The sequence below is a fragment of the Centropristis striata genome, chromosome 7 (assembly GCF_030273125.1).
Source record: "Centropristis striata isolate RG_2023a ecotype Rhode Island chromosome 7, C.striata_1.0, whole genome shotgun sequence".
Classification (NCBI taxonomy): domain Eukaryota; kingdom Metazoa; phylum Chordata; class Actinopteri; order Perciformes; family Serranidae; genus Centropristis; species Centropristis striata.
This window is the reverse complement of record NC_081523.1, coordinates 5687636-5975993: the sequence shown is the minus strand read 5'-3', so window position 1 is coordinate 5975993 and position 288358 is coordinate 5687636. Positions and strand designations below refer to the sequence as shown.

At 38.2% G+C, this 288358-nt stretch overlaps 13 protein-coding genes and 1 long non-coding RNA gene across 26 annotated transcripts in view; 11 read left to right on the top strand and 3 right to left on the bottom strand.

Moving 5' to 3' along the window:
- Nucleotides 1–6562: 6562 nt before the first annotated feature.
- Nucleotides 6563–100043, bottom strand: kremen1 (kringle containing transmembrane protein 1). The gene is made up of 9 exons (XM_059336615.1): nucleotides 99682–100043; nucleotides 67610–67772; nucleotides 54844–54935; nucleotides 25742–25866; nucleotides 22748–22901; nucleotides 20111–20443; nucleotides 13590–13826; nucleotides 12011–12095; nucleotides 6563–8237 (listed from the first exon to the last, which is right to left on the bottom strand). The coding sequence occupies exons 1-9, from the start codon at nucleotides 99758–99760 to the stop codon at nucleotides 8078–8080; spliced, it is 1428 nt and encodes a 475-aa protein (XP_059192598.1). The 5' UTR covers nucleotides 99761–100043; the 3' UTR covers nucleotides 6563–8077.
- Nucleotides 100044–130487: 30444 nt separating this feature from the next.
- Nucleotides 130488–239580, bottom strand: susd2 (sushi domain containing 2). Of its 5 annotated transcripts, XM_059336600.1 has the most exons (18): nucleotides 239456–239580; nucleotides 234200–234440; nucleotides 226472–226679; nucleotides 220294–220399; nucleotides 196467–196674; nucleotides 172863–173061; nucleotides 171392–171540; nucleotides 169423–169780; nucleotides 168034–168235; nucleotides 165827–165912; nucleotides 165465–165733; nucleotides 163465–163608; nucleotides 160108–160260; nucleotides 158849–159100; nucleotides 155956–156234; nucleotides 155126–155302; nucleotides 139434–139530; nucleotides 130488–132029 (listed from the first exon to the last, which is right to left on the bottom strand). In XM_059336600.1, the coding sequence occupies exons 6-18, from the start codon at nucleotides 172928–172930 to the stop codon at nucleotides 131993–131995; spliced, it is 2271 nt and encodes a 756-aa protein (XP_059192583.1). In that variant the 5' UTR covers nucleotides 172931–173061; nucleotides 196467–196674; nucleotides 220294–220399; nucleotides 226472–226679; nucleotides 234200–234440; nucleotides 239456–239580; the 3' UTR covers nucleotides 130488–131992. The 5 variants fall into 5 exon arrangements, with proteins under 5 accessions (XP_059192583.1, XP_059192582.1, XP_059192585.1 ...); XM_059336599.1 differs by lacking the exon at nucleotides 220294–220399; XM_059336602.1 differs by lacking the exons at nucleotides 220294–220399; nucleotides 226472–226679; nucleotides 234200–234440; nucleotides 239456–239580 and adding an exon at nucleotides 203903–204027.
- LOC131974351 (uncharacterized) lies at nucleotides 153022–158901 on the top strand. Of its 2 annotated transcripts, none has more exons than XR_009394660.1 (3): nucleotides 153022–153160; nucleotides 155118–155243; nucleotides 158830–158901. It is a non-coding gene; the product is annotated as an uncharacterized LOC131974351 (long non-coding RNA). The 2 variants fall into 2 exon arrangements; XR_009394659.1 differs by having other exon boundaries at nucleotides 153022–153164.
- si:dkey-174n20.1 (uncharacterized protein LOC796174 homolog) lies at nucleotides 174815–178391 on the top strand. The gene is made up of 4 exons (XM_059336622.1): nucleotides 174815–175152; nucleotides 175830–176072; nucleotides 176982–177284; nucleotides 177957–178391. Exons 1-4 carry the CDS (start codon nucleotides 175032–175034, stop codon nucleotides 178214–178216), a joined length of 927 nt encoding a protein of 308 aa, XP_059192605.1. The 5' UTR covers nucleotides 174815–175031; the 3' UTR covers nucleotides 178217–178391.
- LOC131974341 (nuclear factor 7, brain-like) lies at nucleotides 181698–183197 on the top strand. Its single transcript, XM_059336614.1, has one exon. The coding sequence runs from the start codon at nucleotides 181767–181769 to the stop codon at nucleotides 183195–183197; it is 1431 nt and encodes a 476-aa protein (XP_059192597.1). The 5' UTR covers nucleotides 181698–181766.
- On the top strand, nucleotides 187081–188753 carry LOC131974346 (nuclear factor 7, brain-like). The gene has a single exon (XM_059336617.1). The coding sequence runs from the start codon at nucleotides 187329–187331 to the stop codon at nucleotides 188751–188753; it is 1425 nt and encodes a 474-aa protein (XP_059192600.1). The 5' UTR covers nucleotides 187081–187328.
- LOC131974347 (nuclear factor 7, brain-like) lies at nucleotides 193245–194779 on the top strand. The gene has a single exon (XM_059336618.1). It carries the CDS (start codon nucleotides 193355–193357, stop codon nucleotides 194777–194779), a length of 1425 nt encoding a protein of 474 aa, XP_059192601.1. The 5' UTR covers nucleotides 193245–193354.
- On the top strand, nucleotides 200568–202552 carry LOC131974349 (zinc-binding protein A33-like). Its single transcript, XM_059336621.1, has one exon. It carries the CDS (start codon nucleotides 200639–200641, stop codon nucleotides 202040–202042), a length of 1404 nt encoding a protein of 467 aa, XP_059192604.1. The 5' UTR covers nucleotides 200568–200638; the 3' UTR covers nucleotides 202043–202552.
- On the top strand, nucleotides 205653–207167 carry LOC131974340 (nuclear factor 7, brain-like). The gene has a single exon (XM_059336613.1). It carries the CDS (start codon nucleotides 205653–205655, stop codon nucleotides 207096–207098), a length of 1446 nt encoding a protein of 481 aa, XP_059192596.1. The 3' UTR covers nucleotides 207099–207167.
- LOC131974345 (nuclear factor 7, brain-like) lies at nucleotides 220749–222888 on the top strand. Its single transcript, XM_059336616.1, has one exon. It carries the CDS (start codon nucleotides 220967–220969, stop codon nucleotides 222392–222394), a length of 1428 nt encoding a protein of 475 aa, XP_059192599.1. The 5' UTR covers nucleotides 220749–220966; the 3' UTR covers nucleotides 222395–222888.
- On the top strand, nucleotides 223206–230791 carry LOC131974363 (nuclear factor 7, brain-like). Its single transcript, XM_059336643.1, has 2 exons — nucleotides 223206–223211; nucleotides 229718–230791. Exons 1-2 carry the CDS (start codon nucleotides 223206–223208, stop codon nucleotides 230789–230791), a joined length of 1080 nt encoding a protein of 359 aa, XP_059192626.1.
- LOC131974339 (nuclear factor 7, brain-like) lies at nucleotides 235945–237673 on the top strand. The gene has a single exon (XM_059336612.1). The coding sequence runs from the start codon at nucleotides 235945–235947 to the stop codon at nucleotides 237391–237393; it is 1449 nt and encodes a 482-aa protein (XP_059192595.1). The 3' UTR covers nucleotides 237394–237673.
- A 5750-nt stretch (nucleotides 239581–245330) lies between the features above and the next one.
- LOC131974348 (nuclear factor 7, brain-like) lies at nucleotides 245331–246877 on the top strand. The gene has a single exon (XM_059336620.1). It carries the CDS (start codon nucleotides 245453–245455, stop codon nucleotides 246875–246877), a length of 1425 nt encoding a protein of 474 aa, XP_059192603.1. The 5' UTR covers nucleotides 245331–245452.
- A 21205-nt stretch (nucleotides 246878–268082) lies between these two features.
- camk2b1 (calcium/calmodulin-dependent protein kinase (CaM kinase) II beta 1) overlaps nucleotides 268083–288358 on the bottom strand; it is a 115032-nt gene continuing 94756 nt past the window's right edge. For 7 of the 8 annotated variants that reach the window (XM_059336604.1, XM_059336611.1, XM_059336608.1 and 4 more), the window contains 5 exons: nucleotides 285065–285113; nucleotides 271050–271125; nucleotides 270872–270966; nucleotides 269772–270005; nucleotides 268083–268282 (listed from right to left, as the gene is read on the bottom strand). In XM_059336604.1, coding sequence (XP_059192587.1) covers nucleotides 269773–270005; nucleotides 270872–270966; nucleotides 271050–271125; nucleotides 285065–285113 — 453 coding nt within the window. In that variant the 3' untranslated portion in view covers nucleotides 268083–268282; nucleotide 269772. Of the gene's footprint in view, nucleotides 268283–269771; nucleotides 270006–270871; nucleotides 270967–271049; nucleotides 271126–273085; nucleotides 273263–276749; nucleotides 276894–279196; nucleotides 279278–285064; nucleotides 285114–288358 lie in introns of all 8 variants that reach the window. The other variant, XM_059336610.1, reaches the window with a different exon arrangement.

Here is a 288358-nt window from a genome sequence, read left to right as displayed (position 1 = left end):
TTTATTTAAAGAATATACAGATTTGTGGTGCAATTTGTATTCTATACAATAAATAGCCAATTTGAGCTCTATCCAATGCAATTAAAGGTGACATAAAAGCTATAAATTATTCATTTTTACACAGTAGATTGTCAGCATCAAATTGACGACTTGTTTTTATAACGTTACAGAAGCATTTTGATATTTGTGTTCTGTTTTTTGTGTTTTTTTTCTTTGTGTGTTATTGTGTGTTTAAAGGTGTGTGCAAGGTCCCTAAAATGAATCAAACTAAAATAAAACGAAATGACTTCTGACTTTAGAGCTGCAACTATGATTATCTTCATTATCAGTTAATCTTTTTCCTTTTTTTATTAAATTATTTGATACATTTTGTGAATAAAAATCCACATAATGGTAATAGACACCTTCCGTTTTTATCAGAACACAAAGATATCATTACATTCCATTCATTTTTTGTCGTTTTTATTTAAAAATACACACATTTGGGGAACAATTTGGGGTTGAGTGAGTAGAAGAGGGTCAAATCTGCATCTGTATACAATTAATGGCCAATTTAATCTCCATCCAATATTTTTGCACAGTAGATTGTTAGCATTCATTTTGAACAACTTGTTTTTATAACTTCACCTAAGCATTTTGATATTTGTGCTCTGTTTTTTGTGCTGTTTATTAAAAAAATATACACATTTGTGATGCAATTGGGGGTTGAGTTAGAAGAAGAGGGTCATATCCCTATATGTATACAATTAATGGCAAATTTGAGCTCTATCCAATGCAATTTAAGGTGACATAAAAGCTACAAATTCCTCATTTTTGCACAGTAGATTGTCAGCATTAAAATGACGACTTCACAGAAGCATTTTGATATTTGTGTTCTGTTTTTTGTGTTTTTTCCCCACTATGAAGTGTGTTATTTTGTGTCTAAATGTGTGTGCACGGTCCCTAAAACTAAAATAAAACGAAACGATTATAGAACATCTTAATGGCTCTTGATTATTTTCCCAGCAGCAAGCGACTGTCCTGAAGGCAGAGGTGAAAAAAAGGTAGCGTACATAAACAGCTTTCAGCAGCATGAAGCTACAATAATAGAGGAGAAATGTGGAGCATTAAACAGGCCGATGCATGTACCGTAAACCACTGAAGGGCATGCAGAGTGCCTTAATTGCAGCAGGTCACAGACGAATCAGAGCAGACAAGTCCCTGCACAGCCACTAAACCCTCGTTCACACAGTTCAAATCCACCAGGAAGACCTGCTCCTTTTTTTTTCTCCTAACAGTCTCTCTCTCCCTAATCTACCTGACTTCAGTAGCCTGAGTGCAGAAAGTGGCAGGTATTGTCTTCCATTCTTCTCACTTTCTGGTCCTGACAGTAACCAGACACGGCCTCGTATTGTCCCTTTGTTGCCTTAATTACTGGTCGACTCGGGTTCAGAGTTGTCAGCTTACAGCGTCTCTGCTGCTCGGCGGTGGGAAGGTCTGACCGGAGGGACAGGAAGGGGGGTCAGCAGGGACCCGGGGGACTTATAAGAGTCCAGCTAAGGATTAATGTTACAGCTGCACAATTACTATTGAATTAATAATAAAAAAAACATTTTAACTCTATGGAGTCTTGGACTGTTTTGTCCATTTTTTAATCCTTTTCATGTCTTTTTGTGACTTTTTTGTGTCTTTTTTTAAAGTTATTTTATGTCTTTTTTGGTCATTTTGTGTCTTTTTTGTGCCTTTTTTGGTCATTTTGTGTCTTTTTTTGTCATTTTGTGTCTTCTGTTACTTTTTCGGTAATTTCGTCTTTTTTTCTAGTCATTTTGTGCCTTTTTTGGTCATTTTGTGTCTTTTTTGGTCATTTTGTGTCTGTTGTGTCTTTTTTTTAAGTTATTTTGTGTCTTTTTTTGTCATTTTGTCTCTCTTTTTTTGTCATTTTGTGTCTTCTGTGTCTTTTTTTGGTCATTTTGTGTCTTTTTGTCACTTTGTCTCTTCTGTGTCTTTTTTGGTCATTTTGTAGTCATTTTGTGTCTTTTTTGTGTCTCTTTTTTAGTTATTTTATGTCTTTTTTTGTCATTTTGTGTCTGTTGTTGTGTCTTTTTTTGTCATTTTGTGTATTTTTGTAGTAATTTTGTGTCTTTTTGTGTCTTCTGTGTCTTTTCCGATCATTTTGTGTCTTTTTGTGTCTTTTTTGTCTCTTTTGGTCATTTTGTGTCTGATGTGTCTTTTTTTTTAGTTATTTTGTGTCTTTTTTGTCATTTTGTAATCATTTTGTGTCTTTTTATGTCTTTTTTGGTCATTGTTGTGTCTTTTTTTTGACGTCATGAAGAAGTTTCGTGGACTCCAGAGGGTTAAGGTCAAAGGGCGAGCCTCAAAGATTCAATATCTTACTGTTGTTGTTTGAACTTTTGTAGAAGGCAAAACTGCAAAACCTCAGCCAAGAATAATGTAATCAACATGATTTTGAATTTAAAAAAAGCATGCATTCAATGCTTTTTTAATTAATTAATTAAACTCGCAAGCAAAAAAATGAACACCACAGGGGTCAAGCACTATTATTATTATTGGGGTCCACATAAACATGACAACCAGTAGAGGGAGTAAGAGGACCGTTCACAGAGTCTGTTTTTTAGTTCCCAGCACTGGAATGTGTGTGTTTCTGCTAAAAGATGAAACAACCTTGAAATTACATGAAACCTATAACAGGTTTTTAGTTGTGGCTCTCTCACACACACACACACACACACACAGTAAAGGTGGCGTCCTGGGAGGAGAAAACACGCTGCAGTGCCAACACGCCCGACATGCTAGAAAAGGGTTTGGAGCTGTTTAACCATAAATGTGGTATAATTTCTACACAGGAGCTGCCAGCAGTTTACCTTCCTGCAACACCACAGATAGGGTGAAGTCGGGTAATCTGGGACTTCAGGTAAAATGGGACAAATGAGCTTCTACATTAAGGGCCTTACAGTATTAGCAGTTGATGCATTTTTCCTAAAAAAACTGTACTTTACATGAAACAATTGGTGCAGAGATTAAAAAAATAAATCACTGGTCCCAGAAGTTGCACAGGAAGCCAAGTGGCATGTTCATTTTTTATGTTTTTTGGTAATAAATAAGATAAAACAATAATGGTTTAACACCAACATGGCTATAGTATGCTGCATTTCATTAACATCAAAAGACTCTTTACTTTTTTAAAGGAAAGGGGTTTGATTGACTACTTAAACCTCTAAAGTCCAGGAGATTTTGATTCAAATTTGTCAACTTCCTCTGCATTAATTTCTGTCTGTGTTTAGCATCTTTCAGTCTGTCCTTACATCACATGCATGGCTCCTTTTTCTCCACACAAACTTAACTATCAGTCTGATTTTACATTTTATTTTAAGCTTCCGAAAATACAAACAAAAGGCACAGGTGTCTATGGAAATTTATCATTTTTTTTAACCATTTATACACACAAAAACAGCAGAAAAAATAATAAATAATAAAACTACAAAACAGTCTATTTGCATGTAAAATAAAAATAGTAATAGTTTTCATTGTAGAAAGAAAATTCCCATTTTAAAAATGGTCTAGAAACATAAATGTCACACTGTGAAAGCTCCTATGATTGAACTTTAACTGGCTTTCTCAGCTTTTCTACATATCATATATAAATAAAGTTATTACTGTAAATAAAACATGTGTATTTTCAATAAATAGATGGACTCCAGAGGGTTAAAGTTGCAGCACGACAAATTCCAGCGATTTGGGTTGGTGGACGCAATAAGAACGAGTTGTATTGGTACAGATTCGTTCATATTCAACATATTCAGTGACTTAGAAATGGTGAAATTTAATATTCAGTATGTGCACTTTGCAGAAATTCCAAATATCTAGATAGATAGATAGATAGATAGATAGATAGATAGATAGATAGATAGATAGATAGATAGATAGATAGATAGATAGATAGATAGATAGATAGATAGATAGATAGATAGATAGATACCACCGTGGTGGAAATTTGTCTTTGGTTTCCCCAATATATAAAATACAAACATGACACACATAAAAACATACAATCACACACAAAAAAACATACAATTTCTGAATATTTTGTCAACCGGGTGGTCATATTTTTGATTTTTGTCTTTCCAAATAAGTGAGTCTGCCCCTGTTCTGGTTTAACCTTGTTACATAAAAAAGGTTTGCTGTATGTCTGCGTTTGTAAGCGTGACAGTGGGAAACTTTAGCGGGCTCGTTGATGCAAAACTTGCTGCAAAATCTGGTTTATTGATGAATTCCGAGCCGTGGTGGATTAGAGCCTCGCAGGGCCTCTGCTCTCTCTAAACTCATAGTAAAGGCCAGTAACTGTGGGCTGGGTGTGGTGATCCTGATCCTGATGTGGGTGTTTTATGAATATTCTGCACATGTGCACTAGTGTTTCATATTACATTAGTGATTCTGGAGGCATGGTTTTGCAGTTTCTATGATGTTTTTATGACCAATATTACTGATTTTTTAAATCCAGTGGGCCTAACTCGCCCCCGCCTCAAGCTCTTTTCTGTTTTTCCACTGATTTCTGAATGACTGTTCGATGTCTGATAGGATTATCATATTTTTGAAGAAGTTCTGCACAAAGTTTTTGCTGTAAAACGTGTCTCAGTCAGCAGCATCAGAGGTCTGTGGGCAGCAGCTTGATTTGGGATTTTCAGATGCCTCACAGCCAAGATGTTTTTCTAGAGACCTAAACAGTTTCACCTTAGTGTTTCTGCAAAATTATGAGCCCTCGTTATTGCACATGTACTGCCATACACAAACATTTTAAAGTGTTTTTGCTTCTCTGTGGAGTTGCACTTGTCTTGCCAACAAACAGAGCAGTTACTCAGAAAGTTTAAAGCCTTTAAACAGTTTCAGAGCACTTGAAAGAAACAGAAACACCTTTCATGAATTAAGAAGTCATCACTGCAAAAAAACATCCCAAGTGTTCCAGCTTATTACACGTCCTCCCATGTTTGTTTTTTTCATGGTGTTCCAGTTGTAAAGCTGAACTCCTGCTGTTACTCTCTAAAATGTGCAGGTTGCATGCTTGACCTCATCCCGGAGGGGAACCAATGGGTTACACATGGCACTCCAAATCTTCCCTCCGTGTGTGTGCATCCCAAAACAGTCTGGGAGTCATTTTGCATATCTGATAAGTATTTAGCTCTGCAGAAAAAAAAAGGAGAAAGGGATGCCCAGATGTCCCACCATGCAAACACTACAGCAAGTCTTTTTTTTTAAATGGAATGGTTTCAAATGGAGAAGTGAATGGGATTAGCTTGATCCGGTTGTTGTGGCCCATATGCTTCTCCGCCACATGGGTTTATTATGTGCTGTTTTAATAAGAGGACGGAACAAACACAAGCTTAAGAAACATGCATACAGTGTTTATTTTGCAACCAGGACACATTAAATAAAACTACAAAGATACTTCACTTATACAAAAGATAGATTATATCCCATTCACATACAAAATAACAATAATTTACTGTATAAATTAAACATTTCACTATTTTTTGCTATTTACAATTTCATGAAAACAATGTTTTGGCCGCTCCAGATCATTTCCCACAGGGTTTCTGGTGTTGTTTTACAGGACATTCACATCGACGACAGTTTGGGGAGAAAAAAAAAAAGACGCTTTCCTCCGCTCAGAAGATAGCGTGGAATTTTTTCCGATTGACTGGAGGACGGGACAGAAAATGGGAGTTTGCATAATTCACCAGGCTATCCAAACAAATATGCCCTTGTTAGATTTTAACTGTCAGATTTGGTTAGCTTGTGTTTGATTTGAACGCACATTAATTTCCCATCGCTCTCACATCTTTGCTCTTTCTTTCCTCCATCTCTCTCCGCTTGGTCTGCTCTGAACATCACAGACCCAGGGGCATGTGCTCTTGTCTTGCAATAATTAGCATGAGTTACAGTTGAGCAGACAGGCAGAGTAAAGTCACATTTTTACAAACTCCTGATTGAGAAAGAAAGATTCTCCATCTCTTTCCTGTCCCACTCTTGGAAAACTTGAATGTCACTGCGATGCTGCGTCATGTGTAAAATATAACCTTTTGTTTCAAGTGCTCACGTTGCTGCACAAGGAACATTTTCATATTTTTCCTGAAACTGCAAATGTGACTAAGTACTATTTCGTCTTGTAAGTAGAAGCAAATGTAAGTGCATTGACGTTTCAAACCGCCTCCTTTATTTATCCTGTCGGGGATTAAGAGGCTTTCTGCAGAAACATCCAATCCCAACACAAGAAAAAAGCCAATTACTATGCCAATGGTGAACTAGTAGATTTTGACCTTTCACAAGTAGTTTAAATGTCACAGGAAACTGTCACAGCTGCAAACCTGCTGTCAGCCTGTGTCTAGTGCCTTTTGAGTGCTTTTGGTTATTTTTCTGTCTGGCTATATTGTTTGCACTCAACCTTTTTTGGCCCTGAAATCAAGACGACAAGTAAAAAAAGAGTCAAGGTCTGCAGCGGGAGAGCAGAAAGAAAGCTAAGTTGAAGTACTTTTTTGGGTCTTAAATGCTTTTGCTGTGAGCGGACATAAATATCATCATTCCCACACTGAATTACATAATATACAACAATATTCACCCCCCCTCAGTAATCAAAAGACAACTTAATGTGAACAATATGTTCAGTAAATGTCCAAGACTACACATAAGAGCACAGACAGAAAATTAGAAACAAAGATTTCTTTTTAAAGCTACATGAAGAGTTCTATCCCAAACAGCTATGTGTTCATTTTTGGAAGAAAAAAAAACAACAAAAAAACAAAGAAAATAATCTAATGTCCATCATGTAATAAAAATGTAAAAGATCCAGTCTGGAGAGGTGTTCAGTTGAGTGTGTTTATAAAAGAATCGCTGTACAAGATCTGTTTTTTTCTACTTTACATTTGGTGGAAATCCTGTTTTTGGAATGAAACTCTTCACATCCACGCTGATTTTTAAAAGAAGTGCAGAACTGTTGCGAGGGACCCCATGAAAGAAACAGATGTGATGCATCTGAGACAAGGGAAGAGGAGATCCTTAAGGCACTTGAACACCATCAAACCGGAAAGACTCCCACCCACAACCCAGCAGAAAAAGCCCTCAGATCTTCCCAAGCCTCCCTAAATGGCAGTTTGTCTGCAAAACTGCACCACCCAACCCCCCCAACCCCCCCCTCAGTGAACGACGCTACTTATCTCTCCACCCAAATCCACATGAGCTGAGTGGGCGAGCTCTCTCTCTCTCTCTCTCTCTCTCGTTCTCGTTCTCTCTGATCTTTCCATTTTACGGCGAGTGATTCATCCCCAGAGTGCTGTGATATCTACCTTCCCCGTGACGTCTCCGCGTCCTGTTTCCCTCTCCTCATGAAGCTAGTTGTCACGAAAAACGCATCAAAAAGAAACATTTAGCACTTTGCATATGGAATCAAACAGACAAATAAATCTTTGGATGGGAGGATTCTGGGTTGTTTTTTTTTTTTGGCTGCACGTGTTTTTTGTCGTCCTTACGAGGCAGTAAGAAGAGTCGTAGAAAACTGTTAAGAGTGTGTGAGTGTGTGTGTGTATCAAAGACTTCTTCATCCTCTCCTTGATGCTGATGAAGATTCGGTTCCCACTGTGACTCTGAAAGCACCAAGAAGAGGCAAACCTCCCTCCCTGCTTCCTGAACTGAACGCTGCAGTGTTTTTTGCTGCAGTCTGGAAGCTTTCTGGAGGTTTGCTGATTGTTAGGGACGTCTGTTGGAGATAGAAACGGAGCCTCGCTGAGCCAGAGAAGCTCCCCGCATGTTAAAAGCGTCCTCGTATCGTCCTTTGAGCTGCAGATCGTCCTCATCTACTCCTACGCACTGAGGTGGCTGACAGCCCGTCCTGTCCCCGTCCTCTTTGATGCTGAGGGCCCGGCCCCTTGGGCCCCTACGAGCCGTTTAGTAGCAGTCAGTTGTCGTTAGCTGCTCAGTTACTTATTATTGGCTTGTAGCGGCATCTGTCGGCCCTCGTACAGAGTCGTTGTGGGTGGCGGTAGGTAGGTAAGCGTTTGGTTTTTTTTTTTGGTGGAGAGCAGCGGCGGCGCTAGTTGCCCACCAGCGGGCTGAGGTCGCCGTGGTGATTCTTTAGCTTCTTCTTGAAGAGGGAGATGGTGGAGGGCCGGTACAGGATGATCCAGGGCTCGGAGGACGCCGTGCCCTGGCTGCAGCTGTCCGAACCGCTCACTGTCGGGATGTTTGGAGACCTGAGAGGAGAAATAAAGAGGAGAGGAGAAGAGGAGGAGAAAGAGAGGAATTAGAAAGGAGAATAATGGAAAACAGGGATTTAAAAGGGTGTCCTACTGCCTTCTACTGCCTGGTTTATTATGATTATTATGTTTATGATGGCAGCTGCAGTGGTGGATGCTTTTATAGGCTTCATTATCTTCTACCTGATACCATGTTTATCACACTGAATTTACCACTATTGATAGTAAATATCTAATTTATTCACCTAAAATCAGAAACTTTACCTGAGCTGGTAGAAAAGATTGTGCTTATGGTGATTAATTTTTTTTCTTTAATCATAACATAAAATAATAAAAAAATATATTTATTCTATTTAAAAAAAAATCTATGAATAAATAGGTATAGATTATTATGAATTATGAAACAATCTAAAACATTATTTATAATAATATTAATAAAAAATAATAAGGATGACAATCTATACTGATTTATTTATATATTTTATAATTGTTATTCTAAACAAAAAATATATATAATTTATTAAAATAATAATAAATATAATAATAATAATAATGATAATATATACCTATTTATTTATATATTTTATTATTATTATTATTATTATCATAAACAATATATATGTATATATAATATGATTTATAATATGATATATAATATATGTATATATATAATATTATTTATAATAATTATAATAATAATAATAATAATAATAATGTTTGTCTTTGGACCAACTTAACACTTTGGTGCTATTTAAATTAAAAAAAGAGGATTTATAATTTTCCTTAATTTCCAAAGAGAAATAAAGAAATGTTTTACTTGTTCAATCATTGAAAATGATTGAACAAATACCAATCATTTTAAACTAGTAAATAAATATGTTTATGTTGTCAGATTTCTTTTTTTTGTATTTCCTGTGCTGCTATAACGAGGGGGATCTCTGTATTTCCCCTGTGTGGCTGTAACTTAATTTATGAATCTCTGGCAGGAAACAACACGCGTCATGAAGCATTTCTTCTGTGTGTGATCATAAGAAGTCTCTACACAAGAAGCTTGGCTCAACGCAACTTCTACATCTCATTTTGGAAACTTATAAGGTGCTATAATAAAACTGAACACACTGGGACTTTAAAGGCGGAGTCAGCAATTCTGGAGAGAGATTGTTGATATTTGAACTCAACATCCAAACAAAAACACCCCCACCCATCAGTGCTTCTTTTTTACTGCTCCCAACGCCTTTCTCTAACATCCAGGGCTTCTCCTCAGTCCTGTTTGCTTCCCATTGACAGAGCCAGGGCTGCGTGTGAACACCAGACACACACAGAAAGCCCCCGGGCAGAGCACCAGCCATTGATGCACATTTTACATAGTGGTGAAACGGTTGAATGACAATTTCTGGGTCCGTCATGTGACACCACGGGGCAGAGGAAGACTTTTCCCATATTGTCACACTGTAAAAATAATCGCCTAAGTCACTTATTTTTGTCAAAATGTTTTTTTTTTGCCTAAATCATCTCCTCATTGCCACCTATGGTAAAATCGCCTACATCATCAGTTGATCAGATCATGTGATTTTACCCCCTTTAAGATCATCACTTCTTTGACAATTTGCCACATTCATAGGCATCAGAAAAGAACCCAGCAAAGAAGAGCTAGAGGGAGATTGTTTAGTTATCAGTTTAGTTTATCAGTGTTTTATTGTTGACACTAATATTGGTAACACTTTATTTTGAAGGTGTCTACATAAGGGTGACATGAGCGTGTCATAAACATGACATGCGATGTGTCATGAACATTAATGACACTTTGAAGTAACATTAATGCTCATGATACTTGTCATGTCATGTTTCTGACAGGCTTGTGTGACTCTTATGTAGACACCTTCAAAATAAAGTGTTACCATATCTTGTTTAAGTCACAAAGGCATGTTCAAAAAATTGCCTAAGTCATTTATTTCTCTTAAGTTACATAATTTACACACAGTGTTATTACTATGCCAATAGCCATCCTTTGTTCCATCCTTTTTGAGTGAAATGGTCAATAAATGTCATATGTTACACTTTTGGTGAAGTTTTTTGTGTTTCCTGCAAATCTTTTATTTTTTAATTTTTTAATTTAATTTTAACAGGGTGACAAAATACTTAAATGGTTTACCCATCTGCAAATTAGCAGATCTTTTTTGAAAATGACTTGTTTCATTCGCATTCAATCCGATAACATTTGAAAAGTCTAGAAGACCCGTAAGATTAAATAGTTTTATTCACATTCAAGGTAGATATATTCAAGGAGAGCTAAACTGGAGGAAGCAGGCTCGGCTGGCGGAGGTCTTTAGTGCACGTTTCATGTACCGAGTAGATCAAGGAGTGTAGAAGGAGGAGGTCATATGCTCGGGGTACAACACATGCACAGTAAAATATGGGCTGCACCTGCTGAAAGGCTCAACAGGTGGTGCACAATCAAAGAACACCTTGGTTTTGTGAGGCCGAGCACACGGCACGAACACCTGGGCAGAAACCATCCTTTTATTTCTGGCACCGTCTGTTGTAACTCTCCAACACCGCAGCTCCAATTAAACTGTGCATGTGTTGTATTTAGGGTTGCAAAAGAAAGTTGTAAACGTTCCATGGGAATTAATGGGAATTAACGGGTATAAACTGTACGTGTTGGATGTGACTTTTTGCAGGGAGATCGGCTGTTTTGAATGGGATTTTTTGCAGATTTTTGGAGGGGCGTCAATTTCCTTTTTTGAAGTGGTGGAGTTGAAGATTTTTAACTCAGTAATATTTACCTCAACATTCATGTTTTTGTTGTTCAATAATTAATTAAAAATGGAGAAAGTTCTACTTACAAATAAATCTGTTGAAATGTTTTTTAATTGTATTATTGTGCATGGATGTCTGCTTATGACAAAACAAAATGTTTATATTTATGTTTGGATATGATACAATTCGTTTAAATTGCCCCCAATTTAAAGTTAATTACCATAAATTCCCATAAATTTCCATCATTCCAATGGAAAGTTTCAGATTTGGAATATCCCCAAAATTTCCATCTTAAATTCCTATGGAAAGATTCGGGAAATTTTCATATGATTTTCTTTTTATCCTGGAATCTGTGTATATTATATCTCTCTATATTTCTAACTAAATTCATGTTTCCTTTTTTTTGTTGTTGTTTGTTTGTTTGTCTGTTTTCACCATGTGGTTTTGTACTGGTGTATCGTCGTTTTCATTGTTGTTGTTGTAGCTGTCCTTTATATTATCCTATGTATGTTATTTGTGTTTACATTACGTCTAATTTGTAAATATGTTTTAAATATATGTCTTTGTTGTCTAGAATTGTGTTTTAGTGTCTTGTTTTCATATTGTGGCTCCTAATAAGTAATCCACTGTTCTTTTTTGTTTATTTGTAATAAAAAAAACAAAAGAGAGATTCGGGACCTCTTTGCAAACCTAGTTGTACCCCAAGAATCTGACCTCTTCTCCTCCTTCTACACTCCTTGCAAAAGATGTGAAATATCTGAGTATTTCTTATGCACGGAAGTCACACCTCTTTGTCTCTCTCTCCATACATAGAAAGCAGAGAGTGAGAATATAGATGCTGAATTTGACCAAAATTGCATCGGGTTATAATCAGAAACTCCAACTTTAAAACATCTCCCTGTTTTTCATCTTTCTCCAGTATAACATGATTGAAGCATATTACAAGAGACCAATAAATGGACATTTGTCCCTCATTTGATCATGCACAGCTCCAACATCCTGGTACTTACTTGACCGTCATGTGCAGCAGCAGCTTGGCCACCATGGCTATGACCGTCAGGATGAGGAGAGCCGCCAGAGCGTAAATGGTCCACACTACAGAGGAGGAACAACACAGTAACAAGACATCACATATCGAATCGAGCTAATGAAAACAAACTGAAGCAGACTGAGAGGATTAGCAGGGGAGGGATTATTCAAGCACTGCTGGCACACCTGCTAGCTGTGTTCAGCCAGCAAATTGTCAAGAAACGGTGATGCATTCTCAACGCACATCTGTTCTCCTCCGGTTGAGAAATACATCGGAGAGCCCTTTGAGACGGAGCGCTCAGAGTTTGGGAAGAGTAATATTTGAAGGAAGTAAAAAAAAGCACGCCCGTCCACCCTGCGCAGCTTTGACAAGAGGCCTGATTGTGATCAGCAGGGAGACCTAAAGTAACTTCAGCTATGAGTCACTGACAGGAAAAAACAAGCGTCAAGTAGCATTACTTAACGTGTGATCACAGGAAGTCACTCTGGGCCCAAGCTTCCAGAGGACTCTCATCAAACTATGATGATTTTAATATTTTCAGAGAAACCAGGTCATGCAAAACGGGAGCTCAAGGAAGTGTCCCTGCAGAGGTAGAGAGAGGTGCAGTGTATCAGGGGTGTTGACATACTAGCGCTGTGGCCGGTGGTCTCGCCGCGTCCAGCCCACTGACCTGGCATGTTGTGTCCCTATTTTAGTTGGCATTGTTTTTAGTTGTGTGTTTATCCAATATTTTAGCCATTTAAACTGTTTAACCATTAGGGTACTTTTAGCTATGTAATCTTTTACTTATGGATAAACGGTTGAAATAGTTAGGTAAGACCTTTAGCTAACTATTTCAACTGTTTATCCCTTTCTTTTAGCTATTTCAACTGTTTATTTGTAACTTTTAGCCAACTGTTTTTTAGCTGTTTATCCATTAGCTACTTTTAGCTAACTATTACCAAATATCACATAACATACAACATATCCGTTACTCATGGATAAACAGTTAAAATAGTTAGCTAAAACCTTTGGCCAACTGTCATTTTTAGCTAACTATTTCAACTGTTTATCCATTTGGCTACTTAAGATACCAATTTCATATTTATCTCTTACTTTTAGAGTGCCATTTCAACAGTGTATCCCTTCCCATTTTAGCTATTCCTACTGTCTTACTTTGGATATACGGTTAGGTGAAAATAATGGATAAACAGTTGAAATGTTTATCTAAATCCTTAAGCTAACTAGGCTACAATTCTACAATTCTATAATGTCATTTAGCAGACGCTTTTATCCAAAGCGATGTACAAATGAGAGTAATACAACACAAGCAAGGATGAAGTTAAGAAACACAACAAGAGTAAGAGCCGTGGGTTAAGTTCGAGTCCATTAGGACACAAGTGCTTTATAGGTCGCAAGAGCGGTCAGTGCGATACTTGTCATAGTTATCAGTGTAGATCAAGAGTGAAGGTGTTCTTCCAGAGGACTCTCATCAAACTATGATGTTTTTAATGTTTTCAGAGAAACCAGGTCATGCAAAACGGGAGCTCAAGGTAGAGTGTATCGGGGTGTTGACATACTAGCGCTGTGGCCGGTGGTCTCGCCGCGTCCAGCCCACTGACCTGGCATGTTGTGCTCCGATTTACTGGGGCTGGACGTGATCACGTAGAGGATCTGGGAGGATCGTCCGTTAGAGGTGCTGTTGGATCTCTCGGTGACGCCGGGAGCCAGCTGGGGCCCCGCCGTGCTGGACACGTCCTCGCTGTCCTCCTCATCTCCTTCAGCCTCCATCGTTCTGGTGTCCTGGCTTCTCAGTGCTGCGGGAACAAGGAGAACAGCTGATTTTGACGGGTTCATAAACACAAAAGGTTTCTTATTGACACATCAAGCACATAATGGAGCAACAGAATAGTTTATTGGGTGTTCAGTTTCTGAACAAATGTACAACCCCGAATTCATAAACTGTTAAAACGACTCAAACATAAATAAAACAGAATGTGATCATTTATTAATCCTTTTTAAAAAATGTATATACATTTATATGTTTTTTTATTTTTATTTTATACATTAATTATCATATATTTAAATAGTTCATATTTTTATTTATATATTTATTATATTATATTTATAAATTGCTATTTTTTATATTTATTATATGTATACATGTTTATTTCTTTTTAATTACTCTTTTAATTTATATATTCAATTGAAAATTACATATACAACATATTTAATGTCAATTTTGTTTCTTTAAATATACATTGAATAATGAATTTGACGCATTCTATTCAATCTTTGTACACTGTTTTCCCCCCAAAGCAATTTGTAATAATGGAAATATACAAATCTGCCTCTAATAGGTGGTATATATACTGTATAATTGCTATTTATTTAGTCTAAATCCATGATGGAATATATCAGATTCATATTTCTTGGCACACGATTCCTACATAAACACAGTTTACTTTCTTTGCATACTGTGATTTTCTGGATGCATCTTTTGCAAGACAAAAGTTTATGCAATTACTGATAATAAATAGCTGTGTATTTAAAAAAAAAGTATACATTTTATCCATTGATAGCTACATACATTTCTGTTCTATTTATCTTAGTTTTATTTGATTGAATTACATAAATTATACTCTTTTCGGTCCAATTTCAACTCAATTGGACAGAAATGTTTTATGTAATTGAAATTAGTAAACCACACACAAATTTATTTGACTGTATATGTAATGTATATGTTGCTATATATAACTTTTCTATTTGTCAGTTTGTCAATAACAAAACTTTTTGCATCACATTTACTTACATTAAAATCACTCAGTTGTGAACTTTATACAGTGAATCTTTATTTAGCTCTATGTAATTTGCATATAATTAAATAAAATGACTAATAATAAGCATACGACAAAAGGAAAAGGGTGAAAATAAGTTCAACTGCAAACTTCATTATTTAGGCAAATGCATTATTCATTTTGTGCATCTTGCAGTGCATGAATCTTTCCTCCGTCTTAGTCGTAGAGTAAGTCTCTCCACCTTCTTATTAATCTCCTTAATATACTTGATTTCATTCGTTACAGTTCTCTGCAATGTGACGGATCGCCTCTTAAAAATGTGACTATTTCTGTGAATTATAGGCTTCCACATCTCCAAAGGGAGAACAGCGGTGACGAGTGCGTGCTGCGCCAGAGACACAGAAGAGAAAAAAACCTTGCCCTGATGTTGTAATTTCTACAAGTTTAGGAACACATATCACTTAACGCCCCCTTTAATTATTCCCGTGGGTAAACTGGGCTGGGCACGCGGTAATAGGATACATCATGTCGATCGTGTTGTTTGAACGTATATACAGCAGAGTCACGATTGAATATTTAATACTCTGGAGATTGACTCTGCAGAAACACTCATGCGTGCTGTAAACATGTGGTGTTGAGAGCTTTGCTGTCCGCCTCAGACATGATTCAAAAAGTGTTTGCAATAAATTCTGTTTGTTTTAACCTGCTTACAGCACCAGATGTAGCAGGGTTTGCTTCATAAAACAACAGAGCCAGAGAACGTGGACTATTTAAACTCATTTATGTGTTCCCAGAGGAAAGCAATATCCTAAATAAGATCTCCTCTGCCTTTCATTTACTTCTCCTAAACATAGATGTGATTTATTTAAAAATCACTGTGTGATTTGGAGAATTTTCTCCTTGCTTCTAGGAAACACACCCTGACAGGTCACATGCTGATATTTATGTGCCTCACTTGACTCTCATTAGATTATATTTCCAACACGTTCATTTGCAGCGAGGTTTGGTGAAGAGAAGCGTCTCGGAAATCTATATCAGCAATAAAATAAGATTTTCTTATTTGTGTCAAACACATCTGGCAAAGAACACAGATGTTCATGTCTCTATCTATTGCTCATAAGAGGGAAGGAATCAGAAATAATTAAAAATATTGGTGATTTAAAGTGAATTTAATTATAACTCTCAGCTTGGGGATATATCACAAAACATCCCAAGACTAAAAGTTGCTTCTAATTAGCCGAGAAAAGACGTCATTCCTAACTTTGAGACGCCTATATTATTATTTTTGCTAAGCACTAAACTTGAGAGGTAAGAGGTCCTCCAGAGGATTTGGGGAAATAAGGGGATAACAAACTTCTTACAAAAATATATTTTAATGGTTGGCGAGTTAGTTTTTTGACAGTTCATTAACTCTACATTAAATCAGTGGTTTCCAGTCTCTTTGGTCTGATCTGTCCCCACAGCCAAGTCCTCAAACAGCCTAAAACACTATTCATTAAATAAATGTAGATATTGTCAGTATTTTTCATACATTTAAACTGTCCCTATTTTGGTTGGAATTGTATTTAGTGGTGTGTTTATCCAATATTTTAACCATTTAAACTGTTTAACCATGACTTTAACATAACCTTTTCAACTGTGTATCCATTAGGGTACTTTTGAGCCATTAATCTATTACTTATGGATAAACGGTTGAAATAGTTAGGTAAGACCTTTAGCTAACTATTTTAGCTATTTCAACTGTTTATTTGTAACTTTTAGCTGTTTATCCATTAGCTACTAACTATTACCATATATCATATAACATACAACATATCCATTACTCATGGATAAACAGTTCGAATGGCTTAAAGTAGTAGGTAAATGGCTGAAATTGGTAGCTTAAATAGCCAAATGGATAAACAGTTGAAATAGTTAGCTAAAAATGATAGTTGGCTAAAGGTTTTAGCTAACTATTTCAACTGTTTATCCATTTGGCTACTTAAGCTACCAATTTCAACCATTTACCCACTACTTTAAGCTATTTTAACTATTTATCTCTTACTTTTAGAGTGCAATTTCAAGAGTTTATCTCTTACTTTAAGCTATTTCAACTATCTATTACTTTGGATATACGGTTAGGTGAAAATAATGGATGAACAGTTGAAATAGTTATCTAAATCCTTAGGCTAACTAGGCTACTTTTACAGATTACTTTTAGTAACAGTTTATCCCTTACTTTTAACTATTCCAACTGTCTATTACAGCTGGCTAAATAGTTATGTTAAAATGTTAAAATGATGGATAAACAGTTGTAAAAGTTAGCTAAAACCTGCAGCCAACTGTTTAGCTAACTATTTCAACAGTTCATCTATTATCTTTTTGTTTAGCCCTTACTTTAGCTATTCCAGTAGTGGAACTATTTCTTGTAGCTAACTAATGCTAATTCAACCATGCATTTATCCATTATTTTATAATGGATTCAAACAATTAGCCAAGACAACTATTTAAACCGTTTACCCATTACTTTTAGCTATTCCAATTGTCTGTTACTTTTGGCTTACTGTTTATCCATTACTTTAGCCAATCATTTTAACCATTTCACCATAACTTTGAGGTGTTGATTTGTTTACTACTTTGTTTTAGTACTTTAAGCTAACAATTTAAACCATTTATCCATTACTTTTAACTATTTCCAGTACTTTTATCTTATCACTTTAGTCATATCTTTAGTCATTACTTTTTAGCTATTCATCTCTATCACTTATTAATTACTTTAACCTGCTTGTTAACTACTTTTCATGCACTCTTATATCACTGCAACATAGTGTTCAGGGATTACAGCTAACTTAATATGTGGATATAATCTTAAATTAATCTGATCTAATTCTAAAATATATACGTCTGTCTGTCTGCCTGTCTGTCTATCTACCAACTTATTTAACTTGGTTCTTCTTATTTAACTTGGTTCTCAAGCTGCAGTGCATTGATAAATATTTTATTTCACAATTTCACATTCACTGAAAACTCAGTGAGTAAGTTCATTCATGAAACATGATATCACCCATAACGGGGTCAACCTCGCCTCGCCTCTAGTCTTACGAGGTCTGAAAAGTTCTTGAGAGGAAACTCATAGTGACAAACTTTAGTGCCATTTAAGGGGACTCCTAGCGGTAAGAAGAGAGAAACTCCAAACTTATTCCCATCTTCTGTCTTGTTTAGGATAAATCAAATGCCCAGAACAAATTCTGAATACTATTTGATCCGGGGCCAGTTCCACTCTTCCATGAATGGTGGTTGGATGTTAAAGCAGCGTGGGATTTTTTTTTTTCTTTTCACATAATTGTGATGTTCCCAGAACTTCCCACATGTTCCCCATTTACTAACAAAATACCACTCTTCAAACCCAGGCTCAGCTGAAACGCTCTGCCATCGTCATCTGAGAGCGTTTATTCTGAAATTACAGCTTTGACCGCTCAGCGTGCCACAGATGAGATATTAGATGTATTTAGCGCTGGTGCTGTTTAACTGTTGTCCTCCTGTTTCTCTTCTTATTTGTCTCTGTGTCTCAGTTTGTATTTTTCTCTATATCTTTCTGTGAAAAAAAATAAAATAATAAAGCAAACCCTATTACTTCAGGAGGTGACCTTTTCTCATATCACGTCTCAGATTGCATTTCTTGGCTACACGACGGCTCACGCAAAACAAGAACCAAGACGCGAGGAGAGAGGATCGTGCAAGTCGAGAGGTCGGGATGATTTTGACCTTCTGATATTGTTTTTACTGTAACGCCACCGGCAAGAAAAATGACAGAGGATTACAAATGGAGGCAGAGGGAGAGGGAGGAGCGGGGACAGATTGCCTCCCAGTGTAGCGAGCTGTGAGCTTGAATGTCACCTACACTGAATTATACCAGGGTGTGCTTCTCTCACGCCGCCAGAAATTAATCTATTAAATCATTTTTGGTGCATTCAGAGTATTCAGGCAGAGACTCATTCTGAGAGACGGTACTATATTATGAAAACAACAGAGGACAGCTTTTCTTTTCCGCTATTAGTCTGTCTACAGTTTCCACATTAGTGTATAGAGATTAAAATAAATATTTGCTGTGAGGTCTTCAACTTTCTGTGAGCTATAGTTCCCCCGCTGCTCTCCAGTGAAATCATGCTATCAGGAGGCACGATGCATCACAGTATTTTGTATGTAGGTGGCATAAAAACTCGCTGTGCAATTCACCAAGGAACACTCTGGAAAAAGCAAAGCCGCCTGCTGCAGCTTGATAAGAGGGTGAGTTCCTGGAAAAACAAAACATGATTTAAATATGCAGCATCACCCCGGGCTGTGAGACATTGACTAGCAAATGAAAAGAGAAAAGGGCCAGCCAGTGGTGTGACAACTGCCTCACTCCAGCTAAGAGGAGTTAGTCGTTAAAAAAACCATGCAAAACTTCATCGTGTGGCCAGCAAGTCGGCACTTCATCATGCAAATGGGGCTCTCGGTGGGTTTGAAGGCGGGTAATATAGTTCAGGATGTTTGCTCCAACCTTCAGAGTTAGCCTCTTCAGGCGAGTGAAATCCTACCTAGGTAGAGCAGAGCGAATCCGTGGGCCTCTATTACAGTTGGCTAAATAGTGATGTTAAAATGATGGATAAACAGTTGTAAAAGTTAGCTAAAACCTGCAGGAACTAATGGTTTATCTATTATCTTTTTGTTTAGCCCTAACTTTTAGCTATTCCAGTAGTTTAACTATTACTTGTAGCTAACTAATGCTAATTCAACCAAGCATTTATCCATTATTTTATAATGGATTCCAACAATTAGCCAAGACAACTATTAAACAGTTTACCCATTACTTTTAGCTTTTCAAACTGTCTGTTACTTTTGGCTTACTGTTTATCCATTACTTTTAGCCAATCATTACTTTGAGGTGTTGATTTGTTTAGTACTTTGTTTTAGTACTTTCAGCTAACCATTTAAACCATTTATCCATTACTTTTAACTATTTCCATTACTTTTATCTTATCACTTGAACTCTTTTTCATTACTTTTTAGCTATTCATCTCTATCACTTAGTAATTACTTTAACCTGCTTGTTAACTAGTTTTCATGCACTCTTATATAACTGCAACATAGTGTTCAGGGATTACAGCTAACTAAATATGTGGATATATTCTTAAATTAATCTAATCTAATTCTAAAATATATCCATCTGTCTGCACTTCATCATGCAAATGTGGCTCTCGTGGGTTTGACGGCGGCTAATATAGTTCAGGATGTTTGCTCCAACCTTCAGAGTTTTCCTCTTCAGGCGAGTGAAATCCTACCTTGGTAGAGCAGAGCGAATCCGTGGGCCTGGTTGGTGCGGTCTGAATAGAAGTAGAGTATGACGAAGTCCAGTGTGACGTTCACCAGCTCCCTGGGCGGGCTGCGCCAGTCGAAGCGCGCCACCACCTGGTTGGTGTAGCCGTCCAGGAGCTCCACCATGTCCGTCTGGTCGGAGATCTCGAAGAAGGTGAAGTTGAAGAGGATGGCGTAGGCTCCGGGGACCTGGACGGTCCAGTAGCACACACGGCCAGGGTTGTACTTGTCGGGGAAGTCGGGGGAGTAAATCACTCCTGATGGAGCCGAGTAGTTCCCGCCACAGGCCCCGACTCGGGCTGCAAGAAAAAGCACAAAAAGAAATGACATTTGCTATCAAAGCTTGCTAAATTTGTTCTGCTTGGGTTATCGTTGATGTCGGGGCCGGATCTAGCCCATTTGGTGCCCATTCGTGTTCGAACTCCCGTTTTTGTTTGCCCATGGTGCCAACCAGGCCATATAATACAACTGTCTGTCTATATGATTATTAACTTACAAGTAAATTCGCAGAGAAGCACAGCTGGAGACCGCTAACAAAGTTAGAGACAAGAGAGACGATGAAAGTGCAAACCATGCAAAAAATGTGCTTAACTGTGTTAAGCTAGCGTTGCTTTATTTCAACCTAGCTAGCAAGCAAAACTTCTTCTCCTCCTCCTCTTTTCTTCTCTTTCGATACTGCGCACCGGAGAGCTTTGACGGCTGTTTCATCTTGCAAGATTTGTCAAAACATAACGTGTCTGTCAGTTGACGTGACCTGACCTCTGTGACAGCAATCCGACCGTCCAAAGGGGGGCAAGGCAATGACCACACGTCACATGACTCAGCACCACAAGTGACAAAATGTCATTGTTTATCTGTTTCTTTATTTTGTTAATATCTATTATTTTCAAGACAGAACACGAATCAAGGGTGACAATGGGCATCGAAAATTATTGTTGTTTGGTTTTTTTTCTCTCTTGAGGGTGACTGGCGGCGCCCCTCCAGCAGATGGCGCTCTAGGCGACCGCCTATGTCGCCTATGCCTAGAGCCGGCCCTGGTTGGTGTCATGAGTACTTCAGTAACAGGCACCATGTCCCAGGATTTCAAGACACTGATACACCAGATTGGTAAAGGCCCCATTCCTGACCAGTTATGGTATGATCCACACTAAATACACTTGTCAATGTTGTCATTAAGTGTTTCAGTGTTATCAGTTGCATTCCTTCAGGTCAAATCAAATCAAATCAAATCAACTTCATTTATAGAGCCCTTTAAAACAGCCACAGCTGTTACAAAGTGCTGCACATGGCAGGACAGACCAACAATAAAAACAGAGAACAAGTCAAAACAACTAAAACAGAGCGAGTCCCATGCTGGGTAGAAAACAGTAAATAAAAGTGGGTTTTAAAATTAATATTAAAAACCACAAAGAACAGATAAAAACAACTAAAACAGAGCAAAGGCTCATGTTGAGTTAAAAGCCAGTGAATAAAAACAGCTGGCCGCTAATTTTGGTTCTTACACTGCAAAAAACATGAAGCTTACCAAGTATTTTCTTCTTAAATCTAGCAATAGTATCTTAATGATATTGTTTTGAGTATAATCTACCTACTAACCATAGCTTTATGTGCTTATTATAATTAGTATTATTATGTGCTTATATAATTATATTATTGTTTAAAGACTTAGAGAAGAAGAATTAGTGTTGTGCGCAGGGTTGAAACAGGTGAAGATTTTCATGGTACAATAACTGTCTCAGGAGATATCACAGTTTCACATTATATGCCATTGCACAATTATTACTATCAGTTACAATGAGCCTCAAAGGAATGAAACAGAAGGTTGTTTTTATTTGGTTGAAGAAAAGATTTCATTATATGTTTCATTATAATTGAAACTTAAACCTTACATTTCAAACCATAGATGATAATATGATGGATCGCTGCAACCATAATTCGGAGCCAAAAAGTTGGTTAATTCGTAATAAAGGCTTTTAAAATTTTAAACCTAAGTTGGACAATCTTAAAATTAAAGGATCTGAGACCAACAGGTATTAATTAGTCAATTGCTTCACAGTAAATAAGGGTAACGCTTTATATAAAGGTCCTTGTAATAACCATTAATTAACAAGTAATAAGGCCCTTGTAAGTCCTTACAAGATGCTTATTAATATTATTGTGTGTTTATAAACTTATACAAGTGTTAATAATGGCATTACAAACACCCATGACCCACCCATTATGTCTTTGCCATGCCTTTATTAATCTTATTTTGTTTGCCTATTGATATTAAAATATACTTTATTGCTCATCTATTATTAGTTAACTATAAGTTAACTATGCTTTTTGCAACTACCGGATCTAAAGCGAGAACAATGCCTTATTACTTGTTAATTAATGGTTATTAAGGACCTTATTATAAAGCGTTACCTAAATAAGTGTAAATGTGCAGTTAAATGTTGTTGATCACATGGAAATTTACTTCTGGGCCTTCTGGAGTTAAGTTCAACAAAACATCTTGAAGGAAGGTGTTAAGGTTTATAAAAACTGCAGGTGTTATAACACTAAGAGCCATATTTGAAAAGATCAGAGTCACAGCAAGAGAGACACAAGTCAACACTCACTGTCGAAGATGATGACCCAGCCGTCTCCGCCGCAGGGCTGGGTGTGGTCTCCGAAGCAAACGTGGTTACACTCCATGCTGGGGGACTCGCCGTGGTCACGCTGGTCCACCTCGTTGCCACAAAAACATGCATATCCTGACTCCATGCCGGCAAGCTGCAAAACACAAAAGAAGTTATGCAAAACATTGCATCAGCAATTCAAAGCAAACTTTGGGCAACACTTCCCATAATGCTATTCATTATAAATCCATTTGGCGAGGGGAACACTGTGGGAGTCAGACCGGCTGAGAGGAGAAAATCTGTGGCAGAATTTGGATATTAAAATATTCAAAATATCATTGTATCACAACTTTGCATAAAAATAAAATAAATCTGCAAGTATTCAAAGGCCTTTAATAGGTTTTGTTCCCCACATGTGACACTGTGTTAACAGTCACTGCATGGAGCTCCTTCTCTCTTTGAAACCTAAGTGACTTTAGTCTGAAGCGCCCTAATTGCTCTTTCTCTCATGATTACAAGATGCTGTAATCTGAGTCTGGAGAACCACAACCTCTCAGCTGATTAGAAGCCTCCTTTCAACCAACACAGCTGCACACATGGGTGCAGAGAATAAACCATACAGAAATAGCACCTATCTATCTTTCAAATCGGAAAAAAACTGTTAGTAAACGGCTCCTGAAGGCGTCAGAGCATGAATGCAAAACGTCAAAAAACCTTCACACATCTTGACCTCGCCACCACTGGCTGCTTGTTCTCAAAAGGGCTATTGTCCTTCATTTAAAAGGACACCATTGTCCAATTGTTCGGGCCCTAAATGAATTCACACAACTAGAAGGTACTGCATCATTTCCCACTCTGCGTCTTTTCTCATGGAAGAGGAATTTGTGGAGCTCGTGCTCTCGCCAAGCGACGTCCTTGTTGCATTATTCTATCTGATGAAGTGACACCAACGTGAATACTTTCTGGCTGAAGCAAACAAGCCATGGACTGCTGTCTCACTCATCAGGCATGCTGTTTGTCAAAAAGTCACACGGGAGGAGACGTACTTCCTGGCACCAATGTTTCACGTGTGCATAAAGGACAGTGACAGTCCAAGGGTAGATTGGCGAACGATGCCAATCTGCCGCCACATCCTGTAACATCTGCTGAATTGAAAGAGGAGGGGGGGGGGGGCTGTCAGTATCTGTCAATGCAGACAGAGCTGAACCGGATCTGCTGAGACAGAAAATGAACACCTGGCACTGTTTATAGCTGGGACAATGGCATGCCAGAGACAGAGATGAGAAAAATGCATTGAAGAGGAGGTGCCCACTGGGCTAATAACCGTTCATTTCCAGCTGTCAGCCTTGATTGCTGTGATGATTTGTCATCCGCTGGTTGGTTTGAAACAGGACGTTTGATGGCTGAATAAAGAGGGTATAGACTGCACTGGGCACTGGGCGATAACTGTCAGGAAATTGCCCGTAAATGCAGATGATTTACATAAAAGCTTGACTATTGCAAGAGCAGGCTCACGTCCATTTTAGACATGACACGGGCTATTGAGTGGACACTTTTACACCGAATGAGGGGACACATTTACATTTTCCGCCACAATTGTCTGGATAAAAGAGTCTGTATTTGAGTCTTTTTTTTCTCTTTTAGAGAAAGTTCTGGAAACTGCTGAGAAAACCCCCTTATTGTCAATACAGTTAGGAGAGCCATCCATCCTCTGAATGCTCTACGTCTCTAGTTTGTGGTTGTGAAGTGTCATGAGGCTGTGATTATCCAAGAGGTCAGCAGCTCATTTTATACACTGAGGTCACGTCACAAGAAATGCTCTCATTGCAAAGAAATGGCCACTATGGGGACTAACATGAATAGAATTTGGCTCATTGAATCCACAAAAGTCTCAGCTTTATGCAATCCCACCATTGTTTAAGGAGCCCAGTATGCACATTTTAATGCATGAGAAAAACTATATGTTTGCTTTAAACTGCATGTTTTCAGCATAAAGGATGCATGAATATAAAGAGACTTGTGGGCACCAATAGAGCCGATTTTTATTCAAATACAGCTGCATCTCAATACATTAGAATATGATGGAAAAGTACATTTCCAGTAGTTCAAGTCAAACAGCCCCAACCAAGTATTGAGTCATATAGACATACTTTTCAGAGGCCAAAATTTCCATATTAAACATACTTTTTAAAATTGGTCTTTTGTAATATTAAAGTTTTTTTTGAGACACTGAATTTTAGATCTTCATTAAATGTAAGCCATAATCATTATAATTAGATGAAATTAAATAAATGAAGACATGAAATGTTTCATTCTGTGTGTAATGGATCTATATAATGTGTTATTTCCACTTTTTGAATTGAATTACTGACATAAATAAACTTTTCTATGATATTCTAATTTATTGAGATGAGTCTTTGGAGCGTTTCGTGTATATTGTGATTTGCTTTCCAAGATATTGTGACGTGGTTGGTACCTACGGATTCCTTAGATCTTCTAGTTTCATATAATATCAATATCTTCTGCCACTCAGAACGCCAAAGGGTTCACATACAGTCATGGTCCATGGTTTTCTTAATAATGATTTTGGTTATTATCAAGAAAACCATGTAAAATGTCTAGATATCAGCTCTTAAATTAAACTCTTATGAGCTATTTTTGTTGTTATCATTATATTTGTCCAAACAAATGTACCTTTAGTTGTACCAGGCATTAGAATGAACAACAATCTGAAGAAAATGGATGGTCTAATTCAAGGGTGTCAAATTACCTGGGGGCTGCTGGAGGCAGCATCAAAATGACCAAAAAAAAGACACAAAATGACCAATTAAACTTTCATATCACGGTGGGGGCCACAAAATATCATCACGAAGGCCACAACTGGCCTGCGGGCTGCGAGTTTGAGACCCCTGGTCTAATCATTTTTTCCATGACTGTATAATATTGAACATTTCTTCTTATTTCCCACATTTCTACTTCAGGTTCACCTCTCACCTTGTATCTCTGCTTCCTACAGAAGCTTATACAGTTCTGGATGGTGAGCTTGTTGGAGGTTTCGCTGCTGCCGGACAGAGTGGGCGGGTCGCCGCTGTCTTTGAAGCAGCCCAGGTTTCCAGGCACTGTAGGGAGACAAGAGCAGAGGGGAAAAAACCATCAGTTACACTCAACAGCTTGGATCCAATCTATAAGAAATGCTGATTTGGTGCATTTCCTGGGCAAACATAAGGGTGCTTTGTGTCATTAAGTTTCCTATATCCAGACTTCCCTCTTAGTTCCTTGGCCAGGATCAGTCCCTGGTTTGTATTTTATGAAACACATCATATGCTGCAGGCCTTGAACCCTCGTGTGCCCTGTTGATTCCACTTAGCATGGGATGGGCAACTTAAAAGCTGGAGGGGGCCACACTACCACAGGGCCACATATAGGGTGCATATAGGCTATTTTAAATATGTTTACAGTGCAGTAACTTAACTTATTTCATGCTCAAATGCATGTTTAACAGTATAAATAGGAATACAAAAGGTTTGAAGCAAATAAAAAATAACCACTTACTGTGATTTCTTTTATTTCAGTGCAAGAACAGCAGACCAACATTAATTGCAAGAAGTAATTTTGTGCATTTTTACACTGCACTTTTGAGATTTCATGCTCGAATGCATGTAGTTGTACTGAGGGCCACTTCAAGTGAGGGTGCGGGCCGTGTGCGGCCCCCGGGCCTCCAGTTGCCCATCCCTGCACTAAGCTGTTTGAGTTTAATCATCATGTTTGTGATTAACACTTTGCCTCAGAGACACGCCCCCCAACCCCTGAAGAACAAACTATGGTGACACACTCAAGAAGTATTCAGGCCTCTGTTTGCATGTTTTGTTGTGAATTGCCAACAGGCATGCCAACAATTTGGCCTCTGAAGAAAAGAGAGGAGGAGGAGGAGGAGGAGGAGGAGGTGAGAGGTAATGGAGGACGAGGAGGAGCAGGAGAGAGGGAGGGATGAAGAAGACAGAGATGTTTGAGTCATAGCGAGAGAGCTGGAATCTAGAAAATGTACCCTCAGAACGATGTGAGAGCAAGTTGCATCATATTAACGAAAGAACATTTTCTACACGTCGACTTTTATAAGTTTAACGTGCCAAGAAATAAAGAACAAGAAAGGTTGCGTAGCGTCTTTCCAGGTGGTGTTTAACTAATGTCAGAGCTTGGAAGGAGGCCAAGTCAAACACCTTCAATTTACATTAAACGCAGGTTCAATTTCAACCCGTCAAGAGCACAAAGGAGAAATTAGAGCAAAAATTCATGCTCCGAAGTTTTCGCTTCCAGACTCCTACCTGAGATAAACTTTGCTTAAATGAGCAACTTCATACAACTTCTACATCTTACTTTTACTTTTTTATACCCTCGTGGCATTGACCGTTGCTGCAACCCGTCACATCAAACATTAAAACCTGGGGATGCATGACACAAATAGGCCAACAATCACAGACGTATCAGACCATTCACATGGAGTTTGGATGTTGACACCTTTTACAAGTCAGACAGAAAAGCCCACATCCCTAAATCCGCTGTGTATTCATCAAATACTATGCAATCTCTCAAAATCCAGCGCAGTGATTAAACACCACAGCCTTTTAAATTCAACGTAATAGCTCAGGAAGTGCCAACAAAAGCCTCCAGCGGTCTATATCCCACTTGTGATTTGTTTTTCAGTGCAATTCAAACAGGCTTACTCTTGTTTCATTTCCACGTTCTGACAGTAAAATGAATTTGACAAACAGAAGTAAATGCACAATCCGAAAGTAATTTCCACTGCAAGTACGAAAAATTCTGCGCCCCAAAGCTCTTCAGTCTAATTGGAATTGGTGTCACCCGACCGTAGGGGACAAACAGGCTCATTAGGAGAAGACGAGAGAAAAGACTGCATGTCAATGCTTCTCTGAGACACTAAATCGAAAGCATGTGACATTATAAAATGCCCTTGTTCTTTATCAAGACTTCTTCCAAATTCATTTTTGATTCCCAAGTTGCACGAACCAGCTTTAATACAGAGCTCATTGATGCTCCCTCGTTTTTTGCATTCTTATGAACTTAAAATGATTGAAATTTTGGGAAACGGAAATCAAATCATGACTGATCATCCTGATTCTACAATAATCCAAAATAACAGTGTCACATCTTTTTTTTATTTGCACAGTTAGAATTACATAAAAATGACAAAGATAACAAAAAGTGTGCAGGGAGAGGCAGAAAACCCAGATGGGCTTATTTAAAGCCTCCACCTAAAATGTCATAGTTATAAGAAAGTAATACACTGATAATAGAAAAAAACTATAAAATCAAAAATGAACATGATATAAAAGGGTATTTGTGTGTGAAAAAGAATTTTAAAGCAGCAGTTAAATGGGGTTTTAGACATCTTTTGAAACATTTTATAGGAGATGGCGTTCTTTGCCAGATGGGAAAAGAACATAATTTAGTCCTGAAATTGAACAATAAATTGATCTCTGCATGTAAGAAATCTTGGAGGATGAAGATCTAAAGACTGACGAGTTGGATAAGAGTGAACTTGAGAATTAAATTTAAAGTTCAAGTGCTTTGGAAAGTTTTCATGATCTGAATATACCTTAAAAATAAAAACACATATTTTAGAGACATTGATGTCCAAAATGTAATCATGACATTTTAGAAAATGCATCAACGAAAGATGGATTTCTTTGTCTTTCGCTGGTCAGGAGAGCTAATATGTTGAGTTATTTTGCATGAAATATAAATGCAATTCAGCCGAGAAGCCACATATTGGTAAAAGAAATCATTTGATCACAAGTCAGATATGAGACAGGAGCAACGTCCTGTATGTGTGTGCAACAACAGAGTCTTTGTGGATGCTGCAAAGCCTGACAATAAGCAGAGAGAATCTGATTCTCCCCTGATTCTGAACACCAACACTGTCCTAGAACTGAACATCTCTGGAGCTTTTCCCTTGCTGTGTGGCTTCTCCTCTCAAACATTTGCATGTTGAAAGCTGCTCGTCTGATGACAGCAAGTTCCACCAAGTGAACAACTGGCACCCAGTTCTTTTGGCAGTGAGAAATAGAACGACACTCTATCCATCTTTACAAGCTTGTCGTGATTACATTTTGGAATATATTCCTGCAAAAGGAAGGGGGAAAAAAAAAGATTTGCATGTAGTTTGAATTGTCACTGTAGAGGGGCATCACTTCAACACATAAGAACCCAGAGCCAGTAATCCTTAAAGGAACATTATGGGGGATATAGCACAGACCAAGTGGACCACATAGAACACATTTATGATGTTTTATGAATATGAAGATAGTCAAAGATCTGTGATGTGACATAAACTTTACATTGGGTGTTTATGGTATTTAGGTTTATGATATTTCTTATTTTAAAATGAAAAAAACAAAGTAAAACAAAGACACATTTTCTGCTTACAGAATTATTTGCATCTCCACAACATTTATCAAAATTATGACATTAATAGTGCTGCTTAACAACAAATCATTTTTTCAGATTTTTTTTTAAGTAACAAAATAATAATACATCAATAATAAATAAAAACAAATAACCATTTGCCTTTTTGTTTGCATCTCCATAACATATATCAAAATTGTGACATTAATTTGTTCTGGAACAAGTTAAATGTAATACAGGATTCGAATTGTTAAATGGGTTTAAACTTGGCCTCGTAACAAAAAATACGCTTTTTTAAATTAGATACTTTTTCACATTTCTGTTTCCAGTCACAGCCACATTTTGGAGAAGTCACTTCTTGTCACAGTCACATGACCACCACACCAGGGTGTTGAGTATCTGTCACTTTTAATTTGTTGGATTTAATGAGTTAAAGTGAAGCATAAAGCTGAATATGGGAGATTCTAGAAGATTTCAAGTGTTTGTTACACGTGTGTCACCATTGGTTCTTATGGGTTAAGCTGCCTCTGTGAACTGGAGTAACCTGGATAAAGACCACACACGTGCATTGTTTTTTGGGGTGCCAGTTGTTAATGTTAACTTTTTGGCTGGCACGAAGCTCCTCTACATGCACAACAGATGCTGCAGATTCTTTCTGTTTATGCAAGGATGAGGCACAAAGGCTTTTGGGGGGAAAGTGTGACATGTTTCAGATTCCATGCAAATTGTTGTCCGCAAGAATGTCCTGCCACAGACTGGAAAAGTGAAGGAGGCGAAGGAGGGGAGGGGAGGGGGTGAAGTGAAAGAGACTGGCAGAGGGAGGGCCGCTGCTCGCCTTTCACCCACGTTTGCTGACCGGAAAGTGACCGGCCAGATCTTGGCTGCAGTCGTGATTCGCTGCTGCGCGGAACTGTGTTTGACAAATGACTCAACACTTGAAAACAAAGTCCTCAGATTCCCTCACACCAGCAATAAATCATGAGCAATATTCCTCTTTCGCCCTCAGCCACGCCAGAGCTTCATAAATGGATTAATATGGCTGTTTGAATCATTTAGCGAGACTCTGTGGTGCACACTGGCAGAATTAAGGGGCTGGATTATATGACAAGTTCACGGCAAACATGACAGTAATAAGAATCTCCGAGGTGAGACGGGACATCGCTGCTACAGCAGTTTTCTTTTTTTATCCGTGACTTAAGTATACAGTGGATTAACCCGAGTGAAGTGTGCAGGAGGGGAGATGAGAGGAGAGGAGAGATAAACACCTGGTTGGGAACCGACAACCTCCCTCCGAGCAAGGCAGCCAGGTACCACTTCAATGGAGCGTTTGAAAAGCGGAGGACAGAATGCCACTGCAGGGCTCAACAAGCAGATTAAAGGCAGCAGTGCTCCTTTTTCATTTTGCTTTGACAAGAAGATTGCAGGCTACAGTCAATTTATCAGTCTTTGTCCTCTCCTGGTCCCAGGGGCTGCGGAGCGCTGGCTGGAGAGCAGCAGGTGGTGGGATCGTATCTCCCCCAGAGCACTGTGGAGGTTTGTGAGGAACTGGAGACGAAGGAGGCATCAGCAGCTCGTCTGCATGCCGTGTTTATCCAGTGTGTAAAATCGTACGAGAACTCCTGAGCGAAGCATTGTTCTTTAAAAAACATCTGCTATGCAGGCGCAACAAGTGCAAATATCCCCGCGTTCAATAAAAGAAAGAAAAAAACAAACACATTGAACACACTTCAAAGCCGTGGGTGGAATTTCGGCTTTAACGAGCCAGAGGGGAGAAATGGAGGAAACACAAGGTGCATAAATGCTCCAGTCAGCCCAGACCAGACCTCTGAAAACCTCAGGAGATCACAGCGGGAGGGGAGACTCCCACAAAGTTAAAAAAACAGACACAGAGAGCTAAACAAGGCTTGACTGCAGCCATCACAAACCTGGCGGCCTGCTGCCGTGGCTCAGAGAAGAGCAGTTAGTTAGTTAGCTTTCCCACAATGCAATGCAGCGCAGGAGGCAGCGGGCAAAACAACAAAGTTGACGGGTGTGTGTCTAGAAGGCAGGAGGAGACACCTCCGTCGACGCAGCAGACACAACAACAACAGCACCGACCCAAAACACATCAGAGAGAAAGAGAAAAGAACAACAGAGGGATATAACAAACAGCATCAAACATGTGCAGCAGGCTTTGGCGAGGGCACTCGGCTGGGAGCGCCGAGCCAAACATGCTATTAAGGAAACATAATTACAGTTATAAATTTCTGTGACATCTGAAAGGTAAAAGAGCAAAAAGTAATCCAAGGAAAATAAATTAGGAAGATATGGAGAGTGAGTCTAAAGAAGTACGGGACTTTTAATGAGTGCCACTTCTTACAAAATTGATTTTTTTATTATGAATAGACATTCTTTCAGCACAGCGTGATGCATATTTTCACCTAAACAGGAGGTGAGACACACAGAGAGAATATTAAGTCTCTGCTTTATACAGTTATGAGGTTTTCAGTAGAAAAGCTCGTCTCATCTCTTCATCCTTAAATATAGATACAAGAGCCTGAAATAAACTGATGAATTTACATTTTCTGTCCCAATATTGATACCGACACCTGAACTTTGTTCTGATCAGATAGAGAATGCTTATTGATACTATTTCTTTACTGCTATTACTACTATTTTTTGCCTTTAATTTATATATTTTTATTCTTTGTATATTTCAATGCTTTTTTTATATTTTATTTTATTTGTTTCATTTTTTTGGTTTTAATGCTGTACTGTGAAGCACTTCGAGCTGCAATTTATGTATGATTTTATACATTATTATTATTATTATCATATCTGTATGCCTCACTCTGTTGAAGTGACTGGGATCAATTTTTAATGTGTAAGGCAATTTTATAATTTTTTAATTAATTTTTCCAAATTTTGTTAAACAAAATGAAACAAATAATTACAACATAAAGTAACTGAATCATTATTTCTTATTAAAATAAATAAATAAATAAATAATAATAATAATAACTGATTTGAATATATTTGCCCCATTATCACCTGAGTCAGCATTACCTTTATTTTTATTTTATTTTTTTATTATTAAAATAAATTAATTAATAAAGCACTAAAATTACAGCTGCTCTTCATACTTTCCCCGTACCAACTGAAACATTTCTGTAGCAATAAATATTGAAAGAAGTGCCTGAGGTATTATAACAACAACAGTATCAAATAACTTACCAAAATAAAAGCTTAATTAACTTATAGAATCATTATTAGCTTCTGCTTTCATTGTTTTGTATATTTCTGATTTATAGCTGCTGTTCCTGGAGACTACAGACGGGCTGCCTCAGGCTCCAGACTTGAGACTTGATTAAACTTTTCTTCCTTCACCTCAATACATCTAAATTAGGTTACATTAATCATTTAGGCTGGTAAATATAATTAATGTCATGACTTTGCTTAATTTAGAGCAGCCTGCATTTGTAGTGATGTTTAAAATATTTAAAATTTTGGCAATATTTTCACATCTGTTTATGTGTTGATCCATTTCATATAGCACAGCAATGATCAATGAAACAGCTGGTTGACAGAAAAAATTAATATTAATTTTCTAGTTGGTAGATTAGGCTTTTGCCACATCCTGTTGGAAGCAAGGCTAAAACATCCTTTTTGGTGGTGATAAAGGAGTGTAAAGCCAAACGTTGTTCCTCTTTTTAAATAAACTTTCGCTCTAAACCAGGGGTCTCAAACTCAAATTACTTGGGGCCGCTGGAGGCAGTACCAAAATGACCAAAAAAAGACACAAAATAACTTAAAAAAGACACAAAATGACAAAAAAAAGACACAAAATTACAAAAAAAAGACACAAAATGACAGAAAAAACACAAAATTACAAAAGACAAAAATTACTGAAAAAACACTAAATTACTTTAAAAAGACACAAAATGACAAAAAAGTCACAAAATGACAAAAAAGTCACAAAATGACCAAAAAATACATAAAATTACCAAAAAAGTCACAAAATGACCAAAAAATACATAAAATTACCAAAAAAGACACAAAATGACCCAAAAAAACTAAATGACTTAAAAAAGAAACAAAATGACCAAAAAAAGACACAGAATTACCAAAAAAAAGACACAAAATTACCAAAAAAAAAAGTAAATAAAGGGACCTTCCACACACAACACGGTAAAGTGCCATTCATATAAAACTCACATTAAACTTTCATATCAAGGTGAGGGCCACAAAATATCCGCACGAGGGCCGCAATTGACCCGCGGGCCGCGAGTTTGAGACCCCTGATTTAGACTATCTAGAACACTGTCTACAGCTAGATCCATAGAGAGCTTTGCGTCTGCTGCAGCCATGTTGGATCCGTAAGAAAACTACAAAACTACAAGCTTCCGTCTGTCCAGTAGTACGCATCATCGTCTTGCCGTTCTGTGATTGGATACCAAAAGCAGGGCTAAGAAACGGCCATGGACACCATGCCGCATGGTAGTTCGAAACGAAATCGAGCGCTAGTAAATCACTGGATTGTGGGACATTTAAAAGGCTTTTTCCATTTTTTTTCTCTTTAAACAAATTTCCTACACAATTTAATCAGCTGAGAGTCTCAGTAGGAGACAGACTGTAACACCTGAAGAAGTTTGCGTTGACTAGTTGAGACGTTGTGTCAAAATTCAAATAATAAAAAACGAGAAAACAAGTTGAGCTCCATCAAACCGATGAGGCGAAGCAGCGACACGTTCTCGTTTCTCAGCCTCATGCAGAGAATCACACATTTATCACATTCAGCTGCACGTCTTCAATATTTCACCCTTTTTCTTCTTTCGCTGTATATCACATCACATGCTTTGTCTTCTGGCAATGTTACGAATGCGTAAACATTGAAATGTTTTTCTTTTTATGTCGCATTAGCCCTGCAGCCTTTATGTAGACAGAGATTAAGCAGAGTTTAACATCTTAGCGATTCATTTTTGAGAGTAAATTACTAAAAAAAAAAAAACTACTTCTGGCGGAGAAAACGAACCAGAAGCTTTTGAGGAAAAAAAAAAAAAAAACCTGAACATTGACTGTGGCCAAAATCATCTGTTAAGCAGCACCACTGCTTCATTAACGTCCAATTACACTGTAACCAGAGACACAGACAAAAAAAAAAGTCATTAGTGCTTTCACATTAGAGAAGCAATGTTAAAGCCGTGAGGTCAAAAGAGGAGAAGCGAGGTTTTATAAGCACATTCCTCAAGTGCTAAAAGGCTTGATGCGAGTAATTTAAAACACAGGTATGTTGGAAACACTCCCACCAAGCCATTAATGCACCGCCAGCAGGTTAACAATTCAAATCCACACACACACACACACACACACACACACACACACACACACACACACACACACACACACACACACACACACACACACACACATGCACTGCCTTCCCAGGAATGCTAAGTGCAACAAAGCAAGGAAATAACACTTATCACAGTCGCTGTTTATGTGATTTCTTCTCTTTTTTTCTCCCCCTTCCATCACATCTGTCTCTCTGCATCTACTCGTTGTTCTAGGTCCCTTTCATTGTGTCTCGGCTCCATTTATTACCCCCTTTTGTAGTACAGTATATTCAATACATAAACAAATACAGCTGCTGCGTTTCATCTAGCCTGTGATTAGTCTTGTTGACTACACCACAGCCAGCGAGGAACACAAGGAAGAAAAAAAACAAAAAAAAAACAAAACAGGAGAAATATGCCACTAACTCCCCCAGGACGAGCCTTTCTGGAAACTCGGTATTGTTTGCGAAGGAGGTGGGAGTTGCTATTATGCGTTTCGGTTGGGGTTCATGCACTGCTTTGCTATGGAGATCATAAATTATCCAGCCTGTAAACAGTTTACAGTTAGACAATAAGGGACTTATTATTGGCCAGAATGAGAGAACTATTTGTATCTGGCTCTGAGAGTGGGATGTTGAAAACACGCTGGTGGAGTGTGAGTGTGTGTGACAGAGACAGCCTCCACTCTGTGTCGCATATCACGTGCATGTTTACTGTATCTCCATTTGTGTGTGTGTGTGTGTGTGTGTGTGTGGAGGCTGTGTTACAACAGGACTGAGTTGGAAGAGATCAATGCCCCGGCCCCGGGCCCTGGGAGAGTGACTAACCATCTAATTAGAGGGAAGAGGGAAGAGCCGGAGCTTTAAATGAATAATTAGTGTCTCCTCAGAGACCGGGCCGAACAATGCAGAGAAGAGATGAAAAATGGCCGCCACACTGCATCACAGACAAACCAAATAGTCTCTGTCCCGAGGGGACTTGATACAGGGGGGACGACCGGGAGATGGAAAGACGAGCAAAGTTACTGTTTTCAAACAGTAATTTTGTGTCTTTTTTTGGTAACTTGGTGTCTTTTCTTGGTAATTTAGTGTCTTTTTTTGGTAATTTTGTGTCTTTTTAAAATAATTTTGTGTCTTTTTTTAGTAATTTTGTGTCTTTTTTTGGTCATTTTGTTTCTTCTTTAAGAAATTTTTTTCTGTCATTTTGTGTCTTTTTTTGTCATTTTGTGTCTTTTTTAAAGTAATTTAGTCTTTTTTCAGTCATTTTGTGTCTTTTTTTGTAATTTTGTGTCTTTTTGGTCATTTTGTGTCTTTTTAGTAATTTTGTGTATTTTTTTGGTCATTTTGATACTGCCTCCAGCGGCCCCCAGGTAATTTGAGTTTGAGACCCCTGGTGTAGGGCAAAAAACTTCTGGTCAGGCGTTATAAAAGACAGTTTAAACAGTAAATAAATGTGCGTAAATGCCGTAAATGAAGTAGTTACAAGGGTCACGAGACTTTTGCAAAGACGAGCAAACACTTCGCCTCGAGCGTTAGATACACGCAGCGACGCTCTTCTATTCAGCACCACTCACTTTCAAAGACATCCACTTGTTGTTTGTCGACTGCAGCAGGTTATCGGGATGTTACTGAAGGTGGACGAGTGTCCAGGAATGTGTAGAGACTGTTAAATGCCAGGTGTTGTGATTTAACAACACAGCTTGGAAAAGCATGAGAAGATGTTTTCTCAGCAGTAGGAACAGAAAAAACTGTGTAAGAATTAGTTGTTATGTTGTAACACGATTCTAAAAAAGTTAGGAGGTTGTCAAAAACCGGATACGATAGTCTGAGGTCAAAGTTCAACATCGTGCGCTAGACAAACCTCCATCTTACTCGCAGCTACAATGGGAGCTAGAAAAGTTGTATTATTTCAACTTTATGGCTGAGATATGTTTGGAAGTCGGCCTCTGTACACAAAAAGTAATTATTTTCATGATTCATGATGTATTCAATTAAAACAGTAGAAACTGACAGTATATTTTATGTTCAAACTGATATTTTTGATCTTCAGGAAAAACAGTTAAATGCCCTGGTGTTTTGATTTAACAAAGCAGATTGAAAAGTCTCTAACAACTCCATTACAGGTGACAAGATGTTGTCTTACATGTAAATAAAACAGAATTTTTTGACATATTCAATTAAAGATGAGACAGAAACAGTATATTCTATGTTCAGACTAATAAACTTTTTGTGTAAAAAAGTCTGAAGTTGATGCATTCTGTTTTTTAAAAGCGTCCCAACTTTTGTGGAATCATGGCTTGTATATAATTAACTCCAAGGCATGCAACAAACACAAAACCTGCACTTAATCATGAAATATGCAAGTTGCATTAATATGAATTGCAAAGTAAAAGTGCATCCTTGTTAAATCATTCGACTGGGACAAACGGCATAAAACTTCTACTGCTGACGTTACCACAAATGACACTGAGACACGACAATGGAAAACAAAGAATAAATACCAAAGCATTGTTCCAGACCTTGTTTGTGTAGGTAACACATGAATAACTTCTAAAAACACCAGTAATTGCAAATAGCATGCTGATTGTTTTCTCAGCCCCCAAAACTAAACTAAACTAAACATGAAACTTTTTCTCTGAGGATGGAGCAAGAAAAAAAAAAAGAAAAAAAAAAAAAAGGGGCATGCAGTCATTAATCAAAGGAGCTTATAAAAGAGGCAGCATTAATGTGCTCTGTAAATTTCATTTACAGCTCTGACCATTAGATTATTACATACTGCATCTTGTGTCCACAGTTGACATTTTGGTTTGAGGTTAGCACGAGACAATAATTAATGGAGTGATCAAATCAGGAGTCGTAAAGATTTATCCTCTGGGAAGCATGAATGTGGTCAGCAGATTTCACGGCGGTCGACCCGACTGACATTAATGCTGAGATCAAGATGTCTCGGGACTTTTATTTGTGGAAACTTTGGCCTCTTCAAGTAGTTTTAGTTTATTAAAAGTAATATTCTGTTAACACACATTAACCCTCCTATTGTGTTGTGGTCACATTTGATCAGTTTCAAGTTAAAATATTTCAGAAATACCATCTTTCACTTTAATTCGGCCCTTTTTTCTAATATTAACATGTTTGGAAATGGCAACTACTACTAGTTTCCTAACCCTAAAATGACTGAGAATGATTTTTCTCTCTTCCATCTCTTGTTTTCGTATTTTCTAATCGGTTGACAAAGTCGTATTATTTCAAATTTATGTCTGAAATATGTTTGGGAGTTGGCCTCTGTACACAAAAAGTTATTATTTTCATGATTAAGACTTGTGCCAGTGCAATTTTGTGACTTTCAGAGTCAAGATAATAGTCCCCAAAACTTAACTCTGGATCTGGAGTCGGCAGCCTTTATTAACAAAAGAGCCATTGTTGGACAAAAAAAGAGAGAAAAAATGTCCAAATTGAGCCGCAAACCTTATTTTGAGCCTTATAATGAAAATGAAACAGCTTAATATGTCAAAATTAGCCTACAAACATTACTAATAGACAGTGGTGGAATGTAACTAAGTACATTTACTCAAGTAGAATTTGAGATACTTGTACTTTACTTAAGTATTTCTATCTTATGTAACGTTATACTTCTACTCCACTACAAATATTGTACTTTTTACTCCACTACATTTAGCCGGCAGTTTTAGTTACTTATTTAACATAAAAAACATGATAAATTTAAAGTGATGAGACTTTAAAAAAAAAAAAATCAAACCTCATTACAGTATATTAAGTAAGCTTACATAAATGCATAAACAATAATAATAACAGAATAATACATTTTGGATATATAAAACAATCTGAGTGGGTCCATTCTGCATAACGAGTACTATTACTTTTGATACTTTAAGTACATTTTGATGCTGATACTTTTGTACTTTTACTTCAGTAAGTTTTGAATGCAGGACTTTTACTTGTAGTGGAGTAATTTCAAAGTACTTTTACTTAAGTAAGGGATCTGAATACTTTGTCCACCGCTGCTAACAGGTGATAATGGACATTTATTAATAGGATTTTGTCTCCTGAAATATCTCAGGAGATTTGGAATCATGAGCTAGCCTCGCTAGAAAATCTCAAAACCAGACTTGAGGTTGGCAAAATGTAGAGGTTAAGGGGTCAGACTGGAGATTTTCTTTTGCTATGATGCAAATTTTAGTTGTTAAAAATAGTTTTAATACTGTATATAAGCTACATATTTTTACAATTGAAGAATACTTATTGCTTTGGGCGTATACAACAATGATAAATAAAACTTAAAATGTAAAGAAATAACCATACACTGTAAAAAATAATCTGTTTAATTAACGGTAAAATACCAACTGCTTTGGTGGCCAGAACTTCACCTTAAAAATTACAGTGAGTGGGTTTTCTACTGTAAATATTATCAAAAACGGTAATTTAGACTGAATATTCCCGTAAATTTTAGGGTGATTGTGTGATTGTGACATCATAGTTTTTCTCCATTAACTTTACATGAATATGTTGTATTTTTACAGCAGAACTGTGTGTTTCCTACAGTTTATGACAGTAAAAGTGAAAGTTTTGTGCTATTCTTTGATTTACGGTAATTAAAAATGTCTACTACAGTGATATACCATTTTTAAATTTATGCCATATTTCTGATGTAATTTGACAGTGTTTTACTGTCATTTCTACAAACATTTTCTACAGTGTATACGTTTCTTGTCACAGCCACATGGAGCCACTGCAGATGACCTGAAGGGACACATGTGGCTCCAGAGCTGCAGGTTTCCTATAGCATATACATTCTCCAATTGCAAAAATATGTACCCTATAGACAGGAAAATATATATATTTTAGTCGACTTAAATGTGCATCATAGCCTATGACCATCTGGCCCTTTGCCCTATCATCTAAATTTTTGCCCAAAAACGCTACAACAGAAAAGACAACAGAAGATTAGTTTAGATGAACTGCCAGTGCTTCACCATGAGTGATTTGCTTGATTTGCAGTGAGAAATTAGCAAATTACTTTCATTATAAGGCTCAAAGATGCGGCTCCAGAGGGATTTTTCTTTCTGATTTTTGGCCGAAAAAGTCTCTTTTCATGGAAAAGTTTGCTGACCCCTGCTATAGCCCACGCCATACAAAGTGAATATAGAGCTGGCAATACCACAGACATTCATGCCCCCCCCTCAAAACCTGCAAAACCCTTCCAGCTCAGCTGTACTTTGTGTTTCGTCCTAATAAGCAAATATTATGTTTGCAATTCTCACACAAAGCAAGTTGCAGCCTCACGGAGCTGCTATAAAGTTGTTTTATCGCTGCCTTACCTTTCACAATAAAATAAAAATCCTATTTACTACAGTAAATACACTTTAACATGCACTGTGAGCTGGAATCCGAACAATATCCGATAATAAAATGTTATTTATTGCGTCTGGTCGGCTGGCTGGGAGCCCTCGTTCCTCAGAGATAAATTGGTTGACCTGCTATTCATCTCCTCCTCTTTCCCCAAGACAAGCACTAAACAATGGCCATCTACTTGTTCTCATTAGCAAACATTCTACACAACCGGCTCGCCTCGTAATCAATACCTTTAATTCCCTAATGGCCCCGGCTGATTTAACCCCAGCCATGTGGAGAGAGAGAGAGATTAAATCTACCTGATGTCCTGTGGCTCCTTTCTGTGAGTCTCTGCTCTAGTTTCTGTCTGGGAGTTAACTCACATCACTGCAGCCAGGTATTTCCCCTGAGGGGCAGGTGTGGGCGGAGCCAAGAGGAGGTCAGAGGTCAGGGTAAGATAACAATGAGCGTGTTCAAAGCTCCAGGTAAGGACCTAAGGCCCTGATGCAGGTGAAAGGGGACAAATCAAACTGACAGAGCGAGATTAGCACCTGTCAAGGAACAAATTACAGCAAAAATGTGCATTATCTGGACACAAAAAGTCATTTTTTTCACGACTAAGGTCTCTTTAAGTAGTTTTAGTTTATTAAAAGTAATATTCTGTTAACACACGTTAACCCTCCTATTGTGTTCTGGTCACATATGATCAGTTTCAAGTTAAAATATTTCAGAAATACTATCTCTCACTTTAATTCGGCCCTTTTTCCTAATATTAACATGTTTGGAAATGGCAACTACTGTTAGTTTCCTAACCCTCAAATGACTGAGAATGATTTTTCTCTCTTCCATCTCTTGTTTTTCGTATTTTCTAATTGGTTGACAAAGTCGTATTATTTCACCGTTATGGCTGAAATATGTTTGGAAGTTCGCCTCTGTACACAAAAAGTATTTGATTTCATGACTAACCCTCGTGACAGTGCAATTTTGTGACTTTCAGAGTCAAGATTATAGTCCCCAAAACTTAACTCTAGATCTGGGGTCGGCAACCTTTATTAACAAAAGAGCCATTGTTGGACAAAAAAAGAGAAAAAATGTCCAAACTGAGCCACAAACCTTATTTTGAGCCTTATAATGAAGATAAAAGGTGTGTCTAAAAACAAGATAAAAACACTAAATCTGAGGGAAATGATCTTGCTGCATGGACAGATAATTTCCCTTGACAAAATTTCTTAAATTAAGATTATTAAATCTAGAAATAAGCATGTTGAACGTTTAAGAACCAAATAATTTGCAGTTATAGGAATGCAAAAGGTTTGAAGCAAATAAAAAAAAGCCATTGTTGGACAAAAAAGAGAAAAAATGTCCGAACTAAGCCTAAAACCTTATTTTGAGCCTTATAATGAAGATAAAACAGCCTACTGTGTCTAAATTAGCCTACAAACATACTAATAGGCAGTGGTGGAATGTAACAGAGTACATATACTCAAGTAGAATTAGAGGTACTTGTACTTTACTTGAGTATTTCTATTTTTGTAACTTTAAACTTCTACTCCACTACATTTCAGAGGCACATATTGTACTTTTTACTCCACTACATTTAGCCGACAGCTTTAGTTACTTATTTAACATAAAAAACATGATACATTTAAATTGATGAGACCTTTTTTTCATTTTATTACTTATTAAAAGTAATATTCTGTTTACACACATTAACCCTCCTGTTGTGTTCTGGTCACATTTGACCAGTTTCAAGTTACAATATTTCAGAAATACTATCCGATATCCTCAATAGTCTCACTTTAATCTGGCCCCTTTTTCCTATATTAACATGTTTGGTATATTTCATTTCCCAACCCAATCAAATGACTAGTAGAATTTGAAGTACTTGTACTTTACTTATTTCTATTTTATGTAACTTTATACTTCTACTCCACTACATTTAGCCGACAGCTTTAGTTACTTATCTAACATAAAAAAACATGATAAATTTAAAGTGATGAGACTTTTTTAAATTTTTTTTATCAAACCTCATTACAGTATATTAAGTAGCTAAAGTGAGCCCTACCTTTACAAAATTAAAACGCTGCTTACATAAATGCTGCAATAATAATAATCTAATAATATATTTGGAATATATAAAATAATCTGAGTGGTGGCATTTTTGAGTACTTTTACTTTTGATACTTTAAGTACATTTTGATGCTGATATTTTTGTACTTTTACTGAAAGAAGGGATCTGAATACTTCTTCCACTGCTGCTAATAGTCATAATGGACATTTAATGATAGGATTTCATTAGAATGAGAGGCTGGAGGCCAGAGAAATATCTCAGGAGATTTGGACAAATCAAACTGACAGAGCAAGATTCGCACCTGTCAAGAAACAAATAACAGCAAAAATGTGGATTATCTGGATTTCTGAGCAAACAAATCACTCCAGTAGCTAAACATCTCCCGTGTTTCTGCAGCGTGTGCATGATTAGCAAGTCTATTATGAGCAGAAAGTTAACTTCAGCCCCATGTGGAAGCCATTGGCAGGAAAAAAAATGAGGACAGAAACTTCCATTGTGTGAATGTGCAGGTTTTAAATTAAACCTCTCAATCTACTCACACAGCACCTGTGGTAATAGTGTACATAAAATAGAAAAGGAGGTTGGCATATTTCTATGAACAATGTATAATAATTAATTTGGGGTCTGTAGGAAATAATCTTGCCTGGTAATTTTTTAATTTGCAAGCCTGGAGCGGTGAGGCCAAAAAGGTCATTTTGGACACACATATTTCTCATTAACTAAATTAATTAGCTTTTTATGAATGAAGTTCTTTCATGGGGAGCCACATGATTAGGTTTTTGGGGTTTTTGTTGCATCATATGGTAGAAATCTTTGTTTGAGTCTGAATTTTGCTTCCACAAACCTCAATTTGAACCTTAAAAAAAGCTTCTTAACCCTCTGAGGAGTCCACGAAAGCACCGGAGCAAGACTTCTTCATGACGTTGCAACGTAAAAAGGAAGAAAGTTGAATATAATGCATCAACCCTTTTTCAGCAAAGGTAAAAAAACGCCTCCATCAAGTTTTTGCAGAGGTTTTTCAAATTTTGCAGTTTGCATTCAGCATTTTTAATGCAATATTTTGTCTTTCATGTTTTTTTTGTGTGATTTTTGTCAATATTTGTGTTTTTCCGTGTTTTTTTTTTGTGTTGAAAATGTTGATCCAGTAAGTCAAAATGAAAAAAATAATAATCAGGTCTTATAGGTGACGTTGTGCTGAAAACAGTACCAAAATGGCATGGTGGACACTTTTTTAGTCGTTTTTTACAGGCAGAATGAAAAGGAGTCAAAACCGACAAAATGTTTTTTTTAATCCTTATCATGTCTTTTCGTGTCTTTTTTGGCCATTTTGTGTCTTTTTTTTTTTTAGTTATTTTGGGTCTTTTTTTGTCATTTTGAGTCTTCTGTGTCATTTTTGGTCATTTTGTGTCTTTTTTCTAGTCATTTTGTGTCTGTTGTGTCTTTTTTTTGGTCATTTTGTCTTTTTTTGTCATTTTGTGTCTGTTGTTGTGTCTTTTTTCTAGTCATTTCGTGTCTTTTTGTGTCTTTTTTGTGTCTTTTTTTTGACGTCATGAAGAAGTCGTGCTCCGGTGCTTTCGTGGACTCCAGAGGGTTAAACTACAGAACCGCAAACAGGAAACACAGTGTTTCTGTGTCACATATTCAAACTATCACCCAGAAGGAATATCCACACTGCAAAGAAGTGGTGTGATTTCTTCAGATTTTACACAACATTTAATTTAACAGCTTGCTAAATTTAATCCCAAAAGGTTGAACCAGAGCAACTGACAAATAGCCCCAAACTCCAAAAGATTAAAGAGGTGAAGAATGGCCGAAATGAGCTCACCTCACAAAAATGTCCTCACTTTGAAGGTCTAAATCTCTGACCGGTTTCTACCCTGTCAAGACTAAAAGGAACACACACACTGACACACACACACACACACACACACACACACACACACACACACACACACACACAGTAACACACACCCGTCTCCACTCCGTGGTGCCTGAACCTGCCTCAGTATGCTGGTTGGGAGGGTTGGTTGTGGTGAAAGCTGGTACAAGACCACCTAGGGGAAATATTCTGCCTCTGAAAACAATGACAGAGAGTGAGATAAATACTGCAATAACACAACCTGAAAGCATCTCTGGTTCAGGCAACCACAACAGCCACGAGGCAGGGCTGTGGTGCTCCAGTCTGGGCCCAGTTTCCAGACCACATGTCCGACATGTTCGGCTTGTCTCGGCCTTGTGCTTATTTTGACTCAGGCACTCATTTACCCATTTGACTTTTCCTTCCTTAAAATTAAAGCTTTAAAAGATGCACTTTCTCTCAACCTGATCTACATTATCTTATTTTCTTTCTTGGCAATGTGATTAAAGGAACAACACCTGTGTGTATTCTACAATTATTCAGTGTGTTCATTGGTTAAATGAACCCAGCTGCTCAATTTGTACAGGCAATGGTGTGTTTATGCCAATTTTGGTGATTTTGATCTGGTTCTGTCTGGTCTTGTCACCTTTCAGACCCATTTTTGTCTCCAGTTTCTTTTTATCTGGTCCTGGAAGGAACTAAAATCCTTCTAGGATGAAAAAAGTCAACTTGGAGGTGCCACAAACTGCAGTTCCTCAACTGGCCACTTGAGGCTGCTCCAAAAGCAAGTCAATCCCCATAGACCACAATGATAAAAAAGCCAACTTTAAATAAAAAATAAACATGTTTACAGCCTGGTACAAAAACCAGTTTGATTTCTAAAGCTCAATTACATTATGTTAGGCTCAAAATAATGAATAACTAAGGTGTGGCCTTAAACATGAGTGAAATAAGGAGATACAGCAGCACACTTTTAATAGAAAATTAAGAAACTTGAGCGTAACTTTTTTTTTTTTGTTCATATGTTTACAGGTAAAAAAGTACTCACATCTTTCACTGATCACAAAAGGTCCTGCACTCAAAATCTTACTAAAGTGAAAGAAAATATACAAAATAAACAAAAAATATACTTAAAGTGCCAAAAGTTGTGCATTGATGCATTGATGTGTTCACCAATGTTGCAGCTGGTAAATGTGGGACAGAAAGCTTGTTGGTTGATTTATATTTGTATGAGGCTTAAAGTTATGAATAACTAAGGCATGGCAGCTTAGAGTGACAGATCGGTGTCACATTGGGCCTCAGCTCCACCCACGCTACATCAGCTGGTAGAACCACCACACCAGGCTTTATTACACTGTAATACATTATTCTGTAGTCATTTCATTTTACTTAATATATTTGATGAAATGTATTAAATATAAATACATCCTTGATTTTGAGGCAGTTGTTTAAGTAACTTTAATATAAAAATGTTTGAGATAGAATCTACTTATTTTGACCACATTAAATATAATCTTTATGTGTATGTAATTCTAAATCAAGAGAATTTTGAATGAATCCAACACAATAGAATTAGTCCGTTTTTAACGGCACTTCCTGTTAAGTTGTTATTAACTCAACTTGTAATGTAGTTAGATTTAATTAATAATATTGTGTGCAATCTGTTGCCTCAATTTTATTGAGTAGCTATTGTTAATCTTTTTTTTACAGTGTATGGCTGCTCACAAACCTGCATCCATACCTAGAAAGCTACGTCCAAGTTTTATACAGTCTATATGTGGAACTCTTCTAGACTCGGCTGATGGTGAACGAGGCTGTGGCTCTAAGGTGACAGAAGTGAGCTTGTGCACTGGTTCAATCCCCCAGACTGGATACATCTGGGTGGGGAAAGTGAAAGCTTTAAGTCCTTAATCTCTAACTCCAGTGGAGCTGCTCAGTGGCCAGCAGATAAGACTGTAGTAGCAGTGAGCAGTGATCAGGGTGTTCCTGAACAAGAGAGCATCATTAGCCCTGTTTCCATTAAAGTCAAAGCGAATTCTGAAGCGAAATTTTTAAATGTTGCCATGAAAGAAAATGTGAATTAGGGACGAAATCTGTGATATCCACATGTCGACTGTAAGGATCTGGGGAGTTGACCACTGCAGCAAGATACATTTTTTAGCCAAAAACAAAAGATTTATCAACAGAGATTTGGTGTCCGTGCCTGAGAAATTTTCCGAAGCATGATTAAATAGATAGAAAGAAGGAGTCAACAAAAACAGTTTTACCAGTGACCTCCTGTGTTACAGAGTGAACCCCCTTCCAGAAAGTCTGGATGCAGTCACATGACCAAAACAAGTGGATAAATGTACCTTTGTGTATATTACATTTATGTTTGAGTCATATTTTAACTCTATGGAGTCTTGGACTATTTTGTCCATTTTTTAATCCTTTTCATGTCTTTTTGTGTCTTTTTTGGTCATTTTGTGTCTATTGTTGTGTCTTTTTTTGATCATTTTGTGTCTGTTGTGGTTTTTTTGGTCATTTTGTGGGTTTTTTTGGTCATTTTGTGTCTTTTTTGGTCATTTTGTGTCTTTTTCTAGTCATTTTGTGTCTTTTTTTCTAGTCATTTTGTGTCTTCTTTTGGTCTTTTTTGGGTCTTTTTTTGACGTCATGAAGAAGTCGTGCTCCGGTGCTTTCGTGGACTCCAGACGGTTAAACTACAGAACTGCAAACAGGAAACACAGTGTTTCTGTGTCACATATTCAAACCATCACCCAGAAGGAATATCCACACTGCAAAGAAGTGGTGTGGATTTCTTCATATTTTCCACAACATTTAATTTAACAGCTTGCTCAATTTAATCCCAAAAGGTTGAAAGAGACCAACTGGAACACAGATATCTAGTCAGATTCGTTCAACACAAGCTGGCGGTCGACTGAGGTGTCCCACAACTTCAAAGTACCATTTAGCGGCTTCATAAATCACCCTTAATGAAGGCAATATCTCATCACTGCATATTTACCTCAACGTTCAGTAATAAAACCTTGGGCCAAACACATAACTACTTTGTCTTAATGTCTTCAAGGTGTGGCCGGTTAGCTTGCCAGATGGATGTGGTGCCTCTGGTATTAAGACTATTCTTCCACGGTGACAGACATGTTTAATTAGACGTTCCCTCAACTGTTCAAATAGATGGAAGCATTCATGTACTGTAAGTCGTACATCAAGTGTCTTTAAAGTTTAGATGTACACTGACAGCCGTGTAACAAAGGGACGGCTTAAAATAGCTTCAGGGAATTCTGGTGAACAGATAATGAGTCTCATTACCTCACACAGCAGCCATTGTTAGCCACAATAATCACGTTTGAAATAAGGAGGTACTGTAAACATACAGCACCACACTCCTTTAATAAAAATTATATACTGGATGGGTGATTATTATGTTGTTTTTTTTATCCTGTTTACAGATCATATCTTCTTTATGTCTAAATAAGTGGTGGAAAAGGGTATTTTACTTAACTAAAAGTTGCAATAATACAGTGTAAAAATTCAGTTTCCATAAAAAGTCCTGCATTTAAAATGTTATTTAAGTGTAAAAAAAAATATATATATACTTTAAGTGCCAAAAGTAAAAGAAATGGCCCATTTCAGACTTACATATATCACATTGCTGGATGAAAATTATTGATGCATTAATGTGTTAATCACTTTAATGTTGCAGCTTTAAAGGTGGAATGATAGCTAAACCTACAAAAACATAACTAGATTTTGAATTTATGATCTAAATCTGCAAAATAACTAATAATAAAAGCTTTGAAAATAAATGTAGTGTAGTAAAAAACACAATATTTGCCTCCAAAATGTATTGAAGTATAATGATAGGGTAGCATAAAACAGAAAATACTATAGTAAACTACAGGTACATAACAACTGTACAGTACTTGAGTACTTGATGAGTTTGTTATTGATTGATATGAGCGTTAATTAAATCTCAATAGCGCAAATATTATAGGAATCTTTAGGAAAAGTTTAAAAAAATAGTTTTAGAAAACCATGAAATGTTGACAAGTTGGATAAACTTTATTCCTGCCTGGTAAAATGTAGAATATATACATGGATTTATCATCCACTATCATTCTTTGGTTAGAATTAAAGGGAAATTTCACCCCAAAATAATGAAAAACTACATATTTTTCCTCTTACCTGAAGTGTTATTTATCTAGATTGTTTCAGAATGTGTGATATTAACTGTAGAGATGTCTGCTTATGTCTTTTCTTGAAAAAAATCCCCACTACTAGTTGTCCTCTTATAATGGTTGTTTATGTTTATCTTGATCTCTGACAGGACACATGCATGGTTTCTGTTGTCTGATCTGCTAAAGTTTCATTCTGCCTGTGTTTGTAAAAGAACCTTGTCAGCTCTTTTCAATGTGCTGCAGAAATAAATTTGAATATAATGTTACCAGATGCCCTCTTGGCTTGTGGTGCTCAAATGCCAAAAAAATACAATTTAAAACCTCCAGAAACCAAGACTATTTTGTTTCTACAGTTGCCAACAGTATCACTGTGCAGAAGAAAGCATGCATCTACTGAGCTAATACTGTTAATGTTTACATCTTGCACCATCACAAGCATGAGCCTCTGGTCCATGAGTAGATGCATGCTTCTTTCTGCACAGTAAAAAACTTCCTGCATGACAATACTCACAACAAGGGCTGTGGATTATGATGAGTAACCGGGTCATGATTTCTGGAAAGAGACATTGTTGTTGGCATTCGAGCACCTCAAGCAGAGCACCATGTTGTTGCAGAACATTTGAGAGAAAGCAGATATCTCTGTGGCAAATATTTCCAACACTCTGCAGCTCACATCAAAACAAAACAAATGGCACTGCAGATAGGAGGAAAAAAGAAACTTTGGATCTAAGGGTGAGCTTCTCTTTTAATAACTCCTAGCATTATCCTCTACATCAGGGATGGGCAACTGGAGGCCCGGGGGCCGCATACGGCCCGCACCCTCACTTGAAGTGGCCCTCAGTACAACTACATGCATTTGAGCATTAAATCTTAAAAGTGCTGTGTTAAAATGCACAAAATGACTTCTTGCAATTAATGTTGGTCTGCTGTTCTTGCACTGAAAAAAAGAAGAAATCACAGTAAGTGGTTATTTTTTATTTGCTTCAAACCTTTTCTATTCCTATTTATACTGTTATACATGCATTTGAGCATGAAATATGTTAAGTTACTGCACTGTAAACATATTTAAAATTGCAGTTTCATCATATCTGATTAAGTGCACGCTCCTATATGTGGCCCTGTGGTAGTGAACATGAAAAATTGTGGCCCCCTCCAGCATTTAGGTTGCCCATCCCTGCTCTACATTAAAAATATTCAAATGTAGCATTTTCCTACAAGGCATTAGGCCTCACAGCTGCTGCAAGTGTCTCTTCTGTAGGAAAACACAGTGGAACAACAAGTTTTTCTTGGTTATACAGTATGCTGTTGAGAGCTGAGCTCCCGCCGCGCAGATCAAAGCGTCTTTGTCTTGGCAAGCGCTCGAGGACTTCACCCTGACAGTTTCACTCTGTGTCAATCAGATTCAGCCGCGGCATATTATGAAGTAAACTCATGTCAGCTTTAAGGAGCCACACCAGAACAAAATGTCCTTCAGTGTGGAGAGAAGAAACGGAAAAACAGGAACTCTCACATCGCCCGTGGTCAAGAAGACAGTTGCTTTGAAATCTGTGCAGCTGTGCTTAATATTTGTAACAAAAAATGACACAAATAATATGCATTATTGTTAGATGGTTATGTGAAAAGATGTTTAAGCACAAGTTGGTGAAATGTACTTTCAAACTGAGCTCATTTTTAAAAGAAACTGGCTCAACACAAGTAACCAGAAAACTGATTTTCAAGACCTTCTGCAACTGTTTGACATCTAATCTGAGAATGTAAAAAAGTCCCTTATTAATTGATTAAGCTGCAGTATTAGCTGTTGAACCTGGTGTTGCTGGAGTTTGACTTCTTCGATCCTACTGGTTTGACTGGAGGCTCCACTCATAAATTCCTCACACCTCATTAGAATCGGCATTGCTCTGTCAGAAAAGATTAAGTCTTGTTTGCACTGCACGCTGAGCCTTGATGAAAATAAATCAGCACTCAAATGACCTCAAGTGCAGAGAAAACAGGATGTCACAATGAACGAAAGCGTGGAAAACTTCGAAATTGATTCATTCATGGTATAATATGCAGGATTTTTCAAAAACAACAACAACATAGACAAAAATAATCCCATTCAATCTTGAGACCTTGCTCCCGCTTGTATTTTCTCTTTCTTCTTTTTCATTTTGCTGTGTTCAGGATGTTTCTTGGCATCACCATTTGGGCACAAAGCTATGAAAATAACCAAGAGCGCCAAAAAAAACCCGTTAAATACAGCGAGACGAAACCAAAGCGGACAAAGATCTTTCCAAAACAAGAATAAATCTTGCTTTCATTTTTGTTGCACCGATGGAGGAGGAGGAGGAGGAGGAGGAGGGGGAGGAGGGCAAGTTTACATGTTGTGTTTACAAACAATAAGCCACAAATCCTGCATAGTGTGCCTTTAAATTTAGTAAATTAGTTTTGAGAAATCAGCAGAGCAAGGCTGCACTGCAAAAAAGCGGTGTCTAAAAACAAGATAAAAACACAAAATCTGAGGGAAATGATCTTGCTGCATGGACAGATAATTTCACTTGGCAAGATTTCTTGAATTGAACTGACCACCTACACACATAATCAACACACAGCACACACAAAAACAAACAAACCCGCATTTGCGTCCCAAAATCACTGCACTCAACATAATATATGCCACTTATTCTTGCTTATTCTTGTGTTGTTTCTTGACTTCATCCTTGCTTGTGTTGTATGATCCCTTAAATGTACGTCGCTTTGGATAAAAGCGTCTGCTAAATGACATTGTAGATTGTAGATTGAATTAAGATTGTTAAATCTAGAAATAATTAAAATAAATTGTATTTAATTGTTTATGTTAACTGTGTTTAAATGTTGTAACTTGTCACTTTTTATGCTGCTTTCTTGGCCAGGTCTCTCTTGGAAAAGAGATTTTTTTTTTAAAATCTCAACTAGACTATTTATCTGGTTAAATAAAGGATATACAAAAGCATGTTGAACACTTAAAATAAGAAATTAACTCTTAAAACAAGATACATTTTCTAACTCTTCTAACGTTTTAAAAAAAAATCTTGGTCAGAAACAAACAATGTGCAGTGTGGTTTGCAGCACAGGAACTGGACTTCAATAAACAACAACACTTGCGACGAGGTTTTGCCTCAGCGAGCGTTTAGTGGCGCGGTAATGAGAAGGGTTATAAAACCAGCGTCCACCGTGACACACCGTGGAAATGTCAATCTGTACAGTAGTCCATGTGCCTCGACAGCGTGCCTTTTTGAAATGTTTAGAGAATTCCACCACATGATAACTGCTGCCACAAGGGATTACTAGGATCAACAAATGTCGTGACCCACACTGTAATCCACCCTGTCCGACTATGTGTTTCTGGTCTCGTGTGACCTGCCTGGCTGCGTGCACTCTAGCAGGGTGTGTCGCCCTCACCCGGGTGGCATGACCCTAGATGACAGGGAACCCAGCTGGATAACAGGCCGACGGCTGGCAGGCTCCAGGTGCCTCAGCGAGCGGCCACCAACTACCAACCACGCGACATCAAACGTAAGCAAAAAAGTAGACACAAGGCAGGCACAGACAAAACAAAAGCCAGACGAAAGGAAAACAAAGACCACTGTTGCCCTTTCCCTGGCGCTCCGCTGTGTTTTTCAGCCTTTTGTTGCCAGCCGCAAGACCGACAACACTGACACTGAGAGAGCATCGGCATTCTCTCACTTGGCAGCCGGAGCTTTTCGAACGCGGCAGATTGAGAACAGGCACCGCCAGAAGGTGAGGCACCACGTGGCGATTGTGGTTTCACAATAGATGAGACGGAGCATTTCGTGTCTGAAAGCTCGCTGTCAACCCTGCGGGGAGAAACCGTCTCCTCTGAGCAGGCATGTTTTCATGACACTGGATGCCTGCTCACAGCAAACCTCCTCTCCTTTTCTTACAGTACAGCAGGGATGGGCAACTTAAATGCTGCAGGGGGCCACAGTTTTTCATGGACACTACCACAGGGCCACATATAGGACTGTGCACTTCACCAGATATGATGAAACTGCAATTTTAAATATGTTTACAGTGCAGTAACTTAAGATATTTCCTGCTCAAATGCATGTATAACAGTATAAATAGGAATACAAAAGGTTTAAAGCAAATAAAAAATAACCACTTACTGTGATTTTTTTTTCAGTGCAAGAACAGCAGACCAACATTAATTGCAAGAAGTAATTTTGTGCATTTTTACACTGCACTTTTAAGATTTCATGCTCAAATGCATGTAATTGTATTGAGGGCCACTTCAAGTGAGGGTGTGGGCCGTATGCGGCCCCCGGGCCTCCAGTTGCCCATCCCTGATGTATTCAAGAATCTTCAAAATCGAGGATGCACCCCTTCGTGCCAAGCGCAAGCCACATACGAAATCTACGGTCAGTGTGTCACACACACACACACACACACACACACACACACACACACACACACACACACACACACACACACACACACACACACACACACACACACTCACAGATAGATGTGACGTTAAACGCCCTGGCAGAGAGAGGAACGTTCCTGTATGGGAGAAGCTCTCTGCTGTTAGAAATGGGCCACATGTCGCTAGAATGGGTTACTCGCTGCACAGTACTGGAGCCGAGACAAAAACAAGGCTGAACCAGCACATGGCAAACCCATCTGGAACAAAAGCTGGCCTAATTTCACCAAAGATAAGGGCCAGACCCGGCTCGGCGCAGAGAGACAGCGTGGGCTGCTCTCCGCTTCCCTCTCAAATCACAAAGGTTCGGGGCATAGAAAAACCGAGCTAAATGGACAGTTGTTTGAAATAGGTCAGTCAAAAGTCTAATGGGACACACACAAGCTCCTATACACATAAACACGCAAGCCATTCAAACAGCAGGCTTTAGTAAAGCAGGCTACTCAGACAGGATAATGGTGGGATAGCTGGAGGGGTTGGGAGGTTCTTGAGGTCTGGTGGTACCTACTGCAGCGAAAACTCACAACATCTCACAGTCCCAGCTTTTATTAGGCTTCTATCTGCTGTGGCGAGGATTCCCCACATAAAATATGATAGAGTTACTTAGTTAAAAGGGTTAAAGTAACTGAACGAGGTGGCAGTAACGTGAGATCAGCCACTCCTGTGTTCTGGGAGGTAAAATTGCTGTTTTGTCAATAGAGTCTGGTGGCTTTGAAGAAAACATAGATAACGGCTTTGGTTTCCATCATAAAAGGTGGTCTGTCTACAAGGTTACGGCCTGAAAATGTCCATAGTATGGCAAACACTTAAACTGATAGATTTTTTTATTAGGTTTTCCTCTTTTAGGTGGCTAAAATAGGTTCTGCTAAGCCCCCGTTCATAGCCACCAGACTCCTTTAACAAATACAGTAATTTTACCTTGCAGAACAGACAGCTGAGTTGGTCTTATGTTGTCCTGTTCTGTTTGTTTGTTTGGGTAATTTGTGTCTTTTCGTCTCTAGATTCGAACTAAACAGGCGTCCGCGGCAGCATGTTGCTTTTCCATGTCATGGAAAAAATTATTAGACCATTTAACATGGTTTAGCATGGTTTTCTTGATAAAGATTTTGGTTATTATCAAGAAAACGATGGAAAATGTCTCGATATCAGCTCTTAAATTAAACTCTTATCAGCTATTTTTGTTGTTATCTTTATATTTGTCTAAACAAAGGTACCTTTAGTTGTACCAGGCATTAAAATGAACAAGAAGTTGAAGAAAAAGGGTGCTCTAATCATTTTTTCCATGACTGTACGTCAAGTCACGTGGGAAAAAGTGTCCAGAAGGGCTTGGGAATGGGATCATTTTGAGGCTAAAGTATGCGTTCTTCAACCAAAATTTGACTGTTTGGATTAGAATACATAATGACTACTGGGAAGCTACAGATTGATACAAAAACCTCATAAAAGCAACAAGGAATTCAGAGATATAACAAGAAAGACCAGTGTTTGGAAAAGAAATAGAACTGTAGATATTTAAAGAAGGAGATGAATGTTTAACCTCAGACTAGAGGGTGATTACATAAGAAAGGAGGAATGTAATTCATGATTGAAGAGGTAAATTAAATATTTGTTTTAGTTAAAGAGAATATTTGAGTTTTATTTCCGCATTGTGTTTAGTCACCAGTGCTTAAAAGTATGCAAGACCTCCTCGGGAAAAACACCCAGAAATGTTAAAATAACAATAAGTTGCCTTGGAAATATGAGCGTTTGTGACAGTTTCTTAAAAAAACAAAACCATGCAAGTCACGTTATATATCTGAAGCTCCTCTGCAGGAATTCTAATCTTTGGCATCGAAATCAGTGGAGGTTGATCCACCTGAGTCACTTTTCAACAGCGGTGATTAAAAAGGTGGAGGGAATGAAAGTAATGGGATTAAAGACAGGCAGCTCTTTGTAAATGTGTGCCAAACCGGTAGAGAAGACAGACAGAAGCATCAAATCTCCCAAACTTAAAAACAGTCAAAGTGCTGGACGGGGGACATTCTGTGCACAAAACATATAAATATATCCACAAACGGGTGGATGCACATTATCACTCACATCAAAAAAAAAAAAAAAGCATGTCAAAACAAGCTACAAAGCCAAAGGGGAAACTTATGAACACACATACAAAAAACGCACACACACATATGAAGTAGAGGCAGTGATTGACAGCTCGCATTAAAGTAAAGGCAGGCCCGGGCATGGCAGGAGGAGGGGTGACGGGAGGCAATTAGAGGCATTTTTTAGATGATAATAGCTGTGTACAAGCCATGCAGCCTGTAAAAGCTATTCATAGCAGGCGAGCAGATGAGCATAGCAATGAAATGGCTGGTCCGTGTGCCCGTGATACGGCCCTGAGGGCACCGCAGGGAGAACGAGAGAGTAGAGAGAGAGATAAAGGAGTGGCAAATATGTCTTACTCTGGCACGTAGGGATGTCGCAGTATCTCCAGTAGATCCCGTCTTCATGATCTGCAATGTAGCACCACGGCTGAACGTCCCCATCCGGATTCCTGCAGACACAGAGAAGGGAAAAGTTAGACCGTGTCCCAGAGACAGAGAATAATCACCAACTATTTTGAGTTGTTAATGTAATTTTTCATGCAAAAATGGCCAGAAAATACTGTTTTCAGCCTCTCAAATATGCCGTTTTCTCACTTTTTTCTTTTTTTTTTTTATAGTAAACTGATTAATTTGGGTTTTACTGATAAGACGAGACACTTAAAGACATCAAGCACTAAGAAACTGTGATGGACAGGTTTGGTTTTTTTAACCTTTACCTACCTTTTTTTACTTTTTACCTAACAAATAATCAAAAAAATAATTAATGAATCTATCTATAAAAGCAAGAAGCGTCTGTGTGTGTGTGTGTGTGTGTGTGTGTGTCTAGTTCATATCTCTCTGACCGTTAGTCAGACTGACCTCAGATTTTGTATGTGTCTTGCTCATGGCACGAAGGTGTGCATCCTCGATTTTGAAGATTTTTGAATTAATTTTTCAAAATATCAATATTTACATAGGACGTGTTGCAGCATTGCACTGTTTCCGATCGGACGCCTTTTAAGGGAGCTCCGCCCCCTTTTAGTGGAGCTCCGCCCCATAGTGTGATAGGCCTACACCTGGTCAGTAACACAATTCACTCTGGATTTCCACCCTGACTCATCTCATCTGTAAGTCTATTTAGCCTACCTATCTTTAGGAGTTTTAAAGTGGCTACAAGGTTCGATTTTCCAATAATATTCAAATAGTTTCCAGCGAATATCAATGTTCAATGTGTATGTGCTGGATGGTGTGGTACCTTATGAAAAGTAAGTGTTTTATGGAGTTGCAGACGTTGTAGTGGTCTGCATGTAATGTACAAATACATACTTCCTACGGGAAATACACTAGTCATAATAAACTGAATAATTTGGGTTTTAATGGTAAGACAAGACACTTAAAGACATCAAGCACTGAGAAAGTGGGATGGACAGTTTTTTTTTTTTTTTTAACTTTCTGACAATTTATAGATCAAACAAATAATCAAGAAAATAATTACTTAATAATGAAAATAAGCATTGGTTTCAGCCCTATACTGTCCACACTAAGATGGTTATTCTGATAATGTGTCTTTCTATCTCCATTTTGGCTTACGGTTAAGAGTGAGCCCAATTTGTTTCAGGATTCATAGATTTTGGTGCAAGATTAATATGAATTTATGTTGATTTTTCCCACTTTGTGATGAGAGCTGCAACAATTAGTTTATTATATGATTTGCTGACTGACAGAACATTAATCAGATGATAAAATAATTCAGCTTTTCAAATATGAGGAGCTGATGCTGTTCTTTGTCATGTATGATGGTTAACTGAATCTTTTTGGTGTGTTGGTGTTGGACAAAAAATATAAAAAGCGTATTTTCAAAAATGGTTTGACTGTCTGGAGTCTGAAAATGGGTAATGGAAATAATCATAATTGGACATTTCAGTGTGGCGGTGCAGGAACAGCTGTTCAGCTGGTTAACAGCTGCAGTCAAACCCTATTTTTAGTATTTTTATATATTTTTTGCCATTATGCTTCTTGAAGTTATGGAAACTACAGTTTTAGGATATGGAAATATATTTCATTATTAATAACATCCCAGTGTTAAATCAATTTGATGCTTGAATGCATGAAAAAAAAATGCATTACCAATGTATATTAGGTTAGAAAATTAAAACATTTAATCAAGCTATTTTGGTCTTCTATCTGAATACAGAGACAGATCTTCTTTTTTGGGGGGTTAAACTAATACAAACAAAGAAACAGATAATGTACACTAATTTAAACTTTTTCCACGACAGAACTGATGTTTATTATTCTTTATTATTATTAATTGGGTAGGAAGGCAAGTAGTTAGACAAGATTTCGCTTTTTTTTTTAGCTGTTTTGGGGTTTAGAGTGGATAGACGTCTTCACAAAAGCCATGTGGGAAAAACAACATCATTTTTCAACTGCGATATCAGATTTATCCGTCTCAGTGTGGAAACGGAGGTGGTTTGAAAAGAAAAGGAAGAAGAAGATAATGGGGAAGAAGAAGAAAGGAAGCGCAAAACAACAAGACAAAGCCCAGCTGAGAGCCCCACTGCAGAGAGCTGAATACTTAATAACGTTTCAGAGGGAGATTATCTTTGTCTGTGTCAATCATCCCCAGCAGCACCCCTCGGCGCTTGTTGGTTTAGCCTCTTCCTCTGCGCTCTGGAGGCTTGACCATGCATGTCAGTCAAGAGCCAGACCAATGGCTCTTTGATGGGTGGAGATGGTTAAAGGTCGGGGGTAAGGCCCTTTGTTCCCGGGGCCAGACACAGACCTGGAAAAAAAAAGGGACGGGCGATGGGGCAGCGCTTTTGTCTGAGGCTGCGGCCTCTTTTGAACCTTCATCAAGGCTCTTCTAACCCATCATAATAAGGCTGACAGGCCTCGGAGCTTCTGCTTTTCAGTTTCACTTACAAACGCAATGAGAGGTGGGATTGAAGATGGAAATGTCTAAAAAGCTTTGAGCAGGCTGCATATCTCCTGGGTGATTATACGACTTTGTACATCATGATCCTCATGGCAACTTCTAAATTGCTGATAAATGATATCAAAACAGCTGGAAGGCAGAGGGAGCTCATCCTGCTGCTGTTTCAGCTCTTTAAGCTCTATTTCAGGATTAGTGTGAACTGTAAAAATGCACTCCCTGTCGACTAAAAAAAGCCCTATAAGATGACATTGCTATTTTTTCAGCCCTGACAATAATTGCCAGAGACCTTTTCTCTTCTCTTTTGACACACCTCATTGTAGCATCTTGAAAAAAGCCCTCGGGCGCTGCACTATCCTGTTTCGCCTTTTGTGAGCAAAGTTGTGAAGGGCGTTTCCATTTCTTTTCTTCTCCTATCAAAAACACTATCCTGAGTTTCCTCCTCTCTTTTCACACTCAGAATGAGGTATTGACAAAAATGTCGTTGTAAAGACTTTTCTGGGTTGAACTCAAGTTCAAGAGCCTTAACGCTTTTCACTCTCCGTATGTGGCTCACCTCCCTTTCCTGCAACCTGACGTCAATGCCACTGTGTGAAGAAAGGGCTTATCTAGTCACTTTTTTTTTCAAGTGGCGAGGAACTTCTCTCAAGCTGAAGTTTTCCCATGTTCAACAGGAGCCAGCCTCCTCTTCTAGTGAATTTCGACACTTTATCGTGGGCCCAGATCTGTTTGTTGCCAGACCCAGTTTGGAGGCAGACACCTGTTTGTTTAGCCCGCGGCTACCGCTGGAATGAAAAGAGCAAAAACTGGGTCCGACCATCAAAACACTGGATTATATACCCCGTCTCCATTTCTCCTTCCTCTTCTCTTTTTCATGCCTGTCAACGTGTAATGGCTCTATTTGAAATAAGACTCCCAAGAGCTCATCTATAGCCACTTATGTAATTTACTGCACTCTCTTAATCACCCCCTAAGGAGACAGACGTGAATTACAACCATCAGCATAAAAAAAGAAAAAAAACCTCGGTAGACCACCCATCCCATGTCCTGACCCACCGGCATCTTTTGATCATAAATGACGCGGTGTGCCCCTTTAGGATCTCTCTCCCAAATTGTGGCCACTAAATAGCGTTTCATTAGTTTTCTTTCACACACACACCTTCACACACCCTTTTAGCAGAAGAATGGGAACATCATCCACAGGGCTAAGGTGAACAGGCCAGCCCACATGACAGAGAAACATAATCAATCCTGCCCCGAGGTGTGTGTGTCTATGTGTGTGTGTGTGTGTGTGTGTGAAAGGCGAGGGAGGGTAAAAAGCAGACAGTGTCAGATTAGCCGAGGTGCCACATTGCAGATAAGAGCGACCTCGATGGACGGAAATCCTTTCGTTTAACCCGGCAGCACAGAGAAAGACTTTGGTCCTTTTGGTGACACTCTGATAAAAGTTGCTGCCAGTATATCTGTGTGTGTATGTGTGTGTACGTGTGTGTGTGTACGTTTCAGGGGGAGTTGCATTCACATCCATGTGCGTCAGAGATGGCCCGCTTGGCCCGGAGTGTACGAGCTTGTTGAAACACTCCCATACCCAGAGGTAGATCACAGAAGATGTTTGGACACTTAATTGGCACAATTATGCTGATTGACTCATTTTGCTCGGAGTGAGCCACACACTTCGGTACAGAGCCAATTATAGCCACATTGCATTTCTGCCTCAGAGGCTCTACCGTCCTGTACTTGAAGGCGAGAGTGGCTTACATCTGAACACAGAGAAAAAACAGCTGTTTCTGGCTGGCTGCTGTTCAAAAGGCTTCGCTTTAATAACTATTTTCCACATACCTTAAATCAGGAATTTTATGATCACCTTTTAAAAAAAGAAAACCTGGCACTGTGAAACTACATATAAAAATCTCAAAATCATTTACATCAAACTATGTGTGCGGATGCTGTAAATAACACGCTGCTAGCTGTTTTTCACCAGTTATGTTATATTCTAGTGGGGACTTTTGTTTAACTGGTAGACGCGTAAATAAAAAGATGAAAGCCAATCTTGCAGAATTGGAGAGAGGAGAGATGTTGATTGGAAAGTTGTGGTGAAAGGCTTGTCTGGGTTGAGGATTTGAGGTCAACAGCATATCAGAGTCTGGCAATTTACTGCCTGAGAGAAGACTCTTTAATTGACTTGGATGATTTAGCATGCAAACTGCTGCCTGCTGCTGTGCTGCATGAATGCACGTATTGAAGAAGAGGGCTTGTTGGTTGTGCGGCGATATGTATAGTCTACTGTCTGTTGTTGCTCTCTCACGGTCCTCTTGTGCTAAATACGAGGTTGTGATGTTACGGTGTCATGTGTGGCTGGGAAACACACCGCTTTGTTTCTGGATTAATGTCTTGAAAGGTCCAATACACCTAAACTACAAAATGAACTTTTCTTACCTACCTCTTTTGCAACTCAGCCGCCAGAATAAATATTGGCTTTGTACGTTTCTGTAAACCACAGATAGCATTAAATCTACATTTTTGAGCCACAAATATGCTGACTATGAATGTTTCTGAACTGCTGCAACACGTTCACATTGTCAGTCACAACACCTGCTTTAATCACATTGCAAACATGATGGCTGCAATGCATTGGAAAAATGTGACGTTTGCTTGTATTCAAACAATTTTAAACAATTTGAGAATTCTTTGGTTAACATTAGGGACCAAAACAACTCAGGGTTAGGCTTAAAAACCACTAATTCCAGAAATAACGTCCAACAAAGGGACAAAAAAACACTAATTTTGGACAAAATTTCCAACAACAGGACGCAAAAACAGCAGTTTCCCAGTTGAAAGGCCTGGATTATTTGGTCCCAGCCACCTGATGCAGCTGTTAACATCATATTGCACATTAACATAGCTGATTTGCAGAAAAATACAATATAAAAATACAATTTTGCTGGTGACTGGGCTGTCTATTGGAAGCCAAGCAGATTATATTCCTTTTATTTGCCCATGATTTAAGATATCTATTTCTGAGATTATTGCTTCCACCACAATACAATGGAGACAAATGGAATTTTATTCAAAGTGCTGCAGCGTTGACAAACGATCCCACTTTAGATAATCTACAGACGTCACTGCCAACAGTCCTTTTTGAAACTATTTCTTAAGCAGAAAGTAGGTCCAATGAAAACAGTGAAAACATGAAACTGAAGCCAGAGGATTATCCACAGTTACATTAAGGACAGTGTTTATGGGAAGAGAAGACGATAGTGGCTTTTTTTTTTTTTTTTTAAAAACACCACAAATGAAATGGGAGTAGCCGCTTTGGGCACACCTGAGTCCGGCTAATTTTTTCCATAGACAGAGTTATGAGACTCACAGTTGGAGCACTGCTACTGTTTGGACCGGCATTAAACTCTCTTGGCTCAAATCATCAGTGCAAAAGATTAACAACTGTGTTAAAAAATATCAATTTATTTGAGAGAGAGAGAGCCGAAGGTCCTGCACGTCTAAACAGTTAGAAGTAGACGCTAATGTAGACTCCCAAGGTGCGTATCGGAGAAAAAAACCCAATCACAAAGCTTAAAATTTGATGAAGTGTGCTACTAACAGTGCTGATTTTCAAATCTCCAACTTAAATAAGTTGGCTTTTTAGGTTGTTGTTTAATTCAGTAGCTATGTGCCTTGTTTTGTTCATACATTCAACAACTTTGTGTTTTAAATGTGCCTCTGATTGGCTTCTTTTTCATTGCCACAGGTGCTAAAATTCATGGTGTTATAGTACAAAAAATGTTATAACAGGAACAAAGTTAAAATAATAAAACAGTTGGCGTAGCATACCTATATCTATATCAGACCTGGGCATTAGGCGGCTCGAGATGAGGTTACCCAGAAATTAGAAATCAATACAACCGCAGTGCTTTCATTTTGAAGGTGGTTTACGTATATCTGCCTGCATGCATACCAAAGAAACGGGTTCCACAAAATACACTGAGTTACCTAGGTAACCTTGTTAAAAACACGTATGCTTTTTGCATAAAGTTAATAAACTACTGGTTTACTGCACAACATACATGCTCTATATTGTTTTTGTGGTTTGAATGTATGTTTAGTAGCATTCCTGGCTGAATGACGGTCGACTCTTTAATTGATAGTTCACAAGATTTAGTTAAAATCGTAGCTCCATTAAAATAAAATATAAGACATTCCTTGGTCACCTTGTGAATCCACCGTAAGAGCTACGAGGTGGAAAACAATAGCAAACATTAGCATTAGCACTTGAGCTAACAAGCACTTTTACTACAGTTAAGACAACAAATATAGCCACTAATATATGACAGAAGAAAATAAACTTAAAAAAAAATTCCTGTCACTACCTTTCAAAATTAAAGCACCCGTTTCACACTGGATGGCACCTTTTCAAAATAAAAGCATCACAACATTGTAAAACACCTAGAAAAGTTACAAACATGAAAAACAAGCTATATAATACAAAAACACCAATAGGAACCTTGCTAAAGGTTATTTACAGTTGTGTTTAAAATAAGTGGAAAAGTGATATAGTGATTGGAGTATTTACTACTTTTTTACTGCTATATTTGATTTACTCCACATTAACAGTCTTATCATAACATGTATTCTTATTCGTAGCAGCTCAGAACCAGATAATTTACTGTATTTTATGAAGCTATTAAATTAATATTGAGCAGAATTTAGTTCCGAGTTTTGGTCCGGCCCCTGCAACCTTCGTGGTATTGCTCATGTGGCCCCTTGGGAAAATTAACTGCCCACCCCTGATCTCTATGATTGTTACATTATTTGCACTTAACTCTATTAGCTGGAGGCAGAAATCTCATAAACTGACGTCTTAAAACCTGCACAAATAAAACCAAATCTATCTGCATGATTAAAAATCCAAGTTCGAAAACACGTTTGTTTGTAATTTGGGTGAAGCGACCCATGAAAGATGAAAGACATGAGGATGCATTTCATAGTTTGGAATTGGTTCCTACTCCAGTTCTGAGATTACCATAATGTTGATTGCTGATGCTTTAGTGCCACACAGTACATCTTCTGGCTGGACACTTCTATTAACTTCCTCAATTTAACAAAGCGGTGCACTGGGATCGTAATGTAGTCATACAAACGGTGGACAACTTGGCTGCAGTTCGCCTGACCTCGGATTTGCACCTGACATCATGGAGATTCAATTACAATCAACTAGGGGAACACTATTCACTCTGGCATTTCCATTATCTCATCTATGTAAGGGAAAAGCATTAGAAGCCATAGTGGACACTCATAAATTGTACAGTACACACACACATACACACACACCTGCATATAAATAGCCAGGAAATGGCTGGCAAAGCTATTCAACCACCCACTGAACCATCATGGACTTCACACTCTTATACTAATGCACTGGGGTGAGAAGGGGGGTGGGTCCAATATCAGCCTGTAGGAAGAGTAGATTGGAAGGCACAATAAACGAAATATCAATCACAAGTTCGATTTGTGTGACGTTCTTCTCCTTATGAAAGCCCTGAAGTTTTCAAAAAAGGTCAAAGAAGTACTCAAGACGTGAAAAAAGCATCTTGTTTAAGTGTTAAATAGCAAAATGTCTGCAAAGAAATGTTCGAGACTTAAGAATGGATCATGTACTTCCACTCGAATCGAACCCCGCTGATGATAAGTAGTGCGATACTCGCTGTTGAAATGAGTCTCTCTAAGTCGCAGCTTAGACACGAGAGCTGTTGTCCTTTTCCTGAGGCTTTGTGCGACTTTCCTTTTTTGCAGGGGAACAGTGTGACATTTCCCCTCTGCCCAGTTTCTCCCCGTTTTCACTGAGGTTTTTTTTATATTTTTTTTTATAGCAGGCTATAAAGATGAAATGTGGGGGCTGTTAGGGCTCTTTCTCCAGCACCACTGTGGTGCCCTGTCGACTAAATCACCACCGGGGAAAAACGCCAGTGATGGGACAAGAAGTGAGTTTGTAATCCTCCACTTCTCAACATCCGATACGTGCTGAGAGCCGTGTGTTACGGCTGAGACGTGCAGCCATTCCTGGCTTCACATTGTCCACCTGTGCCTCGGCCTCGGCTCTCATCTCGTAAAACCCCAATTGGCCTCAGGGTCAGACATACCCTGGCTCTCCCTCCTTCTCGCTTTCATCCTGCTATCTTCCCCTTTTTGTCTAAGAATTACCACCTATTGTGTTTTCGCCATAAACCCTCCACGAAAATGTAAGCCTCACTTGAAAGACGGACAGAGCGAGGCTGATGAAAAAGAGGCTGAAGCTCAAAGAAATATGAGAAACAGGATTTGAATTGCAAGGTGCACTTCATGTAAATTTGGATATTTGCAATCCAAATTGAGCAGCAATGTCCAAGACATCTCACTTTCTGTGATAGGATTTGGCTGGTCTAAAAAACAGAATGATTTTAGTTTTCATATTGACAAAGTAGGAGACAGTCACATGTACAGAATTCTACAGAGACAGCTCTAGTTTACTGTTTTCTATTGTCTTGACTCTCTGTAAATTATGGCTTATTAACTGCTACTCGGCTGTGCTGCCAGGACTGCAGAGAGAACCGGAAAGTGTTGGTGTTTACACCACTAGTACAGGAGCTTTGGACCGTTGTGGAAGAGGAGAGAATGCTGCCAGTGTCGTGTCTGACCATGCAACAAAACTGTGTGCAGAAGCCTCTACAGACATTATGGACATATTAGAGGACGTTGATGGATGAATATGAGAAAAGCTAAAGGAAGGAGTGACCGAGTAAGAGGCCACCAGATGAGTGTAAACAGGCTTTAAGAGAGCTTCCCGAAACAAAAGGCTGCAGACAGACACCAAGCTGGACTTGTGGATGTTGGACTAGTAAGTAATATTAGCTGTTTTGCTATGTGTTGTGTTGCACTTGTTTGATGTTTGACACTTTCCGCAAAGTTGTCAACTCAGTAGTTGTTGATCATAACTGATGTTATCATAACAAATGCAACTGTTGAAATTGCACTGTAGGTGCGCTAAATCATTTTCCACTGTTTGACCATCACTGCAGCAGAACCTCACCTCAGTGTGTTCACAACATGCAAAAATTGCCGCAGGTCAGTTTATACAGAAGTTTATATAAGTTAGTTAGGTAATACAGCAGCCACTGTTGTGTTCAATGTCATCAGTGCAGATAAAAAAAAATTGCTGCTCTGGACAATCTGCAATGTTAATTACAATAAAAATGTCCCTTCTGTCTACAATTATGAACATGATGAACATGATGTATCCTCCATTTGCACTACTATGTATTTTATTATTATTTATATATATATATATATATATATATATGTGTGTGTGTGTGTGTATATATGTGTATATATGTGTGTATGTATGTTTATATGTGTGTATATGTATATGTATATACATATATATATATATATATATATATATACAGTATATATATATCTACTTGCACTAATGTACAGTTAGATCTGCATTTATTATTTATTTTATTTATTATAAAATCTATACCTAGATATACTGCATTTTTATACAATTCATTCCTGTATATATTGCAATATGATTCACAATTACTGCTTAATGCACTTCTGGTTAGATGCTATCTGCATTTCGTTGCTTTGTACTTGTGACATGTGCAATGACAATAAAGTTGAACCTAATCTAATCTAATCTAAATCAATTCTAATTCTATGAATAAAGCAAACATCACACATCCTGTTTTGCAGCAGGATTACCTTCTCCTCTGCAGGGACATGCACAACGTGTGCACACACCAACACACACATGATGGGACACGTGCACAAATACTTGACCCTGTGCAGACATGCCATAAATGCCATGCCTCAGCTTTTCACAATGAAGTGGCCACTTTGGTCCTCACAGCCCCGCTGATGGGCGACCCTCTACAAGCAGGATGTCTGAGGGGGACTGAGAGTAGTTGCAGCTACAGCCCTAAGTGACAGAAATCCCTCTGTCAAGAAGAAACAAAGCTACGAGCTGTCAGTGAGTTGGAAAAGCTGCTAACTGCATCAGTGGCCAAAAAAACAGCCAAATCCAAACAATGAAGATGTCCATTTTGGATCGCTCGTTGGACATAATACGCTCCTAATGTGCAGGGAAAGCCTTTCACGATCCTCTGCATGTATCCTACTCGTAAATCTTCCAAATTCCCATCCAGTTCAAGTCAAAAACAAATCTGTCCAGTGCCACTTCAAAGCATTGCTGCGTTATGAGTTTACAACCATGACTTAGAGAAATGTTTCAGAGGCTTTGGGCCGAGGAGGAAGGGGTTTCTGTTTCTTATGGCTTGGTGATCTGGGCCAAGCCACTGTTCTGGACGTCTCGCTGAATTTGTACTGACTCACGAAAGAGTGCGGCTCCCTGCAGATACACAAGTTTGACAGTCGTTTCTGGGAGTGTGACTGACGGATGTAGAAAGGGTTTTCTAGACACCCAAAGCCACCGTGTCCCTTCACATTCCTGGGATGAGGGATGTAGGGATGGAGATTTGCTTACACAAACTCTTCAAGCATGTTTGCGTCCTTGTGATGACAGGGCTAAACGTTCTGTTCGGGTACCACCAATAAAATATTCAGTGGAGAATGTCTGAGCAGGTCCCCTGTGTTCAAACTCTTTGCAAAAACGAACTGGTCATAAATTATTCAGAGAGTCAAATGCTTTGTCTAGGAAGTTCAAAGCTCTGTCAAACATCAGTGTTCGTCTGAGTTTTAAAGGTGCCGCACAAAGCATTTTCACATCAATAACATCAATCATAATTGTCGTAAACAAGACACAAGAACAAGCTGCTGAAGACTGCAAAAAAAAAAAAGACTGTACATGGTGAGACACTGCTTGGGATTTTGTGGTAACTCTGATGGATTTCCAGAAGAAAAAAAGAGAGAAAACCTCACAATAAAAATTGTGAGGGAACAGTTGTTATTGTTCCATTGCAAAGAAAGCTTAAGCTTTCTTGAAATGCTGGCTGGTGAAATGAGTGAAAGGCTAACAGAATAATATATATATAATATAATATATAATTTACTCAAGTACTGTTCAATAAAAAAATTGGGGTAAGTTTACTTTTTGGGGGTATTTTCTTCCCCTGCCACGGGAAATATTTTATGTTCTTTGCATACAAAACATAGTAAAAAGAAGTTTTGATGTAGATTATATTACCAAACAGTTTATTTAAGAACTATTAGTTGATTGACAGATAATTCATCGGCAACTATTTTGATTGTTCAAGGGATTTTTTTGTATGAAAACATTCCACTGTCTCAATTTCCCAAAGTTTGAAGATTTGCTTTCCTTTTAATCATCATTTTATTTTTTCAATAACTTTAGAGTTTTTTTCTGAATTGAGTACTTTTGCTTTTGATATTTAAAATTACATATTGGAGCTTTATGGGGTCACAAGCCAAAAAAGATTGAGAACTTTAGCTTTAGAGGCCATTGATTTTACTTTACTCTCGAAGCAAATTTTGAAGTGAAATTTTGAAATGTTGCATTAAAGAAAATGCAAATTAGGGACATTTTCATCAGCTGGTTTAGATTGAATAAACAAAGCTGCATAAACACACTTTGGTCAGAAGATGGCAGTGTGATGTGTTGCTGTAGGCTAATCTGTGAGTAAACAGTAGAAGAAGAAGAAGAAGAAGAAGAGAGAAAATGACAACAAAAAATAGGTTGCTAATAGGACAATTCTAGCTACCCATGAGGAAAAAAAACGGAGAGAAGTCTTCAGGAATTGGATTCAATTAGGCAACTTATATTTGTTCTTTCATGTCAGAGTGGAAACAGCTGATCAGTCATATTAGTTAAATGGTCGCTACGTCAGAACTTATTCGGAGCGTTTCCATCTCTGTCCCTATTTAGTGCATTAACTATTTTCTCGAAAAAGACAAAAAACAACTCAAGCAAGCGTAAAAACTATTATGCACATTTTTCGAAAGTTTTATCAAATATTGGTGTTTCCATCAAGCTTTTCTCATGCAAATCTTCAAAATGTGCAGAGAAATTTGTTGACAAACACGATTAGAGACATCTCATCCCCCAACCCTTCGTTACAATATTCAATCCCATGAACGGCTATAAAAACCCTCAGATTGCAACCATAATATCACATATAAAACGTGAATAAAAGTTGGTTTGTTAACTTCTTGTTTAATTAGTAAAACCTTGCAGTAAACCTCCAGATGAAGACTGACCTGCAGTAGTTGTGGCTGCCCAGCCCTCCCTCTCCGTTGGGGTATTTGAGGGTGTTGTACGGGTGCTGGAAGGTCTCATTCCAGAAGAGGCAGGGTTTACCACCATGCAGGCTGGTCTGGTTCTGGAAGCCCCTGTAGTCCTCTCCGTTGGCAGTGTAACACTCTGAAAAGAGAGAAATGAAATGGAGAAAGTGAGAGAAATCTCTGGTGTCTGCAATAAGGGATCAGACATCTATTAAGATGGGAATCAAAAGCTTGGCGAGAGCTTTTAAACATGAAAGTCAGCCACATATGTGACCTGCTCTACTGAGAATCTGGATTCTGTGAAATGCTCCGCTGCTATTAAAATGTTTTTAATGTGTTTGGAATGACCATAGACGATCAGTTTGGAATAATTTTATTCTTTGCCCGGGCTCAATTCATTTCAGCTCCGGCCAAACATGGTAAAGCTCAAGATCAATCACAGTATTGTTTCAATTAATGTCAACAGGGAGAGAGAGGGAGAGAGAGGGAGAGAGAGAGAGAGAGAGAGGGAAAGAGAGAGAGAGAGGGAGAGAGAGAGAGAGAGAGGGAGAGAGGGAGAGAGGAGAGGGAGAGAGAGAAATGGACAGAGAGAGAGAGAGAGGGAGGGAGGGAGGGAGGGAGAGAGAGAGAGAGAGAGAGAGAGAGAGGGAGGGAGAAATGGACAGAGAGAGAGAGAGAGAGAGAGAGACAGAGAGAGAGAGAGAGAAAGGGAGAGCGAGAGAGAGAAAAAGGGAGAGACAGAGAGAGAGATGGGGGAGAGGGAGATAGAAAGGGAGAGAGGGAGGGAGAAATGATAGAGAGAGAGGGAGAGAAAAATGGAGAGCGAGGGAGAGAGATAGAGAAAGGGAGAGAGGGAGAGAGAGGGGGGAGAGAGAGAGAGAGAGGGAGAGAGAAATGATAGAGAGAGAGAGAGACAGAGAGAGAGAGAGAGAAAGGGAGAGCGAGAGAGAGAAAAAGGGAGAGACAGAGAGAGAGATGGGGGAGAGGGAGATAGAAAGGGAGAGAGGGAGGGAGAAATGATAGAGAGAGAGGGAGAGAAAAATGGAGAGCGAGGGAGAGAGATAGAGAAAGGGAGAGAGGGAGAGAGAGGGGGGAGAGAGAGAGAGAGAGGGAGAGAGAAATGATAGAGAGAGAGGGAGACAGAGAGGGAGAGAAAAATGGAGAGCGAGGGAGAGAGATAGAGAAAGGGAGAGAGGGAGAGAGAGGGGGGAGAGAGAGAGAGAGAGGGAGAGAGAAAAAGGGAGAGCGAGAGAGAAAAAGGGAGAGCGAGAGAGAGAAAAAGGGGGAGAGACAGAGAGAAAAGGGGAGAGCGAAAAAGGGAGCGCGAGAGAGAGAAAAAGGGAGAGCGAGAGAGAAAAGGGGAGAGCAAGAGAGAGAAAAAGGGAGAGCGAGAGAGAGAAAAAGGGAGAGCGAGAGAGAGAGGGGGGGGGGGGCAAAGACAAAAAAATGTCCCTCAGATATACAACAAAAGCAAACATGGCTTGAATTTCCAGGAAGTGTATGACAACCATATGTCCAAGTCAGAGAGAGAGAGAGAGAGAGAGAGAGAGAGAGAGAGAGAGAGAGAGAGAGAGAGAGAGCTGGTTTCCCAAGGCACAACAATAGCTGGTGGAGGGCTTTTCTTCCCTGAAAGAGGGAATTCAAATAAACAAGGGCTGATGGGAGCGTGATGAGCCATCACTACTCATCGCTCTCAGCCTCGGGGGGCTCTTGTCAAGAGAGTTTTAACAGCTACAACTAAATTCCTCTTTTGATTGCATTACTATGGAAAATATTAATTTATTTCGCGACTGTTATGATTACTCATGCAGGCAGGTGCTCATAATTGCGACGGCTGTTGACAGAGCAGGATACCCCTTCAGTGTAAACGGCGGGGATAAAAACAGTGTTTTTACTGTCTACGTATGTCATTAAGTTGCAAAGAGGAGATGGAAGCGAAACGCCACGAGGGCAAACAGTTTGATATACGCATTAACGCCTTCTGGTGATGACTGATCTGCTTTTTGAAAATGTCAAGCAAGAGCACATGGAAGTGCAACAACTTTTTCACTCCATGGCTGTCAATCAAAGATTAATAAGAGAGAATAAGAACAATACTCTCTTGTTTGGCTCGTCTCCATAGGGTCTTGTTGCTATGTACGCGGTTAGCCAATGACCGGCCCCTTTCATCAAGTCAAGCTGTCTGAGCTAAGTATGAGCTAATGCATTGCAATATGACAGTCATTACACCCCTTGGTGAGCCAGCTGTGCTCCAAGACTCTCTCTCTTTCTCTTTTCCTCTGTTCTACTCTCTCACCATCCTCTTTTCTTTTACTGCTTTTGCTTTTTTCTGTCATCCTCTTTCAACTCATACACAGACAAACTTTTCTGTGGGGAGATTAGCTTAGCCTCATGGGCTTCTCATGCAACTTCTGTGCACTCTTGCCAGCTCCGTCATTGGCCCAGAGGCACCAGGTAGCATCAATAATGACCTAAAAAGGTTTACTTTTATTTGTGGGAGATCAATAAACTCCCAGAGTTAACATCTGTGTGTGGATTATGTTTGAACAGAGGTTCTCTATTGTTTTTTTTTTTAGCCAAGGACCCCCTAGTAATGTTTAACAAATGTACTGAAGGCCCCCTCATGGTAATAGTTTAAATAGTAAAAGAAAAAGAAAAAAGAACAATCATAGACATATCTTGAAACTTTAATATTAAATAAATGTGTCAGTTTTGGGTGTAAAATGATGGAATGGACTAAATGATGAAATAAAGATGTGTAATTCTATGTTAGTTTTCAAGAAGACTTTAAAGTCTAAAATTATCAAGGGTTACAATGAAATTTGATTGAATTAGATTTTTCAGTTTAAGCTATCATGTGTTTTGTAACAATGTGAATTATTCAGTTAATGTATATATATATATATATATATATATATATAGATGGTACAGGATAGGCAAAAATAAGCCTTGTGGCTTCAGCCTATTCCTTTTTCGGTTGCTGTCTGATAGATTCTTTTGTAAAAGCATGATTTTATTTTATTTTATTTTAACTGAAATAAATAAATCATTCATTCATTCATTCATAAATAATATATAATAAAGTATAAAAAATTCTAAATCATTTTTTTTAATATAAGAAAAAAACTGAAAAAAGAGCAATAATAAGTCTATTCTGAGACTGGAATATGGTGATTAGTTGAAATAATATACAACAAAAAATATAACAATAGTACAGTAATAGTGACAATAATACGCCTACCATGGGACCGGAATATTATGATTATTTTATATAATATACAATAATACATATAACATTTAGATAATATGAAATAATTTCAAAAATGACACTAATAGGCCTACCATGGGATGGATTATTATGATTATTTTAAATAACATATATTAAAATGTTTAAAATGCAAACCATCACTGTAATATTTGCATTTATTTTTTGTAAAAATACTTTTTCTCACTGTTAAATGTACCAAACACCATATCTCTAACAAAAATATACTGTAATATTTAATTTATGCAGCATTTATAAAGTATTTTCTTGTCAATCATAAAGCAGAACAGCATTTCTTTTGATAGAAAAACTCTTTAATTTTTTACGGTAAAATCTTAAAAAAAAATCAATTTTCTCTCTCGTTCTCCCTTTTTCAAATCAAAAGTGCTTATATCATTTTACCGTAATATTAGAAAAAGTTGCACAAAAAATTCTGCCGACCACAGCTGTCGTTTTTTTTTACCGTAAAAACAACAACGTTTTTTTTACAGTGTAGGGCGAGTGCTATGGACCACTGGAACAGAAGATGCTGAGAGTTTGTAATGTAGAATGGTGAGGCCTAAACAAAACAAAATAAATGTTGGGAAAGTTTCATGTGTTTAGTAATTAGCTCCCCATACTTTCTACCATGCTTTGCCATATTTACAGCAGTTAGCTTGCACGCAAACACGCATTCCAGTCTCTTGCATCCACCACAAAAGTACTGCAAACACTTAATTTAAGAGTAAATCAAAGGCCCCGACTGTTCTCAGTGTGTCAGCCAAAGTTGCTTTTAATTAAAGTTGTTTCGGCTGTGTTGCTCAGTCAAGCTTATCAGCTATCCATCGTCTGGCTGACAGCAGCTCAACAGCAGCGCGGAGCTGCAGGGTGTCAGGTTCCTGCAATTATGACGCCACTCGATTGTCTGTAAATCGCTCCCCTTTCTCTTAGCAAATTAATACCACCTCGGCATGCAAGGATATCAACCACGGGGTCGTAAATCCACTTGGGAGTGTCTGAGGCAGAACACAAGTCCATAAAATTAGAACAACAGCTTAATGGTGTTACAGCAGGGGTCATGCTAACGCTAACCTTACACCAGGGAGCCATGAGGGGCTGGAGGACACAAGTTATAAACCAGAAGGACAGACAAGGCGTGTTCAATAATACTATTTACTACTATCATAATATATTACTCTTAAATTAAGTGTTGCAGTACTTTTGTGGTGGATGCAAGAGACTGGAATGCGTGCTTGCGTGCAAGCTAACTGCTGTACCTCGGTCACCTAACATATAAAAATGTTTTTTTTTTTAAATACTCTTCTTCTTTTCTGTTCTTCTGTTCTTTAACATATAGCACTCCTGTAGTGATGACAGTAGGCTCTTAAAGTTATGTACTTACTTGATTCCTGTGGTCTAAGGCTAATACCATCAGGTTGAATGCACTTATTGTAAGTCGCTTTGGACAAAAGCGTCAGCCAAATGACATGTAATGTAATGTAAATATGGCAAAGCATGGTAGAAAGTATGGGGAGCTAATGACTAAACACATGAAACTTTCCCAACATTTATTTTGTTTTGTTTAGGCCTCACCATTCTACATCACACACTCTTAGCATCTTCTGTTCGAGTGGTTGTCAAAGTGGGGTCCATGCAGTGGTCAATAGCACTCGCCCTAGGGGCCCCTGAAAACTTTTCAGATTAAATATTAAGAATAATGTTACATGAATGAGTGTCTGAGGCAGAACACAAGTCCATAAAATTAGAAAAACAGCTTAACTCTCTGGAGCCCATCTATTTATTGAAAATACACAAGTTTTATTTACAGTAATAACTTTATTTATATATGATATGTAGACAAGCTCAGAAAGCCAATTAAAAGTTCAATCATAGGAGTTTTCACAATGTACCATTTATGTTTCTAGACCATTTTAAAATGTGAATTTTCTTTCTATAATGAAAACTATTACTATTTTTTATTTATATGCAAATAGACTGTTTTGTAGTTTTATTATGTATTATTATTTCTGCTGTTTTTGTGTGTATAAATGGTTAAAAAAAAAAGGTACATTTCCATAGACACCTGTGTCTTTTGTTTGTATTTTGGGTTCCTGGTAGCTTTATACTTTGTTAATTAAAATAAAATGAAAAATCTGACTGATAGCCAAGTTTGTGTGGAGAAAAAGGAGCCATGCATGTGATGTAAGGACAGACTGAAAGATGCTGAACAGAGACAGAAATTAATGCAGAGGAAGTTGACAAATTTGAACCAAAATCTCCTGGACTCCAGAGGTTTATTGGTGTTACAGCAGGGGTCATGCTCTTGCTAACCTTACACGAGGGAGTGATGAGGGTGGTGGAGGACACAAGTTATCGCCGGGCTCACCCCCATAGGACAGACGAGGCGTTTTCAATAATGCACATCTGGAAGGTGTCATTTGTTGCATGTGCAACACAAAGCAGCAATTAACCCGAATGACCGTGAGTCCAAAAAAAGTTGCAATTGTCTAAACTTGACACACGGTGCATTGAAAACGGTACAAAGACAGTGAACTCTGTGTTCTAACTATTAAACTGTTTTTAGATATGTTTTACACAACATCCAGACTTTTTGGAATCAGGGTTGAAGAAGATTTGGAGATAAGAGGATGTTTTGATAACAACATTAACCTGACGCTGCCAGACAGTTTATTACATGTTGGAGAAGCCAAAACTGCTTGGGACAGAGCAGGGATTAAAAAAAAAAAAAATTACTTGGCAGGTGATGGGATGCACCAACTGTCTATCAAGGTCTATGTCAAGGTGGCTGTTATGAACATTGCCTCGTGTCGTTAACAGTCACAGATGAAAACTGATAAAATGGATTTGCAGCTTTGTAATCCTGCAATTCATGCATGATCTTGTGCAGTGGTGGACAAAGTATTCAGATCCCTTACTTAGTAAAAGTACTAATACCACACTGTGAAATGACTCCACTACAAGTAAAAGTCCTGCATTCAAACCTTACTGAAGTAAAAGTACACAAGTATCAGCATCAGAATGTACTTAAAGTATCAAAAAACTCAGATTGTTTTATATATTCTAAATATAATTATATTTTTTGTATTGATGCATTTATGTAAGCAGCATTAAATTCTGTAAACATAGGGCACATTTAACTACCTAATATGCTGTTATGAGGTTTAATAAATAAAAAAAAATCATGTTTTTCATGTTAAATCTTGACCTGAAAAGTAACTAAAGCTGTCAGCTAAATGCAGTGGAGTAAAAAGTACAATATATGCATTAAAATGTACATTTAACTACTTAAAATGCTGTTATGAGGTTTAATTTATTTTTTTTAAATCATGTTTTTCATGTTAAATCTTGACCTGAAAAGTAACTAAAGCCGTCAGCTAAATGCAGTGGAGTAAAAAGTACAATATATGTATTAAAATGCACATTTAACTACTTAAAATGCTGTTATGAGGCTTAATTTTTTTTTTAAATCATGTTTTTCATGTTAAATCTTGACCTGAAAAGTAACTAAAGCTGTCAGCTAAATGCAGTAGAGTAAAAAGTACAATATATGCATTAAAATGTACATTTACTTAAAATGCTGTTATGAGGTTTAATAAATTTTAAAAAATCATGTTTTTCATGTTAAATCTTGACCTGAAAAGTAACTAAAGCTGTCAGCTAAATGCAGTGGAGTAAAAAGTGCAATATTTGCATTAAAGTAGTGGAGTAGAAGTATAAAGTTTCATATAATGGAGATACTCAAATGTCCTTAAGTACAGTACTTGAATAAATGTACTTCCCCACTGATCCTGTGATATTGTGCGAGCCCAGCTGCCCCTACAGTTGAAGAATGATGCCATTATAATTTGCATTGTATGATATGATTTATACTGTACTAATCTGGGCAGACAGGAATCAGATAATAGATTTCATTGCATTTACATTTTTCTCTGAATGCCAGCTGCCCGGGCAACAGAGAGAAAGAGAAGGAAACACTGCTATTGAGAGTTTGGCAGCGGCACAAGCACAATCATGAGTCACTGCTCCCCAAAAGCAATCACGACTGTTACTGCCCCAGTCACAGAGGATAACATCAGGCAGGGACAGGGCAGCCGGCTGCATCCCAAATGAGCTCACGTCCTTCAAATATCTTCTCCGCTGAAAAAAAGAGAGCGGGTATTAAAATGAGTGAACTTGGCTGCATGCAGCGCTGCTCAACACTCTGTATCAAAAGGAAAAGAGCCCGATGACTTTGTGAACGTCTCCTCTCCTCCTTCAGGAAACTTTACTCTGGAGTTTCGGGATGAAGCAGTCTGCACATGGTCGGCTTGGAAGGAGCCTCTGCTGGCAGCCGTCCCGCCCTGCTGCGGCCAAGTTAGCTTTCCAGGACGAGATGGTAAATATGGCGGCTTTCTGCCACCGAGAGGGAGACGGGGGGAGGGGGGTAGGGGGGTGTTCCAGGTGGTTTCAAGGCACCATTTGCTTGTGGTGGGAATGGGAAGTAGCGGATCTGCAAGGACTCAAAGATAAGTGAGGCCATCGTTAAAAGATGAATGGTCCATTTAAGAGCCCTGCGGACCGCCACACATCTGTCAAGCTAAAGAGAAAAGGACAATTTTACTTTGCAGCGGTGTGGATATGAGCGTTTTATCCTTGTCCTGGAGGAAATGAAGAGCTCATCTGCTGATTGGAGCGTCACCACTCGAGGCCCACTCCCCTCCGAACAAGGCCAGCCCCCAATCTCACACCCCCTTTTTTTTTTCTTGTCACCAAGCAACTGTTGCGCTCTCGTCACATGGGCCTGGGCTTTCTTGTGGTTTCATCATGGGCCGTGATGGGAAACAGAACCACCACCGCATGAAAGACGGAGAGAAGGGGGTGTGTGGGGAGGGGAGGGGAGCCTCCTATAAAATACATGCAGATCTACAAATAGAAAAAGTCCGGGAAAGGGAAGAGGAGGACTCGCCCTTGACCAAGCCCTGCGCTCACAAAATACTGCACCACCCCGGCGACAAGGGAAAAAAAGAGACAGCAGAGGATCACTGGGAGAGAGCTAATCGCCCTGTTATTATATTGGTCGGGATTTGCGGCTAATGACTTCCACATTGCAACTTCAAATGCACTTGATGCTCCGAGAAAAAAAAAAGAGAGAGAAAGAGAGAGACAGAGAGAGAAAAGAGTATGGGGCTTTGGTCATGTGATCTCACAACACAAACAAACAAGCTAACAAACAAATGGTTTCTCTGAGACGCGTTGCCAGGTCACACAAGAGCACTTATTTGTTGTGTTTGCTACGAGGGATGAAAAGCAGCGATAATTACAGACGACTGCTTCCTCACAGAGGGCTGACATAAAGAGCTTCCTTCCATCTTTATTATATGCTTCGAGGTCTGGGGACAGCAAAACAGGCTTAGTGCATGAGCAATATTTCCACTATGATAAAATTACACAGACTGGGTCTATGAGAGAAACATGCATGTACAGTATTAGGCGCTAACACCAGCAGAAACTGGAGTCTGCACACTGAGAGCTTCCAAAGTCCACAAGCAAAGATGACAGAAACTGTGGATTATTAATGCACAACCTGCCACAATATGTTTCCTCTCCACTGTGTCCTGGTAGCCATTACTGTTGTGGGGCTCATTAATGTCAGCGTAGTAAGAACACAGGCCAGGGCCGGGCCAAACCAGGCCAGATGTAGCGGGTTACAGATTTCTTTTCTGGGGAGAGGGGGGCACAGCTGGCTGCAACACAAGTCTGGTTCCCCTTTTCCCCGGCAGCATCCATTTCCACATCAAAACCACATCAGACTTCAGAGGACTGCAGGAGGACTGCTCCACATTTATTATCCAGGTTTCACAGATAGTCACAGATTCACTGAGGCTGTCTTAATGAAGTCGGACGGAGCTGAGGAGAAGTCGGTGTGGTGTTGGTGTTGGTGGGGGGCTCGGCAGTTAATGGACCACACCTCGCCTCCCTCTCCTCTCCTCTAAGAGGTTTTGCCTTCATGCAAGAGGGTCAAAAGTGCAAAAAAAAGACTCCCAAGTGATGAGAACAGAAGGCTCTAAATCTGCAGACAATGACCTCTCAATGGGATTTTTACAGTCCCTCTTTTCATTTCATGCTTTTGTCGTAGGTTGTAGCCCCAGATAACCAGGCCATAAAACCAAGACCTCATTCAGTCCCAAAATAGCCTCCATCACCACCATTCTTCCTCCGCTGCTGCTGCACCACCTCCTGACTTCACCACCACAGTAGCCACAGGCCCACAGGACTCCCTGCCAGAGTTGCTGGGTAGCACCTATAAAACATGGCCCCATCTCGTTCAAGCGCGGCCCCTATTATTTAGCTCCGTAATGGAAAGAGTCTAATCTGCTGGAGCCAGTGGTGGGCTAAACGTGCTGCCAAAAAAAAAAAAAAAAAAAAGCCCTCTGTTTGAAGTTGCTTGTCACAAAAATGGAAAGCATAAAAGGCTTTTTGCCACAAGCTGCTCTCTGGCTTTAACATTTAAGTGTTATGTCTCGAGGGATTTTTAAAAAATCCATCAGCAAACAAACCGAAGCAGATACGACATCCACCTTTGTTGGATTTCCTGTATATAGTGGACGGGATGATCTTTGACAGGAAGATGAACCAAGGGTAGATCAGGCTCCTTGAGCGCTCCAGGATGGAATAAAGAGGGACGATTTTGAGTTTTACTTGGCAGCCGTTCAGCGAGTGACTGATGGGCTGCAGACTCTGACAATGACGTAAAGGACGTTCAGGGACTCGATGAAGCCCCGGGGAAAAAAGCCGCTGGCAGGAAGGCGACATCAGAGACCGGCCAGCCAACCTGACATGAGGGCGGACGAGGTGTCGCGTTCAATTACCTCCCTCTGGCACCTCCTTACCGTTTCCTCAAGCCATAATACACATCTGCCAAAAAAGAGGCCATATTTCCGAACATGATTAAAAAGCGTCTTCACCTCTAACGCTGTCCTTGTTTTTCTTGTAGTTTCTGGCACACCGATCACACAAGAAGAAGAAAGAGGTTGCAGGGTTAAACAAATACAAGGCCAAATCTCCTGCATACTCAACACATGCCACTGAACCTCCTCTAAACCAACTCTGACACCAGGGTAAACAAGACATGTGCAGCCAGGAGAAAGGAAGGAAGGAGGGAGGGGGGCAGAGATAGAGAAGCCAAGACGGGCTGAAAAGTGTTCGCTTCAGAGCCTCCAAAGGTGCACAATTAGTGTGTCTGGGATCGATCCATCCCAAATGAAACCAAACTGCAAATTAGAGCGTTGAGACTGAAGGAAGGATAGTGAATGACACATGAGTGATGGTAGGGGGAAGCAAAATTAAGCAGCAAAGAAGAGAAGAGAGGAAAACAGAGAGGCAAAAACAGAGTGAGTCAGGGTGGGACAAAGAGCGTTTTTATGATGCCGCAGATTGTTAAACCCAGGCTCTAATTTTCTTCTTCTTGTGCATAACACCAATGAAGCGAACACTCGCTTTGCTTCACATTTCCCCCTCTTAGGCCGACAAAGACTAGGCTTGTAAAATTAACAGCAAACACAGAGTTAGCGTCGACAACGGCAGAGTTTCAAGGTACAGATCTCATTCCAGAGGAGCTCTGTGGCGCAGCTGCGCTCTGGGGCCCTTCACCAGCAAACAAACAACCGATGCTGGGCTCCAGGGAGAAAAAATCGGTCTTGCTAATGCATGTCTTGTGTGAAGAAAATAACCCATATGGGCTCGTCATCGCATGCAGCCTTTGATAACCGGAGGATCTACGGCTTGTGATACAAGTCATGATGGCTCAATGTTGCTAATGGATGTGTGCACCATGCATGGGGGTGTTTTAAGCTTGTTTTCTTTCTCCTTTTTTTTTTTTTTTGTTTTGCCTGCAAATGGATGGTAAAATGATCTCTCAGTCAACTTGCTCAGTCAGATGCCCCGATAACATATGCAGTGACAAAACAGGCATTAATCTGCACTCCTACCCACATCATTCCTGCTCTTTTTTTCTCTCTTTCTCTCCCCCCTCATACCCATTCTCCCCCCTCAGATGCACTTACAGTAAGAATGAAAGGGAGCAATTTTCATCAGTGGAGCAGCCGCAGTATTTTAACATGGATCCAGTGTGGAGGGAAAGGAGGACACACACACATAAACATGCACACAGGCTCCTTTGTTCCCGCGGTGCTGGGGCCAGTGTCATTGTGGTGATGCCATTCTCACCCCCTCATCGCTGCACTCTAGATATCGCCCACTGAGAGCGCACGTGTGTGTGTGTGTGTGTGTGTGTGTGTGTGTGATCTTATACGTCTGTCAATTCCTTAACTCTCCTCACAACGGGCCGGCCTCTCAAAGGCAGTAATCAATTTGCGGTAACATTATGTAAGCTGAGCAACCAGCATGGCCTCTCTCTCTCTCTCTCTCTCTCTCTCTCTCTCTCTCTCTCTCTCTCTCTCTCTCTCGCACAACGATTTCACATCACTCCCTCCGGTGATAACGTTTTGATTCATAGTACACATTGGTGGATCCATACACTACAGGCCAAAAGTTTGGAAGCAAGATCAAATTTGTACAAAAGAGATCATAGTTTCATTGCTATACTTTGCAACAAAATAAACGTGATCTATCTATGAAAGCAAGAAGCGTGTGTGTGTATGTGTGTGTGTGTGTGTGTGTGTTTGTGTGTGTGTGTGTGTGTGTGTGTGTGTGTGTGTGCGTGTGTGTGTGTGTCTCATGAGTGCAAGAAGTGGGGTCACATCAATTGTTGCTGACATTTCTGACTTGTGAACCTCTAAACCAATGCCCACCAATATTCAAGTATGCTTAAAATGACCCAATATCTATCTAAAAGCAAGAAGCGTGTGTGTGTGTGTGTGTGTGTGTGTGTGTGTGTGTGTGTGTGTGTGTGTGTGGGTGGGTGTGTGTGTGTGTGTGTGTGTGTGTGTATGTCTAGTTCATATCTCTCTGACCGTTAGTCAGACTGACCTCAGATTTCGTATGTGGCTTGCACATGGCACGAAGGTGTGCATCCTCGATTTTGAAGATTTTTAAATTAATTTTTCAAAATATCATTATGTTCGTAGGACGTGTTGCAGCATTGCTTAGACTTTGTGTTTCCTTCTTTCCTTAATGTATAAATCTGAACTCTTGTTTCTTTACTCGGCTGCTTCAATTTGATCCATTTCTGTGGTTGTCAGAGATATGAACACAGTTGAGATTTAATGGGATTTTTGTATCCAAACTCTCAAAAGCCAAAGAGCTAAAGTGAATAATTTATCTGTGATTTGTTTTGTTTTAACTTTTGCACTGAAGTTGTGACTCTTCCAAATCTTCTCAACACTAAAACTAAGCCCTTCTTTTCTTTTGTTAACATTTATTCAGCAATGGTCTGGTAACATCAATGTTTACCTAAAGGTCAATGGAGGAAAATGGTTCAATTCAATAAAGATAAAGTCTGATCATGCAGTAAACATCCAAAAATCCAAAGAATCCATACTGGTTTTTAAGAAAGCCATTGGGAACAGAAAATTTAAGTTGCTTCCAAACTTTTGTCCCGTAGTGTACATACGTTTAAGCCCTTTTGCCCTGCATGCTAAGCCACTTTAAGCTAGAACAGAAGAAGCCAGATAGCACCTCAAAGAAAGGTGAAGCATGCAGGAAAAAAGGGGATTGTCCCTGAAAACACACCTGTTTTCGATCGTCCTGTTTGTGCTCAGGTTAGCTGCTATCTGAGGAATGTAAATTATATGTGGTTTGGGCTGAAGCTCTGTCAGAGCTGCAGCAGGGGAGTGAGTGCAACCATTACACCCCCACCCCCAGCACACACACAACACACACACACACACACACACACACGACCGCCTCCTCTGTCTCTTCTGTCCTGAGGTCCTGAGTGAATACAGGGTGCGTAGAAGATGAGGTCTGACTTGGATAAATAAAGGGCTCGGGTCGAGAGGGAGGGAGCTGTGAGATGTGACCTGCCCTGCTAATGCAAGCAACAACAAAACACACACACACACACACACACACACACACTGCTGCTGCAGCGGATCAAAAGCTATAAGGCTCCTTTTTCCTGTTTATTCTTACAAGACATCGTTATTAAAACAGGAAGATGCCGGAGTGAATCATATAACAAGACTCGAGGTGAGAGAGGCAGCAGAAGAGAATCAAACGATGTGATAATCAAAGAACTTGTGCAGATGACAGTTTTTTTTTTAGTTCCCATGTTCGTGTCCATGGTGGTGCAGGTGTTCCCTTTAAACACTGTCCGACTTCCTCATTCTCCCTTAGCTGCTGTTCAGAAGAGGGTTTTAGCTTTTGCTCCAGAGTTCTGATTAGTTATTTCCCTGATGTGGAAATTCCCTGTAAGTATTACATAACTTGATATTACATATATTTGATATCATCTTTGGATATTGAATTATCACAAGTGTTGATTTTCCTGTTTTAAAGCAGGGGTCTCAAACTCAAATTACCTGGAGGGTGCTGGAGGCAGTATCAAAATGACCAAAAAAGACACAGAATTACCAAAACAGACACAAAATTATTTAAAAAGACACAAAATTATTTAAAAAGACACAAAATTACCAAAAAAATGTATTTTAAAATTATTTAAAAAAGACAAACAATTACTAAAAAGACACAAAATTACAAAAAAAAGACACAAAATTATAAAAAAAGGCACAAAATTATATAAAAAAAGACACAAAATTACCCAAAAAATTTGGAATTTGCAAGTATTTCAATGAGTGCCCTATTAAGAGTTAAAATTGATAATTAAACCGAACTGTGACCATATAATTGTACGTGAATAGTCTACGTCAAGAAGTCGTAGATTTGGAGAGATGTGACATCCCTATTGTCAAACACTGTATCATAACAGTCATCATAATTGCTGATAGGTTTTCTGTTTCCTGTCGTTTTTACCCCTTAACGTCTTTAATTTCATTCAGCGCAGCGCTGAGAATTAGATGGACGAACGGTAATAGATGCATATTGAATGCTGCGGTTTAATCAACTCTTACTTGTTGCTCACAGTGGTGGAGCGAACAAACACACTGGCATCTGCATCTAATGAATCTGCAACTTGCTCGTTTGGGAGAGAAGAGAGAGTGGCAAAAACATCAGAAAAAAAAGGCACCATGCTGTTTGTTTTGTCTGACTTTGTAAACTGAATCTGGAGGCATTGGTCTGTTCCCTCAGCATTCCTCCGCTTGTTTTTTCTAAAAACTTTAAATCATGTACGTTGTGGAGAAAACCTCATTGATCTCTCGCTGCACTGGATCTGCTTGTTGTTGTATTTAGAACATCCGAGATTGTTATCACTAAAGTGCAAATCTCAATTTGTGGCTTGTATTGTTTCCTAACATGCTTAAATCTTTCTGTCTTAATTATGGTGTGGGGCCGAGCTGGTCGGAGCATTAGCGGAGCACACATTTCCACTGTATCGAATCACAAAAGGTTGTCAGATAAACCACAACGGAGTGCACTTCTGAGGACACAATAACAACAGTACAATAGGCTGCTGCTGAGGGGACCACAGCTCCACATTCAGACCCCTTTTAACCAGCCACGTCTCCAGTTCCTCATCTTGATTGTGAAAGCGATCCTTTTTCACTGTGGTTTGTGCTGCTGTGGGAAGAGCAGGAGGACTGGGAACCAGATGGCTCTGGTAAAAGACAGGGGGCATCCCACCGGCCTCCCTGAGAAGGGGATCCATTACGGAGGATCTATTGAGGGCCAGCAGATTCTGTTTCATGGCATCGGCCGAGTGTGACCACCCCCTCTGTTGGTGGTGGGCCGGTGCCGCGCAGACTGCTGCGGACCCGGCCCTTTCTCTGTTCACCTTGGGGAGCTGTATTCACCTTCGATGCAGGACAGACAACTAAATCAGGGCCTCACGGCGACTTGGGTTTCAGCCCTTTTCAGTTCTTTCAAAGGGCCTCGTATTGCAGGAGGATATCAGTGGCTCCGCAGCTCCAGGGACAATGGTTGTTTGTGCCTGAGATGTCCCTGTAAGGTAGAGTCCATGAGCTGTTTAAGCTCATCGCCAGGCTCTCCAGTTAATGGCCGTTTATTTCCATATTGTTTCAAAAAACGACCACACTGAAACAAGCCGTCCGGCCACTTTCCTGCTCTCTGATCCACAGCACATTTCCCTGTCACGGCTTCTTAGCTCTGCCCGCTACTGGCTTTCTTCCTTTGTTTGCTGTCCACTTAGCTGCGTCTGCTCCCTTCACTTGTCCAAATGTTTGCTCTGTCCACTTAGCCATGTCCACTTGCTCGGCCTTGTCAAATCAGTGCCGTATGTGGGCGTTTCCTGCATGGAGGAAAGGCGACAATTTGCCTCTTCGGCCACAAACTGCTGCAGCTGGACACAAACCAGACCCCGGGGCTCAGCAGCGAAATTACTCTCCATTTATTTAAAGTGGTTGCCATTACTCTACCGCAGTGGAGCACAGACCTCAGTGGCCCCGGCCCAACCATAACTGCAGTATAAAAAGAACTAGGTTCGCCGGACAGGTCATGTCTCACACAGTAGCAATTCAATATCCTCCCGTTATGTTCTTGGTTACGCTTCTCAAAACTCAGAATTGCATGTGACACCACAAAAATACATGGTTGCTTTGAAACTCAGCCTGCGGAGATTCTTGCAGAAACATCCGACCAATCACTGACGAGATGTTTGGAACATGTTACATGTTCGAATCAAAGAAAGAATAACAGCTAATTTACCTTAATCATACTATGTCAAAGGCTTTATTAATAGTATGTTCAAAAAGAGACGTACAGGAAGAGGAAGCCATCGTGGGTTTGAGCTCGCACCAAAACAAATCAGACCAAAGTCTAATCGTTTTTTCCTGTTCTCCTTGAAATGCAGAAACAATACAGCAGCCAGTGAGGGCTGTTAGAGAAAAGCAAAGCTGCACTTCCTTTCATCAACACACCCCGAGCTGATAACGCTCTATTTAGATTCCATGTCAGCATATAAATCCAGCACTGGGGAAGAAAGTTACATTTTGTGTAATGTTTTCATGCATCAGCCACTTCCTGCCCGGGGGCCTTAAAACTTCCTTTAAAATTCCATTCTCCGTGAATTAAATTGAGTTTTGATAATGACAACGATTGTTTGTTTGAGAGTTAATAGAATTCATAGAGGGAACATAAGGCTCTACGGTATTTCATTACTGTTCTCTCGCTATTTGATTTAGCCCTTCGCCCCGGAGTGTGTTCCAGCTGATGGGCTCCGACTGCCGCAGAGAACTCCAGCAAAGCTGAGAGAGAATGTCATTTGGCATTGAGTGGAGTGGGTCTCCTCATGCATACGCAAATGTCAAGGTACACGCAGAGGCCAGGGAACACAGCTCATGCATAATGGTATTAAAATGTGCCAACGAGAGGTGAATCAGTTGCAGGAGAGTGAAGAAGAAGTGTAGATAGTTTGAGATGGAGAGTTGTGAATGTAATTAGGGTTGTCAAATGTATCGATACTCAAAAAAGTATCGATACTAAAACGTTGTATCCGGATACGATACTCATTTTCAAAAGTATCGATAGTTTATTGTTATGTGTGTAAAGCATAGCAAAGGAAGGAACACTTAAGTTATTTTACCTAATATTGTGCACAGCATACAACCTCAAAATATTGTTCTAATTGCTATTGTTTATTGTATTTTTTTTTTTTTTGCACCACCTCAGACCTGAAGCTTGTTATCATAGTTCCAGTTTCTTTTTGCACAACTGTTTTTTATTTTTTGTTTTTTTATTTTTCTTCTCTTTCTTTTCCTTAATGAAAGAATTCATTGAATAAGCAAACAATTAAAAATTAATATCTTATTTACTTATTTATTTATTCTTTTGGCATTGCCTCTTGTAAAAAATGCATAAATGTGGCAGGATGAATTGAATATGTGATGAAGCTGTTATATTTGTAACTTCATAACCTGCAATAAAGTAATAAAAAAAATTATTATTATTATAAATATTTAACCTGTGGTTCTGTTCATTTTTACATGTTGCATTTTTCTTGTTAATAAAAATATTTCTGTTAAATTTTGGGGTCTTTGTTTTTATCCTTGTGGTATCCAAAAATGGTATCGAGTATCGAATATTTTCCTGAGTATCGGTATCGAGTTGAAAATTTCAGCAACACTAGAATGTAAAGAGGTTAGATAGTTTGAGATGGAGAGAGTTGTGAATATAAAGAGGTTAGATAGTTAAAGATGGAGAGAGTTGTGAATATAAAGAGGTTAGATAGTTAAAGATGGAGAGAGTTGTGAATATAAAGAGGTTAGATAGTTTAAGATGGAGAGAGTTGTGAATATAAAGAGGTTAGATAGTTAAAGATGGAGAGAGTTGTGAATATAAAGAGGTTAGATAGTTAAAGATGGAGAGAGTTGTGAATATAAAGAGGTTAGATAGTTTAAGATGGAGAGAGTTGTGAATATAAAGAGGTTAGATAGTTAAAGATGGAGAGAGTTGTGAATATAAAGAGGTTAGATAGTTTAAGATGGAGAGAGTTGTGAATATAAAGAGGTTACTTTCTTTAAAGTGCTCCATCCAAAACATGTCACAGTTCATTCAGAAAAATACTCTGACTGCTCTTGACTGACCTTTGAGCAACAAAACCGCACAAACCACTATTCTGGCCACACGAGTTCACTCTCCCACCTAAACATTGTTTATCTCTTTCAAGCCTGACAGTTGTGTACAGCCAGCAGCGTCTTGACAGCTTAATTCCATGTTGTCTCACGGGACCGCCCCCGTGGATCAGGGACCAGAGTGACACGCTCAACCTTGCACAACTTTGCTTGGGGACGCCTGTTTTCTCTCGCCAATCTGTCCTCCGTTTTTACATAACTATCTCATCCGTCACGCCTCGTCACCTCTGAGGGCGACATGCTACTCCTGCACCATCACAGACCCCGGAGCTGGCACCGGCAGCGCTGCTTTGCATGCTGGGTTGCCCAACCAACCGCCCGAGCAGGTGGTGATTTGCACAAGGTGAGAGGGGGGGGGGATGAAAGAGTTGCACTGAGCGGAAGTTGAAAAGGAGTAATGTAGAGAGCCGGGAACAAGACGGAGAGAAGCACTTTGATAAAACAAATGTAAGCCTTTGAACACGACAGGACGCGAATCACAGTGGCACGATAATAAGCATGATTGTGTTTATAATAACTGGGTCTGTTTCTGCGTCTTAGTGGTTGGTGGTTTTGTGGGCGGTCCGGTCCCTCGGCATGGAGGAACCAGGGCGTTGCCCGCAGCTTGACCTCCGCAGGCCGCCACCCAGAGGTCAACAGGAAGTAAATGGGCAACAGCTTGACACAGAAGCACACATGTCTGACCTAGAGCTTTTTTTTCCCATATTCCTTTTCTTCTGCTGCCAACTGTGAGACGGATTCAACTCACTTTCGGCCAAGTAAATGAGGGAATTCTTCAAAACTTTGGCCTGCCTTCACAAGTCAAGACATGCTGAGTTTCATGAGTGTTGGGATATGCAAAAAGGAAAATGCTCTGGTCTGTTTTCTTCCATTTCAGACCTTCTACTCCCTATGTCTGGTTTCTCAATGAGTCTCCTCATCTATCACTACTGGGTAGTTACTGTGAACTGGCACAGCACTCAATGTGGAGGGTTAGAGCAGTGGTTCCCAACCTTTTTCTTGAGGGACCGACATTTTTACCATTGTAAACTTTGGCGACCCCCCCATTGTCCATTGCTTCTATGAAGCTGAACTCAATGTGACTTTCATGGTACCCTCTCTTTTTCTTTTTCAGATATTCAGCATTTTTGTCTCCCTGACGCTTCCCCATTTTTCCATTAGCTCTGTGTTTCTGTTAGGTAAGGTTACCGCTAGGTGAGGTTACCGCTAAGTGAGGTTACCGCTAGGTGAGGTTACCGCTAGGCGAGGTTACCGCTAGGTGAGGTTACCGCTAAGTGAGGTTACCGCTAGGTGAGGTTACCGCTAAGTGAGGTTACTGCTAGGTGAGGTTACCGCTAGGCGAGGTTACCTTTAAGTGAGGTTACCACTAGGTGAGGTTACCGCTAGGCGAGGTTACCACTAGGCGAGGTTACCGATAGGCGAGGTTACCGCTAGGTGAGGCTACCGCTAGGTGAGGTTACTGCTAGGCGAGGTTACCGCTAGGCGAGGTTACCTGTGTATACCACAGGTAACCTTGATAATAACCAAACTCATTATCAAGAAAATCATGGAAAATGTCTAGATATCAGCTCTTAAATTTAACTCTTATGAGCTATTTTTGTTATCATTATATTTGTCCAAACAAATGTACCTTTAGTTGTACCAGGCATTAAAATGAACAAGAAAGCAAGGAGAAAACAATGGTGGTGTAATATTTTTTTCCATGACTGTATAATAATAATAATATCAGTAAATAACTTTGACGTTGTTCAAAAAATCGATATACTATTGTATCGAAACTTTTGATTTTAACCCCTTAACGCATAAACAATTAGTGACTTACCTCCCTAACAGCTTTATTTTTTAATTGTTCAGTCTTTCAAATGTCAGAAAATAAGTTAAGAATGACTATAATCATCTGCTTCCAACTGACAGTCCTGTATGCAAACATTTAAAATGATGTAAAACAGGCAAAAGAAGCAAATGTTTAGCATTTTTGCTTGATAAAAAAAGACTAAATTATCCGAATTATAACTCCAAATCCTTTCCTGTCGATCATCTACCTCAGCACCAATGTTTGGAGTACACTTTAACACTTGAACACTGTTAACAAGGTGCCCTGGCTGCCTGCTTTAGCACACATGTGTTCCCCCTTTAGCTAAGAGAGCTAAAAGCAAAGCAGCGATCCAGCATCTCTCCAGTAGAATAGCCGGGTCTGTTGTGGGTCACCTTGCAGTGTTGAAGTTGATATGCGCAGTTGGTTTTTGTTGGTGTGTTTTGTTGCCTGGCTAAACTTAACCTCTTGGGGCATTCCATTGAAGATTCATGAGGGCTCCATATGGGCTGGTGTGCAGCTGATTATGCATGGACACAACACAAAGAGGAGACAGAGACTGGCTCGGTTTGCTGTGAAAACAACCAGAACACGCTGACTGATCCTGCGTGCAACCAACAGGACATTAAGCAGGAGTGTGAAGTTTTAACAGAGTGTACAAAAGTTTTAGGGAGATTAGCCCATTTGTCACCTTTCTCATGATTCCAGTGAGTGATGAGAAAATAGGCCGTAAAAGCAACCATGTGTCCCGGGTAGATTGTTCTGTCCTGTGATTGATGCAGACACTTTTGCATGCCCTTGAGTGTAAGTCAGGGGACTCACACTATCTAAAAAGTCTGGAAAAAAGATCACAGAGATCAGTGTTTCAGCTAAAAAAAAAGAGAGACTATCTACTGCAAGCAAATGAATGTTTTTAAAGTACAAGCAACACGAATAAATAAATGACAAAACAATTTTATATCAGTATTATTTGATGAATTTGTGGCCCTGAGGCAGTGGAATAATCTCTAAACTAAACATACAGATATGGCAGAAACAGAGTAATATTAGCATTTATTTGGAGTTGAGTTTATCTATAAAGGAGCAGACTCCAGGCTTGAATAGTGAAGCCAATGTGGAAACGCTTTAAATGTGCAGTGTTTCTAATGGCCAGCAGGGGGCGACTCCACTGGTTGCAAAAATAAGTAGTTTTGTATTAAAGCCAATAGGAAAATAAAAACCTGTAGAAGGAGTTCGTTAAAGTATGCGGCGTGGAAATGGCAAACATTCCATATTCAATCCAAGATGGCCGACTTCCTGTACGTTTTAGGGTATGGCTTCTTGAGACTTTTTGGTGTGTCTTCCCATGATACATGTATATACCAAATTTCGTGTCTCTACGACAAACCTGTGTGAGGGGCTGAATTCTAGGGGGTGCTAGTAGGTCATTTTGCCATGCCCATTTCTGAAACCAATGTAATACGCACATTTTCGACACGATTGAATTTTGTTCTGAGTTTGGTGAGTTTTGGAATATGACAAAGCCCTCAAAAAGGTGATTAATTTGCCGTTATAATAGATGCACCAATTACAATAGGGTCCCTAATGACAGAATTTCTCATTTTATTTATTCCCATAATGAGTTTATGGTCTAAAACTCTAGTTTCAAGTCTTCTTCAATACAGCATGATGTCATTTTTTTTTCAATTATTGTCCAATTTAGAGTAAAATAGACGATAAAGCAGAGTATGCTAAAGGCGGGGCTAACTTATGATTGACAGGTTGCTACCATGGCGCACTGCGTGTTGCTTTTAAAATCAGGTTGATTTTTGTTTGCAAGCATTTCATTGGTCATCCACCTAAACAATATGTCACATATAGACACATACACACATTCTATACACATTCTATACATACATTTCTGCTATTTGGCGTTTAATTTTAATATTAATATATATATTTTTGTGTTAACTTTGCATTTTACAGATATTGCACATTGGAGAAAATATATTTTAGCAATAGTTTTAATACTTTTAAAAATAAGTTGTTGATTGTAGTAGTAGTAGTATGAATATAACAAAAAAAAAAAGAAAACCTAACTTTTTATACAAGTCCTGAGCCTAAAATCCACATTAACTTGAACCCAGGAAGCAGTGAGGACCAAAGTTTACAAACATCTTTGCAAAAAAGTATTTTTTTCTCAAGGTCTAAAAACACCCACTGCTGTCTACACAAGCACACACATTCACATTACACACACACACACACACACACACACACACACACACATTATTGTACCTCATTGGAATTGTGTATTCCCTTGCAAGGTTATAATGGTTTTGACGAAAACGAAGGACATTTTCACTATAATTTTAGTTAGTTTTGTAACCACACAATACAGTTTCAGTTAGTTGTCATTATCACGTAACCTTTAACCCTTAAAACAAAGTCTGAACTCTCAAAAAAGCCTTTCTTTGCAAAAATGTCCTCACTCTGTTGGTTAAAAACATGTTCCGGTCCTCAATATGTAGGAAGTACAAGAACACACACACACACACACACACACACACACTACTGTACAGTACACCAATCCAGCCCAGTGGTTTGTCTGAAGTTGCGTCTGCAGCACAGAAGCTCACCAGGAGAGGAGAGGTTTCCATCTCCATCTCTGAACCGGAAAAGCAGGGAGGGACCGCACAGCCCACATCTGAGACCCAGACCCCATGCACCATCTTCCCATAATGCCCTCTGACACTCACCGCACTGAGCACAGAGGGTTTACCCGCACACCCAAGGCCCTTATGTTAAACTCTTTAAGAAGCCGCTGTCTCTCCTCAAACAGACGCTCCATCGCCATCACCTCTGCCAGCACAGGCTCGCGTTTCTTCAGATCGCAGCTGAAGATGGCCTGTTATTATCTTCCGCGGCAGAGTATCTCTCTCTCTCTCTGTCTCCCTCACACACACACACACACACACACACACACACACACACACACAAAGATCCCTCTGTCTCAGGGGTTAGAAAGGTTGATGGAGGCCAGTCATAAACTGCACTGTATGGACTGCATTTACAAGATGACAGTGGATTAAGTCGAGACAGATATGGTGATGGGCCGAGTGAGGGAGAGCTGTGGATTGGGTGAAGACAGACAGTTATTTGTGTGTGTGTGTGTGTGTGTGTGTGTGTGTGTGTGTGTGTGTGTGTGTGTGTGGGAGGAGGGGCGTCGGATAGAGGATGTGAGACCTCATGGTTCAACACTTGACGTGGCCCCTTTAAAATCGAAAGCAGGAACGCTGGAATTTTATAGAGGCTCCAGATGGCAACAGCTGCCTCACATTTGAACTTCAGTCAAACACTCACATGTAGCACTGAAGTTATTAGCTGATGATTCGATCACTCGAGTGACAGAGAATGAATCGGCAATTTTCAAAAGGCAGAAACGTCATTTGGAGCCAGTAGAGCAGGGGTCTCAAACTCAAAAAAGGCAGTATCAAAATGATCAAAAAAAGACACAAAATGACAGAAAAAAACCTAAATTACTTTAAAAAAGATACAAAATTACAAAAAAAGACACAAAATTATTAAAAAAGACACAAAATCACCACAAAAAAGGACACAAAAAAGTAATTAAAGGGACCTTCCACACACAACATGGTAAAGTGCCATTCATATAAAACTCACATTGAACTTTCATTTCAAGGTGAGGGCCACAAAATATCATCATGAGGGCCGCAATTGGCCCGCGGGCCACGAGTTTGAGACCCATGTTCTACATGGACTATGTGGTGGGATTGTTCTCTCTTTGAACCTCAGTAGATTGCAGCAATGACTTGTAAGTTGCTTCACACATCAGCAGGTAGAGAAGCAGAAACAAAGCCCTGGACTTGCATATATGGAAATACTGAAAACCTCCTGGTATCCTTTGCCACAGACAGGTGAGTACACACACACACACACACACACACACAATGCGCTGTGACCTGGTGTGAAGCCAAACATCTGACAATAACCCAGCCCATGTACTGTAGGCTCCTATCAATCAACCTGCTGAACACAGAGAGCTGCTCCACTGCTGCCAGCTTCAGAGAGCTCCAACCAAACAACCCCATCCTCTGTGTGAGCTACTGTTCAGGAGCTGCTGCAGCGTCTCAGACCGTGCTCTCACCACCTTGCCTCGTCCGCCACACCGCACAGCGACTCCCAGTTCCGTCTGCGGCGGCGTGGGATGACTGTGACAGAGTCCAGGCCAGCATGGTGCCCTGCTGGACACACATCAGACAGGGAGCAGGGAAAGAGAGCGCTGCCAGATAAAACAGAGGGTTGCCAGTTTGTGCAGCAGCTTAGATGCATGTCGAGCTCCAAAGAAGAAATCACAACAAATGCTGTCATTCACCCCCCCCCCCCCCCCCCCCCCCCCCCCCCCCATCTCTCTGTTTGGTGCCTGCAATGCTCCGAGGGGGAAGAAAGAAGAGCGTCAGTGTTGAATGAGGGTGAAAAGCTTAAAAAGTCTCTGGTGGGGTCTGGAAATAATCAAGCTGATTTACCTGAGGCCAGTTAGTTTTGATAAGATACCTCACCGCACACAGCTCAGACTTTGCAAATCTTCCCAGTGTGGCCTTACAAGTTATTTCATGCACGTCGAGTTAAGTAGAGGGAGACTTGGCAGAGGCTGCAGATGAAAAGAAAGCCCATAAGGCACCTCTCCTCCGATCAGTCCGAGATTCAGTCGGTCGAGCACAGCCTGATATTAACCTGATGTTTTCTTCATCCGGCCTTTCTTTTTCTGACAGCTCGCTGCTCTGTGATCACATAATGAGAGTACATTCCATATTGCCAAAATGTCACAGCCTGCCCTTTTCAAGCCCCGGCTCGACACAACCAAAGCTAACAGTTTTCCTTTAAAGGTAATAGAGAGAAAGTCCAGTGATAAGAAAGCTCCAGACTCCATTTGTTTCATGTTGCTGTTACTCATGAGTGCAAAGAGTGGGGTCACAAAGGTCAATTGTTGCTGACATTTCTGACTTGTGAAGCTCTAAACCAATCCCCACCAATATCCAAGTATGCTTAAAATGACCCGATATCTACAGTATCTATAAAAGTGTGTGTGTGTGTGTGTGTGTGTGTGTGTGTGTTTGTGTTTGTGTGTGTGTGTGTGTGTGTCTAGGGCAGGGATGGGCAACTTAAATGCTGGAGGGGGCCACAATTTTTCATTGACACTACCACAGGGCCACATATAGGACATTACCCTTAACCAGATATGATGAAACTGCAATTTTAAATATGTTTACAGTGCAGCAACTTAACATATTTCATGCTCAAATGCATGAAACATGTGCATGTTTAACAGTACAGTACAGACCAACATTAATTGCAAGAAGTAATTTTGTGCATTTTTACACTGCACTTTTAAGATTTCTTGCACAAATATGTATGTAGTTGTACTGAGGGCCACTTCAAGTGAGGGTGCGGGCCGTATGTGGCCCCCGGGCCTCCAGTTGCCCATCCCTGGTCTAGTTCATATCTCTCTGACCGTTAGTCAGACTGACCTCAGATTTCGTATGTGTCTTGCTCATGGCACGAAGGTGTGCATCCTCGATTTTGAAGATTTTTTAATTCATTTTTCAAAATATCAATATTTACGTAGGACGTGTTGCGGCATTGCACTGTTTCCGATCGGACCCCTTTTAGCGGAGCTCCGCCCCTTTGTGTGATAGGCCTACACCTGGTCAGTAACACAATTCACTCTGGATTTCCACCCTGACTCATCTCATCTGTAAGTCTACTTAGCCTACCTATCTTTAGGAGTTGCAAAGTGTACTACAAGGTTTGATTTTCCAATAATATTTGAATAGTTTCCAGCGAATATCAATGTTCAATGTGTATGTGCTGGATGGTGTGGTACCTTATGAAAAGTAAATGTTTTATGGAGTTGCAGACGTTGTAGTGGTCTGCATGTAATATGCAAATTCTGTTATTCACGATTAGCATGCTAAGAGGAGATTTAGCTTTATTCACTTCTTATGTTGCATTACTATGTAATTCAGAGATGACATTCATGTTGCTTAGCGTAATGCCCATAATCATTTGATATGAGATACTTACATGCAATATAGTATATCAGCTAATTGGTTCGTATATTAACACTATGCAAGAGTATTACACCTTATTGTACATCCCACTTTCACACACAACCTCATATGGCCATAACTGAAAAATCTACTTAATCTCCCACTATATGAATACATACTTCCTATGGGCACTGCACTAGTATTGCTAAATGCAAATGCAATAATAATCTTAACTTAAGGATGCCCTGATACAGAGTCTTTGCACTTGGATTGGAGCATTTTTTACCTGATACGTGTCAGCTACTGAGCCATACTGAACTCATCTGATCCCTTCTCAGCTGTCACACAGGTGTTTTCACCTGCACAGCTTTGATGCACATGCAACAAGCTGCACTCTCCTGGACACCACAAGCACCAAAATACAGCAAGAACACAGAATGAGGCTGTTTATATTTATGTTATTCGTCTAATTTATGAGCACTCGTTGCATTTCAGCTCAGTATCTGTTGCTGCAGCCCTTTCTCAGGCTCGGAGGGGAAACAGACAGCGAAACAGCCTCACGAGCAAAAAGACAACAAGAGCAACCGTGCAAAAGATGTACAGATGATAAAAATGAATCATTGATGAAAGAGAGGAGCAGAGGGATGCACAGAGGTTTTCATTAGAGTTGGGTAACTTTTCATCAAAAAAGTCTTTAAAGAAAATATTCAAGCACTGATAGACCTAAATTGTTTATGAATTGTTTTAGTCTGATCACGAAGCATGAGTCGGCTTTGCATTGCTGAACATAACAGCTTAGCCGTTCATGTAGCATGACTTCAAACTTTTAGGAAAGACAGATTTCGTCCTTAAGTATTAAAGCAATTGTTCCATATTTCTGGAAATACACTTCTTGGCTTCCTAGTAGAGATTTAGATGAGAAGATTGACACCACTCTTTTATCTCTTCATTATATATGAAGCTACAGCCAGCAGCTGGTTAGCTTAGCATAGCGCAAAGACTGGAAGCAGGGGGAAACAGCTAGCCTTTGCACCTTAACAAAATCTTTTTTTGGAGCACCTGCAGGGCTCACTATGTTAGATGTTTTGCATCCGTGCTAAGGTGTAAAAATGTCGAGGTTGTTTATGTGCTTGACAATTTCTTGGCCTGGAAGTAGCCTGTTTCACAGTTCAGTTTTTGTAAACTAATGCAATATGACATGTTAATTATTGAGCTTTAGAGATGAAGGTAGGTGTATTCTGTTACCTGGGGCAGAGCCAGGCTAGCTGCTTCACCTTGTCTCCAGTCTTTGTGCTGAGGTGAACCAACCAGCTGCTGACTGTAGATTAATATTTAACCCTCTGAACCCCAAACAGTCTGAGGGCGTCGGGTGCTCCTGTTGTTCTTCACTGCATATATTTATAAGTCCTGCACCTCTCTGGAATCAGCACAGTCATGTCTAGGAGTGGGAACAGCTTAAAAAATGTATTTTGTGTTGTAAAACAGATATAATGACATAAATCATAAAAAAAAGAAAAAATATGTTGAATTTATCTTACTAAATACATTTTTCTAAGGGCTAACACATGCAATACATATTGAACTATTTACATGTTTACAGCTTCAACTTCTAACCTCTCTTGTCCTCTCCTCTCTGGTCTGTGTAAACATCCTGCAGTTCAGTCAAATTATCAGTGATTTTTTGTCACGTAGCTGTCGGTCTCAGCTGAGTCATTCATGGCTTCAAAGAATTTAATGGTTTTTTTTTTACAGAATCTAGCTAGGGAAAAAGCTTTTATGGCAAAAGTTTAAAAGAGACATGTAGAATGAAGTGATTTTGACAATTATATGACAATTTTTTTAGCTTAGAGTTACTTTTCCTGCAAAAAGCCATCAGAAATGTGAAAATCTGACGCTAATTTCTGTTTTAACCGTTTCTGGCTGTGATAAATAATGTAATTTCGGCTACTGTGAACATGCCTTTCAAACGTGTCGACAGGTTGTGGGGTTTAGAGGGATAACAGAGTGGTATTGATCTTCTCATCTAACTCTCTGCAAGAAAGCCAATAAGCTTATTTCCCAAAATGTCCAACTATACCTTTAATCATCCCCCAATCCCAGGTGGGGAAGACAGATTGCAGGTTATCGCTGCATGTACGAACAGGAAAAAACAGCTTGCTCATCCTGCCACTGAATCAAATAAAAAGTGAGCCACCTTACTGTAACAGCAACACAGCTTTGTGGCAAAAAAAAAGCTGCCTGAACATCAAGAATATGATGCGTCATTTAAACAAAAATGTCATACATCTTACACCTCTGGCCCACAGTGTGAACCGGTCACGGATAACAGGAACATCAAGAGGGAAATAATTCCCTGTTGATTAACCAGCTCAAGCTTGTTCCCGACAACAACACCATCAGCTGCATCATTACCGGCTTACGGAGCAACTCAATTACGCCTCATCTTGACAGCTCTGACAGGATTCAGCTTCCACTTGTGTGTACATTTGTGTGAAGGGCCTAAGCAGCTGCCAAGTGAGCAACATTAGGCTGCAGTCAGACAACACAGCATGTGGGAGTCTCGATGACTTTCTTTATAAAGCCACTGAGTTCAGGTGCAAGAGAAAGTGTGTACATTAAGGATAAGAGTGCGTAACGCTGCATACTGGGAGCATGAAGCCCCATGAGCCCATTTTCATCACATACAGCAGGTTGCATAAAGGCACTTAGCTATAAAAACCCCACGCCATCTCTAACCCTTAGCTACATTTTCACTCTTTTCTTTTTTTGTATGTGTTATTATCCCTCAGCACAAGATGAAAACACTTATTTTTAACCCTCTGGAATCCACGAAAACACCTGCATATTACTTCTTCATGATGTGAAGACATAAAAATGAAGCAACATGGAGTCTTGCCATCAGCTTCCCTCTAAAGTTCTGGCTTGAAACTACATGCCAGATTTTTCTTTTTTATGATTTTCGGCCAAGTAAAGCTGGAGATAATGTCAAATATATTTAGTATAAAATATTGAACTAGATATTATCCTCATTTTATCTGTTATATGTTATATTTGCAACCTGTGTTCATATTTACAATATTTAAAATTCTGTGTTTTGAAGCATCATTTTCAAGATCAGATTTTATGTTTTACTTAGTTTCTTTTGGGTTCAACATTTTGATCCAGTAAGTCAAAGTTAAAAATGAATTATCAGGACATATAGGTGAGGTAACGCTGAAAAAACTGGTAACAACATGGCATGGTGAAGATTTTTAACTGATTTTTTAACAGACATAATAGCCGAAGATTTCAGAGGGTTAATACACTTGCAGTCTACCAGGCTTCCAGTAAAACAGTTTTAGACACTAGTCACAAAAGCAACAGCAGCTGGTGTTCTGCAGAGCATTAATAAGCTGCTGCATGACCCAGCTGTAGCAGTTAAAGGCAAATTTTGCTGTTTTTTGAGAATATATTTTTGCACATTTGCTTCGTGATGACCTCACAGACATGCACGGGATCCTTCTGATGGAGTTCATGTTCATAATATATGTCGTGATGATGCAAAACCACAAGAATAACACGGGTGAGTGAGTTCAGTTTGATCCATATTCTGCAGCTCTGCTTGTTTCAGTGTGTCCACTTTCCCTGAACCTGCCTCGCATATTTCCCCTGAGGTTCCTACATTTAGCAGAATGCATGAACATTTTGCATCTACCATTAAGTTAATCTCCTCAGATTTGATTTGATTCTGAGTGTGTTTCTATTATATCCTGGCCATTATGAGATTTTTGAGACGATATTGATTTTAGAGGGGATACACTCACGGAAAACCGATTTGGCTGGCAATATAGTTCATTTTTGGTCTGAAATAATGAAAAATAAATAAAATAAATAAATATATATGTGGATTTTGCCCCGGTATGACTCTGCAACGCTACTTAGTAGGCTGCTTTCTCAAACAAATAACTTTATTAAAGATTATTTAACATTAATATACATATAATGTATTGCACTTATCGATCATTTCTAGAAATGATCAGAAAATAAAGAATAAATTAAAAAGCAAAATAAACATCAGTACTGCATGTTCAGTGTCAGTAAATTGTTGACCATTATTATAAATAATAAATAAAAATAAAATAAATAGCTAAAAAAAATTATCAGTACTGAATATTTAGTATCAGCCAATTGCTGATTTTTTTAATAGAAAAAAATAATTAAAATAAAAGCTAAAAAAATTGTTGACCATTATAATAAATAATAAATAAAGATAAAATTAATAGTTAAGAAATATCAGTACTGCATGTTCAGTGCTGGCTATTTGAAATAAATAAATAAATAAATAGATAAATAAATAAATAAATAAAAGCTCAATAAATGTCATTCTGGATATCCAGTATCAGTCAATTGCTGACCATTTACAAAATTATAAAAAAAATAAAAACATCAGTACTGTATGTTTACTGTCAATCTATTCCAGACCATTTAAACATAAAAAATTAAGAAATAAAATAAATATTTTTTAAAAATCAGTCCTGTATATCCAGTATCTGTCAAATGCAAACCATTTAAAAAATAATAATAATAATAATAATAATAATAATAATAATAATAATAATAATAATAATAATAATAAATAGTTAAAAAAAAACAATCTTTAAATAACCCCAAGCAACATTTGCTGCATTATTTATTGTGTAAAATATTATTGTTTTCATATCAGTGCACATCAGACAGCAAACGGTGCTGGTAGATAGCGATCTGTCTTTGAGAGGCCAATATCGGCTGATAATATCAGTCAAACAACATATCAGTCAGGCTCCAGTTCCCTCTCACACTTCATATTTACGACCAGTTTCCTGCTACTGAACAAAGCAGCTCCAGACATTCAGAAAATAATCTGTGATTGTAACAGGAAAAAAAAAAAGATGTGCAGAAGGGTTTTAGTGTTTTTCCTTCCAGTGTTTTTAGTTCTGACCTGCACAGTTTGAACATATTAGAGGAAAAACTGAGCAGACAGAGCATCAAACTGCCTGTAGAGGCTTGAAATTATTGTTTTACTGTACAGTAAATATGGCACAGCTGACTTAAACTAAACATAAACTTGGCCTTTTTTTCCTCCCCAGTGTTATGAGGGGGAATACCATTGCTTTAAATACTTTGTTAATACATAGGTACACATGGGAGTACTTACGCACTAGCCCAGATGGTGGACCCTCTAATTTGAAATCCAAGGGTATAATTAAGAGACAAAAAAATTAAAAAGGAAAGCATGAGGATTTGCTGCTCCGACATGAAACGCGGCACAAATTACAGCAAGGAGCAGCTCGGTTTGTGTGGTCACCGTTATTAGATATTCACATTAAGACGAAACATTCGGCTTTTGACTGGGAAGTTTGAAGTTCTGCAGCATGCAGACGCAGCATGCATATCCCTGCGCATTGATGTGAACTTGATGGCAAATTAAATGGATGATATCAGATGACTGAGCTGGGGCTTCTGAGTTTATATGTGGAGTGGAGGGGTTGGATCTGTGGTTCAATTAAAGACACAATAGCCAGAAATGCAGCAGCGCAGCCAACAGTAACATCACGATGGCGATGAAAACATGGAGATAAAACGCAGAAGGCTCCAGTGTGATTGATTTGGTAAAAAATCAGCTGATGCAGAGCAGGTAAAACACACGAGGAGTGTAGAGGCGCATGCAGGACGGGCTGGAGAGACGAGTGCGTAAAAGCTGCTGGTTTGTGTTACAAGCCCGTCCTCTCCTCTGGTTATAAACCCAGCTCAGAACAACACAACATCGGATCCAGATGATTTTAAAAAGCCTTTTCTAGACTCACACGAACCCTTGATTGTGTCGCGGGGGCACTTCAAGTCAAGTGTTTACCCTGTAGGTGTGTGAAACTACACACTCGCCACATTAAATCACTCTCTTGTGTCCTTCAAACTGCATCACATCAGCCTAACAACACAAACATGTGTCCCCTTTTTCTGCAAACACACAGAGTTAAGCGACCAGAAACAGCGTCGTAGTGGGATTTGGACCAAGACGATGAACTATGAATGAAGTTGCTGCGACTTCAATCTGTGGCATGATCGATAGCAAAGAGGAAAAACATCGTAATAACAGTAGAATAAACGCACTTTAATGTGTTTGCGGTGCGTTTTTTGATACAATAACAGCGTGTCCGGTGCGTAAAAGAGCAACTTTGGAGACGCTTCCGACAAATGTTTACCGGAATGCATCCTCAGAAAAAGAGGTTAGAAAAGGCGAGGAGAAAAGTTGAACTCACCGGTGTCGAAAACACTCAAAGCAGCAGCAGAAATAACCCCAGCGAGAAGAAGAGCAGAGGTGGCTGTCCAGGAATCCATCGTGTGGTTAAAGAGTGTGAAGAGGCTCTCAGGTGAAGTGCAGCCAGACGGACGGATGCGCAGACCGGCGAGCTGTTGGCCTGACTGACTGACTGACTGACTGGCTCTCTGGCTGACTCTCTCTCTGGCTGGCTGTCTGTCCGGGTCTGTGCAGGAGTCGCTCTTTGGCCGGCGTTAAAAGTCCCTGAACTTCAAGGCAGGTCCTCCAGCTACTACTACACTGACACCACAAAGACGGGAACAGATAGTAGAAAGCAGGGATCCTATTTCCAACCCATGTGACAGGAAATAGGGGCAATAGATTCAACCTGCAGCGCTGGGGAAGCAGCAGCAGAGAAAAGAGGAGGAGGAGGAGAAGGAGGAGGGTGGACTCAGTGGTGCAATGAACAGCAGGTTAGTAAACTGACTTAAAGAGTGGATTTAGAGCATATTCGTCCACTTATAAGATACAGATACAAAATACAGATACAAAAAATCTTTCCTGCCACATGCCATCACACTGTACAATAACAAATAATAACCTGGTTCATTACATACTGTTCATTGCACCTTATTTGTTTCATAGCACCAACATTTTTATACTGTATATTCATATTTATTCTGCACTGGAATTCTATTCTACTCCTCAATACAAACTCCTTCTTTAGACACTTTATTTTTTATTGTATTTTATTGTATTTTTATATTTTATTGCTTCAAGTATACCTAGGTTGTTCTTTTTATTTAATTGTGTTGTCATTGTCTCTGTGTGTAATGCTGCTGCTACACTGTAATTTCCCAGCTTGGGATAAATAAAGTATATCTATCTATCTATCTATCTATCTATCTATCTATCTATCTATCTATCTATCTATCTATCTATTATAAGCTGACAATATGTTTAATATTACAGCAAAACAAGCAGGAATATCATCCCAAAACTATTCCAGATGGTATGATAATAAACTTTAAGCACCATATGGTCTGTATGCATTCATTTCTAGGTCCAAAAAGTGATCAGAGCCACTATAAAGTATGACAGTTCACTGTAAACATGCAATGCAGACACACAAAAAAAAGTCCCTTCTGGGATTTTATGGGAGCATTGTCTTGGTTTTTATGTTTGGGGGTTTAAATCTAATTGTGGGTCCATTACATTTGGAAACCCCTGGGCGAGGACATGCTCGATACTAAACTGCACACAAAGGCAAGTCAATAGATCATTTTAATAGCTACACTGTGGACGAGGGGGGACGTGAGTGAGAGGGATTTGCACAGTGGTTACAGTAGGTACTGTCGCCCCGTGGCTCAGTGCAACGGAGATGAATTAACATGTGGATGAAGCAGAAGAGGGAAGTTACTTAACTTAATGAAACTTGTGATTACAAAATATGTCCTATTTTTCCAACTAAACAGAAGTGAGTCCCTGTGCACAATTAGGGAATCAAAGAGTTCTTTCTTGGTGTGAGTTTTAGGTTTTTTTTTGCAGTTTTTAGATCATTCTAATCCACAGAAATAAGAGAAATGTAAACAAATTAAAGCTGGTGATATGTCGGCATAAAAGTTCCTCCTAAAGTAGATAAAAAATATAAAATCAAGCTGTGGAAACTTTCCTTTCACGTGTCCATTAAGCTTTTTTTTTATCTGAGTCACTGTACAGAAACAGGTGTACTGTGTGTGTGTGTGTGTGTGTGTGTGTCAGAGCTCCTCACCTCTTTGCCATCTCCAGTGTGAAACAGCACCCTCGTGTGTTTCACTGCAGACGAGTCCAAGCCGAAGGCAGCCAGCGAGCCCTAAAAATAGCAGATTTCAGCATGAGGTCATCACTGTGGAAGAAGAAGAAGAAAAAAAAAAAAGGCTCAACATTTATTTTGCCAAAACCGACGGGGTTGAGATGGGGCGCACTGGGAAAGTAATCTAGCATGACGTGTGCCCTTTTGAGAAATGTAACTGTGTGGCCGAGAGATGGCTGTTAAAAAAAGCTGCACTTATATTTCACTGAAATACTGAAAAACTGTTTGAGGGAAACAGATGCAATATAATTTAATCACACTGACAGTTTACTATGGACATGACTGACATGTCTAACCTTTTAGAAAACTACATGGTACCTTATTTTCACTCTAAAGTAACTCTCTGGCATTAGATATTTGGGAAATAACTAAGTATATTTACTCAAATACTGTACTTTAGAGCAGGGGTCTCAAACTTGTGGCCCGCGGGCCAATTGCGGCCCTCGTGACGATATTTTGTGGCCCTCACCTTGATATGAAAGGTTAATGTGAGTTTTATATGGATGGCACTTTACCGTCTTGTGTGTGGAAGGTCCCTTTAATTACTTTTTTTTGTAATTTTGTGTCTTTTTTGGTAATTCTGTGTCTTTTTTTGGTAATTTTGTGTCTTTTTTGATAATTCTGTGTCTTTTTTAATAATTTTGTGTCTTTTTAAAATAATTTTGTGTCTTTTTTTAATAATTTTGTGTCTTTATTTTAGTAATTTTGTGTCTTTTTTAATTATTTTGTGTCTTTTTTAATAATTTTGTGTCTTTTTTGGTAATTTTGTGTCTTTTTTTAATAATTTGGTGTCTTTTTTAATAATTTTGTGTCTTTTTTGGTAATTCTGTCTTTTTTCGTCATTTTGTTTCTTCTTTAAGTAATTTAGTTTTTTTTCTGTCATTTTGTGTTTTTTTGGTCATTTTGTGTCTTTTTTTTTTTGTTGTAATTTTGAGTCTTCTTTTAGTAATTTGTGTGAGAGTGTGAGACCCCTGATATAGAGTAATTTTGAGGCACATTACTGGAGTATTTTAAGTTTCTGCTACTTTATACCTTTTAGAGAGAAACACTGTACTTTATTTTGTAGCTACTTTGCAACTAAATATTCCACATTCACATTTTTATAGATTAAACTTCATATCAATATATAAAGCAGTTTAACCATCCGGTTATGTTCATTTTTTCAGGAACAGCAATAACTCGGGGCATGTTTAATTATCCAAGAGTGTCAGGAACTAAAAAATCCCAATTAACATTATTAGTATTCCATTAATAACTCCATCACTAACCCTTTCAATCAATATTTAGTGCAGCAGTGTTCTCACAGATCATGGTTCAATGAGGATAATTCACTCGTTTTTCATTAAAAATGCATCTTAAAACAATTTTTAATGTACATTGGAGGGACCTACATATAAAATGCAATGGTTTTTAAATTATATTTTACTTTTTTTTTTAATGAAAAAATACTTTTAACTATTTTTTTTTCAGATTTTTAAACTTTGAAATGGGTCAATTTGACCCACAACATAAGAGGAGGGTTAAATGACTTCAACCTCAATTAGCTACAACAATAACGTGTTTCTGACACATTTGTGCATCAGAATACTGAAATAATGTAAGGTTTAATATTTTTGTCCTTGATACTGATAATACATGTAAATGGCTGCAACTAATAACTGTTTTCATTATCAATTAATTCATCTCACAATTATGTCTTCGATCAAGTTTCCTGGAGCCAAGAATGACATTTTAAATTAAAAATACTAAAATATTGGAAATGCAAATTAACCTTTTTGGTACTAGAATAATTAAAATCAATTCCTTTTTCAGACGGTGGTTTGATTTCAGTTGAATAATTCATATTAAATAACAATAAAATAATAACTTTGCACCTTTCAAAACACCTGTACAGAACAGAAAGAGTTCAGTTTGTGAGGATATGCATGCAACATTTATGAAAGGTTGTTTTTTTTAATCGCTGAGAAAAGAAAATGATTGAAGTAAAATGAACGAACCAAAAAGAGATGTTGACAAAGTTTTCATCAGGGGACACAATATGCATTTGAAAAAAAAGGTAATAAATCACAATATTGGTTATCGTAGCATATTGAAAAATGTATAAAATCGCAGTAATATCAAACCCAGTGACTTGAATATCTGGATAATAATGTGGGGATATTAATAATAATGTTATTTTATGAGTATGTGCTCATACAAAACAGTCTTTGTGCCTGAAAACTGAGTTTTAATTGCTGTCGATATAAAAATGAACCTGTCATTACGTCCCATCTTCCCTGCTATCAGTCTGATGCTGAGCAGTTATGATAGCAAGGCTTCCTTTGTCTTCTGTGTGTGTGTGTGTGTGTGTGTGTGTGTGTGTGTGTGTGTGTGTGTGAGATCACATGTTGGGCTTGTCTGTACACGCTGCCTGGCCACATTCCTTGTGGTCTGCTGGAGTTACTGTAATTCTGTTCTGTCTTTTTGTTCTCTCCAGATAAAACTCGGCACTTCCATTCACGGTATTCACACTTAATTCTTTTGGCATTTTTAAACTTTTTTTTTTTAGACAGTTTCTGACTGTTTTTCATTCGCTTGAGAACGTCAGATAACCCTCTGGAGTCTCCAAAATAGCGCCAAAGCATGACTTCTTCATCACATCCAGACGTAGAAACAAAGCAGAAAAGACACAAAATGACATAAAAAGACACAAGTTGACTAAAAACAGACACAAGATAACTAAAAACAGACACAAAAAGACAAAAGATGACTAAAAAAAGACACAAAATGACCCCAAAAAAGACACAAGTTGACTAAAAACAGACACAAGATAACTAAAAACAGACACAAAAAGACAAAAGATGACTAAAAAAAGACACAAAATGACCCCAAAAAAGACACAAGTTGACTAAAAACAGACACAAGATAACTAAAAACAGACACAAAAAGACACAAGATGACTAAAAAAAGACACAAAATGACTAAAAAAGACACAAAATGACCAAAAAAGACACAAAATGACACAATAAAAGACATAAGATGACTAAAAAAAGATATAAAATGACCAAAAAAAAGACACAAATTGACTAAAAACAGACACAAATTGACTAAAAACAGACACAAAAAGACACAAAATGACTAAAAAAGACACAAAATGAATTTTTTAAAAAAATACACAAAATGACCAAAATTGTTACGCTAAACACACAAGAAACAAATAAAATAGAGTCCCAATAGAATAAAAACCAGAGTTGATGACAGGATCACACACAATCACAAGATCACATTTATGTTGGTTTTTCTTTGTTTCTTTTTGGTTCAAAATGTTTTAATCCAGTAAATCAGAATAAAAAATCAATTATAATTAGATCATATAGGTGAGGTTGTGCTGAAAATATATACCAACATGGCATTAAAACATTTTTTAAGTGGTGTATACAGGCAGGATGAAAATGATTAAATAATGGACAAAATAGCTCAAATCTCCATAGAGTTAACCAGTTTCCAAGAGTTCCTGGTGGAACCATGTGTCCAGTAAAGGTCTTTTTTCTGCAGCAGAGTGGAGCCCTTGGCCCCCGTGGCCGCTGTGTGTCCTGCCTGCTGAGTTATGCACGGCGGAGGCTGGAGGTCACAGCTAGAATAATCCACTGAGATGTATTAGAAAGTACTCTGGCATCCCTGACCTGCCTGCCAATGGGAAGTTATGCATAGCTGAATTAGAAATTGGCTCAGATGCTTTGAATTCACAAATTCAGGAGCCAAGACTATGTCACGTCCTTGTTTTCTCTTGGGTAAACATGAGCGCCTGGCCCTGAATTTTAATGGCACATTTCTCTCCTTTGTGGTCAAAACTGTGTCTCCTTCTAAAGTAGACTTGGCATTTTTTTCTCTCTCTTGGCATCCAAAAGGAATCTTTGGTTGCATTGTACCTGAAGCTCTCATGTCTTAATTTCATTCACGAAACCGGCACAACAGGGTGATTCTCATGAAGCCAGTCTGTCTGTGAAGATTATAAGGACATACTTTATTAAACTACATATATTTCACTTTTATATGAATGAACAATATAGCCATAATGAGGCACAATTCATTGTTTTATGTGTTAAAATAATATTTTCTATATTTTTGAAGCCTGGAATGCCCTGCTTAGCCTGCTGCCCCCGCGACCCGGCCCCGGATAAGCGAAAGAAAATGAATGGATGGATATTTTTTAACATATTTTTGATTCACAAATGCATTACAGTAATGCGTCCAGATAAAAATGTCATGGTTTTCCCCACACTTATATACAAAAAATATTTAATAAACTTTATAAAAATAAATACACATTTGTTTAAAAATCTATAATTTGACAGAATATAATCAAACATTATGGTTTTTAACAATGTATAAAGACCAAATCTGAATGAAAATTGATGAGGAAAAAATGGTTAGATGTTACGGTAATGATAGAATTGTTTGCATTAAGATATGTGTATATTTTAATAAAATACATTTTGGTGATACCCGCTACCCTTGAACATATTTAAGTGCTTACCAAAGAAAAAAAAAAAACTTTTGTTGTTTTTTTATTTTAAAAATGTGTTACAGTGATGAATTTTGTTGCTCACAGTGTCTCTAAAAATGTCAGAAAATACCTTAAAATGTTTAAAATAGATTGTTAATTCTTATTAAACAGTGACTTTAGATTGTATATGTTATAAAGGGTCAAAGAAAATATGTATTCAATGCTGTTGGATTTTTGCTATGAGCTGCACCATGTTAATGAGAATCACCCAATTCATTTTAAGAGCAGGTTTACTCAGATCACAGACAAAAAAAACCCAAAAACAAACATATTTCCTTTACACTTTCCTTTAGTGGGATCAAACCATGCAGATCGTTTTTATGTTTCTTATTTCAGGTTTTGAGTCCTTGACATTTCAGCCACTACTTCAATACAATACAAAAGTGGATAGTAGCTCATTTGTAGTGCTCACAGCATTAAAAGTGACATTTAAAAACTCAACAGCAGCGTGTCTTTGCAGAAGCAGTTTTTTTTTGTTATGCAGGATCATTCACAGACGTCACAGTGAGAAGTGTTCAGAGAACAACAGTCTGCAGTTATTGTGATAATCAATGAAGTGTTTGAGTTGCACGCAACACTGCTCTGCTGCTTTTCTTTCTGAGAATATATTTGCTTTTTTAAGTGTTTGTCAGACAAAACAAGCACTGTGAATACGTTTTGGCTGCAGGAAATTGTGGTCCTGCATTTTTTTTTACTACTTTCTGACATTTTATGGACAAAACTTTCAATGAAAACTGATCATAGTTCATTGTTCTGTGGATTTTACCCAGAGAAACCGGGATGTTGCACCTCAAAAGGGTGCAATGGGGACTTTAGGGACTTTTAGGAAGTGTTAGGGTTAGTGTATATATTTTATAGCAAAACTGAGCAACCAAATCTGTTCTTGAAAACTAGTATTTTCTTCCTTCCGGCTGGGAGATTTGTTTCCAAAAACCTTTTATATTTTCTAGATTTCTGTAAGAATTGCATTTTTCTGCAAATGTATAGTGGGCAATAGACTACTGAGAAACCCCCTTATTGTTAAAACACATAGTAAAGCTATACATCCTCTGATCTAGGTCTCTAGTTTGTGGTTGTGAAGTTTCTCGGGGCTGTGATTAAACTAGAGGTCACAGCAGGTCAATTTATACAGTGAGTGAAGTTTAAAGAAATACTCTCACTACAATAAAATGACAAATAACATTAACAAAACCCATAAACAGAATCCATAAGAGTCTCAGCTTTCCACCGATACCAAATTAATGCCATTCCAACACTGTTTAGGGACCTCAGGATGCAGCAATATTAAAATAAACAGGCGAAAATAACAGATTTTGCATGTGACTGTCATAAAGTTGGTATGTCTGTACCTATTTTATACAGTCTGTACAGGGGAGACTCTTGGGGTTCCAACATAATAAAAATAATAATAATAATAATAATAATAATAATAATAATAATAATAATAATAATAATAATAATAATAATAATAATAATAAATAAAATAATAATAATAATAATAATATTAATAATAATACATTTATTTATGGGCACTTTTCACATCACTCAATGTCACCTTACAAACACAACAAAAAACATTAGATATAACAAGAATACAAACAACTACATAAAAACAAACAAAAAAACAACAACAAACTACATAGAAACAACAAACAGAGCAGAAGTGAGGAAGGCAACATCAAACAGAAAAGGCTAATCTAAAAAAGTGAGTTTGAGCTGTGATTTGAACCCATTTTCATGTAGATATCTTGAGGTCAGAGGTCACATTTAGCACAACTTTGGAGCTAACATTAGCCTTCCCAACATAACATGGTTAGCATCAATGGATTCCTTTAGTTTTGTAGTTTCATATGTTACCAATATCTTCCCTGGTGTGGCGTAAAAACTCAGCCCGCTGCAGCTAAAAACAACCATGTTGGCCAAGATCTATGGGGACCAGTGGGAGGTCCAGGCTTAATATTACAGAGGCACTGAACCGCCATTTAACCCTGATGAAAAGACCGCTCTCTGTCTGTTTTTTCTTTCCTTTTTCTAGTCTGTGCTTGGCAGCAACGTGACAAGAAGAAGGAAACTGATTTTGTCTTTGACATCAGCAGTGAGTCACTGTTTACTGTCGGGATCATTCTCCTCAGTGCCACAATAATCTCTGCCGTCGCTTGGCTCATTACATTAATTAAAAACAAAACACGCTGGCACACACGTTGACGCACCACTTCTTGCATCTACTCCTATGGGGCGGGGGGGCGGGACACAGTGAGTCAATGCGATTACTCAACCCGAGCATCTGGTTGTTGTCTGAAGTCTGCGCGACCCGGCCGACAACCCCCACGCGGCCACATCAGTGTCTATATGATCCACATCATTAGTGGTTACACACACACAACACCACGCACATTATGGTGTCACTCTCTGACCCCAGCAAAGCTTTGTTGAAGTGGGCTCCCCTTGACAAATGACTGCCTCTGGCCCTATCTGTACAAGTAACAACCCCCCCAACCTCCATCTTTTCTCATCTCAGACTCACACCTGTGCAGGCCCCTGAGCTCCTCCGTGTTCAAAGACGAGATAAAAGCTAATGTTAACATCCAGCCACCTGCACGTAACAAGCAGCCGCCGCAGCACCGCAACCACCTCGTTCCCCCGCCTCTCCTGCCTGACACACACGGCACTCATCCGTCTTGCTCGGCCTCCCGGGTCTCTAATTAGGCTCCGGGTGGGTGACACCCTCTGGAATGTTTATTGTAACGCTGCTCAGCCTTTATCTCCTTTTACAAGAGAGACAAAAAGGGAAGAAGGAATAATAGAAAACAGGCAGAGAGAGGATGAGAGAACGTGTGTCTGTACACACCGAGATAGTCATCAGGAATAAATTATTATTATTATTATTATTATTATTAATAATGTTTTTTTATCCATCTTTTGCAGAGATCTGGGGAAATTGTGCACTGAAGGAAAGAAGCCAAGCATTTTATCTGTTGGTAAATGAAAATCTGACTATAATAAGCTACTTTCACCCAATTTGAATGTTATCAGATGATTGAATCTGCCTTATCGTCCCATAAATATGGGCGAGCAGCCTGATCCACCTGCTGGTAGACAAGCAGGTCGTTATCAGCACATTTAATGAGCAGCTAGATCAGGGATGGGCATCTTAAATGCTGCAGGGGGCCACAATTTTTCATGTTCACGACCACAGGGCCACATATAGGACCGTGCACTTAACCAGATATGATGAAACTGCAATTTTAAATATGTTTACAGTGCAGTAACTTAACATATTTCATGCTCAAATGCATGTTTAACAGTATAAATAGGAATACAAAAGGTTTGAAGCTAATAAAAAATAACCACTAACTGTGTTTTCTTTTTTTTTGTGCAAGAACAGCAGACCAACATTAATTGCAATAAATAATTTTGTGCATTTTTACACTGCACTTTTAAGATTTCATGCTCAAATGCATGTAGTTGTACTGAGGGCCACTTCAAGTGAGGGTGTGGGCTGTATGCGGCCCTCGTGCCCTGAGCTAGATTAACGTGTAGTTTAGCTGCACCCTCTACCAGCTGTAGTAATTATGAACGACACCAAGGTGGAAGTGACTTTGCATGGAGTGTGAAAGCGAAGGGGGAAGCACTAAAAGTTGCTCTCAGGGTGTGTGGGAGTGGAGGTGGATGGGTCAAACAAACCAGAACTTTCACCAGGAGGGTTGGGTTCATGGTGCACTGTCAGACAGGTAGGAAAGAAGCCATTGATAAATGAAAATATATCTGTAATAAGCTTTAGTCACCTGATTTGAATGTTATCGGATGATTGAAACTGCCTTATTGTCCCATAAATATGGGCGAGCAGCCTGATCCACCTGCTGGTAGACAAGCAGGTCGTTATCAGCACATTTAACGAGCAGCTACATTAACCCATTTAAGGCGGGAAAGCATTACCGCATTTCTACCATAAAAACCGGGGGCGCTGTTGTGTTATTCTACCATTAAAGCCGGGAAAGCGGATACGTCGTTTTGTAGTATTTGTAGTTTTTTCCACCTATTTCCGGTCTCTTGGCCAATGAAATGCATCAGAATACATGTGGGAGTGTCGCAATGCAAAACGGGACTTTTCAAGAACTGAAATCATCACCAAAAAAAAGACATTAAATGACCAAAAAAGGACACAAAAAGACACAAAATGACTAAAAAAGACACAAAAAGACAAAAAAATGACCAAAAAAGACACAAAATGACAAAAAAAAGACAAAATGAGAATACATGTGGGAGTGTCGCAATGCAACATGGGACTTTTCCAGAACTTTGAAATCATTACCAAAAAAAAAGACATAAAATGGCCAAAAAAGGACACAAAAAGACACAAAATGACTAAAAAAGACACAAAAAGACAAAAAAATGACCAAAAAAGACACAAAATGGCAAAAAAAAGACAAAATGAGAATACATGTGGGAGTGTCGCAATGCAACATGGGACTTTTCCAGAACTTTGAAATCATGGCGGAAGACGACTATAGCGGAGGGAGCTCAGATATAACAGCTATAAGCTCTCAAATACATTTTGAATTTCATTTCTATCTTCTACAGAGGCTGAAAAATCTATTATTTAGTAGGAAGCGTTGATACTTCTGTTGAATTTACAGAAAAACTTCAGGTTTTAGGGGGTTATTTTAAAATCACCCAGAGGTTTTACAGGCATTTTTTATAGGCGTTTTAGGCCTAAATGGGTTAAGCTTATAGTAGTTTAGCTGCACCTTTTACTAGCTGTAGTAATAATGAACGACACCAAGGTGGAAGTGACTTTGCATGGAGTGTGAAAGTGAAGGGGGAAGCATGAAAAGTTGCTCAGGGAGTGTGGGAATGGAGGTGGACGGGTCAAACAAACCAGGTTAGGGTTCATGTCCCATGTCATAACTCAAGAAACGTCACTTAATGTCTCATCAGAGTTCATTGTTCTGTGGATTTTCCAGAGAAACTAGGATGTTGCAGCTGGAAAGGGTGCAATGGGAACTTTTTCACCTGCAACAGTCATGGAAAAAAATGATTAGACCATTGTTTTCTTCAAGTTCTTGTTCATTTTAACGCCTGGTACAACTAAAGGTACATTTGTTTGTTCAAATATAATAATAATAATAATAATAAACACAAATAACTCATGAGTTTAATTTAAAGCTGATATCTAGACAGTTTCCATGGTTTTCTTGATCATAACCACAATCATTATCAAGAGATGATAGAATGTGTAATGAATCTATATAATATATGAGTTTCACTTTCTGAAATGATACAGAAATATATTGAATTTTTTCACGATATTCAAATTTTTTGAGATGTAGCTGTATATGTATGTCTGTAAACCTGGCTGACCTGGAGGTTTGTGCAAAAAATGTCTGACTGCTCGACTTTGTTGTCCTGTCAGATTTCACAGAAGTGAGTAAAAATACTGAAGGAATGATGATATGAAAATATGTCCTAAAATACATTTAGTGTTCTTTATACCAGCACAAGTGAGCCAATAACAAGACTAATATAGAAACAAAATAATCATGTAATTTGGAATTATCCTTTAAGAAGGCAGCATGCGTGGGTTGATCTAGTTTCTTTGTTTGGTTGTACGTTCAGTTTGAACACAGGGGAAGAAGAGGAGTAAACTCTTAAGAAAATGGCTTGTAGGGCATCGACCCAGTATCCATCTTTAAACCACGGTGGATGCCAGCCGTTCATGTTTTTTGCGCCTTGTCCACCAACCTCAGAAGAGCAAAAAATACCAAAAGCCTCAAAAATTCCAGATCCGAACCAAAATCCAAACCTCTGTCCTCGTAAACCAGAGCCCGGTCGCTGCATAAGTGATCATTCCATTTTTGGGAAATCCTATAAAAGTGACTGATTTATTGGTTGATGTAGTAAAATGTATTTGAAACAGGGTGGCAGCAGCAGCAGGAGTAGCAGGGCTGCTGAAAAAATGTAGAAAAATTACAATAAAGATGCAAAAATGACTCCGTTGGTCGTTTGTACAGTTTATTATGACCTATAATTAGTTTTATTATTAGGGAGTGACCCCTAGTGGCTGTAATGAGCATAATGGTGGCAAAGGAAGAAGTTATGTAACAAAGTATAAACATCGTCCAGCAAACAAACCTGGAGTGGTCTTTTGACGGGACTTTTTTTGACCCTGTCGAAGAGCAGGGCTTTTTTTCTCCCCTGAAAAAAGCCTGGTTGCTGATTGGATAGATCTCTAAGCAGAATGTGACATACAGTACTCGACGCCACAACAACACGCACCATTTGTAAAAGCCGGCGAAGAAGTGTTGCCAACTTAGCGACTTTATATTGCTATATATAGCGACTTTTCAGACCCCTTTAGCGACTATTTTTCAAAAAAGCGACTGACTGCAAATCCAGCGATATTTTCTGGTGTTATTGGAGGCTTTTGGAGACTCATTCTTGCTCTTCTTAACGAGCTGCAAGGGCCGGAGGCTCGTTAAGAAGAGTAAGAACGTGTCGAAGCAGCACATTCCTCCTGCAGCAGTCTCTCCCAGCTGCAGTCACAGAGCCGGAGGGGATGTTAACCCCTTAGCGTCCAGTCTGCATATTGCTAATAGGCTAACAGTTTGCTCTGTAGCAGTACAGTGTGTATGTGCTGCTGCTGCTGCAGGAGGTGTTCACTTAGTGATCTATGTTTGTTTACAACAAGCACCGGACACTCTGTGCACCGTTCACAATGTTTATGATCAGCGGAGACACTGTACATAATTAGCCATGCTGGTTTGTTTATGATCAGCTGCTGACATTGTGCACAGTTAGCGACGGTGGCCACAGTTGAGGTTTTTTTTCCTAACTTGCATCATAATGCGTACCATAGAGGGTTAAATAAATAATAGGAAAATAAAAAACATGAGAAAAATTTAACAACAACAAACAAACATAAAGAAAAGAACATATCAAACAACTGCATTTGCACAAGTCCCCATGGCATCATTTAGGGCCTCGATGGCTGATGGGTAGAAACTGTTTTTTAATCTATTTGTTCAAACGTCTTGTGTCTTGTGTAAAATTCTGAAAATGAAGTTGTTTAAGAGATTTATGAAAACAAAATCTGAAAAAAATATTGATGTATGGTGATTTAATAGCAGTTTTAGTGTGCGTGGACTTTTTTGGCCACGAGGGTCAAGAGAGGGTTAGGGTTAAATTTGAGGAGGACATAAGGGTTAAGGATCTTTGATTTATTGGTTTTCATTTAATCAATTCAATTTAATTTTGAATTGAAGTCCCAATTTGGGTATTCCTCTAAGAAACTGTAAGCTTTTATCATCCACAAAAGTATAAAAAATGTGAAGTATCACATTTCTGGAAAAAGTAGTCACTCCACTGACTGGAAGACTGAATAACTCTTTCCTCATAATGTCACAGAACTTTACGAGCATGTTTTCTAAATTTACTCTTCACTGCCAACAAAGATAAGGACATCATCGGCACCATGATTCTTCCAAGTCAGACATATCTTCACATGAACTCATCACAGAGCAGGAAAAGAGCCAGACGGTTGCTGGGCAGCGATGCCGCACTTCCCGCCATGAAACAATGTCCCCACCCAGCGTGCCGGTTTGTGGGAACCATCATGGATGGATCTCTGTTGTGGGCTGACAGTGACTTTTGACTCACACTCAGAACAGAGTTACTAATGGTAAAGCAGCGTCACCACTATTTCATATCTCCTTGGAGAATCATATATGGATAAAAGCTATGGAACAAAAGCTCAAATGAGGCCAACATGTTTTCTTTAGTTGGCAATGGAAAATTCTGGTAAAACCTTGTTTTGCTGCAACAGAACAAACAAAATTAGACAAAGGTTTTCTTTACATTTGAAAGTGGTGCGTTTTCTTTTGAGAGTTGGTCTTCAAAGAGTTGTAGAAAGTGGTCATCATGCTGAATAAACTTCAATCCAAATGCTCTTTTTCTGCACAAACAACTCCAGGGGGTTTAAGCTTCGTGGGGTATATTGAGGCCAGACTTGTTTTTTACACTGTACCTCTTTTTTTTTTTTTTCCAACGACAAACTCGACAACATTGCAAACATCCTCTGATGGGCGTCTTTTTTCGTTTCATCCACTCAGGGAATGCAATGTGAGAACCACAATCGGCCATATGCAAAGTGTAAACTGCTGATGGGAAACACACTCTGAGGATGCAAACTTTGCTACGGCTACATTGTTTACAAGAGACGAACAGAAAGAAGATGAAAAGCGTCTCGACGTCATGTTTTAATTTCAGCAGCTAAACATTTTGCGGCCAAGTGAAAACAGAAAAACGGTTCCATAGCGTCACATGTCGCTGTGACACAGCCCACGGATGGAGTTTCAGGCCACAGAATGCAGAAACAAATGTATGTTTGCAGGTTTATGGTTTCCAGCTGTAAACAAGGCGCTGCTAATACACCATGTTGTGCTGATGTTTGGCAGGTCTCCCTCTACATCTCCGTCCCAATTATGAAGTGAAACCAGTCGGGAGAAACGGTGTCCTACCAGCAATCTTCTAACACTCAATTCAGAAAGCATGACAAATCCTTGCCTGCAAATCATAGTGAAACTGAAGGGATAGCAAGTTGGAAGATTTCACTTCACATCCAGAGGATTACTCTGTGCACAGGAGTAGCAGCAGGAGATTACCGCACACTGTATCTGAATCGCATAAATTACAATTTGTTACTTTTGGAGTCAGTGAACTTTGGAAATGTTGTACGCTTGATGGAGCTAAATTAGATAAAGTAGCTGTAATTACAAGTCAAGACACATTTATTTTCTAAAGCACATTTAAGAAACAACTCATGCCGACCAAAGTGCTGTTAAAAGTGTGTAAAATCACAGTCAAGACAGTAAAAAAAACACAGGGACACAAATTCACAGTGACAGTTGTAACACCAGTCAACAAACGTCATTAGCTCTATCAGGGAACGCTAATGAAGAAATGCAGGTTTTGAGAATTATTTTAAAAGTGTCATATCTATCTATCTATCTATCTATCTATCTATCTATCTATCTATCTATCTATCTATCTATCTATCTATCTATCTATCTATCTATCTATCTATCTATCTATCTATCTATCTATCTATCTATCTATCTATCTATCTATCTATATATCTATAAAGCAAGAAGCGTCTGTGTGTGTGTGTGTGTGTGTGTGTGTGTGTGTGTGTGTGTCTGCGGATATGTGTCTAGGGCAGGGGTCTCAAACTCAAATTATCTGGGGGCCGCTGGAGGCAGTATCAAAATGACCAGAAAAAGACAAAAATTACACAAAAAAAGACACAAAATGACAGGAAAAAAAACCTAAATTACTTTAAAAAGACACAAAATGACAAAAAAAAAAAAAGACACAAAATGACACAGTATTACCAAAAAAGACAAATTATTTAAAAATGACCCAAAATTATTTTTTTTTAAAAGACAAAAAATGACTGAAAAATGGAATAACAATTTCCAGGTTTGTCTTATGATGTCATCCGGCCCCTGAAAATACCTTTTTCCCCATTGAGAAAGAGATACACAGTCGGCCATAGAGTTGGAATAAAACACATTTTTTTAACCTCTTTCCATGAAAAGATTGTGAAAATGTGATTTATTCTTGACAGATAAAGTGTTAATCTTCTCAAAACTGTATTAATCAATCTCTTACAAACATATCATAATGAAAATTAAACCACAGTTAACTGAGGATTGTGTCTGAAAACAAATAACTTTATCTGCCACTGTGTATCTGTGCAATGACTCATTTCATGATCAGAATTTGCAGTCCGACAACATTTGGAAAGTCTAGAAGTGCCGTACACTTAAATCATTTCATTCCCATTAAAGTTTGTGAAGTCTCCATTACAGCTGATGGAAGTTTGTAGTTTGTTTACGGTCCCCAAAGATGCAGAAGAGGCATAGAAGATATTCTACACACTGAACTTTTTGGAGTTTTATGCACCACTAAGCGATTTTCATAGGAATGAATGGGGCTCCGCCACCAATGCTGCATCCAATTGTCTTTATAAATTGCTGACCAATCAGAGCAGTCAGGGATTTTTCAAGTGGGGGACTTAAAGAGACAGGCACTAAAACGAAGCGTTTGAGACGGAGGGTGAACTAGGCCTGTCATGATAACACATTTTTTAGGACGATATATTTTCCCAGAAACTATCACTATAAACAATAGTATTGCTGTATTGATAAAATAGACTTTCAGGCTCAGTTAACAAAACATTGCAATGAGATAATCATTATGTATTATGTTATTATATTATTAGATTAACATATAAACAGCTGGAATGCCTGCTTGAGATTTTTTTTTTTTCCGGCAATTCGTGCTGCCTGTCAAACATTTGCAGCATTACTTTAAACACACAACACAAAAAAAGCACAAAAAATTAATATAATGAGTCCAGAAAAAAACTACTGTGTCCATTTTTATATATTGAACAATAAGTCGATATAGTAATTATGGTGACAGGCCTAGGATGAACAGGTATAATCACATGGACAAAATGAAAAAAATAAGGTGCTTTTTTTTTTTAACATTAAAGCATATCAACATGTTCTAGTACGAACCAGAACCTGGAAATGAGTATATCTCCCCTTTTAGAACTAAAAATGCAAACTCCTTTTGAATTCAGATTCAGCTCACAGACCTGCACACATGGGACTTGTTGGCCGAAGAGCCAACAGGGCGCAGCACCACATGGCTTGTTGGGCTAACATGGTGATTGTTTGCACACTGCTGGCAGCCTGGCAGCAGGACCTCTCAGTCAGCTGGGGATAAAGCTGCAGAGGTGAACGGCTGGGCTTTAATCTGAACCATTTGAAAGGAAATGCAGTTTTGATTTCACTACAAGTTCAAGCTGTTGTATGAAATAAGGATACATTCCACTGATTATACAGTTTTTAACTCCTTAAACGTGATGTTCAGAATGAGCAGATACAATTTTAAACACCTGCATAGGGTACAGGTACATCTCAAAATGTTAGAATATCATGAAAAAGTTAAATATTTTTTTGTCAGTTATTTCAGAAAGTGAAACTCATACATAATATAGATTCATTACACATTGTGAAATATTTCAAGCCTGTTGTGTCTGTTTGTGTCCTTTTTTTGCGTCATTTTACGTCCTTTTTTGGTCATTTTATGTATTTCCTTGGTATTTTATATCTCTTTTTGGTATTGTTATGTCTCTTTTTGGTCATTTTGTATTTTTTTGTATCTCTTTGGTCATTTTATGTATTTTCTTGGTTATGTTGTGTCTCTTTTGGTCATTTTGTGTCTTTTTTTGGTCATTTTGCATCATTTTTTGATAATTTTATGCATTTCCTTGTTTTTTTTGCCTCTTTTGGTAATTTTATGTATTTTCTTGGTAACAAAGGATGATCATACATCCATTTACATTTTATAGAATACATCTAAAAAAAATTAGGATATCATGAAAAAGTTCAATTTTTTTGTCAAGTATTCCAGAAAGTGAAACTCATACATTATATAGATTCATTACACAGAGTGAAATATTTCAAGCCTGTTTATCTTGAAATTTTGATGATTCTGGCTTAGAGATAATGAAAACACTAAACTCAGTGTGTCAGTATAAAGTAGAATACTGGTGGTGAGTGTAATGTGCTGGTCCTGGGTCAGTGGTGGTTTGGGGCCATGTCCTCTGCTGCTGTTGCTCCACTGTGTTTTCTGAAGTCCACAGTCAACATAGCAGCCATCTAGCAGGAGGAGGAGGAGGAGGAGGAGGAGGAGGAGGAGGAGGAGGAGGAGGAGGAGGAGGAGGTCCATCTAGCAGGACATTTAGAGTCTTCATGCTTCCACAAGCTCTTTGGAGATGCTGCTTTCATTCTCCAGCAGGACTTGGCACCTGCCCACACTGGCAAAGGTACCAAAAGCTGCTTCAATGACCATGGTGGTACTGGGCTGGACTGGCCAGCAAACTCCCCATAGGAGTCTATGGGCTGTTGTCAAGAGGAAGGTGAGAGACACCAGATGAGCTGAAGGCTGCTATAAAAGCAACATGGTGCTGTAGGCTGATCTCCTCCATGACACCAAGTATTAATGCACTAATTCATGATTCAAAAGGAGCCCAACCAAGTATTGATGGATAGAAATGAACAGACTTTACAGAAGCATGACATTTGTGTTTCAAGCATGGGTCTCAAACTCGCGGCCCGTGGGCCAATTGCGGCCCTCGTGACGATATTTTGGGGCCCCAACCTTGATATGAAAGTTTAATGTGAGTTTTATATGAATGGTACCATACTGTTTTGTGTGTGGAAGGTCCCTTTAATTACATTTTTTTTGTAATTTTGTGTCTTTTTTGGTGATTCTGTGGTTTTTTTTGGTCATTTTGTTTATTCTTTAAGTATTTTTTTCTGTCATTTTGTGTCTTTTTGGTCATTTTGTGTCTTTTTCGGGTCATTTTGTGTCTTTTTGTAATAATTTTGTGTCTTTTTTTGGTCATTTTGATACTGCCTCCAGCGGCCCCCAGGTAATTTGTGTTTGAGACCCCTGGTTGAAATGATCCTTTTTCTTTATTGATCTTATGTAATATTCTAATTTTTTCAGACACTGAGTTTAGTGTTTTCATTATCTCTAAGCCAGAATCATCAAAATTACAAGAACTACAGGCTTGAAATATTTCACTCTATGTCTAATGAATCTATATAATATACGAGTTTCACTTTCTGAAAGAATTGACAAAAAATATTGAACTTTTTCCACAATATTCTAATTTTTTCAGATGTACCTGTATGTTTGTGTAGCATTTTGACAATTTGTTGTAATTTCTGCAAAAGCACTGTTAAAAAAAAAAAGATCCAGCAACCGTTCATCAGTTGAGAAGCAAGTCTGAATGACAGGACTGCTACAAAGTGAAACTTTTCCCTTCCACATTAATATGAATAACAAGAAATTAACCTGATGATGCTGTTGCTGCTGTGTCTTCTCAATTAACTCGGGGCAGAGCGGGGACGGGGATATGAATACTTATGAGATCTTCAACCTTGTGGGTGCAGACGTGCCGAGGAGGAGACAACAAATGATGAATCACAGCGCTGCGAATTCATAATAAGCCCGAGAGAGAAAAATAAAGGACCTTCAATGCCCCTGTGATATGAATCGCACATTCACAAGCAGGTATATGCACAGGCACACACCGAGGAAAACACACAGATACCCAAAGCAAGTGTGTCTAGACGGTAAACAATAACTGCCTGTAGGCCGAAGAATGTGGGCTAACTAGATACAAAACTGCATGCAGAAGTCTTGAAAGTGAGCAAATGTCTACATAAACAATTGTGAGTTTCTCATCTCATGCAATCATTAAAATCAATAGGGTACAAACTGAGCAGACGCCAGATTTAATGATGGTGAACATGCACCGCCTGCTGCCATCACTGAATATTAAAATGTTCTTAATTAAGGCACTAGTGTCAGTAAATTTAAAAGATAAGAAGGAGGCAAGTCCGCGCTCGTATCGACTGATTTGAAAGGTGTACCACTGCTGAACACCCACACACACACACAGACACACACAAACAAATCCTTAGATGAAACTCCACGTACACAGAGCAGAGATTTAATTCCTTCTTTATCATATCTGTGCATCGGACGAGTTCCTCGGTGCACGATAAGGAGGAAAGAAAAGGGGGGAAAACACAAACCAAGCGTGGAGGAATATGTGCCTTTTGAAGTTGCCTTTCTTCTTGGGAGCAGCTTTGGCGTAACGCGGCTAGTTAAGCAGATCATTAAGCGTAATGGTTGGGGAGGATTGCAGAGCTTTATCTCTGATGGCAAGAACAAAGTTCCTCATGATCTGGGGGGATTCTGGAGCTGGATTTGATGGGAATTCCCATGCCTGCTGGGACAGTTTGCCTGTGCTAATAGACAGGTGCTACCATAAATCTACTGTCAAGGAATTACTCACTCTTTACAAACTAAGGCTGAAGGTATAAAGTTATCCTTTGACAGATTATATCTAGTGGTTGATGGTTCACCTTTGGAGAGACTCCACGTTGATGTCTGGCAGTGATGTGACAATATATTAATAACTTGAGGGAACGTGTTTGAAATTATATAAACACATTTTTTCTGCTGAAAATGCAAGAGTTGCAGAATCCTAGAAGGTCTACTGCAGGGGTCAACAAAAACTTTTTAAATCTGAGTGCCATTTCTATATTTGCACATTAATCAGTGGGTCATATCAACATCAAGGTTATCATTAAATGTAAAATGACACTACATCAACACTTAATTCTCCAACAGATCTGTTGTTTTATTTAGCCTATTTATTCCAGCTATATAGGCCACTGGTTCCCAACCTGGGGGTCCGAAACTAGGACTAGGGGGCCGTGTAGAACCTGATAATGTAATAAAAATCTGCACTTGAGTCCATTGAAAATGTAATAAAACCTGATAATGTAATAACTTCCCGATAATGTAATAAAGTGCATTTACCAATAATGTAATACACTTTTTTTTTTTTTTAACCAATAATGTAATAAAGTATAACATTAATGGGAGGTTATTACATTTTCAGGTTAGCCTTCATTTTGCAAGTCCTGATAATGTAATAATTCCCCAATATTGTAATAATTTAACAGCAGACCACCCATTACAGTATCAAGTGGTAATACTGTGTATCAACTCTAGCTCAAGAGCTCTAGCGCCACCAACAGGTCAAAGTTGAATGTTCCCGTTCATCCGTTTTTCACAAACGAGGTATCCATGACAACACGAATGCATTCAACTGCTTCTTGAAATCTAAAGGTGCTTTGTGTTATACTTTATTACAATATTGGTAAAAAAGTGTATTACATTATTGGGAAATGCACTTTATTACATTATCGGGAAGTTATTACATTATCAGGTTTTATCACATTTTCAATGGACTCAAGTGCATATTTTTATTACATTATCGGGGTTATTACATTATCGGGAATTTATTACATTATCAGGTTCTACAGGCCGCCAAAGCTTCACAGGGGGTCAAGAGGACTTCTTGATTTAAAGCCGTGTTAAAGAGTCCATCTAGTACTTTTGAAGGTATAAAAGGTTATGAAAAGCATAATTTTAGAGTTGAAATCATTCTAACCTTCCAGCAATCTTCTTCATCAGGAATAAACTTAACAAATGGAGGGTTTTTTTTACCTGCTGTGGTTACAAATTAAATGCACACTTGTAGGGTGGACATGGAGGTGGTGCCAAGTTCTAAGTATCTAGGTGTTTACCTGGGTAATAAGTTGGACTGGTCCCTAAACACAGACGCTCTCTACAAAAAGGGGCAGAGCTGCCGCTTTTTCTTCTTGAAGCTCAGATCTCTGGACATGTGTAGTACGATGCTGCAGATGTTTTATCAGTCTGTGGTGGTAGTGTGTTGTTTTATGCTGCAGTCTGCTGGGGAGGCAGCATCAGACACTGGAGGAGGTGGTGGAGAGATGACCTGTCAACATGTTGGAGGCCATCCTGAAATACCCAGATCATCCGCTACACAAAACCTTTATGGACCAAAAAAACAGCAGCGGACGTCTCCTCTCTCTCTGTTGCAGGACGGAGAGAAAAAAAAGATCCTTCTCTCCTACAGCCATCAGACTGTGTCATTCTTCAAGAGTTACCATAAAGTAATATAAATATAAATATAGTAATTTTGATTTGATTTTGGTTTTTATTTGATTTGAGCATACTGATTTAAATGACATTCCCTCATTTACAAAACTAGTACAGTGCTCGTAGGAAGTATGTATAGTGGGAGATGCAACATAAGAAGTGAATAAAGCTAAATCTCCGCTTAGCATGCTAATCGCTAATAACAGAATTTGCACATTACATGCAGACCACAACAACGTCTGCAACTCCATAAAACACTTACTTTTCATAAGGTACCACACCATCCAGCACGTACACATTGAACATTGATATTCAATGGAAACTATTTGAATATTATTGGAAAATCGAACCTTGTAGTGAACTTTAAAACTCCTAAAGATAGGTAGGCTAAATAGACTTACAGATGAGATGAGTCAGGGTGGAAATCCAGAGTGAATTGTGTTACTGACCAGGTGTAGGCCTATCACACAATGTGGCGGAGCTCCACTAAAAGGGGGCGGAGCTCCCCTAAAAGGCGTCCGATCAGAAACAGTGCAATGCTGCAACACGTCCTACGTAAATAATGATATTTAGAAAAATGAATTCAAAAATCTTCAAAATCGAGGATGCACACCTTCGTGCCATGAGCAAGACACATAGGAAATCTGAGGTCAGTCTGACTAACGGTCAGAGAGAAATTAACTAGACACACACACACACACACACACTTGTTGCTTTATAGATGTTGCAATAGCAGCAAAAGGGAGAATTAAGTATAACAAAGAGAAACATGACTACACAAGAATCCTTATCCAAGAGGTAATTTGGCATGCAGATGAAAAGGCACTTCAACATTTTAAAAAAACTCTCTTGCTCGTGTGCCATTGGTTGAACCATGGCGTGCCTCAGGTTGACCCCTGGTCTGCAGCCTTTGCCGGCTCAGTAGTGCGTAAATAAAAGACCACACAACAATCAAACATGTGGCTTTAAATGGGATCTGATTAAAGAAGATGAAATCAAAGGAAAAGGGCTGCAGGTTGCGGTCAAAAAAGAGATACGGAGAAGCAGGGTCGCAGGAATTCATGTTTGTGAATGAACTTCTTCCAAAGGGAAACAAACAACCAGAACAGAGCACAAGTTCATTGTTGCAAAGAAGTGCCACGATTCCCATCTTTATTCATGAGAACACTTGATCTGTGCATAAAAAGCTTTCTGAAAATGTGTTTTTATTCCTTTCAGTTAAGGAATCAGACGGGGAATGTTGTTTGAGGATTATCACCACTAAAATGATTTCTCAGGATGAGAATGAGCCTTTGAAAATATTTCCCCTCTCGGCGAATAAAAGGCGAACGCTGACAATTCTTTATTTATTTTCCCCTCTCACTTGTCTTTTGTCAGTGCCCTGCGCTGCTTTGCATTTGAATCACTCCAAATCGGGAAATCGCTTCCACCCAGTTCCCGTGTTTATGAAAACACAAGTTTCCAAGAGCCTGCAATGAATTTATATTTGGTACAAGCTACGTAGTGCATCTCACTCACTCCCCTGGCAACGTGCCCCTCCACAAGCTTTCCATGGAGGTTTGCCCCCCCCCCCCCACCCGGTTTCCACAGAGCCGACTGATTGATTTGCTCTTTAATGGCTTCCTGTGTCGGGCACGGTCTAGGACGAACATCTGTAAGGGTGGATTGGGCATGTTGGGTCTGTTTTGCTCTGCTACGCTCATCTGTGGTGTAGTAAAGTGAGGTATCTGCCTTTTCTGTGGCCTGGGAGAATGACGTGCTCCATTATAAAAAGAACTGACTCCAATGAAAAATGAGCCTTGGGTCCTAACGGCCGCTGGTCGCTGAGTGGATTACATTGCCTCAGGGGATGAAGTTCAGCCTCTGATGTTGATGACTGAGACGGGGGAACACTAGTAGCTCGCCTGTGAGTGATAAAGTTATACTGAGTGTTAATGTCAAGAGCAGTTTGTGTTTGAAGAGCCACTTCTATGAGTCCTCGCAGAAGCTGAGGTTCAGCTGTGGGTCGGAGAGTGGACTTCAGTGTGAGTTGTGCATGCCAATAGCTGCCACGGCTCTCAAAAGAGTGGTAACACTGCTTATGATCCCACTAAATTAGGCTTGTGAATATTTATTTTTTGAATATTTCATCTTGTGGAGGGCTCATTGCATGAGTGAAATATGGTCTCAAAGACATAAAATGCAAGTCTCCTTCAAAAAAAAACAAAAAAAGGCACACTGTAGGGTTTGTGCAAAACTAAAATGCATCTATTTAACCCTCTATGGTACGCATTATAATGCCAGTTAGGGAAAAAAAAAGTTTGGAGTGTTTTTTGTTGTTGTCTTAAAATAGACTAAATTAACATAATCTGAAGAAATTTAACAATTCTGTTTTTTTGTTGAAGTTTTTGGGGTTTGTTGCCCGTAGGCAACATTGTACCATAACAGTGCACAAGTGAAAAAGAAAGTTTTTAAAATTAATTTGAACATAATTTATTTAATAAACATGTGTAAAAGACACAGTAGATTCAACAGGGTACAATACATAACATTTTACATTTAAAAACATTATAAAAGGAACTTTTTTAACCAGTTTCTTGTCTGAATGTTGTCTGTAGGAAACATTGTACCATTGAACCAACGACCCATTGAAATGAATGTCTTCAACAGTCTAAGTGTATAAAACTATCAGAAATGAAGGTTTACTCACCTATCACTAGGAATATATTTTTTTCCAGATGGAAAAGAGCCAGGAAATGACGTTTTGATTATTTAGGGTGCAAAATGGCAAAGCTGTTTCCTTTGGAAAAGTCTGCAAAATAGGGTTTCAATATGGCCTCCTGGAGGTCATGTGACAAATTAAAGCATTGCTATTGGTTCCCTATACTCTTCCCTCTTTTTTAAAGTATCGCATCACTCAAAAAGATGCATTGTAGAAATTTGACAGGCCAAAAATGGGGCAACACCGTACCATAGAGGGTTAACATGAGAAAATGTGTTTAAAATGAACAACGTAGGTCTTTGTAAGCAGTATGTTCCAAGCCTACTAACTAATAATAATAATAATAATAATAAACTTTATTTGTACCTTTCATACATAGAAGAAGGAAATTACAGGCACCAAGTGCTCCACATTGAACGGACATAAAGATGAACATATTATAAACATAATAAAAGCATTCAATTCATGAAACGAAAGTTAAAATATAGATAATAAAAAGTGCAGCAGAGCAACTTAAGTGCTTTATTATTGTGTGTTTTGGGTCTGTTCCATATTATTGTCCCAACGAACACAAAGTCCCAAACTGGTTTTGTCTAATCCAAATTAATCCCCCAATAATTCACCCCAGAAAGTCTCCCCACACATCACACTCACAGCTTGCTCAGTTTGGTTGGAGTCCAGTATAAAACTGTCTCAGACCCTGACAGCCCAAACTCCACCAACTGCAAAGTCAACTGTGTTTTAAAATCATAGTGCAAGCATTGAACATAAGAAATGATGAGGTGTTGTATTGTGTTGCACTGAAGTGTAAGATTTTCAATCTTCAAATAAGTAAAAGTAGCAATACGAGATTCAAAATCTCCCTGGTGGATTATTTCTTTTTCTTTTCTTTTTTTTCTTCTATTTGCTCTTTTACATATGCCTACCTTTCCCAGTTTGTTGAAAATTCTCAACTGTAATACACTTTACTTTCTGCATCTTGTTTCTTATTTTGTAAACAAAAAAAAAAACCTTGATTGTGAGTGACAGAAATACTATTGTATATTATCTGAAAGTAAGCACTGTATTATAATGCTCTCACAAAATAAAATAAAAAAAGTAAAAAAAAAAAAAAAGTAAAAAAAGATGTTTCTGATAAAGATGCTGATAAAGACCTGTGTTGGTCGCAATGTGTCAGACATTTAAAATACATTTTTCACGTACAAAAAAAAAGGCATTTAAGTTTTGCTCAAAGGAAACTTGCATGTTATATTTTTTGAGAACATAAGATGGAATAAGCATACCAGAAACAGAAAACCTCATTTATTATGAGTCTTTTTGAATCACAGCACTGAAACAAATTGCAGGAAATTGGAAAAGGACAACAAGCCAAGGGTGAATTAGTCAAAAAAACACAATTCCGGGAAGTTAAATAATGGAGGAATTAACTCATAAAATGCATATTATTGCGGTATGTTAGAAAAAAGGTGATGTCAAATAACAGAAGAATCTTTTTGAGAGAGGTTTTGATTCTAGTTTACCTTATTTTTTCTATTTTCATTGCATTGTCATAATGTTCTGACCAATTTTAGAAGGGAAATATTAACTGATTACTAATGTGGCAGCAGATGTACTAATTATGTTTTTTAATTGGATTGAAAACAGGCTTTTACTATGTAGATTTTGCACTGAAATGAGTATGCAAAGGTACTCAAAAGGCTGCAAATAACTTTCTTTAAGTATATTTGGCAGGATTTTTTACATTATTATACATTGTACATAGAATTGGAGAAGTAGTCCTACACAGTTTTCAGCCATCAGTAATTGATAAAGGAGAGAACATTTCAATTGTCTTTGCTCTAATATTTATATGTGCAATAGATCTTTGTTGTTATCTGCCTTTGATTGGATTTTGACCTTTATGTTTCCAGCTGCGGAAGATGATTATTTAACTCAGGGGTCTCAAACTTGCGGCCCGCGGGCCAATTGTGGCCCTCGTGACGATATTTTGTGGCCCCCACCTTGATATGAAAGTTTAATGTGAGTTTTATATGAATGGCACTTTACCGTGTTGTGTGTGGAAGGTCCCTTTTATTACTTTTTTTTGTTAATTTTGTGTCTTTTTTTGTGTTAATTTTGTGTCTTTTTTAAATAATTGTGTGTCGTTTTTAATAATTGTGTGTCTTTTTTGGTAATTGTGTGTCCTTTTTTGGTAATTTTGTGTCTTTTCTGGTAATTTTGTGTCTTTTTGGGTCATTTTGTGTCTTTTTTTTAGTAATTTTGTGTCTTTTTTGGTCATTTTGTGTCTTTTTTAAAAAGTAATTTAGTGTTTTTCAGTCATTTTGTGTCTTTTTTTTGTAATGTTGTCTTTTTTGGTCATTTTGTGTCTTTTTTTTTAGTAATTTTGTGTCTTTTTTGGTCATTTTGTGTCTTCTTTAAGTAATTTTGTGTCTTTTTTGTGTCATTTTGATACTGCCTCCAGCGGCCCCCAGGTAATTTTTAGTTTGAGACCCCTTATTTAACTGATTGTTTCTTGTAGGATTGTCCTATGTTTGCAAAAAGGGAATTTAAAAATAAAGTTAAAAAAAAAAAAAAATCAAGCTTGTGTTTTTATCTCGGTTAGGATCAGTTGACTTTGCTCAAATCTTCCCCCTCGACATTAAGTGTTCACGTTGCCAGTAACAAACACAAAACACAAATGTGTTTGGGCAAACACCTTAATCCTGAAATCCATCTTTATTTCAACCTACGCCTTAAAATTAGGAGTTAACATCAGAAGGTGCTGCTCAACCATGAGGTATTAGGAGGTAAGGGACAAAGTACACCTGCAAAGCTGGAGTTGACATGAAACAAAAAGAGAAAAAAAAGCACACCCAAAACAAAAGCTTCATCCAAAAGCCACTTCAGAAGCCTTTCTTCATAATCCAGGGCTGTGGAGCGGATCTGAGAAATGGGAAAAGTCCCACGTGAAAGCAACAGGCTTGCACAGAACACATTAGCATTTACTTGTGTTTGAGTTTGATTGAACTAATTATGCCGGGTTGTTGGGATGATAAGCGAGCGTAAACATTCAGGGTTAGAGCGGGCCTCCGCAGAGATGAAAACCCTCCACTTTCACGCACACGCAATTAATCAGCATCTGACTCTGCAAACAGACGTGGCGGCTTGCTCCACTGCCTCTCGCATAAGCACTGACTGACACTTGAAAGCGGGGAAATTTTCACCCAGTTAGGAGATTATACAGCGAGTGAGTCAAATCTGAGGTGATACTGTAGAAAGAGCCCAGACAGCGACACACAGGGAGGCTTAATGGCTCTTTGTGAGAGAATCAGGAGCTGTTTCATTACCAGGTAACACCACATGTGATGTGGGTTCTACTAAAACATGCCTGTTAAGGACATTAATGTGTTTTTACTATGTAGATTTTGGACTGAAATGAGTATGCAAAGGTACTCAAAAGGCTGCAAATGACTTTCTTTAAGTATATTTGGCAGGATTTGTACATTATTATATATTATACATAGAATTAGAGAAGTAGTCCTACACATTACTGCCTGTTCACTGTCAATTTTCAGTCATCAGTAATTGATAAAGGAAAGAACATTTCAATTGTCTTTCACAGCACTGAAACAAATTGCAGGAAATTGGAAAAGGACAACACGCCAAGGGTGAATTAGTCAAAAAAACACAATTCCGGGAAGTTAAATAATGGAGGAATTAACTCATAAAATGCATATTATTGTGGTATGTTAGAAAAAAGGTGATGTCAAATAACAGAAGAATCTTTTCGAGAGAGGTTTTGATTCTAATTTACCTTATTTTTTCTATTTTCATTGCATTGACATAATGTTCTGACCAATTTTAAAGGGAAATATTCACTGATTACTAATGTGGCAGCAGATGTACTAATTGTTTTTTAACTGGAATGAAAACAGACTTTTACTATGTAGATTTTGGACTGAAATTGGTATGCAAAGGTACTCAAAAGGCTGCAAATAACTTTCTTTAAGTATATTTGGCAGGATTTGTACATTATTATATATTATACATAGAATTGGAGAAGTCGTCCTACACATTACTGCCTGTTCACTGTCAGTTTTCAGCCATCAGTAATTGATAAAGGAAAGAACATTTCAATTGTCTTTGCTCTAATATTTATATGTGCAATAGATCTTTGTTGTTATCTGCCTTTGATTGGATTTTGACTTTATGTTTCCAGCGGCGGAAGATGATTATTTAACTCAGGGGTCTCAAACTTGCGGCCCGTGGGCCAATTGCGGCTCCTGATATGAAAGTTTAATGTGAGTTTTATATGAATGGCACTTTACTGTGTTGTGTGTGGAAGGTCCCTTTAATTACTTTTTTGGTAATTTTTAATTTTTTAATTTTAATAGAACCAAGGTTATAATAGTTTGGGATTTGTCATTAGTTTTAGTTTTAATTTTGTTGTGAATTTGTGTTTTCAAATTCAGTTAGTTTTCATTAGTTTTAAGAGTGAGTTTGCTAGTTTTAGTTTAGTTTTTATTAGTTTTAGTTTTTTTGTAATGGGCTATGTGTTGGGTGCAAGATTCAAAAAGGTCATAATAATTTTTGCCTTTATTTCCTTTGTTTTATCCTTCTTAGTCCCAATAAGGTTATTAACTCTTACATTTATGAGTGTTTTGAATTTTGGTTGGAGTGTAAACATCCCAGTCTCAGTAAACATATTTACCATGTGTTCCTGCAGGTTCACTAACCAGCAGCTGTTTAGTTGGAGCTAAATAAATACATTTCATATCAACCAAAAAGGATTATGCAGTGTTTCCCCGACATGTATTCTGCTGCCGCTGCTGGATTTTCAGCATCACTGCAAAAAAATGTGATTTGTAATATCATGGTTGAATTGAAGACTTTCTTTGAGTGTTGCTGCAGCGACACTTTTGTGCAAGTGCACTTCGGATTACCATAATAACTGCAAGTGCTATCAGAAAAATGCCAATGTTTTTTAAAGCTGAGAAGTTGCTTTTTACAGCCAATTTGGTGTCATTATGGTAATTTTACTTCCTCTCCTGGAAACCCACAAAGCAGGAATACACACATTTAGCGGTGGATAAATAGAAACACTGGATTACGTATGAAAAAAGTTGACAAAGACGAAAACAAAGGACAATTTCACTATAATAGTATATACTATATATATTAGTTTTAGTTAGTTTTGTAACCTTACAATTAGGGTTGTCACAATATCGATACCATCAGGATAAAAACAAAGACCCCAAAATTTTACAGAAATATTCTTATTAACAAGAAAAATGCAACATGTAAAAACTAACAGAACCACAGGTTAAATATAATAAAAATATAATAAATAAAAAAACAGTTGTGCAAAAAGAAACTGCAACTATGATAACAAGCTTCAGATACTCGATACTTTTGAAAATTAGTATTGTATCCGGATACAACGTTTTAGAATCGATGCTTTTTTGAGTATCGATACTTTTGACAACCCTACTTACAATACAGTTTTAGTTAGTTATCATTTCTTAAAAAACACTTGTTTTTATTTTAATTTCAGCATTTTTTTTTCCAATTCTAGTTTCCCTTATTTTGTTAGTTTTTGTTCACTATAATAACCCTGAAAAGAACTTTAGGGTTCCAAGAGTCTCTGCCTGAGAAGCAGCAACAGTCTGCAGGAGCTGCTAATAGTTGCACAACCGAGAGTTAGAAAACAGTGTTCACATGAGGCAAAAAAACATCAAAGCCTTCCAAGTCCAGCAGACCAGATTATTTCAATTAGTCTCCAACGAGAAACCTTCTTCTTCCCCAGCTGGACCCCCACCTATCACTGCCAGGGATCAGCCAAACAGGACCCTGTCACCCTGTTTCCTTTTACCCCCCCAAAGGCTTTGTTTTTGGAAAAGGAGAAGTGAGTCAGGTTCAAAGTGGAGGAGGAGGCCGCGGGGTAACATGAGACGACCAACTGTCCGGCGGGGCATGCAGCGACATGCCTGCTGGTTTGAAAAGGGGATGATTATTTATTTCTGAGCTCTAAACACACAAATGTAAAACTTACCGCTGCGTAAACAGTCGGTTTGTTACAAATAAAGCTCCACAGGATCGTAACGTAATATCATTTATTGATTCTTTCATTTGATTTTAAGTGAAAACATTTACAGATGCATTAAAGCAATTACGTTCTCCAGATACAGATATGTATCAGTGCAAAGAAAACTCAGAAAGCAAGTGTTGATGTAGTGCAATAAGGTGACCTTTATGTAACATTTGTGGATTTTTCTTTCTCAGTCACTCAGCAAAACCCTTCGTTTGACTGAAGGCTCCCGGCCCACACAAAGGCAACACGAGTTCAGAGTCTCTCAACCAGAGAAATGATCAGGTTCACTTCACATTTGACATGAACATGAACACATCTGGTCCTATTTTAGAGTGAACGGGAGAAGGGAGTGTTGATTGTAATGATGATATCTCTGCGTAGTATTTATACAGTTCTCTCTCTAGCGAAGATCGGACGTTCAGTCATGCAAAAAGGGGAATATAAAAACAATCATCAGCATTTTTCCTTTACCTCAATACCCTCAATCCTCACCCCATGCGCCACTTACCACGACCTGGAGGTTTTCCAAGCTAAACAAGAGGGAAAACACGAGGCCAAACAAGCGATGAAAGCCTAACTAGAGCCTGAGGTTTTTTTCCTGATAAGGTCAACAGGTCAAGAGAAGCCAAACAACACAACTGCATATGATTTTAGCCTCTAAACACATTTGTTGCCATCGGCAGCATAGCTGCAAATTTCGCCGTGAAGTGGTGTGATCCATAATCCGACAGCTGTGATGGTTTCGCACAGGGATGGGCAACTGGAGGCCCGGGGGCCGCATACGGCCCGCACCCTCACTTCAAGTGGCCCTCAGTACAACTACATGCATTTGAGCATGAAATCTTAAAAGTGCAGAAAATGCACAAAATGATTTCTTGCAATTAACCCATAAGAACCCAGAGCCAGTAATCCTTCAAAAGGAAAATTATGGGGATATGCCATAGACCAAGTGGACCTTATGATATATCTTATTTTTAAATGAATAAACTAGACACCTTTTCTGCTTACAGAAACACAAAATTGCCTTTTTCTTTGCATCTCCACCACATTTCTCAAAATTGTGACTTTAATAGTGCTGCTAGTCAACAAATTCCATTCGAGAATAAACAAATAACACTGCCTTACTGGACGGCTTCTCAACAAGCTGCTGTAGCTGTAGAACACTAAAAAACACACTTATCTACCTGAGAAAACATACATGAACATTACTAGAACATTTAAAATGTCACCATGGGTTCTTATGGGTTATTGTTGTTCTGCTGTTCTTGCACTGAACACAAAAGAAATCACAGTAAGTGTTTTTTTGTTGTTGCTTCAAACCTTTTGTATTCCTATTTATACTGTTAAACATGCATTTGAGCATGAAATATGTTAAGTTACTGCACTGCAAACATATTTAAAATTGCAGTTTCATCATATCTGGTTAAGTGCACGCTCCTATATGTGGCCCTGTGGTAGTGAACATGAAAAACTGTGGCCCCCTGCAGCATTTAAGTTGCTCATCCCTGGTTTAGCAGGTTTATTCTTGAGTCACCATCTGGTCCTTTTTCTTCTCCCTGAAAACAAAAAAAGAAAGAAGAGTCACTGAAACAACACTGGATTAAAATTCATAAGGAACTAATAAAAATGAGGAACATTTTTACACTCTTCTGTTTTGGTTTGTCCTCCATTATCCTCACCTTTCCAAATAAATAGCCATCCAGCCTGCATGCACTGCTGCTCCGCAGGAGTTGAATAAGTGACGTAATGTGGAACAATTGTTTAATCAAAAGTGACCGCAAGAAAATAGTCTGGTGACCTTGCATCAGGGCAGGGATCATTTTCAACTTGCTCCTTAATAACAGACTTTATTGCTCTTATTAATAGTGTTTTATTAACAGCACGTATAAAACTTAGTCGCTCATTAGGGACACTTGCAAAACAGGGACATAAATGTTGAAGGGCAAATGTGCTGAGCCCTCCCAGGGTATTTGAACAGCTAACACATTATATAACTGCTTTACAGCCAATATTAACAAGCTCATGGTCGTTTTCAAAAGGGGTCCCTTGACCTCTGACCAACTTTATGCTAGTATAGTACTTTTCTGCAGTCCAACTGTGGTATTTTTGCCACTTGTATTTCAATATTTCTGCATACTGGGGTCCCTAAACAATCTTAGATTTGCATAAACTGTGTTTCACTGTAGTATGACAATTTCTTGAAACTTGACCTCAGTGTATGAAATGACCTGTTATTACCTCTAGTTTAATCACAGCCCCATGAAACTTTACAACCACAAACTAGAGACCTGGAGCATTCAGAGGATGTGCAGCTTTCCTACGTTCATTGACGGGTTTATTGGTTCCAGAAAGAAGTTCTTGCCATCCAATTGCCAAAAAACTCAAAAATGTCAAACGTTTCTGAAACCAAATCACAGCAAGGATTTTCTACAGTGTTCCTAAAGGTCTTGTTGTCTTAATGTATTATTTTGGATGGATTTTCAACCAATTTTATAAATTTTCGAGTGGTCAAAAATGTTTAAATTTGTCCCAAATCTGTGCAACAAATAGTTTCAACCCCCAAAATTGCTGCAACAACTTATATGACATACTTGAGCAGGTGAATGCTACTATCACAATGTTACAAACCCTGAGACTCTTTCACAATTTTAATTAATAAATTAATTAACTAATTTTCATTTATACAACTTGACACTGAATCCCAAATTACTCTTCAGGTTCCCAGCTTTTAGATGATGCACACCACTTCTATGTGGTGTGCTCCTGTTGACCTGCTACCTCCCCCTAAATACCCCCTGCCCCCCACCCTAACCCTAAAAAAATAAAGAGGTAGAAGAAATGGGGAACAAAATCCTCAGCGTCTCTTCAAACATGCACACTGAAGTTCAGCTGAAGCTAAATATGAGGAATCAGCTGTCTCAGTCAGATCAGGTGATTATCATCCAAAGTTAGTCTTTATAGTATGAAATCCCTCCAGTGCAGCTTAGAAACACTCTCCAGAGGAACACAGAGGAGGAATTCTCAACCAAAACTTTAGAATATCCCAATTTAGTTCTACCATCCATGAATGCTGAGGCTTCATCATTTGTACCCTCAGGTGTGCTTAAACTACAGGTTATGAGCTTTGAAATACAAAAATGTGAAATGTTAAGCTTCAAACAAGCTGAAACAAAATCCACAGAATGCATCACAAATATCAATCCTGTCCAAATGTTGCTTTTGTCTGCAACACCTAAATACTGAGCTTTAATGCTCAATAAAAGCGCAGAATTTCGAGAGACCTCAGCATTCATCCTTGAACACTTATTGGCTCATATTTTTCAACCTCTGCAATGTTTTTTTTTTTTTTTTCTCAAATGTGAGCTTTTTAGACAACAACAACAACAACAACAACAACACTCAGCACAACACTGGTCTAGCCCATGGGTAGGCAACCTGAGGCTCTGGAGCCACATGCAGCTCTTCAGGCCCTAAGCAGTGGCTCTCTGTCACTGTAACAGAAAAAAATTAAACGTAATGAAACGGTTATTTCTTTACATTTTAATTGTCATTTATCATCGTTGTAGGCCCAATTCTTCAACTGTAAAAATGTGTAGTTTATGTACAGCATTATTAATCAACTAAAATATGCATCATTGCTTGCAAAAGCTCACACCCCGGTGCCTTGAACTCTACATTCTAACTACCTCAAGTCAACTTTTGAGTTTTGCCTAGCTAGGCGAGCTTTCAATTACAAATTTGCACTTGGGTCCTCATTGCATTCTGACAAAATCATATTAATAAATGCTCATTATGACCTATTAGTAATGTTGGTAGGGTGATTTGGAATAAGTATGCAGTTGTATCTTCATTGTAAAGCTAGAAATAGGGTTTGTGGCTCCATTCCGACATTTTTACTCTTTTTTTTGGCCAACAATGGCTCTTTTGCTCTTAATGGTTGCAGACCCCTGGTCTAGACAGTCGATACACATTTACAGGTGCATCTCAATCCAGTAGAATATGATGGAAAAGTCCATTCCCAGTAGCTTAAGTCAATGCCCCAACCAAGTATTGGGTCATATAGATGGACATACTTTTCAGAGGTCAACATTTCCATATTAAACATACTTTTTAAAATAGCTTTTTTGGTCTGCTCCCCGTATCAGAAACAAGATGGCGACACAAGTTGGCGTCGAGTGTAAAGTGAACTCGATGCTTCCAACGAGCCACAAATCAACGGGTGACGTCCATTATTTATATACAGTCTATGGTCCATATCTTAGTCCATTTATCCCCATCAATATCTACACCAAGTTCACCTTGCCACATCTGCATAACACCCTGTACATTTATCACATCAGTGTGGCTTAAGACACTGTAAAAGGGAATAATGGATTTCTTAGCTGGGCCGAGGAGGAGTAATTCTTCACCTGCAGATATAGTGGCATCACCTCTGCTTTGTGTTTGAGAAGTCCCATCGTATTTCTTTCACACACTCGAGTGAGATACTTGTTTTAGAAACATTCTGAGTTGAGACACTTCCTCCCTCACTGCTTTGGATCCATCTCACCAGGTTCAGACAAAGCCCCCCTCTGCCTTTTTGATGTGTCATATAACAGAAGTGGAGTAGACATGATGGTACGCACACACAAACACACTCACATCTTATGGTGTAATGACTTTCGTACTGCTGTGGTGAGCTGCCAGCAGACCTGTTGAAACCTGCGGAGTAACCCTAGATGTGGAAAGTACCCCTGCAAGTCTGAGTCTGAGACACAAGTTACTGAGGCGCAGGAGGCCTTCACTACCTACCTGCCGCACACACACACACACACACACACACACACACATGGTTGTGTAGTATCACTGCTTCTGTCCTCCAGACACGCAACCCAGACACGATCTGAAACACAGTAAGACCCCCGCTACTTGCATCCTGCTATGCTTCTGATGTTTTGAGGAATCAATGTGTCTGCACTTGTTGGTGTATGTGTGTGTGTGTACATTTGTGTGTGTGTGTGTGTGCTCATGCATGTCCACTCACACTCAAGGAATGTATAAGATTTCTGCTTCTGCTACTGTATGTTTCCTGGCTGTGTGTGTCCCTGGTCTCCTATACGAGCATGTGTAGCAGCATGTTGTGTGTGTGAGATCACCTCCCTCACATCTGCAGACCTCTTGACACTCTCCGTCTCTTTTTACACCTGGCCTCCCCTGATCAAGGCTTCAAGACTTGAAAACAGAGCAATTTCATCTGCCCCGAGTGCTGCTGCGAGCGGGGAGGAGGCTCTTGACTCCTTACATTCATCTGCTGGAGTTATGTCGGGGGGAAAGCCCAAATGAAGTCTATGAGGCCATAAAACAGGCCTTTAATTTGCTCGTATACGCCCAGGGAGTAGTGTTAGCCTCTCTGGACTGCAGTCATAATCCCACAGGGTATATGGGGTTATTTGGTTTGATCAGATCAGGAAGAAATTTATGAGTAGCGGTAAAGAGGCTGGGACATGTTGGATATCAAACAGGCAGGTGGGATTCATTGCTTTTGTGTTTTTGGGCCTCTGTTGGCGCTGCAAAGAGGTTTTTGACTATCGGGAGGAAATGGGAGGGGAGAAGACCTCTAGCTATGCACCGGGTTTCACAAGATAACAAGCTGCGTCCTATTTCCAACATATGATCTGTTATTTCAAAGACAGAATGAAAGATATCTGGGTGCCATGGCTGGAGGCCAACCCAACAGAAAAACAAAGCATTATTTGGGCCTTAATTCAGTGTTTGTCTGACCAGAGGAGACCTTTCCATCGCTGGTTTGTACTGAGAAAGAGAGCAAGAGCGGGAAATAACCAGACAAGTTGTAGTTTTTCTTGTTAGTGGCGGAGTCTGCCATCCCCAGGCACTATTTATACCTCACATACAAGACAAATTCACAAGAAACAATGTACTTATGTTACTGTTGGTAGATTATGGTGCGTTCATGTGCTCCTGGGATCGCCCAATTTCCCAACTTTGATGTGTTCATGAGTCGTAATGTGGAAACAACATGGACGTGACAAAGATGTATTCTATGTAACATGTTTAAACGACATGTTAATAGCTGTTTAGCACTAAATATCTCTTTTTAAAGACAGCTTTATTGTCAATTTCTTCACATGTAGCAGACATACAAAGGAATTGAAATTATGCTTGTAACAATCGCCCCTTGGCCTAGAGCAGGGATGTCCAAACTATTCCACAAAGGGCCGTGTGGCTGCAGGTTTTCATTCCAACCAAGCAGCAGCACACCAGACTTGACTCAGTTAATCAACTGATCTCAGTCTTCAGACAGTTAATTGGTCAAACTGTGTGCTTTTGCTTGGTTGAAACAAAAACCTGCAGCCACACGGCCCTTTGTGGAATAGTTTGGACATCCCTGGCCTAGAGGTTCGGGCTTCTTTTGAATCCAGGACTGACAGGTAACTAATTTCTTAGTTACCTGAGAAATAAGACACAAAATTACCAAAAAAAGAAACAAAATTATTTAAAAAAGACACAAAATGACAGAAAAAAACAAAATTACTAAAAAAATAAACAAAATTATTTTTTTTTAAAAGACACAAAATTGCCAAAAAAGTAATTAAAGGGACCTTCCACCACAACACGGTAAAGTGCCATTCATATAAAACTCACATTTTCAAAGGAATTGAAATTATGTTTGTCACAATCGCCCCTTGGCCTAGAGGTTAGGAATTGGGCTTCTTTTGAATCCAGGACTGACAGGTAACTAATTTCTTCATTTCTAAAGTCTTGATAGGTGACATGCCACCATACCTCAGCACTTTATTAAACTGGTCACACAGAAATTATCCAACACACTCTAACGATTGCTTAATGCTCAATGTTCCCCGGACAAAAACTGAATTTGGAAAAACTGCTTTCAGTGTTTCTGCTGCATCGACCTGGAACATCTGACAACATTCACTCAAACTCAACACAGTTATAACTCTGGGCCAGTTTAAAACTATGATAACAATAACTCTGCCTTTCATTGCAACTGATTTTAATGTAAATTAATGTAAATTATGTCCCAAAATGTTCACATTTTCAGAGCTTTTGGACAGACTTGAGCTGGTGTTCACGTCAGTTTTCCCAGTCAGCAAATCATTTTATTTGTTACCATATAAATACAAATATTGATCTCATTGATATCAGCCTCACTGCTCACTATAGCAGCACTGTTGCCTGTATTGTTAATGCAGAAACATTTCCTGCTCCTTCAAATTAAATGTGTCTGATTGTCGAACCACAGCATAGCTTTCATTGTGAATAAGTCTCTGGAAATGCAGTGAATGCGCCCACTGCTTTACTATTTTAAGGGATGTAATAAATCTAATGTGTTAAATATAGATGAGTCAGCATTTAATTCATTAGTGGGACAAAAACAACTAAATAAGGGCTACATTAAACATTCATTTATTTAAATAGAAAAATCACTGTAGAAAAGTTTAAAAATAAATGCTTTATCGCGAGAATAAGGATATGTGTAACATCCCTCCTGCAGCATACACAGGTAACCTCACCTAGTGGCAACCTCACCTGGCGGTAACCTCACCTGGTGGTAACCTCACCTAGTGGCAACCTCACCTGGCGGTAACCTCACCTAGCGGTAACCTCACCTAGTGGTAACCTCACCTAGCGGCAACCTCACCTGGCGGTAACCTCACCTGGCGGTAACCTCACCTAGCGGTAACCTCACCTAGTGGTAACCTCACCTGGCGGAAACCTCACCTAGCGGTAACCTCGCCTAGTGGTAACCTCACCTAGCGGCAACCTCACCTGGCGGTAACCTCACATAGCGGTAACCTCGCCTAACAACAGAAACAGAGAGCTAATCGAAAAATGGCGAATCGTCAGGGAGACGAAAATGCTGAATATCTCAAAAAGAAAAAGAGAAGGTACCATGAAAGTCACATTGAGTTCGGCTTCATAGAAGCAATGGACAATGGGGGGGTCGCCAATGTTTACAATGGTAAAAATGAAATCATTTCGATTTCGATTGATATCAGCCGCACTGCTCACTATAGCAGCACTGTTGCTTGTATTGTTAATGCAGAAACATTTCCTGCTCCTTCAAATTAAATGTGTCTGACTGTCAAACCACAGGATAGCTTTCATTGTGAATAAGTCTCTGGAAATGCAATGAATGCGCCCACTGCTTTACTTCATCAAAGGTGCGTTCACAAAACAAGCAGCACACCCACAACGAGTTGGTAGATGAAGAGCTGCAGGCGACGGGCTGCAAACCTGCAACTCCTCACTGAGGTAACCACCTCTGTCACGACTGTTGTGTGTGAAAACAGTGGCTGCACTGTTAACAGTTACGCCACTTCTTCCTCTGTAGTGTTGTAGGAAGTGAAACTATATTTATATCGTGGGTAGTGAAATAATTACAGTGACGACTGGGTCATAGAAACTATCTATAAATGCAGCCTTTTCATTTAATTTCAGAGAAAGAATCTATCTGCAGGAGCAATCAAGTGCAAAAGACGACATCTGAAGAGGACATTATGAGTCTGATTTAATATTTGCTTCTTTTATATTTCCAGGGTTTTCCCTATCATTATAAGGCTTATAATATAAGGTGCTGCACCCAAACTTAAGCTGAATGAATGAAAAATCAATGTGTAGATCATAAAAAATGACTACATTTTACCAGATGATGACCTTTTACCTTTTTTTGTCAAGTTTTATTGAAGCTTTTGGGCGTTGCTTATGTTTTATCTGCTCTACAGACACTTTTCTAACTTTCTGAACACAGATATGGTATAAAAAATAGTCCAAAATGAAGTAAAATTGCATATTTTTGATTGTAAGATGTAATACGTTCACAGACATGCACCTACAAACCTTGGCAATATGCTGTTTTCTTGTTTCCTATATTGGATTTTGTAGCACAAGCAGAAATGAGGAATTGATTTTTCCGTGATGCGAGTCATGTATGAACCCACCTGTCTTGTTTCCTGTTGTGTAGGTGGATCATTACTCCCATTGTGACCAGTGCAGAGAGGGAACCGACAGCGCCGAGCACAAACCCCACGTGATCATCTGTGGAAAATCATACCGACACAGAGTTAGTCACTGCTATCAGTCATTCCACACAACACATCCGTCCTCTGCAGCTTTTATTTTCTGTATCGATATAAAGCAGGAGTCTCAAACTCAAATTACCTGGTGGCCGCTGGAGGCAGTATCAAAATGACCAAAAAAAGACACAAAATTATTTAAAAAAAGACACAAAATGACAGAAAAAAACTAAATTACTTTAAAAAGACACAAAATGACCAAAAGAAGACACAAAATTACAGAAAAGACACAAATGACCAAAAAAAGACACAAAATTACAAGAAAAGACACAAAATTACTAAAAAAAAGACACAAAATGACAGAAAAAAAAATAAATTACTTTAAAAAGACACAAAATGACCAAAAAAGACACAAAATTACTAAAAAAAGACAGAGTTATTAAAAAAAGACACAAAATTACCAAAAAAGTAATTAAAGGGACCTTCCACACACAACACAGTAAAGTGCCATTCATATAAAACTCACATTAAACTTTCATATCAAGGTGAGGGCCATAAAATATCGTCATGAGGGCCACAATTGGCCCGCAGGCCGCAAGTTTGAGACCCATGATATAAAGTAAAAAGTGGGGAGCATTGATGTTCAGTAAAAAGAGCTAAAGAACTAAAAAGAGGAAAGATCAGCCGGGGTTTCTTTGAGCAAGGCATGTGGTGGAGGACTGTGGCTGAAGCTCCAGGTAAAGGACGGTGGAACAGTTTGGGCTTGTATCGAGGTGTGGCTGAAATGTTTCATGCAGGTTGAGTCTGTTTGATCTGGGTAAATAAAGGATTAAGGAGCAAAAAAAACTTGCTAGACCAATCAAGGGTTTTTTCTGTGAACATGGTAGCCGTAGTGGTGGCATATGGCTGTTATAGCTGTGATTACAGTCAATGTAGATCAGGGGTCTCAAACTCTAATTACCTGGTAGGCAGTATCAAAATGACCAAAAAAAGGCACAAAATAATAAATAAAAAAAAGACACAAAATGACCCAAAAGACACAGAATTACCAAAAAAGACAACATTACTTTTTAAAAAAGACACAAAATGACCCCAAAAAGACACAAAATGACCAAAAAAATACACAAAATTACTAAAATAGACACAAAATCATTAAAAGACACAAAATTATTTAAAAAAACACACAAAATGACTTTAAAAAAGACACAAAATGGCTTAAACGCACATGGACCATCCATTCCACTTCCTCTATACTAGGCTATGTATTGTGGGCTCATGTTCTGTATAGGTGGAATATGTATATATACATGTGTTGTGTTGTGTTGTGTTGTGTTGTGTTGTGTTGTGTTGTGTTGTGTTGTGTTGTGTTGTGTTGTGTTGTGTTGTGTTGTGTTGTGTTGTGTTGTGTTGTGTTGTGTTGTGTAGTGTATATGTTGGCTGCTGGAACACCTAAATTTCTCTGCTGGGATGAATAAAGTATTTCTTATCTTCTTATCTTATCTAAAAAAAGACACAGAATTACCAAAAAACACACAAAATTATTAAAAAAGACACAAAATTACCAAAAAAAGTAATTAAAGGGACCTTCCATACACAACACGGTAAAGTGCCATTCATATAAAACTCACATTAAACTTTCATATCAAGTTGAGGGCCACAAAATACCGTGACGAGGGCCGCAAGTTTGACACCTATGAATTAGAACATCTAAAAGTTTCCTTTGGGTCTTGGCAAGTTCAGTGAACGGCTTTCCAACTTATTTGACTATTAATACAGTATACTGAGCCAGGAGTTATTTTATTAAGACAGGCAAGCATACCGACTCTGTTCTGGGGAAGAAAATTATCAAAGTAAGCGTCAGCCCTTAACGCATGAATGCAAGGACATATGTCAAGTGTGGTGCTTGTTTGCCAGGTAGGCACTGCAGGTGCTGCTACTTTAAAGTGTCATCAGCCGTGGAACATCAAACACACACATGCATGCAGAGCAGAGTGAAACACACACCCTTTTGTACACACAGTCCCTCAAGTTTCTAAACCAATCAGTTTGGCTACACATGGCCAGGCCTCGGAGGCTTCAAGCTGCAGGACGCTGCAGCCTTCAGCATCAGTGTGACAAGCTGCACACAGTATAATTGTAGCGGGAGCATGTGGAGGACTGGCAGTCAATCAGTGTTAACATTCACCTTTTTTCCCCTTTTTCTCTGCTGGCAAAGCCCCAAAGCTATCCCATTACTCCACTGAACCCCCCTGCATTGATCAAACAGTAAAGCTCCAGGGAGCAATAGCACTTAGTTTGGACCATTTCCCTTCCAGGGAGAGGGATTAACACATGACAGACACCACGGGGCTGGGCTGAACAAGCTGAAGGTGAAACAGATGGAAGAGTGTATCATTCTTCCCCATCATCTTCTCTTGGATGCAAATACACTCATCAGACACTTTATTAGGTACACCTGTGCAACGTCTCGTTAAAGCAAATATCTAATCAGCCAATCACATGGCAGCAACTCAACGCATGTAGCCATGTAGACGTGGTGAAGACGAGCTGCTGGAGTTCTTTTCTTTCAATGGTCTTTTTATTGATGACAAGGCATGTATAAGACAGTCACTGTACAGGAAGAAAATGTTTGATTTTTTTTGTATAACATCCAACCATGATACAACACAAACAACTGCCCTAACATCCGAACGTAGACATACAGCCACTGACATAAAATTTTAAATGGACAGAGTAAAATAAAAGAAAGATATATATATATACACATACATACATACACATACATTCATACACATACACATATGAGCTGCTGGAGTTCAAACCGAGCATCATAATGGAGGAGAAAGGTGATTTTAGGTGACTTTGAATCAAGGCTATTATAGTTAACGAGAAATAACGAAAACTAGAATTGAAAAAACATTTTCGTTACCTTAAATAAAGATAAAAACGAGAGTTTTTTAAAAAACGATAACTAATTGAAACTGTATTTTGTGGTTACAAAACTAACTAAAACTGTCCTTCGTGTTCGTCTTTGTCAACTTTTTTCATACGTGAGCAAAAAATTTTTGGTTGATATAACATCCATTTCATCTATCTGGTTTTATGACTTAATAAACTTATTGGGGCTGAGATGGATCAGACAAAGGAAATAAAGTCAACATTTGTTGTGACTTTATTGAATCCCGCACCCAACAAATACCCCATTGCAAAAAAACTAAAACTAACACTGAAACTAATAAAAACTAAACTAAAACTAAGCATTTTCCAAAAAATAAAAACTAATTAAAACTAGCAAAATCACTCTACAAACTAATTAAAACTAACTGAATTTGGAAACAAAAAAATCAAAACGAAATTAAAAATTTAAACTGCTGAAAAATCCAAAACTATATAACCATGCTTTGAATGTGGCATGGCTTTTGTTCTGCGTATTTCAGAAACTGCTGATGGGATTTTCCCACACAACCATCTCTAAGGTTTACAGAGAATGGTCCCAAAAAGAGAAAATATCCAGTGAGCGGCAGTTCTCTGGGCGCAAAATGCCTTGTTGATGTCAGAGGTCAGAGGAAAATGGCCAGACAGTAACTCAAATTACCACTTGTTACAACCAAGGTCTGCAGTAGACCATCTCTGAACCCACCATGAAGCAGATGGGCTACAGCAGCAGCAGACCACACCGCCACTTTATTAGGTACACTGAAAAAAATTTGTTTTTCCCAAAAAAGTTTTTCCACACAGAAAGTGTTTGTAATCTTTACTTAGGCTGTTTCTAAAGTAATATTTATTTAATAGAACCACTTATTTTTTTTAATGAAAATACACAAATAAATTGCAGATTCACTGATGTCCCTCAATTACATTTTACTTGGAAATATCAACTAATTAAGCCAATGAACTGGTTTAGTGAATATTACTTGGAACAAATGATTCAATTTACATACAAAACTGAGGACACATAATAACAAACAATCACTAAGTAATGCACTACATGAAAAACTGCTATTTTTAAAGAAAAAGCACTGAATTTGTATTTCTTTGTAGAGTTTATATAGATGATTGAAATAATAATATAATAATAATAATTACAGGGCCAAAAAAAACTTTTTTTTCAGTGTGCATTTTACATGTAATTCCTACAGTTTGCTACAAATGAAAACAGTTTCTGAATCCCCTTTCTAGTGTTTATCTCCCAAACAGATGATAGCAATCAGAAATCCAAGACTGTTTTCCTAACCTTAGCATGCCCGTAGACCCCTGAGCTACATTCTTATCACATAAAGCATTTCTTAAGACAGAGATGAGTTTCTTTGACAGAGCTGATATCATCTTAAAATAATTCTGTTGACTTCTTTTCTCCCCGGTAACAGTGTGTGTCTCTGTACCGAAGCTACTGTTGTCATCTGATATGTGCACCTCGCCCCATCTGACCGAATGTGATGGGTGGAAGTATTCTTGGAATTTGAACCATGTGTCAGACAGCAAACTTTAAACTTCAAATGTTTCATGTACGAACTGAACAAGCAGCTTGTTGCATAAACACGTGTTAAAAAAACACAAAGCCAAGTAGGAGCCAACATAAACATTTTTTGTATCTAAACTGGCTCGGTGACTCTGTCAGGTCAGAGATTCACATCCAGACACCCTCGGAGGAGTTTATGAATATAAAGCCTTCACACAGCCGCAGCAGCAGCAGCAGCAGCTCTGGAAGATAAAAGTGTCCACAGGAATTACACTCAGCTTCAACAGCTAACCTTTCTTGTGGTCTGGGACCCTGAGGCCAGGTGTGTGTGTCGCTGAATGCAAACGCGTGTATCAAACTTTATATCATAGAGGGATGAATTCTGATGCGTGGGAGGCAGCAGGTCTTTAGGGGAGGAGAGCAGCAGAAGGGCCTGAAGATTAATTTGAGATGTGGCTCGGCCATGTTTGTTGAGTCACGAAACTGAAGAAAAATTAGATAAAGAGTTAGTGGACAATCACGGTTGTGGTACCGTTTATCTCTTATCAGGGCTTCAGTCTTTGTTGAGCCAGTTCAAACCAGGCGGCAACCTCCTGGTCTGAGCAGGGAGGCAAACCAGGAAGTGCCTTAAGTTGCATTCTATCGAAAATTCCAGCAGGGGGCGCGAAGTGTGGCTGCAAAAACATTTCTGTCCATTCATTTCAATGCAAAATGAGAAAACTTCTCACTTGATTTATTACCTCAGAAATGTTTTTTAGGACAACACTATGGTCTCAATCACTAGTAAAAAATCTTCTTCAAGACAATCAGATGTTAATAGTGTAAATAATGGCCCCATTTAGAAGAAAATAGAAGATAAAGAATCGTATGATTTGGGGCGGGGCTACCTTTGATTGACAGGTCACTAACAAGGCGAGCCGTCATCAGGAGAGAAGCAGAACAATGCGTATCCACGGCAACGTGTCAATAAAGTTACATATAACATTTACCGGTTTGGTCTCATAACTTTGACCCTTTCACTGTATTTTCACTTAATGACAGTTTATTTGAATGTTTTGTTCAGTAAAAATGTCTTGTTCAGCGTTTGGTTGGACTAACAGACACTCCAAGGAGTCGCTGCTCAGTTTTCTGAGGTCAGTAATGAACATTTAGTTTTGTTTTTTGTCAACATTAGCATCCCAGTTAATGCTCCAGTTAATGCTAACATGAGTCAGTCAGGTTGAGGTGTAGAGAGGCTGTAGTCAGTGATCAGATCCCTCTCCTCCTCCACAGTCCAGATATGGTCATGCTTCCTGTATCGGAAACAAGATGGCGACGAGTGTAACGCTGAACTCGATGCTTCCAACAGGCCACAAACCAAGAGGTGACGTCACGGTGACTACATCCATGATTTATATACAGTCTATGGTTCACACACAGAGAAACCCTGGCGCTGTTGAACTTTATTCATAGTAAAGCCCTCAGATTTCTTAAAAGTTTCCAACACAACACAATCAAAAACAGTAGCTGTGTTGAAGCACATTTGAAGCGAAATTTTGAAATGTTGAAGAAAAGAAAATGTGAATTGGGGCATTTCCATCAACTTGTTTAGAGCGAATAAAACAAAGCTGCATGAATGTACTTTGGTCAGAAGTTTGGCAGTGTAATGTGTTTCTGTAGGCTAATCCGTCAGTAAACAGGAGGAGAAGAAGAGGCTGCTAATGGAGAACTTTGGCCAGCCACGAGACATAATGGAGAGAAGATGCCGACAGTGGAAACAGCTTCTTCTTCTTTTTGGTTTTCCAGCAGAGCACAAACAGCTGATCAGTTATGCGAGTTAAATGTTCTCTACGCCAGAACTTACTCTGAAAAAGTGTTTCTATCTCCTGCACATTAACCATTTTTCAAAAAAGACAAAAACCACCTCAAGCGAGTGCAAAAACTTTTATGTGCATTTTTGAAAGTTTTATTGAATGTTGGGGTTTCCATGAAACTTTTCTCATGCAAAATCTTCAAAATGCACATAGAAAATCACTGATGAAAACAAGACTTTTGTTGAAGTTTGTAGCGGTTGCATATGGTAAAGGGAGTGCACTTATATTGCGCTTTTATCCAAAGCACTTCACACTACAGACTGCGCTCATTTAACCATTCACACACACATTCATACTGGTGTTAGAGGCTACCAGGGCACACTGGTGCCACCTGCCACCATTGGGGATTCATTCACACACTGATGAACGCAGCATCGGGAGCAATTTGGGGTTCAGTATCTTGCTCAAGGATACTTCGACATGTAGGCTGCCATGGTCGGGGATCAAACCACCAACTTCCGGTCAGTGGGCGACCGATCTACCAACTGAGACATATCGCATATATCTGGGAAGCAACAGACCTGTCACTCAGATTTAGACCTCACCACAGCACAGAAGCAGCCTTAGATATGGAAATGATCTGTGCATAAACACAAACTCAACATAAGCTGCTTCTTAATCTTGACACTTTCATCACGGCACTCATTTCGATTGGAAAAGTGGGAAGAAAGAAGTTGTGCAGGTATGGTTTTTAGGTACTTGAGACGGATTTGACTGTAATTCCACAATCAGACAACAGCGTCCACTCTACAAAGAAACCAGCAAGCATGTTGTTCTTGAGAGTAAAACGCTACTTGTAATGAAAGAAGAAATAGGAAATAATGAAAGTGATAGATAGAGGTGGGCATTGATTTGACAAAGCGGTGAAGCAACGGAATTACAATTTCCGTGTGCATCACGTGATGCCATTCGGCCCAGAAAGACTTTTCTCATTGACGTAGATTTTTTCAGAGAAACGTCTGTAAATCAATGGATAATTATTTTCGAAACATCGGACGAAATTACTTATTTCACTATCATAATTTGATCCATACAGTCCGATCACATTAAGAAAGTCTAGAAAAGCTGTAAGATAATAAAAAAAAAATGTTTTATTCAAGTTAGTGGGAGTTGCAGACGTTGTAGTGGTCTGCATGTAATGTACAAATTCTGTTATTCGCAATTAGCTTGCTAACCGGAGATTTATTCTTTATTCACTTCTTATGTTGCATCTCCCACTATACGAATACATACTTCCTACGGGCACTGCACTAGTATTTTTGATGCACGGAAGTCAAACTTTTTTTGGCATAATGCACCACTGAGCAGCTTCCATTGGGAATAAGCAGAACCCGCCTCCAACACTGTATCCAGTTCCCTTTATACATCCATGGGATTAAGGCGAGGAAGCCTGTCTAGTGGACCTTCTCAGGCAGAGACATGTGTACATGAACAGAAATGGCCTCATGAAGACGTAGATGTGAGGTGGGAGCAACGTGACTTAAATAAGCTGCATTTCCAACCACCTCTGTCTCTCTCTGTGTCATTCTATCGCAGGGGAATCTGAGAACAGCACCACAGGCAGAAAATTGAGTGAGGCTTTGTCTTGCAACACACGTCACTTTTTCCTGTGAAATCGCTCTATCCCTCTCTGGCAGCTGTCACCTTTCCTTTAATCACTTCCTTCTCCTCTGCGCAAGGAGCTCTATTAATATTATAATGCCATCAAGGTGGGGTGATCATGTTATTGGTATGCATCTGATACTCAACAAGGGCTATTGTTTTTCAGAGGACCGTGACAAGACGCAGCCAACCTAGTAAACTCTATAACCTTATAGTTCTCAAGTCTCCCATAGCTCTGTTTGTGCTCGGCTCAAAAACACTCCAAGGACTTTCTACGGAAACCCCACCCTCACCTCTACAACACTCCTTTATTCCAAGCCAAAGATATTACCATTGATCATCACAATACACCACACCCCGTCTAAAAAAAAAAAGCACATTGACGGGTACGGCAGCAGGTTATAATCCATCTCAAATAGGTGGGGCTTTTAGTGACGGCAGATAATCCTGCAGAGATTCACTTTTAAAGGAAGGGACTAAGGCCCTGCGCCTTGGGTAAAAACGCTTGCGGGTAAAAACGACAAAATATTTTATCGGAAGTGCCTTTCGTTTAGACGGTGACGGCGTTTTGGGGGCTTAAAAACGCAAAAATCTGAAACCACCCTCCAAAGTGGAAAAGTTAAATATGCTCCGCCGTATTGTGTCCGTCTACACTGCCAAGACGCAAAAAACTCTGCTCAGATCTGCTCGCGTCACGTATGTGTTTACGTCACATACATGCCCCAGTACAGGAAAATAAACAAACGTGGGATTATTTCCATGTGTCGGACCTTCAAGCTGCTCTGGCAGCTCTAACAAACTTACAGGAGTCTTTCCACTAAATGTACAGGATATGTAGAGATAGTATTAGTGAACAGAGAAGGATCTGTAATTACCTCTATCACATTTTGGATGCAGCAATTCGTCGGAGGCGAGCCAGGCGGCTGTGAACGAGACCTGGGAGATCTAGTGATGGTGGATAACTTTGTGGAAGGAGTAGCTGATGAAAATGTGTGGCGTGAAAACTTCTGCATGCCCAAAGATGCTCTTATCGCTTTAAGTGATGCCGCCTGGCTGCATACAATCGAATTTCACACACTTTTGCGTCACCGTATGCAGCAGATTTCCTCCCGAAAATGCTCGTCTAAACGAGGAATAAAAAGTGAAGACGCGACGCCACTTTTGCGTCTTCTGTTCAGACCGTCCTCGTGTAAACGTAGCCTTAGTGTCACAGCTGCTGGCAGGCGCCACTTCCACATCGGTTCGTTAAAGCGACTCGGAGAAGACATCAAACTGGGTTCAGTGGCATTTGTAGTCGAGCAGCACAATGGTTTTTATCTCGACTGTGATTACAATTCTCTGGCCGCTCAACCTACACATGATGCAGCAGTGATTCATATAAGAGGCGTCTCCTGCTCCGTCTGTATTTAGTGTTGTTCACATGGCCAGAGGTCACATCTGAACGGTGGAGGTAACAGCTCATGCAACACCTGCCACCGAGCCCCTCAAGTCATGTTGGCAGTCGTTAGCTCTGATTTGTCTAATGAGAGTGTCGGAGCAAGTGTCATCATTGTCACACAGCTAAGAAGAGCCAGCTCTGTGCGTGGGTGACAGCTGAAGCTCCACATCACACTGTATGACTGTGTTTCTTTCAAGGTTATAATAGTTTTGGATTTTTCATTAGTTTTAGTTTTAATTTCGTTGTGATTTTTTTGTTTTCAATTTTGAGTTTACTTTACTTTATGTTTTAATTCGTTTTTATTTTTTGGAAAATGCTTAGTTTTAGTTTAGTTTTTATTAGTTTTAGTGTTAGTTTTAGTTGTTTTATAATGGGGTATTTGTTGAGTGCGAGATTCAATAAAGTCACAATAAATGTTGCCTTTATTTCCTTTGTCTGATCAGTCTCAGGCCCAATAAGTTTATTAAGTCATAAAACCAGAGAGATGAAATAGATTTCATATCAACCAAAAAGGGTTTTTTTTATGAAAAAAGTTGACAAAGACGAAAACTAAGGACATTTTCACGATAATTTTAGTTAGTTTTATAACCAACAAATACAGTTTCAGTTAGTTATCGTTTTTTTCTAAAACTTTTTATTTTTATTTTTATTTCAGTTAACGAAAAAGTTTTTTCAATTCTAGTTTTCGTTATTTCGATAGTTTTTGTTAACTATAATAACCTTGGTTTCTTTACATCTTTTCCCTTTCTGTTTATTACGGTCAATACATGTCATTAAAACAGAAGTAACAAACCAGAAAAAAACATTGTTCAAAGTAAACAATAAGTAAACAGAGAAAGAAAATTGATAATAGACATTTGGACCGAAAAGGCTGAAGCATAGCTAATTACACCTACCCTGTTACAAGTTAATTTAATAATTAGAAATGTACAATCTGTTATTTATTAATAAAACTTTACATGTGTCATGTCACATGTAAGACCGTAGTTATCTCAAGAAAGAACCACATCACTTGAACTAAAGGAGCTATATAGATGCTTCTTAACCAGTATAATCTTTTTATTCAGAGGCTGCAGAAAAAGCTCCAGACCTGAGGAATCCATCGCTACCAATCATGTCATGATATCTCAACGGGACGCTACGAAATTAGGCTAAATTCTGCCGGGGGGAAAAACTGACTGGCCATTTTTCTGACCTCAAGATATCTGGAAAATTTATTTTATGGGTACCAGCAAGTCTCCCCCTACAGACATGCCACTTTATGCCAATGACATGCAGTTAGGGGCAGAAACTATGCTATTTCTCATGCAGTATAAATGTGTCATTTTGCCTTTTCTATTTGAGGATTTCTGCATTCTACCCTCGACATTATTGGAATTACATAAATTAGGTATGACTGGAAAGCTGAGATGCTTCTGCATTAAATGAGCCCATCTTTATTCATGTGTGATCATCTTAGTCCCCGTAGCAGCACTTCATTGTAGTGAGACGACTTTCTGAAAAGCAGTAAAGTATTAAATGAGCTGCTGTGACCTCTAGGATTCTCACAGCCTCGTGAAACTTTACAACCACAAACTAGACACGTAGAGCGTTCAGAGGATGGACCGCTTGGCTCGTCATCCAATTGCCAAAACATGCAATTCTTGCAGAAATCTCTTAAAATGTCAAAAGTTCTTGAAACCAAATCACAGCATGGATTCTTCTATGGTGTTCCTCAAGGCCTTAGTGTCATTATGTGGGACGTTGGAGGGATTTTTGACGATCCTCAAGTGGTCAAAATGGTTGAATTTTGCAAAAAATATGTGTAACAAATGATGTCAACCTAAAAATTGATGCAACAACTTGAGCATGGACATGGTCTTCATATCGTTATGTCATTATGTTAAAAGCCCTTTTACACAAATTATTTTAATTACTTATTTTATGACTAGAATGCAACTAGAATGCATCTCAAATTTATTTTCATCTACTGTTAACCTGTTAACCTTGGCTTTCTTTTACTTTTTTTACCCCTTTATTTTTCTTTTCTATCTGTTTTTGGATTTAGTTTTTATTACTATTTTATTGTTTTACTGTTTTTTTTTTAGTATTTTATTGTTTTTATTTATAACTATTTGTGTATGATTGTATTGTATTTTAATAACTGTACAGCACTTTGGTCAACTGAGGTTGTTTTTAAATGTGCTCTATAAATAAACTTTGACTTGACTTGACTTGACTTGTTATCTCCCCTTGAAAATACCCTATTTCCCACCCATGGCCCTCTAAAAAAAGAGGGTTGAATGCTAAGGGGTTAAACTTTCTGTCTGATTAGTCACTATAGCAAGGCCATAAAATTAACATATGGCATTTTTTTTCCAAGATAAAGGTGTGAGAAAGCATGTGAGTGGGAAGCAAAATGGAAAATGAAATAAATCCCCCCACAGAGAGAATCACCTGGCTTAATAAGAAACAAGTCTAAACAGCTCCGCGATGGATAACTAAGTTATGAAACTAATATGTTTGCCTGAAGAAGAAGTGGAGATCGATTGTGTCCAGCTGTGACCCAGACGGTTGTCTTAAAATCTGCCATATGAAGTCCATTCATCCCCGATTACTATCAAGAGGAAGTCTTTGTTTGCAGCTCTAACAAGGAGAGGATGGAGGACAGAGGTGAAGCCATGAAGGGATGCAAGTAGAGGTGAATCACAAGTCAAGTGCCTTCGTTTCTCTAGTTCCTCTCACTTCACTTAACGGTTGGTGAAGCCAAAACCTTTGGATTTCTTGAGAGAATGTTTCCTTTTTAGTCTTCCCTGAATAAAGATCTAATTTCATCCAGTCTCGCTGTGCTCTTACAACTTATTTTAACCCTCTGGAGTCTCCAAAAGCTCCAAATCCAGACTTCTTCATCACATCCAGACTAGAAAACAAAGCAGCGTGGAGCCCTACTGTAAATTTACCTCTAAAGTTCTGGCTGTAAACTCCATGAGGCCAGTTTCAGTTTGATGATGATATACCAAGTAAAACTGGAGACGAGCTCAAATATATTTAGTATAAAATGATAGAACTGGATGGAACCCTCTTATATGTTAGATTTGCAACCTTTGTTCACATTTGCAATATTTCAATTTTTTTACTGCGCATGATAGTGTTCAAGATTCAAAATCACATTTTATGTTGGACTAAAGGACTAAAAAAAGACACAAAATGACAAAAAAAAGACACAAAATGACTAAAAAAGACACAGAATTACTAAAAAAAGACACAAAAGGACCAAAAAAGACACAAAATTACTAAAAAAGACACAAAATGACTAAAACAGACACAAAAGGGCCAAAAAAAGACACAAAATGACTAAAAAGGACACAAAATGACTAAAAAAGACACAAAAGGACCAAAAAAGGACACAAGATGACTGAAAAAGACACAAAATGACAAAAAAAAGACACAAAATGACTAAAAAAGGACACAAAATGACTAAAAAAGACACAAAATGACTAAAAAAAGACACAAAATGTCAAAAAAAGACACAAAAAAGGACCAAAAAAAGACACAAAATGACTAAAAAAGACACAAGAGGACCAAAAAAAGACACAAAATGACTAAAAAAGACACAAAATGACTAAAATTGTTACGCTAAACACACAAGACACAAATAAAATAGTCCCACTAGAATAAAACCAGAGTTGATGACAGGATCACACACAATCACAAGATCACATTTATGTTGGTTTTTCTTTGTTTCTTTTTGGTTCAAAATATTGATCCAGTAAGTCAGAATAAAAAATCAATTATGATTAGGTCATATAGGTGAGGTTGAGCTGAAAAAAAATATACCAACATGGCATTCAAACATTTTTAAGTGGTGTATACAGGCAGGATGAAAAGGATTCAAAAATGGACTAAATAGCCCAAAAAGACTCCATAGAGTTAAAAGGTTTTCTTCAACCAGTCTGCTTTACATTACACAGCACCACAAAAAGAGACATTAATCTGCCATCACATTTGGAATTTAGTGGGAAATACTGCCACCTGATGGTGAAAGCTGGCAACTACAACAATACTGTGAGATTTCACGGTGGTGGTGATGAATGAAATCATTAGAGGGACCCAGGTGCTTCCAATTTACAAACAGAAAGCCAAGCCAAGCCAGGTTCAGAAGTTTACAGCTTTGTAGCTAATGGTCTGGACTCTATTGAATCTTTGCTTTCAAAGAGACGGGATGAGAAGAAGAGGATTTCCAAAGTCCCTCTCAGTTTTCATTAGAGGATGCTGCCAATTGTACTGAATATAAAGCATGTGAGGAGCTTGTGACTAATAAGTAAGTAAGTGACTTTATTAATGTAAGGCCTCTTTAGAGCAGTCGTGGGAAAAGTTTCACAAGTCGATTGAATAAAAAAAGTATAGCACATACTTTACACACTGATTAGAATGATACAGAGAGAAACAGACGACAAGTGAACAAATACAGAAATATGTATTATACACATGTGGATGGCTTTGCTTGCCAAAACGTGCAATTCTTGCAGAAATCTCTATAATGTCACAGCATGGATTTTCCTTTGATATTCCTCAAGGTCTTAGCGTGTTTATGTGGTACTTTGGAGGGATTTTTGACAGTTATGAAGCGATAAAAAATTGTTAAATTAAGCAGCAAATTTGTGTAACAAATGATGTAGATCCAAAAATTGCTGAAACAAATTATGAAACATAATTGAGCATAGTGAGCATTCGTATAGGCATATAATAATGTTATAAGCCCTTTTACACCAATACTTTTTAATGAATTACTGACTAGTGACCAAATACTGATTTAACATATTTTAACCTTATTTAACATTATCCATGTTTGTAATAAAAGTATGTTACTAGTAAGCCATTTGTTTTCTATCCAGTATTATATAGTAGTAGTCGTTAAGTAGTAACCTGGGTTTGTAATGAAACAGTTATTTTACTTTAAATAGTAAAACATTTATTTCATATTTTCAGTACTGTGCAAAAGGCAGGTGTGAAAAAAATGCTGTAAAATAAGAATGCTGACAAAAATAAAATAGTTAATAGTTTATTTTTATCAATTAACAAAACGCAAAGTGAGTGAACAGAAGAAAAATCAAATCAATATTTGGCGTGACCACTATTTTTGCCTTCAAACCAGCATCAATTCTTCAAGGCATTTTTTTCCACTTCTGCATAAGACTTTTGCACAGTATTGTATATATTTATTGACTGTAATTTTTTTCCCCATATGTCATTGTTATGTGCTGCAGGAAGGGGCTGTTATGAAACCTTTGCCTGTTTCTGCTTAAGAGTAAGCAGATTTTTTAATGATTAAAAATTATGTAATTCAGATTATGCTCTCCACAAAGTTGTTAGTAAGTAATCAGTTGTCCTCTGGGATTGATTTGCAATAAACAGAGCTCATGAATGCATTGTTATCCTGCAGCTGACTGAAAGTACGAGTTCACTACCACCTAATATTTACAGATATCAGGGTTTTTCCCTTTAGGAGCAAGGAGCAAGGTTTAGGAGCACCACCTAAGCCAGGGGTCTCAAACTCTAATTACCTGGGGGCCGCTGGAGGCAGCATAAAAATGACCAAAAAAAGACACAAAATGACCAAAAAAGACACAAAATGATAGAAAAAAACCATAAATTACTTTAAAAAGAAACAAAGCGACCAAAAAAAAGACACAGAATTACCAAAAAAGATACAAAATTGTTTAAAAAAGACACAAAATTACACAAAAAAGACACAAAATGACCAAAAAAATACACAAAATTACTAAAAAAAGACAAAAAATTATTTAAAACACAAAATTATTTTTTAAAAAAAGGACACAAAATTATTAAAAAAAGACACATTATCTAAAAAAGACACAAAATTAGCAAAAAAAAGTAATTAAAGGGACCTTCCACACACAACACGGTAAAGTGCCAATCATATAAAACTCACATTAAACTTTCATATCAAGGTGAGGGCCACAAAATATCGTCACGAGGGCCACAATTGGCCCGCGGGCCGTGAGTTTGAGACCCATGACCTAAGCCGAAAACAAAAAATGTCTCCCCAAAAGACTACACAGATATGGAAATAAAAATGGTAAAAAATGATGAGAAATTGCATTTTTTTTCATGGAAAATGTAACATTTTGTACATTTGGTACCACAAACCTATGGAAAAACTAAATATGAGTTTAAAATATGGTGCTTTTCCTGCACACATTCCAGTAGAGTTTATTGAACTCGACACAAGCAGCTGTTTGTTTTTCTTCATAAAGGAACCAACCTGTGATACAGTAGGGCTGTTCTCCGGTCCAGGAGCCGTCATCCAGACAGCTTCGCTCTGTTGAACCGTACAGTATGAAGCCTTCGCTGCAGGAGAAGCTCAGAGTGGTTCCTTTCAGGTAATGTTTCCCATTCTTCATCCCGTTCCTGGGCGTGGGGAGCCATCCACACGACACCACTAAAAGAAAAAAAAACACACATACAAAAAAATAAATCTATATTAAAACTTTATGCCACTTGCAACAATTAAATTTTCATTTTCATTTTTTCATTTATCCTTTATTTATTTCTCGAGGAATCACTGAGGGCAAATATCTTTGAAATATATGCAGATGTATGAAAAAAAGAAATTAATAAGTTGCTTTCGAATAGCTAAAATGTGTTATATTACCCAAGGAATAGAGTAGGATAGAGAGTAAATTTTAACACTTAACATTATTTTTAATTTATTTATTTTCCCTTATTTATCTGGTTATTTTCTTTTCTTTATTATTTATTTATTTATTATTATCTTCTTTTTTTAACATTTCTTAAGGTACAGACATTTTCTTTGAATTGTTGTGTCTAATTTTGTAAGTTTTTTTGTGCATAATTTTGAATATTTCTTCAGCTGTGTTTTGTGTTTTTTGTTCTGTTTTTGTTTGAAAAAAATATTATTATTATTTTCCCTGCACAGTTTTTTTTATTTTTTTATTCATGACTGACAATCATTAAAAACCTGCCCTGAAGGCCTGCCATTATTGATTATTAATTTAAATATTAAACAAGCAACAATAAACATCAGTTTATTGATGCAGTTGCACACAGATCTTGTGTCACGTGGTCCTGTACCTGGTTTCAGAGCTTCCACCAGGCTCAGGTGGTTCTGGGAGGCCCGCAGCGTGGCGTTTCCCACCGCGAGGCTCCCAGTGGTCAGGGTGTCATATTTACAGAACTCTGCTCCTTCTCCAAAGCACACGGCCAACATGTCGGCCACCAGGGGGTCAGCAGGACTCTCAGGGAGGGAAAAGGCAGGAAGGAAAGCAGGATCGTGGCTTGGTGGGAAATAGTAGGTGTCCAAAAGGAACTTAGAGTCATACGTGAAAAGGGACGACTTCTTTGAAATGTTCCCTGTGGATACAAAATAAAACACAACACCACTTAAATCAACTACAAGAACTTTTTTAAACTGCTTATAATAAAATTGTAACTTAATGTTGCCTTTATATGACCTACATTGGCACCATTCACACCATGATTATTGATGCATTTTGAGGCTTAATTTTTTTTAAAATGTTGGTTTATATCTAGTAAGGTGGGTCAGAGGGGGTTCCAGGCTCTGTTTTTATCTAGTTTATACACATTTTTCTTCACTTTTTTTGGAATCAGGGTTATACACCAATATATTAATTTATGTTGGCAGCTGAAACAAAGCTTATTTTGTTTCGACACATTGATATTACAGTTACTAATCTTACAAAGCAACAAATAGATAACAGCTGCAAACAGTGTGTTTAAAAAAAGAAAGAAATATTCAAAATAAGTTGCAGACACGTGGGAAGATTAAAATTTAAAATAGGAGAAAATACCAGACCTTCATATTACAGTAATGCATGTTATTTTAAGTGCCTTTGGAGTGGAGAGAAAACATACATATGTACTATATTTATTTATTTTTTCCTCCTGTTGCCTTATTCATTATCTTATATATTAATTTTATACATTATATATATATTTTTTCTTGCTCATCAATTTTAATTGAATTTAATTATTATTATTTTGTATTTTATTTTATTATTATTATTTATTTATTTATTATTATTTATTTATCCAATTACTATCCGGAGTTGTATATTGTATAGAATGTAATTTGCTAACTGAAGAAATGACAATAAATATATAAATCACACAACAACAACAACAACAACAAAAAAGTTGCATCTTTCTTTAACTTTTAGTTAGTTATCTAGATCAAGATCTTTACTAAATGGTGCTTGTTGAAACACTACCACTATTTTCCCACAGGAAAAAAAAAATAAAGTTTCAGACTGATTTTAAACCAACTGAAATGAATGTCAGCAGTGGTTGTGGCAGTTAATTCAGTAACTGAAACGTTTTACCCAATGCAGTGTAAGGAAAGCACAATAAAAACATGTCTAAGACTGTGTAAACAGAGAGACTGACTAATAAGCAGCTTATTGGGTTTTCATAGCAACTGAACAGACATGTCTAACCACATTTATGGGAATTATTGCCACAGCAGCACATGTTTGACCAATCAGACCGCTTGGCTCAAACTACCTTTTTTCTAAAACATGGAATTAAACGTAAGAGAATATAAGACACGCTATAATTTTGAGATAAGAACATAACTCTGAGAGATCAGTGCAGGACACAAACAGCATGCCGTCATGGTTTTCTTTTTGGCACACACTTGATGCAGACAAAAATATCAGCAACAATAAATCTATTAGTTCACACAAGCTTAAGCTGGGTGTTTGCTGTGCTCACACTGAAGCAAATGTCTTCAGTTAAAAGGTCAAGCGCACCAAAAGTCAGCTACTCACCCGTTTTGAGGGACATGAGCTGTAATTAAAGCTGAGACATTATTATCATGTATGAATGCGGTCTGGCCCCAAGAGAAGTGGTTTCTCATGCAGTGCATGGTCACAGCCGCTGATATCTCTCTGTAATCTATTAAAGCTCAGCTAACTCCAAACATATGCCTTGTTTTCTTTCTGTTCACATTAAAACATTTGTCAAAGTTTAAGCCAAACGTGGCTGGTGTGTAGCAGCCGGTTGTACTGTTAGGACACAATCATAAGCAGTTAATTATTAGCAAAACACGCAATCTCCAATCATCTCTTGCATGCAACAGACACACATTTAACAAGTTTGATGTTGATGTTGCTTTAGAGTTAAAAGTGATTATTTCAGCACTGATCTATTTAATTCATGGGCTTCAAACTTGCGGCCCCCGGGCCAATTGCGGCCCTCGTGACGATATTTTGTGGCCCCCACCTTGATATGAAAGTTTAATGTGAGTTTTATATGAATGGCACTTTACCGTGTTGTGTGTGGAAGGTCCCTTTTTTTTTGTAATTTTGTGTCTTTTTTAGTAATTTTCTGTATTTTTTTGGGTCATTTTGTGTCTTTTTGTTCATTTTGTGCCTTTTTTAAAGTAATTTAGTGTTTTTTCAGTCATTTTGTGTCTTTTTTGGGGTCATTTTGTGTCTATTAAGTAATTTTGTGTATTTTCTGGTCATTTTATGTCTTTTTTAAAGTAATTAGTTTTTTTCTGTCATTTTGTGTCTTTTTCTTAGTAATTTAGTGTCTTTTTCTTAGTAATTTAGTGTCTTTTTTAAAGTAATTTAGTATTTTTTTCAGTCATTTTGTGTCTTTTTTTTGTCATTTTGTGTCTTTTTTTTGTCATTTTGTGTCTTTTTTTTTTTGTAATTTTGTGTCTTTTTCTAATAATTGTGTCTTTTTTAGTAATTTTCTGTATTTTTTGGGTAATTTTGTGTCTTTTTTTGGTCATTTTGTGTCTTTTTTTGGTCATTTTGTGTCTTTTTAAAGTAATTTAATGTTTTTTCAGTCATTTTGTGTCTTTTTTTAGTAATTTTATGTCTTTTTTTGGTCATTTTGATACTGCCTCCAGCCGCCCCCAAGGTAATTTGAGTTTGAGACCCTTGATTTAATTGATGTTTTCTGTTTCACAAAAACAAGTTCAGTCTTCGACACTCACAGCCAGCTCCAAAATTGAAGATTTCCTCCGGCGTGGCGTCAGCCTGGGAGATGACGGCTCCTTGTTGGGTCATCAAGTCATCTGATTGGTCGGAGTTCATCAGGCCGAGGAGACCCTGAGTGAGGTTGGTAAACTCTGTTGGAAGCAGGACGGTCGCCGCCATGGCTCCTTCATGCACACGAACCTCCACGCCGACTCCAGAGAGGAAGATCACCGTCACATTGTGAAGACTGGGGGCGAACACAAACACTCCTAGAAGAGAGACAGCGTGGTCGTATTTTAACACATCATCCCTTCAACTAAAGATGGAGAAAATATTAAAACATGCATGTGTAAAATGCACTTGACACTACATAATGGTATCAGAATAATGGGACACAGTAGATGTCTATGCAGTTAAGGCAAAACAAGGCAACATTCAGCTGCACAGAATTATTAAACTAAGGTTGTAAAAGAACAATGTGACATTTGTTATGCCTGGTTTGGTGACTGGTAGGAAATCTCATCACAAGAAGTGGGGAATAAGGACTGATTACAAAGTAAAAGTGTTTATTCTCCATCTTAACCTTTACATTAAAAATAAAATAAATTAAAGGAGAGGGAGAAGGTAAAAAGATAATAATATTTCATTGTGTAAAGTTGTTTAAGGGATATTTCAAGTTTTTTTATGCAAAGTGTATAAGGTGCATAAAAAGTTATTTTAGCCATCCAAAAAATGTAGACTATATTTATAATATATTCAGACAGCCCTGTTTAAAGACAGTCAGACAGTTTTAAACCCAACTGAAGCTGAAGCTGACTCCTTTGACAAAAACAGTAATTTTATCTTGCAAAACACCGGAGTTGCAGGTCTACCACTGCCTCCATCGGTAAGTTTCTTTGTGTTTTTGTGTGACTCAGGCGTTTTAAATGGTTAGTTTGGATTCACTAAAGTCACACAATAATACAAAAAAACTACAAGACTGAGGCAGGTGTGGACCAGCAACCCTGGGTTCTACGGGGTAAAATTTGTGTTTTTGTCGATGGAGTCTGGTGGCTTTAAGAGAGTATAGAATGGCTTTAGTTCGCCCTGTGTGATTTGGATTGGGAAGGCGTTATCAGCAATAACCATTATGATAACAGTGCACTTTTTTGCACAGTGCAAAAAAATCCAAATTATCCCTTTAAAATGGGCCTAAAGCCATCCCTTGCTATTACAGTAACAAATTGATGGTACAAAATGAGTGTGCAGCTGGTCAGCAGAGTCTAAATCATCTCACCGTGCAGGTCCATCCATCTTTGCTCGGTGAAAGTTAAGACCTTTTGGTTCCTCAGCACCTGAAGGTGGCGCTCTGCGAGACGCACCTCGATGACATCAGAGGTTTTCTCCTTCATAGCGACAGATGACAGCCATGTAGCTTTGGCCGGAGAACCTTTGTGGTCGACATAAACATCACATGGTTAAAGATATGTAGTAATGTTACTATGTAGCAAGTATTCTCAAGTCAAGAATGATTTTATCACTGCCCAAGTCTCTGCAATACCAAATGATCCAGATGTTTGATTTTACTGAACTAATGAGGGGAATATTGATGACATCTGGCCATCTGCAGTCACTTGGCCCTTGGCTGTTGTGTAATGGTTCCGAGGAAATTCTTAACAATGAAGCGAACATCTGTTCTTCTTCACCACATCTGACCCCAATAGATACAGAGCAGAAAACAAGAGAGGAGCGAGGAAATAGGCTGTCGTTTCACAGTGCCAACAAGTTTCACTCACACGAGGACCTGACATCACTGCGCCAAAGATAAGAGGGAGCCATGAATGCTTCTTAAAGCTGAATTAGGCAGGAAACTAGAAAAATAAATAAATAAAAGGCCGCAATGGGAGAAGAGTGAGGACTCCTCTTCTGCTAAGAACTTTTGCTTCACTGTATTCAAAACGGTGGCTGGGTTACAATCATTATGTTTCTGAAAACAGTTGGTGAGAAACAGGGTTTCACATTTGATCAGCTGTTTGATTTGATGGTTTGACCGCCGTTCTCGTTGACAGGATCAACAGCTGTGACTGAGACTTGGAGGATTCTTGGATTCTTTCAAATGCAATAATAAGATGCAGAGTAGCATGATTTTTTCCACTTGTGTATTACTGTCAGAACAGTTTTAAACAAATATGACGAAAACATCTTTATACAAGTCACGAACTGTAGCTTTAAGAAAGAAAATAGGACAAACACTAGCCACTTTATTCATGTCATAACGAACATTAGCAGTCAAACGTTTGGACACCTTCTTTCCGAACCATTCAATGGTTTTCCTTAATTTTAATTTTTCCTTTTATTTTCTGCATTGTAGATTAATATTTAAGACATCAAAACTATAGACGAAACAAATAAAAAATGATGTAGTAGACAAACCAGAATATGTTTTATATTTTAGATTCTTTACCTTTTGTTTAATGGTCTCAAACACATTAAGAAACTCCACTAATTAACTCTTGACGAGGTGCACCTGTTAACTGAAAACCATCCAGGTGATCAGCTCATCAATCTGACTGAGAGAATAACAGAAGTGTGCAAAACTGTCATTAAAACAAGAATCTAAAATATAAAACATGTTCTGGTTTGCTTAACACTTTTTATTTCACTACATAATTTCATATGTGTTCTGTCATAGTTTTGATGTTTTAGTATTAACAATGTTGAAATAATAACTATTAAAAAACGTGTGTCCAAACGTTTGACAAGTACTGTATGTACTAAAGAAAAAAATAAGGAATTTAATCATATAGATATATATTTTTGGGCAACACATCCTTATTGTGATCAAAAAAGATCAGTGTCACCAATTCAGTATCGGACCAAATGTGAAATATGGTCACAATCTTCACTTCTATATTCCTCAAATGTGCTTTTGCAGAATATTGATGATGATGTTGCAGTGATGCTGACCTTTAAACTTCTGGGTATAAAACATCATAATTTCATCATGTTATCTTTTTTGTACGAAATGTTGTCAGAACTAGTGTCTGAATTGAGTTATGGCCAAAAACATGTTACGTGAGGTCGCACTGACTCAGACCTTCCACCGTCAAATTCAAAGTCCAAGTGGATGTTTGTTCCAAATTTGAATAAATTGCCTCCAGGCAGGGTGCAGGGTGGTTCACATGGTGGAACTACAGGTCCATCTCAAAAATTTTGAATATCATGAAAAAGTTCAATCATTTCAGAAAGTGAGACTCATACATTATATAGATTCATTACACATAGAGTGAAATATTCCAAGCCTGTTTTTCTTGTAATTTTGATGATTCTGGCTTAGAGATAATGAAAACACTAAACTCAGTGTCTCAGTATAAAGTAGAATATTGGTGGTGAGTGTAATGTGCTGGTCCTGGGTCAGTGGTGGTTTGGGGCCATGTCCTCTGCTGCTGTTGGTCCACTGTGTTTTCTGAAGTCCACAGTCAACATAGCAGCCATCTAGCAGGACATTTAGAGGAGGAGGAGGAGGAGGAGGAGGAGGAGGAGGAGGAGGGGAGGAAGTCCATCTAGCAGGACATTTTAGAGTCTTCATGCTTCCACAAGCTCTTTGGAGATGCTGCTTTCATTCTCCAGCAGGACTTGGCACCTGCCCACACTGGCAAAGGTACCAAAAGCTGCTTCAGTGACCATGGTGTTACTGGGCTGGACTGGCCAGCAAACTCCCCATAGGAGTCTATGGGCTGTTGTCAAGAGGAAGGTGAGAGACACCAGATGAGCTGAAGGCTGCTATAAAAGCAACATGGTGCTGTAGGCTGATCTCCTCCATGACACCAAGTATTAATGCACTAATTCATGATTCAAAAGGAGCCAAACCAAGTATTGATGGAGAGAAATGAACAGACTTTTCAGAAGCATGACATTTGTGTTTAAAATATCCTTTTTTTTAATTGATCTTATGTAATATTCTAATTTTCTGAGACACTGAGTTTTGTGTTTTCATTATCTCTAAGCCAGAATCATCAAAATTACAAGAAATACAGGCTTGAAATATTTCACTCTACGTGTAATGAATCTATATTACATAGGAATTTCACTTTTTGAAATGATTGACAAAAAATATTGAACTTTTTCACAATATTCAAACTTTTTGAGATGTACCTGTATATGCTAAAAAGAACGAGTCCATGCTGCAGCCGTCCAGGTTTGATTAGAACCTGCAGCTCTTTACTGCATGTTATCCTTTCTATCTCTCTCTCTCTTACTTTTCCATCCTGTCAATCTACACCTGCATCATAAAAAACATCTAAAAAAGAAAAAGAAATTCCCTCCAGGCGTCCCTCAGATATCACGTTCATGAGACTGGGACGGACGTGCATACCGACCATCTGAAAACAATGCCTCTGGCCGTGGGTGTCGCTGGTGCAGAGGCATAAAAATTCAGAAAGAAAATACCAAGGTCATTATGTCTGAGCAAACTCTGAGGCAGGCGATCAATCATGTGGCTGATAATAATAAAAAAATCCATAAAAGAACACATAAAATAATTCCCTCTGAAGAAGTCCTGGAACAAGTTTCATCCTAACAAAGCTGCTACAGTAGTCCCATGGGGAGGGAAGAGGGGACACAGACGGGGCTTTCACATCTAATGTGGACTCACCGTTCTTAAGTTTCACATGTTCTGTTCTGGCCTGAACACTCAGCTCTCTGTCTGGCGAAGACACAAGGCTGTACTCTCCTTTACCGTTGAAAGTGTAGCTGAGGCCGTCGAACGTTATGAAATGCGGATCCCCGAGGACGACACCTGCGAGGCATCGAGAAAACAAATCAGTGATGAGTTTACACCAAAAACACATTTTTGCACAAGCGTTTTTATTTCAAACAGCCCACAGCTGATCTCTCATTCTCAAAGCAGGATGCAGCTCACAGCTGCGTTTATAGTGTCTTTGAGAACTGATGGTCAATTGTGTGATCTAATATATTTCCACATTTTAACCTTCAGCTGCTGTCTGGTAATTCATTTACTGTTTGTGTGTGTGTAGTCATGCAGAGGCAGTTAAACACAGATTAACTATTTCTTGCAGTTTGTGATGTGTGTTTGCGGTTTTAGTTTCACCCCACAGTGAGATACTGAAACCAGAGTGAAGGCTTTTTATTCTCCTATAAACAGGTTTGATAATATCCTTTTCTGGTCCAAAATTATAATGACAAACAAACAGATTTGAGTCACAAAATCGATTTGACTGTAAAACACTTTTCACACCTTCTTGCACGCAGGAGAAAAACTTTCCATTTGTTTTATTTTCAGATGTGAATGTTGGCTAAAATAACGAACCACACACTTTAAGGATCAAGGGAGCTAGCAGAGCAACTGATCTCAACGTGACTCACGTGCATGCAGCCGGACCGGCAACCACAACAAAGAACAGAGAAAATAACAAAGAGCTCAGATTTAAAGACACACGGAGGGAATGTAACTTTATTCTCTGGTCTGAATGCCAATACTTCACTATATTTTTACATGGGAAATAGTTGTTTGCTGCTATATCATAAATATTGCTCTGAAAGTCAAATACTGCACCTTTAAAGTCCAGGTAAAGCAAAAATATAGATGTGATCTGAATATTCCACACAACAGAAATAAGTGTTCGAAGTACTTTTTTTTAGAATTGGTGGTAGATAGCAGGACAACAATAAATGCCACATAGAAGTGGTGACATCATGTGAAGGCTGGTCAAAAATATCTAATAAAAATAACTTAATTATTCATTTTTTAATTATTGAATCAGAAAATACAAAGTGTAAAAAAAAATGTTTTAAAATAGGCAAAAAAATCTGATAACTAACTTCTTCGCTGACTTTCTGCTGCTGTCACACTCGCTCTCTGTCTCTAAAAATGTTCATGCCAAACAAACTAACGAGAATAAATCTTGTGTAATATAAATGTTTCTGTTCAGGTGTTCAGGTGCTACTATGCAGAGATCATGCAACCACCTGTAGACAATAACGGTTTATATTCAGGTTCATAAAATGCTTTAATTAGCACGTATTGAGGACATTACTACAGACATTATAATCTTCTGTTGCTGTGACCGCTGACACGAGTTAACGTTAGCTTCAGCAAACCTTTTAAGTAAATGCAACAATGATAGCAACCGTTGGTAAAGTTACTTATATAGTGTTGGGGGCGGAGTTAATATAAGGAAGCTCCAGTGCGTCATCGAGTCATGAGTTTAAACAGGCACAAAATTATCCTGAACACAGAAATGGAGAAAAACAGTTTAATGTTCTAAATCTTTTTGACATGTTTTCAGCTATTAATTTGTCCCGTGTAAAACATGTTTTCATACAAACCTCTGATGTAACTTTACCGTTACTGTTTACTTTCTTGCCAAATGAAAATGGTTTATTTGAGGACTGTTGGAAATTAAATTCAAATTGATGGAAAATTCTCATTTTGCAGCTTCTGGCTATGATTAATGGTGTAATTTGGCCTTTTTTACAAAAAGAAAACATGTCTTTCAAACCGACCTGTGGGTTGTTGGGTTCAGAGGGTTAATGTTCTGTTCTTGATTATTAGTTTTCATCCGTTTTGTTCCAGTCTTATGTACAGAAAAGCGGCCTATTAATACACTTCCTGTGACTTATAAATGGTCTCACCAGCTCTTGGGGGCTTGTAGTTGCGACACCCGCTAGAAGGTCGATGGTTCAAGTAGATGTGGCAGTGCTCAGACCACAGGCAGCAGTAGTAGAAGCTCATGACATCGTAAAGCCAGTGGGAGTACCCCGGCACTCGTGGCGGCTCCTTGTACGGAGGCGAGCCCCAGTCGTGAGCCCTGTCGGGGGTGCTGCCACGGTTCGAGTCCCCCGTCAGCACCAGAGCGCCTGAGCTGTCGTAGCAGCACTGCTGCCCTGATCCATGGGTAGGACTGGAAATATGAGGGAAACAATCCTGTGAAGAAATGCCTTTAGTTTCTCTTTTTTTTTTAAAAAAGGGTAAAAACTTGGATCTGTCCTCCTACCTGGCCTGAACAGCTCTGACACAGTGGATGCTGCCTGGGTGGTAAGTGCACACACTGCCCCTCTCAATATCACAACTGTAGTCAGTCTGAAACAACATGGTGGATAAAAATCTGCCTCAGTAAAACAATAAATGTGATTTAATACACATTGGCAATAATTCAAGAATCAAAACTTAATGATTAGTGTCGATCAGGAGGCAACCTCCTGGTCTGAGCAGGGAGGAAACCAGGAAGTGCCTTAAGCTGCATTCTACCGAAAATTCCAGCAGGGGGTGTTAAGTTTGGCTGCAAAAACATTTCTGTCCATTCATTTCAATGCAAAATGAGAAAACTTCTCACTTGATTTATTACCTCAGAATTTTTTTTCAGGACAACACTATGGTCTCAATCACTAGTAAAAAAATCTCCTTCAAGACAATCTGATGTTAATAGTGTAAATAATGGCCCCATTTAGAAGAAAATAGAAGATTAAGAATCGTATGATTTGGGGCGGGGCTACCTTTGATTGACAGGTCACTAACAAGGCGAGCCGTCATCAGGAGAGAAGCAGAACAATGCGTATCCACAGCAACGTGTCAATAAAGTTATATATATATATATATATATATATATATATATATATATACCACTATATAGATATAAAAAAGGACGTTTAGTGGTTTGGTCTCATGACTTTGACCCTTTCACACTGTATTTTAACTTAATGACAGTTTATTTGAACGTTTTGTTCATTAAAATGTCTTGTTCAGCGTTTGGTCGGAATGAGTTGCTGGTCATTTTTCTGAGGTAAGTAACATAAGTTTTGTTTTTGTTTGTTGTTAGCCAAAATGAACATCCCAGTTAATGCTCCAGTTGATGCTAACATGAATTAGCAGCAGCATCTCTCAGTCAGGTTGAGGTGTAGAGAGGCTGTAGTCAGTGATCAGATCCCTCTCCTCCTCCACAGTCCAGATATGGTCTGCTCCCCGTATCAGAAACAAGATGGAGACGAGTGTAACGCTGAACTCGAGGCTTCCAACGGGCCACAAACCAACAGGTGACGTCACGGTGACTACGTCCATTATTTATATACAGTCTATGGTGTCAATCCTGTTGACTTTAACATAACTCTAATAATGAAGAAGCCCTTATTGCTGGTAACACATTCTGATTTAACACCAAGCACGTTCCCTAAATGAATCCTGACAGTCTTTGTTTATCATTAGAGTGATGAATGGATGAATTAATCGCACTATGCAACTAAATCACTGCAGTGCTTTTGTTTACTTCCTGAAACCTGAAAAAGGCAAACTAATCCTAGTCCTAGTTTTGGAAAAACTGACAAATTCAAGCTTCAAAAAACACAATTATTTTCTCATTTGTCATCTTTGACCGTGAAGAGCACATGGATATTTTTCTTGCAGATTTCCATGTCCTTGTGTGTTTTCCAAGAGCTGCTTTGTTGGGAGGGTTTTAAAATTATATTGGACCTAAACTTCAAATTCAATTTATACCAACAAGAACTGTGCATAACCTTCATGATACAATTACATTTATTTCATTCATATTTTTAGTTAATTATTATTATCTATTCAGGGTCTAATGCTACACAGATCTTTCTCTACCGTTGTCTGAATATTAATTGAATTGCTAGATGACACAGCTAATAATCCCTGCTGAAAAGGCCTTAATGTATTCAGAGGATAAAATCCTCCTATAAATATTCAAACATCAAACAATTACTTGTTTAGACAGTGCTACAAATTATTCGAGCGCACAAAAAATACGAGGAAATAAAGCTGGAAGAATGACTCCTTTCGTCCTTTTAATCCACTTAAGTTTATATATGTATATATATGTATATATATACACAGTCATGAAAAAAAAATATTACACCACCCCTTTTCTTCAATTTCTTGTTCATTTTAATGCCTGGTAAAACTAAAGGTACATTTGTTTCTAATGGAAATATAATGATAATAACAAAAAAAGGTCATTAGAGTTTAATTTAAGAGCTGATCTAGACATTTTCAATGGATTTCATGATAATAACCAAAGACATTTTCAAGAAAACCATGGAAAACTGTCTAGATATCAGCTCTTAAATTAAACTCTTATGAGCTATTTTTGTTGTTATCATTACATTTGTCCAAACAAATGTACCTTTAGTTGTACCAGGCATTAAAATGAACATATATATATATATATATTCAATGGGGAACACTCACATGAAACCTGCCTGTGTCTGCTCGGGCCTGTGCCAGAGTACAAGGACAGTCAATGAGTTCATCCAGGAAGTCGGGCAGCTTCTTCTCCAGGACGTCCCACTGCAGACACCTGCTCTTGGCCCAGGCTGCAGAGTCATCTCTGAAAGCCTGCTGCAGGTGCCAGGCTAGCACATGGCCTCCACTCCACAGCCCCGGCACATCCCTGCATCATAACAATAAGCAATCAAAGTTACTTGAACATATTTGATTGATATTCTGATTGTTCTGTCTAATAATCAATTAATCTTTCAATCAAATCGAGGTGACATCTCTTCTTTTTTAAGACTATTTTTTGGCATTCCGCCTTTAATCTGATAGAACAGCAGGAAATAGACTGAAAAGGGTGGGGGGATGACATGCAGCACAGGGCCGGAGTTGAACCTGTTTAAGCTAAGGGCATGTTAAACAGATGTTGGCATCTTTGCTTGCAATAAATTGAATATCAAAAATAATTTTGTGGCAACAGGTTAGTCAATGAATGATTTCTACTGCATGTGGACTGAACAATATTGAACACTCAAACTATACGTACATCTAGGGCTGGGCGATATGGACCAAAAGTCATATCCCGATATATTTAGGCTGAATATCGATAAACGATATATATCCTAATATTTTTAGCGCAAAGTGAGAGCAAATGTTCAGTCAAAGCCAAATATGACACAAGCAGTTTTATTGAAACCGCTTATATAAGTGAACATAAATACTGTATAACAACAGGAGACCTTTAAAAAAAAAAAATCAAAGCTCCATAAAGTGCACATTTCAATAAAAGAAATCTTAAATAAAAATAGCCTATGAAATAAAATAGGCCAATCTTTTTTCTGAAATAAATATATTTATATGAGAAAAGAATAACGAACATTACAAAAGAAGTAAATATGACAAACCCTAGTAAGGGCAGCATTTATATATAAAGCAGGTTGGCTGTAGCAAGGATCAAATTTAAACTATATCGATATATGCGATATGGGCTAATTCCATATCACATTTAAAAATATATCGATACATTTTTTTATATCGATATATCGCCCAGCCCTACATACGTCCTTTTCATGTTATCACAATGCAGGCTAAAGTACACTGGATTTTATAGGCAGGCACATCTGATGAGTAAATCCAGGTCACCTTTCCATCAAGAGTGAACAATACTGACTTTTGGATAAACATACACGAAATATACTTTAAAAACACTTGCAAATACTGCTCCTGTCATTGTTTATGTTTCTCTAAGATTGCACCAACAGCTGTAAAATAAGCAACATTACAATGAATCTGCAGTTTTTCCTGGTATCATCCAAATAGGAGCAGAAAGACAATCTTTAGATGTTTGATATGTATTATGGATACCTTGCTCCATCTGACTCAGGACTAGCAGTGATGCGGATGTTCCCCAACTCCCAGTCAGAGAAGTCCTTTGAGGGCTCCGGGGTGAAGCTGAAGGCACCAGTGTTGGGCAGATTCCTGCCCAGAGAGTACAGATATCTCAGCTCGGCCTGCAGAGAGGACGATCGGTTGGCTCCCGTCTCTGAGCTCCGGCTGAACTCTCTGTAAGCCCACAGCTCTATGTTGACCCTCTCTGCTCCAAACAAAGAGCTGTTCCATGTCATTTTGAGTCGTCCTGCCACGTTCTGCGTACCGTAGTACATCCACCGTGTTGCATTCACCAGGGTGACTTCAAAGGCATGGTCCGCTTTACTGGGGTGGACTAGAACAGTAAAAAACAGAAAACATTATATAATATAATAATATTATAATAATACATATAATTTTTGAGCTGGAAAGAAAAAAATAGATTTTTTATGTGAATTGTGCACCGATTTCTCCCCACTCTGCAAATGTACCAAGAGAGCTTTTTTATCATACATAAAACTTTATTAAACAATATTTAAAAGTATTATACATTATACAAACAGTGTATTACATTGTCAACTAAGTCTATAATGGTGAAAGGAATAAAATAAATATCTAACTAAATATCATTACTGTTCATTTTCAGTCAATTGCTGACTATTAAAAAAAAATAATTAAACAATTAAGCGCAAACACAAATATTGGGTTGGACTAAAACAGTAAAAAACAGACCTGCAATAAAAAGCTCCCCTTTCCCCCCAATAAAACTCTTTATGAAGTTGCATAACCAGTTATAATTGTAGTTATAATTATAGTTATTAATAAGTTATATGCTTCTCAGCAGTAATAAAAAAAACATGTGCAATGTAATCTTTTCACTGTAGCATTACTTGGGCATGGACATGGACTCGGGTGGACTAAAACAATAAAAAACAGAAAATATTAAGGGGACAATTATTTAAAGTAAAAATATCTCCAGTAATGCAACTGTAAGATGAGACAAATGAAAATAGCAGTTATCAACTACTTTTGGGGACAGTATGTGTAGCTGATAACAAAACAAGTTACTGCAAAACATATGAAACACAATATGTTATCTGTATAAACTGCATATTGTTTTCAATTTGTGGACCTGCAATGGAAACAATCCACAACAGAGCCCGACCAATATGACCAATAATTTCTGAGACCGATGCCGATACTGATTTTAGAGCGGAAAAATTCATTTTAATAATTTTTGAGCTGGAAAGAAAAAAGACATTTTTTATGTGGATTGTGCACCGATTTTTCACCACTCTTTTCACTGCAAATGTACCAAGAGAGCTTCTTTATCATACATAAAACTTTATTAAACAATATTTAAAATTATTATACATTACACAAACAATGTATTACATTGCCAGCTAATTATATAATGGTGAGGAAAATAAAGAATAAATAGGAATAAAATAAATATCTAACTAAATATCATTACTGTTCAGTTTCAGTCAATTGCTGACTATTAAAAAAAAAGAATTAAACAATTAAGCGCAAACACAAATATTGGGTTGGACTAAAAGAGTAAAAAACAGAAAACATTAAGGGGACAATGATTTAAAGTAAAAATATCTCCAGTCATGCAACTGTAAGATGAGACAAATGAAAATAACTGCAAAAAAAAGCTCCCCTTTCCCCCCAATAAAACTCTTTATGAAGTTGCATAACCAGTTATAATAGTAGTTATAATTATAGTTACTAATAAGTTATATGCTTCTCAGCAGTAATAAAAAAAACATGTTTAAAACAATTTAATCTTTTCACTTTAGCACCATAACTACATAACATATTTTGTTAAACAAAAGCTATTTCTTCATCACGGCACTGATGCTGAATCAGTTAGAGAGCACAATGGATTCTACATCCAACAAATCAAATGACAGGTCCAGGTGTTTATACTTTCACTAATTTAATTATTACAGCAACATACCTGACAAATACTCTCCTGATCTGTCGAACTGAAATCCGTCTGTTGAGACAGTAAACGGTATCCAACCTGTCTCATACAGCAACGGAGTGATGCAGTAGCCGTGGCCTTCAGCATCAATAAATCCTTCTCGCTCAATCTCACCTTTGAACCTGCAACAGAAACAGAAAAGATTTGATTTTTGTTTTTGGACAGCAGCTGCACAAGACATTCTGAATTCTATAATCAGTAGAATAACTTTTTAAGTGTGTATCAGTAGAATGCAATATGTCGTTTCAAAGCAAATCTTTCTTCACATAGAAAACCATTAACATAAGCATTAAATACAGGATTAAAAAAAAGCTTCTGCAAAAGTTAAACTCTTATTTGCTCTTTGTATTCATTTTTCAAAGACAATAATAAAACAAATATTCTCCTGATATTACAAAACTACAACAACAACAAAAAATCAGAAAAAAGTTTTGGATTCTGGAGATTACTGTCTGCCTTTTCTAAAGATAAAAAAAAAATGAATTTGGACACAAATAGCAGTTATCAACTATTTTTGGGGACATTTTTGGGGATCATGAAATAAGCTACTGCAAAACATATGAAACACAAAATGTTTACTGTACAAACTGCATATTATTTTCATATTGTGGACCTGAAATGGAAACAATCCATAACAGAGCCCGACCAATATGACCAATAATTTCTGAGACCGATGCCGATACTGATTTTAGAGCGAGAAAACTAATCAGTGTGGTGGCCAATATAATAATTTTTGAGCTGGAAAGAAAATAGACACTTTTTTTGTGGATCGTGCTCCGATTTTTCACCACTCTGCAAATCTACCCAGAGAGCAATTTTCTCAAACATAAACCTTTATTAAACAATATTTAAAATGATTATAAATTATAGAAACAGTGTATTACATTGTCAGCCAATTCTATAATGATGAGAAAATAAGGAATAAATATGAATAAAATAAATATGTAACTAAACATCATTAATGATCAGTTTCAGTCAATTGCTGACTATTCAACAAAGAATAAAAAATTAAGAGCGAAAACCATTTCTAAATTATGGCAAGCAAACATTTGCTGCATTATATATTGTGTATAAAAAGTTTTCATCATCTCATAAATCAGACAGCTTAGCTTAGCATTTCATTCATTAATTCTGTTTTTTGTGTTTGTTTGCATTACAGGTTTACAACCTAATCAACGTCACTGTATAATTTTCTAATTAACGCCACTAAAAAGCTAACTAGCGGTAGGCTATCTTAGTGTAGCAGCTAATCAGTGTGTGGATGATTGTTGTGTATGTGGACTTAATAAAAATCATAAAAGTGACTGGAGTTGTATCCCCCGTACCTGTCCCGTTTATTAAACTATAGGAGATAGATTAGTCAAGTTCTGGACAATAATATCTGTCAACTAATATATCTGTCAGGCTCTAATCCATAAAGATTTCCTCATAATGTCACTCCGACCTGCAGAGAAGCCGTTCACCAGGATGAAGGACCAAACTGAGGATCCTGAGCGGTCTGCCACCCAGCATGGAGCTGGAGTGAGGCGTCACCTGGAAACAGGACTGGTTGTAGTCTGCACAGCAGCTCAGCAAAGACACACAGGTGGCACGGCAGGAGCATTCCTCCAAAACATCTCCACACTTTCCTCTACATGTTTGACCTAGAAGAAACAAAAACAAATGATCTATCACAAGTGAAGCTTAATGCTCTCAAAACAATCCAATAAAGTAATTGTACTGAATTATATGACAGTAAGAACATCTACCTGCAAAACACATTGAATTATTTGGTTCTTGTATCAGTGATGGAAGAACTATTCAGATCCTTTATGTAAGTAAAAGTAAAAACATCACACTGTGAGAATACTCCACTACATTTAAAAGTCTTACATTCAAACCTTTCTTACGTTAAAGTATGAAAGTTTAATGTGAGTTTTATATGAATGGCACTTTACCGTGTTGTGTGTGGAAGGTCCCTTTAATTACTTTTTTGGGTAATTTTGTGTCTCTTTTTTTTGGTAATTTTGTGTGTTTTTTAAAATAATTTTGTGTCTTTTTGAAATAATTTTGTGTCTTTTTTGGTAATTCTGTGTGTGTTTTTTTTTAGGTAATTTTCTGTATTTTTTTTGGTCAGTTTGTGTCTTTTCTGTGTCATTTTGTGTCTTTTATAAATAATTTTGTGTCTTTCTGGTCATTCTGTGTTTTTTTTGGTCATTTGCTCCAAAACTACCATGAATAAGATATTCCTTTTTTTGACCCACAACTGGGAAATGTTAAGTGTCACAGCAGCAAAAGCGAATAGCAAAAAAAAAAATAATAATAATAAAAAATAAATAAATAAAATAAAAAGTCAAATGAAACTTCAATAAATAGTAAACAAGCAATATAAACCAGAAGAAATACAAATGTATTAACAATTTAAAGAAGAGGAAATATAAAAATTAGGAACAATATAATATAGACATAAGAAAAATATTTATATTGCACAGTGGAATGATAAAATACCTGACATAAGTATTGAAGGTATTGATATTACACAGTTTGTGTTCATTATGGTGTTGTTATTGTAAAAAGAAAAGAAGAAAAAAGAAAAAAAGTGAAATAAATGCACATAAGATGTAATAATCCTATAGCACATAATGATAAACATGACATAGTATGAGGAAGAGTTGTCTGCCAAAAGTAGATGAGTAAAAAAGTAAAAAATTTGTCTCCAACATGAAGTGTGGGAGAAGTGTAAACCTGCATAAAATGAACATATTAAAGTTCAAATGTGTACATAAGTACAGTACTTGAGTAAAATTCTTTGTTACATCCAAACTCTGAGACAAAATGCAGAAAAACACTATGCAAAAGTCGAAATAGGAATTTCAACATCAGCTCATGTTAATATTTAACATTTAAAGTCCCTAAAAACACCCTTAAAAGTGACTTACCAGTTGTTTTAGTTGAGCAAATAAGAAAAAATCCACAGAGAAAAATAATCTCTCTCAAGTGTGCTCTCATGTTTATCTTTGAGAACAAAATAACAATGTGTGAGCACACATACCTGTCCTACACCATGGCTGGTTCTGAGCTGTGCAGAGTATCAAAGGTCATGCAAATAGTAAACATAACTAACATTACACGAGTTTCCGATGGCAGTTATGAACTTAAACTAACGTGACTCGGCAGGTTTTAAATATTTTTTTCTGCAGGCGTGTAAACACATTATATGCTTCATAATACGCACAATGTCGTGTTTACAGTTTCGTTTTAAAGTACTTTTGTTAGGTTTTTTAACTGCACCGTTAACGCCTGTTAAATCACGTTGAAGTAATGTACTCTCGCGATAGCTTGCGGTATTTATATGACGCATATGACGCATGCGCACAATTACACTAATATTTCCCTGTGAGCGTTGCAGAATGAATGGGAGGAGGATCGTCAAATTAAATAAAACACTACATTTCTGGTTTGTTTAAGTCGCCCAAGATTATCTCCGCCACGTTTACTGTGACCGGAACCAGAAGAGACGAATAGTAAGGGGAGATAATGTCGTTTTTCTGAGTCAAGTGGCGAGCTAACAGGCTAGCTGACGTTAGCTCCAGCAGCATCATTACTATAGCTGCTCATAATAAAAGACATAAAAATGTACGTTCTCTACACGATTATCGCCTCTTTAGTGAGTTTTTTCATTTTGAAATGGATGAAACATAGGAGGTATTGCACCGACCTGAAAAGGCTTGATGGAAAAACAGTTCTTATTACAGGTAAATAAACATTTTCCTTGTTTGTTTATTGCAGCAAATATCTCCCTTTAAGTTACATCGTTTATTTGTGGATTGTAGTAAATACACATTAATAAAGTCTGGTTTATAGGTAGTGTTTTTCTCACTAGTGTTTTTATTATTTATATTACTTTTGATTTTGTTACATGATATCGTTTAGTTTATTTATATTTCTTAATAGTTTATATTATATCATTATTTATATATTATTATAATAAGAAGACTTTTTTCAATTTTATTTTTTTCAACATTTTCCTTATTTTTTTAACATTCTGATTTTGTCAATCAATGGCTTGTAAATCACTTTGAATTTAAATTATACATTTGTTTTATTTACACTCGTTTGTGACTTTTTATCATCAGTGGCAAGCACTTTGTGCCTCTAGCTATACATATATATATTACAGTATATATATATTTATAAGTGCTATATAAACAAAATGATTATTATTTGATTCGTTCGAATGGTGCTATATAAATAAAGTTTGATTGATAAATACTTTTAGTTGCTAAATGACCACACAAACATCACTGTCTGTTGCCTGATATTAAAATTAAATTCAGATAATTGCATGCAATATTACCGCTCTACTCCTCTAGTCATTACCCTCCAACGAACAGCACAGATTTAAGACTTTATGTATATTTTTTATTTCCAGGTGGGAATTCTGGCATTGGCAAGGAGTCGGCTATTGCTTTGGCGATGAGAGGCGCCCGAGTCGTCATCGCCTGCAGAGACCCGGACAAGGCTGAGAAGGCTGTGAGGGAGATCAAGTTCAAGAGCCACAGCCTTAACGTTTTTCACATGGAGCTGGATCTGGCCAACCTGCGCTCTGTGAGGGAGTTCTGTAAGAGCTTCCTCCAGAGAGAGAAGAGGCTGGACATCTTGATTAATAATGCAGGTAACGGTGGAAACCACATGAAAGATTTGATACATGAAACAACACCACCAGAGAGAGAAAGAAGTGGAAACGTGTTCCTTTGAAGAGAGGACTTAGAAGTATGCTTGGCCAGATGTTGGAGTTGACCTTGCAGTAAAGATTACTTAGGATTTTTCTTGTCTAAGCATAGAGGCTGCTGTATACGCCATTTTTCTGCTTTCTCCAGCGCATTGTTCTGACCTCTTTTTTCACTCTGTGTGCAGGGTTCATACGGGTGCTTGAAATCCTTGAATTTTAAGGTTGAATTTTAAGGTTTGAAAAGTGCTTGGGTTTTGGATTAAGTGCTTGAAATTCTTACTGTATTTCTCTTGTAATCTGACTGGACATAACTGCTTTTTCAATGGATAAAAATATATAAACTGAATAGCCTATAGCCTATCTGAAATGAAGACCGCTCCGCCTGGGTCTCGCCTGCGTCTTTTTGTTTCTAAGATGTTTCTTGTTGCTCTACCCTGTATCTTCTTACTGAAGGGAGTTTTTCTAATTCCTAGTGGATGTGAGGGCTCCTGAAGTATTATTAAGGCCTATTTGTGGGTCTTTCCTCCTAGTTTGGGTCGTGTTTAGTTCCACCAGCTGCCGGTTGATGATTTTTGTGAGTTTACTTTTGCTCCTAGCCCCTAGATTCCCATACCAGTATGTTTGAGATTAGCAAACTACTTTTAGTTGTTAAAAGTGTAAAACCATTGCTGGTGGTATGGTTAAGTGAAATTACCCCTTTTAATATCGAAGTACTCATCTAAAACATGCCATTTACAACCGTTGAAAGGTACTGGGAAAGCTTGAAAATGGACCTTGAAAGTCCTTGAAAAGTGCTTGAATTTGGCCGCTGAAAAAGTGTACGAACCCTGTGTATGGTGCTTTTTTTTTAAGGCATGCCCGGTGTCCTCGACTGGACGGACGACTGCTTCAGCATGTGTTTTGGCGTCAACCACTTGGGTCACTTCCTCCTGACAAATCTGCTTCTGCCTCGCCTGAAGGAATGTGCCCCCAGCCGGGTGATCACCCTCACATGCTCCACCTACAAATACCAGAAACTCGACTTCCAAGACCTCAACTACAACCTGCTGCCCTTCTTCACTTACTGCCGCAGCAAGCTGGCTAACATCTACTTCAGTCAGGAGGTGGCCCGCATCACTGAAGGGAAAGGAGTGACCTCCTATGCTGTGCACCCTGGTAAGACGTAGGGCTGGGCGATATGGACCAAAAGTCATATCCTGATATGTTTAGGCTGAATATCGATACACGATTTATATCCCGATATTTTTATTGCAAAGTGAGAGCTAATGTTCATCAAAGTCAAAGCCAAATATGGCTTGTCACAAGTAGTTTTATTGAAACTGTTTATTTTATATTTTTTCATAATAAATATATTTTTCATAAAGTGCACATTTAAATAATTTTTAAAAAAAAATAAAAATAGCCTATGAAATTAAATAGGCCAATCTCTTTGCAAAATAAATATATTTATATGAGAAAAGAATAACGAACATTACAAAATTACTAAATATGACAAACCCTAGTAAGGGCAGAATTTAAGAAGGAAAGAAAATTTGAACTATATCGATATATGTGATATGGTCTAATTCCATATCGCATTTAAAAATATATCGATATATCGCCCAGCCCTAGTAAGACGTGCTGCTCTGTATGCTGCTGTAAAGCTGACAAAACCATACAGTTTGTCAATTAAATTTGTAGTAATTTTAAAATTTTCAGGATATTACAATCCTGTTTATACTCAATTGAGGTTTGAATCATATGTTCCACTCTAAACATACAGTTTGTGTATTCCTGACATTATTTATACAAGATCTCTGATATCTCTGCTTCCATATGTTGCTCCAGGTTTCGTCCAAAGTGGCTGGACGTGCCACTTCTCCATCCTCTACAGGATGCTGATGCAGGTGATCATGTGGATGTTTTTTGTGCCGTGTGAGATCGGAGCTCAGACTGTCATCTACTGTGCCGTGTCGGACGAAGCTGCCAAACACAGCGGGGGATACTTCGTGGACTGCCGACCAGCAACTCTACGTCCTTTCGCAAGAGACGCTGGTGTGGCAAAAAAACTGTGGGAGGCCAGTGAGAGACTGGTGAAACTGGCCTAAGAACTGATTCTTAAAGAGTTGTTAATGTTCATGACTCATGCACTATTTTTTATTTATTTGTTTTTAATTATCATTCTCTTTTGTGTACAGTGCAGATGTAAAGGGTTCTTGTTGTTTTTTGTGCTTCTGTATTTTAAGAGGAAATGTTTTACACAAATAAAAGACCCTAAAAGTTTTCCCACTGTCTAATGTTAAAACTGTTGATCTCAAAGTCAAACTGAGATTTCTCTGTGATTATAAAAAAGACAACAGTTTAGGCGAAAATAGTTTTAAAATAGTTGTTATGCCAGTTTGACCTTTGACCTTTATATATTTTTTAGATAGGCCCAAAACTAGGTCTAAATGAAAGCTAGCATAGTACACTTTAAAATAATACCAAACATGCCCTCATAACATATGAGTAAAGATCTTAAAATGAGCACAAAACAGGATATGCCCCCTGTGTTTAGAGGCCTATTTATTGCAGGGGGTGTTTAACTTTATGTGCTGATATCTGTCATAAAGCTACCACTTAGGATGGGCTATCATACCAAAATATCATCTATAGACATGTGTCTTTTCAAAAAATATTACTCGATTTTGACACCTTGAGTGGTACCAAAATCTGGTCTGGCCATGGACTTGATGTTCAGGGAACATGGTGAGGTCTGAGTCCTATATTAGGATTTAAAGCTACCTGAATACTAAAATAAAGATTCAGGTTAAAGAAAAAATAAGATTTGATCTCAGCAGATTACATGATGAAACACATGACTTGGTTGTTTTATAATAAACTATATTTCCAATTCACAGAATGAGAAGCTAAAACATAAATGGATGTAGAATTATGTTTGAAGCAACTGGGACGAGTAGATTTAATGTGATAATTTTAAACCTTTTATCGATTCATTTTATTTGCCAGGAATAAGCAACAACTATAAATGTGCCTTATTCAAAAAAACAAAGGCTTTAAATGAAATCATACAACCACAGAAACCCCCATCTTGTTAATTTTGAAATGTATTAATTATCAATCTATTATCTAAGTTTTAAAAGTAGATCAGTAGTCTTAATAACTGTCAAAATGCATTTATAGATTTTTTTTCATACATCATTCTTTACTGTGCAGAATTGAAAATACAGTGAATGTTGACTTAATATTTCACCTGTTATCCATTTACCATGTTTGACAGTAAGACAGATTCTGCATATTATTTCAGTTTTATCCATACAAACTCCTCAGTGTGCATCTTTAAATGTAGAAAATCCTAGAATTTACATTATAAATGTTTATAATGTTAAAATCTGAATTAGAGAAATCTAAAACTGCATGAAAGTTACTGTTCTGTAATGTTAAGGTTGTGTGGATGAAGACAGTTTCTGAAATTTGAGCAAATGGTCAGGATTTATTTTGATGAATTATTTTATTGATTAATCACTGTAAAAATTAACACAAACGTTGATTCGTAATTAAGAAAGGCAGCTAATTACACATCTTTACCCTAACTCTATTTCAAACTTCTGTTAATTCTAATCAAACAGCCCCATCTGCTGGTTTAGAAAATGAGATGTCAGCTGCAATGGATGAAATGTTGAAAGCTGAAGCTGATTTTTTCCACATGACTAAACACAGCTGCTACGCCATTACATGTGAAGGGTCTCTATCAAGAACACAACTCAAAAGAGCCTCGGTGAGTCTTGATATCAAAGACAATTTAGATACCAATACAAATTGCATTTCTTGAAAGTTTCCTGAGCTGCCATGTGTGTTCAGAGACTTTCAGAGATCCTGTGTCTCTGAGCTGCAACCACAGCTTCTGTTCAAGCTGCCTGCAAACATTCTGGGAACAAAGTAAAAACAAAAACTGTCCAATTTGTAAAAGAAAATCTTCAACCTTACACTGACTGTTGTGGGTCAAAGGTCTTCATTCACAAGTTTTTCTCTCTGAACACACTCATGAAACAGATCACCGTCACTGCAGCTCTGACAGTTCACTGCATCTATTGAACCAAGTGAACAAACAGAGACATGTCAGAGAGAGACTGAAAAACTTTTCCTCCTGGTTATAAGAGACGTGCTGCCATGTTGGAAGAGTTACAACAGAATCAAATAACTCATCGACTCTCATGTTGACAGCTCTTGTTTCTCTGTTACAGATTTGTAAGAAGAAAGAAAGTAGAATATCTGGTCATGTTTCACATTGAACGCTGAAATTCTGATATTTTTAATCTTAAAACATTGTGAAGATTCTCACAGAACATTGATGGATCATTTTCAACTAACAAATGTCACTTATTAGGGCCACGGGGCAATCGCACCGAGCACTGGTCCCATACAGCAATAACTGTAGGGACCAGTGTTTGGGGCAAAGCCCTACTCAAAGCACTACTGTTATACTGTGGATTTTTTCTTCTTCCTCTTCCGGACGCAATTTCGTCCCGCTACTAGTCCTACAATTTGAAGAGTTGCAGGACAAATTATATATCAAAACGTGCGGTTTGATCGGGATCGGTGTGCTATTACTTTTCTCAACAGAATATGAAAAACGGCCCAAAATTTTGCATTGAAATGAATGGGACGGCCGAAAAAAAATGAGCGAAAAAGAACAATTGGAGATTTTTTAAACGTCTACTTCTCCAGCATAATTTTACCTAGAGAGTCCATTTAAACTTTAAACAGTAGACACAAATCTTGTGTATCGGTGTATTAATCCACGTTTCGATAGGTCATATAGTTTTTTATCAATCCCTGTTCAATGACTATGATCATTTTTGGAGAAATTCTGAGATTATAATGGGTGTGTATTGCACGGAATGTTCGTGTCACAGTGTGTGACATCATCGCCAGAGTGTAGAGGGAGAGAAAAAAATTGTCAAAAAATGAAATTGAAAACTGCGCTCCAGGCCGCAAATTCCACTCTACAGAGATAATTTATACATAGAAACGTAGAAGAACTCAGGACGCTCAAAGTGAAGTCGGATCAATGATAGGTATTATGGTTTTGCCAAAAATGCTTTCTGTTCGAGGCCAGAAAGGTCTGTCCACCTCTGTTGTCACTGTGCCGGAACTGGTGTCAGTTCATTCTGTTGATTGCTTTGATCTGATTGCCTTTGATCTTTGATGTGATTACAGTTACAGATACACACACACATGCGCGTAAGCGCGCACACACCTCACACATGCATACACATGCTTCAAACACACATGCACGCGCACACACACACACGCACACTCAGTTGTTAGTCTCATAATAAACATTCAAAGGGTTCATTCCACAGATTTATGTGCAATTTTATTTGTATTATACTGAATGAAGAGTGACAATTATACACATGACAACATTGTGATGCCATCTGCTGGTGATTTAATAACATGACAGCATTTCCTGCTGTTAACTGATCATGTGACAGAAGTGATAGAAAGTGAAAGTAGATTTTGACATTGTTTACGGTGCTGAGACGCCATTACAGGGAGTGCGCTCTCGGCTGGAAAACACACATTTGGAGTATTTAATGCAGTTAGGGGCAGTAACTTGGTGAGTCTTAATTTTTAATTTAGACACCAAAACAAATGGCTGAAAGAGCTCTTCTTGAAAGTTTCCTGAGCTGCCATGTGTGTTCAGAGACTTTCAGAGATCCTGTGTCTCTGAGCTGCAACCACAGCTTCTGTTCAAGCTGCCTGCAGAAATTCTGGGAACAAACTGAAAACATAAACTGTCCCATTTGTAAAAGAAAATCATCAAAGGATTATCCTTTGGTGAACTTTTCACTGAAGGAACTGGCTGACTCCTTTGCTGGGAGACAGAAATCTGGATCATCTGAGACAGAAAAAGAAGAGAAGAAGCTGAAGGAGGTGTGTAGTAAACATCCAGAAGAGACTAAACTGTTCTGTAAGGATGAAGACAGAGCTGTGTGTCCTGTCTGTGAGTTTTCTCTCCACCAGAGTCACAAAGTGGTTCCTATAGAACAAGCAGTCAGTGACCTGAAGGACCAGCTGAAATCTGACTTACAGTCTCTGCAGGACAAGAGGGACAAATACAAACAAGTGGAGAAAACATACAATGAAGTGAGTCAACACTCCAAGAAGCAGCTGTTGTCCACAGAGAGACAGATCAGAGCAGAGTTCAACAAGCTCCACCAGTTCCTGAGAGAGGAAGAGGAGTCCAGACTGGCAGCTCTGAGGGAGGAAGAGGAGCAGAAGGGGAAGACTATCAGCAGAGAGATGAAGAGGATTCAGGAGCAGATCTCCTCTCTGTCAGACAGTATCTCTGCTGTTGAAGAAGAGCTGCAGAAACACAACGTGCCATTCCTCAGCAGTTATAAAGCCACTCAGACCAGAGCCAGAGTCCAGTGCTCACTGTCAGATCCACAGCTGCTCTCAGGAGCGCTGATAGATGTGGCCAAACACCTGGGCAACCTGTCCTTCAGAGTCTGGGAGAAGATGAAGGAGAAGGTCCACTTCAGTCCTGTCATTCTGGACCCAAACACTGCAAACCCCCGTCTCTATCTGTCTGATGATCTGACCAGTGTGAGGAATGGAGACACAAAGCAGCAGCTTCCTGACAATCCAGAGAGAAACACTAACTCTGCCATTGTTCTGGGCTCTGAGGGCTTCAGCTCAGGGAAACACAGCTGGGAGGTGGAGGTGGGAGATCATCCTCGCTGGAATGTAGGTTTGGTTAAAGAGTCAGCTGACAGGAAGGGGAAGAGATTTGCTTCACCAGAATATGGAATCTGGTGTTTATTGTATGGTGAGAGAAATGGAGAATACAGTAATGGAGTTGGTGAGACTGTCAAAGTGAAGAAGAGTCTCCAGAGGATCAGAGTCCAGCTGGACTATGACAGGGGGGAGGTGTCCTTCTACGACCCTGAAGACATGACTCACATCTACACTCACAGAGACACTTTCACTGAGAAACTCTTCCCATATTTCTGTGTTGTGAAGGCTGGTGATGCTAAAACTGCTGATATCAAAATCTGTCCAACAGATTTTTCTCTGTAATGTTCAGGAATGTTAATGTTTGTTCAGACTTTATTCTGATTTCATCATCTATCTAGATCTCAGTGGAATCATTTAAAGTAAAAAGTTGTAAACATAAACGCAATACTCGAGCTGCATTACAGGTGATAAACGTTCACTTTACACTCAGAGTCTCAGTGGTTCAGTTCATCCAAACACATTGTGGCTCTGATTGATTATATGTTATTTCGTTCTAATGTCTGAAATTAATTCTACAAAATGTTTTTCTTTTTTCATGCAACTTACTGTAAAAACATGCAGCAGATGAATCTTTGTTGTAGTGTGTTTGATTGATGAACTATTTAGTTATATTGAGTTTCAGAAATCTATAGAGATCCAGATTTTAATGTTGTGTTTATTTTAATGGACGTCACCAGAATGTTTGCTGAGTTTGTTCTGTAAATACTCTGATTACTCTGATGCTGCTTTCTTGGCTTTTAAGAAACAGATTTAGTGTTTAAGTTTTGCCGAAACTTTTGGCTACAAAACACTGAAACTGTATCACATCATCAAGAGACAAGCTTTATAAATATTAATTATCCTGATAATCAGCACTTACTTTAGAAATCAAATATGTTAGGGTTTTGTTTGATTCATTTTTTCAGATTATTCAGTTATTTTAGTTTTGGATCTCTTGTTTTATTAAATGTGGCAATGTTTCATTTTTATTCAGTCTTTACATGAATGATAAATGTCAAGTTTGTGATGAACAAAAAGGAAATACCAGCAGAACAATTTAGTTGGTTTCTTCAATCAAATATATTTAAAAAATAATCAAATGTGAATCAGATGGATGCTGCTTCACATGATGTGTAATTAAATCAGCAGCAGTTTAATCGTCAAATAGCCATGTAACTGTACAAAAATGTACAAATAACTACAAATACAAATCAACTTCAACATTTGTGGACGGCTGGAAATTTTTCATTGATATTTTTTTGTAAAATCAAATCACAAATGAATAAATTGTACATAAAGAATCCAGAAACATCCTCATACTGCCGTGATGAAGGTAAATGTCAGAAAACATGAGAAATAAAGCATGGCATGTTTAAAAAGAGTTGTGCAACTTGTTTATTTTTAATGGAGTTTAAAAGATTTAAAAGTTGGTTAAACTTTTCCCTCCTACAACTTCACCACATTATAAACTCTAAAACAGCAGTTCAAAGGTTAAAAACTAATAATTTACAACAGTCTCCTGAACATAAATATATATTTTTCACTTTTAGACGTCAGAAAAATGAACAGACGAGCAGAATCGTTGCAGCTGTTGATAAGTTTTGTGATTTGAAGTTGTAACAGTGTGTTGATACTAAAGTCTGTTCTAAACAGCCTCATTGAAGAGAGGGAGTACTGAGGGTTGTTACACAGAGATGTAGTGAGGCTGTCTACAATCATTTGCTCTGAAGGAGAATTAAGATTTCCACTAAAGATTAGTTAGAGTCAGTCAGCAGGACTGTATAATGCTGACTCAGTGTGTGAAGGCTGCACAGATGGAGAAGCATTTCCAACAAGACAGCACTGTTTAAGAAATGCTTCCACTGCTACATTTTAGTCATTTTGTCTCCTATTTAATGCAGTTTTCAGAGACAACATGCTCACATGTGCATCATGTCACCAACATTACTGAATGAACAGAATGTGTTCAGTATGTGGCTGCATGGACACATTTTACTTCCTGTAAACACCACAAGATGGAGACAAAGTGCACATTTTGTTCACAGCCTGCTCATTTTGAACACTGAACATTTTGTTTCTGTCACTTATTTACATGCATATTATTGTTTGCTGCAGGTTGATCTATAGAAACACCTTTTAATAGTTTCTGATAGTTTCTCTTTCAATACGAACCCTTCCCAAGAGACCAAACAGAGACAGAGAGTATCAAGACTGTTTCTTAATGGTTATGTGGAAGGGAAGGCAGCAGCTCACCTCCACTAGGACCCAGGCAAGGGGGCGGAGTCTATAAAAAGGGGCGGGAAGCTTACCTGAGCCTTTCTTGCTGCACTGAAACACACCTGAGAGCAACTGAGGACAGTCTGTGTCTGGAGTGTGATTTGGTAGGCCCTTTGTTTAAGAACAAATGTGTCAAAAATCATGATTTTAGTCAATATTGAGTCAGCAGAATCAAGAAACATGTATTTTATTTTGGCATTAAAATAAAGATTTATTAAATGGTGAAATACTTTATCTGTTAGATTCTCCATGTGTAGTGAGGGACTAACAGTTGGAGTGATTGCTTCAGCACATCAGCCAAGAACCAAGATACTCCTGTAGAATGGAGATGTTTCTACATGAGGTTTTTGTATCTTTCATGTAATATTAACACTGTTCTTTATAAATGTAGATTCCAGTCGCCTGCATGTCTCTGACTAGAGGGAGAACACTGCTCTAGCCTTACAAGGTTACATTTTTATATTATTTCATGACAGATGTTTTGTAAAATGTTGTTGAAAATGAAATTTTCTTTTTTTATATTTTATATTAATGTGCTTTTGTGTTTTTAGTTTAACACTGTTTTTCTGAGTTTTATAGCCTCTTTTTATTGAGCCTTTAACGCGTCCTTTTAGTGAGTCTTTTTATTTATTTATTTAGTGTGTTTTTCTTTTTTTGTGATCGATTTTTTTTATTGGTTTTTCCATTTAGTTTAAAACAAACAAACAAGCAGGTGTGGCAAGCATCAATTGGGCAATAATAGCAACAGCAACAAAGAAGATAAAATGGAAGTGTAGCATAACAAACAAAAAATAAATAAATAAATAACAATGGCAATACTACCAACCATCATATCAACAATATTGAGTGTTGAAAAATAAGAAAAAGGAAAAAAAAAAGAAATAAAAATAATAATATTGAAAAATAAATGGACAGTGTGTTCTTCACTGTATTACAGGGGGACTGATTGATAGAGCAGACATCTAGCATGTGTCTTCTTGTGTGGTTTGTCACCTCAGTGTGAAGTGAGTCGGCAGTTTGAGTGTTTGAATCAGTTCCTGTCGTTGTTGGTTTATTCATAAATTGCTTTCATATCTTGTGACAAATTCTGTTGGTGTTTTCCTCTACTCTTGTCCCTCTGATAGTGCAGCTTACACAGTGCAATGCACTTTCTGTTGTTCCTATGACAAAACAATTCATATTTTTAAGATAACATTCTCTGGGTCTGTGCAGATATTTCCTGATTACAGTAAGAAACAGACGTGCTGCCATGTTGGAAGAAAGTCTCCTTGTGTTGTTGTGTGTCTGAGTGTGTATATGACTGCTTCAAGAGAGGAAACAGAGAAAGAAAGACATCTGCTCCGCTTTTAACACTGTGTGTGTCTTTGAAAAGGTGAAACATGTTGTTTAAATTATATATATATATATATATATATATATATGTAGGATTTTTATCTTGATGTCTATTTTGAGTTTGTTCATGTGATGATAATCATTTAATCAATGCAGGATAAGATGGACTCAGGTCCTCGTTTGACCCTGAAGAGGAAAAAAGTGTAAAACTCAAATGATGGATGAATAAGTAAATCAAAGCTGCACAGAATGAGAAAGGTCAGATGAGTTGGATTAAAAACTCAACATGTACCTGAAGTTTAACTGAGTGACAAACATTGAATTATCTGGATGAAATAAACTGCTGACATGTTGGCAGAAAATGTTTCCTGTTGAGTGAAAAATATAATGTTGTTCATCTCTTTATAGTGTCAGTCAGCCTGTTGAAATGAGATACTACAATCTTCTGCTTCTTTGAGGCATTTTGAGGACGTTTCTATTCCTCTAAAGTGAAGCTGAACATGAAGAGTCACATTTTCTTTTTGACACATTTATTTTGTTCTGGCTGGAAAGGAAACTGTTTTCTTCTTTTAAACAAGAGGAAAATATTTGACTGAGTGACTTTCTGTCGTCATGTGCTGGCGACAAAATGACATGACAACATTCCTGATGCTGAGTTACACTCAGAGAAGGATCTGAAAATAGATTTTGAAATTGTTGATCAGAGCACAGCTGCCATTTTAAGGAGTGAGACTCTGCTGTAACACACGTTTGGAGTTTATCAACTGAAGAAGTGAAGAGACACGTTGGTGAGTCCTGCTGACTGAAATATAACTTCAGTTAAGAATGGCTGAGAAAATTGCTCTTCTTGAAAGTTTCCTGAGCTGCCATGTGTGTTCAGAGACTTTCAGAGATCCTGTGTCTCTGAGCTGCAACCACAGCTTCTGTTCAAGCTGCCTGCAGAAATTCTGGGAACAAACTAAAAACAAAAACTGTCCCATTTGTAAAAGAAAATCTTCAAAGGAATATCCTCTGAACTTTGCACTGAAGGAACTGGCTGACTCCTTTGCTGGGAGACAGAAATCTGGATTATCTGAGACAGAAAAAGAAGAGAAGAAGCTGGAGGTGGTGTGTAGTAAACATCCAGAAGAGACTAAACTGTTCTGTGAGGATGAAGACAGAGCTGTGTGTCCTGTCTGTGAGTTTTCTCTCCACCAGAGTCACAAAGTGGTTCCTATAGAACAAGCAGTCAGTGACCTGAAGGACCAGCTGAAATCTGACTTACAGTCTCTGCAGGACAAGAGGGACAAATACAAACAAGTGGAGAAAACATACAATGAAGTGATTCAACACTCCAAGAAGCAGCTGTTGTCCACAGAGAGACAGATCAGAGCAGAGTTCAACAAGCTCCACCAGTTCCTGAGAGAGGAAGAGGAGTCCAGACTGGCAGCTCTGAGGGAGGAAGAGGAGCAGAAGGGGAAGACTATCAGCAGAGAGATGAAGAGGATTCAGGAGCAGATCTCCTCTCTGTCAGACAGTATCTCTGCTGTTGAAGAAGAGCTGCAGAAACACAAGGTGCCATTCCTCAGCAGTTATAAAGCCACTCAGACCAGAGCCAGAGTCCAGTGCTCACTGTCAGATCCACAGCTGCTCTCAGGAGCGCTGATAGATGTGGCCAAACACCTGGGCAACCTGTCCTTCAGAGTCTGGGAGAAGATGAAGGAGAAGGTCCACTTCAGTCCTGTCATTCTGGACCCAAACACTGCAAGCCCCTGGCTCTATCTGTCTGATGATCTGACCAGTGTGAGACGTGGAGACACAAAGAAGCAGCTTCCTGACAATCCAGAGAGATTCACTAACTATCCAGATGGTCTGGGCTCTGAGGGCTTCAGCTCAGGGAAACACAGCTGGGAGGTGGAGGTGGGAGATCATCCTGTCTGGAATGTAGGTTTGGCTAAAGAGTCAGTCATCAGGAAGGGGGAGAGATTGTCTTCAGCAAAATATGGAACCTGGTCTGTAAAGCATGGTGATGGAAAATACACTAATGGATATGGTGAGACTGTCAGAGTGAAGAAGAGTCCCCAGAGGATCAGAGTCCAGCTGGACTATGACAGGGGGGAGGTGTCCTTCTACAAGCCTGAAGACATGACTCACATCTACACTCACAGAGACTTTTTCACTGAGAAACTCTTCCCATTTTTTGGTCTTGGAAAGGCTGGTGATGCTAAAACTGCTGATATCAAAATCTGTCCAACAGATTTTTCTCTTTAATGTTCAGGAATGTTAATATTTGTTGACTTTATATTGAGTTTCAGAAATCTATAGACATCCAGATTTTAATGTTCTGTTTATTTTAATGGACGTCACCAGAATGTTTGCTGAGTTTGTTCTGTAAATACTCTGATTACTCTGATGCTGCTTTCTTGGCTTTTAAGGAACAGATTTAGTGTTTAAGTTTTGCCGAAACTTTTGGCGACAAAACATTGAAACTGTATCACAACATCAGGAGACAAGCTTTATAAATATTAAATTTCCTGATTATCAGTATTTACTTTCAAATATAATCAAATATTTTAGTCTTTCATCACTTTTAGTTTTTAATTATTAATTAAATTTGTCAAACTGAGATTTCTCTGTGATGTTCAGGGAGGAAGAGGAGGTGACAGATGTTTATTAAGATCTTTATAATTGTGATGTTTTTTGTAAATTACAGACAATTCAATCCTTTATAAGAAATTAACTTGTAATTTGAGTACAAGTGGTGCAACTACTTTAATCTAAGGATGAACAAAAACCTTGAGTTTACATGAAGAAGGCTGTCATTTAAAACCACAGACAGTCTCGTCTCACGTTGTTTATTTCTGTCATTTCTTAATGACTTCATTGTGTTTCATAGAGATTTACTTTAATAAATAAACAGTTCAGTTCTGTCAGTTGTTTAAGCGCAAACAAACAGTTAAGCAGTGGTTAACAACGATTAAAGTTAGAAGAATTACATTATTCATTTTATAATATTTGAGACAACATATCAGAATATAGAGTTGATGGTGTTGATGTAATAGTAACATTTTTAATCTGTTTGGTTCCACAAGTTAGAGACAAATTTTGATCATTTTAATTCCATTTCCTGTCACTTCTTTCATGCATGATGTTGTTTCCTGTCAAGTTCAGCCAAACCTTACACTTCTTAAGGATCTGATAGTAAATCTAAATGGGGGTATCTGGGAGACGATGTTAAGTGACTGTGAACCCTAAAGGTTGGCCGAATAACTATTGTTTAATTATCTCAGAATTCAGATACACTAATTGAATTATTCAGCACTGAAGAGGCTTCCAGCATGACCGGTTTGGCAGTGGGTCAGTAATGGTGTGGGATGGCATTTCTTTGGGGGCCGCACAGCCCTCCATGTGTTGCCAGAGGTAGCCTGACTGCCATTGTGAGACCATATGCTGGTGCGGTTGGTCCTGGGTTCCTCCTAATGCAAGACAATGCTAGACCTCATGTGGCTGGAGTGTGTCAGCAGTTCCTGTGAGACGAAGGCATTGATGCTATGGACTGGCCCGTCTGTTCCCAAGACCTGAATCACATGGAGCACATCTGGGACATCATGTCTCGCTCCATCCACCAACGCCACCTTGCACCACAGACTGTCCAGGAGTTGGCGGATGCTTTAGTCCAGGTCTGGGAGGAGATCCCTCAGGAGACCATCACCACCTCATCAGGAGCATGCCCAGGCGTTGTAGGGAGTCATACAGGCACGTGGAGGCCACACACACTACTGAGCCTCATTTTGACTTGTTTTAAGGACATTACATCAACGTTGGATCAGCCTGTAGTGTGTTTTTCCACTTTAATTTTGAGTGTGACTCCAAATCCAGACCTCCATGGGTTAATAATTTGATTTCCATTGATCATTTTTGTGTGATTTTGTTGTCAGCACATTCAACAATGTAAAGAAAGTATTTAAGAATATTTCATTCATTTAGATCAAGGATGTTATTTTTAGTGTTTCCTTTATTTTTTTGAGCAGTGTATTTAATATTATTAATGTCAATAAACTGAAGCACTTGAGTCCAGTATTTGATTAAATGTCCTCAGTCTCTTTCCACCACTCTGTACAGTCCATTGAGTCGTTTCTGTCACAGTCTGCAGCAGATCTGCACTTTTCTTTGTTTTGTGACTGACCTTACACTGACTGTTGTGGGTCAAAGGTAGGGGTGTGCATTGGCACTGCCCTCACAATTCGATTCGATTACGATTCACCAGGTAACGATTCGATTCAATTCGATTCTACGATGCATTGCGATGCATCACAATTATACTGCACACAACAAGGGACATTTTTCGTCAGTTATGAGGCAATACAAGCAGTCAGATAGGCCTAATAACAATAGATTTTATTGGCTATATTTTGAAAAGATGGCAAAATGAATCTCCTGCCTGAGTTCATCTAAAAGTAAGGAAAGAGAAATGCCTCCTCCTGCCATAAAAAAGGAACCTGCTGAGGTGAAATTTACATTAGCTAAATGTCGAGCCCTTGTTCCTGAGGTAGGGAAGACGTTAGCGCTATCTAGGGTTGCCAACCGTCCCTTGAAAAACGGAATCGTCCCGTATTTAGAAACAAAAGCACCCGTCCCGTATTGAGGTGAAAAGGGACGCACTTTGTCCCGTATTATTGTGACAGTCAAAAAATAGTCAGTAAATGCCAATGAAAATTTAATAACAGGGCGCTTTATATATAAACTTACGGTAAACTTGTTCCCAGGCCCCGTCCTGCTCTGTGACCAATGAACTGACAGCATATTCACACACGAGTATGACGATACAGAATACGCTCATCCCATTGGTCGAGGAGAAGATAGCAGAAGACAACAAAGCAGCATGCGTAGGTGACAGTGACACAGACGCCGACACTGCTTTACGGGGCGCTACACCTTCAAGCAGCACTGTGTCTAGTACCCCTCCGAGAAAAAAACAGAAAAGGATGCAAAAATACTGAAGAATGGGTAAAAGGAAGCACCTGGGTGGAAAAAGTGCGTGATAACATCTATAAAGCACACTGCACGGTGTGCCGGCGCTCTTTTTCCGTAGCCCACGGTGGACTGACTGATCTGAAACAACGTGCTTCCAGTACTGCGGTCACGCCATCTGCACTTTAAATTTTAGTGCGCAATTACACTGCACTTTACGGCCCGTTTGTCAGCTGCATGACTCCAAAATACCCATTCAATTATATTCATGCTGCTCCAATAAAATAAATACATCAATTTGTTATCAGCAAACTCCAGTGCATTCTTGAAGACCAGGTCCCCATGTGTTCATGACATGAATTTAATGCCTTTTTACTGAACCAATTTGGAATTATGGAATGCTATAATCTCCCAAAATGGCCATTCAATTGCATACATGCTGCATTTTAAAAGCCAACAAAAGGAGTGAATCAAATTGTTATTAGCAACCTCCACTACATCTTTGAAAAACAGGGCCTAATTGTTATTTTGTGTTAAAGTGAATTGCTGGATAATCATTTGTTTTCCATGTATTCATGTCACACAAAAATATGCATCTAATTCAATTCAGGTTCGAGTCAAATTGTTAAAAAATCATTTTACTTACAAAAAAGGGGCTAAAAAATGTCACCACGCCAGGATGGGTGAAGGCAATCGGGTCGGCCGGCCCTGCCAATGAAGTGTCCCTTATTTATTTTCCGGGGAGTTGGCAACCCTAGCGCTATCCCACCTAGCTAGCTATCGCTAGTTTTCATGACGCAAAAATGTAACGTTAACCAGTCGACTTTAAATAGGCAAATACAATGGTAGTTACCTATCAATAGTACTTTATATAAAAAAGTTCTGTCAAATACTACCACATACTTCAGTCACAACATATCAAAACAGCTTGTCCCGCTAGCTTACCTGTGCTGCGCATCAACACATGGCTCATTTGAATATTCAAATGAGCCATGTGTTGATGCGCACACATCTCGAAGGAAGGGGAGTGGGTCGGGTTAGCGTTGTGTTTACTGGAACTTTGACAGGGGCGCAAAGGCCACCTTGGCCGTAAATTGAACATTTTTTCACAGGGCATCAAGGCCAGAGTGTGAAATTCCCACCCTGTCCCCCACAACTTTCCACTGGAGGACAGGAAATAAATATAATCGATTATGGCACTTTGCCGCATCGATGCTGAATCGTGCATGCCCCGCATTGCGATGCATCGCCGAATCGATTATTGTTGACACCACTAGTCAAAAGGTCTTCATTCACAAGTTTTTCTCTCTGAACAGACTCATAAAACAGATCACCGTCACTGCAGCTCTGACAGTTCACTGCATCTATTAAAACACGTGAACAAACAGAGACATGTCAGAGAGAGACTGAAAAACTTTTCCTCCTGGTTATAAGAGACGTGCTGCCATGTTGGAAAAGTTACAACAAAATCAAAGAACTCATCGACTCTCATGTTGACAGCTCTTGTTTCTCTGCTACAGATTTGTAAGAAGAAAGAAAGTAGAATATCTGGTAAGTTTTCAATGAAATGGCAAATTAAATTATAATATTTGCAGTTGTTAGTCTCATAATAAACATTCAAGTGGTTTTATGAGCAATGAATTGGTGTTGGACTAATTGAAGAGTTAAATCTATACACATGACAACATTGTGATGTCATCTGCTGGTGACTTAATAACATGACAGCATTCCTGCTGTTGACAGGTGATAGAAAGTGAAAGAAGATTTTGACATTGTTGACGGTGCTGAGACGCCATTACAGGGAGTGAGCTCTCGGCTGGAAAACACACATTTGGAGTATTTAAAGCAGTTAGGGGCAGTAACTTGGTGAGTTTTGCTTTTTAATTTAGATTCCAATACAAATGGCTGAAAGAGCTCTTTTTGAAAGTTTCCTGAGCTGCCATGTGTGTTCAGAGACTTTCAGAGAACCTGTGTCTCTGAGCTGCAACCACAGATTCTGTTCAAGCTGCCTGCAGAAATTCTGGGAACAAACTAAAAACAAAAACTGTCCCATTTGTAAAAGAAAATCCTCAAAGGAAGATCTATCTGTGGACTTTGCTCTGAAGGAACTGGCTGACTCCTTTGCTGGGAGACAGAAATCTGGATCATCTGAGACAGAAAAAGAAGAGAAGAAGCTGGAGGTGGTGTGTAGTAAACATCCAGAAGAGACTAAACTGTTCTGTGAGGATGAAGACAGAGCTGTGTGTCCTGTCTGTGAGTTTTCTCTCCACCAGAGTCACAAAGTGGTTCCCATAGAACAAGCAGTCAGTGACCTGAAGGACCAGCTGAAATCTGACTTACAGTCTCTGCAGGACAAGAGGGACAAATATGAAGATGTAGAGGAAATATACAAGGAGGTGATTCAACACTCCACCAGGCAGCTGTTGTCCACAGAGAGACAGATCAGAGCAGAGTTCAACAAGCTCCACCAGTTCCTGAGAGAGGAAGAGGAGTCCAGACTGGCAGCTCTGAGGGAGGAAGAGGAGCAGAAGGGGAAGACTATCAGCAGAGAGATGAAGAGGATTCAGGAGCAGATCTCCTCTCTGTCAGACAGTATCTCTGCTGTTGAAGAAGAGCTGCAGAAACACAAGGTGCCATTCCTCAGCAGTTATAAAGCCACTCAGACCAGAGCCAGAGTCCAGTGCTCACTGTCAGATCCACAGCTGCTCTCAGGAGCGCTGATAGATGTGGCCAAACACCTGGGCAACCTGTCCTTCAGAGTCTGGGAGAAGATGAAGGAGAAGGTCCACTTCAGTCCTGTCATTCTGGACCCAAACACTGCAAATCGCTGGCTCTATCTGTCTGATGATCTGACCAGTGTGAGACGTGGAGACACAAACCAGCAGCTTCCTGACAATTCAGAGAGATTCACTCAGTATGTCAATGTTCTGGGCTCTGAGGGCTTCAGCTCAGGGAAACACAGCTGGGAGGTGGAGGTTGGAGATCATCCTGTCTGGAATGTAGGTTTGGTTAAAGAGTCAGCTGACAGGAAGGGAGAGGCATCTGCTTCACCGAAATATGGAATCTGGTGTTTAATGTATGGTAATGGAAAATACACTAATGTTGTTGGTGAGACTGTCAGAGTGAAGAAGAGTCTCCAGAGGATCAGAGTCCAGCTGGACTATGACAGGGGGGAGGTGTCCTTCTACGACCCTGAAGACATGACTCACATCTGTACTCACAGAGACACTTTCACTGAGAAACTCTTCCCATATTTCAGTATTGGACTGGCTGGTGATGCTAAAACTGCTGATATCAAAATCTGTCCAACAGATTTTTCTCAGTAATGTTCAGGAATGTTTATGTTTGTTTTCTTTTTCAAGGAAAAAAGTTGCAAATATAAACTCAATACTCGAGCTGCATTACAGGTGATAAACGTTCATACAGGTTTAAATCAGTTCTAATGTTTGGATTTTAACGTGTTCATCCTGGTTCGCAGCATCTTGTGTTTAATCAATATGAAATATACTGTTTCTAAATACTTTGTTCACAGTTGTGTTGTTGTTTTATTCTGATCAAACATCAGGTTTGATTTGTAACATTTTCTGATGAGTTTGTTCAGTTTTGATCATGTTTTAATTTCAGTGTTTTACACTTTACACTCAGAGTCTCAGTGGTTCACTTCATCCAAACACATTGTGGCTCTGTTTGATTATTTGTTCTTTAGTTCTAATGTCTGAAATCAATTCTGCAAAATGTTTTTCCTTTTTCATGCAACTTACTGTAAAAACATGCACTAAATGAATCTTTCCTTTAGTGTTTTTGAAAGATCTTGATTGATCCAGTATTTAGTTATATTGAGTTTCAGAAATCTATAGAGATCCAGATTTTAATGTTCTGTTTATTTTAATGGACGTCACCAGAATGTTTGCTGAGTTTGTTCTGTAAATACTCTGATTACTCTGATGCTGCTTTCTTGGCTTTTAAGAAACAGATTTAGTGTTTAAGTTTTGCCAAAACTTTTGGCTACAAAACACTGAAACTGTATCACATCATCAGGAGACAAGCTTTATAAATATTAATTATCCTGATTATCAGCATTTACTTTCAAATATAATGAAATATTTTAGTCTTTCATCACTTTTAGTTTTTAATTATTAATTAAATTTGTCAAACTGAGATTTCTTTGTGATGTTCAGGGAGGAAGACGAGGTGTCAGATATTTATTAGGATTTTTATAATTGTGGTGTTTTTTGTCAATTACAGACAATTCCATCCTTTATAAGAAATTAACTTGTAATTTGAGTACAATTGGTGCAACTACTTTATTCTAAGGATGAACAAAAACCTTGAGTTTACATGAAGAAGGCTGTCATTTAAAACCACAGACAGTCTCGTCTCACGTTGTTTATTTCTGTCATTTCATAATGACTTTAATGTGTTTCACAGAGATTTACTTTAATAAATAAACAGTTCAGTTCTGTCAGTTGTTTAAGTTCAAACAAAACAGTTTAGCAGTGGTTAACAATGAATTATGGTTTGAATAATTACGTTATTAATTTTATATTATTTGAGATAACATATCAGAATATAGAGTTGATGGTGTTGATGTAATAGTAACATTTTTAATCTGTTTGATCATTTTAATTCCGCTTCCTGTCAATTTTTTTCATGCATGGTGTTTTTTCCTGTCAAGTTCAGCCAGACCTTACACTTCTTAAGGATCTGATAGTAAATCTAAATGGGGGGTATCTGGGAGACGATGTTAAGTGACTGTGAACTAAAGGTTGGTTGAATAAATGACATTTTAATTATCTAAGAAATCAAATACACTAATTTATCTATTCAGCACTAAAGAGGCTTCCTGTTATGTTGTGTTATTACAGAATCATTAGTTAAATTCAGAGGTTGTGGATCCAGATTGCTACTAAATAAAACAGTTTATATTCACTTTAATGTTTCTTTCCCGTTCTTCCTTCTAAACTTTTCTCATTCTTTCCTTTTCTGATGTTGTGGAAGACAAACTCCACTCACCTGTTTAGTGAAATGTAGAAGTGCATACAGGTGGTGAGGGACACTGCATGCACAAACAGCGGTGTGCTGCAGTTCCTCTACATGTTGCTGTCCTCTGTTAGAAGGTGAATGTGACCCACTGAAGAAATGACCATCCACAGTGTTTTACAACAACACTGTCCAGGACTTCCTCACAGTTTGAGCAGGACATGACCATGTGGAATGGGATCTGGAAAGAAGGAATAAATAATATTAATACAGTAAAGATGTATTTTTACCCACATCAACATACTGTAGAATTAGTAGTTTGTTAATGAATGTATTATTAGCTGGCTTCTGCTGCCCTATTAACTAAACATTGGTGCATGATAAATATAGGAAAATGGGAAAACACTTTTGAACATTAACAATATTCTGCAAAATACCAGTGTGAATGAAAATATATATAATCATATGAACAACAAATGGTGAACACTTACAACAACAAACTGTTCCAGTATTTAAGAGTATAAAAGCAGAGTAACATGACCACATACAGACTGAGAAATGTACAATGCCTTGTGCTGCCTTGAGGTTTCTATAGTTAGCTTAAAGTGACAAGTGACAATAAACTACACCTTTATCCATGCATATACATCTCCACAAACACAAGAACCAAAGAGCCGTCAGTTCAACAGTGTGGATCCTGCTAATACAGACCAGGTGCAAGACTGTTAAGTCTATTGCTGATACTACTTTTCTTTTACTTCGACCACGTAATTTACACTGTAAATGGGTAATTGTATTGTTAAAATACAAATCAGTGGCATCATAATGACCAAAAACAGTGGGATTACCCTAGTGCAGTTCGATTGCACTGTTAACATAATCTGACACAAATACAGGAAATAAAGCAAAACACAGCGGATTGTGAGCTGCCTGCAGGAGTATTTTGTGAGATTCATAAGGGGCGACAGATGCAACAGGACTGGGAGAGAAATGACTTGGACTTCTGCTGAAGTCTGATGTTTGCTTGACATCTGAGCCAAAGAACACATCCAGGAGATGTTGAGACAACTGAGCGGGAAAAGAATCGCAATAGCAATTTAAGGATGGGGAATTGTGGCTGCAGACAGAATGTGACACACATTCACTGAGAAACTCTTCCTGTATTTTAGTATTAGAGAGGCTGGTGATGCCAAAACTGCTGATTCAGTGTTGAAAGGGTCAGAGGTTATTGTAAGGTGTGTTTGTGCAAGTTTTGCTGATATACAGAGTCTAAAAGTCAGTGATACATTACAACTCCTGTGTTGTTCATTATTTTTCTTATTAGCTTTTGCCAGCAGCTCTATAGCTCTAAAGCACTGTTAACATAATCCAACCCAAATACAGGAAATAAACCAAAACACAGCGGATTGTGAGCTGCCTGCAGGAGTATTTTGTGAGATTCATACAGAGCGACAGATGTAACAGGTCAGTTTGACATCTGAGCCAAAGAACACAAAAGATGTTGAGAAAAGTCCACAAAAATGTAAAAAAGCTTCAACATCAATATTTCATGGTGCATTCTGCTCCATGTTGTTTTGTTTATTTACTTGTTAACATTTTCCACCAATAATTTTCCAACCAATAAGAAAAAAGACTGAGTATATTTCCAGCCCTCCACCTTCATGCACTCCCCTCTGCAAATACTTTTACTTTATTTGGTCTGCTTACATTAATGCACTTTCGAGGAAAATCAGACTAAAAAATAAAAATGAAAATAAAAAGTTGAAATTTCACTCTGATTCAGACTAATCACACTGACTTGGGTTGTGAAAGCGCCCTAAGAGGGATTCTTTGTGTCTCCTGATAAACTCAAACCAAAGACATGTAACTGTGAGTCTGAAGAATTCACAGATTGTATTGATTGTAATGTTATTTTTTATAAGACTTATGGTGCCTATTGTTTTATGTTAATGTTTTCTTGGATCTAAATAAACAAAGAAAGAAGTACATGTAGCTTTAATTAATGTTTTACTTTGAAAGATGAAACCAAATATGTTTAGCTGTTTTTTGTTGTTGTTCCAGTTGTTTATTCTCATGATAATCATTCAGAACAATGCATGATGGGATAGATTCAAGTCCTCCTGTGACCCTACTCAGGAAAAACAGTAAAAAATTATAAGAGAGTGAAAGAATAAATGGATGAACAAGTAAATAAACGAGAACATGTTTGAAGAAAAAACTGACCATGTACCTGTATTTAACACTAAATCTAAATTATTTTTAAACACAGTCTTACTGGCATGTAAAGAGAACATGTTTCATGTTGCAGGTTTCAGCTGGCTGAAAAGAAAAACATGTTGTTAAACTGGTTCAGTGTCAGTCAGCCTGTTGAAATGTTCACGCCTCACTGGTGGAATAAAGAAAAAAACTTCCCTGTTTAATGTTTATTATGAGCTGAATACATTAAATACTGTATTAAGTAGACAAAAATGTGTTTAGATGTTTTCCTTTAGTTTGTCTGCAGATGCATGTACCATGAATTTGTGCTTTACTGACGGAAAAGTGACATATTTACCTCTGAAGACATCCAGACGCCATCTGCTGGTAACTAAATGCCATAGAAACATTCCCTTTAATAACTCATCCAGTGACAGAGGGTGTGACATTAAAGGAATATTTTGACATTGTTGAACAGAGCTGAGACGCCATTAGAGGCCCTGAGCTTTCTGATGAAGAACTGATTTAACACAGTCAAAGAAAACCTGTCCCATTTGTAAAAGAAAATCTTCAAATAGTGAAAAAGGAGTGAAGTTTACACTGAAGGAACTAGCTGGCAGCACTTCCCAGGTTAGAGACAGCAGAATATACAGAGTAGAAAGCAAAGCAACTAAGCACCTTAACTATCTGGCAAAAAGTGAATGGTAAAGCACTGGTTAAATGTCTGCAGAGCTGGTGGAGAAATTGGGAACAAGTGAGCAAGTGGGAGGGGAAAGAATCGCAATAGTATTCATACATTTTTGTTTAATATACTTTATTTTCCCACAAAGAATTCTAAAGCTAAAGCTTAACTGTAGTCTGGGTGTGTAACGTATTCTTCCAAAAATGGTGCTTTTGGGGTAGATTTTATGTGATAACTTTAGTTTAACTTTTATCTATTGATTTTTTATTTTTCAAGGATTTACAACAACCTTATTTTGCATTTTTATAATGCTTTTATATCAATATGTTCAGATTTTTCAAGTGTTTTTTAATGAAACATGCTTTACTGTGCACATTGAATCAAACAGTTAATATAACTTGTCTACCATGTGTTTAACCAACAAAGAAACATTCTCCTTCCTAATTTGCTTCCTTGACATAAAACTTTTGCAGAAGTTGCTGGATAATTTTACACATTTTATCTCTCTTCAATGTGTAATTCAAATTGGAGTAAATTGAAAAGATTGTGTAGATTAAGGCTGCAACTAAATCCTGTTGCTTCTGTTAAAGGTCGATTTCATTTTTGAAAATAGTGGGGGAAAAATTATCCTCAAATTTGAGCAAATATCTGGAATGTTTTCTTGATAAATAATTCTAATGATTAATCATTTTTTAAATTGGCATCAATATGGTTGAGTAAATATAGCTTGCAGTTAATTAAACAGCTTCTCCCACATCCAACATGTCTTATTTCCAATAATATATATTAAAAAAATTGACAGCAAAGCCCTGATTTCACAGGCTGTACAGTAATTCTCATTGTTGGAAACTACATTGTCACGTAATTAAAATTATGATTTAATGTTTCAAACACTTGACTGTCATGGTGATTATTTCTTCAATCATGTTTTAATAACTCATTAAATGTAGAGTTTTAACCTAAATATTTCTGTAAACATATGTTTGCAATGCTGGAGCATTTTGTTATATTAATTTTGTGTTTGTGTCTAAAAAGAAATGTTTTTTTCAAGTGACAATTCAAAGGTATTTCATATGGATAGTCACTGTAAAAACTCATACTAAATCAAATACCACCATATGCTGGTAATAACATGTAAAGTCGGCTGTCAGTTACTAGAGAATGGAAAGTGAAACTTAAACCTGTTCGACATTGCTGAACGGAGCTGAGACGCCATCGTAGAGAGAAGGACCTCTACCATAACCAGAAATTAAAAAGGATTATAATCTGCAATTTAATCTGATTCGGTGAGTCTTGCTGTTAAAGGATCATTCACATATCTGAGCAAATGGCTGAGAAAATTGCTCTTCTTGAAAGTTATTTGAGCTGCCACGTGTGTTCAGAGACTTTCAGAGATCCTGTGTCTCTGAGCTGCAACCACAGCTTCTGTTCAAGCTGCCTGCAGAAATTCTGGGAACAAACTGAAAACAAAAACTGTCCCATTTGTGAAACAGAGTCCTCCACTGATGAACCAGCAGTAAACTTTGCACTGAAGGACGTGGCTGACATATTTGGTGAAAAACAGAATAATTCTTCACCTGAGCTGGAAAAAGAAAAGGAGGAAGAGGAGGTCGTGTGTGATAAACATCCAGAAGTCCCTTATTGGTTTTGTGAGGATGAGCAGAGAGTTGTGTGTCCTGTCTGTGAGTTTTCTCTCCACCATGGTCACAAGGTGGTTCTAGTGGAACAAGCAGTCAGTGACCTGAAGGACCAGCTGAAATCTGATTTACAGTCTCTGCAGGACAAGAGGGACAAATATGAAGAAGTGGAGAAAACATACAATGAAGTGATTGAACACTCCAAGAAGCAGCTGTTGTCCACAGAGAGACAGATCAGAGCAGAGTTCAACAAGCTCCACCAGTTCCTGAGAGAGGAAGAGGAGTCCAGACTGGCAGCTCTGAGGGAGGAAGAGGAGCAGAAGGGGAAGACTATCAGCAGAGAGATGAAGAGGATTCAGGAGCAGATCTCCTCTCTGTCAGACAGTATCTCTGCTGTTGAAGAAGAGCTGCAGAAACACAACATGCCATTCCTCAGCAGTTATAAAGCCACTCAGACCAGAGCCAGAGTCCAGTGCTCACTGTCAGATCCACAGCTGGTCCCAGGAGCGCTGATAGATGTGGCCAAACACCTGGGCAACCTGTGGGAGAAGATCCCCTTCAGTCCTGTCATTCTGGACCCAAACACTGCCAGCTGCCTTCTCCAGCTGTCTGATGATCTGACCAGTGTGAGACGAGGAGACACAAAGCAGCAGCTTCCTGACAATCCAGAGAGGAACACTAAGTATGCCAATGTTCTGGGCTCTGAGGGCTTCAGCTCAGGGAAACACAGCTGGGAGGTGGAGGTGGGAGATCATCCTGACTGGATTGTAGGTTTGACTAAAGAGTCAGTTGACAGAAAGGGGAAAATATCTGCCTCATCACAAAATGGAATCTGGTGTTTATTTCATCGGAATGGAAAATACAACAATGGAGCCGGAAAGACTGTCAGAGTGAAGAAGAGTCTCCAGAGGATCAGAGTCCAGCTGGACTATGACAGGGGGGAGGTGTCCTTCTACGACCATGAAGACATGACTCACATCTGCACTCACAAAGACTTTTTCACTGAGAAACTTTTTCCATGGTTCAGTATTGGTTCAGCTGGTGATGCTAAAACTGCTGATATCAAAATCTGTCAAACTAAGATTTCTTTCTGATGTTCAGGGAGGGTGCTGAAGTCTCAGTTGTTTATTAGGATTTTTATAATGGTGGAGGTTTTATTTTCCAGTTTCAGACAATTCCAGTTGGTTGAAATTTTGAAGAATATGAAGAAAATGTCTTGACTCAGGTTAAAACTTGAGACATTATTCACACTTACGCTTTCAGAAACTGGTGATTGTTGCTCCAACAAGGACAAGCCCCAAATGCAGAAAACCAGGCAAACTGATACAATTCAGGGGTGTATTGACTTATTTAGGTAATAAAAGCATACAAAATCCTGAGACAGGCAAGGGTTCAAAACACGCAGGTAAACTTTCACATTCCAGGTCACAGATAACAGAATACAGACTAGAAGTAACTTGACTATCTCACTGATATATCACTGATCCAGTGTAGAAAGGGTCAGAGGTTATTGTAAGATGTGTGTTTGTGCAAGTTTGGCTGATATTCAGGGAGTCTAAGTGTCAGTGATACATCTTGTACAGATTTAATTTGATGACAAAGTTTAAAGAAATGTTTGTGTCTATCATCTAAAATTAATTATTCAAAGTGATTCTCATGTTTGCTGTGTTTTGTTTTTCTCTTTTTCTCTCAGGCAATGTTTGTAATATGTTTGTTAGTTTAGCCAAAAACAAAATATATATATTTAAACATGTTTTTATTGATGACTTTGCACTTACTATAAAAATGATGTCAACTGAATATTTGGATGTGTTGTATCTATTGAAATTGCTGCTTTCTCGGCTTTATCTCTTTTAAGAAAATATATTTTGATGATCAGAAAATGCATTTTTTTAATGTACCTTGTGATAATATGTTATTAAGTTGTGTCTGTTTCTAGGGTTGTAAAGAACTGGCTTGATAAGAAGCCTCTTGTTCTATTCAGTTAGTAACAATGAAGTGTGCATATATACTTAAACTGTTTCACTTCAGGGGCTGTCACTTTACTTTGAGGACACAAGATATTTCATTGTTTTCTGATTTCATTTTTCAGTTGGGTAGTTTTGGATGTGTTGCTGCCACTTTGTATAACTCTCTATGCTTTGATGCAGTGGTTAATAAAATATGATTTTCCCCAACAAAACAAAAAACAGTTGCATTTGACTTTATATGTGTCATAATTTACACCTGGTGGATGGTATCTGACATCACGTGTCAGTGAGAAAAAAGTAGATTTCAGTGTTTGACACTATAAAAATGCTTTTAAGAAAAGAAATGTAACATTTCACAAAGCAGTTGTCAATGAGATTTGTTTCATAAAAACTGTAACATAAGGACTTAAAGTTACGCATTTCATGCAGTCTGCTTTAGCTGTGATCTAGTTATGATTTTTTTTTTATAAAGAAAGTGATATAATGTGATGCTAACACTAAAAATGAATCCTCAGCCAACTCGCTGTTGAGTAAGTGATCATTAAAGCCGTTTCATTAAAGAATGAGACTGTTAGAATGTGTTTGTTTAAAAAAAATAAAAAGTTTCTACTCTGCTCATTCTACTCACAGGTTTACAGTCTGTGCCTTTCACCACAAATAGATATGTCCTCATTAGGAAAGTGCATATGTCAGGAAAGCAGATTCTAGCAGACTGTGTCAAGCTTTAATGTCATGCATATTCATGTCAAACTTATTGAGAAACCTGATGTGAGAAACTGACACATAAGCACTTGAGCTTGTCTAAATGAACTGGACCTCCAATGTACCAACTCATTCATTCTGGTGCATGGGAGATGAATCCGGAGCGCTCTGTCCATAGCATTTAACTCTGTCTGTAACAGTTAAGGGTATTGAACGCCATCTCTCCGTATGCTCTCCTCTGTCATAAAACCACAACAAAAATGCATTATATCAGAGACTTACTGAGTTTGTGGAGATTAAGCTGTAGTGATGGGACTCTGCTTTGATGGACCAGCTGGTTTTGTGTCGGATCACTGTGATGTTGTGACCTCTGGAGTGGAGCTCCTGGATGAGGACCTTCATGTTGACCCAGTGGCTTCCATCCACTGGGAAAACAAGCACTTTCCCTCCATCAAAACAGGGAAGAGAGCAGAGCACTGCAGCCAGTGTCACCAGTCTGAAGTGGTCCATCTCTGAGGTGAAGCTGGAATCATAAAAACAAAGAAGAGGTACAATGACAACAACGTGACATTAATCAAACTACACCTAGAAGACTTTTCTTTATTTGGAACAATTCTTGAAGCAGATTTAGTGATTCAGGATTCCTGTGTGCAGCTACAAAAACAGTTTTTGCATGATGTAGAAAATGGTGAAATTGAAAGTTACATATATGTGTATTCCATTAGATGAACTAATAACGAGGCTGCAACATTCATTGTGTTTCGCAATGAATTCCCTAACTAAATTGTACAGTTCCTTCAGTTGATTTATGTGCAAACAAAACAGTTTAGCAGCAATGTTATGTACCGTAATTATTAATGTTTTGCAGATAAAATTATTATTTAATATTGTTTGAACAAACATTTTGAGACTAAAATACCCAAAAGTATGGGTAAAAGAATCATTGTTTAGTTCCACAAGGTTTTGCACATTTTTGTTACAGGCTGGTGAGTATTTTGATCATTTTCATCCACTTTCTGTCACATTTTATAGATGCACAATATTGTTTCCTGCAGTTTCTCCAAATCCTTACATTTCATAAAAGGTCTGATTAAAAAGGTGTCTATTATTTATCCTTCAAAATATTTCTAAAATCCTGAGATATCTGGAAGACAAATGAGTGTGCTTCTCTCCTTTCCTTCACTGCAGCAGATTAACAGGCTGTGCAGCTTTTGTCTCAACGTCTCTATCAGATCTTCCCTTTAGATTGTTGTGTGACTGACGAGCCTTACACTGACAGTTGTGCAATATGTGGGTCAAAAGTCGTCATTCAGAAGTGACTTTCTCTCTGAACAGTCTCATAAAATAGATTACTGCAACAAAAGCTTTGACATTTCACTGCATTTACTGAGAGTCTGAAGAACATTTCCTAATAACAGGAACTAAAAGATCAAATCAAGATTTAATTAAAAATGGACAATATACCTGTATTTTAATTGAATAACTAAAATTAAAATGAAATAAACAGTCATACTGGCATGTTGGCAGCTCGTGTTTTCTGTTCCTGTTGGCTCAAAAAATAAAAATGTTGTTAAACTGGTTAAGTGTGATGAAGTGTTCATCCCTCATTGGAGGATTAAAGAAAAATAAACCCACGATTACATGTTTATAATAATTAATGAGGTACAGAAATGACATGTAAAGTAGACAACAAAAGAAATATCATTTTATTTGTTTGTCAACAGGTGCACAGTAAATTTCTACTGTGGAGACTGTGGAAAGTAGAATATTTGCCTCTGAAAACACAGTGACACCATCTGCTGGTGACTAGATTGCATAGCAGCATTTCCTCATAATTCAACCAGCGACAGACAAACAAAAGAAGGAAAGACTGTGACATTGTTGATCAGGTTAAGCCTGTGTTGAGTCGGCATTGCGGGGTGTATGATCTCTGCTGGAATACAAGGCAGACAGATTTGAACCAGTCAAGGGAAGGGACAGCGTCTTGGTGAGTCTTTGCTTGTTAAAAAAGAAAGTTTGGATACCAAAACAAATGGCTGAGAAAACTGCTCTTCTTGAAAGTTTCCTGAGCTGCCACGTGTGTTCAGAGACTTTCAGAGATCCTGTGTCTCTGAGCTGCAACCACAGCTTCTGTTCAAGCTGCCTGACAAAAATCTGGGAACAAGCTGAAAACAAAAACTGTCCCATTTGTAAAAGAAAATCCTCAAAAGAATTTCCTTGGGTGAATTTTGCACTGAAGGAACTGGCTGACTCCTTTGTTGGGAGACAGAAAGCTGGATCATCTGAGACAGAAAAACAGGAGAAGAAGCTGGAGGTGGTGTGTAGTAAACATCCAGAAGAGCCTAGATTGTTCTGTGAGGATGAAGACAGAGCTGTGTGTCCTGTCTGTGAGTTTTCTCTCCACCAGAGTCACAAAGTGGTTCCTATAGAACAAGCAGTCAGTGACCTGAAGGACCAGCTGAAATCTGACTTACAGTCTCTGCAGGACAAGAGGGACACATATGAAGAAGTTGAGGAAATATACAAGGGGGTGATTCAACACTCCACCAGGCAGCTGTTGTCCACAGAGAACCAGATCAGAGCAGAGTTCAACAAGCTCCACCAGTTCCTGAGAGAGGAAGAGGAGTCCAGACTGGCAGCTCTGAGGGAGGAAGAGGAGCAGAAGGGGAAGACTATCAGCAGAGAGATGAAGAGGATTCAGGAGCAGATCTCCTCTCTGTCAGACAGTATCTCTGCTGTTGAAGAAGAGCTGCAGAAACACAACGTGCCATTCCTCAGCAGTTATAAAGCCACTCAGACCAGAGCCAGAGTCCAGTGCTCACTGTCAGATCCACAGCTGCTCTCAGGAGCGCTGATAGATGTGGCCAAACACCTGGGCAACCTGTCCTTCAGAGTCTGGGAGAAGATGAAGGAGAAGGTCCACTTCAGTCCTGTCATTCTGGACCCAAACACTGCACATCCCTGTCTCCATTTGTCTGATGATCTGACCAGTGTGAGAAATGACACAAAGCAGCAGCTTCCTGACAATCCAGAGAGGAACACTAAGTATGCCACTGTTCTGGGCTCTGAGGGCTTCAGCTCAGGGAAACACAGCTGGGAGGTGGAGGTGGGAGATCATCCTGGCTGGTTTGTGGGTTTGGCTAAAGAGTCAGTTGACAGGAAGGGGAAGGCAGATGCTTCACCAAAATATGGAATCTGGTGTTTTACATATAACAGAGGAAAATACAATAATGGAGCTGAGACTGTCAGTGTGAAGAAGAGTCTCCAGAGGATCAGAGTCCAGCTGGACTATGACAGGGGGGAGGTGTCCTTCTACGACCCTGAAGACATGACTCACATCTGCACTCACAGAGACACTTTCACTGAGAAACTCTTCCCATGGGTCAGTATTGGTTCAGCTGGTGATGCCAAAACTTCTGATATCAAAACCTGTCAAACTGATTTCTCTGTGATGTTCAGGGAGAGTGGTGAAGTCTAGGAGATTTTTAAGGATTTTCTTTATTATTGTACATGTGCAGCAACCTTGGGTTTGAAACTAGTCTTACAAATTTATGTCAATCTAAAATCACATAAACACAGAGAGCTTTATTGTACATTGTTTATTTTTAAAATTTCAAAATTACTTCCATTCTTTTATTTTGACTTAAGTAACACATTGTGTTTTATTGTGCAGAATGGACCAATCAGTGAATATTGATTTATCATTTAATCTATTGTTTGATTACATACATTCTATATATTTTTCTACTTTTTAATCCAAACAAGAAATCCCATGTGCTCCTATATATATATATATATATATACATATATATATATATGATGTCTATATTTTGCTTCAAGGTTGACTCCAAATTAGAGGAGACCAAAAGTGCAAGACAACGGAAAAGGTCAATAAAATATTGATTTTTAAAATGATGTTGGTTATGGCTGCAAGAACTTCAACTGTAATCTGTTGATTGTTTAAATTCTTAAAATATCTGAAAATTCAGAAAAAACAAAAATAAAAATCTTCAAATATGATTGTGTTTTGATTTGTCTAAAAAATGTATGCCCTTATTGCCCTTTTTTACGCTCTACTCACTCTGGCTTTGAATTGTACTGAAATACATTCCTCCTGCACCTCTATGGGATCAGCACAATCATAGGTAGAAGTGGGAGCAACACAGTTATATATTTTTTTAATGGAATAAAGTAGTATATATATTGATATACAATTAATAATTATAAAGTAATTTAAATTATATATACACAAAACTTTACAAGTGATCACATGTGTCATGAATATTGGGAAAAATTGTGTCTCCACATGCTATACATATTGCACTGTTTGCTTTTTTACAGCCTGCTGTCCTGTCTGATTTCCAATAAATATTTGTCCCGTGACAATTATTTAATTCATCCTGAATTTAATGTTTTTAAAAGAATCAAGTTATTTTTTTTAAAAAGAATCAAGTTATTCCAAACTGTTTCTTTTTGGCAGCAATTGAAATGATACATGTAAAAAAAAAGTGATTTTTACATCACAGTTTTAAGCTTTGTTGTGTTACGTTTTCTAACAGAAACTTACAGAACCTATGATTAGTTCAAGGACTGTCGGAATTCCGAAAATGACGTCTGTTAATACAGTTTCTTTCTACACTGAACAATATTTTCGGTTATCCTTTAACCCTTGTGTACTCCTCCTGTCGACTATACACCCATGGTCTTCAGGGGTCAAAAAGGACCCCATGACACAAGACTGTTCTTAGGATATGTAGAAAAAAAGTATTACCAACTTTTTTTCACCTTTTAAGGTAACTCATGACCAAAAAAATGATACATAATTTTCATTTTTTTTTATTATTATTGGTCAATTTTAGTCAAATATACAAAATTAGGCCTCATTTTAAGAGTTATAGTGAAATAACTTCTTGATGGGAATGCACAGAAAAGGTTATGTCAACTTTTAGTGAAACTTGTGTTTTGAAAAAAATATGAAAATTAAATATCAATTTGTTGGTCATGAGTTGCCTTAAAAGGTGAGAAAAAAAAAAGTTGGTAATAATTTTTTTCTACATGTCCTAAAACCAGTGTAATGTCATGGGGTCCTTTTTGACCCCTGAGGACCACAGGTGCTATAAAAATGTATAAAACACGTAACAATGTAGAAAGTTGAAATTTTTTGAAAAATGTATATATTTATATATTATCTATAAAGAATGCAGAGGGGCACATATACTGAAAATTCCAAGCAATTCTATTAAAGTTAACCAATATTAATCGTATGTTGAAAATTATTTAGGGTTAAAAAGAACCGCAGGAATACAGGAGGGTTAAATAACACGTACTTTTCAAAGCCGCTGTCAGGTGGGGTTCAGAGCAGAGACAGCATTTAACCTTCTTGGTTTAACCCTCCTGTTGTCCTCGGGTCGAGGAAGGAAGAAGAGGGAAGGACGCAAAGGGAAGTAGAAAAGGATGGAGGAAAGAAGGAAGGAAAGAAAGAAGGATGGAGTAAGGAAAGAGGAGAGGAGGAAAGGGAGAAAGAATGGAAAGGGGAGAGAAAGGAAGGAGGATGGAGGAAAGTAAGGGGAGGAGGAGAAGAAAGGAAGGAAAAAATAAAGAAGGAAGGAGGGAGAAAAGGAGGGAAAGAGGGCAGAAAGGAAGGAGGAAGGAAGGAAAGAGGGCAGAAAGGAAGGAGGAAGGAAAGAAAGGAGGGAAGGAAAGGGGGGCGAGGGAAGGGAAGAAGGAAGGAGGATAGAGGAAGGAATGGAGGCGGGAGGGATGAAAGAAGGAAGGAAGGAAGGAGGAAAGGAGAGGAAATCAGGAGGAAGGAAAGAAGAGAGAAAGGAAAGGAGATAGCGGAAGGAGGAAAGAAAAGAAGGGAAGGAGGGAGGAAAGGAAGGAAAGAAAGAAAGGAGGGGCGAGGGAAGGAAATAAGGAAGGAGGATAGAGGAGGGAGGAAAGAAGGAAGGAGGAAAGAAGAGAGGAAGGCAGGAGGAGGGAGGAAAGAAGGAATAGTCAAAACAGACTGGGTCAATTTGACCCGGAAGGACGACGGGAGGGTTAAAAGATGGGAGTAGGTCATATTCGGGACACAAGAAAAACTGCAGAAAAACTAACACAGACGGCAGCTACTGAACGTTATTATCTTCCCGCTTTTTCATTGGCTGCCATGACAACGACTGGAACGTTCGGCGAGAAGTTGTCAGTTATCGCGTTAGTCGCGTTTTCATCCATAACACCGGTGTTAGGCCCATCTCGGTGATATAGCCCGTAGAATGTGTGTTAGCTTATTGAATGTGTTCTCATTTACATGCCTTACAAAAGTGGAATACATTCCCACATACTGCCCTTCATTCATATACAACTCTGTTTATTTTACTATATTTTATTTGTGGTCGCCATTGTGTTAGGGACTCAACGGTTAGCTTACTAGCTTGTTTGGCTAACCTCAGCGCAAGTTACTCACGACGTTCGGCTAAAGCTTTTAACTCAGTTGCTTAAAAAAAAAAAAAAACAGTATATTCACTTACCCTGCGGTGAAGGGTCGTAATTTATTCTTGTCAAAATACTCCGCCGACAAATTACATTGTGAATGTTGTTCTTAAATGTACACTGTACTCTTTCAGCTTACTTTTCTCTGAAATTTCAAAACTTGCTATAAATCGCCCGTTAAATCGTCATGCTGCATTCGATTGCACTCGGAAAGATCCGACCTCCGAGTCGGAAAAGTGCAATATAACGGCCAATGAACTCGGGATTTCGGGTAGGATCCAAGCAGCCCGAGTAGGTCGGAAATACGTGGAAAACGTCAAAGCAAAATGGCGCCACACACCGTGAGAGGTAAACAGTCACTTTATCTTCAACATGTAGTCTGTTATGTGTCGTTTAATTTAGCAATTGTGTTACTAATAGCTGATGTAGCTGATGTACTTCCCCAGAATAACTTTTAAATGCTCGATCTTTCCGAGTTCCGAGTGCAATCGAACGCAGCATTAACGTTACCGTTGACAGCAGAGCAGCAGAGCCGTTAAGATCAATCAACGGCTCTGATTGACAGGTCATCACCAAGGGGGGCGGGGCTTCCTGAAGGACCACTTTTTTATATGTTTAATATTTTATTTAAAAACACAGAAACGGATTCACATTTTCTATTTAAATGATCATTTTATTGATAACACCTTAACACATTTTCTTGAAGAAGTTATAGAAACACGTGTAGCACGTAAGAGAACAGAGCAATAATTCGAAGAATCAGAGAACTAGAGGATTAATATTATTATACAGAAGAAAAAACCCAAAGTGACAAAAAAAAAGAGACAAACTAGAAAGAGCCAACTGCAGAGAAATGATTGAACCAGGTTGGAGACAGAGGGAATGGGAGAAAGAGTGAAAGACAGCCTACAAACAGAAGCCAACTCAGTGTTGTCAGTGCAACCTAAGTCACTGGCTGGAGGTTCAGAGTGAACACAGCGGCTCCAGTTTATCTCAGTAACGCTTCATCTGACTAAACAGCTGACAGAAAGGCAGCAGAGCTCTCATTTGACAGTTATTGTACTTTAAATGTGGGGCTGCACAATTAATCATTTTCTACCATGACGTCAGCTTTGTTTATCTATACAGAACCAAGATTTATCAGCTGTATTGGTGCATTTAATTCAGTTAAGAATACAAAAAGTGCCTGGAAGCTGTCTCTAATATATAATATGAAGAATGAATTAATCATTGATGAAAAAATATGATGCATCATGATGATCATTGATGTAATCAGATGGTGATGTTGGTCATAATTGTGCAGCCCTGGTCATAATTAAAATGAAAGCTTTTTCTTATTCTACGGTGATAAACTGCTGTTGTGTCTGACTGGATTGTTTGTTAGATTTGACACTTAAGTCAACTTATTGTGCAGCTACATGAGAAGCATCAATGTGCCATCCACCTGTGTGTGTGTTTGTGCTTTTTACTTTCTGTTACTACACCCCACTGATGGAGCTCCTTCACCATTTGAACTGCGTCTAATCTGTCAGTTGGACTCGAGTGCTGCTCCTCAAAGTGCCATGCAGGCTCACTGAAGCTCCGGTCACTCTTGGTGCACTCCCCGCCTCAGCTACATACTAAAGGCAGCCGCTCTGCACTGACAACATAGAGCCCCATTTAAAAAGCATGCCAAATAATCATCTTCACATCATCAAAATCATCATCAATATCAACATCCTCATAGTGCCACAGTCATGAATATCATCATCTTAATCATCTTTATATATCATCTTGAGACAAAAATAGCTATATGCACTTAAAAAGCTGAGAAAATAGACAGAGAAAGGTCGAGTATCAGCATTCAGTAGAAAATGAGAAACAAAAATACAAAGGAAAACACCAAAAAAAACAAGTGTCCCGTTGACGGTCATGCAAAGAAAATGCCAGCTACGCTGCTAGTTAGTTGCAGTTGTGTAATACTGTGAACTCCCTCGTTTTAAATATGTGAATCCTATTATATTGATTTTCAAGGCTAGTAAACACACTAAGAAGAACAGAAAAACAACACCTTTGTACTGTACATGCTGCTATCTCTTCTTTTTTTTTTTGGAGGGGGGTGGGGGGTCATGTCTGGTTAGCACGATCACGCATGAACGCCTTCAGGTAACCTTTGACCGTTAAGTAGTAGAACAGGGTCAACGAGGCATTAACACTGTTACTGGATGAGACACGAGTACAATACAACGACTCAGTGGTTCACCTTGAAAAAAACCTTCATTTGAAGAAAAGAAAAAAAAAAGCTTCATTACCTCAAAAAAGGCAAAGCTTTGGGAGGGATAGTTCACTCAAAATACAATCCTGTATTATATGAGTTTTAAAGTGATAGATGTCCCACTCTGGCAAAGTGGTAGTGACCTACGTGGAGAAATAAAAGGATGGACGCTATTAAAACGGCAAAAAATAATGTCAAAAACTACTTCAATATAAAGTTGCAGAAGAAAAAGAGCAGAAAAAGTAATTCACACCATGTTGGTCGTTACAGAAAAACACATGCAGGATGCAAATTGGGTGTACTATCCCTTTAAAAACAGTCATGTTTGACATGGAGCAGTGTCCCTTTGAACAACAACAGACAGTACTTGCACAAGTGCATGAGCTGTACAATAGGAAAAACAAAAGAGAGAGAGAGAGAGAGAAAAAAAAGCACATTAAAATTAGTCACTAAAATAAATAAATAAATATTCAAAATAAATAGAAACCTGAGGACTATTCACCCAACCGACTGCCCGGTCTCTTTAACATCTTGGTCTGACCAATAGGGGCGAGACAAATGTGAAGGCAGCCAACGGTGGACAAGCAAAGTACAGAGGAGCTGATCGCACAGTCAAACCCCCGACAGAAACAGTTTTCAGTGCTGCAAAAGTCCATCGGATTAATCCTGCCACCCCTGGCACAAGCACTTAATATCATAAAATACATGAAAAATAAACATAATGCATGAAAAAACAGCAAATTAAAAGAGAGAAAACAATAAAAACAGTCCTGGGCTGAAGGCAGGGGACTGATATGTCCTCCGAAATAAAGCCTTCCATCTCTCACACAACACACACCTCCTATATTGCCCCCCAGGCTTGTAAAGAACACACACGGAGAGCAATGAATGTACTGTACATGCTTGCAGACACACATACACACATATTGCACCCTGTGGCCCTAAAATGAGGAACCAAAACACTGATATGCAAACGTTTATGAACTCATGGTTTCACACTTGTAATAGCTCCAAACATACAAACTCTTTATTCCTTACGACTGATATGGACATATATATATGCTTTTGTGCTTCATGTAGAAAAAAAAGCAGTGGCACTGACTTCTTTTTTGATTGTAAAAAGGACCTGCTACTGTGTTCCTGACTGCACTGAGATTTGAGCGAGTTAAAAATATCACAACTTTTAGGAAAAGCACACTGAGCTCCTAGCGGGTATTCAGTTGTCGCCTCGCAACAGCAGGAGCCACCGACGGCGAATCCCTCCCCGAGCAGCTTTTTAGCACCGCTACCCGTGGAAAAAAAGCACAAAACCATAAAAACAAAACAGGCTCCTGGTGGAAACAGGGGGGCCAAGGCTGAACTACTTCTCTCTGAGATTATTGTGTAAGAAAGAGCTGCGTGCTGCTACTGTGGGTGAAAAATAACGCTCAGTTTGTTGTCATGATAAAAGATACTTTAAGGCAGGGGTGTCAAACTCAACCAAATTATTATATTATTATTGTAAATTAATGACATTGATGTGTTTTTTATTTGGAATTTGATTTTGCATGTCTGCACTATTTAGTTATATATTGTATGTTTATAAGCGTTGCTGGTTCCATATTTAATGTTAAAGCAAAACATGTTTGGTATATATTAAAAGGTTTATTTGTTCAATGTTGGCCCGCGATTTTATTCAAGTTTTAAATTTTGGCCCATTGTGTATTTGAGTTTGACACCCCTGCTTTAAGGTATTTCTCTCATTATTATGATACAGCAACATAAAAACAAGAATCCTTTCTCATTACATCAAGTTGGTATTACAAGAAGATTTGTTTTCTTATCTGTTTTACTGGAAAGTTGAATGTTTTGAATGCTATTTTCACTGCAGCATTAATGGATCATTCTCGCTAACAGATATGTATTATTATATAAATTATTGTTATTAAATTAATAATTATTAAATCCAAGCAGCGAAGAATGGGCAGCGCTGGAAGTGACAGATTTTGCACCACTTTCTGTGTCTAATACACAAACTAAACACGCATTATGTTTCTGTAGGTCAAAGAATGTAGAATTCATATAAATCGAATGATATTTGTTACACAAGGCCTGTTGCCAGTAGGTGAAAATATATAGAAATATGGAACAGATGACAAAATGCTTTTTTTTTTTTACATTTGCTGTGTCGCCGTCCAATGGAACTCTCACAATAAAGCATCATCAAGGCTTTTCTACCAGCTCAGAGGAGTACGTCCATGTATAGAGTATAACTACATGTCAGTTCCTGTTGCCAGTATGTGGCGCTATGACCATGTGGTGCAGTTATCTTCGGGTCTGGGCTGTTTTTAAGCATGAGAAAAGTGGTGCACATTCGAGTAAAAACAACAAAAATCTGGAAACATGATATTTTTGCTTCCTTGCCACAGCAACATCGTTTGATTTAAACTGAAGATTTTAACAGCTTTTACATCATGAAGGTCTTTAGATTGTATAAGCCAAGACTGAAGTCTATCAGGTTTAAAATGCCTGGAAATGGTCTAGAAATCTAGAGCACATTCAGAGTGTTTGACACCACATGCTTAATGCTAATATTTGATCTTTGCTTGTGATGAATGAACTCTAAAATGTACGTCGTTTTGCATAAAAGGGTCTGCTAATTGAAACTGTAACGTTGTAATTGTAACAAATTGCAACACTTCTGGTTGTGTTTGTGGTAAGAGTCCAAGAGGCTTTTTTGTATGTCTGCACACGTTACAGCTGCCAAATAAATTTCCATAATCTACGTCAAATTTAAAGGCTGGGGCTTCGACTTTGAAACTATCAGACCCATAAAATATCAAATTTTTCACCAATCCTCTTAAGTGTGCCAATTTGGTGACTTTTTTAACTTGAGCCCCTCAAAAATAAGACTAATTTAAGAAAATAATCAAAAGAAATAATTCACGTTTTTTAGGGTTGTTGCATTGTTCGGCGCTCTATCTCAAAAACATATTTTCTTCTTCGTCTTGCTCGCCATTTAGGGTGCGACAGCACAGGTCATTCTACCATTACAGCGTTGTCAATGGAGTAAAATAGTGAGAAAACTCACTTTTCGTTTTCTACGTTTTAAATGTTCACGTTTTGAGGCAGGAAGACACCAAGCTCAACTCCGGGCGTTCACATTGCTGCAAGGGACAAACGTCAGATTCCTCAAACTGTACAGAGTTATTATGTTTGAACTATGTGTCCGGCTTACAAAACCACATTCACTCATACATAAATATTCACTCTCTACATTCACACCATCAGACACACTAAAGAAACAACAAAACAAACAGACAAAAACATGTCGACCATGAGTTTGGGTGCAGAATTATAGCTCACAAACAAGAAGCAAGTTACAAAAAATTGCCAATATCATTTTTCCACTTAATAGCCACAATAAAAAACAGCCACTGTTAATATGAGGGGGGATAAAACATGCTTCCTTTAAAAGATAAGAGGAAAAACAAAAAAAGATTTCCTTCAACTCTAGAAACCACTGGCATCAAGAATTCTGAATTATACAAATTACATATACAATCGCAAATGTGTAATAATAATCATAATAATAATAATAATATAGTAATGATAATAATAGATTTTACTTAAAACTTTACATACTGTATTTCCAGTGCAGTGTTTATGTCACACAAGTGTGGATTCACAGGAGGACAAGAGGGTTGGTGTCACAAAAATTGAGGGGGATGAGGAGAGGAACAGGAAGAAGGAATCACACTGAGTGCTGAAAAACACCCCCACACCCCCCCAAACACCCAGCACGCCGGAGGGGAGAAGGGTGCAGAGCTGTTGGCAGAGAAGGGGGGCGCTAAAAGAAGAGATGCATGCTGGGGGTTGAGGCCAGGTGAGGGAGGGTTTGTTGTTGAAGGGCCTGTCCCCCAAACCGACAATGGACTTGTTCTTTATTCCTTCCTCCTCTCTCTCCAGCAGAGCTCTCCTGACACACAAAGCTATGGCGTTCAACCCTGAGAAGGAAAACAAAACTGATGTTAACATTAAAAAATTAGATATATGACAAAGGCTGAGATCAGTGGAGCCCACTGTTTTAAAATGAAAGGAGTATTTGAGCATGTTCTATCTGAAACGACCTGTGAAGTCTTCCATCATGGACCAGAAGACAGAGCCGAAAAAGAGATGCTGCACTTTAGTTTTCTCTCAGATCACTTGGATTACAATATGCTAGGGCTTGGCGATATATCCATATAAAAAATATATTGATATATAATTTTAAATGTGATATGGAATTAGACCATATTGCATTTATCCATATAGTTCTATATATATATATATATATATATATATATAAATATAAAAATATAATATATATATATATATAAATATATAAATAAATATATAAATATATATGTATATATATATATAAATATATAAATATATTTGTATAAAAAAAATATATATATATATATATATAAATATATAAATATATTTGTATAAAAAAAAATATATATATATATATATATATATATATACACACACTGATTTCCTTGATTTTGCGGGATCGTGATCGGACGATTTTTTTTACATCAAACCGATCTTATCAAGCGCTCAGAAAGTGCGTCTGCACATACGCGTACTTCTGCTACTATAACAAAACCAAAAACTCAGGACACTTTATTTATGGTTGCAGTCCTTTTGTTAGTTTGTCCTGTAAATTGTTGCTATTTATTTTAAGTTCAATATTTTATTAATTACCTCAGACATTGTGATTTCCTTTATTTGCTAAAGAAAAATACTGCTGTGTTATTGTTTTTCAATCAAATAAGATTTAAACATTGAAGGTGTATCCTGTGAGTTTTTTTAAAAATCGGCAGGTCAGGCTTTTTAAAATCGGTGATCGGCCAAAAAATTATAAATATATAAATGCTACTCTTTCTAGGGTTTGTCTTGGTTTTGTTTGGCCACAGTGAGTAAAAGTTGGGGTTCAGAGGATCACAGAAAGTGATCATATTAATATAGGGAGTGATGCTAGTAAAGTGAAAGTGCTTTACTAGCTGCCTAAAATACATATTTATGTACAACAGGCGCAGCTTCTTTCCAGAAGAAGACGCTTGTCCTATTTTCTCCCAGCTGCTGAGTCCATACCTCACTGGAGTGGCGCCGCTGGTGCGCCTGAGCAGTGGAAGTGGATGTTCTGCCACTTGCTGTCTCTGCGATGCCAGACGCGGGTTTCCTCCGACTGGCTGGAGCGCGGCCGGCCCTGGTTGTCGACGTACTGAGTCAGGCGGATGTAGGCGATGCAGGCCGCGTCCTCGCCGATCAGGTGGACGTGGGGGTTCAGGATGGTGGTGTGGATGGGCTTGCTGTTCTTGGCCAAAACTGGAAAAAAAAGAGGACAAGAACAACGTCAGTAGTCAGTATTATTTCTCTAGAATAAAGCAGAATTGAAATCTAAAACTTTGTCACAAGATAAAACAGACATAAAGGAGTTCATTTTTAATTATAATAATAATAATAATAATAATACATTGAATTTATATAGCGCTTTAAAAGGTATTCAAAGTCGCTTAACATGACAGGAAATTAGACACACACAAACACAAAATACAGAACAAAACAACTAAACAGAGATGAGAGATTATGAGTTCAGGTCTTGTAAGCTATTTTGAAAAGGTGGGTTTTGAGTTGGTTTTTGAAGGCGTGGAGGGAGTCGGAATTGCGGATGTGAGTAGGGAGTGAGTTCCAGAGGGTCGGGGCAGCAGTGGAGAAGCTCTGTCGCCAACGGTAGGGTGCTTGGTCCTGGTGATAGGGGTCAGTAGGTTGGCGTCTGAAGATCTGAGGTTGCGGGTGGGGGCGTGACGTTGGAGCAGATCTGTGAGGTATGGGGGAGCAAGGTTATTGAGGGCTTTGTAGGTGATGAGCAGGATCTTAAAGTGGATTCTGTGCTGGATAGGGAGCCAGTGAAGGTGCTGAAGGATGGGCGTGATGTGGTCTCTGAAGTGGGAGTGGGTGAGCAAACGGGCAGCTGAATTTTGGACATATTGTAGTTTTTGAAGGTTGGTGGAGGGGAGGCCGTAGAGAATGCTGTTGCAATAGTCCAGTCTGGAGGTTATAAAAGCATGAATCAGTGTTTCGGCAGCGGAGGAGGACAGGATTATAACTCAATTTCGACCAAAATTATAGTGACTGCAGTGAGGCTTTGTAGGGCAGTATAAGCATCTCAAGTTCAGCATTTGAAACAACTGATCTCAGTCTGCTGATATACAGTAATTAGTGATGTAATAATGTGATAATCACTTTCATGTTGCAGCTGGTTAAAATTAAGCTATATTTAATTATTTTAAATACTGCTGGGTAGCATGTGGATTTCCCCTGGAGAGGAATACAGTTTTATCTAACATGTAATAATAATAAATCATCATGAATTTTTTGATTATGCACTGCTCAAAAAAATAAAGGGAACACTTAAACAACACAATGTAACTCCAAGTCAATCACACTTCTGTGAAATCAAACTGTCCACTTAAGAAGCAACACTGATTGACAATCAATTTCACGTGCTGTTGTGCAAATGGAATAGACAACAGGTGGAAATGATAGGCAATTAGCAAGACACCCCCAATAAAGGAGTGGTTCTGCAGGTGGTGACCACAGACCACTTCTCAGTTCCTATGAGAGCTTCCTGCCTGATGTTTTGGTCACTTTTGAATGCTGGCGGTGCTTTCACTCTAGTGGTAGCATGAGACGGAGTCTACAACCCACACAAGTGGCTCAGGTAGTGCAGCTCATCCAGGATGGCACATCAGTGCGAGCTGTGGCAAGAAGGTTTGCTGTGTCAGTCAGTGTAGTGTCCAGAGCATGGAGGCGCTGCCAGGAGACAGGCCAGTACATCAGGAGACGTGGAGGAGGCCGTAGGAGGGCAACAATCCAGCAGCAGGAGCGCTACCTCCGCCTTTGTGCAAGGAGGAAAAGGAGGAGTACTGCCAGACCCCTGCAAAATGACCTCCAGCAGGCCACAGATGTGTCTGCTCAAAAGGTCAGAAACAGACTCCATGAGGGTGGTATGAGGGCCAGACGTCCACAGGTGGAGGTTGTGCTCACAGCCCAACACCGTGCAGGACGTTTGGCATTTGCCAGGGGGGCCGCACAGCCCTCCATGTGCTCGCCAGAGGTAGCCTGACTGCCATTAGGTACCGAGATGAGATCCTCAGAGCCATTGTGAGACCATATGCTGGTGCGGTTGGCCCTGGGTTCCTCCTAATGCAAGACAATTCTAGACCTCATGTGGCTGGAGTGTGTCAGCAGTTCCTGTGAGACGAAGGCATTGATGCTATGGACTGGCCCGTCTGTTCCCAAGACCTGAATCACATGGAGCACATCTGGGACATCATGTCTCGCTCCATCCACCAACACCACCTTGCACCACAGACTGTCCAGGAGTTGCCGGATGCTTTAGTCCAGGTCTGGGAGGAGATCCCTCAGGAGACCATCACCACCTCATCAGGAGCATGCCCAGGCGTTGTAGGGAGTCATACAGGCACGTGGAGGCCACACACACTACTGAGCCTCATTTTGACTTGTTTTAAGGACATTACATCAAAGTTGGATCAGCCTGTAGTGTTTTTCCAATTTAATTTTGAGTGTGACTCCAAATCCAGACCTCCATGGGTTAATACATTTGATTTCCATTGATCATTTTTGTGTGATTTTGTTGTCAGCACATTCAACTACGTAAAGAACAAAGTATTTAAGAATATTTCATTCATTTAGATCGAGGATGTTATTTTTAATGTTCCCTTTATTTTTTTGAGCAGTGTATTTAGTATTATTAATCTCAATAAACTGAAGCACTTGAGTCCAGTATTTGATTAAATGTCCTCAGTCTCTTTCCACCACTCTGTACAGTCCATTGAGTCGTTTCTGTCACAGTCTGCAGCAGATCTGCACTTTTCTTTGTTTTGTGACTGACCTTACACTGACTGTTGTGGGTCAAAGGTCTTCATTCACAAGTTTTTCTCTCTGAACACACTCATAAAACAGATCACCGTCACTGCAGCTCTGACAGTTCACTGCATCTATTGAACCAAGTGAACAAACAGAGACATGTCAGAGAGAGACTGAAAAACTTTTCCTCCTGGTTATAAGAGACGTGCTGCCATGTTGGAAGAGTTACAACAACATCAAAGAACTCATCGACTCTCATGTTGACAGCTCTTGATTCTCTGCTACAGATTTGTAAGAAGAAAGAAAGTAGAATATCTGGTAGGTTTTCACTTTGAAATCTGAAATGAAATTATAATATTTGCAGTTGTTAGTCTCATAATAAACATTCAAATGGTTTATTTCACGTATTTTATGAGCAGCAATGAATTGGTGTTGGACTGAATGAAGAGTTACATTCATACATATGACAACATTGTGATGCCATCTGCTGGTGACTTAATAACATGACAGCATTCCTGCTGTTACCTGAACCTGTGACAGGTGATAGGAAGTGAAAGAAGATTTTGACATTGTTGACAGTGCTGAGACGCCATTACAGGGAGTGAGCTCTCGGCTGGAAAACACACATTTGGAGTATTTAAAGCAGCTAGGGGCAGTAACTTGGTGAGTCTTGCTTTTTTATTTAGATTCCAACACAAATGGCTGAGAAAACTGCTCTTTTTGAAAGTTTCCTGAGCTGCCACGTGTGTTCAGAGACTTTCAGAGATCCTGTGTCTCTGAGCTGCAACCACAGCTTCTGTTCAAGCTGCCTGCAGAAATTCTGGGAACAATCTGAAAACAAAAACTGTCCCATTTGTAAAAGAAAATCCTCAAAAGAATTTCCTTGGGTGAATTTTGCACTGAAGGAACTGGCTGACTCCTTTGTTGGGAGACAGAAATCTGGATCATCTGAGACAGAAAAAGAAGAGAAGAAGCTGGAGGTGGTGTGTAGTAAACATCCAGAAGAAACTAAACTGTTCTGTGAGGATGAAGGCAGAGCTGTGTGTCCTGTCTGTGAGTTTTCTCTCCTCCAGAGTCACAAAGTGGTTCCTATAGAACAAGCAGTCAGTGACCTGAAGGACCAGCTGAAACCTGACTTACAGTCTCTGCAGGACAAGAGGGACAAATACAAACAAGTGGAGAAAACATACAATGAAGTGACTCAACACTCCAAGAAGCAGCTGTTGTCCACAGAGAGACAGATCAGAGCAGAGTTCAACAAGCTCCACCAGTTCCTGAGAGAGGAAGAGGAGTCCAGACTGGCAGCTCTGAGGGAGGAAGAGGAGCAGAAGGGGAAGACTATCAGCAGAGAGATGAAGAGGATTCAGGAGCAGATCTCCTCTCTGTCAGACAGTATCTCTGCTGTTGAAGAAGAGCTGCAGAAACACAACGTGCCATTCCTCAGCAGTTATAAAGCCACTCAGACCAGAGCCAGAGTCCAGTGCTCACTGTCAGATCCACAGCTGCTCTCAGGAGCGCTGATAGATGTGGCCAAACACCTGGGCAACCTGTCCTTCAGAGTCTGGGAGAAGATGAAGGAGAAGGTCCACTTCAGTCCTGTCATTCTGGACCCAAACACTGCAAGCCCCTGGCTCTATCTGTCTGATGATCTGACCAGTGTGAGAAATGGAGACACAAAGCAGCAGCTTCCTGACAATCCAGAGAGAAACACTAACTGTGCCAAAGTTCTGGGCTCTGAGGGCTTCAGCTCAGGGAAACACAGCTGGGAGGTGGAGGTGGGAGATCATCCTGTCTGGAATGTAGGTTTGGTTAAAGAGTCAGTTGACAGGAAGGGGAAGAGATCTGCTTCACCAAAATATGGAATCTGGCGTTTAAAGCATGGTGATGGAGAATACACTAATGGAGCTGGTGAGACTGTCAGAGTGAAGAAGAGTCTCCAGAGGATCAGAGTCCAGCTGGACTATGACAGGGGGGAGGTGTCCTTCTACGACCCTAAAGACATGACTCACATCTACACTCACAGACACACTTTCACTGAGAAACTCTTCCCATATTTTGGTATTGGAGATGCCGGTGATGCTAAAACTGCTGATATCAAAATCTGTCCAACAGATTTTTCTCTGTAATGTTCAGGAATGTTAATGTTTGTTCAGACTTTATTCTGATTTCATCATCTATCTAGATCTCAGTGGAATCATTTAAAGAAACAAGTTGTAAATATAAACTCAATACTCGAGCTGCATTACAGGTGATAAACGTTCATACAGGTTTAAATCAGTTCTAATGTTTGGATTTTAAGAAACAGATTTAGTGTTTTAGAGATAAAAGTTATAAATATTAATTATCCTGATTATCAACATTTACTTTTAAATCAAATATTTTAGTATCTTTCATCAGTTTTAGTTTTTCATTTGTTGGGTTTTTGATAAAGTTTTCAGTTTATTCAGTTTTGGATCTGTTTTTTTATTAAATAATGCAACATTTTATTTTCATTCAGTCTTTAATTCTTACACTGCTTCTTCATACTGTAGATTATATTTTTTGTCGTGTACACATGGTGAATAACATGAATGATGAATGTCAAGTTTGTGATGAACAAAAAGGAAATAACAGCAGAACAATTTAGTTTGTTTCCTCTATTAAATATATAAAAATAATCAAATGTGCATCAGATGGATGCTGCTTCACATGATGTGTAATTAAATCAGCAGCAGTTTAATTTACAGGTTTGTGTTTATGTATTTCCAGTTTCTTTATATACACGAGTCAAATAGTCATGTCACTGTAAAAAAAGAAAAAAAAAATTAAAAATACGCATCAACTTCAACATTTGTAGACGGCTGGAAATTATTCAGTGATATATTATTTTTTGTAAAATCAAATCACAAATGAATAAATTGTACATAAAGAATCCAGAAACATCCTCATACCGCCGTGATGAAGGTAAATGTCAGAAAACGTGAGAAATAAAGCATGGCATGTTTAAAAAGAGTTGTGCAACTTGTTTATTTTTAATGGAGTTTAAAAGATTTAAAAGATGGTTAAACTTTTCTCTCCTACAACTTCACCACATTATAAACTCTAAAACAGCAGTTCAAAGGTTAAAAACTAATAATTTACAACAGTCTCCTGAACATAAATATATATTTTTCGCTTTTAGACGTCAGAAAAACAAACAGACGAGCAGAATCGTTGCAGCTGTTGATAAGTTTTGTGATTTGAAGTTGTAACAGTGTGTTGATACTAAAGTCTGTTCTAAACAGCCTCATTGAAGAGAGGGAGTACTGAGGGTTGTTACACAGAGATGTAGTGAGGCTGTCTACAATCATTTGCTCTGAAGGAGAATTAAGATTTCCACTAAAGATTAGTTGGAGTCAGTCAGCAGGACTGTATAATGCTGACTCAGTGTGTGAAGGCTGCACAGATGGAGAAGCATTTCCAACAAGACAGCACTGTTTAAGAAATGCTTCCACTGCTACATTTGAGTCATTTTGTCTCCTATTTAATGCAGTTTTCAGAGACAACATGTTCACATGTGCATCATGTCACCAACATTACTGAATGAACAGAATGTGTTCAGTATGTGGCTGCATGGACACATTTTACTTCCTGTAAACGCCACAAGATGGAGACAAAGTGCACATTTTGTTCACAGCCTGCTCATTTTGAACACTGAACATTTTGTTTCTGTCACTTATTTACATGCATATTATTGTTTGCTGCAGGTTGATCTATAGAAACACCTTTTAATAGTTTCTGATAGTTTCTCTTTCAATACGAACCCTTCCCAAGAGACCAAACAGAGACAGAGAGTATCAAGACTGTTTCTTAATGGTTATGTGGAAGGGAAGACAGCAGCTCACCTACACTAGGACCCAGGCAAGGGGGCGGAGTCTATAAAAAGGGGCGGGAGGCTTACCTGGGCCTTTCTTGCTGTACTGAAACACACCTGAGAGCAACTGAGGACAGTCTGTGTCTGGAGTGTGATTTGGTAGGCCCTTTGTTTAAGAACAAATGTGTCAAAAAGCATGATTTTAGTCAATATTGAGTCTGTAGAATCAAGAAACATGCATTTTATTTTGGCATTAAAATAAAGATTTATTAAATGGTGAAATACTTTATCTGTTAGATTCTCCATGTGTAGTGAGGGACTAACAGTTGGAGTGATTGCTTCAGCACATCAGCCAAGAACCAAGATACTCCTGTAGAATGGAGATGTTTCTATATTAGGTTTTTGTATCTTTCATGTAGTATTAACACTGTTCTTTATAAATGTAGATTCCAGTCGCCTGCATGTCTCTGACTAGAGGGAAAACACTGCTCTAGCCTTACAAGGTTAAATTTTTATATTAATTTATGGAAGATGTTTTGAAAAATGTTTTTGAAGTTTTCTTTTGTATATTTCATGTTAATGTGCTTGTGTTTTTAGTTTAACACTGTTTTTCTGAGTTTTATAGCCTCTTTTTATTGAGCCTTTAACGCGTCCTTTTAATGAGTCTTTTTATTTATTTATTTAGTGTGTTTTTCTTTTTTGTGATCAATTTTTTATTGGTTTTTCCATTTTAAAACAAACAAACAAGCAGGTGTGGCAAGCATCAATTGGGCAATAATAGCAACAGCAACAAAGAAGATAACATGGTAGTGTAGCATAACAAACAAAAAATAAATAAATAAACAAACAAATAACAAAGGCAATACTACCAACCAAACATATCAACAATATTGAGTGTTGAAAAATAAGAAAAAGGAAAAAAGAAAAGAAAAAATAAATAAAAATAATAATAATAGTGAAAAATAAATAGACAGTGTGTTCTTCACTGTATTACAGGGGGACTGATTGATAGAGCAGACATCTAGCATGTGTCTTCTTGTGTGGTTTGTCACCTCAGTGTGAAGTGAGTCGGCAGTTTGAGTGTTTGAATCAGTTCCTGTCGTTGTTGGTTTATTCATAAATTGCTTTCATATCTTGTGACAAATTCTGTTGGTGTTTTCCTCTACTCTTGTCCCTCTGATAGTGCAGCTTACACAGTGCAATGCACTTTCTGTTGTTCCTATGACAATACAATTCATATTTTGAAGATAACATTCTCTGGGTCCGTGCAGATATTTCCTGATTACAGTAAGAAACAGACGTACTGCCATGTTGGAAGAAAGTCTCCTTGTGTTGTTGTGTGTCTGAGTGTGTATATGACTGCTCCAAGCTGCTCAGAACACTGAAACTGTATCACATGATCAGGAGACAAACTTTATCAATATTAATTATCGTGATTAGCAGCATTTAATTTTAAATCAAATATTTTAGTCTTTCATCACTTTAAGTTTTTTATTTGCCAATTAAATTTGAAAAAAACAACAACTGATGTTCAGGGAGGAAGACGAGGTGACAGATATTTATTAAGATCTTTATAATTGTAGTGTTTTTTTGGCAATTACAGACAATTCCATCCTTTATAAGTAATTAACTTGTAATTTGAGTACAATTGGTGCAACTACTTTATTCTAAGGATGAACAAAAACCTTGAGTTTACATGAAGAAGGCTGTCATTTAAAACCACAGACAGTCTCGTCTCACGTTGTTTATTTCCGTCATTTCATAATGACTTCATTGTGTTTCACAGAGATTTACTTTAATAAATAAACAGTTCAGTTCAGTCAGTTGTTTAAGTTCAAACAAAACAGTTTAGCAGTGGTTAACAATGAATTATGGTTTGAAGAATTACATTATTAATTTTATATTATTTGAGACAACATATCAGAATATAGAGTTGATGGTGTTTATGTAATAGTAACATTTTTAATCTGTTTGATCATTTTAATTCCGCTTCCTGTCAATTTTTTTCATGCATGGTGTTGTTTCCTGTCAAGTTCAGCCAGACCTTACACTTCTTAAGGATCTGATAGTAAATCTAAATGGGGGGTATCTGGGAGACGATGTTAAGTGACTGTGAACTAAAGGTTGGTTGAATAAATGACATTTTAATTATCTAAGAAATCAAATACACTAATTTATCTATTCAGCACTAAAGAGGCTTCCTGTTATGTTGTGTTATTACAGAATCATTAGTTAAATTCAGAGGTTGTGGATCCAGATTGCTACTAAATAAAACAGTTTATATTCATTATAATGTTTCTTTCCCGTTCTTCCTTCTAAACTTTTCTCATTCTTTCCTTTTCTGATGTTGTGGAAGACAAACTCCACTCACCTGTTTAGTGAAATGTAGAAGTGCATACAGGTGGTGAGGGACACTGCATGCACAAACAGCGGTGTGCTGCAGTTCCTCTACATGTTGCTGTCCTCTGTTAGAAGGTGAATGTGACCCACTGAAGAAATGACCATCCACAGTGTTTTACAACAACACTGTCCAGGACTTCCTCACAGTTTGAGCAGGACATGACCATGTGGAATGGGATCTGGAAAGAAGGAATAAATAATATTAATACAGTAAAGATGTATTTTTACCCACATCAACATACTGTAGAATTAGTAGTTTGTTAATTAATGTATTATTAGCTGGCTTCTGCTGCCCTATTAACTAAACATTGGTGCATGATAAATATAGGAAAATGGGAAAACACTTTTGAACATTAACAATATTCTGCAAAATACCAGTGTGAATGAAAATATATATAATCATATGAACAACAAATGGTGAACACTTACAACAACAAACTGTTCCAGTATTTAAGAGTATAAAAGTAGATTAACATGACCACATACAGACTGAGAAATGTACAACGCCTTGTGCTGCCTTGAGGTTTCTATAGTTAGCTTAAAGTGACAAGTGACAATAAACTACACCTTTATCCATGCATACACATCTCCACAAACACAAGAACCAAAGAGCCGTCAGTTCAACAGTGTGGATCCTGCTAATACAGACCAGGTGCAAGACTGTTAAGTCTATTGCTGATACTACTTTTCTTTTACTTCGACCACGTAATTTACACTGTAAATGGGTAATTTTATTGTTAAAATACAAATCAGTGGCATCATAATGACCAAAAACAGTGGGATTACCCTAGTGCAGTTCGATTGCACTGTGAACATAATCTGACACAAATACTGGAAATAAAGCAAAACACAGCGGATTGTGAGCTGCCTGCAGGAGTATTTTGTGAGATTCATAAGGAGCGACAGATGCAACATGACTGGGAGAGGACCGACTTGGACTTCTGCTGAAGTCTGATGTTTGCTTGACATCTGAGCCAAAGAACACATCCAGGAGATGTTGAGACAACTGAGCGGGAAAAGAATCGCAATAGCAATTTAAGGATGGGGAATTGTGGCTGCAGACAGAATGTGACACACATTCACTGAGAAACTCTTCCTGTATTTTAGTATTAGAGAGGCTGGTGATGCCAAAACTGCTGATTCAGTGTTGAAAGGGTCAGAGGTTATTGTAAGGTGTGTTTGTGCAAGTTTTGCTGATATACAGAGTCTAAAAGTCAGTGATACATTATAACTCCTGTGTTGTTCATTATTTTTCTTATCAGCTTTTGCCAGCAGCTCTATAGCTCTAAAGCACTGTTAACATAATCCAACCCAAATACTGGAAATAAACCAGAACACAGCGGATTGTGAGCTACCTGCAGGAGTATTTTGTGAGATTCATACAGAGCGACAGATGTAACAGATGTTGAGTAAAGTCCACAAATACAATGATGTCATAAAATAATAAGAGATCAACCAGAGGAGAAAGGATTCATGCACACAATAGATCAGTGCAGTGTAAATGTAAAAAAGCTTCAACATCAATATTTCATGGTGCGTTCTGCTCCATGTTGTTTCGTTTATTTATGTGTTTACATTTTCCACCACAAACTTCCCAACCAATAAGAAATAAGACTGAGTATATTTCCAGCCCTCCACCTTCATGCACTCCCCTCTGCAAATATTTTTTATTTTATTTGGTCTGCTTACATTAATGCACTGTCAAGGCAAACCAGACTAAATACAAAACAAAGAAAAAAATGTTGAAATTTCAGCCTGATTCGGACTAATCACACTGACTTGGGTTGTGAAAGAGCCCTAAGAGGGATTCTTTGTGCCTCCTGATAAACTCAAACCAAAGACATGTAACTGGGAGTTTGAAGAACGTTTCCTAATGGTGATACAGTAGGAATGTGCTGCCATGTTGAGTGACAACAAAATCAAATAACTCACAGATTGTATTGATTGTCATGTTATTTTTTAGAAGACTTATAGTGCCTATTGTTTTATGTTAATGTTTTGTTGGATCTAAATAAACAAAGAAAGAAGTACATGTAGCTTTAATTAATGTTTTACTTTGAAAGATGAAACCAAATATGTTTAGCTGTTTTTTGTTGTTGTTCCAGTTGTTTATTCTCATGATAATCATTCAAAACAATGCATGATGGGATAGATTCAAGTCCTCCCGTGAGCCTACTCAAGAAAAACAGGAAAAATTATAAGAGAGTGAAAGAATAAATGGATGAACAAGTAGTAAATAAATGTTTGAAGAAAAAACTGACCATGTTTCTGTATTTAACACTAAATCTAACTGGATTATTTTTATACACAGTCTTACTGGCATGTAAAGACAACATGTTTCCTGCTACAGGTTTCAGCTGGCTGAAAACAAAAACATGTTGTTAAACTGGTTCAGTGTCAGTCAGCCTGTTGAAATGTTCACGCCTCACTGGTGGAACAAGGAAAAAAAATCCCTGTTTAATGTTTATTATGAGCTGAAGACATTAAATACTGTTCTAAGTAGACAAAAAAACATCAAAAAAAGAGGTTTGGATGTTTTCCTTTAGTCTACAGATGCATGTACCAATGATTCTGTACTATACTGACTGAAAAGTGACATATTTACCTCTGAAGACATCCAGACGCCATCTGCTGGTAACCAAATATCATAGAAACATTCCCTTTAATAACTCATCCAGTGACAGAGGGTGTGACATTAAAGGAAGATTTTGACATTGTTGAACAGAGCTGAGACGCCATTACACGGACTGAGCTTTCTGCTGAAGAACGGATTTAAAGCAGTCAAAGGAAGGGGCAGTAGCTTGGTGAGTCTTGCTTTTAAAACACAATTTGGATATCAAAAGAAATGGCTGAGAAAACTGCTCTTGTTGAAAGTTTCCTGAGCTGCCATGTGTGTTCAGAGACTTTCAGAGATCCTGTGTCTCTGAGATGCAACCACAGCTTCTGTTCAAGCTGCCTGCAGAAATTCTGGGAAGAAACTAAAAACAAAAACTGTCCCATTTGTAAAAGAAAATCCTCAAAAGAATTTCCTTGGGTGAATTTTGCACTGAAGGAACTGGCTGACTCCTTTGCTGGAAGACAGAAATTTGACATTTTTAAAAAAGAAAAAGGACGAAAACTGGAGGTGGTGTGTAGTAAACACAAAGATGAGCCTGAATTTTTCTGTACAGATGAAGACAGAGCTGTGTGTCCTGTCTGTGATTCTTCTCTCCACCAGAGTCACAAAGTGGTTCCTATAGAACAAGCAGTCAGTGACCTGAAGGACCAGCTGAAATCTGACTTACAGTCTCTGCAGGACAAGAGGGACAAATACAAACAAGTGAAGGAAAAATACAATCAAGTGACTCAACACTCCAAGAAGCAGCTGTTGTCCAGAGAGAGACAGATCAGAGCAGAGTTCAACAAGCTCCACCAGTTCCTGAGAGAGGAAGAGGAGTCCAGACTGGCAGCTCTGAGGGAGGAAGAGGAGCAGAAGGGGAAGACTATCAGCAGAGAGATGAAGAGGATTCAGGAGCAGATCTCCTCTCTGTCAGACAGTATCTCTGCTGTTGAAGAAGAGCTGCAGAAACACAACGTGCCATTCCTCAGCAGTTATAAAGCCACTCAGACCAGAGCCAGAGTCCAGTGCTCACTGTCAGATCCACAGCTGCTCTCAGGAGCGCTGATAGATGTGGCCAAACACCTGGGCAACCTGTCCTTCAGAGTCTGGGAGAAGATGAAGGAGAAGGTCCACTTCAGTCCTGTCATTCTGGACCCAAACACTGCAAACCCCCGTCTCTATCTGTCTGATGATCTGACCAGTGTGAGATATGGAGATATAAACCAACAGATTCCTCAGAGTCCAGAGAGAAGCACCAAGAATGTCAATGTTCTGGGCTCTGAGGGCTTCAGCTCAGGGAAACACAGCTGGGAGGTGGAGGTGGGAGATCACCCTCTCTGGAATATAGGTTTGGTAAAAGAGTCAGCTGACAGGACGGGAGATAAAGACGTCTTGCCAGCCAATGGTTTCTGGTCTTTATCATATCGCGATGGAGTATACATTAATGCTGTTGCAAAGAATCTCATTGTGAAGAAGAGTCTCCAGAGGATCAGAGTCCAGCTGGACTATGACAGGGGGGAGGTGTCCTTCTACGACCCTGAAGACATAACTCACATCTACACTCACAGAGACTTTTTCACTGAGAAACTCTTCCCATATTTCAGTATTGGACCGGCTGGTGCAACAACAGTTGATATCAAAATCTGTCAACGTGATTTCTCTGTGCTGTTCAGGGAAGGTGGTGAGGTCTAAGTGATTTATTCTGGTGATGGGTTTTTTTTCAATTCCAGACAAAGAGTAGTGTCATTTGAAAGGATATGAAGAAAATTTAGAGATCATGGTGAAAGCAAAATAATATTATTATGTGTCTTTCAGATTTATGCAGAATATTCATTGATTTTTGTATAATATACTTTATTTTTCCAAACCAAAGAATTCTAAAGCTAAAGCTGAACTGTAGTCTGGGTGTTTTTCCTAAAAAGCATTCTTCCTAAAATGGTGTAGATTTTATAACTTTAGTTTAACTTGTATCTATTGATATCATTTTTATTTTCCAAGAATTTACAACAACCTCAAGTTTGCATTTTTTTTAAAAGCTTCACATTACCTTAGCTTCACAATTATTTGTCATCGTTCTCAGATTGCATTTAAATCAATATATTCCGTTTTAAGTGTTTTCTTTAATGAAACATGTTTTACTATACAATGAATCAAACAGTTAATATCAATGTAATAATTCACCTCTTACATGTTTACCATGTTTTTTAACCGACAAACAAACTATGTCCTTCCTCATTTGCTTCCATGACGTAAAACTTTTGCAGAAGTTGCTGTATAATTTTACAGGGTTTTTTTATGTCTCTTCAATGTGTAATTCAAATGGGAGTAAACTGAACAGGGAGATTGTGTAGATTAATCCTTAATTAATTAATTAATTAATTAATTTCATTTTTGAAAATAGTGAATATCTGGAATGTTTACTTGATATATAAAATCTAATGATTAATCATTTTTTAAATTGGCATCAATATGGTTGAGTAAGTATAGCTGGCAGTTAATTAAACAGCTCCTCCCACACTGAACGTGTCAGAAGGAATCTTACTTCAAATAATGTGTAATAGAAAAGTTGACAGCAAAGCCCTGACTTCCCAGACTGTACTTTTCACTGTTGGAGACTACATTGTCATTTAATTAAAATTAAGATTTAATGCTTCAAACACTTGACTGACATGGTGCTTATTTCCTCAAATTCATGAAATATAGAGTTTAAACAAAAATATTTCTGTAGTTAAACATTTGTTTGCAATGCTGGAGCATTTTGTTATATATATTTTGTGTTTTCACCTAAAATTTAAAAAAATTCCAAGTAACAATTCTAAAGTATTTCATATGGATGGTCACTGTAAAAACTCATACTAAATCAAATACCACCATCTGCTGGTAATAACATGTAAGGGAAACACATATTCAGTATTGGTTCAGCTGGTGATGCTAAAACTGCTGATATCAAAATCTGTCAAACTAAGATTTCTTTCTGATGTTCAGGGAGAGTGCTGAAGCCTTAAGTGTTTATTAGGATTATAATTGTGGAGGTTTTATTTTCCAGTTTCAGACCATTCCAGTGGGTTCTTTTTAAGTGTAATTCTGAACATGAAGGAAATGTTGTGATTCAGTTCAAAACTTGAGACATTATTCACACTTACGCTTTCAGAAACTGGTGGTTGTTGTTCCAATAAGGACAAGCCCCAAATGCAGACACTAGGCAAACTGATACAATTTAGGGGTGTATTGACTTATTTAGGGAACAAAAGCATACAAAATCCTGAGACAGGCAAGGGTTAAAAATCAGGAAGGAAGTCTAATCAGGCAAACATATCCACACTGGAATGCAGAAAGTCCAAAAAACATAAGACAGAGGTTCAAGACATGCAGGTAAACTTTCACATTCCAGGTCACAGATAACAGCATACAGAATAAAAAGTAAAGCAACTAAGTAACTTGACTATCTGGCAAAAAGTGAATGGTAAAGCACTGGTTAAATATCTGCAGGGCTGATAGATAAATAAGTGAGCAAGTGGACGGAAAAAGAATATCAATGAGCAGGTTTGATGGGGAATTGTGACACACATTCACTCAGAAACTCTTCCTGTATTTTAGTAGTGAAGATGTTAATGATGCCAAAAATGCTGATTCAGTGTTGAAAGGATCAGAGGTTATTGTGTTTGTGCGAGTTTGGCTGATATTCAGGGAGTCTAAGTGTCAGTGATACATCTTGTACAGATTTAATTTGAACAAAGTTCAAAGAAATGTTTTGGTTACTGTCCCTATCATCTAAAATGAATTATTCAAAGTGATTCTCATGTTTGCTGTTTTTGTGGAATCTCTTTTTCTCTCAGGCAATGTTTGTAATATGTTTGTTAGTATAGCCAAAAAATATATATATATATTTAAACATGTTTTTATTGATGACTTTGCACTTACTATAAAAATGATGTCAACTGAATATTTGGATGTGTTGTATCTACTGAAAATTGCTGCTTTTTCGGCTTTATCTCTTTTAAGAAAAGATATTTTGATGATCAGAAAATGTATTTTTTTTAAATGTATCTTGTGATAATATGTTATTAAGCTGTGTCTGTTTCTAGGGTTGTAAAGATCTGGCTTGATTAGAAGCCTCTTGTTTTATTCAGTTAGTAACAATGAAGTGTGCATATATACTTAAACTGTTTCACTTCAGGGGCTGTCACTTTACTTTGAGGACACAAGATATTTCATTGTTTTCTGATTTTATTTTTCAGTTGGGTAGTTTTGGATGTGTTGCTACCACTTTGTATAACTCTCTATGCTTTGATGCAGTGGTTAATAAAATATGATTTTCCCCAATAAAACAAAAAACTGTTGCATTTGACTTTATATATGTCATAATTTACACCTGGTGGATGGTATCTGACATGCCGTGTCAGTCAGAAATAAGCAGATTTCAGTGTTTGAGCTTCATGACTTGCTTACATGACTTGTTTTTTTAGAATGACATGAGATTTGTATCACAAAAACAGTTTGTAACATAAGGACTTAAAGTTTCTTATTTTAATGCAGTCTGGTTTAGCAGTGAGTAGCAGTGGTCTAGTTATGATTTTTTTTTATAAAGAAAGTGATCTAATGTGATGCTAACACTAAAAGTTAATCTTCATCCAACTCACTGATGAGTAAGTGATGTTATAGGCCGTTTTATTAAAGAATGAGACTGTTAGAATGTGTTTGTTTAAAAAAAAAAAAAAGTTTCTACTGTGCTTATTCTACTCACAGGTTTACAGTCTGTGCCTTTCACCACAAATAGATATGGCCTCATTAGGAAAGTGCATATGTCAGGAAAGCAGATTGTAGCAGGCTGTGTCAAGCTTTAATGTCATGCATATTCATGTCAAACTTGTTGAGAAACCTGATGTGAGAAACTGACACATAAGCACTTGAGCTTGTCTAAATAAACTGGACCTCCAATGTACCAACTCATTCATTCTGGTGCATGTGAGATGAATCCGGAGCGCTCTGTCCATAGCATTTAATTCTGTCTGTAACAGTTAAGGGTATTGAACGCCATCTCTCCGTGTGCTCCCCTCTGTCATAAAACCACAACAAAAATGCATTATATCAGAGACTTACTGAGTTTGTGTAGATTAAGCTGTAGTGATGGGACTCTGCTTTGATGGACCAGCTGGTTTTGTGTCGGATCACTGTGATGTTGTGACCTCTGGAGTGGAGCTCCTGGATGAGGACCTTCATGTTGACCCAGTGGCTTCCATCCACTGGGAAAACAAGCACTTTCCCTCCATCAGCACTGGGAAGAGAGCAGAGCAGTGCAGCCAGTGTCATCAGTCTGAAGTGGTCCATCTCTGAGGTGAAGCTGGAATCATAAAAACAAAGAAGAGGTACAATGACAACAACGTGACATTAATCAAACTACTCCTAGAAGACTTTTCTTTATTTGGAACAATTCTTGAAGCAGATTTAGTGATTAAGGATTCCTGTGTGCAGCTACAAAAACAGTTTTTGCATGATGTAGAAAATGGTGAAATTGAAAGTTACATATATGTGTATTCCATTAGATGAACTAATAACGAGGCTGCAACATTCATTGTGTTTCACAATGAATTCCCTAACTAAATTGTACAGTTCCTTCAGTTGATTTATGTGCAAACAAAACAGTTTAGCAGCAATGTTATGTAATTATTAATGTTTTGCAGATAAAATTATTATTTAATATTGTTTGAACAAACATTTTGAGACTAAAATACCCAAAAGTATGGGTAAAAGAATCATTGTTTAGTTCCACAAGGTTTTGCACATTTTTGTTACAGGCTGGTGAGTATTTTGATCATTTTCATCCACTTTCTGTCACATTTTATAGATGCACAATATTGTTTCCTGCAGTTTCTCCAAAACCTTACATTTCATAAAAGGTCTGATTCAAAAGGTGTCTATTATTTATCCTTCAAAATATTTCTAAAATCCTGAGATATCTGGAAGACAAATGAGTGTGCTTCTCTCCTTTCCTTCTTTGCAGCAGATTAACAGGCTGTGCAGCTTTTGTCTCAATGTCTCTATCAGATCTTCCCTTTAGATTGTTGTGTGACTGACGAGCCTTACACTGACAGTTGTGCAATATGTGGGTCAAAAGTTGTCATTCAGAAGTGACTTTCTCTCTGAACAGTCTCATAAAATAGATTACTGCAACAAAAGCTTTGACATTTCACTGCATTTACTGAGAGTCTGAAGAATATTTCCTAATAACAGGAACTAAAAGATCAAATCAAGATTTAATTAAAAATGGACAATATACCTGTATTTTAATTGAATAACTAAAATTAAAATGAAATAAACAGTCATACTGGCATGTTGGCAGCTCGTGTTTTCTGTTCCTGTTGGCTCAAAAAATAAAAATGTTGTTAAACTGGTTAAGTGTGATGAAGTGTTCATCCCTCATTGGAGGATTAAAGAAAAAAAAACCCACGATTACATGTTTATAATAATTAATGAGGTACAGAAATGACATGTAAAGTAGACAACAAAAGAAATATCATTTTATTTGTTTGTCAACAGGTGCACAGTAAATTTCTACTGTGGAGACTGTGGAAAGTAGAATATTTGCCTCTGAAAACACAGTGACACCATCTGCTGGTGACTAGATTGCATAGCAGCATTTCCTCATAATTCAACCAGCGACAGACAAACAAAAGAAGGAAAGACTGTGACATTGTTGATCAGGTTAAGCCTGTGTTGAGTCGGCATTACGGGGTGTATGATCTCTGCTGGAATACAAGGCGGACAGATTTGAACCAGTCAAGGGAAGGGACAGCGTCTTGGTGAGTCTTTGCTTGTTAAAAAAGAAAGTTTGGATACCAAAACAAATGTCTGAGAAAACTGCTGTTCTTGAATGTTTCCTGAGCTGCCACGTGTGTTCAGAGACTTTCAGAGATCCTGTGTCTCTGAGCTGCAACCACAGCTTCTGTTCAAGCTGCCTGACAAAAATCTGGGAACAAGCTGAAAACAAAAACTGTCCCATTTGTAAAAGAAAATCCTCAAAAGAATTTCCTTGGGTGAATTTTGCACTGAAGGAACTGGCTGACTCCTTTGTTGGGAGACAGAAAGCTGGATTATCTGAGACAGAAAAAGAAGAGAAGAAGCTGGAGGTGGTGTGTAGTAAACATCCAGAAGAGCCTAGATTGTTCTGTGAGGATGAAGACAGAGCTGTGTGTCCTGTCTGTGAGTTTTCTCTCCACCAGAGTCACAAAGTGGTTCCTATAGAACAAGCAGTCAGTGACCTGAAGGACCAGCTGAAATCTGACTTACAGTCTCTGCAGGACAAGAGGGACACATATGAAGAAGTTGAGGAAATATACAAGGGGGTGATTCAATACTCCACCAGGCAGCTGTTGTCCACAGAGAGACAGATCAGAGCAGAGTTCAACAAGCTCCACCAGTTCCTGAGAGAGGAAGAGGAGTCCAGACTGGCAGCTCTGAGGGAGGAAGAGGAGCAGAAGGGGAAGACTATCAGCAGAGAGATGAAGAGGATTCAGGAGCAGATCTCCTCTCTGTCAGACAGTATCTCTGCTGTTGAAGAAGAGCTGCAGAAACACAACGTGCCATTCCTCAGCAGTTATAAAGCCACTCAGACCAGAGCCAGAGTCCAGTGCTCACTGCCAGATCCACAGCTGCTCTCAGGAGCGCTGATAGATGTGGCCAAACACCTGGGCAACCTGTCCTTCAGAGTCTGGGAGAAGATGAAGGAGAAGGTCCACTTCAGTCCTGTCATTCTGGACCCTAACACTGCACACCCCTGTCTCCATTTGTCTGATGATCTGACCAGTGTGAGAAATGACACAAAGCAGCAGCTTCCTGACAATCCAGAGAGAAACACTAAGTATGCCACTGTTCTGGGCTCTGAGGGCTTCAGCTCAGGGAAACACAGCTGGGAGGTGGAGGTGGGAGATCATCCTGGCTGGTTTGTGGGTTTGGCTAAAGAGTCAGTTGACAGGAAGGGGAAGGCAGATGCTTCACCAAAATATGGAATCTGGTGTTTTACATATAACAGAGGAAAATACACTAATGGAGCTGGTGAGACTGTCAGTGTGAAGAAGAGTCTCCAGAGGATCAGAGTCCAGCTGGACTATGACAGGGGGGAGGTGTCCTTCTACGACCCTGAAGACATGACTCACATCTACACTCACAGAGACACTTTCACTGAGAAACTCTTCCCATGGGTCAGTATTGGTTCAGCTGGTGATGCCAAAACTTCTGATATCAAAACCTGTCAAACTGATTTCTCTGTGATGTTCAGGGAGAGTGGTGAAGACTAGGTGATTTTTAAGGATTTTTTTTATTATTATTGTACATGTGCAGCAACCTTGGGTTTGAAACTAGTCTTACAAATTTATGTCAATCTAAAATCACATAAACATAGAAAGTTTTATTGTACATTGTTTATTTTAAAAATTTCGAAATTACTTCCATTCTTTTATTTTGACTTAAGTAACACATTGTGTTTTATTGTGCAGAATGGACCAATCAGTGAATATTGATTTATCATTTAACCTATTGTTTGATTACATACATTCTATATATTTTTCTACTTCTTAATCCAAACAAGAAATCCCATGTGCTCCTATATATATATATATATATATATATATATATATATATATATGATAATGTCTGTATTTTGCTTCAAGGTTGACTCCAAATTAGAGGTGACCAAAAGTGCAAGATAACGGAAAAGGTCAATAAAATATTGATTTTAAAATTATTTTGGTGATAGCTGCAAGAACGTCAACTGTAATCTGTTGATTGTTAGTCTTAAAATATCTGAAAATTCCGAAAAAAATAAAAATAAAAACCCTCAAATATGATTGTGTTTTGATTTATTTTTAAAATAATCAAGTTGGCAATTGGGGGGGAGTTGGCAATAATTTTTTTTCTACATGTCCTAAAACCAGTCTAACGTCATGGGGTCCTTTTTGACCCCTGAGGACCACAGGTGCTATAAAAATGTATAAAACACGTAACAATGTAGAAAGTTGAAATTTTTGAAAAATGTATATATTTATATATTATCTATAAAGAATGCAGAGGGGCACATATACTGAAAATTTCAAGCAATTCTATTAAAGTTAACCAATATTAATCGTATGTTGAAAATTATTTAGGGTTAAAAAGAACCGCAGGAGTATAGAAGGGTTAAATAACACGTACTTTTCAAAGCCGCTGTAAGGTGGGCTTCAGAGCAGAGACAGCATTTAACCTTCTTGGTTTAACCCTCCTGTTGTCCTCGGGTCGAGGAAGGAAGAAGAGGGAAGGACGCAAAGGGAAGTAGAAAAGGATGGAGGAAAGAAGGAAGGAAAGAAAGAAGGATGGAGTAAGGAAAGAGGAGAGGAGGAAAGGGAGAAAGAATGGAAAGGAGAGAGAAAGGAAGGAGGATGGAGGAAAGTAAGGGGAGGAGGAGAAGAAAGGAAGGAAAAAATAAAGAAGGAAGGAGGGAGAAAAGGAGGGAAAGAGGGCAGAAAGGAAGGAGGAAGGAAGGAAAGAGGGCAGAAAGGAAGGAGGAAGGAAAGAAAGGAGGGAAGGAAAGGGGGGCGAGGGAAGGGAAGAAGGAAGGAGGATAGAGGAAGGAATGGAGGCGGGAGGGATGAAAGAAGGAAGGAAGGAAGGAGGAAAGGAGAGGAAATCAGGAGGAAGGAAAGAAGAGAGAAAGGAAAGGAGATAGCGGAAGGAGGAAAGAAAAGAAGGGAAGGAGGGAGGAAAGGAAGGAAAGAAAGAAAGGAGGGGCGAGGGAAGGAAATAAGGAAGGAGGATAGAGGAGGGAGGAAAGAAGGAAGGAGGAAAGAAGAGAGGAAGGCAGGAGGAGGGAGGAAAGAAGGAATAGTCAAAACAGATTGGGTCAATTTGACCCGGAAGGACGACAGGAGGGTTAAAAGATGGGAGTAGGTCATATTCGGGACACAAGAAAAACTACACAGACGGCAGCTACTGAACGTTATTATCTTCCCGCTTTTTCATTAGCTGCCATGACAACGACTGGAACGTTCGGCGAGAAGTTGTCAGTTATCGCGTTAGTCGCGTTTTCATCCATAACACCGGTGTTAGGCCCATCTCGGTGAAATAGCCCGTAGAATGTGTGTTAGCTTATTGAATGTGTTCTCATTTACATGCCTTACAAAAGTGGAATACATTCCCACATACTGCCCTTCATTCATATACAACTCTGTTTATTTTACTATATTTTATTTGTGGTCGCCATTGTGTTAGGGACTCAACCGTTACCTTACTAGCTTGTTTGGCTAACCTCAGCGCAAGTTACTCGCGACGTTCGGCTGAAGCTTTTAACTCAGTTACTTAAAAAAATACAACAGTATATTCACTTACCCTGCGGTGAAGGGTCGTAATTTATTCTTGTCAAAATACTCCGCCGACAAATGACATTGTGAATGTTGCTCTTCAATGTACACTGTACTCTTTCAGCTTACTTTTCTCTGATATTTCAAAACTTGCTATAAATCGCCCGTTAAATCGTTGACATTATGCTGCGTTCGATTGCACTCGGAACTCGGAAAGATCCGACCTCCGAGTCGGAAAAGTGCAATATAACGGCCAATGAACTCGGGATTTCGGGTAGGATCCAAGCAGCCCGAGTAGGTCGGAAATACGTGGAAAACGTCAAAGCAAAATGGCGCCACACACCGTGAGAGGTAAATAGTCACTTTATCTTTAACATTTAGTCTGTTATGTGTCGTTTAATTTAGCAATTGTGTTACTTATAGCCAGTGTTGGGCAAGTTACTCTAAAAAAGTAACTAATTATAGTTACTAGTTACTTCTCCCAAAAAGTAACTAAAGTACTTTCTGAGTTACAAATTATAAAAGTAACTAGTTACTTTGGAAAGTAACTATTGCGTTACTTTCAAGTAATTTTTTAAATGCTCAAATGTGTCAAAGAATTTGGACCCCACCTCCACCCCTCTTTGACGGAACTTAAAATACATGTGCGTGTTCAATTATTTATTTTAAATCTGAATACTATAATGAAATGGACACTTCATACAATACATAACAGAAATCCACAGTACATAAAACTAAACTATTTTAAAGTTGCTGTGGGAAAGTCAGACTAGCATCCAATAAAATGTCATGTATTATTGTAGATATTATAATTACTATCTTTATAGAGTGGATCAATAAAAATAACACAATAGATGTTTTGGAACTTTTGATATTTATTCCACCTCAACAGGCCACAACTAAGCAAAATTAAATTATGCTTGTTAAGCAATGTACAAAAAAAATAAATAATATAGTCACTCTTTGTAGTTCAAAGAAGCAGAACAATAGAACAGTGTAACAATGAAGTGCTTTCAATATCACTGAAAAGTGCAATGTGTAGAAAAACTCCATGACATCCAAATATAAACAGGTAATACATTAAAAATAAAAAAAATACATTAAAAAAATATCCATTTCTCTGGCCATTGACAATCTCACCTCAGGAGACTGCAGCCAGCCAACAAATATATTAAATTAAATTATGCTCTTTAAGCAATGTACCAAAAATGTATTCAAAAAAAAAATACTCTTTTTACTGCAAATCTAATAAGATACAGCACAACTTTAGACAACAGGTAGACACACTGTATCCAACTTTAGCTCCTGAACATTCACTCATTCATTCATCTATCCATCCATGCATTCATTCATTCTTCTGTCCATTCATCTATCAATCCAACAGGTCATCCAACCATCATTCCATTCTCCCCATCCATCCAAACCAACCCATCTACTCATCCATCCATCCGTTCTTGCCACTGAACCAGTGGTTGTATCTCAAAACCAAAAGCTTCTCAAACTTCTGGTCAGAAAGCCTGTTCCTCTGTGGAGTCAAGACAAGCTTCCCCAGGCTGAAAAGTCTCTCTACTGGGGCACTGGATGGAGTGGCTGCATTATGCTGGAGTGAAATTTTCTTAATCAGTGCAAATCCATTTAGAGAGTCTATCCCTTGTTCTCCTGACTTGAAATAATCTGCGACTTGACTTTCAGCAGTAGAAGAGGTGTCATCCTCTTCCTCAAAGGAAAAGAACTCATCCTCTATGGCAGAGTCTGTGCTGAGATGGTGTGTTGGTGGGCTGGTACCTGCTTGCCGGTCTTGGTACAGGACAAGTTTCCGACACTCTGCCAGCAGACTTGCCTTGGCCTTGTCCTTCCTGTCCTGTGTCCGCAGCCAGCGTAGTTTGAACTTGGGCAGAGTCACAGCAGCCAAGACAGCATCCTCGCTTTCCAGCACCTCTGCAAATCTTGTTTTGATCGCCTGAATGAAACATAAGGAAGCAAAGTCCATATTATATTATCTGTGTCTTACCCTATCCAGTGAGAGAGAGAGAGAGAGAGAGAGAGAGAGAGAGCATTATAGATTATTATGCATTTATATTTATATAAATGCATAATAATATATTATATAAATTTATATTTATATAAATATAAATGCAGATACATTCTATTTCTTTACAACAAGACTTTGAAGGTCCATCATCTGTAGTCATAATATAATATAACTGTAAAGACTAGGCTAGAAGAGAATAGAGTTAACCTTTCTCATCCATCTAAATTAATACAATTAAATTATTGTGTAATTTGTTGAAGATCTAAAATAAATTAAAGTTCTTACCGTGACAATTGCCTCTGGAAGGTCAACTAGGATGTGCAGGCCACTCTTCAGTTGCAGGGTCTTGAAAATCAATGTCTCCAGGGTGGGTAGGAGTGTGCCATGGTAACAATGATCTTCTCCTTGAAGAATGTCTAAGGCAACTGTAAGTGGCTTCATGACTGTGCAGTACTCCTTAATGAACTGGTGTTCTCGTTCTGTGATGGCTGTCAATCCAAACTTGGACGAGATGGTGTTCAGCTCAACCATAGGAATCCCACATATACGAGCCAGGGCATCATAAAATGAGTTCCATCTTGTGGTGCATGGGACTAACAGCATCTTTGAGATAACATCATGCACAGTCTCTGCAGCCACCGTTGACCGACTAGCCTTGTTCCATAGCCCTGTGCATTTTGTGGTAGCGTTTCTGTACACTGCTTTTGTTCCTGGTGTTGACAGTAACCATTTGTCTACATCAGTGCATGAAACAAGGTTCAGAGTGTGTGACGCACATCTCATATGTGGAGGCAAAGTGATCTCAATTTCATCATCATCATCATTCACAACAGTGGTTTGCAAGGCCTCACTGATATCGGTAAACGTCACCTCATCCTCACCTTCATCCTCGTCATCATGCTCGACTGGCTGGTATCTTTTAAAGGCCTTGACAAAGTTTGAGCCATTGTCTGTGACTGTTGTCGTGATCTTGTGGGTTATGCCATAAGAAGAGTGGATATGGTCAAGCTCCGTTGCTATTCTGTCATGTGTATGGCGTCCCTTGAACCTCTTGCATGCCAGTGCTGCCTGACCTCGCTCCATGCTTTGTGGATTTAGCCAATGTGCCGTTACGCCTAGATAACTTTTATTACATGCAGTCCAGATATCTGCTGTGGTCGACAGATATTCTAATCTCTCAAATGTCCCTTTTAACTTGATATTCATTTCAGCATATTGTGCGTCAATATAGTTTGAGAACGTCTTTCTACATGGCAAGCTTACCCCTCCTCTGACCGGTATTTTCTGAACTAGTGCTTTGAATGACTCCGACTCAACCGTCGATAATGGCAGCATATCCTCCACAACATACCTGGCTACCAGTTTGTTTAGCTCGGTCTGAGACAAAGCGTGTGTTTGGGCCGTAAAATCAAGCTTCAGTTGCTTGGGTGTTGTTCCACCGTCTCCTTCTCCTTCGGGGATCTTGGCCACTAATTTCGTGGAAGCATGTAACGCTAAAAGATGTTTCATTAAGTTTGAATTGCTCGACACTGACGTGGAGAGGCACTTGACTCCAGAGCATAATGTGCATTTCACGGTTATACTCGTTCCCTTAATCTCTTGGAAGGAAAAGTAGTGGCTATACTTCCATTTAAAGAAGGCTACTTTTGGACTACTTGCCATTCGTGTTTCTCGTTGACTTTGCCTCACGTCTGTGTCACGTCTGTGTCTGTGTCGTCTTTGTGTGTCTGGTCACTAGGCTACGCGAGCTTTCGAATTTGCATAAGCAAAGCAACACCCGCCCAACTCCACCTCTGATTGGCTTACCATAGAATTTTACTCAACCTCAGCCAATCGTCATCATTTATGCGATGTCTCGTGCCCCCGCCCTCACCGAGGATTTAAGGAGGAACAAGACAAATCTTTGCCGCTCGGTTTAGAGATCTAGTTGGTCTGATGAAAAACAGCTGCCTTAAATCAGAGTAACGCGCCACATTTTTTGGCAGTAACGATAACGGCGTTACAATGATGGGAAAAGTAATCAGATAGATTACTCGTTACTGAAAAAAGTAACGCCGTTACTAACGCCGTTACTTATAACGCCGTTATTCCCATCACTGGTAGTGAGGGACTAACAGTTGGAGTGATTGCTTCGGCACATCAGCCAAGAACCAAGATACTCCTGTAGAATGGAGATGTTTCTAAATTAGGTTTTTGTAACTTTTATGTAATATTAACACTGTTCTTTATAAATGTAGATTCCAGTCGCCTGCATGTCTCTGACTAGAGGGGAAACACTGCTCTAGCCTTACAAGGTTACATTTTTATATTATTTTATGGCAGATGTTTTGTAAAATGTTGTTGAAGTTTAACGCGTCCTTTTAGTGAGCCTTTTTATTTAATATATTTATTTAGTGTTTAGTGTTTTTCTTTTTTGTGATCAATTTTTTATTGGTTTTTCCATTTAGTTTAAAACAAACAAACAAGCAGGTGTGGCAAGCATCAATTGGGCAATAATAGCAACAGCAACAAAGAAGATAACATGGTAGTGTAGCATAACAAACAAAAAATAAATAAAATAAACAAACAAATATCAATACTACCAACCAAACATATCAACAATATTGAGTGTTGAAAAATAAGAAAAAGTAAAATAAAAAAAAATAATAATAATAATGAAAAATAGATAGACAGTGTGTTCTTCACTGTATTACAGGGGGACTGATTGATAGAGCAGACATCTAGCATGTGTCTTCTTGTGTGGTTTGTCACCTCAGTGTGAAGTGAGTCGGCAGTTTGAGTGTTTGAATCAGTTCCTGTCATTGTTGGTTTATTCATAAATTGCTTTCATATTTTGTGACAAATTCTGTTGGTGTTTTCCTCTACTCTTGTCCCTCTGATAGTGCAGCTTACACAGTGCAATGCAATTCCTGTTGTTCCTATGACAATACAATTCATATTTTGAAGATAACATTCTCTGGGTCTGTGCAGATATTTCCTGATTACAGTAAGAAACAGACGTGCTGCCATGTTGGAAGAAAGTCTCCTTGTGTTGTTGTGTGTCTGAGTATGTATATGACTGCTCCAAGAGAGGAAACAGAGAAAGAAAGACATCTGCTCTGCTTTTAACACTGTGTGTGTCTTTGAAAAAGTGAAACATGCTGTTTAAATATATATATATATATATATATATATATATATATATATATATATATATATATATATATATATATATATATATATATATATATATATATATATATATATATATATATATGTAGGATTTTTTATCTTGATATCTATTTTGAGTTTATTCATGTGATCATAATCATTTAATCAATGCAGGATAAGATGGACTCAGGTCCTCGTTTGACCCTGAAGAGGAAAAAAGTGTAAAACTCAAATGATGGATGAATAAGTAAATCAAAGCTGCACAGAATGAGAAAGGTCAGATGAGTTGGATTAAAAACTCAACATGTACCTGAAGTTTAACTGAGTGACAAACATTGAATTATCTGGATGAAATAAACTGCTGACATGTTGGCAGAAAATGTTTCCTGCTGAGTGAAAAATATAATGTTGTTCATCTCTTTATAGTGTCAGTCAGCCTGTTGAAATGAGATACTACAATCTTCTGCTTCTTTGAGGCATTTTGAGGACGTTTCTATTCCTCTAAAGTGAAGCTGAACATGAAGAGTCACATTTTCTTTTTGACACATTTGTTTTGTTCTGGCTGGAAAGGAAACTGTTTTCTTCTTTTAAACAAGAGGAAAATATTTGACTGAGTGACTTTCTGTCGTCATGTGCTGGCGACAAAATGACATGACAACATTCCTGATGCTGAGTTACACTGAGAGAAGGATCTGAAAATAGATTTTGAAATTGTTGATCAGAGCACAGCTGCCATTTTAAGGAGTGAGACTCTGCTGTAACACACGTTTGGAGTTCATCAACTGAAGAAGTGAAGAGACACGTTGGTGAGTTCTGCTGACTGAAATATAACTTAAGTTAAGAATGGCTGAGAAAACTGCTCTTTTTGAAAGTTTCCTGAGCTGCCATGTGTGTTCAGAGACTTTCAGAGATCCTGTGTCTCTGAGCTGCAACCACAGCTTCTGTTCAAGCTGCCTGCAGAAATTCTGGGAACAAACTAAAAACAAAAACTGTCCCATTTGTAAAAGAAAATCTTCAAAGGAATATCCTCTGAACTTTGCACTGAAGGAACTGGCTGACTCCTTTGCTGGGAGACAGAAATCTGGATTACCTGAGACAGAAAAAGAAGAGAAGAAGCTGGAGGTGGTGTGTAGTAAACATCCAGAAGAGACTAAACTGTTCTGTGAGGATGAAGACAGAGCTGTGTGTCCTGTCTGTGAGTTTTCTCTCCACCAGAGTCACAAAGTGGTTCCTATAGAACAAGCAGTCAGTGACCTGAAGGACCAGCTGAAATCTGACTTACAGTCTCTGCAGGACAAGAGGGACAAATACAAACAAGTGGAGAAAACATACAATGAAGTGATTGAACACTCCAAGAAGCAGCTGTTGTCCACAGAGAGACAGATCAGAGCAGAGTTCAACAAGCTCCACCAGTTCCTGAGAGAGGAAGAGGAGTCCAGACTGGCAGCTCTGAGGGAGGAAGAGGAGCAGAAGGGGAAGACTATCAGCAGAGAGATGAAGAGGATTCAGGAGCAGATCTCCTCTCTGTCAGACAGTATCTCTGCTGTTGAAGAAGAGCTGCAGAAACACAACGTGCCATTCCTCAGCAGTTATAAAGCCACTCAGACCAGAGCCAGAGTCCAGTGCTCACTGTCAGATCCACAGCTGCTCTCAGGAGCGCTGATAGATGTGGCCAAACACCTGGGCAACCTGTCCTTCAGAGTCTGGGAGAAGATGAAGGAGAAGGTCCACTTCAGTCCTGTCATTCTGGACCCAAACACTGCAAGCCCCTGGCTCTATCTGTCTGATGATCTGATCAGTGTGAGATATGGAGACACAAAGCAGCAGCTTCCTGACAATCCAGAGAGATTCACTAACTATCCAGATGGTCTGGGCTCTGAGGGCTTCAGCTCAGGGAAACACAGCTGGGAGGTGGAGGTTGGAGATCATCCTGTCTGGAATGTAGGTTTGGCTAAAGAGTCAGTCATCAGGAAGGGGGAGAGATTTTCTTCAGCAAAATATGGAACCTGGTCTGTAAAGCATGGTAATGGAAAATACACTAATGGATATGGTGAGACTGTCAGAGTGAAGAAGAGTCCCCAGAGGATCAGAGTCCAGCTGGACTATGACAGGGGGGAGGTGTCCTTCTACAACCCTGAAGACATGACTCACATCTACACTCACAGAGACACTTTCACTGAGAAACTCTTCCCATTTTTTGGTCTTGGAAAGGCTGGTGATGCTAAAACTGCTGATATCAAAATCTCACCAACAGATTTTTCTCTTTAATGTTCAGGAATGTTAATATTTGTTGACTTTATATTGAGTTTCAGAAATCTATAGACATCCAGATTTTAATGTTCTGTTTATTTTAATGGACGTCACCAGAATGTTTGCTGAGTTTGTTCTGTAAATACTCTGATTACTCTGATGCTGCTTTCTTGGCTTTTAAGAAACAGATTTAGTGTTTAAGTTTTGCCAAAACTTTTGGCGACAAAACATTGAAACTGTATCACAACATCAGGAGACAAGCTTTATAAATATTAAATTTCCTGATTATCAGCATTTACTTTCAAATATAATCAAATATTTTAGTCTTTCATCACTTTTAGTTTTTAATTATTAATTAAATTTGTCAAACTGAGATTTCTTTGTGATGTTCAGGGAGGAAGACGAGGTGATAATTGTGATGTTTTTTGTAAATTACAGACAATTCCATCCTTTATAAGAAATTAACTTGTAATTTGAGTACAAGTGGTGCAACTACATTAATCTAAGGATGAACAAAAACCTTGAGTTTACATGAAGAAGGCTGTCATTTAAAACCACAGACAGTCTCGTCTCACGTTGTTTATTTCTGTCATTTCATAATGACTTCATTGTGTTTCATAGAGATTTACTTTAATAAATAAACAGTTCAGTTCTGTCAGTTGTTTAAGCGCAAACAAACAGTTAAGCAGTGGTTAACAACGATTAAAGTTTGAAGAATTACATTATTCATTTTATAATATTTGAGACAACATATCAGAATATAGAGTTGATGGTGTTGATGTAATAGTAACATTTTTAATCTGTTTGGTTCCACAAAGTAGAAACAAAGTAGACATTTAAGTTACAGGCTGGCGAGCATTTTGATCATTTTAATTCCACTTCCTGTCACTTCTTTCATGCATGATGTTGTTTCCTGTCAAGTTCAGCCAGACCTTACACTTCTTAAGGATCTGATAGTAAATCTAAATGGGGGTATCTGGGAGACGATGTTAAGTGACTGTGAACCCTAAAGGTTGGCCGAATAACTATTGTTTAATTATCTCAGAATTCAGATACACTAATTGAATTATTCAGCACTGAAGAGGCTTCCAGCATGACCAGTTTGGCAGTGGGTCAGTAATGGTGTGGGGTGGCATTTCTTTGGGGGCCGCACAGCCCTCCATGTGTTGCCAGAGGTAGCCTGACTGCCAGTAGGTACCGAGATGAGATCCTTTGCCATTGTGAGACCATATGCTGGTGCGGTTGGCCCTGGGTTCCTCCTAATGCAAGACAATGCTAGACCTCATGTGGCTGGAGTGTGTCAGCAGTTCCTGTGAGACGAAGGCATTGATGCTATGGACTGGCCCGCCCGTTCCCAAGACCTGAATCACATGGAGCACATCTGGGACATCATGTCTCGCTCCATCCACCAACACCACCTTGCACCACAGACTGTCCAGGAGTTGGCAGATGCTTTAGTCCAGGTCTGGGAGGAGATCCCTCAGGAGACCATCACCACCTCATCAGGAGCATGCCCAGGCGTTGTAGGGAGTCATACAGGCACGTGGAGGCCACACACACTACTGAGCCTCATTTTGATTTGTTTTAAGGACATTACATCAACGTTGGATCAGCCTGTAGTGTGTTTTTCCACTTTAATTTTGAGTGTGACTCCAAATCCAGACCTCCATGGGTTAATAATTTGATTTCCATTGATCATTTGTGTGATTTTGTTGTCAGCACATTCAACAATGTAAAGAAAGTATTTAAGAATATTTCATTCATTTAGATCGAGGATGTTATTTTTAGTGTTTCCTTTATTTTTTTGAGCAGTGTATTTAGTATTATTAATGTCAATGAACTGAAGCACTTGAGTCCAGTATTTGATTAAATGTCCTCAGTCTCTTTCCACCACTCTGTACAGTCCATTGAGTCGTTTCTGTCACAGTCTGCAGCAGATCTGCACTTTTCTTTGTTTTGTGACTGACCTTACACTGACTGTTGTGGGTCAAAGGTAGGGGTGTGCATTGGCACTGCCCTCACTATTCGATTCGATTACGATTCACCAGGTAACGATTCGATTCAATTCGATTCTACGATGCATTGCGATGCATCACAATTATACTGCACACAACAAGGGACATTTTTCGTCAGTTATGAGGCAATACAAGCAGTCAGATAGGCCTAATATCAATAGATTTTATTGGCTATATTTTGAAAAGATGGCAAAATGAATCTCCTGCCTGAGTTCATCTAAAAGTAAGGAAAGAGAAATGCCTCCTCCTGCCATAAAAAAGGAACCTGCTGAGGTGAAATTTACATTAGCTAAATGTCGAGCCCTTGTTCCTGAGGTAGGGAAGACGTTAGCGCTATCTAGGATTGCCAACCGTCCCTTGAAAAACGGAATCGTCCCATATTTAGAAACAAAAGCACCCGTCCCGTATTGAGGTGAAAAGGGACGCACTTTGTCCCGTATTATTGTGACAGTCAAAAAATAGTCAGTAAATGCCAATGAAAATTTAATAACAGGGCGCTTTATATATAAACTTACGGTAAACTTGTTCCCAGGCCCGTCCTGCTCTGTGACCAATGAACTGACAGCATATTCACACACGAGTATGACGATACAGAATACGCTCATCCCATTGGTCGAGGAGAAGATAGCAGAAGACAACAAAGCAGCATGCGTAGGTGACAGTGACACAGACGCCGACACTGCTTTACGGGGCGCTACACCTTCAAGCAGCAATGTGTCTAGTACCCCTCCGAGAAAAAAACAGAAAAGGATGCAAAAATACTGAAGAATGGGTAAAAGGAAGCACCTGGGTGGAAAAAGTGCGTGATAACATCTATAAAGCACACTGCGCGTTGTGCCGGCGCTCTTTTTCCGTAGCCCACGGTGGACTGACTGATCTGAAACAACGTGCTTCCAGTACTGCGGTCACGCCATCTGCACTTTAAATTTTAGTGCGCAATTACACTGCACTTTACGGCCCGTTTGTCAGCTGCATGACTCCAAAATACCCATTCAATTGTATTCATGCTGCTCCAATAAAATAAATACATCAATTTGTTATCAGCAAACTCCAGTGCATTCTTGAAGACCAGGTCCCCATGTGTTCATGACATGAATTTAATGCCTTTTTACTGAACCAATTTGGAATTATGGAATGCTATAATCTCCCAAAATGGCCATTCAATTGCATACATGCTGCATTTTAAAAGCCAACAAAAGGAGTGAATCAAATTGTTATCAGCAAACTCCACTACATCTTTGAAGAACAGGGCCTAATTGTTATTTTGTGTTAAAGTGAATTGCTGGATAATCATTTGTTTTCCATGTATTCATGTATTCAAAAATGTCACCACGCCAGGATGGGTGAAGGCAATCGGGTTGGCCGGCCCTGCCAATGAAGTGTCCCTTATTTATTTTCTGGGGAGTTGGCAACCCTAGCGCTATCCCACCTAGCTAGCTATCGCTAGTTTTCATGACGCAAAAATGTAACGTTAACGAGTCGACTTTAAATAGGCAAATACAATGGTAATTACCTATCAATAGTACTTTATATAAAAACGTTCCGTCAAATACTACCACATACTTCAGTCACAACATATCAAAACAGCTTGTCCGCTAGCTTACCTGTGCTGCACATCAACACATGGCTCATTTGAATATTCAAATTAGCCATGTGTTGATGCGCACACGTCTAAAAGGAAGGGGAGTGGGTCGGGTTAGCGTTGTGTTTACTGGAACTTTGACAGGGGCGCAAAGGCCACCTTGGCCGTAAATTGAACATTTTTTCACAGGGCATCAAGGCCAGAGTGTGAAATTCCCACCCTGTCCCCCACAACTTTCCACTGGAGGACAGGAAATAAATATAATCGATTATGGCACTTTGCCGCATCGATGCTGAATCGTGCATGCCCCGCATTGCGATGCATCGCCGAATCGATTATTGTTGACACCACTAGTCAAAGGTCTTCATTCACAAGTTTTTCTCTCTGAACACACTCATAAAACAGATCACCGTCACTGCAGCTCTGACAGTTCACTGCATCTATTAAAACACGTGAACAAACAGAGACATGTCAGAGAGAGACTGAAAAACTTTTCCTCCTGGTTATAAGAGACGTGCTGCCATGTTGGAAGAGTTACAACAAAATCAAAGAACTCATCGACTCTCATGTTGACAGCTCTTGTTTCTCTGCTACAGATTTCTAAGAAGAAAGAAAGTAGAATATCTGGTAAGTTTTCAATGAAATGGCAAATTAAATTATAATATTTGCAGTTGTTAGTCTCATAATAAACATTCAAGTGGTTTTATGAGCAATGAATTGGTGTTGGACTAATTGAAGAGTTAAATCTATACACATGACAACATTGTGATGTCATCTGCTGGTGACTTAATAACATGACAGCATTCCTGCTGTTACCTGAACCTGTGACAGGTGATAGAAAGTGAAAGAAGATTTTGACATTGTTGACGGTGCTGAGACGCCATTACAGGGAGTGAGCTCTCGGCTGGAAAACACACATTTGGAGTATTTAAAGCAGTTAGGGGCAGTAACTTGGTGAGTTTTGCTTTTTAATTTAGATTCCAATACAAATGGCTGAAAGAGCTCTTTTTGAAAGTTTCCTGAGCTGCCATGTGTGTTCAGAGACTTTCAGAGATCCTGTGTCTCTGAGCTGCAACCACAGATTCTGTTCAAGCTGCCTGCAAACATTCTGGGAACAAACTAAAAACAAAAACTGTCCCATTTGTAAAAGAAAATCCTCAAAGGAAGATCTATCTGTGGACTTTGCTCTGAAGGAACTGGCTGACTCCTTTGCTGGGAGACAGAAATCTGGATCATCTGAGACAGAAAAAGAAGAGAAGAAGCTGGAGGTGTGTAGTAAACATCCAGAAGAGACTAAACTGTTCTGTGAGGATGAAGACAGAGCTGTGTGTCCTGTCTGTGACTCTGGTGGAGAGAAAACTCACAAAGTGGTTCCTATAGAACAAGCAGTCAGTGACCTGAAGGACCAGCTGAAATCTGACTTACAGTCTCTGCAGGACAAGAGGGACAAATATGAAGATGTAGAGGAAATATACAAGGAGGTGATTCAACACTCCACCAGGCAGCTGTTGTCCACAGAGAGACAGATCAGAGCAGAGTTCAACAAGCTCCACCAGTTCCTGAGAGAGGAAGAGGAGTCCAGACTGGCAGCTCTGAGGGAGGAAGAGGAGCAGAAGGGGAAGACTATCAGCAGAGAGATGAAGAGGATTCAGGAGCAGATCTCCTCTCTGTCAGACAGTATCTCTGCTGTTGAAGAAGAGCTGCAGAAACACAACGTGCCATTCCTCAGCAGTTATAAAGCCACTCAGACCAGAGCCAGAGTCCAGTGCTCACTGTCAGATCCACAGCTGCTCTCAGGAGCGCTGATAGATGTGGCCAAACACCTGGGCAACCTGTCCTTCAGAGTCTGGGAGAAGATGAAGGAGAAGGTCCACTTCACTCCTGTCATTCTGGACCCAAACACTGCAAACCCCCGTCTCTATCTGTCTGATGATCTGACCAGTGTGAGATATGGAGATATAAACCAACAGATTCCTCAGAGTCCAGAGAGAAGCACCAAGAATGTCAATGTTCTGGGCTCTGAGGGCTTCAGCTCAGGGAAACACAGCTGGGAGGTGGAGGTGGGAGATCATCCTCTCTGGAATATAGGTTTGGTAAAAGAGTCAACTGACAGGACGGGAGATAAAGACGTCTTGCCAGCCAATGGTTTCTGGTCTTTATCATATCGCGATGGAGTATACATTAATGCTGTTGCAAAGAATCTCATTGTGAAGAAGAGTCTCCAGAGGATCAGAGTCCAGCTGGACTATGACAGGGGGGAGGTGTCCTTCTACGACCCTGAAGACATAACTCACATCTACACTCACAGAGACTTTTTCACTGAGAAACTCTTCCCATATTTCAGTATTGGACCGGCTGGTGCAACAACAGTTGATATCAAAATCTGTCAACGCGATTTCTCTGTGCTGTTCAGGGAAGGTGGTGAAGTCTAAGAGATTTATTCTGGTGATGGGTTTTTTTTCAATTCCAGACAAAGAGTAGTGTCATTCGAAAGGATATGAAGAACATTTAGAGATCATGGTGAAAGCAAAATAATATTATTATGTGTCTTTCAGATTTATGCAGAATATTCATTGATTTTTGTATAATATACTTTATTTTTCCAAACCAAAGAATTCTACAGCTAAAGCTGAACTGTAGTCTGGGTGTTTTTCCTAAAAAGCATTCTTCCTGAAATGGTGTAGATTTTATAACTTTAGTTTAACTTGTATCTATTGATATCATTTTTATTTTCCAAGAATTTACAACAACCTCAAGTTTGCATTTTTTTTAAAAGCTTCACATTACCTTAGCTTCACAATTATTTGTCATCGTTCTCAGATTGCATTTAAATCAATACATTCCGTTTTAAGTGTTTTCTTAAATGAAACATGTTTTACTATACAATGAATCAAACAGTTAATATCGATGTAATAATTCACCTCTTACATGTTTACCGTGTTTTTTAACCGACAAACAAACTATGTCCTTCCTCATTTGCTTCCATGACGTAAAACTTTTGCAGAAGTTGCTGTATAATTTTACAGGTTTTTTTTATGTCTCTTCAATGTGTAATTCAAATGGGAGTAAACTGAACAGGGAGATTGTTGATTAATCCTTAATTAAATAATTAATTTCATTTTTGAAAATAGTGAATATCTGGAATGTTTACTTGATATATAAAATCTAATGATTAATCATTTTTTAAATTGGCATCAATATGGTTGAGTAAGTATAGCTGGCAGTTAATTAAACAGCTCCTCCCACACTGAACGTGTCAGAAGGAATCTTACTTCAAATAATGTGTAATAGAAAAGTTGACAGCAAAGCCCTGACTTCCCAGACTGTACTTTTCACTGTTGGAGACTACATTGTCATTTAATTAAAATTAAGATTTAATGCTTCAAACACTTGACTGACATGGTGCTTATTTCCTCAAATTCATGAAATATAGAGTTTAAACAAAAATATTTCTGTAGTTAAACATTTGTTTGCAATGCTGGAGCATTTTGTTATATATATTTTGTGTTTTCACCTAAAATTTAAAAAAATTCCAAGTAACAATTCTAAAGTATTTCATATGGATGGTCACTGTAAAAACTCATACTAAATCAAATACCACCATCTGCTGGTAATAACATGTAAGGGAAACACATATTCAGTATTGGTTCAGCTGGTGATGCTAAAACTGCTGATATCAAAATCCGTCAAACTAAGATTTCTTTCTGATGTTCAGGGAGAGTGCTGAAGCCTTAAGTGTTTATTAGGATTATAATTGTGGAGGTTTTATTTTCCAGTTTCAGACCATTCCAGTGGGTTCTTTTTAAGTGTAATTCTGAACAATATGAAGGAAATGTTGTGATTCAGTTCAAAACTTTTATTCACATTATTCACACTTACGCTTTCAGAAACTGGTGGTTGTTGTTCCAATAAGGACAAGCCCAAAATGCAGACACTAGGAAAACTGATACAATTCAGGGGTGTATTGACTTATTTAGGGAACAAAAGCATACAAAATCCTGAGACAGGCAAGGGTTAAAAATCAGGAAGGAAGTCTAATCAGGCAAACATATCCACAGTGGAATGCAGAAAGTCCAAAAAACATAAGACAGAGGTTCAAAACACGCAGGTAAACTTTCACATTCCAGGTCACAGATAATAGCATACAGAATAGAAAGTAAAGCAACTAAGTAACTTGACTATCTGGCAAAAAGTGAATGGTAAAGCAATGGTTAAATATCTGCAGGGCTGATAGAGAAACAAGTGAGCAAGTATAATATCAATGAGCAGGTTTGATGGGGAATTGTGACACACATTCACTCAGAAACTGTATTCCTGTATTTTAGTAGTGAAGATGTTAATGATGCCAAAAATGCTGATTCAGTGTTGAAAGGATCAGAGGTTATTGTGTTTGTGCGAGTTTGGCTGATATTCAGGGAGTCTAAGTGTCAGTGATACATCTTGTACAGATTTAATTTGAACAAAGTTCAAAGAAATGTTTTGGTTACTGTGTCTATCATCTAAAATGAATTATTCAAAGTGATTCTCATGTTTGCTGTTTTTGTGGAATCTCTTTTTCTCTCAGGCAATGTTAGTATAGCCAAAAACAATATATATATATTTAAACATGTTTTTATTGATGACTTTGCACTTACTATAAAAATGATGTCAACTGAATATTTGGATGTGTTGTATCTACTGAAAATTGCTGCTTTGTTGGCTTTATCTCTTTTAAGAAAAGATATTTTGATGATCAGAAAATGCATTTTTTTTAATGTACCTTGTGATAATATGTTATTAAGTTGTGTCTGTTTCTAGGGTTGTAAAGAACTGGCTTGAAAAGAAGCCTCTTGTTTTATTCAGTTAGTAACAATGAAGTGTGCATATATACTTAAACTGTTTCACTTCAGGGGCTGTCACTTTACTTTGAGGACACAAGATATTTCATTGTTTTCTGATTTTATTTTTCAGTTGGGTAGTTTTGGATGTGTTGCTACCACTTTGTATAACTCTCTATGCTTTGATGCAGTGGTTAATAAAATATGATTTTCCCCAATAAAACAAAAAACTGTTGCATTTGACTTTATATATGTCATAATTTACACCTGGTGGATGGTATCTGACATGCCGTGTCAGTCAGAAATAAGCAGATTTCAGTGTTTGAGCTTCATGACTTGCTTACATGACTTGTTTTTTTAGAATGACATGAGATTTGTATCACAAAACAGTTTGTAACATAAGGACTTAAAGTTACTTATTTTAATGCAGTCTGGTTTAGCAGTGAGTAGCAGTGGTCTAGTTATGATTTTTTTTTTTATAAAGAAAGTGATCTAATGTGATGCTAACACTAAAAGTTAATCTTCATCCAACTCACTGATGAGTAAGTGATGTTATAGGCCATTTCATTAAAGAATGAGACTGTTAGAATGTGTTTGTTTAAAAAAAAAAAAAAGTTTCTACTGTGCTTATTCTACTCACAGGTTTACAGTCTGTGCCTTTCACCACAAATAGATATGGCCTCATTAGGAAAGTGAATATGTCAGGAAAGCAGATTGTAGCAGGCTCTGTCAAGCTTTAATGTCATGCATATTCATGTCAAACTTGTTGAGAAACCTGATGTGAGATGTTGAGCTTGTCTAAATAAACTGGACCTCCAATGTACCAACTCATTCATTCTGGTGAATGTGAGATGAATCCGGAGCGCTCTGTCCATAGCATTTAACTCTGTCTGTAACAGTTAAGGGTATTGAACGACATCTCTCCGTGTGCTCTCCTCTGTCATAAAACCACAACAAAAATGCATTATATCAGAGACTTACTGAGTTTGTGTAGATTCAGCTGTAGTGATGGGATTCTGCTTTGGTGGACCAGCTGGTTTTGGGTCGGATCACTGTGATGTTGTGACCTCTGGAGTGGAGCTCCTGGATGAGGACCTTCATGTTGACCCAGTGGCTTCCATCCACTGGGAAAACAAGCACTTTCCCTCCATCAGCACTGGGAAGAGAGCAGAGCAGTGCAGCCAGTGTCATCAGTCTGAAGTGGGTCATCTCTGAGGTGAAGCTGGAATCATAAAAACAAAGAAGAGGTACAATGACAACAACGTGACATTAATCAAACTACTCCTAGAAGACTTTTCATTATTTGGAACAATTCTTGAAGCAGATTTAGTGATTCAGGATTCCTGTGTGCAGCTAGAAAAACAGTTTTTGCATGACGTAGAAAGTTATAAACATCCCCACGGCTGGTTGTGAAATACATTGAATGTTACATGTATGTATATTCCATTAGGGTGATTCTCATGAACATGGTACAGCTCAAATTCATTACCGTAACACATTTTTAAATAGACATTTGAAAAAGCACTTAAATATGCTCAAGGGTAGCTGGTATCACCAACATGTATTTTATTAAAATATACACATATTCTAATTCAAACAATTCTATCATTACTATAACATTTAACCATTTTTTCTCATCACTTTTTATTCAGATTTTGTTCTTATACTGGACATTGTTAAAAACCATTATATTTGATTATATTCTGTTAAGTTATACATTTTTAAACAAAGGTATATTTATTTTTATAAAGTTTATTAAATATTTATTTTAAATAAGTGTGGGGAAACCATGACATTTTTATCTGGACACATTACAGTAATTAATTTGTGAATCAAACATATGTTCAAAAATATAGAAAATATTATTTTAACACAAAACAATGAATTGTGCCTCATTATGGTTGTATTGTTCATTCATATAAAAGTGAAATATATTTAGCTTAATAAAGTATGTCCTTATAATCTTCACATAGTTTAGACTGGCTTCATGAGAATCACCCACTAGATGAACCAATAACGAGGCTGCAACATTCATTGTGTTTCACAATTAATTCTAAATTGTACAGTTCCTTCAGTTGTTTTATGTGCAAACAAAACAGTTTAGCAGCAATGTTATGTAATTATTAATGTTTTGCAGATGGCATTATTATTTAATATTGTTTTGAACAAACATTCTGAAACTAAAATACACAAATGTATGGGTAAAAGAATCATTATTTAGTTCCACAAGGTGGAGGCTAAATGCACATTTTTGTTACAGGCTGGTGAGTATTTTGATCATTTTCATCCACTTTCTGTCACATTTTATAGATGCACAATATTGTTTCCTGCAGTTTCTCCAAAACCTTACATTTCATAAAAGATCTGATTAAAAAGGTGTCTATTATTTATCCTTCAAAATATTTCTAAAATCCTGATATCTGGAAGACAAATGAGTGTGCTTCTCTCCTTTCCTTCTCTGCAGCAGATTAACAGGCTGTGCAGCTTTTGTCTCAACGTCTCTATCAGATCTTCCCTTTAGATTGTTGTGTGACTGACGAGCCTTACACTGACAGTTGTGCAATATGTGGGTCAAAAGTCGTCATTCAGAAGTGACTTTCTCTCTGAACAGTCTCATAAAATAGATTACTGCAACAAAAGCTTTGACATTTCACTGCATTTACTGAGAGTCTTAAGAACATTTCCTAATAACAGGAACTAAAAGATCAAATCATGATTTAATTAAAAATGGACAATATACCTGTATTTTAATTGAATAACTAAAATTAAAATGAAATAAACAGTCATGTTTATTTCATGTTAGCAGCTTGTGTTAGCAGCTCGTGTTTTCTGTTCCTGTTGGCTCAAAAAATAAAAATGTTGTTAAACTGGTTAAGTGTGGTGAAGTGTTCATCCCTCATTGGAGGATTTTAAGAAAAAAAACCCACGATTACATGTTTATAATAATTAATGAGGTACAGAAATGACATGTAAAGTAGACAACAAAAGAAATATAATTGTATTTGTTTGCCAACAGGTGCACAGTAAATTTCTACTGTGGAGACTGTGGAAAGTAGAATATTTGCCTCTGAAAACACAGTGACACCATCTGCTGGTGACTAGATTGCATAGCAGCATTTCCTCATAATTCAACCAGCGACAGACAAACAAAAGAAGGAAAGACTGTGACATTGTTGATCAGGATAAGCATGTGGTGAGTCGGCATTACGGGGTGTATGATCTCTGGTCCACTTCAGTCCTGTCATTCTGGACCCTAACACTGCACATCCCTGTCTCCATTTGTCTGATGATCTGACCAGTGTGAGAAATGACACAAAGCAGCAGCTTCCTGACAATCCAGAGAGAAACACTAAGTATGCCACTGTTCTGGGCTCTGAGGGCTTCAGCTCAGGGAAACACAGCTGGGAGGTGGAGGTGGGAGATCATCCTGGCTGGTTTGTGGGTTTGGCTAAAGAGTCAGTTGACAGGAAGGGGAAGGCAGATGCTTCACCAAAATATGGAATCTGGTGTTTTACATATAACAGAGGAAAATACAATAATGGAGCTGGTGAGACTGTCAGAGTGAAGAAGAGTCTCCAGAGGATCAGAGTCCAGCTGGACTATGACAGGGGGGAGGTGTCCTTCTACGACCCTGAAGACATGACTCACATCTACACTCACAGAGACACTTTCACTGAGAAACTCTTCCCATGGGTCAGTATTGGTTCAGCTGGTGATGCCAAAACTTCTGATATCAAAACCTGTCAAACTGATTTCTCTGTGATGTTCAGGGAAAGTGGTGAAGACTAGGTGATTTTTAAGGATTTTTTTTTTAATTATTGTACATGTGCAGCAACCTTGGGTTTGAAACTAGTCTTACAAATTTATGTCAATCTAAAATCACATAAACGTAGAAAGTTTTATTGTACATTGTTTATTTTAAAAATTTCGAAATAACTTCCATTCTTTTATTTTGACTTAAGTAACACATTGTGTTTTATTGTGCAGAATGGACCAATCAGTGAATATTGATTTATCATTTAACCTATTGTTTGATTACATACATTCTATATATTTTTCTACTTCTTAATCCAAACAAGAAATCCCATGTGCTCATATATATATATATATATATATATATATATATATATATATATATATATATATGATAATGTCTGTATTTTGCTTCAAGGTTGACTCCAAATTAGAGGTGACCAAAAGTGCAAGATAATGGAAAAGGTCAATAAAATATTGATTTTAAAATTATTTTGGTGATAGCTGCAAGAACGTCAACTGTAATCTGTTGATTGTTAGTCTTAAAATATCTGAAAATTCCGAAAAAAATAAAAATAAAAACCCTCAAATATGATTGTGTTTTGATTTATTTTTAAAACAAAAAGGTTATGCCCTCATTGCCCCTTTTTTTTTAAAGTTCTACTCATTCTGGCTTTGAATTGTACTGAAATATATAAGTCCTGCACCTCTATGGGATCAGCACAATCATAGGTAGAAGTGGGAGCAACAGTTATATATTTTTTTTTAATTGGAATAAAGTAGTATATATAGATATACAATTGATTATTATAAAGTAATTTAAATTATATATACACAACACTTTTCCAAGTGATCACATGTGTCATGAATACTGGGAAAAATTGTGTCTCCACATGCTATATATATTGCACTGTTTGCTTTTTTACAGCCTGCTGTCCTGTCTGATTTCCAGTAAATATTTGTCCCGTGACTGTTTTTCCTCTCTCAGGATAATTTATCATGAATGTGAACAGTTTTAAGCTTTGTTTTGGTTACTTTTTCTATCAGAAACTTACAGAACCTATGATTAGTTCAAGGACTGTGGGAATTCCGAAAATGACACCTGTTATACAGTTTCTTTCTACACTAAACAATATTTTCGGTTATCCTTTAACCCTTGTGTACTCCTCCCGTCGACTATAAACCCATGGTCTTCAGGGGTCAAAAAGGACCCCATGACATAAGACTGTTCTTAGGATATGTAGAAAAAAGTATTACCAACTTTTTTTTCACCTTTTAAGGTAACTCATGATCCAAAAATGTATATATTATTTTCATATTTTTTTTCATTATTATTGGTCAATTTTAGTCAAATATACAAAATTAGGCCTAATTTCATGAGGAAAAAAAAGCAATAAAACCTGAATTTTTTCTGAATAGTTGTAGTGAAATAACTTCTTGATGGGAATGCACAGAAAATCTTATGTCAACTTTTAGTGAAACTTGTGTTTTGAAAAAAATATGAAAATTAAATATCAATTTGTTGGTCATGAGTTGCCTTAAAAGGTGAGGAGAAAAAAAGTTGGTAATAATTTTTTTCTACATGTCCTAAAACCAGTCTAATTTCATGGGGTCCTTTTTGACCCCTGAGAACCACAGGTGCTATAAAAAATGTATAAAACACGTAACAATGTAGAAAGTTGAAATTTTTGAAAAATGTATATATTTATATATTATCTATAAAGAATGCAGAGGGGCACATATACTGAAAATTTCAAGCAATTCTATTAAAGTTAACCAATATTAATCGTATGTTGAAAATTATTTAGGGTAAAAAGAACCGCAGGAATACAGGAGGGTTAAATAACACGTACTTTTCAAAGCTGCTGTCAGGTGGGCTTCAGAGCAGAGACAGCATTTAACCTTCTTGGTTTAACCCTCCTGTTGTCCTCGGGTCGAGGAAGGAAGAAGAGGGAAGGACGCAAAGGGAAGTAGAAAAGGATGGAGGAAAGAAGGAAGGAAAGAAAGAAGGATGGAGTAAGGAAAGAGGAGAGGAGGAAAGGGAGAAAGAATGGAAAGGAGAGAGAAAGGAAGGAGGATGGAGGAAAGTAAGGGGAGGAGGAGAAGAAAGGAAGGAAAAAATAAAGAAGGAAGGAGGGAGAAAAGGAGGGAAAGAGGGCAGAAAGGAAGGAGGAAGGAAGGAAAGAGGGCAGAAAGGAAGGAGGAAGGAAAGAAAGGAGGGAAGGAAAGGGGGGCGAGGGAAGGGAAGAAGGAAGGAGGATAGAGGAAGGAATGGAGGCGGGAGGGATGAAAGAAGGAAGGAAGGAAGGAGGAAAGGAGAGGAAATCAGGAGGAAGGAAAGAAGAGAGAAAGGAAAGAAGATAGCGGAAGGAGGAAAGAAAAGAAGGGAAGGAGGGAGGAAAGGAAGGAAAGAAAGAAAGGAGGGGCGAGGGAAGGAAATAAGGAAGGAGGATAGAGGAGGGAGGAAAGAAGGAAGGAGGAAAGAAGAGAGGAAGGCAGGAGGAGGGAGGAAAGAAGGAATAGTCAAAACAGATTGGGTCAATTTGACCCGGAAGGACGACAGGAGGGTTAAAAGATGGGAGTAGGTCATATTCGGGACACAAGAAAAACTGCAGAAAAACAACACAGACGGCAGCTACTGAACGTTATTATCTTCCCGCTTTTTCATTGGCTGCCATGACAACGACTGGAACGTTCGGCGAGAAGTTGTCAGTTATCGCGTTAGTCGCGTTTTCATCCATAACACCGGTGTTAGGCTCATCTCGGTGATATAGCCCGTAGAATGTGTGTTAGCTTATTGAATGTGTTCTCATTTACATGCCTTACAAAAGTGGAATAAAGTCCCACATACTGCCTTTCATTCATATACAACTCTGTTTATTTTACTATATTTTATTTGTGGTCGCCATTGTGTTAGGGACTCAACGGTTAGCTTACTAGCTTGTTTGGCTAACCTCAGCGCAAGTTACTCACGACGTTCGGCTAAAGCTTTTAACTCAGTTGCTTAAAAAAAATAAAACAGTATATTCACTTACCCTGCGGTGAAGGGTCGTAATTTATTCTTGTCAAAATACTCCGCCGACAAATTACATTGTGAATGTTGCTCTTCAATGTACACTGTACTCTTTCAGCTTACTTTTCTCTGAAATTTCAAAACTTGCTATAAATCGCCCGTTCAATCGTTGACATTATGCTGCGTTCGAATGCACTCGGAAAGATCCGACCTCCGAGTCGGAAAAGTGCAATATAACGGCCCATGAACTCGGGATTTCGGGTAGGATCCAAGCAGCCCGAGTAGGTCGGAAATACGTGGAAAACGTCAAAGCAAAATGGCGCCACACACCGTGAGAGGTAAATAGTCACTTTATCTTTAACATTTAGTCTGTTATGTGTCGTTTAATTTAGCAATTGTGTTACTAATAGCTGATGTACTTCCCCAGAATAACTTTTAAATGCTCGATCTTTCCGAGTTCCGAGTGCAATCGAACGCAGCATTAACGTTACCGTTGACAGCAGAGCCGTTGAGATCAATCAACGGCTCTGATTGACAGGTCATCACCAAGGGGGGCGGGGCTTCCTGAAGGACCACTTTTTTATATGTTTAATATTTTATTTAAAAACACAGAAACGGATTCACATTTTCTATTTAAATGATCATTTTATTGATAACACCTTAACACATTTTCTTGAAGAAGTTATAGAAACACGTGTAGCACGTAAGAGAACAGAGCAATAATTCGAAGAATCAGAGAACTAGAGGATTAATATTATTATACAGAAGAAAAAACCCAAAGTGACAAAAAAAAGAGACAAACTAGAAAGAGCCAACTGCAGAGAAATGATTGAACCAGGTTGGAGACAGAGGGAATGGGAGAAAGAGTGAAAGACAGCCTACAAACAGAAGCCAACTCAGTGTTGTCAGTGCAACCTAAGTCACTGGCTGGAGGTTCAGAGTGAACACAGCGGCTCCAGTTTATCTCAGTAACGCTTCATCGGACTAAACAGCTGACAGAAAGGCAGCAGAGCTCTCATTTGACAGTTATTGTACTTTAAATGTGGGGCTGCACAATTAATCATTTTCTACCATGACGTCAGCTTTGTTTATCTATACAGAACCAAGATTTATCAGCTGTATTGGTGCATTTAATTCAGTTAAGAATACAAAAAGTGCCTGGAAGCTGTCTCTAATTTATAATATGAAGAATTAATTAATCATTGAGGAAAAAATATGATGCATCATGATGATCATTGATGTAATCAGATGGTGATGTTGGTCATAATTGTGCAGCCCTGGTCATAATTAAAATGAAAGCTTTTTCTTATTCTACGGTGATAAACTGCTGTTGTGTCTGACTGGATTGTTTGTTAGATTTGACACTTAAGTCAACTTATTGTGCAGCTACATGAGAAGCATCAATGTGCCATCCACCTGTGTGTGTGTTTGTGCTTTTTACTTTCTGTTACTACACCCCACTGATGGAGCTCCTTCACCATTTGAACTGCGTCTAATCTGTCAGTTGGACTCGAGTGCTGCTCCTCAAAGTGCCATGCAGGCTCACTGAAGCTCCGGTCACTCTTGGTGCACTCCCCGCCTCAGCTACATACTAAAGGCAGCCGCTCTGCACTGACAACATAGAGCCCCATTTAAAAAGCATGCCAAATAATCATCTTCACATCATCAAAATCATCATCAATATCAACATCCTCATAGTGCCACAGTCATGAATATCATCATCTTAATCATCTTTATATATCATCTTGAGACAAAAATAGCTATATGCACTTAAAAAGCTGAGAAAATAGACAGAGAAAGGTCGAGTATCAGCATTCAGTAGAAAATGAGAAACAAAAATACAAAGGAAAACACCAAAAAAAACAAGTGTCCCGTTGACGGTCATGCAAAGAAAATGCCAGCTACGCTGCTAGTTAGTTGCAGTTGTGTAATACTGTGAACTCCCTCGTTTTAAATATGTGAATCCTATTATATTGATTTTCAAGGCTAGTAAACACACTAAGAAGAACAGAAAAACAACACCTTTGTACTGTACATGCTGCTATCTCTTCTTTTTTTTTTTTGGAGGGGGGTGGGGGGTCATGTCTGGTTAGCACGATCACGCATGAACGCCTTCAGGTAACCTTTGACCGTTTAGTAGTAGAACAGGGTCAACGAGGCATTAACACTGTTACTGGATGAGACACGAGTACAATACAACGACTCAGTGGTTCACCTTGAAAAAAACCTTCATTTGAAGAAAAGAAAAAAAAAGCTTCATTACCTCAAAAAAGGCAAAGCTCTGGGAGGGATAGTTCACTCAAAATACAATCCTGTATTATATGAGTTTTAAAGTGATAGATGTCCCACTCTGGCAAAGTGGTAGTGACCTACGTGGAGAAATAAAAGGATGGACGCTATTAAAACGGCAAAAAATAATGTCAAAAACGACTTCAATATAAAGTTGCAGAAGAAAAAGAGCAGAAAAAGTAATTCACACCATGTTGGTCGTTACAGAAAAACACATGCAGGATGCAAATTGGGTGTACTATCCCTTTAAAAACAGTCATGTTTGACATGGAGCAGTGTCCCTTTGAACAACAACAGACAGTACTTGCACAAGTGCATGAGCTGTACAATAGGAAAAACAAAAAATAGAGAGAGAGAGAAAAAGCACATTAAAATTAGTCACTAAAATAAATAAATAAATATTCAAAATAAATAGAAACCTGAGGACTATTCACCCAACCGACTGCCCGGTCTCTTTAACATCTTGGTCTGACCAATAGGGGCGAGACAAATGTGAAGGCAGCCAACGGTGGACAAGCAAAGTACAGAGGAGCTGATCGCACAGTCAAACCCCCGACAGAAACAGTTTTCAGTGCTGCAAAAGTCCATCGGATTAATCCTGCCACCCCTGGCACAAGCACTTAATATCATAAAATACATGAAAAATAAACATAATGCATGAAAAAACAGCAAATTAAAAGAGAGAAAACAACAAAAACAGTCCTGGGCTGAAGGCAGGGGACTGATATGTCCTCCGAAATAAAGCCTTCCATCTCTCACACAACACACACCTCCTATATTGCCCCCCAGGCTTGTAAAGAACACACACGGAGAGCAATGAATGTACTGTACATGCTTGCAGACACACACACACACACACATATTGCACCCTGTGGCCCTAAAATGAGGAACCAAAACACTGATATGCAAACGTTTATGAACTCATGGTTTCACACTTGTAATAGCTCCAAACATACAAACTCTTTATTCCTTACGACTGATATGGACATATATATGCTTTTGTGCTTCATGTAGAAAAAAAAAGCAGTGGCACTGACTTCTTTTTTGATTGTAAAAAGGACCTGCTACTGTGTTCCTGACTGCACTGAGATTTGAGCGAGTTAAAAATATCACAACTTTTAGGAAAAGCACACTGAGCTCCTAGCGGGTATTCAGTTGTCGCCTCGCAACAGCAGGAGCCACCGACGGCGAATCCCTCCCCGAGCAGCTTTTTAGCACCGCTACCCGTGGAAAAAAAACACAAAACCATAAAAACAAAACAGGCTCCTGGTGGAAACAGGGCGGCCAAGGCTGAACTACTTCTCACTGAGATTATTGTGTAAGAAAGAGCTGCGTGCTGCTACTGTGGGTGAAAAATAACACTCAGTTTGTTGTCATGATAAAAGATACTTTAAGGCAGGGGTGTCAAACTCAACCAAATTATTATATTATTATTGTAAATTAATGACATTGATGTGTTTTTTATTTGGAATTTGATTTTGCATGTCTGCACTATTTAGCTATATATTGTATGTTTATAAGCGTTGCTGGTTCCATATTTAATGTTAAAGCAAAACATGTTTGGTATATATTAAAAGGTTTATTTGTTCAATGTTGGCCCGCGATTTTATTCAAGTTTTAAATTTTGGCCCATTGTGTATTTGAGTTTGACACCCCTGCTTTAAGGTATTTCTCTCATTATTATGATACAGCAACATAAAAACAAGAATCCTTTCTCATTACATCAAGTTGGTATTACAAGATTTGTTTTCTTATCTGTTTTACTGGAAAGTTGAATGCTTTAAATGCTATTTTCACGGCAGCATTAACGGATCATTCTCGCTAACAGATATGTAGGCCTATTATTATATAAATTATTATTATTAAGTTAATAATTATTAAATTCCCAAGCAGCGAAGAATGGGCAGCGCTGGAAGTGACAGATTTTGCACCACTTTCTGTGTCTAATACACAAACTAAACACAAATTATGTTTCTGTAGGTCAAAGAATGTAGAATTCATATAAATCGAATGATATTTGTTACACAAGGCCTGTTGCCAGTAGGTGAGAATATATAGAAATATGGAGCAGATGACAAAATGTCAACATTTGCTGTGTCGCCGTCCAATGAAACTCACAATAAAGCATCATCAAGGCTTTTCTACCAGCTCAGAGGAGTACGTCCATGTATAGAGTATAACTACATGTCGGTTCCTGTTGCCAGTATGTGGCGCTATGACCATGTGGTGCAGTTATCTTTGGGTCTGGGCCGTTTTTAAGCATGAGAAAAGTGGTGCACATTTGAGTAAAAACAACAAACATCTGGAAACATGATATTTTTGCTTCCTTCCCACAGCAACATCGTTTGATTTGAACTTAAGATTTTAACAGCTCTTCGTCATGAAGGTCTTTAGATTGTATAAACCAAAACTGAAGTCTATCAGGTTTAATCTCTAAGAGGAATTAGTTAAAGAACAAAGCCTGGAAATGGTCTAGAAATCTAGAGCACATTCAGAGTGTTTGACACCACATGCTTGATGCTAGCATTTTTATCAATGCTTGTGATGAATGAACTCTAAAATGTACGTCGTTTTGCATAAAAGGGTCTGCTAAATGAAACTGTAACGTTGTAATTGTAACAAATTGCAACACTTCCGGTTGTGTTTGTGGTAAGAGTCCAAGAGGCTTTTTTGTACGTCTGCACACGTTACAGCTGCCAAATAAATTTCCATAATCTACGTAAAATTTAAAGGCTGGGGCTTCGACTTTGAAACTATCAGACCCATAAAATATCTAATTTTTCACCAATCCTATTAAGTGTGCCAATTTGGTGATTTTTTTTAACTTGAGCCCCTCAAAAATAAGACTAATTTGAGAAAATAATCAAAAGAAATAATTCAGGTTTTTTAGGGTTGTTGCATTGTTCAGCACTCAAAAAAAAAGTCTCAAAAAAGTATTTTCTTCTTCGTCTTGCTCGCCATTTAGGGTGCGACAGCACAGGTCATTCTACCATTACAGCGTTATCAATGAAGTAAAATAGTGAGAAAACTCACTTTTCGTTTTCTACGTTTTAAATGTTCACGTTTTGAGGCAGGAAGACACCAAGCTCAACTCCGGGCGTTCACATTGCTGCAAGGGACAAACGTCAGATTCCTCAAACTGTACAGAGTTATTATGTTTGAACTATGTGTCCGGCTTACAAAACCACATTCACTCATCCACAAATATTCACTCTCTACATTCACACCATCAGACACACTAAAGAAACAACAAAACAAACAGACAAAAACATGTCGACCATGAGTTTGGGTGCAGAATTATAGCTCACAAACAAGAAGCAAGTTACAAAAAATTGCCAATATCATTTTCCACTTAATAGCCACAATAAAAAACAGCCACTGTTAATATGAGGGGGGATAAAACATGCTTCCTTTAAAAGATAAGAGGAAAAACAAAAAAAGATTTCCTTCAACTCTAGAAACCACTGGCATCAAGAATTCTGAATTATACAAATTACATATACAATCGCAAATGTGTAATAATAATCATAATAATAATAATAATAATAATATAGTAATGATAATAATAGATTTTACTTAAAACTTTACATACTGTATTTCCAGTGCAGTGTTTATGTCACACAAGTGTGGATTCACAGGAGGACAAGAGGGTTGGTGTCACAAAAATTGAGGGGGATGAGGAGAGGAACAGGAAGAAGGAATCACACAGAGTGCTGAAAAACACCCCCACACCCCCCCAAACACCCAGCACGCCGGAGGGGAGAAGGGTGCAGAGCTGTTGGCAGAGAAGGGGGGCGCTAAAAGAAGAGATGCATGCTGGGGGTTGAGGCCAGGTGAGGGAGGGTTTGTTGTTGAAGGGCCTGTCCCCCAAACCGACAATGGACTTGTTCTTTATTCCTTCCTCCTCTCTCTCCAGCAGAGCTCTCCTGACACACAAAGCTATGGCGTTCAACCCTGAGAAGGAAAACAAAACTGATGTTAACATTAAAAAATTAGATATATGACAAAGGTTGAGATCAGTGGAGCACACTCTTTTAAAATTAAAGGAGTATTTGAGCATTTTCTATCTGAAACGACCTGTGAAGTCTTCCATCACGGACCAGAAGACAGAGCCGAAAGAGATGCTGCACTTTAGTTTTCTCTCAGATCATTTGGATTACAATATGCTAGGGCTGGGCGATATATCCATATAAAAAATATATTGATATATTTTTAAATGTGATATGGAATTAGACCATATTGCATATATCCATATAGTTATATAGTTTCTATATATATATATATATATATATATATATATATATATATATATATATAAATATGTGTGTGTGTATATATATATATATATATATATATATATATATATATATATATAAATATGTGTGTGTGTATATATATATATATATATATATGTATACACACACACACATATATATATATATATACATATATATATGTATACACACACACACATATATATATATATATATATACATATATATATATATATACACACATATATACACATATATCCACACACATATACACACACACACACACACACACACACATATATATATATATATATATATATATATATATATATATATATATATATATATTGGTGCAGATTTCCTTAATTTTGCAGGATCTGATTTTTTTTTACGTCAAACCGATCTTATCTATCTCTGCAAAGGTCTGAAAGTGCGTCTGCACGTACGCGTACTTCTGCTACTATAACGAAACCAAAAACTCAGGACACTTAATTTATGGTTGCAGTTCTTTTGTTAGTTTGTCCTGTAAATTGTTGCTATTTATTTTAAGTTCAATATATTATTAACTACCTCAGACATTGTGATTTCCTTTATTTGTTAAAGAAAAATACTGCTGTGTTATTGTTTTTCAATAAAATAATATTTAAACATTGAAGTGTATCCTGTGAGTTTTTAAAAAATCGGTATCGGCAGGTCAGGCTTTTTAAAAATCGGTGATTGGCCAGAAAATTGCAATCAGTGCACCCCTAATGTGTATATATATATATATATAATATATATATATATATATATATATATATATATATATACACATTAGGGGTGCACCGATAATATATAATATATATAATATATTATATAATATATAATATATTTATATTATAATAATATATATATATAATATTATATAATATAATATATAATATATATAATATATATATATATATATATATATATATATATATATATATATATAAATAAATGCTGCTCTTTCTTGGGTTTGTCTTGGTTTTGTTTGACCACAGTGAGTAAAAGTTAAGTGACATCTCTCCCTATATTAATAGGATCACAGAAATTGCTTTACTAGCTGCCTAAAATATATATTTATGTACAACAGCTTCTTTCCAGAAGAAGACGCTTGTCCTATTTTCTCCCAGCTGCTGAGTCCATACCTCACTGGAGTGGCGCCGCTGGTGCGCCTGAGCAGTGGAAGTGGATGTTCTGCCACTTGCTGTCTCTGCGATGCCAGACGCGGGTTTCCTCCGACTGGCTGGAGCGCGGCCGGCCCTGGTTGTCGACGTACTGAGTCAGGCGGATGTAGGCGATGCAGGCCGCGTCCTCGCCGATCAGGTGGACGTGGGGGTTCAGGATGGTGGTGTGGATGGGCTTGCTGTTCTTGGCCAAAACTGAAAAAAAAGAGGACAAGAACAACGTCAGTAATCAGTATTATTTCTCTAGAATAAAGCAGAATTGAAATCTAAAACTTTGTCACAAGATAAAACAGACATAAAGGAGTTCATTTTTAGTTATAACTCAATTTCGACCAAAAATATAGTGACTGCGGTTCGGCTTTGTAGGCCAGTGTAAGCATCTCAAGTTCAGCATTTGAAACAACTGCTGATATATTGAGATAGTGGAAAAAGCAGGAACGAGTCAGCTGCTTAACGTGGGAGTCAAACGACGATGTTTTATCAAATATTATCCTTAAGTTAGGCAAGTGGGGGTGGACGGTAGATAAGAAACAAGATCGGGAAATTATTAACAAGCACAACTGGAGCAGTTTGACCTAAGTGATCTGTAAAAAAAATGACAACAAAGTAGGGCTGTCAAAAGTATCGATACTCAAAAAAGTATCAATACTAAAACGTTGTATCCGGATACAATACTCATTTTCAAAAGTATCGATCCAACAACTTATTAAGCAGCTAAACCATACAACCTCAAAATATTGTTCTAATTGTTATTGTTTATTGTATTTATTCATTTTTTGCACTACCTCGGACCTGAAGTGTGTTAGCATAGTTGCAGTTTCTTTTTGCACAACTGTTTTTTATTATAAATATTTAACCTGTGGTTCTGTTCATTTTTACATGTTGCATTTTTCTTGTAAATTACAATATTTCTGTTAAATTTTAGGGGTCTTTGTTTTTATCCTTGTGGTATCGAAAATGGTATCAAGTATCGAATATTTTCCTGAGTATCAGTATCGAGTTGAAAATTTTAGTATCGTGACAACCCTAAAACAAAGAGCAGTAAACTAGATCAAACTTACGGTTCTCAAAGTAGAATCTGTGGAAGTCCATCCCCTCTACCAGGTTGCCGAGCGCCTCCGGCTCAAACGAAGTCAGTCCAGGGTCGCAGATCTTACTGAGGGGGAAAAGAGCCGGACGTGTTAATGAAGACTGACTTTAAACTGTGACTCTGAACCTGAACAAAACACAGCGACTCACGCGTATGCCTCAAAGTCTCCGTTGTTGATGGCCTCTATCAGCTGCTCAGTGATCTTGATGATTTCTTGTTTGCGTGCTGCAGAGGGACAGAGAGCACAGACCTTAATCACAGCTAATCACAAACTGTGAGCCATTTCACATCCACACTGTTAGCATGCAGTGGCGGTTCTAGACCAATTTTACTGTGGGGGCCAAGGAGGGGCCAGTGTTTAATCAGAGGGGCACATTAGCACATGAAAAAATGGCAAAGATGATATTTAAGCATTCAAAATCTTTGAATGTCTTGAAAAAGACACAAAATGGCCAAAAAGATACAAAATGACTAAAAAAAGACACAAAATGACCAAAAAAGACACATAAATGACACCAATGACAAAAAAGACACAAAATGAGAAGACAGAATACCAAAAAAACCCACAGAAGACACAAAAATGACAAAAAATATACAAAATGACCAAAAAAAGACACATAAATGACACCAATGACAAAAAAAGACACAAAATGACCAAAAAAAGACACAAAATCACAAAAAAAAGAAGACACAAATTAACTAAAACAGACACAAAATAACTAAAAAAGACACAACAACAGACAAAAAAATTACCAAAAATAGACATAAAAAGACACAAAAAAGACACAAATGACCAAAAAAGACACAAAATGACTTACAAAGACACGTAAAGACATGAAAAGGATTTAAAAAATGGACAAAATAGCCCAAAAAGACTCCATTGTTCTTCGTTATAAATTGATCATTTTAGTATTAATTTGACACAGGGGCCACAGCAGGGGCCAAGGGCTTCTTCACAGGGGCAGTGGCCCCTGTAGGCCCCTGTGTAGAACCGCCCCTGTTAGCCAGGTTCAAACACTTTTTCAGTGGTCAAATTCAAGCACTTTTCAAGAACTTTCAAGGTCCATTTTTAAGCTTTTCCAGGACCTTACAACAGTTGTAAGTTGCATGATAAAAGGGGTAATTTCACTCAACAATACCGACAGCGATGGTTTTACACTTTTAACAACCAAAAGTACAGTTTGCTAATCTCAATATTCATTTTAGTATTTTTTTCATTAAACATATGATTATCTATAGTCAGATTGCAAGAGAAATACAGTAAAAATTTCAAGCATTTTCAAGCACTTTATCCAAAATCCAAGCACTTTTCAAACCTTGAAAATACAACATTAAAATTTAAGCATTTTCAAGGATTTCAAGCACCCGTATGAACCCTGTGTTAGTTTTTAAATCATTTTAATTCAACAATGCTCAGGCAAAGGCTGTCAGAACCCTGACACACATCCATACCCACTGAGAACAGTGTTAATGTGAAACTAATGTTCTCTCTCTTCAGTTGTTCCATGAGGGGATTCTGGATAAGTTCATTCACTCTGGATTTAGTTTGAGAATTCATTTCTCTCACGTCCAACAAACGCAATCAAACATCTACACACATTCAATTGCAACTTTTGCACATCATGTGGAAAAACACACTTTAAGCACACACAGGGCCTTTCCTTCACCACAAGCAGTGTCACCTGTTGTATTAAAAGGCACCACAATGATTCAACAGCAACCAAACGATGCATAAATCCGTGCAGTGCTCTGAAAAAGGAGGTTAAAAAGGCTCAGAGGTGAAAAGCATTTCACTGAAAATAGTACAAAGACATTTTTTTATTGTTCAAACTGGTAAACTTTCTTTTTTTTGTTAATATAAAGTCATTCTGAGTTTTATGCATTTGGCTAATTTGCGTTAATTTGTGATGACGTGCACAAACCAACGCAGAATGTGTGAGGCAGCCATCAAAAACACAATTAAAAGCCAGTTTATTTGCTTCCATTTTGGCAATATTAGTTGGTTTATCTCCAAGTGTCATTCAATGTTACACATAAACTGTTTCAGCAGCCTTTTCTTGTCATTTTGGTCCCATTTTTTTGCAAAAAGTTCTGGTTAAACTTGTTAATGTTGCTCAGAGGGTACATGAGGTCATGTGAGCCAGTGATTGGCTCCCGTGCAGAGGGCGCCATGCTCGGTACTCACTCTGGGAGGAGGACAGGGAGGGGCTGGAGGGGGAGTGAGGGGGAGGAGGGGAGGTGGTGTGTGCAGGTGGAGGGGCGGGCCTGGTGATAGGTACCGGCGCCGGTGCGGCTTCAACCTCCGGTGCAGGGGCCGCCGGGGCCCTGCGGACGCTGCTTACCAGGTCTGTGAGCCGAGACACTGAGCGGCGTCCAGGCAGGTGGATGGTTGATGGGTGGAGGTGGAGGTGGAGGTGGAGGAATGCAAAAGAACAGATTAAGGAATAAAGGAAGAAGAAGAAATAACGAAATCCCTTTAGAAATTTGCATATTTCTTTTTTTGTTTGTTTGTCCGTTTTTTTTCTCATCTGTTTTATTTGTTCCTTATTTATGTTGTGTAACAATGTCTGTTGTGTGTTGAGGGTATAGGTTTGGATATTATTTTGGTTCTCTGAGTGGTGTTAAAAAGGACCAAGCCCCCCGCTTAGGATTGGAAGGTGTCTCGCTTTCTACTAAGTTTTTGACTTTGGCAAGTTTGTGTTTCTGTGCATCTTATTAGAGTTATTTTTGATTTACCCCATGTGAAAAAAGAAAAAAAGAAAGAAAGAAAGAAATTAGCATATTTGTTGTCACAATAATGCACAGGAGTCATTTTTTGTTTTGTTCTAAGACACAGAGACATTTTCAGCGGTTATGGTTATCATGTCACGCAAAATTTGTTAATTCTGTTGAGCACCCTCATGTCAAGTTATAATCACTGATGATTTTTTAGCATAAAAATGACATCAATACATTTAGAAATAAGTATCATATCACTTACCTATATAACCCATTTGGCTGGCCAATCAAAAAAAGTTAACAAACTTAAAGCAGTTTTTCTCAGTTTTACCCTTTGCAGTTAGACTTTGTAGGGCAGAATACTCGGGCCCTTTCAATCCTAATGAAGTGTTAAAACTGGTATAAAAAATAATGGAAGAAAGGAGAAATAAATGAATAGTCAAATTTTTTCTCTCCATATTTTCCTAAATTATTTTGGAACAGAAGGTTTTCACAAACGTTACTCAAACAGGAGTAAATATTTCTTTGGGACTACTTTCAGCAGTGGAATGATACTCATTTGGTGCTCCTTTAAGTATTTACAGCATCAGGACAGTGTGTGGAATAAACTTCAGTGCCCATTTGTTCATTATAACGAAATACAACTGTGTGACTCACTGTTTTTTTGTATTTTTTTCAACACTGGAGCTCTAAAGAACAGAAGAATAAACATGATCAGGCTTTTGCTACACAGACTACACTTTAACTAGGATCAGTCCTTTGTTGTTTTGCTTGTGTCATTTGATTTTCTTTGAAAATAAAAATCTAGATATTGTCAGCTTTCTCCATTAATAGCTTATTGCTGATAAAACTCATCACAGCACAGTTTGGTTGCAAGGTAAACAAAAGTCTAAAGGGATTTCTAAAGATGCAGAGATAACAAAAGAGATAGAAATAAGATGTTTTTCTCCTTTTCCTTTCTTTCCCAAAATGACACAATTAGTGTCTGCTGAACAAAAAACAGAAATGCAGCTTTTGCTTTTACTCCCATTTTTTCACGAGTTGGAGTGAAAGATGTGAAACTTTTTCTATGCACAGAAAGGCCGATTTATCTCAAATTTTGGTCACAAATTTGTGGTCAATCTGTGTTAATGAGCTTTATATTAAGATAATCCATATTCAATCCACTAGTTTTTCATGTTTTTCTAGTCATAAATCTGTATAAAAATGTGTTAATTAATCAAGTGACTAGTTATTAATCAAAATTATGAAATTATAAATGGAATAAGATTGTTTTTTATTGTTTTATGTTTTTATTTTTTAAAAATGCTTAGTTTTTGTTTAGTTTTTATTAGTTTTAGTGTTGGTTTTAGTTTTTTTGTAATGGGCTATGTGTTGGGTGCAAGATTCAAAGAGGTCATAATACATTTTGCCTTTATTTCCTTTGGTTTATCCATCTTAGCCTCAATAAGGTTATTAACTCTTACAGTTCTGGATTTTTTGAATTTTGGTTTGAGTGTAGACATCCCAGTCTCAGTAAACATATTTACCATGTGTTCCGGCATGTTCACTAACAGAATCCTCTTGCTAATAGAAACACTGGATTATGTAGGAAAAAAATTGACAAAGACGAAACCGAAGGACATTTTCACTGTAATTTTAGTCAGTTTTAGTTAGTTTTGTAACCACACAATACAGTTTGTCATTTTTAAAACTCATCTTAAAACCTATTTTTATACTTTGGCTTTCAACCACACATGACACTCTGCTCTTGTTTTTGGTGTTTTATGGTTTGCTTTAATTTATTTTTTATTAAATTGTTTTATTAAAAAAAGCAATTAACTATTTTAGTGTTTATTCCTGTTTTATTTATTTTATTGTTCTTGTTCTGTTTGTTTATGTACAGCTCTTTGTTGCGGCTGTGGTTGTTTTAAAGTGCTTTACAAATAAAGTTGAGTTGAGAGTTTCAGTTATCGTTTTTTTTTAAACTCTTGTTTTTATTTTTATTTCAGTTAACAAAAATGTTTTTTTTCAATTCTAGTTTTCGTTATTTCATTAGTTTTCGTTAAATATAATATCCTAGCATCAGACATGAATAAAAGTTGGCTAATTTAATCCATAAGAGTCTCATCTTTCCAGTGATAACCAACTCCAAGACTGTTTAGGGACCCCAGTGTGCTGAAATACTCAAATAAAAAGCTGAAAAGAACCCATTTTTGCTGCATGGGGAACACAGCATGGTTTCCATCCGAAACTGCATCAGCTTAAACCTTTAATGCACAACATATTGACCCCCTTCTAATGCACAACATGGGTCAAAAATGACCCGCATGCATTCCCCATGTTATTTAATGCTGCTGTGTGTTTATGTGCTCTATCTTTTGATATCAACTTATTTTATGATTGACTATTCCAAGTATTCTTTAAATATCTTGTTTTTGATAACAACAGATCATTATTTCCATTCTGCCTCTATTACATACTTTATGAAGAAAAAAAGTTTTTGTATTGTTACAAAGCTAACTACTTAACTAAGTAGCTTGCTAAGCTAACTGCTTCGCCAAGAAGTTAGCTAAGTAGTTAGCTTAGCGAGCTACTTAGCCAAGAAGTTAGCTAAGTAGTTATCTTAGCAAGATACTTAGCTAGATACTTAGCCAAGAAGTTAGCTAAGTAGTTAGCTTATCAAGCTACCTAGCTAAAAAATGGACATGGGTCATTTTGACCCATGTTGTGCATTAGAAGAGTAGTCATACAAAAAGGGATTTTATTAAAAAATGTATTTAGGAAAACATAAAATTAGGATGTATGATGATCAAAAACAAACTAATTGAGGAAAACCTGGAATACTGAATGATGAAAATAATTTATTGCAAAGATATAGAAAATAAAAACTCATACATATCGGGTCACTTTAGACCCATGTTGTGCATGAAAGGGTTAAAGTGGGCATGTGTTTAAAGGGGAGACTATGGTAGGTAATTTTTCAGAGGTGGTTTCAACTCGTGAAAAACAGGAGTAAAACCAAAAATGCTCAGTTTATATTTTTGTTCTTGGCGTGGGAACAGAGGAAGCGGAGATGCCAGCTCCCTTATTTTTCCTCTTCCAGCAGTCGTCCACTGTGAACTGCCTGTTCTGGCTCTTTTTCTACTTACTCTGCATTGGGACAACAGGGGTGTGTGGAGGGGAGGGGGCGGAGAAGGCAGCGGGAGGCGGAGTGCTGGATCTCCCTTCCCCGTCGGAGGTGGGCCCTGAGCCCCTACGCACTGAGCCCAGCAGGTCAGAAAACTTTGCAGCAGCTGAGTTCAGGATGAAGGAAGGGAGGAACATGGAGACAGCAGGTTGACAACAGCATCGAGGCTTTTAGACGAACACACTTTGTCTTGGAGAGCGCTAAGACGAGCACACCACTCAGCCATTAGATCACAACTTAATACGCTACGATTTGGTTTAATTTATAAACATGTGTAATCATTTTAAATTGATTTTCTTCTTGTTAAATCTTGACCTGAAAAGTTACTAAAGCTGTCAGCTAAATGTAGTGGAGTAAAAGGTACAATATATGCCTCTAAAATGTTGTGAAGTAGAAGTTTAAAGTTAGATATGCTACCGCTTAATAGTTTGGGGTCACTTAGAAATGTCCTTATTTTTTAAAGAAAAGCTCAGTTTTAAAAAAAATACGGACATACAGTGTAGACATTGTTAATGTGGTGAATGACTATTAAAGCTGGAAATAGCTGATTTTCTTATCAGGATCTCTGCAGGTTTCAACAAGTCAAATTTAAGACTTTTTAAAGACCATAATGAATACAATTTCAGACCCATTTCACATCCATACTGGCAAAAAAGTAAAAAAAAAGACGTGAAGGATAATCGGAGGCCTGAAATTACTTGCAACATATATGAATTTAAATTTAAACTCGTCCTCAAAAATCAAAACATTTAAAAACGAGACTGAAGTTTATGCATTTGTCTGAAATAAAAGTAACATTTATACATTTTTAAGACCTTTCAAAATCGTGTTTAACTCCGTATTTTAAGAGAATTTTAGACATTTTAAAGCCTTGGATTTTAGATGTTTTAAGACTTTTTAAGACACCGCTTATATAATATCTATTAAATATTGTCAGCAACCACTCCTGTGTCCCAGTGGCACATTGTGTTAATTTATGTCTATAGTATTGAATCATTGATCATTAAAACACCTAAGCATTATGTTAGTACAGCTGAAAACTATTTTGTGCTGATTTGAGAAGCAATAAAATGATCCTAGAGGTAAAGTTGGAGATCTTTACAGGTTGAAATGATTATTTCTACCCTTGTTAATGTCTTTACTATATTTTCAATTAATTTTGTAAATAATTTCATGAATGAAACAGTTTGTTTTCATGGACCCCAAACTTTTGAGTGCTAGTGAATGTGGAAATACTCATGTAAAGTATTTCAAAATTGTACCTGACTAAATGTACTTAGTTACATTCCACCACTGCTAATGTAAAGTTGGTTATTATGACTTTCTGTTCTAACTATTTTCAACAGAAGGATCGGATAAAGATCACTTACACTGTGACACAGTTTAACTCAATAAAAAGAGGATTAAAAAAATAGAAATCACTGTAATTTCCTGTGATTATGTGGCACTGGATGTATCTTTAGAGCTCTCCAGGACGATGGAAGACACGGAACAAAACTCATGCGTAGAACTGTCTGAAACACAGATTGTCAGGGAACAATATTGTGTTGCTGTTCCACATTTTGTCCATGAGAAGGAGACGACGAGTCGCTGTAAACACATGTGGCGTGGGTGGAACAGAAGGGAGGACGGGATAGTAGAGGAGTAGAAATACTACAAAGCATCTCACTGTTTTTACAAAACGGCTCGACCATTTATTCTGTTATTGGATGCTGCAGCAGACTCTCTCGTAGTGAGACGGAGAGACTTGTGCTGACTAACAAGAGTCTAATGGAGGAAGTATCAGTCAGTAGCGGAGGGATTTAGTGGTGCTGGATGGCAGCAGATGTATGCTTTTAATACATGCAGTGAGGCTGAATGGAAAACACACAAGGAAGGATTTAGTCAAGGTGAATTGCTAGTAGAGGATATGAATGTGTGTGTGTGTGTGTGTGTGTGTGTGTGTGTGTGTGTGTGTGATTGCTTCAAGGTTTGAATTGAAGTTTTACTATTTTTGCAAATTCCACAACTATAGAATTGGCTTCTTAGAAAAGTATCTAATTTTCATTGTTTTATGTAAAAGTAGGTCCCCATTAGTCACCAAATAATCTGTTTGAAATATGCTAACTCATTTAAATGATGTACCCTGAAAGCATGTTTACTGTTTTTTCCGGATTTCCCCATAAAGCCTGATTAAAACATCACTTCATCATTTCAGAGGTTTGAAGGCGTGTATAGGCTAACTGAGCTATGGCAAGTTTACTCAATTTTTTTCAGCTCTCTACAACCTCTAGAAAGGGTGGTCCCCGCAAGTGATGATTAAAACTGGAGTCCCCATGATATATGAAAACCAGTATGTGTGTGTGTGTGTGTGTGTGTGTGTGTGTTTGTGTTCCAGGCTGCGTGTGTTGGCGAGCCATGCTGACTTACAGTACACAGCAGCTGAGGAGCTATCTGGCTGGGAGCTTGTGCTGGACTGCGCCTTAAGCGAGCTGTTGTCTAAGCTCTTTCCTGATAACGTGCACACACACACACAGAGGACGAGACCAAATGCACACGTGAATGCACAGAGAGATGACAACCATACTTTTCTGCACAGTCACAGTGAGGGATGATGGTGTGAGAGGACAGATAAATACAACATGATAAGCCCAGGCAACATTTTTTTCTCTCTTGCTCTGAGAAATTCCAGCTTCTTTCGCTGGATCTCATTGGTAAAAGAGCCTCGTTATCCCAGTTAATGGCTCCATTACAGGCGGATTTACAAGCGTAGCTGCTGCTGCACGTGAGGGTTTTAACTGAGACTTTAATGGAAGTCTTAGCCAGTGAGCAGAGGATGGATGATGACAACGGTGATGGCCGTGATAATGAGAGAGAGAGTCGGATGTTACTCATTACCGCTCGTCTGTTTAATCAGCTGGCACAGAGGGGAAACGCAACACATGAACACTCATTGACAAAAAGAAGGGAAGAAGAAGAAAGATGGCAATCGGCTGGCAGGGAGATTTAAAAACAAAAAGAAGAGAGTTTTGACAGCAGCACCCAAAATTCACAAAGCAACGCCAACAATCCACAACATTTGCATCAACAAATGTGAATTTTCTTCCTTTCGTTTCACAAACGTCACAGTTCAGCCCACACTGTCTGAGTGTCTGGCAGTGATGCCTCTGAGGTCTGGTGCAGAAACATCCCATCAATTAGCACTCGATTCCACAGATGTCACAAAAAGAAGAAGTTCAGGATTAGCAATTTAACAGCAGGTAATCCCACCAGTTGTGACTGACGTAAAATAAATTATCACCTACGCAGCTAAAACTGATTAACGACTCACAACAAGCAGCCCTCAGAAAACTCTGTGTAACATATTCTCCACTATAAAAGTGTTGAGAGTAACAGAGCAGATATGTGTGTTCAGATGCTCCGAGAGCCAGCACAGGTTTTAGGTTACAAACCAGCTGTCGAGCACTCCCTGACCTGACCAGATCCTACAAAAAAGGCCGACATGTCACAAACTATTCCTCCAAACACGGCTCTCTTCCTCCCGCACTCACCTGGCTCTTGTAGTTCTCTGAGGCGCTAACCGTGCTATCTGCGGCTTTGTATCTTAGGAGTCTTAGAGCTGCTGTGTGAGACTAATGCTATCCAAGGGTGGCGCTAGCAGAGCGGTGCGTGTTTAACGCCTCTCTGGGCACTCCGTCTCCGTTTCCTGCCACCAGGGCTAAATTTAGACGCCTCCCCCTTTAGCCCCGACCCCCCACCCCAAGGTGCCCTTGCCCTCTCCTGCCAGAGGGGCGGGGTGCTAGGGCTCCAATTTGGGACATACAGGGACAGTACAGTAGAGCCTGGGGGTGTAGAGGGGGTTTTAAGGTGACGCAATGCCTCCCTAAGGCCCCCCTGCTCCCACCAAACCTATACTGTAAACCCAAGTTGTTGGTTAAACTTAAATATTTGGGTGCCCATGCTGCGAAATAATTTTATGTCAAGACAAAGACAAAGACAACAGAGTTAACTCAAATTAATCTTGCTGTTTGACTCAATATCTTAGGTTAAACAACTTTTTGCACAAATCTTTGTTTTATTGAAAAGGAAAAAATAGTTATGATAACAAACAAACAACATTGGGTTTTACAGTGTAGTTTTAATGATCCATGCTAACAGAGCTGCAGGGTAAACTTTCATGAATGTGATATTGTACATTTACATTCATGCGGCATGTCAGCTGACACATTTTCTGGACTGAGGCGTAGTGTGCAGTTGGTACAATGTCTCATCATTGTACTAGTTACAACAACTAAGAACAAAGCTGAAGGTAAAGGAATATATTTATGCATGGGACTGTTCATTAGACATAAAATCCCTGTCCACTTCACTGCGTTGTTGCCATTTTTACCCCTTTGAGAGGAAACTATACACAGGGTTTGTACACTTTTTCAGTGGTCAAATTAAAGCACTTTTCAAGGACTTTCAAGGTCCATTTTCAAGCTTTTCCAGCACCTTTCAATGGTTGTAAATGGCATTTTAGTACTTAGTACTTTGATACTAAGAGGCGTTATTTCACTTAACCATACCACCAGCAATGGTTTTACACTTTTAACAACTAGTTTGCTAATCTCATAAAACATACTGGTATGGGAATCTAGGTGCTAGGAGCAAAAGTAAGCTCACAAAAATCATCAAACGGCAGCTGGTGGAACTAAACATGACCCAAACTAGGAGGAAAGACCCACAAATACTTCAGGAGCCCTCACATCCACTAGGAACTAGAAAAACTCCTTCAGTAAGAAGATACAGGGTAGAGCAACAAGAAACATCTTAGAAACAAGAAGACACAGGCGAGACGCAGGCGGAGCGGTCTTCATTTCAGATTATAGGCTATAGGCTATTCAGTTTATATAGTATTTTCCATTGAAAATGCAGTTATCTTTAGTCAGATTGCAAGAGAAATACAGTAAGAATTTCAAGCATTTACAAGCACTTAATCCAAAATCCAAGCACTTTTCAAACCTTAAAATTCAACATTAAAATTCAAGCATTTTCAAGGATTTCAAGCACCCGTATGAACCCTGCATATAATGGCTGAACGCTTTCCTATCAGGGCTTTAGTTGAGATTCAGAACTTGTCAAGTGGATTTTAAAACTAGAACTCCTACTTTTAATTCTCCTGCACATCTATGGGAACAGCACAATAATGGCTGAAATCAAAAATGCATTTTTTTTCAGTTATGGTGCTGTAAATTATGGAAAAAGAAAAAGGCGCAAGTTGAATTTCTCTGATAAATGATTTTTTAAAAATTGGAATAAAATTTGCTTTTCCAAGTGCCCAAAAGTGTCACAAATGTTGGGGGGGGAATTGGGGCACCGCATGCTATACATATTTAATTATTTACATTCTTACAAACTCTATCTGCAACCTCTCCTGTCCTCTCCTCTCAGCTCTGTGTAAACAGATTTTCAGTGAATATTTGTCCCATGACCGTTCGTCTCAGCAGAATCAATCAATCAAACAATTCAATGTTTTTAACAGGATCTAGTTATTCCAGACGGTTTACTTTTGGCAAAGTTTTAAATGAGACATCAAGGGATATCACAAAATTAAAAATCCAAAGAGATTAACAGTTTCTTCCATTGATAAACAAAGTATTTTTGGTGATTTTTAAAGGAACACATACTTTTCAAACCCGCCTGTGCTCAGAGGGTTAAAATGAGAGAAAAAAAGAAGAGCTCTTCTACTTGAGTACTGCTTGAAAATTATAGTACTCTTTGCATCAGGGTTAATTTCTCCCGCAGACCTACATGATGTTCTGCCATGGTTGCTAGGGAATTTGTGACACAGGAGCGAAGCCTCTATAGGGACGAGGGGGAGGAGGAGGAGGAGGAAGAGGAGGAAGAGGAGGAGGAGGAGCACACTCTGTTCTGTATGCCCTGGCACCAAAATGATACATTCATGACCCGATTTAGATGCATTGTAGTCAGCGCTGATGTGGAGAACAGCGGTGTTAGAGTGTGTGACATTGACAAGCAGAGACACACACACACACACACACACACATATGCACACAGCAGCTCATCACACAAACATAGATTGAGTCACACAAAAGCACTTAGTGAAGTTACTTGCTAATATGTGTGAAATGCGCCATTGAGACGGTCATTTCACAATTCCAGCCACAGGATACACACACACACACACACACACACACACACACACACACACACACACAACTCCGTAAGCTGACACTCCACACTGGCATGTTGGTATTTCAGAGGTGTGTGTTTCTCAGTATTAAGTTTTCAGCCAAACACTTTTCAGAAAGCCAAACCACAACAGCATTACAAGACCTCTTACATTTCACAGCCCCTAACTCTCAGAAACACACACACACGCACACGCACACACACACACACACACACACACACACACACACACACACACATGGACCCACACCCCTTCAGTCTTTTTGACCAACCAGCAGCAGGAAGCAGTACAGCCAGGCTCCATGAGGGGTCAGTAAGAGGTCAGCTATCAGCCTGATGACCAACTTTTCGAGTCACATAAACACAATCCAAACCACACATCAGGGATGGGCAACTTAAATGCTGCAGGGGGCCACAATTTTTCATGTTCACTACCACAGGGCCACATATAGGACCGTGCACTTAACCAGATATGATGAAACTGCCATTTTCAATGTTTACAGTGCAGTAACTTAAGATATTTCATGCTCAAATGCATGTATAACAGTATAAATAGTATAAATAGGTTTGAAGCAAATAATAAAAAAATCACTTTAGTGTGATTTCTTTCGTTTTTTCAGTGCAAGAACAGCAGACCAACATTAATTGCAAGAAGTTATTTTGTGCATTTTTACACTGTACTTTTAAGATTTCATGCTCAAATGCATGTAGTTGTACTGAGGGCCACTTCAAGTGAGGGTGCGGGCCGCATGCGGCCCCCGGGCCTCCAGTTGCCCACCCTGCCACACATGATGTGTCCATAATTACGCTTATTTTCAAACTGATAAAAAATATCTCCTTTTTGTTTTATTGTTCACACTGAAAATTACTTTAAAAAAAGATGCAATTAAGCCACATTTTGTTACACCTGTAAGCTTTAAAAAAAGATCATTGATTAAAAAAAAAGTGTCAGAAAATAAATCCAGAATAAGCCACTGTGAAGATAAATACAGCCTTGGGAGTTTTTTCAACAGTTGGCATCTAAATGCAGAACCACCCTGAAGCTCGCAATCTTGCTTTTTCATAAACAAGAAGCTCATGCCAAGCAGAGAGAGAGCACCTGCTGCAGGAGGACTTTTTGTGTGATTGTCACAACGTTAAGCATTTAGAAATCCGACATACGGGCTCACTCAGGTACAAATTATGTAATTTACAACTTTTACTGTGAGGAGAATTTCACACGTGTAACTTAAAGTCCCACTTCACTCAAAAATATGTTTGTCTTCTTGTTCCTTCAAGTTGGATTTTGTGCAGCGTTTTCACACTTATTTGCTGAAAATTGGTTTCTCTGCAATTAAAAATGTGGTTTGTATATATTCATGTATATACTCATATACAATAAGATTACTGATGAAGATACAATTTTAAGTAATTAATTGTATTCTTTTATAATAAAATAATAATTTTGGCAAGGATATATATCAGTAATCAGTAGATAAAATCAGTTTATCAGTAAATAAAGGATAATATCTTAAATGTATATATTTTATATATATTAGATTTATACAAATATAGGAAAAGTAATTAGCATATAAGTGGTTAAAAATCAATTAGTGATATTTAATGACTTTGTACTTAATTTCTTTTGTTTTATGTTTTTTTTCCCCCCTGAATTTTCTGTAAATATTTTGTATGATTATTTATCTTTTTTTTTATTTGTATTTGTATTTGTATGAATGATAACTGGAAAAATAACAAATAAATAGGAATAAAATAAAAAAGCTAAATAAACATAATTACTTTTGTCAGTAAGTGCTGACAAAATAAAATAAAATAAAATAAAATAATAAAAAATAAACAAATATGTAATTATATATTTAAAGGGAATAGATTAATAAGACAATCTAATTTAATATAATTTAAAGAATGGATTTTCTCTGTCATTAATGGCATTTGAGTGCATTATCCCTTTGTTTTCTTTAAAGGTTGTCAGTCTGACTTTTACAAAATGCTCTTACCACTTTTATTCAAATAGTTGGAACAAAGTAAACAAAGCAGAGTAGAAGTGGGACTGGAAATAAAAGAGGTTTCGTTGTCGCGTGCCTCGTATAACTTGACGCTTACCTTTCACGTCTTCGTCCTCCACGGTGGTGTTGCTGCTGTCCGATGATTCCTGCAGGTCAGAGACAGACAGTCAGTGTGGGATCAAACGTTACAGTGCACACATGAAGACACACAGAATGAAGACTATGTCACAGGAGTGGTAAAGAAGCTTTTTTTACTCAGTCACAAAACTGATTCCAGGGCACCAAATATTTCCAATAAATGCAGATTAAATGCATAAACAGACGCCAAAGAAAGACAAAATCACAACTCTGTTAACCCTTTGATGCACAACATGGTCTAAAGTGACCCGATATGTATGAGTTTTTATTTTCTATATCTTTACAATTCAGTATTCCAGGTTTTCCTCAATTAGTTTGTTTTTGATCATCATACATCCTAATTTTATGTTTTCCGTTAATCATTTTTTAATAAAATCCCTTTTGGTGTCACTACTCTTCTAATGCACAACATGGGTCAAAAATGACCCGTATCCATTTTTTTGCTAAGTAGCTTGATAAGCTAACTACTTAGCTAACTTCTTGGCTAAGTATCTAGCTAAGTATCTTGCTAAGCTATCTACTTAGCTAACTTCTTGGTTAAGTATTTAGCTAAGTATATTGCTAAGCTATCTACTTAGCTAGCTTCTTGGCTAAGTATCTTGCTAAGCTATCTACTTAGCAAACTTCTTGGCTAAGTATCTAGCTAAGTATCTTGCTAAGCTATCTACTTAGCTAACTTCTTGGCTAAGTATCTTGCTAAGCTATCTGCTTAGCCAATTTCTTGGCTAAGTAGCTTGCTTAGCTAACTACTTAGCTAACTTCTGGGCTAAGTAATTAGCTTAGCAAGCTACTCCGCCAAGTAGTTAGCTGTGTAATAACACAAAAACTTTTTTTCTTCATAAAGAAAGAGAGGCAAAATGTAAATAATGATCTGCTGTTATCAAAAGCAAGATATTTAAAGAATACTAGGAATATTCAATCATGAAATAAGTTGATATCAAAAGATAGAGCACAGAAACACACAGCAGCATTAAATAACATGGGGAATGAATGCAGGTCATTTTTGACCCATGTAGTGCATTAGAAGGGGGGTCAATATGTTGTGCATTAAATGGTTAATGTGTTACCATCCAACCTTTCCTTATATAAAGTCAAACCATGCCAGCAAACCCATCAGCCTCGAAGCCCAATATGCCACTGGATCACTCAATATCTGCCTTTTTTTACCCTTTGGCCTGAAACCTTTTTTCTATTCTTCCACTGCCAGTAGCCTTATTCTCAGTGTGTGTGTGTGTGTGTGTGTGTGTGTGTGTGTGTCCACCATGTGGACAAGTGACGTCTTTCCTCCACAGGGTGCTTTTGTCTCTTGCTAAAACTGACAGAAACTCAATGGGAAGCTCTCCGTCCATCTATTTCAACCATAAAAGCAGGCAGAATGGAGTCTCACTGGGCAAGTACAGGAGCTGTCATCTTAACCCTCTGAACCCCAGGAAGCTTTCCATTTTACCCACAGTGGCCTTGTATTTCACTGGAATATATATAAAATCTATAAGTCCTGCAGCTCTATGGAATCAGCACAATTATGGCTAAAATCGGCAATAACTCACAACTGTCTTTTGTGCAGAATAACGACAAAAATCATTTTTTTAAAAAGAAGAAAAAACCCAAGTTGAATTTCTCTGATAAAATATTATTCCTTTTAAATTTATATAAACAACCCTTTTTTCAAGTGCCCACAAGTGTGTGAAAAAAATATTTAAATTCTTTCAACCCTTTATTTCCAGCCTCTCCTGTCCTCTTCTCTCTGGTCTGTGTAAACAGTGTGCAGTCTGATTTTCAGTGAATATTTGTCACGTGACCATTTGTCTCAGCAGAATCAATCATGTCTTCACAGTGCTGCTGAGGAGCAGAATTTAATGTTTTTAACATGATCTAGTTATTACAAACGGTTTAAATAAGACGTGTAGAATAAAGTGATTTTGACAGAAATATCACAATTGTAAGCTTCGTTTTGGTCACTTTCTCTAATGGAAAAATTTGTCACAAGTAACAAAGAGGACTATATATCATACTTTATGAAAACAACTTAATGAAATAAAACATAAATACATTTATAAAGTTGTTTCATAGAAAGAAACTGTTAAAACAAGTATTATCGGCGTATCGAGTGTGAACTTTTCAACAGTCCGTTAGAGAAAGCAAAATTGTGATATTTCTGTCAAAATCACTTTGTTCTACATGTCTCATTTAAACCGTTTGGAATAACTAGATCCTGTTTAAAACATGACATTTTGCTGCTGCAATAGAAAACAATAAAAGAATAAATGAATACATACAAGTATAGTTTTCTATTGCAGCAGCAGTGCACTGATGAGTCAATAATTTCAAAATATGCATCTCATCTTCAAAATGATTTTTATCAACATATCACCCTTTGATACAGCACAATAAACGGCTAATTCATTGTAAGAGACAAATCTGTAATCCATGTTTAAGGCATTTCTGCACAATAAAAAACGTAAAAATCTTTTTTTTTTACCTTGAAAATTTGGTATTTTATTACATCAGTCCTCCACAATTTCATTGCTTGAACATCATAATGATTTATTTAATGTCTCAAGACTCGTTTCTTGAAAAAAGTCCCTCCAAACTGCATGTATTATGCTTTTATTTCATATAAGTTTTCTATCGCCAAACATCTTTAGAATAAAGGAAAGAAAGACTACAGGTCAAATGTTCTCCTTGGAACATTTTGCACCAATAATGTTGCAGACCTCAGAGGGTTAACCACAGCTTCGGATCATGCAATCTATCCATCTACCTTTCCTGTCTGTCTGCCTGGCTGTCTTTCTTTCTTTCTTTCGCCAGAGGAGAAGTTAGCTTCTGATTTCCAATTAGCAGATTAAATGGGCCTAAATTCCCCTGCATGAAGAGGAGAGTGGAGAGACTCAGTGACCTCATTAGAAGAACACGCGCGCACGAACAGCACGAAGCACAAAAGTGGTTTCATAGCCTTCTAAAGAGCAGCTGGTAACCTGAGGAGAGGAAGAGAAAATCAGTGTGTGTGTGTGACAGAGTCCTCAAACATTGGAAATATCATAATAAGTGTGATCACACCTACAGATTTTTTTCCTTAGCCTGACTCACAGACACATTTCCTTTGTGACATTTAGTATTTTATTCATTTTGATACATTCTGCCACATTACAGGCAAGTTAGGCCTTATGAACTGTTATAAACCTACCTTTATATGATACTCATCTGCACACTTTACTGTAATTAACCCTCGCAGATATTGCATTTACTTCTTCTC

Bases quoted from the DNA above. Each gene is read 5' to 3' on its own strand.
- LOC131974349 (XM_059336621.1), top strand. From the start codon at position 200,639: ATGGCTGAGAAAATTGCTCTTCTTGAAAGTTATTTGAGCTGCCACGTG.
- kremen1 (XM_059336615.1), bottom strand. From the start codon at position 99,760: ATGGATTCCTGGACAGCCACCTCTGCTCTTCTTCTCGCTGGGGTTATT. The intron at 20,444-22,747 runs GTGAGTGTTGAC...TTTTTCTTGCAG, and splicing joins CTGGGTCATCATCTTCGACA to CCCGAGTCGGGGCCTGTGGC. The intron at 8,238-12,010 runs GTAAGTACCAGG...TTCTCCTCTCAG, and splicing joins CTGCTGCACATGACGGTCAA to GTCTCCAAACATCCCGACAG.
- LOC131974345 (XM_059336616.1), top strand. From the start codon at position 220,967: ATGGCTGAGAAAACTGCTCTTTTTGAAAGTTTCCTGAGCTGCCACGTG.
- LOC131974348 (XM_059336620.1), top strand. From the start codon at position 245,453: ATGGCTGAGAAAACTGCTCTTTTTGAAAGTTTCCTGAGCTGCCATGTG.
- LOC131974346 (XM_059336617.1), top strand. From the start codon at position 187,329: ATGGCTGAGAAAATTGCTCTTCTTGAAAGTTTCCTGAGCTGCCATGTG.
- si:dkey-174n20.1 (XM_059336622.1), top strand. From the start codon at position 175,032: ATGTACGTTCTCTACACGATTATCGCCTCTTTAGTGAGTTTTTTCATT. The intron at 175,153-175,829 runs GTAAATAAACAT...TTTTATTTCCAG, and splicing joins AAAAACAGTTCTTATTACAG to GTGGGAATTCTGGCATTGGC. The intron at 176,073-176,981 runs GTAACGGTGGAA...TTTTTTTTTAAG, and splicing joins CATCTTGATTAATAATGCAG to GCATGCCCGGTGTCCTCGAC.
- LOC131974340 (XM_059336613.1), top strand. From the start codon at position 205,653: ATGGCTGAGAAAACTGCTCTTCTTGAAAGTTTCCTGAGCTGCCACGTG.
- LOC131974341 (XM_059336614.1), top strand. From the start codon at position 181,767: ATGGCTGAAAGAGCTCTTCTTGAAAGTTTCCTGAGCTGCCATGTGTGT.
- LOC131974347 (XM_059336618.1), top strand. From the start codon at position 193,355: ATGGCTGAAAGAGCTCTTTTTGAAAGTTTCCTGAGCTGCCATGTGTGT.
- susd2 (XM_059336598.1), bottom strand. From the start codon at position 174,406: ATGAGAGCACACTTGAGAGAGATTATTTTTCTCTGTGGATTTTTTCTT. The intron at 171,541-172,862 runs GTCGGAGTGACA...TTTCTGTTGCAG, and splicing joins GGTGAACGGCTTCTCTGCAG to GTTCAAAGGTGAGATTGAGC. The intron at 156,235-158,848 runs GTGAGTGTCGAA...TTGTATCCACAG, and splicing joins CTTCAATTTTGGAGCTGGCT to GGAACATTTCAAAGAAGTCG.
- LOC131974339 (XM_059336612.1), top strand. From the start codon at position 235,945: ATGTCTGAGAAAACTGCTGTTCTTGAATGTTTCCTGAGCTGCCACGTG.